The sequence below is a fragment of the Pristis pectinata genome, chromosome 38, assembly GCF_009764475.1.
Source record: "Pristis pectinata isolate sPriPec2 chromosome 38, sPriPec2.1.pri, whole genome shotgun sequence".
NCBI lineage: Eukaryota > Metazoa > Chordata > Chondrichthyes > Rhinopristiformes > Pristidae > Pristis > Pristis pectinata.
Genome location: NC_067441.1, coordinates 3,747,513 through 3,991,305, shown reverse-complemented (window position 1 = coordinate 3,991,305; position 243,793 = coordinate 3,747,513). Strand labels below are relative to the sequence as shown.

The 243,793-nt window shown below is 53.6% G+C and overlaps 9 protein-coding genes across 11 annotated transcripts; 7 read left to right on the top strand and 2 right to left on the bottom strand.

The window, feature by feature from the left end:
* The first annotated feature begins 13,049 nt into the window (after window positions 1-13,049).
* On the top strand, window positions 13,050-33,598 carry ubxn1 (UBX domain protein 1). Its single transcript, XM_052044951.1, is given in 12 exon segments — window positions 13,050-13,307; window positions 19,958-20,044; window positions 20,732-20,785; window positions 24,249-24,364; window positions 25,230-25,296; window positions 26,193-26,292; window positions 26,294-26,386; window positions 27,415-27,476; window positions 30,786-30,897; window positions 32,433-32,474; window positions 32,476-32,676; window positions 33,500-33,598. Coding segments are annotated over 11 exon segments (1,005 nt in total). The 5' UTR covers window positions 13,050-13,307; window positions 19,958-19,985.
* A 1,161-nt stretch (window positions 33,599-34,759) lies between these two features.
* dmac1 (distal membrane arm assembly component 1) lies at window positions 34,760-37,044 on the bottom strand. Its single transcript, XM_052045205.1, has 2 exons — window positions 36,634-37,044; window positions 34,760-35,177 (listed from the first exon to the last, which is right to left on the bottom strand). Exons 1-2 carry the CDS (start codon window positions 36,935-36,937, stop codon window positions 35,113-35,115), a joined length of 369 nt encoding a protein of 122 aa, XP_051901165.1. The 5' UTR covers window positions 36,938-37,044; the 3' UTR covers window positions 34,760-35,112.
* Window positions 37,045-37,482: 438 nt separating this feature from the next.
* On the top strand, window positions 37,483-78,903 carry dpp3 (dipeptidyl-peptidase 3). 2 transcript variants are annotated; one of them, XM_052045028.1, is made up of 18 exons: window positions 37,483-37,544; window positions 39,649-39,943; window positions 46,914-47,003; window positions 48,866-49,003; window positions 52,971-53,045; window positions 55,596-55,689; window positions 56,233-56,363; window positions 58,167-58,297; window positions 60,628-60,686; window positions 61,564-61,758; window positions 63,746-63,858; window positions 64,416-64,508; window positions 65,771-65,830; window positions 67,530-67,654; window positions 69,941-70,061; window positions 73,734-73,913; window positions 74,502-74,664; window positions 78,068-78,903. In XM_052045028.1, the coding sequence occupies exons 2-18, from the start codon at window positions 39,674-39,676 to the stop codon at window positions 78,211-78,213; spliced, it is 2,184 nt and encodes a 727-aa protein (XP_051900988.1). In that variant the 5' UTR covers window positions 37,483-37,544; window positions 39,649-39,673; the 3' UTR covers window positions 78,214-78,903. The 2 variants fall into 2 exon arrangements, with proteins under 2 accessions (XP_051900988.1, XP_051900987.1); XM_052045027.1 differs by having other exon boundaries at window positions 37,501-37,549.
* Window positions 78,904-79,306: 403 nt separating this feature from the next.
* LOC127586977 (E3 ubiquitin-protein ligase pellino homolog 1-like) lies at window positions 79,307-94,482 on the bottom strand. The gene is made up of 7 exons (XM_052045038.1): window positions 94,271-94,482; window positions 86,829-86,987; window positions 85,443-85,572; window positions 83,938-84,039; window positions 83,654-83,851; window positions 82,000-82,188; window positions 79,307-80,001 (listed from the first exon to the last, which is right to left on the bottom strand). Exons 2-7 carry the CDS (start codon window positions 86,984-86,986, stop codon window positions 79,423-79,425), a joined length of 1,356 nt encoding a protein of 451 aa, XP_051900998.1. The 5' UTR covers window position 86,987; window positions 94,271-94,482; the 3' UTR covers window positions 79,307-79,422.
* Window positions 94,483-98,776: 4,294 nt separating this feature from the next.
* Window positions 98,777-136,509, top strand: bbs1 (Bardet-Biedl syndrome 1). Its single transcript, XM_052045235.1, has 17 exons — window positions 98,777-99,002; window positions 99,853-99,926; window positions 101,155-101,189; window positions 104,078-104,350; window positions 106,436-106,482; window positions 107,627-107,665; window positions 108,484-108,556; window positions 110,196-110,327; window positions 116,565-116,671; window positions 119,595-119,715; window positions 122,096-122,254; window positions 125,211-125,280; window positions 127,241-127,399; window positions 129,129-129,262; window positions 130,476-130,610; window positions 132,537-132,623; window positions 133,252-136,509. The coding sequence occupies exons 1-17, from the start codon at window positions 98,983-98,985 to the stop codon at window positions 133,336-133,338; spliced, it is 1,752 nt and encodes a 583-aa protein (XP_051901195.1). The 5' UTR covers window positions 98,777-98,982; the 3' UTR covers window positions 133,339-136,509.
* A 5,239-nt stretch (window positions 136,510-141,748) lies between these two features.
* Window positions 141,749-151,076, top strand: LOC127586978 (phospholipase A and acyltransferase 3-like). Of its 2 annotated transcripts, none has more exons than XM_052045039.1 (5): window positions 141,749-141,854; window positions 143,030-143,116; window positions 144,934-145,042; window positions 146,036-146,304; window positions 149,906-151,076. In XM_052045039.1, the coding sequence occupies exons 2-5, from the start codon at window positions 143,102-143,104 to the stop codon at window positions 150,014-150,016; spliced, it is 504 nt and encodes a 167-aa protein (XP_051900999.1). In that variant the 5' UTR covers window positions 141,749-141,854; window positions 143,030-143,101; the 3' UTR covers window positions 150,017-151,076. The 2 variants fall into 2 exon arrangements, with proteins under 2 accessions (XP_051900999.1, XP_051901000.1); XM_052045040.1 differs by lacking the exon at window positions 141,749-141,854 and adding an exon at window positions 141,966-142,097.
* A 2,633-nt stretch (window positions 151,077-153,709) lies between these two features.
* Window positions 153,710-186,622, top strand: LOC127586975 (atlastin-2-like). The gene is made up of 14 exons (XM_052045032.1): window positions 153,710-153,853; window positions 160,761-160,881; window positions 164,367-164,579; window positions 166,349-166,492; window positions 167,650-167,754; window positions 167,943-167,993; window positions 169,531-169,587; window positions 171,671-171,763; window positions 174,216-174,354; window positions 177,114-177,241; window positions 180,697-180,753; window positions 182,056-182,127; window positions 183,241-183,672; window positions 186,377-186,622. The coding sequence occupies exons 3-14, from the start codon at window positions 164,373-164,375 to the stop codon at window positions 186,461-186,463; spliced, it is 1,572 nt and encodes a 523-aa protein (XP_051900992.1). The 5' UTR covers window positions 153,710-153,853; window positions 160,761-160,881; window positions 164,367-164,372; the 3' UTR covers window positions 186,464-186,622.
* A 5,511-nt stretch (window positions 186,623-192,133) lies between these two features.
* tmem223 (transmembrane protein 223) lies at window positions 192,134-198,039 on the top strand. Its single transcript, XM_052044924.1, has 2 exons — window positions 192,134-192,765; window positions 196,549-198,039. Exons 1-2 carry the CDS (start codon window positions 192,300-192,302, stop codon window positions 196,839-196,841), a joined length of 759 nt encoding a protein of 252 aa, XP_051900884.1. The 5' UTR covers window positions 192,134-192,299; the 3' UTR covers window positions 196,842-198,039.
* A 21,585-nt stretch (window positions 198,040-219,624) lies between these two features.
* On the top strand, window positions 219,625-237,362 carry actn3a (actinin alpha 3a). The gene is made up of 19 exons (XM_052044923.1): window positions 219,625-219,755; window positions 220,686-220,772; window positions 221,225-221,312; window positions 222,452-222,530; window positions 223,305-223,386; window positions 223,882-223,963; window positions 224,900-224,996; window positions 225,347-225,577; window positions 226,117-226,264; window positions 227,283-227,433; window positions 227,923-228,031; window positions 228,117-228,257; window positions 228,950-229,132; window positions 230,269-230,403; window positions 231,558-231,737; window positions 232,763-232,909; window positions 233,429-233,494; window positions 234,489-234,647; window positions 236,124-237,362. Exons 2-19 carry the CDS (start codon window positions 220,709-220,711, stop codon window positions 236,280-236,282), a joined length of 2,301 nt encoding a protein of 766 aa, XP_051900883.1. The 5' UTR covers window positions 219,625-219,755; window positions 220,686-220,708; the 3' UTR covers window positions 236,283-237,362.
* The last annotated feature ends 6,431 nt before the right edge of the window (window positions 237,363-243,793 follow it).

The window sequence follows — 243,793 nt, the reverse complement described above, 5'->3', positions numbered from 1 at the left end:
TGGGGTGGGGGGGGCGGTGAGGGGGGAGCGCTGGGGTGGGGGGGGGCGGTGAGGGGGGAGCGCTGGGGTGGGGGGGGCGGTGAGGATGGAGTGCTGCACTGTGGGGGGGGGGTGGTGAGGGAGAGCGCCGCACTGTGGGAGGAGTAGTGAGGGAGCACCACAGTGTTGGGGGGGGCGCGGTGAGGGAGAGTGCCACTGAGGGGGGGCGGTGAGGAGGGAGCACCGTGCTGCGGGAGGGGTGGTCAGGAGGGAGCGCTGCACTTGTGGGAGAGGCGGTGAGGGGGAGGCCCACTGAGGGAGGGGTGGTGAGGAGGTAGTGCCATGCTGTTGGAGGGGCATTGAGGAGGGAGCGCTGCAGTGTGGGAGGGGCGGTGAGGAGGGAGTGTCACAGTGTGGGGGGGTGGTGAGGAGGGAGCACCGCACTGTAGGAAGGGATGTGCCTGCTGTCAGATTTACCCCCACCAATTTATTGCCCACATCTCCACAGTCGACGCCCCCCACTGAGCGCCCAGCCCCAGGGTCGTGCCAGCGGGAAGTTTGATCCGTCCCGTACCAACCTTCCATTGCCGTGACGACTGGAGGTCCTCGGGGCCTTGGCCCACCACCTCCCGCTTGCTGGCAGCCTGGCCTCCGGCCTGCTGGATGCCCACCACCAGGTCCACCGCCTCGTCCACCTCAATCCTGGCCTGGGCCCGGGCACGGGTGCGCTGGCGGGTGGAGCGGAGGGCGGCCGCCCCACAGCTCCAGCGCTGGGCGCTCAGCAATCTCCGGGCAGAGCTCCCTCTGCCTGCCCCACCTCCCCGGAGCCCCGCTGCCCCGCCCCTCTTGGACGCCCGGCGGCTGCAGTAGTTGTGCTCAATGGTGATGATGTCGGGAGCCGGGTAGTCACCCGCCATCTGGGACCTGGGCATCGGCAGCGGGTGGTCGCAGGGCTGCCCGGTCAGCAGACAGGTGGCGTGGCCGGCCTGCACCAGCCCATGGTGGAACAGCCCAGAGCTCGGACACAGGAGACAGGCTGGTGGCTCGCTCGGTGTGTGCTGGAATCCCTCATGGACATTCAGGGAGCTGATGGATTCTGATATCATCTTGTTCCCAAAAACCTGGAAGGTAAATCACACACGTGAAAGTTCAAGTCCTTTCGACCACCCCCCATGCACCATTCCAAGTAAGTAGAACAGACTGTAAAAGTGAAAGGGGGAAAGGTGAGCAAGTTCCTGGGCGTCAACATCTCGGAGGGTCTATCCTGGGCCCAACAGGTTGATGGAATCACAAAGAAGGCACGCCAGTGGCTTTACTTCTTGAGGAGTTTGAGGACATTCGGTATGTCACCGAAGACTCTTACAAATTTCTACAGGTGTACGGTGGAGAGCATCTTGACTGGTTGCATCACTGCCTGGTATGGAGGCTCCAATGCACAGAATCGCAACAGGCTGCAGAGGGTTGTAGGCTCAGCCAGCTCCATCGCGGACACAACCCTCCCCATCATCGAGGACATCTTCAAGAGATGGTGCCTCAAGAAGGCGACGTCCATCACTAAGGACCCTCACCACCCAGGACATGCCCCCTTCCCCTTACTACCATTGGGGAGAAAGTATAGGAGCCTGAAGACCCACACTCAACGATTCAGGAACAGCTTCTTCCCCTCCGCCATCAGATTTCTGAACGGTCCATGAGCCCCATGAACACTACCTCGTTTTTTTTGCATTTATTTTTTGTAGCTTCTCATAATTTTCATGTGTTTGCACTGCACTGCTGCCACAAAACAACACGCTTCATGCCATATGTCAGTGATAATAAACCTGATTCTGCCTATCTCAAAAACATAAAAGCTAAGAAAAAAAGCAGTAGGATAGGCTATGTGTCCCTTCAAGCTTGCTCTGACATTCAATAAGATGGTGGCTGATCCTGTGCCAAACATTCCGTCCAATCCTGAGAAACATTGATTCCCTTCGTGTCTAGAAATCCAAAACTCAGCCTTGAAGAAAAAAATCCAATGACTGGAATATCCACAACCCTCCGAGATATACAGAAGGTTACAGACCTTTACTACGTCCACCATATGGTCCAATGGCTAACTCACAAAGATGGTACTCACCTGTTATGTGCTGTTACATTGCCCAATTGGTCACACAAATTGATTGCACCATGGGTGTTTGCAGCATTTTCAATAACATGACACTTGCTGGGTTTCCTCTGGGTGCTCTGATCTCCACCCACATCCCAAAGACTTACCGGTAGGTTAAGTTGCCCCTTGTGCGTAGATTAGTGGTAGAATCCAGGGGGAGTTGATAGAATTAACGTAAATGGGTCAGCATGGACGTGGTGGGCTGAAGGGCCTGTTTCCACGCTGTATGACTCAATGGTTCTCACCCATCTCTCCGTTCGCTGACCAGGGCTTCCAGTCTGACACAGAAAGTTAGTGGGTAGATAGTTACAAAGGCAAACGGCCCATGGACTTCTGTCGCAAGGAGGTTGGTATTTAGAAATAGGAAGATATTATAATTGTACAGTGTGTTGGTGAGGTCACTCCTGCCATACCGTGCAGAGTTTTTGGTCCCATTATTGAAGACGTACTAGCATTGGAGGCAGTCCAGAAGAAATTCACTGGGCTAATTCCTGGGATGGGAGGGATGTCCTATCACCAGCAGCTAAAGAAGTCGGATCTGCAGTCTCTGGAATGAGGGGTGATCTTACTGAAATATATAAGAACCTGAAGGAGCAGGACAGTGGAGGTGTTGAGATGTTTCCACGAGTGGGAGAGTCTCGAATGAGGGGACATGGTTATAAAATTAAGGAGAAGTCATTTAAAACTGAGGTGCATTGAACTTCTTGTCACAGAGGGTGGTGAATCTCTGCGGAGTGTTGTGGAGGCTGGCTCACGGGGGTATTTAACAAGGAAGAAGACCGGGGGACTGAGGGCTGCGGGGAACTGGCACAGGAGAGGAGGTGAGGCCTGGGGCAGATCAGCCGCGATCAGATGGAATGGCTGGGCAGGCTCGAGGGGACGAGTGGCCGACTCCTGCGCCTATTTTCTTGTGTTCCCTGGGTCCTTCATGGTGGTAGAGTGGTGGGTTTGGGAGGTGCTGTCGGAGTAGCCTGGGGGAGGGACTGCAATGCATTTTGTGGACGCACTTTCAATGCCACTAAATCGGGTTTATTATCACTGACATATGTCGTGAAATTTGTTGTTCTGCAGCAGCAGTACAGTGCAAGACATAAAGACATTAAAAATTACTATAAATTCCAAAAATAAATAAATAGTGCAAAAGAGGAATAACGAGTTGGGGTTCATGGGCTCATGGACCGTTCAGAAATCTGATGGTGGAGGGGAAGAAGCTGTTCCTGAAACATTGAGTGTGGGTCTTCAGGCTCCTGTACCTTCTCCCTGATGGTAGTGGTGAGAAGAGGCCATGTCCCAGATAGTGGGCGTTCTTAACGATGGATGCCGCCTTCTTGAGGCACCAGCTCTTGAAGATGTCCTCGATGGTGGGGAGGGTTGTGCCCATGATGGAGCTGGCTGAGTCTACAACCCTTTGCAGCCTCTTGCAATCCTGTGCATTGGAGCCTCCATACCAGGCAATGATGCAACCAGTCAGAATGCTCTCCACTTGTACATCTGTAGAACTTTGCAAGAGTCTTTGGTGACAGACCAAATCTCCTCAAACTCCCGAACGAAGTAGAGCTGCTGGTGTGCCTTCTTCAAGATTACATCAATGTGTTGGTCCTAAGGTAGATCTTCTGAGATGCTGAGGCCCAGGAACTTGAAGCTGCTCACCCTTTCCACCGCTGACCCCTCAATGAGGACTGGAGTGTGTTCTCCCGACCTCCCCTTCCTGAAGTCCACAATCGACTCCTTGGTCTTGCTGACGTTGAGTGTGAGGTTGTTGTTGCTGATCTACCTCACTCCTGTACGCCGCCTCATCGCCACCCTAGATTCTGCCTACAACAGTGGTGTCATTGACGAATATATAGATGGCATTTGGGCTGTGCCTAGCCACACAGTCATGAGTGTAGAGAGAGTAGAGCAGTGGGCTAAGCACACATCCTTGAGGTTCGCCTTTGTTGATTGTCAGCGAGGAGATTGGAAGGGCATATTGGGGAACTAGGATACTCCACAGTGCAAGAGATCAGTACAATCCGGCCCATTGGTAAATCAAGAAAGAACCTTCCTTCAATGACACATTTGGAGGATTCTAATGAATTGAACAGATGCAAAAAAACTGGAAAGAAAGTGCAAGTTTCCCTTTGACCTGCAAAACTGAAGGTGGGGGGGAATGAATGGGCAACTGGGAGATGATTGTTGGCTGTGGAGTGAGGGCCAGCAGGGGTTCAGTGGGCTGAATGGCCTCTATCTGTGCCATAACAATACTGTGATCAGGTTCAAGGATTCCAGCTTCTTGGGGAACCAGCACAACGGGATAACACTGATGGAAATTACACTGGAAACTGAAGAGGAGATCCATGGTCCTCTTGGCAGCTGACAACTTTGAGCCTTTGTGGGTCTGGGTTCTCTGACCCTCGGCCGGCTCTCCGCGTGCCTCAAGCCTGCTGCCGTCGGGCAAGTGGCAACGCATGAGCCTGCGGAGTAGGGACACAATACCAACGAGCCATTGGTGTCAGGAGATGAGGAAAGCTTTGTATCAACAGAGACACAAGAGACTGCAGACACTGGAATCTGGAGCACACACAATGATGCCGGATGAACTCAGCGAGTCAGGCAGCGTCTGTGGAGGGAAAGGACAGTCGGCCCTTCATCTGGACTTTGTATTAAACTTGACACTCACAGCCACTACCTCTCGTAGCCGCGTCTGTGTTGTCACTGGTTCCTTCCCCTACCACAGAATCATAGAGGTGTACAGCACAGGAAGAGGCCCTTCAGCCCAACATGTTCATGCTGACCTTTTTTGCCTGTCTACACCAATCCCATATGGTCTGTATTCTTCTACGCCTGGCCTATTTGTGTCTGTCTAAATGCCTCTTACATGTAGAAATTGTCTCTGACTCCACCACCTCCTCTGGCAGCGCATTCCAGATATCAACCACTCCCTGTGTAAAAGAATTTACCCCTGAGATCCCCTTTAAATCTCCTTCTCCCCACCTTAAACCTGTGCTCTCTTGTTTTTTCATTCACTTACCACGGGAAAATCTTCTGACTCTCTACCCTATCTGGGCCTCTTTTGCATAGTCTTCTGAACCCAGCTGTCTGGGTTCACTCATCGGAGGTAGCTGCCTGGTACCTCTCTCTCCAATAGCCATTCAGCCATGGAAGGTTTCACCTCCTGCCCCCTCCCACACTTTTACAACGGAAGCCACACATTCACCAAATCCCTCCACTTCATGAACCCTTTACCCTAAGAAACCGAGGCCAATTATATTCACACATGCCCTCTCGATTTCTTCTACTCCTCAGGACTAAAACCAACAGACTTGGGACAACTGGTGAATTGGCCTGGAACTCCCTCTGTTGGGCAGTGCAGACACCAACCTCCTCTTTTCAAATCCAATTACTTTTCCCTCCTGGCCAGAGCTGCAGCCACTAAGGCTACAAAGACTAACAAAAGAAAGACCCAGTTTTGATCGACTCTCTCACCTGCCACCATAACTCCTAATATTGTGAATTTTTAAAAAATCATTACAAACTAAATCTCCACTACTCCCCCAATTTCCCCTACGCAAAAAGCTGCATTTCACTCTGTGTTTCGATGTACATGTGACTAATAAAGATATCTTATCTTAAAAGCCATTTTTACCATTGTCTGTAGTTAACACCAATGGATCAAAAGCTTCCTCCTTCCTTCTGTTGGGGGGGGGAAATCCTTTCCTCGTGCTTTCCCCCCTATTTTGTGTTTGATTTTCACAAACAGCATGTGTTTTGTTGCCCTGTGTATATTCAAACATTCTCAGGTACCCTGAGTGTCAATGGAAACCATTGTGTGACATCACCCACTGCTGTTCCAGGTCCCTTTGACAAGAACCACGTTGGTGAGTCGGGTCTTGGGCCCCAAGCTGAAATAACTTTAGGATGACCCCTGAGCCTTAAGCTGAGGGAGTTTAGCAACACGAACCCATTTCCCACCTGCACTGAAACTCTGAAGGGCAACTTCAACAGCTCGCATTTGTATAGCACCTCTGAGATGAGGGTCCCATCCTGTAAGCTTGCTCCCTGAGGCAATCAGGTTCTGGTGAGACCATACCTGGAGTATTGTGTGCGGGTTTGGTCTCCCGTCCTGCAGAAGGATATCTTCTGGAGGAGTATGACAGGGGTTCATCGGGAAACATGGAAACAGGCTCTTCAGCCCACTGAGTCTATGCCAGCCATCAAGCTCCCATTTTACACTAACCCGACACTAATCCCATTTTGTTCTCCCCACAATCCCATCAACTGCCCCCAGATTCCCCCACTCACCCACACACTAGGGGCAACTTACAGTGGCCAATTAACCCACTAACCTGCATGTCATCGGGATGAGGAAACCGGAGCACCCGGGAGAGACCCACACGGTCACACGGAGAACATGCAAACTCCACTACACAGACAGCACCGGAGGTCAGGATCGAATGGCCTGTATATCCCACGTAGTCCCATGCATAACCAGCTCTGCAATATTCCACTCCCTCAGTGAAGTGAGACAACACCTGTCCCACCACAAGCCAGCAGGGTTTATCGACTCATACAACAAAAGCATTCATAATGACCTCTGTTTCTACAGCGGCTGTAATGTATCTAAAAATCCCAAGGGGCCTTACCCAATAAAAATCAGACCTGGAGACACGTCAGAAGATACTGGGGCTGGTGACCCAAGGCTCAGTCATAGAAGAAGGTTTAAGGAGGAGAGAGGGGTGCAGAGGTTTAGGAAGGGTGTACAAGGACACCCAGGTTCTTTACTACCATAACATTTCCCAGCTCATCTCCATTTCAATAAATTTCAGCCTTTCTGTTCTTCCTATCAAAGTGGGCAATTTCACACTGATCCACGTCGCACTGCATCTGCCATAAACTTGCCCGCTCACTCAACTCGGAAAGCGGGTGGTGAGCTGCCAGAGTCCTTCTGGTGAAAGAGCTTCCATGGTGCAGCAGAGTGGCTTACATAGGAACACAAGAAATAGGAACAGGAGTTGGCCAACTGGCCCCTCGAGCCTGCTCTGCCATTCAATAAGATCACGGCTGATCTGGCCGTGGACTCAGCTCCACTTACCTGCCTTTTCCCCATAATCCTTAATTCCCCTACTGTGCAAAGATCTAACTGTGCCTTAAGTATATTTAATGAGGTAACCTCTACTGCTTCCCTGGGCAGAGAATTCCACAGATTCTCTTCTCTCTGGGAAAAGCAATTCATCCTCATCTCTGACCTAAATCTACTCCCCTGAATCTTGAGGCTATGTCCCCTAGTTCCAGTCTCACCTACCAGTGCAAACAACCTTCTTGCCTCTGTCTTATCTATACCTTTCATGGTTTTATATGTTTCTATAAGATTCCCTCTCATTCTTCTGAAATCCAGCGAGTATCTTCCCAGGCGAATCAATCTCTCCTCATGGGCTAACCCCCTCTTTCTGGGAATCAACCTGGGGAACCTCCTCTGCACCGCCTCCAAAGCCAGTATATCCTTCCTCAGGTAAGGAGACTAGAACTGCACGCAGTACTCCAGCTGCTCAAGGCTTGCTGGTTCATTTAAGAGTCAACCACGCCGTGGGTTTGGGGTCACTACAGGCCAGACTGGGTGAGGACAGCAGATTATTGAACCAGATGGATTTTTACCACAATTTTTGTGGTGCACGGCACATTTTGTTCTTCCAAATGTCTTATTATTAATGGTATTGGTTTATTATTGTCACTTGTACCGAGGTACAGTGAAAAACTTGTCTTGCATACCGATCGTACAGGTCAATTCATTACACAGTGCAGTTACATTGGGTTAGTACAGAGTTCGTCGATGTAGTACGGGTAAAAACAATAACATTACAGAGTAAAGTGTCACAGCTACAGAGAAAGTGCAATGCAATAAGGTGCAAGGTCACAACAAGGTAGATCGTGAGGTCATAGTCCATCTCATCGTATAAGGGAACCGTTCAATAGTCTTATCACAGTGGGGTAGAAGCTGTCCTTAAGTCTGGTGGTACGTGCCCTCAGGCTCCTGTATCTTCTACCCGATGGGAGAGGAGAGAAGAGAGAATGTCCCAGGTGGGTGGGGTCTTCGATTATGCTGGCTGCTTCACCAAGACAACGACAGGTAAGGACAGAGTCCAAGGAGGGGGGACTGGTGTCTGTGATGCGCTGGGCTGTGTCCACAACTCTCCAGTTTCTTGCGGTCCTGGGCAGAGCAGTTGCCGTACCAAGCCGTGATACATCCAGATAGGATGCTTTCTATGGTGCATCAGTAAAAGTTGGTGAGAGTCAAAGGGGACAAACCAAATTTCTTTAGCTTCCTGAGGAAGTAGAGGCGCTGGTGAGCTTTCTTGGCTGTGGTATCTACGTGATTTGACCAGGACAGGCTGTTGGTGATGTTCACTCCCAGGAACTTGAAGCTCTATAATAATGGAATTTAAATTCCCTAGTTGCTATGGTGGGATTTTAACTTAGGTTTCAAGTGCTGGCCAAGGGATAAATGCTGCCCCAGACATTCGAACTCAGGATTGTAAGACCAAGGCTCTTGGCTACTAATCTGATAATTAAGCCACTTCATCAGCACCGTACCATGGGTAAGATGTCTGCACCCACTATCCCCATACTGATGGCTTCTGACTGGATTATTTCAGGGTAGCGGGAATGCAACTGGATTCATAATTCTGAGGCCTCTTAAAAAAAATAAAGAGAATCTGAGTTCAAGTCTCACATGAGGCAGTTTGACAATTTGAATTCAGTTTAAAAGAAATGAAAATGAGATCAGGAGAAGTGACCAGGGAGCTTCGGGAATGTTTTAAACCTGACTGGATGACAAAGATCCTTCAATGAAGCTGCTCTCCCTACAAGGTCTGAACCTAACTCCTGTGCCCTCTGAAGAATCCGACCACAATAGGGGTGTTATAAAGTACACAGGCACCAAGCATTACATTGTATAATGTTTGGGAACCAGGAGCCTGGATGCCTTCTCCCCTCTCTAACCTGGTGTGAGCCTTCGCTGTTTGCTCACTCTGTTAGCTACCAGCCTGGCACTGTCTGCTTCTGTACAGAAGGAGAGATTGAGTAGAATAGACCTCTGAGCTCCAGAACGGGAGATGGGAGATATCCACCGTCTACAAGGCTTGTCAGGAGTGTGGTGGAACACCCTCCACTTGCCTGGATCAGTGCAGCCCCAACAACACTCTGGAAGCTCGACACCACCCAGGACAGAGCAGCCTGCTTGATAGGCACCCAATCCACCGCCATTCACTCACTCCTCCACTGAGGCACAGTCGCAGCAGTTTGTACCATCTACGGGATGCACCGCAGCGACTCACCAAGGCTCCTAGACTTCCAAACTCACCACCTCGACCAGCTGCAAGGACAAGGGCAGCAAAAGCACGGGGGACACCACCCCCTGCAGGTTCCCCTCCAAGCCGCACACCATCCTGAGTTGGAAATATACCTCAGTTCCTTCTTTGTCGCTGGGTCAAAATTGAGGACCTCTCCCGCTAACAGCACTGTGGGTACACCCACACGTCAAGGACTGCAGCATTTCAAGCAGGCAGCTCACCACCACCTTCTCAGGGGTGGCTAGGGATGGGTAATTGAACCTTGCCTCAGCCTGTGAAGCCCACGTCCCTTGGATGAATTAGGGAAAAAATGACATTAAAATTTACAAAATTCTGACAGGGCTGAACAGGCTGGATGCTGGGAGGATATTTCAAATTCAAGTTATATTTTATTGTCATTCATCCATGCTATAAAAACACACGGAGGAACAAAATGTCGTTTCCCCCAGACTCTCACAACAGCGGACATACATAGAACAGAGGACATACAATAAACACAGACAAAAAAGTTGTGCAGGTACAAATAGGGCAAAAAACGGTATATACAGAATACAAAATTAGTGCAGGGTTAGTGCAAAACCGAGTAGGACGGAGAAAATACAGAACTCAGTGTGTTGCACTAAACATATAAACATGTTCAGCAGCAGCCAAAGTTCTCATATGCCGTTATGCAAACCAGGGCTTTTGACGCAGCATTTGACTGAGACTGCCTCCAGGGTATTCTGGAGCCTGACAGCCTGGGGGGATAAAGCTGTTGTACAGTCTAGTAGTTCTGGCCCAGATGCTCCGGTAACTGCTTGCCAGACGGCAGTGGGACAAATAGGTCGTGGGAGGGATGAGAAGGGTCATCTATGATTCTGCAGGCCTTGCGTGTGCACCGTGTGTTGTGGGTGTCCAGGATGGAGGGAAGAGGTACTCCAATGATCTTTCCTGCTGTGCTCGCAATGCTCTGCCCTGAGTCTAAAACCAGGGGTTACCATCACAGAATAAGGGTCGGCTCTTTAGGACTAAGATGAGGAGAAATTTCTTCACCCAGAGGGCAGTGAATCTTTGGGTTTCTCTGCCTCGAAGGGGCTGTGGAGGCTGAATTCTTGTCTTTGTTCAACAGAGAGATGGAGACTCTGGGAGTGGTCATCGGGGAGGCTGGAGACCCCAGGAATTTCTGCTGCTGTGCTGCTGCCTCCAGTGACTCCGGTTCGATCCCAGGCGCTGTCTGTGTGTGGAGTTCGCACGTTCTCCCTGTGACCGCGTGGATTTCCCACGGGTGCTCCAGGTTCCTCCCGCATCCCAGAGACGCCCTGGTAGGGTAAATAGCTGCACAAATTACCCCTTAGTGTAGGTTAGTGACAAAAGAGAATTTTTGGAGCCTCCCTTCCATGGACTCTGTCTACACTTCTCGCTGCCTCGGTAAAACAGCCAGCATAATCAAAGACCCCTCCCACCCAGGACATTCTCTCTTCTCCCATTGGGCAGAAGATACAAAAGCCTGAAAGCACGTACCACCAGGCTCAAGGACAGCTTCTATCCCGCTGTTGTAAGACTATTGTAACGGTTTCCCGGTACGATAAAATGGACTCTTAACCTCACAATCTACCTCGTTATGATCTTGCACCTTATTGTCTGCCTGCACTGCACTTTCTCTGTAGCTGTAACACTTCATTCTGCATTCTGTTGTTGTTTTACCTTGTACTACCTCGATGCACTGTGTAATGAATTGATCTGTATGAATGATATGCAAGGCAAGTTTTTCACTGGACCTCGGTATATGTGACAATAATAAACCAATTCCAAAAAGAGTTGAAGACAAGTTGATGGGCATGTGTGAGAGAGAATAAATTGCAAGGGGAGGGGAAATGATATGGATGGAATTGCAACAAACAATCTGCTGGAGGAACTCAGTGGGTCGAGCAGCATCTGTGGGAGGAAAGGAATTGTCGACATTTCGGGTTGAAACCCTGCATCAGGACTGTTAGTCGAGAGGGGATATGGCCAGGATAAAGAGGAGAAGGCGGAGTGGTGAGACAGGAGCCCAAGGTGATTGGTGGACTGAGGAGGGGTGAAAGATAACAGGCAGGCACTCAATGGGCCAAATGGCACCCTTCTGTGTCACAATAAGTGATTTAGACATGGCCTTAGAGCTTACATTAGCGGTAGGATTCTTGATCAAATTCTGTAGGTCCCAGTCTGACAGAGTCTTCAGATTCAGATTAGTTTATTGTCATACACACCAGGGTGCAATGAAATTCCTCACTCACGTGAAGCTCACAGAGGAAACAGTGTACATGGTAATTGTAAATACAACAAGAAATACAGTGATGAGAGCAAAACAGCAGAATTGTGCAAAGTATGGTAGTGCACACTGAGGTAGTGCAAAACGTAGTGACAGTAACAGAAGAGGTAGAGTTAAGGGTTCGAGAACCTGGCAGCACCACCGGGAAGTGGATGTGAAAGAGGTGACTGGTTCAGCAGTCTGACAGCGGTGGGGAAGAAGCTGTTCCCGAGTCCGGTCGTCCGGGCTTTCAAGCTCCTGTGTCTTCTCCCTGAAGATAGAAGAGAGAAAAGGGAATGGCCAGGGTGGCAGTATCCCTGTCAGCCTTCCTGATGCAACGCTCCGTGAAGATGGACTGGATGGAAGGAAGTGACGAGCCTGTGACGGACTGGGCAGTGTTTACCACCCTGTACGTTCCGACGGTCCAGAGCAGAGCAGTTGCCGTACCAGGCTGAGATGCAACCGGTCAGGATAGCTTCTGTCGTATATCTGTAGAAGTTCAGGAGAATCTTCGTGGACAAGCCAAATCTTCTCAGACACCCATCAAAGTACACATGCAGATCTTCCTTCTTGATTACCATATCAGTATGGAGGGACCAGGAGAGGTTGCTGGTGATAATGGGATGCCTAGGAACTTGAAGCTGTCGACCATCTCTACAGCAGCTCTGTTGATGAGGACAGGGTTGTGTTCACCCCTGTACCTCCTTAGGTCAACAACCTGCTCTTTCGTCTTGCTGACGTTAAGCAGGTTGTCAGAGCTGCTCTTCCCTTGCTGGTTCTGAGGAAACATTGCATGGTTGGATGAAGCAAAGCTCCAGCCAACTCTCCGACGAAGGGCCTGTTTATGTGCTGTACAACTCTGTAACTCCAGAGCTGAATTCTTCCTGAGCTTGCTTGGTCCCTGCCCTTGTTCCTCCTCCTGGGAATGACCTTGGGATGGTTTACTACGTTAAATATATGAATATTAATTATTGCTATTGTACGAAGAGTTGTGAATGAAGACTGAAGGGGAACTTCCAAGAGAGGAACTGGATGGATATACAAGGGGAAATGGCATAGGAGCAAAAGTTAGGGGAGGGAAAGATTTCGTGGTTCTTCCAAAGAGCTGGCACACATACGATGGGCCGAATAGACTCCGGCCATGCTGTGCTGTCCAGCGATCCGGGTCTGAAGGTGTGATTGACACCTATCGTTGGCCCCGCCCCCGACTGATGATTGACACTGCTGCTGTCGAAGCCCCGCCTTCTGTTCCTCTCAGGTTGCCCTGGATTGGCGTCATCCTAGGCCCCGCCCGCACCTCTGATTGACGGCGTGGACCACGCCCCCTCACCCGGTTGACTGGCAGCTCAGCCTCTTCGTTGTCTGCGGCGGCTGCCGGCGATGCTGGAAGAAGCCGACAGCGGTAAACGATCGAGCAGGAGCCCTCGGCGAGGCCTGGTACCGAACGATCTCCGCGGTTCTCGCCGTGCTGCAAGCTCCCCCTCGCCTCCAGCGGGCACAGCGACAACAATCTGAACGCCTTCCCCGGCCAAGGTCTGCCTTCAGCCGGCTGCGAGGTGTAGGAAAGACCGAGGTTCCAGTGGTGTAGGTAGGCCCGAGCCGGTGGGTTTGCAGTGCGGCTGGGGAATGGGGGAAGGGACACTGAAGACCTGGAACAAAGTTATTCATAAACAAAGCCTCAACAATTATAATTATCTTTCTTTTTAATTGCAAAAACATCTCATAATATCCATAATTTAAAATTGGAAAGCAAATTATTAAAATTGGGAAAGCAAAAATTTGCTCCTCTTCAAGATATTTCTTTATTCAGTGGGAAGGTTGCTGTAAAGTTCTCCTGAGCAATTCCATTTTGTGATTTAAAAGCAGGGATCTGTGACAAAATTATCTCAAAAACTGAGATTATCACTAACTTTATTATGCTGAGTCCTTGTGCCAACCAACAGTGAATATGGACAGTGCCCCCTCTTTGCCTGAGTTTTGAGGGTCATGGGACAGGGAGCTGTAGTGTCTGGTATCGGATAAAACTTGATGGATGAGCCGAGGGAGAGGTGCCAGTCAATTCCCTTCTGGACGGTGGAAAATTGTGTGACTGGATGTGGAGTTGGGCACTGAGTGCAGCTCCAGGATTCAGTGCCAACCATGATCACTGACCACCCTGAGCGTTCACTCCCTTCACCACCAACACAGCCTGGCTTCCGTGCTTATCTTTTGCACTGCTGCTACTTGCCCAGGCTACTCTGATCACCCATCCCAAACCTGTAACCTCTGTCACTCAGGACAAGAGTATCAGGAATGTGGGACCTTCTACATGTCCCACACCGTATTATCCTAATCATCAGTGGGTCTAAATCCCTTGCCATTAGCACTGGGGGAGTCCCATCAGCAGAAGGACTGATGGCTCTCGCCCACCATTGTAAGCAAAATGAATGAGTGTTCATTGTCAGCCTTGTCAGCAACACTTTATGGTTTATTTAATAAAAGACCACTATATCTCCAACTTCAGATTCCACCATTCCTCTCACTTTTTTGTTTGCTTTCATGTGTATATTCTGGCCTGCTCAGCACATCTCAGTAGGCCTGACTGTACAACATCATCCAGAATTCACAACGTTGGCTACACATTACACAGTCAAAGGAGCTTAACCTTCCATTGAATGGCTGTCCATTATTTCACAGCATCCCAGGCCGTCCCTTTGTTCCACCCATCAACAAAAGGGATGGGCAGGTCACGAGGGCAGGGGAAGGGGGCCACAGGAATGAGGGAAGACAAAGGAGAGAAACGGAAGGGTGGGGGAGAAGGGGGAGGGGTTACCGGAAGTTAGAGAAATCGACGTTGAGGCCGTCAGGTTGGAGACTACCAGGGCGAAATATGAGGTGTTGTTCCAACCTACATCTGGCCTCAATGTGGCAGTAGAGGGGGCCACAGATAGACATGTCGGTATGGATGTGGAATTGAAGTGGATGGACACTGGGAGATCCTTGCGTTTGCGGCAGACGGAGCAAAGGTGCTCGACAAAGCGGTCACCTTATCTGCGTCGGGTCTTACTGATGTAGAGGAGGCTGCATCGGATGCACTGCCTTACCCGGAAGGACTGTCTAAGGCCCTGAATGGTGGTGAGGGAGGGGGTGTAGGGACAGGTGTAGCACTTAGTGCGGTTGTAGGCATAAGTGCCGGCAGGGTTTATCTGGACCAACACACACAAAATGCTGGAAGAACTCAACAGGTCAGGCAGCATCTGTGAAGAGAAATAAACAGTTGATGTTTCGGGTTGAGAGCCTTCATCGGGAGTGGAGAGGAAGAGGGCAGAAGTCGGAATAAGAACGTTGGGGGAGGAGTACATGCAGGCAGGTGATAGGTGAGTTCAGGTGACACTTCGCGTGCTCTCCATTGCTTCAACAACTTTCAGTCTCCTGGCCCTGACCGCCACATTTTCACGATGGATGTCGAATCCCTGTACACTTCCATCCCCCATCAGGAAGGCCTTGAGGCTCTCTGCTTCTTGACAACAGACCCAACCAGTTGCACCTCCACTGTCACCCTCCTCTGTCTGGCTGAACTGGTGCTCACCCTCAACAACCTCTTTCAGCTCCTCTCGCTTTCTCCAAACCAAAGGTGTAGCCATGGGCACTCGCATGGGCCCCACCTATGCCTGCCTCTTTGTCGGCTATGCGGAACAGTCCACGTTCCAAGCTTACACTGGCAACGCTCCGCAAGTCTTCCTCCGCTGTGTTGATGACTGCACTGGGGCTGCTTCCTGCACCCGTGCTGAGCTCATCAATTTCATCAACTTTGCTTCTACTTCCATCCTGCCCTCAGATTCACTTGGTCCGTCTCTGACACCTCTCTCCCCTTTCTGGATCTCTCTGTCTCCATCTCCGGAGGACAGATTAACCACAGACATCTTCTACAAACCCACCGACTCCCACAGTTACTTTGATTACACCTCTTCCACCCAGTCACTTGCAAGGATGCCATCCCCTTCTCCCAGTTCCTCTGCCTCCGCTGCATCTGTTCCCATGATGAAGCTTTCCATTCCAGGACATCTGAGATGTTTCCCCCTTCGGTAAATGGGGTTTCCCTTCCACCACCATCAATGCTGCCCTCACCACGATTCCTCCATTTCCCGTATGTCTGCCCTCCCCCCCTCCTATCCCCCCGCCCCCCCCCCCCCCCGGTCCTCACCTATCACCCCCTGAGCCTCTGCATCCAACGCATCGTTCTCCGCAACTTTCGCCACCTTCAGCGGGATCCCACCACTAGACACATCTTCCCTAACCCTAACTCCCGGTAACCACCCCTTCTCTCTCTCCCACCCCTTTGTCTTCCCTCATTCCTGCGGTCCTCTTCCCCCTTCCCTTTCTCCTCCCCCCCCCCCCCCCCCCCCCCCCCCCCCCCCCCCCCCCCCCCCCCCCCCCCCCCATGACCTGCCTACCCTATCCCTACCTCCTTCCCTTTATTCCATGGTCCACTGCCCTCTGCTACCGGATTCCTCCTCCTTCAACCCTTTGCCTCTTCTACCTATCACCTCACAGCTTCTTACTTCTCCCCCCACCCGCACCCCCACCCTCCTCTCACCTGGACTCACCTACCACCTGCCTGCATGTACTACTCCCTCTCCCCTGACCACCTTATTCCGGCTTCTGCCCTCTTCCTTTCCAGTCCTGATGAAGGATCTCGACCCAGAATGTCGACTGTTCATTTATTTCCATAGATGCTGCCTGACCCACTGAGTTCCTCGAGCATTTTGTGTGGGTTGCTCAATGTATTGGAAGCAGTTCAGAAAAGGTGCACTGGACAAATATCCAGAATGGGTCGCCTCCCTTTTGAGGGGAGGTTGGACAAGCTCCGGCTGTATCTGCTAAGGTTTAGATAAGCGGGAGGGAACTTGATTGAATCGTATAAGATCCCGAGTGAGTCTTTGGAGCTCACCCTCAGGATGGTGGAAGGAGAGTGTTTGAATACTTCTAGAGCAGAGATGGATAGATACTTGATAAGCAAGAAGAGTGAAAGGTATTCGGGGTAGACTGACTTGTTGATCTAAATTAGATAGTTGTTCAGTTTAAGTGGCCAATCCTTGCTCTTAATTTGGGTGTTTGTCTGTAAGAACAGAAAACTTGTGTGACATGAGGTGCTATGGACATAGCATCCTTTCATACTTTCTTCATAAGACAACTCACACATTCCTGGTATCGTCGTAGTAAACCTTCCCGGAACTGTTTCCAAAGTATTAACATCCGACCTTGAATAAGGAGGTGAAGATTACAGGACGTTCCTGGGTGATGAATGCCTGACTTATGGACCCACCTACTTACGAATGAGCTCCTATAATATTATTAAATTCAAAAGTCCAACATACACACACGTTTGTGCTTGTGAACGGCAGAACTAGTTCTCTCTCTCACTCACTCTCTCTCACTCTCTCTCTCTCACACACACACACACACACACACACACACACACACACACACACACAGAGTTCTTGTCAGTCTTGTGTGCTTTTGATGCCATTCATTACAATCCTGTGGAGATATCGAGTGATTTTTGTGTACTTTCTGACTTGCGGACAAAATCGACTTATGGGTGTCCGTAAAAACCTGAGGACAACCTGTATGTGTGGTTCTCCGGATGTGGTCGTACCATTCCCTATGTAACTGAAATACAACCTTCCTGACCTTTGCATTGGATTCCCCTTGCAATAAACACAAGCATTCTATTGCCTTTCCTATTTACTTGCAGTATCTGCACACTAGCTTTTTGTGAATCATGCATTAGGAAACCAAGACCCCTCTGCATCTCAAAGCTCTGCAGTCTCCCACCAAATGGGGTAATTTGCGTTTTCATTTTACCTGCCAAAATGTTCAGTTTCACGTCTTCCCACATTATAATCCAATTGACGTTATTTTTCCCGCTCAGAATCTTTCTATATCCCTTTGTAGCCTCCTTATTCCTTCTTGCTTTCCTACCTACCTAAGTTTTCCCTGCCTTTGATTGGCGAATTGGGGTCAGAGCATTTGCACAAATCCTATCGTGAATGGCAAAAAAAAATTAGATCTGTATTCTTTGGAGTTTAGAAGAATGAGGGGTGATCTTATTGAAGCATATCAGATCCTGAGGGGGCATGACAGGGTGGACGTTGAGATGTTTCCACGAGGGGAGTCTTGAACGAGGGGCTATAGTTACAAGATTAGGGGCAGTCATTTAAAACTAAGGTGCATAGGAACTCATCGCAGAGCATGGTGAATCTCTGCAATTCTCGACCATGGCAGCTGGGACTAGTTCAAGAGGAAGTCGAAAGATTGGGGAATGGAGGGCTGTGGGGAACTGGCACAGAAAAGGAGATGAGACCTGGGGCAGATCAGCCATGACCATGTTGAGGGGCCGAGTGGCCGTCTGCTCTTATTTCCTTAAGTTCTAAATCTGTAATTGCAGGAGCAGAAGGCATGGAACGAAGGAGTTTCTTGGACTCTCTTTGGGGCGAAGGGTGGTCATAAAAGAGGGGTAATTGTGGAGGAAAAATATCTTGTCATGTAAAGGTGGTGTTAATGGGGGAAACCGTTTCCATTGCAAGGGAACTGGAAGTGTTTCAGAGTTGCTGCTTGTGATCTGGATCGTGCTGCCCGGTGGAAGCAAATTTAGAACTGACTTTCTTTCTTCCAAAGGAGAATTAGATAGAGTCAGAAAACATCCTAAAATAGTGGGTGGGCCCCAGATGGAGTACTGGGTGCAGTTCTGATTGCCACATTGTAGGAAGATTGCGCCGGGGAGGATGGAGACAAGATTCACCAGGATATCACCTGGGAGGGAGTGCTTCAGTTACATGGAGAGACTGGGTAGGCTGTTTTCCTCAGAGGAGAGAAGGCTGCGTGGAGACCTGATTCAAGTACAAAATTGTAAGGGGCATAGACAGGGTGGATTATAAGAAACTTTTACCCATGGCAGAGGTGTGTGAAACCAGTAGGCATAGGTTAAAGGTAGCAATAGGAGGCTAGAAGGAACTGAGTGTTATAGAGTTGTACAGCAGAGAGACAGGCCCTTCTGCCCACTGTGTCTTTACTGACCATTGTGCCTATCTATACCAATCCCCCTTGCCTGCTTTAATTCCATACCCCTCTGTGCTCTGCTCATTCAAGGACTTGTCCAGATGCCTCTTAAATGTTGTTACTGTTCCTGCCTCCACCACCACCTCTGGCAGCTCATTCCAGATACCAACTACTCTGTGTGAACGATTTGCCCCTCAGGTCCCCTTTGAACCTCCCCCTTCTCACCTTAAACCTATGCCCTCCAGTTTTAGACACCCCTACCACCTGAGGAAGAACATTTTCCACAGAGGGTGGTTGGAATCTGGAATGCACTCCCTGGGGGTGGAGGCAGAGAGACTCACAACATTTAAGTGGAACCGAGACAAACACTTGAATTGTCAAGGCAGAGAAAGCTGTGGGCCAGGGGCTGGGAAATGGGATTAGTGTCGATGGATATGGTGGCATGGAAATGTGGGCTGAAGGGCCTGTTTCTGTGCATACGACTCTGAGAATTGAGAAAATACTTGAAAAGAAAGATGCGTCTTTTACAATATTTTTATTAATTCCACAAAAAAAAACAGAGTATGTGCATCAAAGAGAGGATAAAAATACTACTGAATACATTGTGTTAAATCATACTTGAGATCACAATACTCTAAATTAATAATCACATGTAATAGTTAATAAAGAAAAAATTGGAATGATTTTATTACAAAAAAAATCTACACCCACCACCAGAGACCAGAGCTGTTTGGTTAAAAAAAGGACAAAAGACCCTTGAGACATAACATTATCAGCCAATGTCTGTGCTTCAGTCACCGAATCAAAGGCTTTGAAAATAATTCAAAAAAGGTCCCCACAGGGTTTGAAAGTCTGTCAGATTCAAGAATTGAACAACGGATCGTCTCTAGATTCAGGTATGACATAACATCTCGTAACCATTGAGCATGAGTAGGCAGAGTAACTTCCTTCCATCTAAGCAACACAACCCTCCTGGCTATAAGAGAAATAAAAGCCAGAATGTGTAGATCAGAAGCCTCCAAAGCTATATCTTTCAAGCAAGATATCAAGCTCAATATCTGTCAAGCAAGAGCAAAGCATAGGACTAACTGGAGACTGTTTTCAAAAAGAGCAACACAGGCAGAATTTCTGGACCTCACTCATTGTAAGATGCCGATCCAAATGGTAAACCTGTTGTGGTTCTTTTTTGCTTCACAGAATATTGTCTTAATCGAAACTCGAGCAGATGGCTGAAATGACAGCATTGGAATCCATGATGGAGATGGGATTCTCCCGGAACAGGGCGTGAGTGTTCCCAGTCTTGTGTTAATCGGAAAGGAAGGCGTGTTTCAGTTGAGCAAAAGTCCATCCTGGGCTGAGTCGGTTGGCTTTTACAGAGTTCCTCCTTCTGTCTGTCCAGCTATATCTCCTGGGTAGTTTGATCCATTGGCAAATGATGTGAGAGGGTGATCAGGGTCTTGACATGTGTAGGCAGCCAGCAAGAGCCTTGTCCAGGGCTGGTGTGAATCAGCTTGGCCGAGTCAGACATGTCAGACCATGTGGTAATGACCTAGTGGCCTCTCACCAATCCCCCAAAGCCAAGACGGCAAATGTTTCAGGTGGTGTTTTACAGCAGTGAATTTGGCCAAAAGTCTGCTCGAAGAGGTTGGCTTTGAGGAGAGCCTTAAAGGGCGAGACAGGAAGAGAGTGACAGGGAACGTCAGCCCAGGCAACCAATGGTGGAGAGGTGGAGATCTGGGGATGGGCAGAAGGTTGAAATTGGAGGAGCACGAGGATCTGGGAGAACCACTGGGGCTGGGGGATGTTCCAGAGATGAGGAAAGGCAAGGCTGCAGAGGAAAATGGTACTTGGGGAGCAATGGGAGGAACGGATCAGAGCTGGACCCAGAATCTGTCGTCATCAGTGCTTGCAGCAGGAGGGGCAAAAGTGAAAATGTTTTGTTTTACATGCTGTTCCTGTTTTCCTTTCCAGGGAAAAGGCTCTGGCGCTGTCGGGGAATCAAGGGATTGAGAAGGCCATGGACTGGTACGGAAATGTCGCTCCCTCTCAGTCAGGTGGTGGGGGCGGGAGGGTGCTGTCACTTTTGTATCAGGAGTTGGCTTAGCCCCAGCAAACCCGTGCACAGCAAAGCAAAACAAAGGCTACTATGGGGAAGCACCAAGCTTTGTGAGTCCTGGTCTGACTCAGATTCACATCTCCAGAATGCCAGCACGTCTGTGATTTCCTCTCTACTTAGTACGATGCAGAAAGAGGCAATTCATTCCACCAGGTTCTTTCTTTCCCCCCATTTGTTTCAACTAGGAGTAATTTACAGCTGTGGAACGTCTGATGCGCAAAGCCAGCGTTAGTGGGAGGGCTTGTGATGGTTACAGAAGGAGGAGAAGCCAGCCTTGGCCAATTTATTCTTCAAGATCACGATCCTTCGTTGTATGTTTCTACACTATCCCCATGTCCCTTAGTTTCCTTAATATCTGGAAATGTGTTGATCACTGTTCTGAATGGACTGTTACTGAACCTCCTTTGCTATCTGGGGTGGAGAATTTCAGAGACTCACTACCTTCCGGGTGAAGAAATTTCTCCACATCTCACTTCTGTATGGCCAGTCTGTTATTCTGAGACAGTGACCCTGATACTAGACTCCTCAGGCAGGAGAAACATCCCCCCCTGCACCCAGACTGTTGGGACCTATTTGAATTTTCTATATTTCAATGAAATATCCTTTTTATTTGTATACAAGTGAATACAGTCCAGGTCCATTCAACCTCTCCTCATCTGGCAAACATGCCATCCCTGGAATCAATCTACTGAATGTTTGCTGCACACTCTCTGTAGCAAGTATATCCTTTTTCAGCAGTAGACTTTAAGTGCTGTCTCACCAAGGCCCTTGCAGTTAAACATCTTTGTTACAAGAAGATCTGAGTACAGGAGCAAAGGCCAACGTATCATTTGTCTTCACAATCTTGTGTACAAGCACACCCTGGTCGCTTCAAACATCAACATTTCCCAATCCCTTGCCATACTCAGGTGCACCGATGGAAAGACAAAGTAGATGATCTCGCATCTTTGCACAAGAACGTGACCCTCTGACTCGAAAATAGGAGCAGGAGCTGGCCAATCTGTCCACAAAGCTTGTCCTACCCTTTGATAATGGTCACAGCTGATCTGCTCAGCCCTCAACTAGTCACCTGGGACAATACTTGCTGGAATTCAGAAGAATGAGAGGGGATCTTATAGAAACATACAAAATTATGAAAGGGATAGACAAGATAGAGGCAGGAAGGTTGTTTTCATTGGTAAGTGAGACTAGAACTAGGGGACATAGCCTCAAGATTCGTGGAGTAGGTTTAGGACGGAGATGAGGAGGAACTGCTTTTCCCAGAGAGTAGTGAATCTGTGGAACTCTCTGCCCAGGGAAGCAGTAGAGGCTACCTCATTAAGTATATTTAAGACACAATTTGATAGATTTTTGCACAGTAGTGGAATTAAAGGTTATGGGTAAAAGGCAGGAAGGTGGAGCTGAGTCCACGGCCAAATCAGCCGAGATCTTATTGAATGGCGGAGTAGGTTCGATGGGCCGGATGGCCTCCTCCTCCTCCTGTTTCTTATGTTCTAATGTGCTCCTCTGTGCCAGTTCCACACATCCTCAATTACACAATTGTTCAAAAATTTACCTACCACCTTTTTAAGTACCCCCCATGATCTAACCTCCACAGTTCTTTGGGGTAGAGGATCCCAGACACTTGCCACCATCTGCCACAACGAATTCCTACATGCCTCAGTTTTAAATGACTGCCCCTTACCCAGTAATTATATTTGCACAGTATCCTCACAGCTGGATGAAGACTTTGCCATCACAGCTGGCAATCAGTGGTCACTAAAACCCAACATGATGCTCACTAAACATTGTAACAAGCATTTCAGGTTTGGATTTCCCGTCAACCTGTGTAAAATTACGAGGGACCTGGATGAAGTGAGTAAGGCTCTGCCTCACAGCTCCAGTGACCCGGGTTCCATCCTGACTTCTAGCACTGTCTGTGTCAAGTTTGCACATTCTTCCTGAGATCCGCCAGTACCCTCCCACGTTCCAAAAATGCGCGGGTCAGTAGGGTAATTGTCTGCTGTAAATTGTCCCTGGTGTGTACGTGAGTGGTAGAATCTGGGGGGGGGGGGGGGGGGTGGAATTGATGAGAATGTGGGGAGAATAAAATGAGATTCGTGTAGGGTTGGTGTAATTGGTATTGGTTTATTATTGTCACTTGTACCGAGGTACAGTGAAAAACTTGTTTTGCATACAGATCGTACAGGTCAATTCATTACACAGTGCATTGAGGTAGTACAGGGTTAAAAACAATAACAGAATGCAGAGTAAAGTGTCACAGCTACAGAGAAGTGCATTGCAGCTAGAGAATAAGGTGCAAGGTCAGACAAGGTAGATCGTGAGGTCAAGAGTCCATCTTATCGTATAAGGGAACTGTTCAAGAGTCTTATCACCTTGGGATAGAAGCTGTCCTTGAGCCTGGTGGTATGTGCCCTCAGGCTCCTGTATCTTCTGCCTGATGGTAAAGGAGAGGGGAGAGGAGAGGGTGGGTGGGGTCTTTGATTATGCCGGCTGCTTCACCAAGACAGCAAGAGGTATAGACAGAGTCCATGGAGGGGAGGCTGGTGTCTGTGATGCACTGGGCTGTGTCCACGACTCTCTGTGGTTTCTTGCGGTCCTGGGCAGAGCAGTTGCCGTACCAAGCCGTGATGCATCCAGATAGGATGCTTTCTGTGGTGCATCGACTAAAAATTGGTGAGTGTCAAAGGGGACATGCCAAATTTCTTTAGCCTCCTGAGGAAGTAGAGGCGCCGGTGAGCTTTCTTGGCCGTGGCATCTACACGGTTGGACCAGGACAGGCTATTGGTGATGTTCACTCCTAGGAACTTGAAGCTCTCAACCCTCTCAATCTCAGCACCATTGATGTAGACAGGTGCACATACACTGCCCTCTTTCCTGAAGTCAATGACCAGCTCTTTTGCTTTACTGACATTGAGGGAAAGGTTGTTGTCATGACACCATGTCACTAAGCTCTCTATCTCCTTCCTGTACTTTTGACTCATCGTTATTTGAGATACAGCCCACTATGGTGGTATCATCTACAAACTTGTAGACGGAGTTAGAGCAGAATCTGGCCACGCAGTCATGGTGGTTGGCATGGACTAGATGGGCCAAAGGGCCTGCTTCCCTGCTCTTTACGACTCTATATTGCACCTGCCATGTTCTTGCCTACCCAGTCAGCATACCTATACCCCCTTAAAGCTTCTCTACATCCCACCTACTCGCAACCCTATCCAGTCTGCATCATCGCAGAGATGGGGAGGGAATGAGACCTTGGTGGGGTTTAAGTTTGTGTTGGATAGGCCAGCGAGCACCTCAGGCGTGGCGATGGGTGAACAAGCCGCTGACTGTCGGTGGCTTGCACCAACGTACCCCTGTTTGCCTTCTCAGGTTAATGGAGCACGAGGACGACCCTAATCTGGACGAACCTTACGTCCCGCCACAGGGCAATGTCCTGGGAACGACGGAGAAAACGGAAATTGGGCAAGCGGAGTTGAACTTCGAAGGCAAGTGCGAATGCGTCGGGAAGGCCTCAGTGACTGGTGGAGCAGTCATAGAGTCACAGCAAAGGAAGAGGCTGTTCGGCCCATCGTGCCTGTGCTTTGTAACAGATCTCCACTTCGCCCCACAACCCTTTGAGTATTTGTCCATTCAATCTGTTTCCACTGCCCTTTAAGACTGTGCATTTGTGTTCATATTTTCTCGCCCCCTTGGTTCTTTTGCCAAAATCACCATAAGTCCAGGAGCTCTGATTATTAACCCCCCTCAGAGGGAAGAAATTCACCTTCTTTACATTGAACTGGGCAGTACGTGTGGAAGCCTATCATGGACCATCCCCCCCACATTAGCTTATCAGCCCGTCCAGAATAGGTTAACATGTTGGGCGGCACAGTGGCTCAGCTGGTAGAGCCGCTGCCTCACTGCACCAAAGATCCAGGTTCAATCCCGACCTTGGGTGCTGTGTGGAGTTTGCGCGTTCTTCCTGTGACCGTGTGGGTTTCCCCCAGGTGCTCCGGTTTCCTACCATGTTTCAAGGATAGGGCGGTCAGTGGTTAATTGGCCACTGTAAGTTGCCCCTAGTATGGGGTGAGGGGTAGAATCTGGGGCAGTTGATAGGAATGTGGGGAGAATGGGATTAACCTGTGTAATGGGTGGTTGGTGGTCAGTGTAACTCGGTGGGGCCAAAGGGCCTGTTTCCGTGCTGTATCTCTCTCTGTGACTCTCTGACATAGGTTTGGTTTAGGGTCATCGTCTGTGGCATCTATTGGAGAAGGGGGAGTGTCTGGTGGGCTTCCCAGCCCCACGTATTGTCTTCCTGTTGCATTGTCAGGTGAACCTCCACTCACTGCCTAATTGGATTCCTTCCCACAGAAAATTCCAGCCAAATTCAGCAGAACACAACTCTGTCAGAAGAGGAGAAGAAGGAACAACTAAGGAGGTAACTGCTCTGTACCACCCCCATCTAATTTCTTTTGGACCTGAGGAGCAGAGCCCAAGGCTACTGTTGTCCCTCTTTGCCAACAGCAGGGGAGACCGGCTGTGGCCCCTGAACCCGTCACTCAGTAAAGCCAGCCAATGTTTAAGCTGACGAGGGTACAGGTAAAACCTGCAGGAGCCCCCACAGAACCCAGGCACGGCTGGGACTCCACTGGGATGAACTTGAACTTCCAATTGGAGACTTGGATCTCGTTGTGGGACCCAGTTGTCATCAGCTAAGCCAACATTTATTGTCCATCTCTTATTGGACCATTCGGGTCCAGACAAGTCATCCCATCATTCTCGTTACCTCCTTATTTCCGTTTATCTCAACCTTTTCTCTCTTTTATGCTGTTAACCTGCCTTTAAGGTGTAATTTACAAATCAGGAGTAAACTGCAGGTGCTCCAAATTGGGAATCTGAAACGTTCTGTAAAACACTCAGCCGGTCAGGCAGCATCCGTGGCGAAGATGAGAGAGCAGCAGTGGTAACATCTTCAGGTTGGAGACCTTCTACAGATGCTGCCCTGAGCTTCTGAGTTTTTATTTTCTTTTGACCGGCATGTCTTTGGGAAATGGGGAGGGAACTGGAGCACTTGAGGCGGGGGGGGGGGGTTGGAATCCACGCGGTGAGGGGGAGAACGTTACAAACTCCGCACAGTCAGGATCCAACCCGGGTCACTGGAGCTGGTGAGGCAGCTCGCACTACCTACCGCACCACAGTGCCCGCCCACCATCTGCAGGCCTGCCTGCACTTTATTTTGACGTGGGCTGCGCCAGGCAAATGGCGGAAGGGCGGCTTGTTTGTGCAACTGCCTGACGTTTGGACTCCCGGTTCCCTCCGCCCCCCCTTCCGCAGGTTGGAAGAGTTGATGAAACAGCGGCAGCTGGAGCGAGAGGAGCGTGAGAAGAAAGAGGAGATCAACCGGGAAAAGCAGCGGCGGAAGCAAGGCCAGGAGCCTCTCAATGATCCGGCAGAAGCTGCAGGAGGAGGAGATGAAGAAGATCGCCGAGGACAGGCGGAAGGAGAAGCTGGAGGACATCAGAGCCCAAGTAAGCAGAAGCAGAGCCCGGCAGGGGGGCTGCAGGGGTGGGGTGGGGGTAAAATGGGAAGCCTGGTTTCAACGCCATTCTGATGGATGGGTCATCCCCTTCTGCAGGTTGGTATGTGCAGTCTTGTATCTCCCTCTGGGCTTATGGCCACAGCATACTACACCCCTCATTTGACCTCTACACAGAGCACAGAACACTACAGCACAGTACAGGCCGTTCGGCCCACAATGTTGTGCTGACATTTTATCCCGCTCTAAGATCCTATCCAACCCTTCCATCCCACATAGCCCCCTATTTTTCTATCATTCATGTGTCTATCTAAGAGCCTCTAAGTGTCCCTGATGTATCTGCCCCCACCACCTCTGCCGGCCCCACTCTCTGTTTAAAAAAAACTTAACCCTGACATCCCCTTATACCTTCCTCCAATCACCTTAAAATTATGTCCCCTTGTGTTACCCATTGTCGCCCTGGGAAAAGTCTCTGACTGTCCACTCGATAATATAAATGATAAACAACATGGGACCCAGCACCGATCCCTGTGGCACACCACCAGTCATAGGCCTCCAGTCAGGGAGACAACCATCTACTACCACTCTCTGGCTTCTCCTGCTAAGCCAACATTGAATACACATGTACGGCCTCACATAGGAATGAGTCTGTATTGGTAGTTGGGGTGGGAAATGAGATGTGTCAGACTGTAGAATATATTGGTTTAAATTCAGTGTGTGTCCATGTGTCAGGAGCTCCACTCTCCATCTAACTTGTGCTCCCCCCCTGCCCTGGGAGTATGTGATGGGTCAGTGTGGAGGGAGCTCCACTGAGTGCCTAATCTTATGCCACTCGTCGGCAATGCTGCTGGTATCTTGTACCATTAAAAGAGCTTTCCCTGGGCAATGTCATAGGAAACCGGATCAGTATCCTAAGCAAGACTGCTTCAGAACTTGCCTAGAAGTCTTTATTTCCATCCAACCCCTCTTGGGAGCTGGTCTTCTTGGGCCCTTAATGATCTCAGTCCCTTTTCTTTGTAGGAACCCAGGGAGAGCGCGGAGGTTGTTTGGGTGGGAACTGGGTTGGCTTCTCCATATCCAGTGTACACAGCAGTGAGAGCAGACAGATTGCAGTGGTGGATGGGCAGAGGGAGCTGCTGTTCATACCAGAGGCAGTGGGGAGCTGCTTTTAATACTGGTTGCATCTTATCCCTTGCCCTGCTGACGTTTTGCTTTTATTTAAGGAGCTGGACGTGGGCACTCCAACCAAACAGGCTCCTCAATCTTCTGGAGATATGAGACCGCAGGTGCCAGACAGGACTGTTCATTTCCCTCCATAGATGCTGCCTGACTTGCCGAGTTCCTCCAGCACATTTTATGTTGCTTCTCCAACTCTCTTGTGAAGTCCCTGCTCTCTGATTATACATAGCTGTGCCTTCAGTCCCTTCCAGACCTGGACAAGCTCCAGGTTTTAACACCCATCCCACACCCAAGACCTCAGTCTCACTAACCTGCTTCTCTTAAGGCTTCAAACCTCTCTCTTCGACCAACCTCTTGACGCACTGCTAAAACCTCCTGCATAAAAAAATACATAGAAACAGGAGTAGAGTTTGGCCCCTGAGACCTGTTCTGCCATTTAATAAAACTGGCTGTGACCTCAGCCCCACTTTCCTGCACAAACCCGTATCCTTTGATTTCACTTAACATCTTGATCTCTCAGTCTTGAATATGCTCAGTGACTGGGTAGAAAATTCCAAAGGTTCACAGCTCTCTGGGTGAAGAAATTTCTCCTCCTCTGTCAAACAGCTAACTCTTTGTTCTAAGGCTGTGACCCTTGGTTGTAGACACCTTAGCCAAGGGAGACGTCAACCCCTGCGTTTACTCTGTCAGTCCCCGTGAGAACCCTGTGTGTTTCAGTGAGACTGCTTCTCATTCTTCTGTGTCACCTCCTGCCTTCCTAATGCCCCTGAGATGTTTCTTAGTGTTGAAGGAGCTTTGTAGGCTCCTGTATCTGCCGTAGCCTTGCAATCGTGGGACTGGAATCTGAGTCCTCTCTGGATAAAGGAAAGGGATCGTGAGTCAGGCGCTGATTCTGTGAGCTGGGATCTGGGGACTTCAGCCTGAAGTACTGCAACGCCTTGCAGGCATTGTGGGGCTCGGCTGGTTCAGAGCACAGGAAGAAGAAAATTTTCATTTGCGCAGCGAGTTTCCGCTTTTCCTTCCGCCATAGGAGGCCATTCGGTCCTTCGAGTCAATGCTTGTTCTCAGATCAATCCCATTCCCCACATATTTTCCCTGTGACCTATTGCCATCAACTCCCCCCAGATTCTGTCTCTCCCACCCCCCCCCCCCCCCCCCACCCCATCTACACACTGTGGGCAATTTACTCCGACCTGCATGTCTTTGAGATGTGAAAGGAAACTGGAGCACCTGCAGTAACTCACGGCGTCGCCGGAAGAACGTGCAAACTCCACACAGACCGCACCGGAGGTCAGGATTGAACCCGGGTCGCTGGAGCTGTGAGGCAGCAGCTCCACCTTCTGGGCAGGGGGCGTGGATTCAGGAGGATTGACTCTTGAATGGAGGAAGGACTGGGGGTGGGGTGGGGGCAGCAGAAGGTAATGGGACTGATAGCAGAGCTAGCACACACTTGGTGGACCAAATGGTCTCCTCCTATGCATTTGACTGTGTAGATCAGTTGGCCAAAGACTCCTCATGGGCTGGAAGATGAACTCTGATGTCTCCCTCTTGACCCTCTGCCACTGACCGCCGTTTCTTTCACTGTTTCAGGCAAAGAGTTCGAGAAAAGATCGAGAGAGGACAAGGCGGAGAGAGCCCTGAAGGTGAGTGTCAGAGATGGGGTTCCTTCACTAGTTTCCAAGGGTGGGGGTGGGGGGGGGCTTGCATCCCGGCTGCAGGAATGACGTAAGGCCAGTTCCAGGTGCCTTCCTGCTCTGGATGAAAACATTACCCCCTGTAGTGTAACTCACCTCCTGTCGTAAGGGTTTGGGCTGTGATCCCAGCTGGTGCCCCGCTGTGAGTGCCACCTCACGTCTGGGGGAGAGGGAGGGCGTCACCTGGCTATTGAACCTTTCAGCAGGGCAGTGATGCGGCTGGGGCTCTGGACGATGTAACCAACCCCTCTCCCTCAACTCCCTCCCTAATCAACGGGTATTGAACCATTGATAGCTCTTTGGTTGGGATCTATCCGGCTCAATGAATGTTTCAATACGACTCCTGTGCTTTCTGGCCATCAACCAAGTGATGTCTTTGTGGTGTTCAGTTTTAAATTAAGCACACTGCGATGCTTCACCAATCTTCAGAAGATGTACCTCTTCCCCACTCAGCAACCCAGACCCAAGTGTATATTACTCCTCGGTGAAGGTTAGTGGCTAAAAGAGTCGGAGGAGGGGGTGGGCAGTTTCATAGAACCATAGAACGGTACAGCACAATACAGGCCCTTCGGCCCACAATGTTGTGCTAACCTTTAAACCTTGCCTAAGACTATCTAACTCCTTCCTCCATAAGCTTACCGAGCAGTCTCTTGAATTTGACCAATGTACCTGCCTCCACCACCGCCCCAGGCAGCGCATTCCATGCCCCAACCACTCTCTGGGTAAAATACCTCAGAGGGATTTTCCTTTCAAACTTCCCACCCATTACTTTAAAGCCATGCCCTCTTGTATTGAGCATTGGTGCCCTGGGAAAGAGGCACTGGCTGTCCACTCTATCTATTCCTCTTAATATTTTGTACACCTCTATCATGTCTCCCCTCATCCTTCTTCTCTCCAAAGAGCAAAGTCCTAGCTCCCTTAGTCTCTCCTCATAATCCATGCTGTCTAAACCAGGCAGCATCCTGATAAATCTCCTCTGCACCCTTTCCAACGCTTCCACATCCTTCCTCTAATGAGGCGACCAGAACTGGACACAGTACTCCAAGTGTTTTCTAACCAGAGTTTTATAGAGCTGCATCGTCACCTTGCGGCTCTTAAACTCGATCCACAACTTATGAATGCCAACATCCCATAAGCTTTCCTTAACTACACTATCCATCTGTGAGGCAACTTTGAACAGTTTGATGGTCATGTGAGAGAGAAGGTGCAGGGCTGTAGGGATGGGGGAATGGACTGATGGGGCTGCTCTGCCAGTATGGGGCCAAAATGGCCTTCAGTGTTGTGCTAAGTAAATGTCATGGTGTAGGCTCTGCCCCTTACTGTGGGACTGAAACCTTGCCGGTCTCCTTCCAACTGGCCACCACCCATTCTTCATGTATGGACCACTGCACCTCGTACGATTTGACTGTCGGGTTGGCGCTGCGCTCTCAGCTGAGGGGGCCTCGGCTGGCGCCGGATGTCCCATGCGGAACGCCTTGTTGAACCTTGTCACCTTCCCTCCTCAACACTACACTCCAGTTCGGCGGGCGGAGTCACGGCTACAGAGTCCGCAGCACAGCTAACGCCGGCGGTCCCTCAGTCCAGCCAAGTGCCACCGGTCAAGCGGGAGTACGATGAATGCAGATTACAGGTGAGTGCTTCACGATTGGGAGCCTCTACATTTTGTCATCTTGTGGGTTCGGGTGAGTGGCAGGCGGCAAGAGAGTGATCATCGCTCCGATGGAATAATCCGTGTCACCTCAGGTTGGGGAGGCCTTTCATCCTCTCTGTTCCCCCTCGTGAGCTGGAACTGCTTCCTAACGTCACCCTGGCTTGTGCCTCCTTTGTTAGTGATTTCCTCCAACAGAAACTGCTTCCCTGTTCCCACCCTCCTAACAGTTCATCCAGCACCTTCAGGTCGCCCCTCTCCCCTGGACCCCAGCCGAGAGTGCGACCATTCTAACTCCCTTCTCATATCTTTCATTCTCTTGCAACGTGGTGGTGCAGCTAATGGAGCAGTTGTCTCAAAGCGGCAGGGACCCGGGTTCAATTCTGACCTGCGGCGCTGTCCGTTCGGATTTTGCACATTCTCCCTGTGGACCGCATGGGCTTCCCCTGGTTTCCTCCCCACGTCCCAAAGACGCGCGGGTCGGAGGGGTTAATTGGCCGCTGTAAATTATCTCTAGTGTGTGGGTGAAGGGAAGGGTAGTTGATGAGACTGTGGGGGAAAAATAATGTAGGCTTAGTGTAGATTGGTAGTGTGATGGTCAGCGCGGACTCGATGGGCTGAAGGGCCTGTTTTCTGTGCCATGTGACTGTCATTCACCTCCGAGCCACCGTCGTCTAATCATTACCTCATATATTTCCCTGCTCCCCCACATGTCCATTGACATCCCCCCTCCCCCCCCCCCCCCCCCACCCTCCTTTGAATCTTCTGCCTCACCCCACACACTAGAGGCAATTTACAGTGGCCGATTAACCTACCAGTAGATGTTTGGGGGGGTTGGGGGACCCACATGGTCACGAGAGTGTGGAAACTCCATATAGACAGTGCCAGAGGTCAGGATCGACCCGGGTCACTGGAGCTGTGTGTGGCCACAGAACCAGCTGCTGTGCTGCCCATCTTGCCCTGCGAATGGGGCATCTTTGTGACGTTTAAGCTGACGAGGGTACAGGTAAAACTTGCAGGAGCCCCACAAAACCCAGGCATGGGCTGGGACTCCACTAGGATGACTTGGATCTCGTTGTGACAAGACCTCCCCTGACGTTGGAAATGCAAAGAACCATCCCATCATGAGAGGTTTCTTGAGGGAATTGAATAATATTTGATGTGGTAGAATCAAATGATATGTTGCTCTTTTGTGGAGTCAGGGAGTTATACTACCTGGACAGGCCCTTTGCCCCAACTCGTCCATGCTGACCAATGTGCCTACATGAGGACTTTGTGATTGCTCAAATTGTTTTGTAGTTTCTGAGGCAGTTTTGTTTGGAAGCTGCTAATTAAGTTGCATGTGCTTGAAGCAAAGTATAGGATGGGAAAACTCCATTCACTTCCAGTAATGACTGGATGTTTTTACACTGCTGTTGGCGGGGCGTTTGGGGAGGTGGGAGGGAACACTGTCCGGCCTGGGCTGTTGGGTGAGTCAGCCGTGAGCTGCCTGCTTTTGACTTGCCCTCCGTCTTCAGATCCGGTTACTGGACGGCACCCAGCTCACGCAGTCCTTCAAGAGCCGGGGAACAGCTGGCGGCCGTGAGACTCTACGTACAACTGCAGCTGCAGGAGGGCAGCGAGAACTTCAACCTCATGACTTCTTTCCCGCGCAAAGTCTTCTCCGAGGAGGACATGGAGAGAAACCCCCTTCAGGAATTAGGTACGGTGTTCCCGGAGGGGGTGGGAGCTGGAGAGGCAGCAGCTGGGCTGCACTATTGGGTACAAACCAACCAATTTGCTGAGCTGTTTGTGACCAGGGATGGCCATTGCTGGAAGCTTGCTCTGTGGTAAATTAACTGCTATCAAGTGCAGTGCAATAAGTGATATTGTGTGACAGCTTTCACTCCTTGAATCCTGGAGTCTTGGGCTTGTAATTCAGTCTCTCTGCCTGTGCAGTGGAAGCAATGATCCCTTGGCATGGTGTTGGAGTTATACAGCACGGAAATCAGACCCCTTCGGCCCAGCTCGTCCATGCTGATCAAGTTGCCTAACTGAACTGGTCCTATAATCAATTTATTCCTCCACCAACATCAAATCAGATTTATTATCACTGATTTGCATAACGTGAAATTTGTTGCTTTGTGGCAGCGGTCCCCCGACTTCCCCTTCCTGAAGTCCACAATCAGTTCCTTGGTCTTGCTGACGTTGAGTGCAAGGTTGCTGTTGTGACACCACTCAACCAGCCGATCTATCTCACTCCTGGTGCGCCTCCTCGTCGCCATCTGAGATTCTGCAAACCACGGTTGGTGTCATCGGCAAATTTAGAGATGGCATTTGAGCCACACACTGAAACAGACCAACTGTTTGTACAGAAGGAGTGCTACACTGTCAGAGGTGCTGCCCCTTTCTCATGAGGTAGTAAACTGAGCCTTTCTTTAGATGGGTTTACGTTATTTCAAAGAAAAAACTTTGCCACCTGTGACCTGGGTCCGATATTTCTCCTCTCAGTCAGCCATTTGATCAGTTCCTCAACGTTGCTGTCATGAGGAGCTTGCCACGTACACATTAGCGACTGTGCTTCCAACCGTGATTTGTTTTGTAGAGGGACAACTATATCCCCGAGGACTCTTGGTTTTTCTTCGAAACTATGGTCTTGATGCTCTACACCAACCCCATGCGGGCAGGTGGCACCAGTGGTTAATATCTCCAGTCTGGTAATTATTGTCTTGCAGGTTGTACATTGAGCAGAATCCATCAAGCCTTTCACAGCTGACTAATTCCTGTCTGCTTTGTTTGCTGCTGTTGTTGCCTTTTCAGGTCTGGTCCCCTTCTGCGGTCCTTGATTGTTTGCAAGAAGTGAAACCAGCATGGAGCTTGCTTCACTGCAGCACTAATTTGGCGTTGTAAATTCGTGAATGGACAGAGAGTGCAGACTTGCAGTCACCTGCCTTGATCTTACACAGTGCCTATGAGTGTGAAACATGCCATCCCCAGGGTTTTAATCGTGCAAGGCCAGCCTTCTGTAACAAAGGACTTGTTTGTCTCGAGATAAAGCAAAAAAGTGAAATAAAAAGTGTAAAATTTGTATCATCTTGATGTTTCACTTCAATGCATTACTCCTGCCCGAGCAGAGTGGTCTAGAAGAGTTTACTGTTGTGGTGAGTGACACTTGTTGTCCCCGTGACCAGCCCTTTGTTAAACTTCCAGCAATGATTGGAAGATCAGGAAAGAGCAACCGGTTGGAAATCCACGGGTTCGGAGATTGATGAATGTTAGCATTGAGACAATTGAAGAGTAATCTGCATTGGGTCATCAGCCTATTGTTGAAATCTCAGCAACTGATTTACTCAGACTAAGTTCCCACAAACAATAAGTGACCAACTAGTCTGCTTCAGTAGTGTTGGTTGAGAAATAAATTGAGAGTAGGAAATTTTCCCTGCTCATCACCAGTCCTGTGCTATAAAGGATCTTTTACAACGATCACATAGGGCCAGCCAGGGCCTCTGCTTAATGTCTCATCGAAGAGAATGGTGCCTTCAACAGCCCAGTACTCCCCCAGCACAGGGGCAAGAGTGATGCCCAATGAGCCATGGGCAGCAGTCTGGAGGGTCAGCTTAGAACATGGGCAAGACTTGTTTAAGCTACATCACCTTGATGCTGGTGAGGAAGGTTAAAGTGGACATTCTCCTTGAGGTACAGTGGATTTGTCCCATAATTGTGCTGGGAATACTGGAATTTGGATGTGACAATGAAGGGACAAAGATATGTGTTTCAACCCAGGATGGTATAGAACTTGAAGATGTGTCTGTGTGAAAGAGTTGCAAGTGGGATCTTGGATCTACAACTCGACTCAGAGAGCTGGTTCAGGGATAGAATATATTTATTGTACCAGCTAATTTCCAACAAGTCACTGTGATGTTTAATTTCTTTGAGCAAGCTACATGACCTGTTTACAATGTTGAACATGTACAGAAACTCTGATTAACATGAACACACACAATTCAGTGCATATTCCTCCTGCCCTATCTGGACACCTCAAGCCTTTAGAATCTGGTGGAGAATAAGTTCCTTCCACTGTGTGAAAGATTTGGTTTTCGCCCAGGAGAAAGTTTCCACTGAAGTCTTTGGACTTTTCCCTTGGTGCTGAAACAAGGTCAGTCAGGAGTCACTTGGATGGGACTGCTTTCTTCTGCTGTTTTGTGGTCTGGATGGTTCTCAGTACTTTGGGTGAGATTTATTGACAGGATCAACCATGACTACCAGACCCAAGGATAGTAAGCCTGCCGAGAGAGAAGGAAGAGCATGTTAAAATTGTAAGATCATACAGACATGTTTTGGTACTTGAGATCCATTCAATTAATCAGCTTCCCCTTTACTAGATTTTATATAACATCCTTTTAATGGCTATTATTGAGTCTATTCACAGCACTTTCCAGATGATAACATTTTTATTCATTCAAAGGATATAGGCTTTGCAGGGGGAGCCAGCATTCAGTTTCCCATTCTCAATTGCCCTTGACAAGGTGAACTGCCTTCTTGAACAACTGCCAGTCCTTCAGAGTGGGTATACCCATAATGATGTTAGTTTTCCAGAATTTTGACCCAGTGGTTTGTTGCAGTTTTTTTTCCATAAAATACAACAGGGCCAATATGAAATATAACAAATTGCTGGAGGAACTCAGTGGATACGGCAGATAATGAGCCAAGCATCTCAGATTTCAATGTACAGCTCTGAATGCTACCCAGATTGTTGCTGACACAGAGCTTGAAGAGACCATTCAGCCCATTAGAGGCAGCCTGGGGTTCTTTCCCCACATCCCTATAACCATTAATCCAATTCCCTATAATCTCACTAGAGTTTGTTCTGCGTGAGCATCAGCATGTTCTGAGATCTTGGGTTTAATTGAGGGCAATCTTAATGAAATATTTCCCATGGGAAATGGTCAGGGACACAACAGCAGGTGGCTGTAGCTCCTTGGTTCTGATCCGCCCATCTATCAGCCAGCCATGTTGTGTATCTTACTCTGTTTTCGTGCCTTTGCCCACGTTTACTCGGTATCCAAAAAAAAAATGTATCGAGTGGCTGGGGCAGTGAGAAGGTTGGGGGGAGTCTTACTTGGGGGGGGGGGGGAAGAAAAGCTGAGGGTGGGGAGTCTGGGTGGGGGAAGCTTTTGGGGAGGGGAGTCTGGCTGGGGGTGGTTGGGGGTCTGTCTAAAGGTAGGAAATTTGAGATGGAGGAATGAAGGGAAGTCTGACGGGGGGAGGGGGATGTTGGAGAAGCCTGGCGGGGGTGGAGGTTGGGGGAGGTCTGGCTTTGTGGGGTGAGGTTGGGGGAGGTCTGACGTGGGGGGGAGGGTGAGGTTGGGGGAAGCCTGGCTTTGTGGGGTGGGGTGGGAGGTTGGGGGAAGTCTCGTCGGAGGGTCTGTCTGGCCGGGGGTAGGGTGGGCGGTCTGCGGGGGTGGGAGTTTGGAATAGGGCAAGGAGGGTTGGGGAGGGAGATCTGTCTGGTGGCGGGAGGGGAGGAAGGGGGTCTGGCGGTGGGGGGGGGGTGGTGTCTGGCAGGGAGGGGAGGGAGGAAGCGGGGTCTGGCGGGGGGGGGTGGTGTCTGGCAGGGAGGGGAGGGGGGTCCTGGCTGGGGGGGTGGTGTCTGGCAGGGAGGGGAGGGAGGAAGAGGGGTCTGGCGGGGGGGGTGGGGAGGGGAGGGGAGGGGCCGGTCCCCCCGTCCCTCGGACTCACCCAGGGCGAAGACGATCTGGCCCACGGTGCCCATCCCGGTCGGCCCTCCTTTCTGCATCACCTTGCGGGCCGAGGCATACACGTAACCACCTGCCCCGATCAGGCCGCCGCCGCACACCAGCCGGCAGCCCCAGCAGTCGTTGAAGAGTCGCGGAGGAGGAGCGGCCGCCTCGCTCTTCTCCGGAGCCGCCATCGACCTTCTGGCGGCGGCCGCCCGGACCGTTAAGAACCGACGGACTCCTTTCACGCAGAATGTGTCCGGGACTAATCCTTCCCCCGGACAATCGGCCGTTGCCCTTGTCATTGCCGGTGCCAAAAAAGTCAAATTGCACACAATTATAGTTATAAAAGAAACCTCAGTTGGTAATAGTTCATCAGATTTACATATCTATATAAAGAGATGAGATATTGTTTATGCTAATATAAATCTCATACTTTCTAACGATATCCACGCCAGATTGATTTCTTCCTCCGCTTTGATTGGTTGAACTTAAAGTCAATCATTTCTTTCTGCTTTCCGATTGATCAAATAGGATGTCAATCAATACCGGGCTGTCCGTCAGGTTGGGAATCACTGCATTATTATTTTTCCCGTAACTATTATTAAATCTTAATACCAGACTTATCGCTTGATCACCTAACATGTTATTTTCAAACTGTCATGAAATAACCTTCTCGTATGAGCTGTTAACACGTGACATTTTAAAACTGAGGTTCCGCCCCTCGCTTCCTGGTTGGGTGGTGGGTAACGTCAATCATTAACACCGGCCTTCTGCGACTGGTCAATGAAGCGTCAGTCAAATAACCTGGCGCGCTATTGGTGGTGGGGGGGGGGGGACAAGGAGGCGGGAGAGGTGTCGCCCCGCCCTTCCCCACGACTTGGAGGCCGGAGCCAGTGGATGAGTGAAGCGGTGAGGTGAGGGGGTAAGGCCGTCGCCTCGGCCGGGCCTTTAATCCGCTGTGTCTGGCTACTCTTGCAGTAGCCTCGGTAACTCAAAGAAGTTGCCTGCTAGTGGTCAGAGAGGCGGGTTGAGAGGAGTGTTGTGAACCCTTTAGTGTGGGGTAGGGTGCGCGGGCCCCTTTAACGTGGGCTGGGGAGCGGGACCTCTGTCATATTGGGGCTGAGCCTGGTCCCTCTATTAACAGGAAATGAACATTAAAAAGAAACTACAGGTGCAAGTCCTTTTTCAGGGCCCTTTTAATGTTGCAGGATTGTCAAGGTCCAACATTAAAGAGGTTGAGGTAGCCCTCCAAACGGTGGAGAGGTTGAGGTAAGCCCTCCAACATTAAAGAGGTAAGGTAACCCTGTTGGAGGGGTTACCTCTACCTCTTTAATGTTGGAGGGGTGATCTTCAACCCTTTTTAATGTTGGAGGTGTTGTTAAGATCCCATATCTTTGAAGGGGTTCCTGCATCCCCTTTAAGTGTTGGAGGGTTGGCAAGATCCCACAATGTTGGAGGGGATTGCCTGCATGCCTTCCGTGTTACGAGAGGGGAGTGAGTGCCCTTTGACAAGTGGCCACTTTAAGATTTCTTTATTAGTCACATGTACATCGAAACACACAGTGAAATGGATCTTTTTGCGTAGAGTGTTCTGGGGGGGGGGGGGCAGCCCTCAAGTGTCGCCATGCTTCTGGTGCCAGCGTAGCACGCCCACAACTTCCTAACCCACACGTCTTTGGAATGTGGGAGGAAACCGGAGCACCCGGAGGAAACCCACGCAGACACAGGGAGAACATACAAACTCCTTACAGACAGCAGTGGGAATTGAACCCGGGTCGCTGCGCTGTAATAGCGTTTACGCTAACCGCTACACTACCCTGCCTGTTGGAATCCCAGATTCTCGTGATAGGGAAGATGGCCTTTTTGGCCTCTTGGGTTTACACTGGCTGTCAGAGGAATTCCGTTTCCCCCACTTATTTCCCTGTGCCCTGTTCCCTCTCACACGCCTCTCACCCCCCCCCCCCCCCCCCCCCCCCCCCCCCCCCCCCCCCCCCCCCCGATTCCCTCACCACCTACCTATACTAGGGGCAATTCGCAGTGACCAATTGGCCTGTTTCTGGGACGTGGGAGGAAACCCACCCGGTCACAGGGAAGGCGTGCAGACTCCACACCGACAGCACCTGAGGTCAGGATCAGACCTGGGTTGCTGGAACTGTGAAGCAGCAGTACTAGTAACTACTTGCTAATAACTACCAGGCTCTTTGATGTTGGAGGTTTGCCTGGAGGTGTGTCAGAGAGTTTTGCAATGGTGGGGGGAGGAATGAATGCCCTTTAACACTGGCTGGGCATGCACAACCCATTCAATTTTGAGAAGTGTCAGTGGTCTCTTTAATATTGACATCCCTTGATCAGTGACTCTAGTTAAAAACTACTCCCAGCAGTAGAGTGTTCTGCGATGTGTTGAAGCTGTAGTACAGATGAGAGTCTTTGTTGCATCCTCCTGTGTACTGGTTTGAGCTGAGATAACGCGATGGGCACCCATGAGGATAGGGGGTGGAGGTGCTTCCTGTGACCCTGGAGTTTGTACCGAAGCTTCAGGAGCTCTGTCTCCCTGCCTCCTGCGCTATCTTAACAGGAATGGCGCCGTTACTGGATCACAGCTTGGAGTTTGCTAGTGTGGGGAAGTTGGACCTTTTGACTCTGAAGGATTTTGTAAGGGACGCGGCACTGAAAGCAAATGTGGAAATGGGAATCCTCTGAGACATTCCGTGCATGAGCACATCTTGTTCCACAACTTTTCATCATAGGTAACTTCTTTTGGATCATCATTGCAATATGTGGAATTTTTTTTAATGGAATTGGAACAAAGAAAAGCCTGATAGATTTGTCCATACATTTACCTGAAACGCTTCAAAAAGGATTTGTACCTCTAGCTCTGTGGCCATAATAACAGGATTACCCCCATGGATTTGGGACTGCACCTTGGCAGAGTTGGTGCTATTGGAAAGAAAAATGTCTCCAAGAAAACATACTTTTTACTGTTGAATTTAAACAGCTTTGTTTGCACTTGCAGGTTGGACTTCTTAGGACGAGACAAGATGGTGGACTCCCAGTACGTTTTACCCAATGACATTGGCATCTCGCTGCTGGACTGCAAAGAGGCCTTCCAGCTCCTCTCGAAGGAGGAGAAGCTATACGCCCATTACATCTCACGCGCCTCCTGGTACGGTGGCCTTGTGGTGCTGCTGCAGACTTCCCCGGAGTCTCCTGCCATCTATGTCCTGCTGCAGAAGCTGTTCAAAGCTCAGCCCCTCAATGAGCTGCAGGAAACAGCTACGGCAGTGGGCCTGACCTCTGAGGAATACCAGGTAACCTGCAGTGGTCTCTGTCTCTGTCTCTGTCTCTGTCTCTGTCTCTCGTTCCCTCCTCTCTCCCCCTCTCTCTCGTTCTCTCTCTCTCTCTCTCTCTCTCTCTCCTCCTCTCTCTCTCTCTCTCTCTCTCTCTCTCTCTCTCTCCCCCCCCTCTCTCTCTCTCCCCCCCCTCTCTCTCTCCCCCCCCCCTCTCTCTCCCCCCCCCTCTCTCTCCCCCCCCCTCTCTCTCCCCCCCCCCTCTCTCTCCCCCCCTCTCTCTCTCCCCCCCCTCTCTCTCTCTCCCCCCTCTCTCTCTCTCCCCCCCTCTCTCTCTCTCTCTCCCCCCCTCTCTCTCTCTCCCCCCTCTCTCTCTCTCTCCCCCACTCTCTCTCTCTCTCTCCCTCCTCTCTCTCTCTCTCCTCTCCGCTCTCTCTCTCTCTCTCTCTCTCTCCCCCCCCCCCCCGTTCCCTCCTTTCTCTCTCTTTTCCTAGTATCACGTGACCCACTGACAATCTCCTGCCTTGAAAAGTTCTGTCTACTTCTCGGCCAGCCTGGCTGGGGAGATTTGCACCTTTGATATCTGCAAGCTTCTCATGCCCTGTTCTGGGAACTGTCAAGCTCCAGGCTGATGATCCCAGTGCCTGACCCAGGGAGAGCCGTGCTGTGAGCAGTGCAGCGCTCAAACTGAGGCCCAGTATTTCACTGGAGGGAAAAGTACTTTTGGGAGTTAAGGGGGGGAAATAACAGGTTGGGGAAGTCATAGAGTCAAACAGCAGGGACTTCAGCCCACTGAGTCTGTGCTGACCAACAACAGCCCACTGAGTCTGTGCTGACCAACAACCATCCACTTGCATTAATCCTACACTAGTTCCATTTTGTTCTTGTCCCTCCCCAGATTCTACCCCGCACCCACACATCAGGGGCAATTCACAGTGGCCAATTAACCCACCGACCCACACGTCTTTGGGATGTGGGAGGAAATTGGGACACTGGGGAAACCCATTTGGTCCCAGGGAAAGCTTGCAAACTCCACACAGAGAGCACCCGAAGTTTGAGATTGCTGCAGCTATGAAGCAGCAGGTCTACAGGGTGTGTCACTGCCCACCCAGATGGAGCTGTTGGGACCAAGTAGACAACCTGTTGGCAACCGCCGAACACTGATGATCGGAGATCTAAGTGGCTCTTTAAAGATTCAATCATGTCTGATTTTATATCCACAGCTGGGTCTTGTACTGCGACCCTGACCCTTTGCTCAGATTTACTGGTCTGTGGCACTGAGCTGTGGTCCCAGTTACACACACAAATGTTTTTCCTGTAAACGGGAACATTGAAGCATCAAACCTCCCAAGGATTAGCAAGAACAGCAGGGCAACAGAGTGAACTTTGTCACTTTTTGCTTTTGGTATCAGTTTCATACCTTACCTTGTTATTCTTCCCCACCCTGTGTTCTGGCACCAACTTAACACCGGGTTCTTCTCCACCCCAAAGCAGTCAGATATCTCTTCAACTACCTAATGCTCCTGTTGTCCATGTGATGCCACAATGTGCGTGCGTGCGTGTGTGTGTGTGTATCTTGTCAGGCGAGTTTGGATGTGATTTTCACGCCCAGTGCAGACGAAAAGAATAACGAAACGCCTCAGAGATTTGAGCATTCAGAACATTTATCTGTAAACCTTGTACAGAACCAAATCAGTGAGCTGGGATGCCCCAGGACACTTTCATACCCAAGGCCCCCACAGGCAGCAGTGAGCTCCATTACTTTACTGGTCTGCTCGGTTAACTCCAAGGGAACTGGGGGAACGTCCCAGCTCCTCTTTGACTTATTGCCCTAGGGAACTCGTTCGAGTTTATTGTCATGGGCACACGTACGCAGGATATAAATGCCATGAAAATTGGCTTTTTGGCAGCAGCATTACAGTATGTTACAAACATCAACGTTACGGTCCATGAACACTACCTGGTTATTCCTCTTTTATTTTTGCACTATTTATTTATTTTTGTAATTTATAGTAATTTTTAGGTCCTTGCTCTGTACTACTGTGGCAAAACAACACATTTCACATCATACAAGTCAGTGATAACACATCTGATTCTGACACGACAAACTTAAGTTAACACGAACTTAACATGAACTTAAGTTAACATAAATTATATATAACTTACACATCAAAATGAACATAATGACACTGGTACAAATTAGGAGAGAGAAAGAGATACAGTCCAAGGTTAGTGTTGGGGTTTTTCAGGTGGGTTCAAGACCCTGACGGCAGTGGGGAAGAAGCTGTCGTTGAACCATGAGGTGTGGGTCTTCAGGCTCCTGTACCTCCTGCCTGATGGCAGCATCGAGAAGAGGGCACAGCCCGGGAGGTGGGGGTCCCTGATGATGGATGTCGCCTTCCTGAGACGTCGCCTCTTGTGGATGTCCTTGATGGTGGGGGAGAGCTGTCCCCGTGATGGAACCAGCTGAGTCCCACCACTCTTTGTGGCCCCTTGCGTCCCTGTGTGTTCGAGTCTCCACACCAGGCCGTGATGCAACCGGTCAAGAATGCCTTCCGCTGTACGTCTGTGGAAGAGGCAACCCAGGGGGATCCCTCAGCACTCTTCTCCCCCTCCCCCAAGTCCAGTGGTACTGCCCTCCCTCAGCACTGCCCCCAGCCCCTGCAATATCACGGGGGCAATGCTGAGGGAAGGCAGTGCAGGGAGGGCAACCCTATGGTGTCATGGGGCTCCCCTGGCACAGTCTCACAGGGTTTCCTCAACGCTGCCCCCACTGAGCGTAGGCACCAAAAGGGGAGTGCAGCGGAGGGTGGGGGAAGTGCCTGAAGACTGTTGGACTTGTCAGTTGTGATTGAGAACACATGAACCTGGCTCACACAGGGAAACCTGAGTTCTCTGAAATGATAGCGATCCCTGGATCTTAAATATAATCCTGATGTTGCATGTAGTTGGTCTTTGCACTGACCCGACAGGCTTCTCACTGCGGTTTGTTACGTTCCACCCACCCATGTTTTCCAAAGAGAAACTACTCTTCAGTTAGTTTTGGTTTTGTTTCAGGATCAGAATTGAGATTTGGCGTGAAGTCTCTGAGATCATTAACTCCACAGTCACCGTGGCTGAACCTTCTTGCCTTGGACCTGTGGAGTGTGGGGCTCCTCCTGCACAGGTTACTTCCTGGCGGGGATGGGTTTGGAGTTAGTCTAGACATTCAACTGTGTGAGTCTTCACTGGTGCTTTAAAGGACCCACCAAGTGCAACCACTTACCTCAGAAGCGTGGTAAGAGGGCTGGGCTGCAGGTGAGACTGAAACAGCATGGGTTCGACCCCCCACCCTCAGCGGACCACTAACTAACATCCAGGCCGTCGAGAGCAAAAGTTGATGAACTAAGGGCAAGACTGACCTGCCAAAGAGAATGAGGGACTGCTGTGTGCTGTGTCTCACTGAAACATGGATTACACCTGCTTCATCTGACTGCATCACAGAACCTGAGGGGTTTTCAATCCACCGAATGGACCGTACAGCGACCTTGGGCAAAGTTAGAGGCGGCGGGGTCTGCTTCTTAATGATTAACTCGTGGTGCTCGGACGCGATGGTCCTGGCGAGTTCCTGCTCACCCAGCCTGGAATATGTAATGGTGAAGTGTTGCCCATGCTACCTGCCACGAGAGTTCACATCAGCTATCCTGACGGCAGTCTACATCCCACCCCAGACGGATGTGAAGCCTGCACTCAATGAGCTATACTCTGTGGTCAACAGCCTAGAAACGGGATACCCTGAGGCCCTCTTCATTGTTGCAGGTGATTTCAACCAGGCTCACTTCGAGAGCGTGTTACCAGCATGTCTTGTGTCACACCAGGGGCCCAAAGACCCTTGATCATTGCTATAACAACCATCAAAGCTGCCTACTGACCCACTCCCCGCCCTCACTTTGGTAAGTCAGACCACCAGGCTGTGCTCCTCCTCCTTGCATTAAAAACAAGCTGAAATGGGAGGATCTGGTACAGAGAGTCGTGCAGTGCTGGCCTGAGGAAATAGATGAGCTTCTACGCAGCTGCTTTGAGACAGTGGACTGGTCCATGTTCAAAGACTCAGCTGCCAGTCTTGATGAGTGTGTCACCACCGTCACGGACTTTATCAGCAAGTGTGTTGAGGACTGTGTACCAAAGAGGACAATCCGGGTGTTCCCAAACCGGAAACCATGGATGAACTGGGAGATCCACACCCTACTAAAGTCTAGGACTGCAGCATTCAAATCAGGTGACTCTGACTTTTGCAGGAAATCAGGATATGACCTCTGTAAAGCTATCAGAGATGCCAGGAGACAATATCAGTCCAAAATCGAGTCCCAGACCAGCTGTCAGTTGTGGCAGGGCTTACACGCTATAACGGCTACAAAATGAAGTCGGGCTGCATCACGGACAACGGCACATCCCTTCCCGATTGAGCTTAACACGTTCTATGCGTGTTTTGAACAGAAGGGGATTGGTTTGTCACCACCCATCCTGACAACCTCTAATGCACCTGAACCCATGGTTGCGGTTGAGGACGTAAGATCAGTGTTCCTGAGCGTGAACCCACGGAAAGCATCTGGCCCGGATGGTGTCCCCAGGCATGTCCTCAGATCCTGTGCAGATCAGGTGGCAGGGGTAGTTGCAGACATTTTTAACCTCTCCCTGCTTCAATCTGAGGTTCCCACCTGTTTTAAGAAGACCACTATCATCCCGGTACCTAACAAAAACAAGGTAACGTGCCTTAATGACTACTGCCCGGTGGCTCTGACATCCACCATCATGAAGTGGTTTGAAAGGCTGGTCAAGGCACACATTAACACCAGCCTCCCAGACAACCTCGACCCACTGCAATTTGCCTACCACCAAAACAGGTCTACGGCGGACACTATCTCCCTGGCCCTACACTGGTCTCTGGAGCATCTGGACAGTAAAGACACCTATGTTAGACTATTGTTTATTGACTACAGCTCCGCCTTCAATACTATAATTCCAAGCAAACTCATCACCAAACTCCGAGAACTGGAACTCAACACCTCCCTCTGTAACTGGATCCTTGACTTTCTGACCAACAGACCGCAACAGTGAGGATAGGCAGCAACACCTCCAGCACGATTATTCTCAACACTGGTGCCCCACAAGGCTGCGTCCTCAGCCCCCTACTCTACTCCCCGTACATGACTGTGTGGCCAGATACTGCTATAACTCCATCTACAAGTTTGTAGGTGATACCACCGTAGTGGGCTGGATCTCAAATAACAATGAGTCGGAGTACAGGAAGGAGTTAGGGAGCTTAGTGACATGGTGTCATGACAACAACCTTTCCCTCAATGTCAACAAAACAAAAGAGCTGGTCATTGACTTCAGGAGGGGGACGGTGTATGTGCACCTGTCTACATCAACGGTGCTGAGGTCGAGAGGGTTGAGAGCTTCAAGTTCCTAGGAGTGAACATCACCAACAGCCTGTCCTGGTCAAATCATGTAGACACCACGGCCAAGAAAGCTCACCAGCCCCTCTACTTCCTCAGGAGGCTAAAGAAGTTTGGCATGTCCCCTTCGACACTCACCAACTTTTATCGCTGCACCATGGAAAGCATCCTATCTGGATGCATCACAGCTTGGTATGGCAGCTGCTCTGCCTGGGACTGCGAGAAACTACAGAGAGTTGTGGACACAGCTCAGCACATCACGGAAATCAGTCTCCCCTCCATGGTCTGTACTTGCGGCCTTGGTAAAGCATAATCAAAGACCCCACCCACCCTGGACATTCTCTCTTCTTCCCCCCCTCCCATTGGGCAGAAGATGCAAAAGTCTGAAAGCACGTACCACCAGGCTCAAGGACAGCTTCTGTCCTGCTGTTATAAGACTATTGAACAGTTCCCTTGTACAATAAATTGAACTCTTGACCTCACAATCTACCTCGTTATGGCCCTTGCACCTTATTGTCTGCTGCTCTGCACTTTCTCTGTAGCTGTGACACTTTACTCTGCATTCTGTATTGTTTTACCTTGTACTACCCCAATGCACTGTGTAATGAATTGTATGAACATTATGCAAGACATTTTTTCACTGTACCTCAGTACAAGTGACAATAGTAAACCAATTCCTATTCCAACCAATGAAAGTAACGTGGGGGCAGCTTCAAAATGCAAGATGGGACTGGAGCAGCAGATGTTTAATGAGTCTGAAACCCCCTGGGCTCTGGAATCTCATTTACTCGTTAACGCTTTCAACTTCTGTTTTTGTCTGTTTACTCTGTTTCCTTCCCTCGCCATTGCCCTCCCTCCCTTGACCTGGCTTGCCCCTCTCCCTTGCCCTTCTGTCCCCTGCCCTGTCTTCCTTGCCTGGGGCAGCTACTGGTACTAACATGCATGAGTTTGGCTGAACCAGTGGACTGAAGCCCTGTGTGTTCAAGAGATAGGAGGTCCCACAGACAGTTCTCCCAGTGTCCTGTCTAATATTCGACCCTCGGACAGAAGACTGGGGAGCAGTCTGATTGGTGTTTATCAGACAGTGCTGCATACAGTTCCCTCTCCTCTGAGCAATTTGGCTGCACCCATATTAATAGGTACCAGCCCCTTCTATAATTGGTGGAGATTTATATGAAATTTTGACCTTGTAACCCACTACCAAGTACAGTTTAGAACATCGAACAGTACAGCACATGAAAGGCCCTTCAGCCTACAATATTGTGCCAGACTAGCTAAACTAGCAATTAAATGCCTAACCAGAATAATCCCTTCTGCCGACATGATGTCTATACCCCTCCATTCTCTGCACAGTCATGTACCTATCTAAGAGCCTTTTCAACGCCTCCATCGTATCTGCCTCCACCCCTACCCCTGGCAGCATGTTCCAGGCACCCACCACTCTCTGTGTAAAAGAAAAAAAAATTGCCCCCTCTCACCTTAAGTGAATGCCCTCTAGTATTAGACAAGTATTTGTCCAGTATTTACTCGGTGATATTTGTGGTCTGTTGCAGGCTTTCCTTGTTTATGCGGCTGGAGTTTATTCCAACATGGGCAACTACAAGTCTTTCGGAGACACCAAGTTTGTGCCTAACTTACCACAGGTAAAACCATCAACTTTTTGAAAGCAAAACATATAATTGCCTTTTCTGGTTCGAGACCTTGTTGAAAGTCAGAGAAACCAAAAGAGAAATTGTTCAGGGTAAGAATAACAAGCCAATTTTTTTTTAAAACAATCAGTCCTGGGATATGTTCCAGATATGTCAGAGGCCATTACTTACAGGAGTACCTTCAACACATAGGCTGCAGCAGTTCACAATGGCTCCCATGGCTACCCTCACAAGGGGCAGGTAGGGATGGGCAGTAAGTGTTTGCCTTTGCCAAGTCTGGAATATATCCCAGGACTGATTGTTTAGAAAAGAATCGGCCTGTTATTCTGCTCTGTTAGAAGTCTGTCCGCAATTACCGTTTAAAAATTGGCAGCCTTCTCTCTCTCTCTGACTGAGTTCAAAGGCTACTTTGGAAAATGAAAGCTTCAGTGAAGGTCATGGGAGTCATACAGCATGGAAATGGGTCCTTCCGTCCACGCCAAATATCGAGCACTTATTTAGATGAATCTCATTTTATTCTCCTTGCGTTCCCGTTAACTCCCTTCAGATCCTACCACTCTCCTACACACTTGGGGCAATTTACAGTGGTTAATTCACCGACCAACCAGCACCCTTGGGATATGGGAGGGAACTGGAGCACCTAGACCCACATGGTTGCAGGTAGAACGTGCAGACACCGCGCAGACAGCATCGGGGATTTAACCCAGGCTTCTCAAGCTGTGAGGTAGCAGTTTCACCACCTTCGCCATGTGCCAGTACTGAGGGATTCCCAGGGCTGCTGCCTCTGTGATGTAAAGTGCACACGGAAGTGCCAAAAAGAAATGGCCCCGTGGATGGTGGTAGAATTGAGAGGGGTTCTGCAATGGTCCAGTCTTCACCTTGGCACAGGGCCTTGATTCACCTCCTCTGGGAGTTGGTGGGCTGCAAAGTCCTCAGAACCTCCGAGCAAAATCCAAACTCTCTGAGTGCCTGACAGGATGGGTTTTCCCTCTGGTTGGAGAGTTTAGGATTGTCCAGGGATAAGGCAAGAGCTGGGACAGAGGGGAATTGCTTCACTTAAGAAGGTTGGGAGTCTTTGGAAAGAGTTGTGGTTGCTCAGTATTTTCAGGGTCAAATCAACATGGGGATAAGGTGTGGGATCCACTGTTACCTTGTTCAAGTTCAAATTGCTTTATTGTCATTCATCCATGCTGTAAAAACACATGGCGGAATGAAATGTTGTTTCCCCCAGACTCTCACAACAGAGGACATACATAGAACAGAAGACATACAATAAATGCAGACAAAAAACAAAAAACAAATTGTGCAAATACAAATAGTGCAAAAAACCCGGTTTATACAAAATACAAATTTAGTGCAGACTTAGTGCAAACCCGAGTTGGACGAAGAGAAATACAAAGCTCAGTGTGTTGTACTAATTGTCTAAGCATGTTCAGCAGCAGCCAAAGTTCTTATACGCCGTTGTGCAAACCAGGGCTTTTGATGTGGCATTTGTCTACCAGGGTATTCAGGAACCTGACAGCCTCGGGGGAAAAAACTGTTGTGCAATCTAGTAGTTCTGGCCCGGATGCTCCGGTACCGCTTGCCAGATGGCAGTGGGACAAATAGGTCTTGGGAGGGATGAGAAGGGTCGTCTATTATTCTGTAAACCTTATGCGTGCATCGTGTTTTGTAAATATCCGAGATGGAGGGAAGAGGTGCTCCAGTGATCTTTCTCGCTGTGTACTCACAATACTCGCAACCTTATTGAATGACAGAGCAAGCTTGGACGACATGCTTTGGCCTTGTTTGATGGGACTTTCTCCAGTGTTCTTGTCATCACCTCCTCCTGAGTTTTGTTCTTCTCCATGACACAGGAGAAGCTGAAGGACTTGGTGTGGCAGAGCAGAGCCTTCGAGAAGAACCCAGAAGAGATGGAGAGGCTCTGGCAAGCGTGCGGCAACCTCATGTTCTCGCTGGAAGACCGGCAGAAGCAGCTGGGCCTGGGAACCAAGGTAAACTGGGCTGCTGTCTTCTGGTTGGTGGTCCCACAGGGGCCTGCATGGATCCTGAGGTGGCTTCTCAGATGTACAGACTCTGCCACAGGTGGGTAGATGGTGCTGGATGAGAAGGGTGGATGGCTGACTTGAGCTGTTCACTCCTCCCCCTGCTTGTGATTGGATTTTCAACAGAGAGTCGAAGCATTCAGTGTCTTCCGGAATGTTTCTCCTCCAGTTAGAGTGATCTCAGGTATTGGTATTGGTTTATTATTGTCACTTGTACCGAGGTACAGTGAAAAGCTTGTCTTGCAAACCGATCGTACAGGTCAATTCATTACACAGTGCAGTTACATTAGGTTAGTACAGAGTGCATTGATGCAGTACCTGTAAAAACAATAACAGTACAGAGTAAAGTGTCACAGCTACAGAGAAAGTGCAGGGCAATAAGGTGCAAGGTCACAACAAGGTAGCTCATGAGGTTAGAGTCCATCTCATTGTATGAGGGAAACGTTCAATAGTCTTATCACAGTGGGGTAGAAGCTGTCCTTAAGTCTGGTGGTACGTGCCCTCAGGCTCCTGTATCTTCTACCTGATGGTAGAGGAGAGAAGAGAGAATGACCCTGGTGGATGGGGTCTTTGATTATGCTGGCTGCTTCACCAAGACAAGAAGAGGTAAAGACAGAGTTAGTTAGTTGGGGTGTGCTCCCAGTTGAAGAACATCCTTCTCTGGTGGTCACTTGCTCTGACAGAGCTCTGAACAGTGGACTTGTTTTTTTTGAGTCTGAATTTGTCCGTACGAGCTGTGGGGCTTGCCCAACGGAGTGTGATCCAGGCCTCAACGCTGGGGATGTGGGAGAGAACGTCGATATTGGTTCATCGGTACAGTGTTGGCACAGCGGTTAACTAACTGGTCTGGTAATCCAGAGGGTCGGTTAACAGTCCAGAGATTTGAGTTCAAATCCGACCAGAGCAGCTGTGGAGTTTAAATTGGGCCAATAATCTCCAGTTTGGGCTAAGAATATAAGCTGGTGGTAATGATGACCACAGAAACTACTGGATTGTTGTATAAACCCATTTGGTTCAGCCCTGTTCTTTGGGGTGGGTGGGGTGGTGGGGGGAAGGATATCGTCCTGTTTGGCCTTTGTGCAACCCCAGACCCACCCCACATGGTTCTGTGCTCTAAATATTGGCCTCACCAGCCTGTCAGCTTGGGTGGCCCACCACCTCGAGGGGAAAATGGGGGTGGGTGATAAACGCTGGCCTTGAAGCACTGCCCAGATCCGGAACCATGAATAATTAAAACCAAAAACCTGTTCTCCTGGTGGATTTCTGGGAGACAGAGTTACAGGGTAGCAACGTGTGGCTGTGATGTGGGGGTGGAGGTTGTCCCTAATACCATCCAGCACAGCATCTCGATAAAGGTTAGTGTGTGGCGTTAACAGCACAGAACCAGACTGTTCGGCCCATCAGTGTGTTGCTCACCCAGTGAGCCTCCTCTCAGTGAGTTCCTTCGTCTTACCAGATAAGATCTCTTTAGTAGTCACAAGTACATTGAAACACACAGTGAAATGCATCTTTCGCGTAGAGTGTTCTGGGGACAGCCCGCAAGTGTCACCACGCTTCCGGCGCCAACGTGGCATGCCCACAACTTCCTAACCTGCACGTCTTTGGAATGTGGGAGGAAACCCACGCAGACACAGGGAGAACGTACAAACCCCTTACAGACAGTGGCCGGAATTGAACCTGGGTCGCTGGCGCTGTAATAGCGTTACGCTAACCGCTACACTACCGTGCCTGTTGCAAGAAGTTTGTATTCCTTTCTCCCTTGCGCATGTATTGATTACCTGTTGTATCTGTCCAACTGTCTCTTAAAAGTTGTCATTGTACCTGCCAGAGGAAAAACTCAGCAGGCCTCCAGCATCATTGTGTTTTTCATCTAGATTCCAGCATCTGCAGCTTGGATGGGGCATCTTGGTCAGCATGGACCAGCTGGGCCAAAGGGCCTGTATCCGTACTGTATGACTCTATATAGTCAGACAGGCCCTTCGGCCCTCTGAGTCTGTGCCGACCATCAAGCACTCATCCTACTCTCATCCCATTTTATTCTCCCCACGTTCCCATCAACTCCTCCCAGATTCTACCCCCCGCCTACACACGAGGAGTGATTTACAGCGGCCAATTAGCTCACTGGCCCGCCCGTTTTTTGGGCTGTGGGGGGAGAAAACGGGAGCAGCCGGTAGAAACCCACGCAGTCACAGGGAGAACGCACAGCGCCGGAGGTCGGGGGCGAATCTGGGTCGCTGGAGCTGTGAGGTCGCCCCTGAGTGAATAAATTTCGACGGTTCGAGCAGTGTTTTTAAGTGAGCTGTTGTTTGGCTTTTGCAGATGTGGGTTTCACTCTATGTATAAAACTCGTGAATATGTTACAATGTCGTCTATTTACCAGATTTTATTTCCGTCTGAGCCCCACTGTTTCTATCTGGCCTCCCCACCTCCCTCTCTTGGTTCCAGGCTCCCTCTCCTATCAGATCCCACCATCTGCAGCCCTCTGTTACCTCCACCTCTCCCCTCCCGGCCTCCGTCTCCCCTCCCCCATCTGCCTATCACCCCTCCTCACCTGGATCCACCCATCACCTGCCAGCTCTTGCTCCACCCCTTCCCTGCACCTCTCTACACTGTCTGTCTCCCCACTATCTTTCAGCCCAGAGGAAGGGTCTCGACCGGAAACATTGACTGTCCATTCCCCCCCCCCCCCCCCCACAGATGCTGCCCAACCCACTGAGTTCCTCCAGCATCTTGTGTGTTGCTCCAGATTCCAGCAGCTGCAATCTCTTGTGTCTCATCCTGAAGGGTCCCGAGTTCTGTAATCTGTACTGTTGGATATAGATTGACTGGAGCTGATGCCTCCTTTGTATTCCTGTCAGGGTATTGCTTCTGACACATGGTGTCTGGACGCATTCCCTAACTCGGACTGTCCCATTCACTCAGCAAACCCCTGCTCATTGTCTCACGCTGTCTCCCAACTAAGCAACGCTTCGAATTTTAAAATTCTCATCCCCATGTTCCAATTCCCTCCATGACCTCCTCCAGTCTGGCAACCCTCCATGATGCTCTCCTCCACTTCCGGCCTCTCGTGTATTCCCCCTTTTCCAAGGCTCCATCGTTGGTGGCTGTGCCTTCAGTCAACTGGATCCCAGGCGCTGGCCTCCCTGATCTAAACCCTCCTGCCTCTCTCTCCTCTTTGAAGAGGTTCTGGAGCAACACACAAGATGCCGGAGGAACTCAGCGGGTCAGACCCCATCTGGCTTGCTGTGAAGGGCTCTAGTCTCCTTGCCTTCGGAAGGATATACTTGAGACAGCAGGAGTGCAGCAAAGGTTCAGCGGATTGATTCCTGGGATGGATGGTTTGCCTTTTGAAGAGAGATTAAGCAAACCGGGTCTGTGATCTCTCAAGTTTAGAAGAATGTGTGGTGATCCTGTGCAGAGTTGGTGTAACCCCTGGCAGGGCTGTCCGGAGCCAGGAGGTCAGGGGTCGGCCTTGTTCGGGGACAAGAAATTCCTTCCCACGGTGAGAGGTGAACCTTTGGAATCGTCTCCTCAAGAGGCTCAATTCAACAGACGTCAATTGATCCTTGAAGAGAATGGAGGGATATGGGGATTATGCCAGCAAGTGGGGCTGAGGTAAAAGATGAGCCATGATCTTGTTGAATGGGAGAACAAGTGTGAGGGGCCGAATGGCCTTCTCTTTATTCTCACGCCTTTGCTCTCACATTGACTGAGCTTGGGTTGTCCGTCCAGCCCCTGCCTCGGTGTTAAAGTTTCGCCTGAGGTTGTCCCTGTGAAGTTCCGTGGGATGTTTGACGAGTGTAAGTTGGGCAGGTATCCCCAGGTTGTGTGATTGTCGTCAGGAGTGACGAGGATCACTCCGGAGATGAAATGTAGAAATTAACACTCAGTTGTTTGAATATCTTTTCTCCCTTAGGGCATTACCACTTACTTCTCCGGAAATTGTGATCTGAAAGATGCAGAGCTGGCACAGAAATTCCTGGATTTGAAGGTGAGTGAATCTCATTCTCCTTGGGAACCGAACGAGTGCAGGGAATATTGGGAGGAAAGGTTTGTGGTGTGCAAGGGAAGACAATATACAGTGAATCACAGAATCGTACGGCACAGAAACGAGCCCTTTCGGCCCACTTTGACCGTGAATATGCATGATCGTTAACATTTCTGTACTTTGCCTCCTCATGAATATGCATGTTAACACCGGTTTCAAGAATAGACCCTGGATGCCAATATTTTCACTCACCATTATGGCGAACATTTCAGTTCTAGCTTCATTGGGAGTTCAGTTGCTTATCTGAGCATAGAATCGTATAATTGTACAGAACTAACCCTTCCAGCCCACCTTGACCATGTTGACCACAATGTCTAACTACAGTAATCCCGTTTGTTTGTGTTAGGCCCGTATCCTTCCCATCCAAGGACCTGTCCAAATGCCTTTTAAATGTTGCAATCGTACGTGTCTCTCCCACTTCCTCTGGCAGCTCATTTCATATCCCGCCACCCTCTGTGGAAAAACTTGCCCCCTTCAATCCTCTTTAAATCTTTCCCCTATCTCCTTAAACCTGTGCCTAGAACTAGACTCCCCTGCCCTGAGAAAAAGATTCTCATGCTGTCTGTGCCTCTCATAATTTTATGAACCTCTATAAGTTCATCCCTCAGCTTCCCAGGTTCCAGTGAGAACAAACCCAGCCTATCCAATCTCTCCTTGTAGCCACAGCCCTCCGTTCCAGGCAACAACTTCTGCACCCCCTCTATTGCTACCACATCCTTCCCAGTGGTGTGGCGACTTGGAGTTCCTCGTTCTGCAGCTGTTGCCGATACTGGCAGAGTGTTTTGTAGAGCGTTCTTTCCCTTCAGTGACAGCTCCAAGTCCATCCACAGGACGACAAGTTGGAGCAGGCAGGTAGTGCAGCTGCCTCACAGCTGCAGTTACCCAGGTTTGATCCTGACCCCACTGCTGTCTGCGTGGAGTTTGCATGTTCTTCCTGTAAATCCATGGGCTACTCCCCGGGAGCTCCAGTTTCCACCCACATGCCGGTTGTAGGTTAGAGAGAGACCAGAGACGGTAGATGCTGGCATCTGGAGCAAAAAAAAACAAACTGCTGGAGGAACTCAGCGGGTCGGGCAGCATCTGCGGAGGGAAGTGGACAGTCGATCTTTTGGGTCAAGGCCCTTTAACCAGCTGGTTGTAGATTAATTGGCCACGGTAAATTACCCCTAGTGTAGATGGGTGATAGGAGGGTCAGGGGTGTTAATGACCATGTGTGAGAGAATAGGTTACAGGGAAGTTATAGGATTATAGAACAGTACAGCTCAGTATGGGCCCTTCGGCCCACAATGTTGTGCTGACCTATATTCCCTGATCAATCTAACCCTTCCCTCCTACACAGCCCGTGACCTTCCATTTTTCTTACTTCCATGTGCCTATCTGAAAGTCTTTTAAATGTCCTAATTGTTCCTAATGCCAGTATAATCAATGGGTCCAGAGGCTTCCTTCTGTATCATAAAGAAATATGAAAATCAGGTCTTTCCCATACCTTTAGTAATTAGTATTAAGTACATAATGCATTGTGATTTTTGCAGGATATTGTCAGATATGCTCTCCGTCCGATATAATTTCAAAGATTAGGAAACACTAAAAATAATCTAGTTAATAATCTAGTTGATGGAACATATCCCCAATCCTGAAATGTGTGTGGGTCTCATTCATTTAGTCCTTCTGCCTCTGATAGTCGACCTTTGTGTGAATGAGCACCACTTCTGATGGTCGATGATGCCAGACCTCCTCCATCTTGCTCCTCTCTCTGCTTTTGTTTCTCTCTTGTTTCCCTGTGCCCGCCCTGTTTGTCACCACCTCTTGCATGCAGTGGAGGGCTGTTCTGAGCATTGGGTCTGATGGCCTTTGGCACACAGGCCTGACCGTCTCCATCTCCCTTTCACAGTTCAGCAGGTTCTGTCTTTGCAACCCCCCCCCACCCCCCCACCCCCCCCCAACATACCGAGATGATTCCCAGCCAGAAAATTCCAAGGATCTTCCATGGCCCTCTCCCTCAGAGCAACCTACCAATCCCAAATCCAGAAACCGGAGTTGGGCAAGAAATCGGTGACCTTCATCCGTGAGGAAAACGTACCCAGCTATAGGACGTGCGATGAGAGGAAAACTGTTCTCAGCGAGAGTAAGACAAACCAGGGTCCCGGACTGGTAGTCGATCTGTGATCAAAGGAGCAATTCCACTCGCACTCTTTACTGTTGATGCCGTCTTCGTCCAATGCGTCCAGGAGCTCCCTGGCCCCAGTCCTTTATGTTAGATAATTCTCTGCAATGGTACCTACCCTTCTGGTACTTGATGTGATGTGCAGTTGGAGGGGACATTGTCCCAAGAGTCATTCCCAATCGTGGACAATCCTTGCCAAGCCCCTGTCTCCACACTTCAACCATCTGTGACTCTTCCCTTCATCTGGGGGTCCATAGACAGGGGGGAAGGTAGGAGAAATGCTCATTTATAAATATGCAGTGTGTCTTGGTTTTCTTTCCTTTCTCCAGCGTATCAGTGCTTACAATACCCGCTTGTTTAAGACTGTCGGTGAAGATGGAAAATCCCTTTACGAAGTCAGGCTTGCCTCAATCATCAAGGATGGTAGGTTTTACATCTTGTTTACCAGTATGTGCTGTGCACATAACCACACCAGTCAGGAGTGCGTTTTAATTGGAGGTGTGTTTTACAACAGATATGCTCAAACCGGTGTCCCTGTAATAAAACAGGAGCAGATGTGCACGCAGCAGTAATATATTCTGTGTGAGACAGCGACGGACCCATCCCCGCCGGTACCGTAGCCCGGTGTTGCACAGCGACGGACCCGCCCCCACCGGTACCGTAGACCGGTGTTGCACAGCGACGGACCCGTCCCCACCGGTACCGTAGCCCGGTGTTGCACAGCGACGGACCCGTCCCCACCGGTACCGTAGGCCGGTGTTATACAGCGACAGAGCTGACAAACGTGCCTCTGTTTGTCTCTCCACAGACACTGCCTGAGCTGCTGACTGTCTCCAGTGCTTTCTGTTTTCATTTCAGATTTCCAGCATCTGCAGTTTTTTTCATATTTCTGACCTGCATTTGTAACGATCTCCCCCATGGTCCCATCTCCCAGCTCTGTTGTATTCGGTTTGATCTCTCCCGCAGATGCTCCATCGCAGGGTGAATCCGACAACAAGTGCGGCGTTTATGAGTTTGAAGGCGTAACGTTCAGAGTGTCCCGAGGCGATTACTCTCCACTGTTGAAGAAAGTGGTGGAAAATCTGGAGAAGGCCAAGGTGAGCAGGAAGATGAGAAGATCCCGGAGCCAGCCTGAAATATTCCCTGAGTGTTCGCAGCATTGCATCTCCTCTTGGGTTTCTGCCAGTTGAGGTTTAGCCTCATTGCCTGAATGACTAGTGATTGAGAGGTGCCTGCCCCTCTGCAACAGGCACCGCTCTGCTGAGTGAGTCTGTTGCCAGTCATCTGCAGGTAGCTGCATGTTCCAGCTGGTAACACTCATCTAAACCTGAGACCGTAACCCAGGCCGATGCTCCCAATGCAGAAGGATTAAACTAACCGTAATCTCCCATTCCCCTCAGCTAGTTTGGATGAACACTGAAGGTTGTGGATCTTCTTATGTCTCGGCTCTTGTGCTGATTTCTAACTGGTAACTGGTTTATTATTAACACATGTACTGAGATACAGTGAAAAGCTTTGCATGCCATCCAGACAGATTGTTCCATACATCAAGGTAGTACAAAAGGAAAACCAATAACAGAATGCAGAATAGTGTTACAGAGGAAGTGCAGCGCAGGTAGACAAAAAGTGCAAGGGCCACGACAAGGTAGATTGGGAGATCAAGAGTCCAGCTTTATTATATGAGAGGTCTGTTCAATAGTCTTACAGCAGCGGGATAGAAGCTGTCCTTGAGCCTGGTGGTACGTGCTTTCAGGCTTTTGTATCTTCTGCCTGATGGGAGAGGGGAGAAGAAGAATGTCCAGGGTGGGTGGGGTCTTTGATTATGCTGGCCGCTTTCCCGAGGCAGCGGGAAGTGTAGACAGAGTCCATGAAGAGGAGGCTGGTGTCCATGATGTGCTGAGCTGTGTCCACAATTCTCTGCAGTTTCTTGTAGTCCCGGACAGAGCAGTTGCCGTCCCGAGCCGCGATGCATCCGGATAGGATGCTTTCTGTGGTGCATCAATGAATGGGCTCCGGAGTGGGAAGGGTCTTTGAGAAGCTGGCTGCTTTACCGAGGCAGCGGGAAGTGTACACGGAGTCAGCGGAGGGGAGGCTGGACGGTTCCTTGTTCTAACCCCCTCATCATCAGCCACCGCCCCCCCACCGCCCCTTCCCGCTCACCCACACCAGCAATGCCTCTCAAATCCTCTTCCTGGACTCCGCCTGGACTCCCACACTACACCCTCACCTCAGTAACCACCTCCAACTCCCACAACCCGAGCCACTTCTCCTCCCGTCCTAACCCTTGGGTAATCCGATTTCCACCACTCTGCCCCGGCTGTTCATGCTTTGGCTGCTCGGACCACTGAAAGGCCTCCCTTAAACCCCTGAGACAATTTGTCACCAAGCTTTGGCTCACCTGTCCTATTAACCCCTTAAACCGCTTCGAGTCGAATCTTTGCGACTTGATGCTCGCGTGAAGCTTCTTGTTACACAGATCGGAAACTGGCCCTTTGGCCCACAGAGTCCGTGCCAGCCGTCAAGCACTTGTCCTGTCCTAAGCCCATTTTATTCTCCCCACATTCCTTTCAATGGATTCTCCCACTGGCCTGCAAACCAGCGGCAACTTACAGTGGCTATTGAACCCACCAACCCGCACGTCATTGGGATGCGGGAGGGAACCGGAGCACCCGGGGGGGGAGCCCACACGGTCACGGGGAGAACTTGCAAACTCCACGCACCGACAGCGCAGGAGGTCGGGATCCAACCTGCGTCGCTGGAGTCACTCCACCAGAGGGCACCTGTTTCGCCGTGGTCTTGTTGCGCTTCCCCCTGCTCTGACAGACGAGCCCTGGGGTGCGCGCTGCTTGGTTTGCCCCCTGCCCCCACCCACGTCACCTTCCTTCCTCTCGTTTCTCCAGAGCTACGCTGCCACTCCCAACGTGGAGAAGATGCTGGAGCACTACACCAGGAGTTTCAGCACTGGCTCCATCGAGGCTCACAAGGAGGGCTCCAAACACTGGATCCGCGATGAGGGTCCCATTGTCGAGAGGTGAGGCGTGGCCGGGTGCTCTCCGTTCTGTGTGCGGGGCCCCGTAGCGCAGTGTTTCTGGACTAGGTCAGTGGATTTATAGTCATACAGCTTGGAAACAGGCCCTTCAGCCCAACCTGTCCATACCGACCAAGATGTCTACTTACTCTTGGATCCGGTTATTTTTGAATCCACAGGTTCTTTCAGGAGGCCAGGAATGAGTTGAAAACAACTTGGTGCTTCACAAAGTTTTATTGGAAAAGTTTAAAGCAAAGAAATATTCACAGAGCACATGGTACTGGCTTTACTACTGGGAGATGAGCCGAGACAAAAGGAACTAAAATGAGCTTGGGCTGGGAACAAGAGAGGGATTAACAAAAAACGACACCTTTTATACCTGAGAAAAGAGGTACTCCTTAGCTAACAATAGTCCACTCAGGAAACCTATTAGATACTTGTGGCCAAACCAACTAATGAGAAAACACATATTCACCTGATGGACGAACCAATAAGCTAGTAAGTGGCCATTCCTTGTGCAGCCACTTGAGGTGTATTAAACACTATACATGTTAAAAAAACTAATTAAAACACTATGCTAATCCCGTTTGCCTGCATTTGGCCCATATCCTTCTAAACCTTTTCTATCTACATGCTTGTCCAAGTATCCTTTAAATGTCTTAATTATACCCAACTCTACCACTTTCTCTGGCAGCTCGTTCCATATACCTACTGCTCTCTGTGTGGAAAAACTTGCCCCTTGCGTCCTCTCTCCCCTTAAAAGGTACTTGGACAGGTACATGAACAGGAAAGGTTTGGAGGGATGTGGGCCAAACATGGGCAAATGGGTCTAGTTTAGATGGGAACATTGGTCGGCATGGACCGGTTGGGCTGAAGGTCCTGTTTCCATGCTCTGACTCTCACCTTAAACCTGTGCCCTCTAGTTTTAGACTCCCCTACCCTGGGGAAAAGACTGTGACCACCCACACGATCTATGCCCCTCGTGATTTGATAGACCTCTATCAGCTCACCCCCTCACTCCAGGGGAACTGGTCCCAGCCTCTCCTTTTAACGCGAGCCCTCCAGTCCAGGCAGCATTTCTGTGAACCTTTTCTGCGTCCTCTCTAATCCAAAACCGTCAACAAATGAGTTCAGATCCCACCGCAGAAGCTGCGGAATTTAAATCTGGAGTAAACGGTTGACATGTTGTGACTGTGAGATGTCCAGATCTGGTTCACAAGTGACACTCACAGAAGGAAATCTGTCCACCCTGCCTGGCCCACGGCCAAGTGGTTGATGGTTTTCCTGCACTCAGTGAACTGCCCCGGCAAACTGCTCTCCTGTGCTTTGTGACGTGGGCTGCAGTGGTTCGAGGAGGGGGTTCACCCACAGGTAGCCAGCCAAGTGTCCTCCTACCCTCTCCTGATGTTTCTTCCCCAGTGGCTGCAGCTCTGTTTTTGCAGACTTTGGTGTCCATAGTTGGGCATAAACTGCGCGACTGGCTACATTCTTGGAACAGGGTAACTAGTGGGGGGTGTCCAATGGTACACGGAAAGAGGGACAGTGGTACAATGACGAGGGAGGAACATAGAAACATAGAAAACCTATAGCACAATTCAGGCCCTTCGGCCCACAAAGCTGTGCCGAACATGTCCCAACTTAAAAATTACTAGGCTTACCCATAGCCCTCTATTTGTCTCAGCTCCATGTACCTATCCAAAAGTCTCTTAAAAGACCCTATTGTATCTGCCTCCACCACCGTTGCTGGCAGCCCATTCCACACACTCACCACTCTCTGAGTAAAAAACTTACCCCTGACATCTCCTCTGTACCTACTCCCCAGCACCTTAAACCTGTGTCCTCTTGTGGCCACCATTTCAGCCCTGGGAAAAGCCTCTGACTATCCACCCGATCAATGCCTCTCATTATCTTATACGCCTCTATCAGGTTCCCCCTCATCCTCCGTCACTCCAAGGAGAAAAGGCCGAGTTCACTCAACCTGTTTTCATAATGCATGCTCCCCAATCCAGGCAACATCCTTGTAAATCTCCTCTGCACCCTTTCTATGGCTTCCACATCTTTCCTGGAGTGAAGCGACCAGAACTGAGCACAGTACTCCAAGTGGGGTCTGACCAGGGTCCTATATAGCTGCAACAATACCTCTCGGCTCCTAAATTCAATTCCACGATTGATGAAGGACAATACACCGTATGCCTTCTTTACCACAGAGTCAACCTATGTTGAGAGTCGGTAAGATCAAGGAGAGGGGACATGTTAGGGGAGATACATCATTGAGGAGGTGGGATGGAACTACGAGGTACAAAGACGTTTTAACTGCTTTCTGATTCCAACAGTTACATCGGCTTCATTGAAAGTTACCGAGACCCGTATGGATCCAGAGGGGAGTTTGAAGGTACAGACAAAAGACTGGTGTTTTTTGGGGGACGGGGGGATGATCTGCTGGCCAATCCCCTTCCAATGAGAAAGGGAGCAGGGGGGAAGGGGCTTGAATCAGATGTGTTGCCCTCGGCCTTGTTCCACGTTGTCCGTCTCACTGGGTGACATTCTCCGCTCGGGGGTCAGAAGATTGAGGGTTTGAGTAATACCCCAGAGACGTGAGCATAAGGGGATGTAAAGGGTGCAGTGTCCCGTAGGTGGGAGCTTTACGGGGAGTATGCCATTCCGTTGGGGGGGCATACAGGGAGCACGCGGCCACGTCGGGGGGGGCGTGCAGGAGGCATGCGGTCCCGTCGGAGGGGGGTGTAGAGGGAAAGTGCCTCTCTGATGGAGGAGCAGTACTGTGGGACAACGACCCTGTCAGAATGGAGATCATTGGTGAGAGAGTACAGGGGCATGCCACACTGCGGGAGGGGCAATGCCAAGGGAGCGGCATACTGCCTGAGGGTCTGTGCTGGGGGGGGGGGGGGGGGGTGCCCCATCAGTGTACCACCCCGTGGGAGGTGCAGCATTGAGGGAATGCCTTGGTGTAGGAGCGTCTGCACTGAGGGAGCGCCGCGACGTCGGAGGGGTCACGTATCGGGCACGCCAGCCCGTGGAGGGCAGCACTGAGCCACATGTGGCTGCTGAGCTAACATCTGGCTGCTGGGGTGCTGCTAACATCTGGCTGCTGGACCTTCCCAATGGTCTGAGGCAACAGGTGTGGTGCCTCTGAGTGAGTTGCTCTTCCTGGCGGGAAGGTTGGCAGTGAATGCAGGTTGCCGTGATGTTTGCTCACTGCTGTACCGATCTTTTCTTCCCCTCCCCCCTCGTTTTTCCCAACGACCTCCCAGGTTTCGTGGCTGTGGTCAACAAGGACATGAGCGCCAAGTTCGCCCAGCTGGTGGTGTCGGCCGAGCGCCTCTTGCCTCAGCTGCCCTGGCCCAAGCAGTTCGAGAAGGATCGCTTCCTGAAACCCGACTTCACCTCCCTCGACGTGCTGACGTTCGCGGGCAGCGGCATTCCGGCTGGCATCAACATCCCAAACTGTGAGCAGCCGCCTCCTCCCTGCCCACCTGCCCCTCATTCCTCACTCACCACCCCACCCCGCACCCAGTGTCGAGAGTTCCAGTCCCACGCCGGGGAGCGCCAGTGCAGTAGCATTGTAGAGATCGGGTTGAGGCGCAGCCCCGGAAACCCAGTTCAATCCCATCCACTGGCGCTGTGCGTGTGCGTGTGCGTGTGCTTGTGCGCGCAAAGTTTGCACGTTCTCCCTGCGACCGCGTGGGTTTCCTCCCACATGCCAAAGACGTGTGGGCTCGGTGAGTTAATTGGCCACTGTAAATTGCCCCCAGTGTGTGGGTGAGGGGTAGAACATAGAATATAGAACACTACAGCACAGTGCAGGCCCTTCGGCCCACAATGTCGTGCCGACATTTTATCGTCCTCTAAGATCTATCTGCCCCTTCCCTCCCACATAGCCCCCTATTTCTCTATTATTCATGTGGCTATCTAAGAGTCTCTTAAATGTCCCTAGAGTCCAGGGAGAGTTGATGAGGATGTGGAAATAATTTAAGAAATGGGATTAATGTAGGGTTGGTGTAAATGCATGGCTGATGGTCACTGGGGACCAAAGAGTCTGTTTCTATGCGGTATCTCTCTGTGACCTTTGGAAACAGCCCCTCAGCACCATGTCCATGTGACCAATAAGTACCCACGTACCAGTTCCATTTACCAGCACTTGGTGTGTAGCCTTCTCCACCTTGGCCGATTGAAGTGCTTGTCCAGATGCTGCTGAACTGCTGTGAGTATCAGAGTCACTGTGCTAAGGCAGCGGTGCTCTGTGAGAGAGGTGCCAAACTGCCCTCTCAGTGAGGGGTATTTAAAAACAACCGGAAAAAGCAGATCGGCAAGGTGGCACATCTAGTTGCGTCCAGCAACTCCGCTTCAATCCTAACCTCCGGTGCTGTCCGTGTGGAGTTTGCACATTCTCCCTGCGATTGCGTTGGTTTCCCCCGGGTGCTCCAGTTTCCTCCCACGTCCCAACGACGTGCGGGTCAGTAGATTAATTGTCCGCTGTAATTTGTCCCTAGTGTGTCATTGAGTGATAGAATCAGGGAGGACTTGCTGGGAATGTATGGAAAATAAAATGGGGTTGGTGTAGATGGTTGGCATGGAGTTGGTGGGCCAAAGGGCCTGTTTCCGTGCTGTGTGACTCAATGACTCCCATTAGTTGGTCAGGGTTTCGTGTGTGGGATTGGCTGTGTACAAATTGGTGCTACGATCCCAACATTAGAACTGTTACCAGATTCCAAAAGGCACTTAAACCAGCTGGGGTTAACCTGAGATGTGACGGAGCTGTGGGATTGTTTCTCTGTTTGAAACCCCTCGAGCTCTCCTTTGCAGGGCTGCATGTCTCCCGATCTGTGCTGAACTGCAGCTTGGATGACAAAGAGAAGCTGGCAATAATTCCACTCATCTTGTCCTGATTTTAGGCTTGTACTGAGGCAGAGGTTGTTTGGCCTGTTGGATCCATGATGGCTCACGACAAACTCATCAGTACCCCTACGGTTTATTCTCTCTCTCATGCTCATCAATTCTTTGCCACCCACCTATAGTGAGGAGTCATTTACACCGGCCAGTTAACCTGCCAGCTCGTCTTTGATATGTGGAAGGATGTGGAAATGCCCAAGGTGGGGATCGAACCTGGGTCCCTGGAGCTGTGAGGCAGCAGCACTACCTGCTGCACCACTGCTAGCCAACCAGCTCACACCCCCAGGGATGCCAAGCCCAGGGCACTAAAAATGCCACCACAGAATCTCTGCCGGCAGACATTTCCAAGCAAGGCAAGGTCATTAATGGGTCAGTCAGTCCCTTCACCGCGGGCAGGACGGGGTTGTCTGGTTCACTGCAGCCTTTCCAAACCGACCTCCCCATTTCCCTTCACTTTGTGCTCCCAATTCCGTGGGCACCCTCCCTGGGGAGAGCTGAGCTCCAGCAAGTTTTAATCCATGCCATCCGTTCAAACTCTTGCAGATGATGAAATCCGGCAGACAGTGGGGTTTAAAAACGTCTCGCTGGGTAACGTGTTGGCGGTGGCTTACTCTACCCAGAAGGAGAAGCTCACCTTCCTGGAAGAGGAGGACAAGGTCTGTGCACTTCTGCCTCTGTGTGTGTGTGTGTGTGTGTGTGTGTGTGTGTGTGTGTGTGTGTGTGTGTGTGTGTGTGTCTCTCTCTCTCTCTCTCTCTCTCTCTGCCCATGTATGTCTCTGCTTCTCTGTGTGTGTGTGCGCACGTGCAGTTTGCACGTTCTCCCTGTGACTGCGTGGGTTTCCTCCCACATCCCAAAGACATGTGGGCTCGGTGAGTTAATTGGCCACTGTAAATTGCCCCCAGTGTGTGGGTGAGGGGTAGAACATAGAACATAGAACACTACAGCACAGTGCAGGCCCTTCGGCCCACAATGTTGTGCCGACATTTTATCCTGCTCTAGGATCTATCTGACCCTTCCCTCCCACACATAGCCCCCTATTTTGCCTCTGTGTGTGTGTGTGTGTGTGTGTCTGCTCCTCTGCCCATGTGTCTGTCTCTCTCTCTGCCCGTGTGTGTGTCTCTGCCTCTGTGTGTGTGTGTGTGTGTGTGTGTGTGTGTGTGTGTGTGTGTCTCTCAGACAAGTGTGGGTGACCCTGTCTCCTTGCTCCTGCAGGACCTGTACATCAAGTGGAAAAGCCCTTCCTTTGAAGTCCAGGTCGGTCTCCACGAGCTGCTGGGTCATGGCAGTGGGAAGCTCTTCGTTCAGGTCAGTTGGCATTTTCACATGAATCCCCCCACCCCCCACTCCTCCTTTGGATGACAGCTGCCCGGCCTGGGGAGGGGTAGGACTGGTCACTGCCAGCTGGGGAAGTGTCATCCGTGCAACCTCAGTGGATTGGGGAGGAGTGTTCTCCCATGGACCTGTCCTGGAACAGGGGGAGGAGCCTGCCCTGGGTGCCCACGGCAAGGTGGGTGGGGGGAGAGGAGCCCGCCCTGGGTGTCCTCGTCGAGGTGGGCGGGGCAAGAGGACCCCACCTTGGGTGTCGTCATTGGGGTTGTGGTGGTGGGGGGAGAGTAGCCTCATGGGTGAGGGGAGAGGGGGGTCTTCACAGGGGTGGGTGAGGGGAGAGGCCCAACTCAAGCCGGAGGAACAGCACCTCATCTCCTGTCTGGTCTGGGCACGTCTCAGCCTACTGGACTCGACAGTGAATTCCAACGCTGCAGGTAAGCTCATTCCTTGGTCTGTATCAGTTACACACCTGTGGTATTGGCCCAGCTTGGTTATTTCTCTCTGGGACTGGAGGACGTGCCCTGGCTGACCTGCTGGGCTGCTTCTCCTACTCTGCATGTCACAACTCCCACAGTCTCGTATCTATGTCCTTTGGTGCATGTTCTCCCTCTAACTGCTCCCATTCACACCCTGACCAGTCAACCTTGTTTACAGCTCATCCCTGTGGTCACCCCTGTGTTACCCGAACAGAGACCTCCTGCAACCTAACCAGCCTCTTTTGTTTCCTTCCCAGTTCTGAGGTGGGGTCTCCGACCGGAAACTTTAACTCTTGTTTCTCTTCGCACAGATGCTGCCTAACCTGCTGGCTCTTTCCAACATTTTCTCCTTTTAAGTTTGGGGGGGAGGGGTGGTGGTGGTGAGGGAGGAGAGGCTCACTGCCTGGCTGTACTCGGTCCAAGGTATAGGAGGTATATGACCTAGTCTGCGTGGGTTTCCTCTGGGTGCTCCAGTTTCCTCCTACATTCCAAAGACGTACAGGCTAGGAAGTTGTGGGCATGCTATGTTGGCGCCGGAAGCGCGGCGACACTTGCGGGCTGTCCCCAGAACAGTCTACGCAAAAGATGCATTTCACTGTGTGTTTGGATGTACATGTGACTAATAACGATATCTTACCTTGGTTGGGTGGGTGGGGATGTGGGGAATAGGGGGGCCTTCCTGAAGTGTCCTCGTGAGGGTGGGGTTTGGAACTTACATCGATAGCCCCTCAGATATAATCACACATCTCCATCTCTTTCCAGGACGACAAGGGGAAGTTCAACTTTGACACTGCCTTGGTGAATCCGGAGACTGGGGAGACGGTGAGTGGCACCTCTGACACACCAGGGTCCCCAGCTAAACAGCCAGCAAGGTGGGCAGAGCAGGGACAGGCTCTCCGGCCCATCGCACCCTTGCTAGCTCTCACAGGAGCCAGCTCTTTCCCTACAGCCTTGTCACAAAAGGAAAAGAATGAGAGGGGTGGCATTATCAAGACGTACAATCCTGAGGGGGACAGGACAGTGTAGACGTCGAGATGTTTTCACTAGCGGGAGAGTTTCGAACTAGGGGACACAGTTACAAGGTAAGGTAAGACTGAGGTGTGCAGAAATGTCTTCTTGCAGTGGGTGGTGAAGCTCTGGAATTCTCTGTCCCTGGAGGGTGGATCGTTGGAATTTAAGAATGGAGGTAGATCAATTTTTTAAAGGTATCGGGGAATTGAGGGTGATGGGGGAACTGGCCCAGAAGAGTTGCTGAGGCCTGGCGCAGGATTGCCATGGTCACGTGGAATGGTACGGCGGCCTGGTGGCTTACTCCTGCTCCTGTTGTGTTAGCTTTCCATTGATGGGGAGGAAAAGTTTAGAGGGATAGGGGATGAGCTTAGATGGGCATCTGTACGAATGCTGTTTTCCAACACTTAGACCGTAGCTGATACTTGTATAGGTACCACTTCATGCTGTGAGAGTCTTTGCTTCCACCGCTCCCTCGGACTTCCAATCAGGGAAAAATTCTTCCTGAGATCTTCTCTAAACCTCCTACCCCTGACTTTACACCCATGCCCTCCGTTTTTAGGCAACTTTACCATGGGGAAAAGTTTCTTATTATCTATCCTTATCTTTGCCCCTCATAATTTTGCAAAATATTCAGGCCCCTGCTCCCCTCAGCCCTGGTGAATCTCCTCTGCACCCTCCTAGTACAATCACATCCTTCCTATAGTGTGGTGACCAGAACTGTACACAGTGCTGTATCTGTGGGTGAACCAATGTTTCATAACGTCGTACCATCAGCTCCCTGCTCTCGTTATCTATGTCCCGACCAAGCACCCCGTATGCATTCATACCCACTTTCTCTACCTGTGCTGCTACCTTTAGGAGTTAGACACCAAGGTCCTTCTGTTCCTCTGTACTTTAAGACCTTATCATTCACTGTGTCTGTTCTACCTTGTAATTCCTCCCAAAGTGCATCACCTCGCACATTGGGATTAAATTCCACTTTCCCAACTCACTGGTATTGTTTTCTAACCCAAGACTGGCTTTCAACAGCACTACCAATGTTCACATCACCTGCAACTAACTTATCCTAGCATTCTCATTTACATCGTTATCGTATGTCATTTATTATCATGTGGAAGGTGGCCATTCGGCCCATCAGGTCCACAATTATCCCAATCAGGATCATTCCCAGGGTGACTTATTCTCTAACTTCCTTTTGTAACTTGTGAGCTACGTAACAAACCAGGGGTCATTGACAGTGGGGAATCAACCCACCAACCCCCCCCTTCCCCCTCCCTCTCATTCTCTCTCTCTCTCTCTCTCTCTCTCTCTCTCTCTCTCTCTCTCTCTCTCGCACGCAGTGAGTGTGTCGCAGTGCTAGCATTGCTTGTCACTTGTTGTGTGTGGTGGGACCTGGCTCACTGCTGAGGCAGCAGACAGGAGCCTGCCAGAAGCTGCCAGTGCTGTGGCCGGCAGTGATGGGGTTCTGCTGGAGGTCTAAACCCTCGCCTGCCTTGTTTCTCCCCCTCAGGTTAAAAGCTGGTACAAGCATGGTGAGACCTGGGACAGCAAGTTCTCCACTATCGCCTCCACGTACGAGGAATGCCGAGCTGAGTGTGTCGGCTTGTACCTCTGCCTCAACCAGGAGATACTGAAGTAAGTCTGCCTGATTCTTCCCTGGTGCAGGGTGCCCTGACTCCTGGGTGCCCTCTCCCCAGGGTGCTGTGACCCTATTTATTGTAGTAGGTGCTTTCAATGTGGCCTTGTCTACATTGGTGAGACCAGGAACAGACTAGGCAACTGCTTTGCCGAGCACCCGCACTCCGTTCTCCGTGGCCGTCTGGAGGTCCCTGTTGCCGACCATTTTAATCCCCCTCCCCATTCCCGCACTGACCCGTCTGTCCTTGGCCTCTTCCACTGCCAGGGTGAGGCTAAACAGAAACTGGAGGAGCAGCACCTCAGATTCCCCCTGGACAGTCTACACCCCGACGGCACGGACACTGAATTCTCCAACTTTCCGCAACCTGCTTCCCCCCTGTCCCCGTTCTCTCTCCTCCTGATCCACCCAGTTCCTCCTCCACCCACCCCACCCCCTCAACACCCTGTTTCCCCTCCCCCCACTGTTCCCATCTGCCCTCCCCACCTCCCTTATTTGGTTCCAGGCTCCACCTTCCTCCCCTATCAGATCCCACCATCTGCAGCCCTCCACCTCCACCTCTCACCTCCCGGCCTCTGTCACCATCTCCACTCCACTCCTCCATCTGCCCGTCACCCCACCTCACCTGGATCCCCCTCCCCCTCCCCCTCCATACCGTCTACCTCCCCTCTATCTTTCAGTCCCGATGAAGGGTCTCGACCCGAAACGTCAACCTTCCATTTCCCTCCACGGATGCTGCCCGACCCACTGAGTTCCTCCAGCAGTTTGTTTTTAGCAGTGACCCCTGGGCTCCTGATGTCCTCTCCCAAGGGTGCTGTGACATGCGTACTTTGTTAAACTGCGTTCACTCTGAGAAAAACCCTTTCAGAAGAATCTGTTGAGCTTGGACAAAGCGCAGTTTAAGATTAACAGCTGCACTCCAAGGGTTAAATTACACTGAGAACTTGCACGGAGCTAAATCGGTCTGCTGTGGAATTTGGAATGGGACATGCTTATTAGGGAGACTGGTAAGACGGAGAAAACTTGTGTCTGGAATGATGGGGGCAGAGGCAGCGCCTCAAGGTGAAGTTCAGACCTGCTACCTTGGACTCTTGACCTCACAATCTACCTTGTTATGACCTTGCACCTTAGTGTCTACCTGCAGTGGACTTCCCTGTAGCTGTGACACTTTACTCTATATTCTGTTATTGTTTTTACCTGTACTACATCAGTGCACTCTGTACTGACTCAATGTAACTGCACTGTGTAATGAATTGATCTGTACGGTTGGTATGCAAGACGAGTTTTTCACTGTACCTCAGTACAAGTGACAATAATAAACCAATACCTACACCTAACTCAGGGGTTTGAAATTCGGAAACTCCGTCTGGCGAACACCAATTAGTGTCAGGTCAGTTGTTAATTTCAAATCTGAGATTGACCAGAAGTATTCGGGGATCAGAATCAGATTTATTATCACTGACATATGACATGAAATGTGTTGTTTTGTGGCAGCAGTACAGTGCAAGACATAATATTACTATAAATTACAAAATAAATATTGCAAGAAGAAAGAATAATGAGGCAGTGTTCATGGGTTCATGGACCCTTCAGAAATCTGATGGTGGAGGGGAAGAAGCTGTTTCTGAATCGTTGAGTGTGGGTCTTCAGGCTCCTGTACCTCCTCCCTGACAGTAGTAACGCGAAGGGGGCATGTCCCGGGTGGTGAGAGTCCTTAGTGATGGATGCTGCCGTCTTGAGGCACCGCCTCTTGAAGATGTCCTCGATGGTGGGGAGGGTTGTGCATGTCATGGAGCTGGCTGAGTCTACAACCCCCTGCAGCCTCTTGTGATCCTGTGCATTGGTGCCTCTGTACCAGGCGGTGATGCGACCAGTCAGAATGCTCTCCACCGTATGTTTGTAGAAATCGATGACATACCAAATCTCCTCAAACTCCTTAACGAAGTAGAGCTGCTGGCGTGCCTTCTTCATGATTGCATCAATGTGTTGGGCCCAGGATAGATCCTCTGAGATGTTGATGCCCAGGAACTTGAAGCTGCTCACCCTTTCCACCGCTGACCCCTCAATGAGGACTGGTGTGTGTTCTCCTGACTTGCCATTCCTGAAGTTCACAGTCAATCCTTTGGTTTTGTGGGCAAGTAAATGAGTGAAGTCTCTGATCAGCCCTGGTGTTGTGAATGGAGGAACTGGCAGCAGGTCCCATTACCTGGGTTTGCTTTAATTTGTTGAATGCCCTGGAATCGCTCTTCCTCATTGCCTCTTGCTTCTCCTCCGTTGGTTTGTAGGATCTTTGGCCATGAGGGAAGCGATGCTGATGACGTTATCTATGTAAACTGGCTGACCATGGTGCGGGCAGGAGTCTTGGGCCTAGAGTTCTACACCCCAGAGAACCAGCGGTGGAGGCAGGTGAGTAACATGCTCAGTTGTTGCGATTGGGAATGAGCTATCCGAAGGGTCGGTGGAGGCAGATTTAACAGGAACTTCCAAACGTAGAGTTGGGGGAATACTTGAGAAATCTTCAGGGGAAGATTTGGATGAGTTGGTCTAACAGGAGGGCTCTTTTGAAGAGTCTTTTGCTTTAATGTTCTAGGAATCAGTCTAACTGCTGAACAAATCAGTTTAGGATATCTCTAAGCAGCCGATATATAGGCTGATCCAGATCCCAAAGCTGTGCTGGTTGGGATAATAATTGGCCACTGTAAATTCGCCCCAGTGAAGCGAGGCAGGAGAGCTGGGGGAGCATTGGTGAGCATGTGTGAGAGATAAAGTTACAAGGAAGTAAGTGGGGGAATACAATCCATCTGAGAGCTGACATAGAGTTGATGGACCAAATGCCCGCCTCCTGTATTGTAGAATTGTATGAGGTATGCCAGTGGGAAAGTTGGGGTTGCTCTCTTGAGGGCAGGATCAATGGAAAGAGAAACCGAGCTGACGAAGGGTCTCAGACCTGACGCGTTCGCTATTTCCCTCTCCACAGGTGCTGCCTGACCTGCTGAGTGTTCCCAGCATTTTCTGATTTTAGCTTTGATTTCCAGCATCTGCAGATTTTTCGCACGTTCACTCCATTTTTATTTGAGGTGGAGCATCTGCCAATTTAATTTTCCCTGTGCTCTCCCTTGTTGGGTTGGCAAAGGATTTATTGCCTTCTGCCCTCTGCCTTTAATACATGTTTAAACACTGACAAGTATTGGTCTACTTTGTAGCTTAATCAAGTTGTTGGTGAGATAATGAAACACAGCCTCCTACCTGCAGTTACTATGGCATGGAAACTGATTGTACTCAATATTGTGGAGACACATTCAGAGTACTGTAATTGTGAACAGTAGCATCAGCGCGATGAGATCAAGAAGCTCCCAAGTGTCTTTTAGATACGTAATTACATGCTAATGTAATGACATTACACCAGTGCTTTCTGAGTATATTTGGTTAACCTGCCTTTGACAAGTCTGTACAAGAATAAAGAACAAGAGTAGGCCACAGCCCCTCAAGACTGCCTCGCCATTCAGTGTGATCATGGCTGATCTATGTGGGCCTCAACTCCTCGATCTTTCTGTGCCAGTTCCCCACAGTCCTCCGCTTCTGGATCTTTTCAAATATTTATCTGTTTCCACAATAAATTTGTCTAATCATCTGGTCTCCACCACTCTCAGGGGCAGAGAATTGGAGAGATTCGTTACCCTCTGAGAGAAGATGTTTCTACACACTTCGGGTTTAGATGACCAGCCCCTTGTTTTGCAGCTGTGTCCCTTGCTCACGACTCTCCCACTAACTACTTGTTCTACTACCAGTGAGAAAATGTGGGCATCAGTTCTGGCATTGACCTATTTGTAGTTCATTCACAATGCAAGCTTACTTACTGGGCTAGTTTATGCCCAATCCATCTCTTCATGTACTATGCACGGTTCTTGTCTGTGTGATAAGGAGACGTAGCAGCAGAAGGTAAAAAGGTTTGCAAGGACTGAGATGCTGCAGGGAACAGGTTGCTTTTTTTTTAAGAAGAAATAGGGAGGGAATAATAACTAAATTTGTCAGGGTAGACATGGAGAGAATGTGGGAAAATCTAAAACCAGGGGTCAGGAATATTACAGAGTTGTGAACACACCCCAGTCCATCACGCAAATCAACTTCCCCTCCCATCGACTCTCTCTACACTTCCCGCTGCCTCGGGAAAGCAGCCGACATAACCAAAGACCCCTCCCCACCCCGGACATTCTTCTCCCCTTCCCATCGGGCAGAAGGTACAAAAGCCTGAGAGCACGTACCACCAGGCTCAAGGACAGCTTCTGTCCCGCTGTTATAAGACTATTGAACGGACCTCTCATACTCTAAAAGAACTCTTGATCTCACAGTCTACCTCCTCATGGCCCTCGCACTTGTCTGGCTCACTGCGCTTTCTCTGTGACTATATTCTGCATTCTGTTTTCTTTTTACTACTTCGATGTACTTGCACATGGAATGATGTGTCTGGATGGCACGCAGACAAAAGCTTCTCACTGTACCTGTGACAATAATAAACCGGTAAATAAGATAAACACGGAAATGGTGGAAACTCTCATCAGGTCAGCTGCCAACTGTGGAGAGAAAAACAGTTAACGTCAAAGATAGTTCATCAGCTGTGAAACTACCTTTTTGTTTTGTTCCACAGACGCTGCCTGACCTGCTGAATATTTTCCTATTTTACTTCAGACCTCCAGCATCTGCAGTGTTTTATTTCTGTAATAGCCTCGATATAAGATATTTACTACTAAACACACCAGGAGAAATATGGGGACATTTTGAGAACTGTGATTAAAAGATCATTGACTTGAATCCTTGTGTTTCTCTCTCCACAGATGCTCCCTGACCTGCTGAGTATTTTGGGCTTTTTCTGTTTTTATTTTAAATTTGACATTTTCAGACTGTGGAACTCACTCCCACAGAATGTGGTTGAGGCAGAATCACAAATCAGCGGGGCAGGCTCTTCAGAATCTTTTGAGGGGAAATTAGTGTAAGAGAGAGAAGAAGGACAAAAAGATGTACTAAAGATGGATAGGTTGGAGAATCTGACAGGAGTCGGGTGTATGCTCTGTCATATTTATTACAATGCAGAAAGAGGCTGTTCAATCCATCGAGTCCATGCTAGCTCTCTGTCTCTATCTCCCTCTGTGTCCCTCACCCTGCCGAAGGTGGGGATTGAACCCGGGTCCCTGGCGCTGCAAGGCAGCGGCTCTACCTGCTGTGCCACTGCGCCACCCTCAAGATCAGTGTGACCCAATAAGGACTTCCCATTGCAGAATAGACTCCCCAGTCTCCCATGTGACAGGCAGGGGTACGATGGATGGTTGGAGGGTAAATTGGTTCGTTATTGTCACATGTACCGAGGCACAGTGGCAAAACTTGTCTCGCACACCGTTCATACAGATCGGTTCATTTTACAACCATGCGTTGAGGTAGCAAAGCAATAACAGAATGCAGAATAAAGTGTTACAGTTACAGAGAAAGTGCAGTGCAGGCTGATAATAAGGTGCAAGGTCATAACGAGGTAGATTGTGAGTCCATCTTATCATACTAGGGGACTGTTCAATAGCCTTATAACAGCGGGATAGAAGCTGTCCTTGAGCCTGGTGGTACGTGCTCTCAGGCTTTTGTATCTTCTGCCCGATGGGAGGGGGGAGGAGAGAGAATGTCCGGGGTGGGTGGGGCCTTTGATTATGTTGGCTGCTTTCCCGAGGTAGCGAGAAGTGTAGACAGAGTCCATAGAGGGGAGGCTGGTGTCCGTGATGCGCTGGGCTGTGTCCACAACTCTCTGCAGTTTCTTGCGGTCCCGGGCAGAGCAGTTGCCGTACCAAGCGGCGATGCATCTGGATAGGATGCTTTCTATGGTGCATCAATGAATATTGGTGAGGGTCAGTGGGGTAATTTCTCATACAGCAACTGTTGCAGACTGAGCACTGACTGGCATTCCAAAAATGTTGGCTGTGCCCGTTCCGGAGGGTTATGTGTGCTCTGGGTGTGACTAGCTTGAGTCTAGGACCAGGGGCTGGGTGAAGGTATCCACAGTGCTCCAGCCTGACGCTGTCTCTCCTCCTCCTGCCCCAGGCCCACATGCAGGCTCGCTTCGTCATCCTCCGGGTGCTGCTGGAAGCTGGCCAGGGCTTCGTCACCCTGCGGCAGACCACCGGCGCTGACGGCAAGCCCGACGCCATCATCACCCTCGACCGGAGCAAGATCGCCACTGTCGGCAAGGCGGCCATCGAGGCTTTCCTGAGGAAGCTGCAGGTAGCTGGAGGGTAGGGGGGGACCGAGCACAGCTGTCGCAACGCGGTCCGGCACCTCACCCTTCCCCCGGAGAGTCTGTGCCACCTCTCCCACCGGACAACCCTTCACCCAGTCTCGTTCCCTGCGAGGTCTGTACCCTCCCTCAGTGAAGGGCCCCTCCCTCAATGGGACCCTTCCCCTTAGATGAACCTTTCCCTTAATGGACCTCTCCCTCAATGAGACCCCTCCCTCAATGAAGAACACATCACCCCTCCCTCATTGAAGGACCTTCCCTTGCCTCCCCTTCCTCAATGAAGGACCCCTTCCCCTTGTTCCCCTCCCTTAAAGGACTCCTCCCTCCCACCCCGCTCTTCTCCCTCCCTCTACTCCTCTCCCTTTGCTTCACACCCTCAGTGGGCCCCTTCCTCAATCCCACACCCACCTTCTGCCCCTCTCCCTCAATGGACCCTCAGTCCCGCTTCCCACTGTCCTTGCGACGCCACTGAAGGTCCCCTCCCTGAGTCCCATTTCCCCCTGCCCCACCGCTGCTGCTGACTGCTGTTCCCCGTTGACCGCCTCTCCTACACCACCACCCCCCCCGCCCCTCAGGTGTACAAGACCACAGCGGACGTGGAGGCGGGCAGGGCCCTGTACGCCAGGTACTCCCAGGTGACGGACTCCGAGCCCCAGAGGTTCCTCACCCTGCGGGAGACCGTGCTGCTGCGCAAGGAGGCTCGGAAGATGTTCGTCCAGGCCAACACTCGGATAGAAGGTAGGCCCGTCCCACTCCCCCTACCTGCAGAGGGGTGGGTGTCTGCAGGCATAGGGGCGGGTGGTCCTGTCACACACTGGAGGCAGGGGGGAGGAATTGGATAACATGGGTGTTGGGAGTGAGAAGGGAACTGGGACAGTGAGATCGGATGGTGGGAAGGCTCCGATATCAGGGGGGGACATGTTCTCCGTGTGCTTGTCCGAAATCTCAATCCAGAATTCCCTGATATCTGGCCCTCTGCCTTGGAGAGATTCAATGGGTTTGGACAATGTAATGTCCAGCGTGCAACTTCCTCCCTCCCTCCCTCATCACATAGAGACATAAAGTTGTACAGCATGGAAACAGGCCCTTCTGCCCACTCAGTCCATGCTAACCATTAATCAGCCACGTGCACTAATCCTACATCAGTCGTTGTTTTTATTTTATTTCCATCGATTTCCCCCCAGATCTAACCACTCAGCTCCACACCGGGGGCAATTTCCAGTGACCAATGAATCCACCAACCCGCACGTGGCAGAAACCTGAGCACCCGGGGGAATCCCACGCGACCACAGGGAGAACAACAGACTCCGCCCGGGCAGGTCCTGAGGTCAGGATCGAACCCGGGTCTCTGGAGCTGTGAGGCAGCGGCTCTACCCGCTGCACCACAGTGTCGTCCTACAGGATCACTGCTCTCCAAAATGTCCACTCCCAAACTCCCATTGCTCTACCGTTGACGGATGTGCCTTCAGCTGCCCGAGGTCCCCTCCACCTCCCCACCCTCTTCGTAAAATTCACCTTCATTGCCTGAGCTTCTGCTCCCCTGCCCTGATCACTTGTGTGGTTGGGTGTCAGACTTGTAGGGAGAAGTTGACCAGGCTAGGTCTTTATTCCTTGGAACGTAGGAGAATGAGGGCGATCCTTGAGGACTGCAGATAGAAACATAGAAAAGCTACAGCATAATTCAGGCCCTTCGGCCCACAAAGCTGTGCCGAACATGTCCCTACCTTAGAAATTATTAGGTTTACCCATAGCCCTCTATTTTTCTCAGCTCCATGTACCTATCCAACAGTCTCTTAAAAGACCCTATCGTATCTGCCCCACCACCGTTGCCGGCAGCCCATTCCACGCACTCACCACTCTCTGAGTAAAAAACTTACCCCGACATCTCCTCTGTACCTGCTCCCCAGCACCTTAAACCTATGTCCTCTTGTGGCCACCATTTCAGCCCTGGGGAAAAGCCTCTGACTATCCACCTGATCAATGCCTCTCATCATCTTCTATACCTCTATCAGGTCCCCCCTCATGCTCCGTCGCTCCAAGGAGAAAAGGCCGAGTTCCCTCAACCTGCTTTCATAAGGCACGCTCCCCAATCCGGCAGCATCCTTGTAAATCTCCTCTGCACCCTTTCTATGGCTTCCACATCCTTCCTGCAGCGAGGCGACCAGAACTGAGCACAGTACTCCAAGTGGGGTCTGACCAGGGTCCTATATAGCTGCAACAATACCTCTCGGCTCCTAAATTCAATTCCACGATTGATGAAGGACAATACAGGCCAGGCAGCATCTGTGGAGAAAAGCAGACGGTCAATGTTTCGGGCAGGACCCTTCTTCAGGACTGAAGATAGGAAAAGGGGAAGCCCAATATATAGGGGGAGAGAAAATGAGCAGTGATAGGTGGACAAAAGAGGGGAGGCAGGGTGGGCACAAGGTGCTGATAGGTAGACACAGGTGGGCAGATGTGGGGGAGGAGGGGAGAGCAGATCCACCGGGGGATGGGTCCCAGGTATGGGGGGAGGGAAGGAGAGACAGAGAAAAAATGGCGATTGGGGGGGAATAAAAGAGAGAGAGGCTGGGAAAGGGAAGAGAGAAGGTGGGGGGAAGGAGGGTTGGTTTAATTAAAGTGGGAGAATTCGATGTTCTTGCCGTTAGGCTGTGAGGTCCCAAGACAGAAAATGAGGTGTCATTCCTCCTGTTTGCATTTGGATATGACTCATCATTCGCCGCTTCCGCCATCTCCAACGGGACCCCCACCACCAAGCATATCTTCCCCTCCCCACCCCTCTCAGCCTTTCGTAGGGACAGCTCTCTCCATGACTCCCTAATTCACTCCTCCCTCCCCACCCACCCCGGGGACTTTCCACTGCCCCCTCCATAGGTGTAACACCTGCCCCTACACCACCTCCATCATGGGACTCAAACAGGAGGGACAGAGATTCACCTGCACCTCCCCTAGTATCATCTACTGCATTTGGTGCTCCAAGTGTGGCCTCCTCTACATTGGTGAGACCGAACGCAGACTCTAGGTGACCGTTTCGCAGAACACCTGCGCTCCGTCCGTAACTGCGATCTGCACCTCCGTGTTGCCAGTCACTTCCAACTCCTGCTCCCACACTATCACTGATATGTCAGTCCTCGGCATCCTCCACTGCCGGGAGAAGTCCAAATGCAAACTGGAGGAACAACACCTCATTTTCCGTCTTGGAACCTTACAGCCTAACGGGATGAACATTGAATTCTCCCACTTTAAGTAAACCAACCCCCACCCCACCAACCACCCACCTTGCTTCTTTCTTCCCCTTCATAGCCTGTCTCTTTTATCCACCTCGCCATTTGTTTTTCTTCTCTACCTCTCGTCTCCCCCTAATGCCGCCTGCCTCCATACCTGTGACCTTGTGGGTCTGCTCTCCCCTCCTCCCCCACACCTGCCTATCACTATCCCTTACCTGTGTCTACCTATCACCACATTGTGCCCACCCTGCCTCCCCTCTTTTATCCACCTGTCACTGCTCTGTTTTTCCCTCCCCTCCCCCCCCCCCCCCCCCCCCCCCATATATTGGGCTTCCCCTTTTCCTATCTTCAGTCATGAAGAAGGGTCCTGACCCTTTGCAAAGACGTACGGGTAGGTTAATTGGGTTTAAAATGGGCGGCGCGGACTCGTTGGGCCGGAAGGGCCTGTTACCAGCTGTAAATAAAATTTTTTAAAAAGAGTGACCTTATAGAAGTGTGAGAGGCATAGAGAAGGTGGACGGTAGTGGTCTTTTCCCCAGGGTAGGGGAGTCCAAAACTAGGGGGCGTAGGTTTAGGGTGAGAGGGGAAAGATTTAAAAGGGACCTGAAGGGCAACTTCTTCATGCAGAGGGTGGTGGGTGTAAGGAACGAGCTGCCAGAGGAAGTGGCTGAGGCAGGTACAACAGGATCATTTAAGAAGCACTTGGGTAGGTACATGGAGGGGAGCAGCTGGGAAGGACATGGGTGGAATACAGGAAATTGGGACCAGCTGGGTGCAGAACATGGTCGGCATGGACTGGTTGGGCCGAAGGGCCTGTATCCGTGCTGTAGTGCTCTGTGTCCAGCTCGTCCTGCCAGAATGAACAAGGTAAATGGATTCCCTCTGTTCTTTCTCCCGCCCCTTCCCCGAAACAGGTGGGGACGTCCACTTTCAGAACTATGAAGCCTCTGCTTTGGGCCTGATCCAGTCCTTCGTCGAGCGTTTCGTGGAAGACGGCGAGGAGCTGGAGTCGTGTCTCCAGGATCTGTCCCGCAGTGACTCCAAACACTGGAGCTTCTGAAATCACCTGCCACCCCCGACTCCCCTCTGCCTCATCCTGCCACAATGAGTCTCCGATGAATGTATTTTAATTTTTTTGTCTCAGTTTAAGTCTTTTTATAAGTTTGTTTTTGTAGGCCGATTTAGAGCTTTGAATTCCAAAGATCACAATCAACAGGTGGATTCAAGGACCTTATCGTTGTCTGAATCGAGTGGGTGGCTTGGGGGGGTCTATAACTGGATTAGTGCATTGCAGCCACGAGTGGTTGAGAGTCACAGGGGAAGTCCCTCCTGGGGTTAACTCATTTATAGCAAAGCCTCAACCCTTAACCCTTGGAGTTCGAGGGATGCCCTTCCAGAACTGGAAGCACCCCTTCGCAAAATAGTGGTGTGCAGTTCCGACCTGATTTGAGTTGGGTTCAGATCTTTAGTCCCACAGGACCACCTGATAGCCCTCCAACACGCGCGTGACACCAGCTCGCCGTGGAGGGTAAGCGAAGTGCACTGTGGTTTTTGTTTTGAGGCCCAGGGTAGCCGGTCGACCCCCCACCCCCAACCTGATTATCGGAGGTCCCGGTCTGGGTCTGCACAGGTGCTGCTCTGCTCCAGATGTTCCGATTTTGGGTGATGCAATCTTGCTGATGAGGTGAAATTTGGGGCTTTCTGTTTTTTCCTCGTGCTACAGGGAATAAAGTGTCCTTCTGACCAGTGACGGTGTGTGCTGTGTCCTCCGGTAGGGGATCCTCTTGGTTTTTGGACCTGTGCTGCTGAGTTGTGGCCAGCGTATGTTGGAATCTGGAACAGTAAAAGGTCTGTGTCTCTTGGGGCTACAAATGGCTGCCTCGAGATCCACAAGGCAATCCCAGTGCTTTAGTTGGAAATGTGTGGCCCCCTTGGCTCTATCCCCGCCAACTGGGAGAGTGTACGGGAACCTGGGCTAAAGATAAGGCAGAGTTAGAGAAACCCTGTCAGCATTTGTTCCAAGTTCTTCCTCTCTAAATTATAACTTGTTAGGGGGAAACTAAAACCGAAAACACTCGTCAGGTAGGTCAGCGTCAAACAGTCAACGTTTCAGAACTGTGACTTGGCAAGCAAATGTTTCACACTTCTCAATATTAGATATACTTAATTTATTTTTTTATAAAAGAAACGACAGGTGGTTCTGCAGAACTGCGGTCAACCGAGAGTGGCGGGGAGGATGGGCCGGGGGTCCAAGGGCGAAGGTCGCGGTTCAGTCGAGTGGCCCCTGGTAGATTAGCTTAACGTAGCCTTTCTCTCCGGTCAGCCAGGTGGCACAGAAGGGACAGGCGGCATGGAAGGCGTGGGTGCCGTGGGGGAGCGGGATCCGTGACCAATACTTCACCGTCTTGGCGGAGCAGACGTGACCGCAGGGGCAGAAGGCGTGGCTGGGCGGGCCGGCGTCGAGGTAGGACCCCGCCTCACTGCCCATCCACAGGGGAACGTATGGCCCCACCCGCCGGCACAGGGGGCACTCCCGCTCGTCCACGCCCCCGCCACCGCCCCCCTCCTTGCGGCAGCCCCAGCCGTGGTAGCCGTGGACGTGGCCGCAGCTGACGTAAACCCAAGGCTGCTGCTTCTCGATCACCTCGCGCCGCGCCAGGCTGGGGAAGGCCAGCGTGCTGAAGCCCACTGGGCACTGCGGCCGGGCCGCGTTCACCTCCTGCCGCAGAGCCTCCAGCTGCTTCAGCGTCGGCGCGTGCTCCAGGCCCCGGGTCGTGCGCCACAGCAGCGTGGCACCACACAGGTCGATCAGCGAGCCGTCCTGCAGGATGTTGGATTCGTTCTCCACCTGAGCATGGGTGGGGGCAAGGGTGAGAAAATAAAACCACACCATCCCGTCACACGGCGTAGGGTGAAGCTCCCTCCACACCGTCCCATCACACCCGGGGTCAGACACAGGGTGAAGCTCCCTGTACACCGTCCCATCACACACCCCCAGGGTCAGACACAGAGTGAAGCTCCCTCTGCACCGTCCCATCACACACTGCCTGGGCACGGGTCAGCACCCATCTGACTCCATTCACTGGAGCTAAGAGGCGGTGGAGAGAGTTGCAGTTTTCATTTTGCCGGCGGGGGGATCAGTGATCTGTCAGTGGAAGGAAGGGGAATCCATCGGTGTCTGTGCGGGTAAATACAGCTGGGGAAGGTGGAAGATGGTGGCGGTGGAGCTGCTGGATTTACGGAGGCTATCTTGTGGCTTCACACAAGGAAATGCACTCCCCACCCCACTTTGCTGACGTGGGTCAGGTGGGGTGAAGAAAATTTGTTAATTCTAGGACTTTGGCAAGGCCGAGACACCTGTCAGCTGCTGTGGGTGAAGAGGCCAACCCCACCCCCCCCCTTCCCCACACACAGAGACCGGGAATCCCAGGGTCCTGAGGCTCAGAGAGAGACGTCTTCCCCACCCTACCGCTGCCCGCTGTCCCAGGAGATGGGGGGAGTATCCTCAATGAATGTCTGCTGCATCACACAGCTCTTAGTCTTGGGCTGTGTTGGGTCTTTGGTTAATCGGCCTGAGTTTCACTGGTTCCACCCCTCCTTGCCCAAGGTGCTCCACTCTGCCCCTGCAGAGGGAGTGGGTCAGTCCACAGTCTCCCCCTTCACCCCCGACAGCCTCCAGACCCTGTACACGGGTGCATCTTCCCAGATGGCATGTGCAAGTGTCACCTGCGCTGCTCTGCGGGAGTTGCCTTTCCAGGGTCTGGGACGCGATCACCTCCCAGTCAGGAGGGAGGGGGTGGTATAGGTGTCTGACGGAGTGGACCAGGTGACGGAGGAGGGAGGAGCAAGCTGTTCTCCCTCGGGGCTTGTAGTTGACGATGAGTGTCGAGAGGGTTCTGGGCACGGGGGTGACCCACTGGGCTGCTCCCCCCCCCCCCCCAACCCACTTGCCTGGAGTTGCTCGTCGGACACAGGACCCAGGACCTTCCTCGGGAGCCGGTCCCGCCCAACGTGAGCTGTCCCTCGGGAATTTCCTCCGTGCCATTCCACCCCGTGCGGAGGTGTTTCCTGTACGGGCAGCTCCTGCACAGTCTCCACCGCCTCGTCTGCCATGCGGACACACTGTGGCGGTTCGTTCCGTCATCCGAGGGGGTGCTATCTACAATGGAGCCCTCCCCCTTTATATTGGGGACCTGGGGCGGAGAGTGTTGCACAGAGCAGCACCCGGCAAAGGTTCAAAGCTGGTTCACGGACTCCCAGTCCGCCTGCAGCCTTGAGGACGCGGAGTGTGAGTGTTCGTCTCCGGGTGTCCGTGGAGAGGGAGCACGTGGTGTCCACTGGCCGTCTGGGTTTCCCTCTGGGACCAGTGGGTACCACGGGGGGCTGCAGTGTGCCCTGGGCACCCAGGACAACTTCTTAACTGCTTTGTTGCTGATGCTGCAATCAAACGGGTAACCTTCCGCCATCCCTGCCCCAGGATGCACGGGCAGGACTGCTGCACGGACCGTCATGGCCTGAACGCGTTCTGCCAGTATTTCGGACAGTTCGCCAAAGACGGGCCTTGTGCAGTGTGGGACAGGACGCCAAGGAGCTTGAACAACAATCAAACTGGTGGAGGGACCGGGGTCAGGCAGCATCTGTGGAGGGAATCGTACAGTGGACGATTCGGGTCGAGACCCTTTTATCTGCACCGCACTTGAGCAACGTTCAGCTCTGGTCACACAGGGAAATGAAACCTGCCACACTTCCAATTTTTGGAATGTGATCCAGAAACATCATCAGACTTTATTGGAATCAGTTCCCTCTTTCCCCCTCTCCCAGCAACACCAAGAGACAGGCCACCTACCAACTTGCCCCTCTGCTGGGCCGACCTCGTCTCTCGCAGGGCGTACACCTTCCCGCAGACGGAGATCTCTCGCCACGTGCCGGGAGCGGAGTCCTCGGAGAAACCGTGCGCCGGGTGCATGACCAGAACGCCGTTGGTGGTGAGGCCGTCCATCAGCCCGTCGGTGGTCCGCCACTTGGCTGCCCTTTCCTGGAGGTGGACGAGGAGGAGAGGGGGAGGTGGGGGTGAGAGGAGGGACAGGCACAACCTGAGGAGGGCACCTCCTTCGTCCGAGTCCCACGGGAGCTCCCACACCCGTGTGTTCCCGCACTCTCTTCCCTCCGTCAGAAGCTCACCGGTTCAAATGGTTCTCCGGAGAGGGAACACGATATCCCGACCACTGGCAGTGCTGATGGAGCGCTGCGTCATGGGTTGGGCAGTGCCAAGTGAGTGCCCACACTGCTGGTTGAATTGGGCATTGAAACCACCCTGCCCCCCTCACTTGAACACGGAAGATCCCGTGAAGCTGTTCAGGGTCACACCCTCCAGGACCCACGTCACCCTGCCTCTCAAACTGATCTTGGAACCATTTATCGCGACTGGCTGCGGGAGCTTGCTGTGTCCTGACCACCTGCCACACGCCCTCGTCACCGCAGCTGAGGCACAGCAGATCTCGGAACATCCCGTGTTTGTGGGCGGCCCAGCAGAGAGGCAAATCCACGGCAACGGGGCCATCCAAACCGAGAGCAGGAGCAGGCCTGGTCGGAACTTCCAGTCCGCCTCTGGTAACCTCTCAGTCAGTCGTACAGCAGAGGAACAGGCCCTTTAGCCCACTGAGTCAAGCACTATCAGGTCCGTCCCCTCTCTGGCCTTGCCTCTTCACATGTCTGTCTGATTCCACCACCTCGTCTGGCAGCACGTTCCAGGTATCAACCACTCTCTGTATAAAAAGATCCAGAGCTCAGCGGGTCGAGCAGTGTCTGTGGGGGGGGGGGGGGGGGGGGCAACTGCCGACGTTTCGGCTCTCAACCCTGCATCAGGAAACGTCGACAGTTCCTTTCTCCGCCATAGACGCTGCTCGACCCGCTGAGCTCCTCCAGCAGATTGTTGCTCCAGATTCCAGTGTTTGCCGTCTCCTGTGTCTCCAGTTGAACCCTTTCTCTCACCTTAAACCCATGCCCTCTTTCTGTTTAATGCACCCACTGGGGGGGGGGGGGGGAAGGAAGATTCGGTACATCTACCCTCCCTATACCTCTCAATCTTCTGTCAGGTCACCTCTTGGCCGCCTCCGCTCCGGGGAATACAAGCCCAGCCTCCCCAATCTCCGTCCCCTGACTAAAGTCCTGGTGAAGCCCCTCCGCACCCTCTCCAGCACAACCACATCCCATTGTGTGGTGACCAGAACTGCGCACACTTGCTCCCAAGTGCGGTTGAACCAATGTACGGAAACATTGCGATGTAATGTCCCAGCGACAAATGAAGGCGAGCATGCCATAAACTGCCTTCACCGCTCCACCTACCTGTGGGGGACTTGGACCACCAGCATCTGTCCAGTTCTGCCTGGATCATACTTGAGGGATCTGCTCACACAGCCCAATGAGACAAAGGGTGTCAGAGGTTTACCACCCAGCACCTTCACCAGGCTACTCCCAACCCCGACCGTCGACCCACTTACCCCGAGGAAGATGTTGTTGGAGGAGTCGAATCCGGCCGCGTAGACGCGCGCGGTGTAGGGCGGGTTCCGGTCACAGGTGATGCGACAGGCGAACCGGGAGATGGTGCTCTGCAGAGTCTGTGCCTCACCGTTACCCTGAGAGCTCGGGGCTGTGTCGGTGACCACAAAGTCGATGAGAGTCTCCGTGGAACGGCCGATCTGTAAAGGCAGGTTACGCGCTGGCGGTGAGCTTGGTTAACGTGCGATCCAGCACTCCCCCCCCCCCCCCCACCAGACCCGGTTACCTGAAACATGTCGGTGTTGCTGTCGTGACTGTACTCCACAATGATGGACTGGCTCCGGGAGAGAGTGTACGACACACTGTGCTGCCCCATGTTGCTCAGCGCCTGCAACCCAAGCCGAGGGTTTAGTCCGCGGATATCTTGCGCAGCGCACGGGGAAACACGGGCTCCGTCCGAGGGTTTGGATCCCGATCCTCGACCCTCGTGTTCCAGGACGGACGCACTGCTGCGCGCCAGTGCACTGGCGGGGAGGGAGGGAGTACTGCGGGAGGGAAGGGCGGCGGGGAGGGAGGGAGTACTGCGGGAGGGAAGGGCGGCGGGGAGGGAGGGAGTACTGCGGGAGGGAAGGGCGGCGGGGAGGGAGGGAGTACTGCGGGAGGGAAGGGCGGCGGGGAGGGAGGGAGTACTGCGGGAGGGAAGGGCGGCGGGGAGGGAGGGAGTACTGCGGGAGGGAAGGGCGGCGGGGAGGGAGTACTGCGGGAGGGAAGGGCGGCGGGGAGGGAGGGAGTACTGCGGGAGGGAAGGGCGGCGGGGAGGGAGGGAGTAGTGCGGGAGGGAAGGGCGGCGGGGAGGGAGGGAGTACTGCGGGAGGGAAGGGCGGCGGGGAGGGAGGGAGTACTGCGGGAGGGAAGGGCGGCGGGGAGGGAGGGAGTACTGCGGGAGGGAAGGGCGGCGGGGAGGGAGTACTGCGGGAGGGAAGGGCGGCGGGGAGGGAGGGAGTACTGCGGGAGGGAAGGGCGGCGGGGAGGGAGGGAGTAGTGCGGGAGGGAAGGGCGGCGGGGAGGGAGGGAGTAGTGCGGGAGGGGCGGCGGGGAGGGAGGGAGTAGTGCGGGAGGGAAGGGCGGCGGGGAGGGAGGGAGTACTGCGGGAGGGAGGGAAGGGCGGCGGGGAGGGAGGGAGTACTGCGGGAGGGAAGGGCGGCGGGGAGGGAGGGAGGGGGCGGCGGGGAGGGAGGGAGTACTGCGGGAGGGAAGGGCGGCGGGGAGGGAGGGAGTACTGCGGGAGGGAAGGGCGGCGGGGAGGGAGGGAAGGGCGGCGGGGAGGGAGGGAGTACTGCGGGAGGGAAGGGCGGCGGGGAGGGAGGGAGTACTGCGGGAGGGAAGGGCGGCGGGGAGGGAGGGAGTAGTGCGGGAGGGGCGGCGGGGAGGGAGGGAGTACTGCGGGAGGGAAGGGCGGCGGGGAGGGAGTAGTGCGGGAGGGAGGGGCGGCGGGGAGGGAGGGAGTAGTGCGGGAGGGGCGGCGGGGAGGGAAGGGCGGCGGGGAGGGAGGGAGTAGTGCGGGAGGGGCGGCGGGGAGGGAAGCTGTCATCTCGGGCCAGTTTCCTCCAGTGGCCTGATCGCGAGATCTTTCTGTGCAGGATTCAGCCGCCACGTTTCCTGCACCGCAAGGACACCCGCGCGGCCACGAAGAACGCTGGTCTCCAAGGCGCTGCAGGGATGCCCCGGGAGGTGGGGAACAGTTCCCCTTCCCCTGCCCTCCCCCACACCCCCCAACCGAATCGGAGGTACCTTCGAAGCCAGGGGCGTGGACGTAATGTGAACCACGTCCGGTTTGACACCATTTGCGCTCGGTCTCTTGTACAAGGCCATCCGACTCCGCCGCCGCCCTCTGTCGCCATTCCCCAGTGACCCATTGTACCTGCAGGGAGAGAACTGATCACAGCATTCCGGCCGGGCAAGGCAGCGGGGGCCTGCGGCGGGTCTGGATCCTTCGCACAACTGCCCGCCAGAGGTTTCGCCAGCGAGGGAGGATAAAAGAAGCCTGTTACGTGAATGGTGGGAGAGGGATCTGGGTCCCAGTGCAGGGCTCACCAAAGGCTAGTGGGTACTGCAAGTAATCGTGACAGCTCACAGGGTGTCGGCACCAGTGGAACCTAACGCAAAAGTGGGGAACTGATGGTTCCGTTGTATAGGACAACGGTGAGATTGTAGCCGGAGAACTATGTATCACGGTCGCTGTTGTTCAAGAAGTGAATGCACTGGGAGCAGTTGAGAGATGAGCAGATTGTCTCGTGAGGAGAGGCCGAGCATGTGATAGAGGAGCTGACTAAAATGTACAGGATGGGTGTGGAGAGGACGCTACCTCTCCTAGTGCGAGAACCTCAAACTAGGGGCTCAACTGGATAAAGACAAGGAGCTGCTCACTGACGGCAGAGATGAGACAAAGTTGTGTTTCCCTCTCTTCCACACACACAGGGCAGTGGGTACGTGGAACGAGCTGCCCGAGGAAGTGGTAGAGGCGGGACAAGTGCAACATTTAAAAGACATTTGGATGGGTGCGGGGGCAGGAAAAGGTTGGAGGGATGTGGGCCAAACGCTGGCAGATGCAGCCAGCTGAGTTGGGCACGGACGAGTTCCCACACTGTGCAGCTCTCAGGGACTCTCCCTCCGTGGGCAGTGGAAGCAGAGGTTTTAAACACATCGAGGGAAGAGGCGGTTGGATCCCTGATAAGCAAACGGGTGGCGGGTTACCAAAGGTTCGCTGGGGATGTGGAGATGAGATCAGCTGAGGTCCTGTAGAACGGGGGAGAGAGCTCGGGAACAGGGGAGTGGGCTTGGGGATGGGGGAAGGAGCCCTGGAGCGGGGGAGGGAATGGGGGCTTGGGAATACGGGAGCGGGCTCGGGAAAGGGCACGAAATGCCGACCTTGCTGGTGAAGCCAAGATCCCGAGAAATGATCTTGATGAGTGGTGGGGTTTACTCGGGATGTGACCAATTTCTGTTCCTGTTTGCTGGTTATATCTTCCGGGGATTGTCAATAGGAGGATGGGCCGTGGCCAGAGGGCACTCAGCCCCTCAAACCTGTCCCACTGATATCTCAACTTGCTGGCAAGTTTCCACGGAACTGACCAGCACGGGTGAAGGAGAGGCGGAGGAGACCGACGCAAGCCTTACCCCAAGACGATGACCTCTCCGTACTTGGTGATGTCTTTTTTGGAGGGGGAGTGCTCGGGGCCGTCTGCCGTGGGCGGAGGCTGGGAGGCGCGTGCGCAGCTGCTGTGCAGATCCAATGCCTGGGCGGTGACTGCTTCAGTGCTGCCCTCCAACACCATTCTGGGCAGGGAAACACAGGTGGAGAGGCAGCGTTAGGACTGCACATCGCCGGCAGTGTCCCGCGTTAGGACTGCACATCGCCGGCAGTGTCCCGCGTTAGGACTGCACATCGCCGGCACTGTCCCGCGTTAGGACTGCACATCGCCGGCAGTGTCCCGCGTTAGGACTCTACGTGGCTGGGAGTGACTCCCCCCACTGGGAGCAGTCGAGGAGTTTCCCTCCAGTCGCCAGTGAGCGACTGACTGGCACAGGTCAGATGCAGAGTGAAGCTCCCTCCACACCGTCCCATCACACACTCCCAGGGTCAGACACAGGGTGAAGCTCCCTCTACACCGTCCCATCACACACTCCCGGGGTCAGACACAGGGTGAAGCTCCCTCCACACTGTCCCATCACAGTGACAGCACGGACTTGGTACAGCAGTGGTGAGGCACGTTGCAGTGTGGTGCTGTGCGGGGACACAGTGAAGCAGTGGGGGAGGACGGAGGAGATGAAACGCTGCTGCAAGAATGCGGTGTGCCACGCCTCACTGAGGTACGTGGTACGTCAAGGTGCAGCGGGAAATGGTAATGAGGAATGGCATGTGGTGCGATACGGCGGGAAGCAGTGGGTGATGCGATGAGGCCGTGTTCAGTAACGTGGGGTATGGTGAAAGCAGCTCCCTGAGCAGATGCAGTCAGCTGGTGATAAATGGACAGAGAGAAAGATCGGGAACACACTCGGGCAGAAGCAATCCTTGTATTTCTGAGGGAGCTGGGTCCTGAGTGAAAACTGTTCACCTGGTGCTTTAATGACAGCCTGGAAAATCTGTGTGGCCCTGGCTCCCTCGGTGAGGAGGAGCCTGTCTCACAGCAGCCTTGCTCTGTGTAAATGTCGTGGGTGCAGGGGGGTAAATCCAAAGTCCAGGCCAGCGCTGCGGGAGGGGCGGCGAGGAGGGAGCACCGCGCTGCGGGAGGGGCAGCGGGGGGAGAGAGCGCCGCGCTGAGGGAGGGAGCTCCACGTTGCGGGATGGAGCTCTGCACTGAGGGAGGGGCTGCAGGGAGGGGACAGTTTAGAGATCAGATGTTCAACCAAGGTCGTGTATTTCTCAAATTTCTTCCAACTGAGGAGATCACTTGACACATCAAGTCCATGCCGGCTCTTGAGTGGTCACATCAAACCCCACTGTCCCCTGTAACCTACTCTCTGTAAACCCAGCAACTTCCCTGAACCTCCCCCCCAGCTCATAAACCACTCCCCCCACCCACCTACCCCAAACACCACCCCCCTCACCTACCCCGAATGTCTCCCCCAACTCACCTACCCTGAACCTCCCCCACCCTGAACCACCTAGCTCGGTTTTGGGATGTGGGAGGAAGCCCACGGGGAGAACGTGCAAACTCCACACAGACAGTGCCGGAGGTCAGGATTGAACCCAGGTCTCTGGCGTTGTGAGGTAGCGGCTCTACCCGCTGCGACACCATTAGGCCCAGGGTCGGATGAACTGAACAGTCCTCACATTCACTGCTGGAAGGAGGGGCTCGCCCCGAGGTCCTTGATCCAACACCTCCTCCCTGGCCATCGCCCAATCCCTGCCTACTTTGTCTCTGCATTGTTGCTCGTGGGAGCTTGCTGTGCATGAACAAACTGCCTGGTCCTCCAGCGGGATGGGGAAGGGGTCAGAGCCCCCTTGCCCGTCCCGGGCAGACTGGCGCCAAGCCTCTGTTGCCCTGTCCGGTGACACCATTTCCCAACTGCCCCCGTGAATGGGAGCAAGGGGTTGCTGGAGGTTGGGTCTCACCAGGGGTTGGTAGGAGGGGGGATTGTCCACTCCCTCGGGTGGGACACCCCACCCAGTGCAGCCTCTTGGGACCCCACGCTGGAGCCAAACCACGGAAGGGCTCCCAGCTCCTTCCTACACTCGTCACGTAGCACGCAGCTCCTCCAAACCACTCCGACGCTCTGACCCGTCCCCCTCCCTCTCCCGATGGTTCCCCTCCTCCCTGTCCCTCACTCCAACTACCTACGGCCCCAAGCCGGGCCACTCCCTCCCCGTGATTCTGCTCCCACCTCCCCCCTCCAACCCTGACCAGCTGTGGGAAGGATCCCACAACGTCGCTGCTCCCTGGGTGAAGGTCAGACCCGGACCCAGACCCATCCGTGGTCAAGCACTGGGAAATCCATCCCTTCCACCATGACCTCGCTCGCACAGGCACCCCTTATCGGAGAGATGTTTGGGGCTGGGACATCTATGCAGTTTGTAACACTGCTTCTATGAATGTTGCAGCTCGTCAAGAGGCCACAGTCCCTCCCTCTCCCCACGTCCCCCTCCCTTCCCATTTTCCTCCTATTCCCTTCCGGAAGCTCCTGTTGAATCCGCTCAGTGTGTTCCCGATCACGACAACTTGCCGAGGGAGGGCATTAGCCAGGGTGAAAGCACACGGTCTTTTTCCCAGGGAGGGGGTAGTTAAAAACAAGAGGGCAGAGGTTTAAGATCAGAGGCGAGAGATTTAAAAGGGACATCAAGGGCAGCTTCTTCACGCAAAGGGGGCTGCGTATTTGGAACGAGCCGCCAGAACTAGGGCACATCAGCAATGTTTAAAAGCCATCTAGATAAGTCCAAGGAGAGGAGAGGTTTAGAGGGCTGTGGGCCAAACGTGGACAGCCGGGACCAGCTCGCTGGGCAACACAGCCAGCATGGACGAGTTGGGCCGAAGGGCCTGCTTCCATGCTGTACAAGTCTATGACTCTGTACCCCTGCACTCCCCCTCAGCTTCTGTCACTGATCACCTTCACTCCACCAGAACCCCTCCCATCACGTGATTGAGAATTTCTTGCAGAGAAAGAGGCTGTTTAGCCAAACAAAGTCCACCTCCCCTCCTCTCCCAGTCACCCTGCAAACCACCTCTCCGTTTGCCGGACTGCACCCGATGTCTGGACGGAGAGCAGCATCCTCGCGAACTCTGCTGCAGCTTTTGCCCCTCACTTTGAATCTCTGCCTCCCGGTCCTCAATCTATCCATGACCGGGAACACTCCTGATTCTGAGCTCCTCCATGAATCTCCCCAACACGGAGGTCCTCCAACCTCTCTCCATTCAACCCCCCACCCCCCCAACACACACGTCCTTCCAAAAGCGCAGCGGCCAGGACCATGCAGCTGAGGACCAACCTGTGCTTTATTACAGCTTTTGCAACTCCCCTCGTCATTAAAGCCTCATAATTTCTAAAAAAAAATCCTATCAACGTGTTTGCTAAAACCCCCCAAACTCTCTTTTAAAAATTTTCCGTGCAGCCACAGGAGATGCAACACTTGTCCATTGCCTCTTCCTTCGCTTCCCCACTGTCCGGTCTCTCCGGGTGAAGCAGTGATTCACTTGCACCTCTCCCGATCTGGTGTCCTGCATGCGGTGCCCACAACGCGGCCTCCACGCCGGAGAAACCAAACGCAGGTCGGCTGATAGGTCTGCGGGGAACGGCAGGAGTGACCTTGACCTTCCTTCTGCCTGCCCCCTTCTCTGACCTCTGTCAGAGAACCCTCCCACTCCGACCTCTGTCTTGTGGCCTCCTGTACTGTTAGAAGAGGCCCAGCACAAGTGCAAGGAACAACCTTCTCTTTCGTCTGGGCTCTGGGAATCGGTGTAAGGTAACTCGCTTTGTATCAGAACTGGCTGTTTCTCTGTTAAGTCATTGTGTGACTTTTGGCTCAGTTTCTCCCTCTCTCATTAATACTTTGACCCGCTGGCCACGTCTCACAGCACAACATACAACACTTCATTGGGTGTATTTTCACCATCTCTCTCCATTAACCCATTTGACCGCAGCAACCCTGGTCTCTCCCTTTCACAGATATTTCCTTTCTGAAGCATGAACTGTGTCTCTCCCCACAGACGCTGCCTGACCTGCTGAGTGTTTCCAGCCTCTTCTGTTTTTATTTCACATTTCCAGCATCTGCAGGTTTTTTTTGACTTTCACTTAGAATGGTATCATCTACACTCCCTCACCTTCCCCGTTGAAATTCTAAACTTAATTCTTTGCCTGAAGTGTCCTGTGTTGTTCTGCCCTTCACCTCTGTTACTATCCTCCGCACGCTTTTACACCTGCATTCTTGGGAATAACGCCTCCTGTACAGACAAGAAACCCTGGGCAGTACAGAAAACAGCAGGGGCAACGTTCTGGGATTAGGGATCAGACATTTTGGAAAATGTGTTCCTTTTTGGAATTCTCAATCCTGAGGAATACAGAATAATGAAGGACGTAAACATCTTCCCAGAGCTGAGGTGCAGAAAACCAGAGGGCGTGTAGAGGGGATCTGGGGAAGACTTTGACCCTCACCAATTTTTATCGATGCACCACAGAAAGCATCCTATCCGGATGCATCACGGCTTGGGACGGCAACTGCTCTGCCTATGACTGCAAGAAACTGCAGGGAGTTGTGGACACAGCCCAGCGCATCACGGAAACCAGCCTCCCCTCCGTGGACTCTGTCTACACTTCTCGCTGCCTCGGTAAAGCAGCCAATGTAATCAAAGACCCCACCCAGGTCATTCTCTCTTCTCCCTGCTCCCGTCGGGCAGAAGATACAAAAGCCTGAGAGCATGTACCACCAGGCTCAAGGACAGCTTCTATCCCGCTGTTATAAGGCTATTGAACAGTCCCCTAGTACGATAAGATTGACTTAATCTAACTCATTAGGACCTTGCACCTTATTGTCAGCCTGCACTGCACTTTCTCTGTAACTGTAACACTTTATTCTGCATTCTGTTATTGTTTTCCCTTGTACTACCTCGATGCACCGTGTAATGAAATGATCCGTATGAATGGTGTGCAAGACAAGATTTTCACTGTGCCTTGGTAGATGTAACAATATTACACCAATTTACAGTTGAAACCCGGAGGTGGGGTTGGAAACTGGAACGCACTTGCTGAGGGGGTGGTGGAGGCAGAGATTCACAACATGAACAAAGTCTCTGAAGGAGTATTTGAATCGTTGGGGCGGATAAGGCTACAGAGCCGGTGCTGGTAACCGGGATTAGTGCAGGTGATACTCAGAGCGTCGCATAGCATGGAAACAGGCCCTTCGGCCCAACTTGCCCACGCCAACCACAATGCCCCTCTAAGCTTGTCCCATTTAGCACCTATCCCTCCAAACCTTTCCTATCCATGTACCTTAAATGTCATTACTGTACCTGCCTCGTCTACTTCCTCTGGCAGCTCGTTCCACATACCCACTGCCCTCTGTGTGAAGAAGTTGCCCCTCTTGGTCCCATTTTTAAATCTTTCCCCTCTCACCCTGAAAGCTTCACCTGGGTGTTCGATGGTCACCATGGACAGTGGGCTGAAGGGCCTGTACATCTCCCCACAGGCAGAGCCGATCATCGCTCTCTGTGATCTTGATGGTGGGATGAACCCTTGGTCCCAGAGCTCAGGGAAGCCCCCACTGTTTAGAGAGTGTATATTATGAGGAGACACTGAGGGAGCTAGGGCTTTATTCTTTGGAGAGGAGGAGGATGAGAGGAGACATGATAGAGATGTACAAAATATTAAGAGGAATAGATAGAGTGGACAGCCAGCGCCTCTTTCCCAGGGCACCAATGCTCAATACAAGAGGGCATGGCTTTAAAGTAATGGGTGGGAAGTTCAAGGGAGATATCAGAGGAAGGTTGTTTACCCAGAGAGTGGTTGAGGCATGGAATGCGCTGCCTGGGGCGGTGGTGGGGGCAGGTACATTGGTCAAATTCAAGAGGTTACTAGATAAGCATATGGAGGAACTTAAAATAGAGGGATATGTGGGAGGAAGGGGTTAGATAGTCTTAGGCGAGGTATAAAGGTTGGCACAACATTATGGGCCGAAGGCCCTGTATTGTACTGTTCTATGTTCTGTTCCTCTCCCAGTATTGGTGGCGAGATCCCTCGCATCCGCTTGGGAGACGTGGCACTCCCTCAGCCATCCAACGGTGCCCTGCACAGCCCTCAGGGCATCCGGTCAGACTGTAGGGGCAAAGACCCATGGCCTGGTTCCTTGCGTTGGGGGTGGGAGGGAGTGGATGGTGGGGCACCGTGAGAGGAGGTGGGGGGAAGGAGAGTTCCTGGAAGCAACAATGGGCTTTGAGAAAGGCTGGGTTTGTGTGCGTGGAGCTTGCACCTCCTCCCTGTGACCCCGTGGGTTTCCCCTGGGTGCTCCGGTTCCCAACCACGCGTGGGATGGGTGGGTTAATTGCTCCCTAGTGTGTGGGTGAGGGGTGGAGTCTGGGGGGGGGGGTGATGTCAATGGGAACGTGGGAGAGAATGAGTTCCAGGGACTGGAATTAGTGTAAAAATGAGATCTTGATAGTCGGCACGGACTCGATGGGCTGAAGGGTCTGTTTCTACTGCCGTGTGACTATGACTAATCACGGGGGGGGGGTAGCAGCAACCGTCAGTCACCATCCTCTGTCCTGATTTAGCTGTTGATTTGGGAGGGGGAGTTCGAGATTTGTATGTTTACACCCCCCCCCCCCCCCACCCCCACAAAGGTTGCAACCCCTTGCATGACACTAATTCCCATCCCAGACCCGGGTACAATCCTCCACCTCCAGCACCGCACACAGTTGAGGCTGCACCGGGATCAGGGGGTCAGTTTAACCCGACACCCTTCCCAAACACTTCCCACTGAACTGATGCATCCAAAACCTCCGAAGTGCAGGAGCAGTCGGGGACCATTACAAATAAGTCTGCAAGATTGACGGAGAACTTGAGAGATGCTTTGCCCCGAGAGGCAAGGAGGGGGGTTTACCAGAAGGGCACTTATTGCACAGGGGGGAGGATTCATGCAAACATTCGACCCCAGAAGGAGTCGGCAGTGGGTGCACTGAAGAGGCCGGAACCGCTAACACAGGTACTGCGCTGCGTGGAGCCAACCAGTCATTGCGTAATTACTAAAAGGGAGTATTTACGACTGATATCCCGTGGAAACAGCCTCATCTCGTACCCTTGGCCCTCGGGCGAACGGGGGGAGGGAGATGAATCAGATACAGTCCTCGATCTGATGTATGCACGAAAAATAATCAGCCTGTCTCTTGATGGGATGCGTCGCCCCCATTCTATTTACACCCCGCACTGACAGCGAAAATTAATGTGTAAATACATACCGTGCAAAAAGAGTGACGTTCCTGCCAGCCCCGTATTTTTAAGGATAATGCAAATTATATAAAAAGTGCAAAACAAACTAGCATTTATTCCACTTATTTTTTTAAAAAAACATGCTGCAGTGAGTTACTGTTTAATGGGAGACAATTTTTTTATACATGCAGAATAAAGAGCTGTACCCTGTGCTGTTGCTAAAGGCTGTCCAAGCGTTGCTGCTCCCAGGTTGGTTATTTGACCGGCTTCCAAGTGCCTCTGATTTCAGTGCCACTGCCGCCGGCAGCCCTGCAATCTCCGCGGTGAAACATTGCTTCTCCCCGCCGCTTGCAATCTCTCCAGCAAGAACGGCTCCCTTCCCCGGACAGACCCTTTGATTGACAGCCAGGTCTGGGCCCTGGAAACGCCCCGCTCCGCCCTCCCATTGGTCGCTCCGCCACACGCATGGTGACGTTGCGCATCCTTAATGAGACGCGACGTCACGGCGAGGCGGCTCTGGCGCAGCGGGGGGGGGGGGGGGGGGGGGGGGGGGGCTCGGCCCGTCGACCCCCGTGCTAGCTCTCTGCAGCAGCCTGGGAGTGGAGTGTCGGGGCAGTGCTGAACCATGTGCACACTCAGTGAATGGCCCTCTGAGGCAGGAGGTGGTGGGGGACACTGCACTGCTGGAGGGGCAGCGGTGGGGGACACTGCACTGCTGGAGGGGCAGCGGTGGGGGACACTGCACTGCTGGAGGGGCAGCGGTGGGGGACACTGCACTGCTGGAGGGGCAGCGGTGGGGGGACACTGCACTGCTGGAGGGGCAGCGGTGGGGGACACTGCACTGCTGGAGGGGCAGCGGTGGGCGACACTGCACTGCTGGAGGGGCAGCGGTGGGGGACACTGCACTGCTGGAGGGGCAGCGGTGGGGGACACTGCACTGCTGGAGGGGCAGCGGTGGGGGACACTGCACTGCTGGAGGGGCAGCGGTGGGGGACACTGCACTGCTGGAGGGGCAGCGGTGGGGGACACTGCACTGCTGGAGGGGCAGCGGTGGGGGACACTGCACTGCTGGAGGGGCAGCGGTGGGGGGACACTGCACTGCGGGAGGGGCAGCGGGGGGGGACACTGCACTGCTGGAGGGGCAGCGGTGGGGGACACTGCACTGCTGGAGGGGCAGCGGTGGGGGACACTGCACTGCTGGAGGGGCAGCGGTGGGGGACGCTGCACAGCAGGAGGGGCAGCGGTGGGGGACACTGCACTGCTGGAGGGGCAGCGGTGGGGGGACACTGCACTGCTGGAGGGGCAGCGGTGGGGGACACTGCACTGCTGGAGGGGCAGCGGTGGGGGGACACTGCACTGCTGGAGGGGCAGCGGTGGGGGGCACTGCACTGCTGGAGGGGCAGCGGTGGGGGACACTGCACCTGCTGGAGGGGCAGCGGTGGGGGGACACTGCACTGCTGGAGGGGCAGCGGTGGGGGGACACTGCACTGCTGGAGGGGCAGCGGTGGGGGACACTGCACTGCTGGAGGGGCAGCGGTGGGGGACACTGCACTGCTGGAGGGGCAGCGGTGGGGGGACACTGCACTGCTGGAGGGGCAGCGGTGGGGGGACACTGCACTGCTGGAGGGGCAGCGGTGGGGGACACTGCACTGCAGGAGGGGCAGCGGTGGGGGACACTGCACTGCAGGAGGGGCAGCGGTGGGGGCACACTGCACAGCAGGAGGGGCAGCGGTGGGGGACACTGCACTGCAGGAGGGGCAGCGGTGGGGGACACTGCACTGCAGGAGGGGCAGCGGTGGGGGGACACTGCACTGCAGGAGGGGCAGCGGTGGGGGACACTGCACTGCAGGAGGGGGCAGCGGTGGGGGGACACTGCACTGCAGGAGGGGCAGCGGTGGGGGGACACTGCACTGCAGGAGGGGCAGCGGTGGGGGCACACTGCACTGCAGGAGGGGCAGCGGTGGGGGACACTGCACTGCAGGAGGGGCAGCGGTGGGGGCACACTGCACTGCTGGAGGGGCAGCGGTGGGGGCACACTGCACTGCAGGAGGGGCAGCGGTGGGGGGACACTGCACTGCAGGAGGGGCAGCGGTGGGGGCACACTGCACTGCAGGAGGGGCAGCGGTGGGGGACACTGCACTGCAGGAGGGGCAGCGGTGGGGGCACACTGCACTGCAGGAGGGGCAGCGGTGGGGGACACTGCACTGCAGGAGGGGCAGCGGTGGGGGGACACTGCACTGCAGGAGGGGCAGCGGTGGGGGACTGCACTGCTGGAGGGGCAGCGGTGGGGAGACACTGCACTGCTGGAGGGGCAGCGGTGGGGCGACACTGCACTGCAGGAGGGGCAGCGGTGGGGCGACACTGCACTGCAGGAGGGGCAGCGGTGGGGCGACACTGCACTGCTGGAGGGGCAGCGGTGGGGGGACACTGCACTGCTGGAGGGGCAGCGGTGGGGGACACTGCACTGCTGGAGGGGCAGCGGTGGGGGACACCACTGCTGGAGGGGCAACGGTGGGGCGACACTGCACTGCTGGAGGGGCAACGGTGGGGCGACACTGCACTGCTGGAGGGGCAATGGTGGGGGGACACTGCACTGCTGGAGGGGCAATGGTGGGGGGACACTGCACTGCTGGAGGGGCAGCGGTGGGGGGACACTGCACTGCTGGAGGTGCAATGGTGGGGGACACTGCACGGTTGGAGGGGCAGTGGTGGGGGGACACTGCACGGTTGGAGGGGCAGTGGTGGGGGAACACTGCACGTTTCTAATTGTGTTCTTTCTTGTAAAAATTGTGCATCATTTATATTTTTCTTGTGAATCCTGCTTATCTGATGCTCTGTGCCTGTGATGCTGCTGCAGGTAAGTTTTTCATTGCACCTGTGCACACATGGACTTGTGCATCTGACAATAAACTCAACTGTGACTTTGAGACATCGTCCACCCTCTGCCTCCACAGATGCTGCTGATTTCCTCCAGCAGTTTGTTTTATGCTGTGTGTGCGTGTGCTTGTGTGAGAGAGAGAGAGAGAGGACAACATTCTGCAAAGTCCCAGTGTCATGCCCCACGGTTCAGTGAGGTGATAATTGGAAAGAAATGAAAAGATAACAAGGGAGCGTCACAAGTGAGCATCAAGGATCTGTCCCGTCAGTGGAGTGGGAAGTTTTATCTGCATCAGAGGCAAGAGATGCAGCCACAGAGTCACGGCTTGTAGTTAATTATTAGACAGCATTTCATTTGACGCCTTTTGTCATCAAAGGATGAGAACATTTTGTTATCATCAGGATGAATCTGCCAGTTTTTTTTTGTGCTGAGTCTCTTGTGTATTTCAGCACGGTGTCGATGGTCTGTGAGCTGACCTGTGGCAGGGACTGGAATTGATCATAATTATTACTAGCTGCTAAATGGTACAGTCTGGGGTTTATATCTTGTGAGCGGGAATCACGAAAGCAAAAGGAGAGCAAATTCCTTTCTCTGCTGTTTCAAAGACCCCGGGAAGACCCGGCTGAGATTCACGGACGTCTTCGGCAGAAGGAGGGGCACTAGGTAGATGGTGGTGTCTCAGGGCATCTTTACAGCCAGCACACAAACAGGCCCTTCAGCCCATCGAGCCTGTACTGCCAAGCACCCACTAACACTGATCCCATTTTATTCTCCGCACATTCCCATCGTCTCTCCCCCCCCCCCCAGATTCTGCCCCTCACCCACACACCGGGGGAAAGTTAACCCTCCCCACCTCACTCCCTCCCTCCTCTATCCTTTACTCTCTCCCCCACTGCCCTCCCCCTCCCCCTCCCTCACTCCCCTCCCCAGACTCCTCACTCCCCCCTCACTCCCCAAATTCCTCCCTCCCACTCTGCTCCCCTCCTCTTCCCCAACACCCCCTCCCCCCCACACCCCCTCCTCCTCCTCTCCCCTCACCCCCACCCGCCTCCCCACACCCCCTCCTCTCCCCTCACCCCCACCCGCCTCCCCACACCCCCTCCTCCTCTCCCTTCACCCCCACCCGCCTCCCCACACCCCCCTCCTCTCCCCTCACCCCCACCCGCCTCCCCACACCCCCCCTCTCCCCTCACCCCCACCCGCCTCCCCACACCCCCTCCTCCTCTCCCCTCACCCCCACCCGCCTCCCCACACCCCCCTCCTCTCCCCTCACCCCCACCCGCCTCCCCACACCCCCCCCTCTCCCCTCACCCCCACCCGCCTCCCCACACCCCCTCCTCCTCTCCCCTCACCCCCACCCGCCTCCCCACACCCCCTCCTCCTCTCCCCTCACCCCCACCCGCCTCCCCACACCCCCCCTCCTCTCCCCTCACCCCCACCCGCCTCCCCACACCCCCCCCTCTCCCCTCACCCCCACCCGCCTCCCCACACCCCCTCCTCCTCTCCCCTCACCCCCCCCGCCTCCCCCACACCCCCTCCTCCTCACCCCCTCCTCCCCCTCACCCCCTTCCCCCACACACCCCCTCCTCCTCCCCCTCACCCCCCTCATCCCCTCCTCCTCTTCCTCCCCCTCACCCCACTCCCCTCCTCCTCCTCACCCCCCCTCGTCCTCACCACCCCCTCACCCCCCCTCGTCCTCACCACCCCCCCTCACCCCCCTCGTCCTCACCACCCCCCCTCACCCCCCTCGTCCTCACCCCCCCTCGTCCTCACCACCCCGCTCACCCCCCCTCCTCCTCGCCCCACCCCCTCCTCCTCCTCCTCCTCCCCCCACCGCTCAACTCCTCCTCCTCCTCCTCCCTCACCCCGTCACCCCCTCCTCCTCCCTCTTCTCCCTCACTCCCCCCCACCGAACCGTGAATCCAGGGCGGTCCATGGACGGAACCTCTGTCCGGGGGCGCGGGGGGACGGGTGTCGGAGAGGGACCGGAAGTCGGTTGCCGTGGAGACGAGGCCTACACAGAGCGCGGAGGCGCGGATCATGGCCGAGGGCGGAGAGAAGTGAGGGGGAGGGGGGATGGTCAAAGTGAGGGAGGGTCCGGTGGGGAGGGGGTCAGGGTGAGGGAGTGGGTTCGGTGGGGAGGGGGTCAGGGTGAGGGAGTGGGTTCAGTGGGGAGGGGGTCAGGGTGGGGGAGTGGGTTCGGTGGGGAGGGGGTCAGGGTGAGGGAGTGGGTTCAGTGGGGAGGGGGTCAGGGTGGGGGAGTGGGTTCGGTGGGGAGGGGGTCAGGGTGAGGGAGTGGGTTCGGTGGGGAGGGGGTCAGGGTGAGGGAGTGGGTTCAGTGGGAGGGGGTCTGGGTGAGGGAGTGGGTTCGGTGGGGAGGGGGTCAGGGTGAGGGAGTGGGTTCAGTGGGGAGGGGGTCAGGGTGAGGGAGTGGGTTCGGTGGGGAGGGGGTCAGGGTGAGGGAGTGGGTTCGGTGGGGAGGGGCCTGGGTTTGGGGTGGTTTCAGTGGTGGAGGGGGGTTCAGGTGTGGCTGGTCAGTGAGAGGGATTGTGGAGGGTGAGAGAACATCTTTGGACCGAGCAGCCTCACGTGGGCAGCTTCATTTATCTGCTGGGATCTGTCTGAACACACACTGGCCGCACCCTGTCAGCACCCGCTGTGGATGCTTCAGGATATCCTGAGCCTCATTAAAAATGGGAGTAAAGCAAGGCCCTATTTCCTGCCTGTTGTTCCTGTGACTGGCTCGATATCTTCTGGCACTGACATCCAGGGGATCCTTCCGTGAGGCAGAGGGAGGATTTACTTGTTGCTCCTTCTCCCTGCAACTTCCAAACCCATGTGTTGGTGTTGAACATGGCTTCCATCAACAGTACTGGGTGATTGACAATCGTTTTGTGTTATTCCCTGTAGCGAAGCCCATGCAAAATGGTTGGATGCTCATTATGATCCTGTGGCGAATCTCTTCACCTTCTCCTCCTGTGTGGGTAGGTTAAACAGTTTGTTAATGCTGTTGCGCAGCACATTTTTGGCTCTTTGTCCTCACCCCCCACCAGTCCCATCGTACCTGTGTTCCAATCCCTCCCATTGCCCAGCTCCTCCCTGCCTCTGTGAAGAACTGTCCAGATGAAGGGTCTCTACCCGAAATGTCGACAGTCCATTTCCCTCCATAGATGCTCCTGACGCTACTGAGTTCCTCCAGCATCTTGTGTGTTGCCTCAGTGAGGAATGGTTATCATATTAAAGCTGACAGTAAGAAATTAGGACAGATGACCAAAGCTCAGTCAAAGAAGTCAGCTTTCGGCAGTGTCTTAATGGAAGAGGTGGGAGGGAGGGAGTTATAGAGCTTGTTGCCTTGACAACTGAAAGCATGAAAGATTGATGGAGATCTGGAGATGCTCAACTGGCCACAATCTGTCAGTGTTTCCCTTTGTAATTTGCTATGTAAACAGTCATGATACTGTTGCACACCTTGTCACTAGACGGCAATCTTGCCAAAGTGTCTTCTCCCTCTTGTAAACACATAGAAAATTACTGTGCTCAGTTCTGGTCACCTCACTACAGGAAAGATGTGGAAGCCATAGAGAGGGTGCAGAGGAGATTTACAAGGATGCTGCCTGGGATGTGGAGCATGCCTTATGAAAGCAGGTTGAGGGAACTCGGCCTTTTCTTCTTGGAGAGACGGAGGATGAGGGGGGACCTGATAGAGGTGTATAAGATGATGAGAGGTATTGATTGGGTAGATAGTCAGAGGCTTTTCCCCAGGGCTGAATTGGTGGCCACAAGAGGACATAGGTTTGGAATGTGTGGAATGGGCTGCCGGAGATGGTGGTGGAGGCTGATACGATAGGGTCTTTCAAGATACTGTTAGATAGGTATACGGAGCTGAGTAAAATAGAGGGCTATGGGTAAGCCTAGTAATTTCTAGGGTAAGGACATGCTCGGCCCAGCTTTGTGGGCCAAAAGGCCTGAATTATGCTGCAATTGTTCTATGTTCTATTCTATGTTCTAAAAACTATACTCTGTCACTAGATTAGCAGGTGCAGTACAAAGAAAGTATTGGCAGCAAGAATGGAAAACAGGACATCACTCTGGACTTTTCTCATCCTAACATTGAACTTTATGTTTGGTTATCAGCTTTTCTCAAACAAGACTTGAACAGAGTGAGCTGGAAACCCAAAGCAATCAGTAACAGGTCACCTCTTCCCTTTACAGCTCTGGCAGATCTGCAAGGAGACGGTGAGAATAAGGTAAAGGGAGCTTTGTTTCTCATTCATCGGTGTGGTAACATGGCAGCTTGCTGAGAAGGCAATGCAGTTAGTCCCACTCCCTTTGATGGATACCAGCCACGCTGACTTCGATGCACAAGATGCCCCAGCATCTCTACTTTTTTTAGAAGGTTAAGGAGGTTCAGCATGTCACTGAACACTCTAACAAACCTCTACAGATGTACTGTTGAAAGTATCCTGACTGGTTGCACCATGGTCTGGTACAGCAATTTGAATGCACAGGAAGCTGCAGAGAGTAGTGGACTGAGCCCAATACATGATGGGCACATCCCTCCCCACCATCGGTAGTGTCTATATGAGGTGTTGCCTCAAGAAGGCAACATCTGTAATCAAAGATCCACACCATCCGTCCCATGCCATCTTCTCGCAGCTCCCATTGGGCAGGAGGTGCAGAAGCCTGAAGTCCCACACCACCAGGTTCAGGAACAGCTACTTCCCTTCAACCATTCGGTTCTTGAACCAACCTGCACAACCCTAATCACTACCTCAGTAGAGCAACACTGGGACCACTTTGCACTGCAATGGACTTTTTTTTGTTCTAATTGTGTTCTATTTTGTATATTTTGTATAATATGTTTTGCTTGTGAATGTTCTGTCTCTACTGCTCTGTGCCTGTGATGCTGCTGCAAGTAAGTTTTTCATTGCACCTGTGCACACATGGACTTGTGCATGTGACAATAAACTCGACTTTGACTTTTCTAGACTACACCTGCAGGACTTGTTCACCGAGTGTCAGAGACAAATTGACATTCAGACTAACATATCAGTTCTTGCAGAGAGTAGTCGTATGAGGAACAGAGGAGGCCTTTCCGTCCATTGTCACTGTTGTACCATTCATCTTAATCTCGGATAATCTACATCTTGGGCCCATCCAGCCCCATTTGCCCTGTAACCCTTAATAAATTCAGCCAACAGCAAGCTAGACACCTCTGCAACTTTTTTTTACAGGAGAGATCCCACTTGCTCTGTAGGAGGAAGTACAATGTAACGTTATCTCACCTCGCCTCTCAAACCTCGCACAGTCTTCCAGTGCTTGAATATATTTGAGGATGCACTTGTGTGCTTGTTCATCTCTATGAATAGCTGGTGCTTTCATGCTGGTGAGGGATGCCTCTGTTGGGAATTTTGAAGTTTGTAGTGTGGGCGTAGGATGAGGGACACCATGGGTTAGGTACAGAGTAAAGCTCCCTCTACACCGGAACAACAAGCGATCTGCTGGAGGAACTTGGTGGGTCGAGCAGCATCTGTGGGAGGAAAGGAACTGTCGACGTTTCGGGTCGAAACCCTGCATCAGGATCGTATCGGTCAGTCCTTGGCCTCCTCCACTGCGCAAGCTGGAGGAACAGCACCTCATTTTCCGTCTTGGAACCTTGCAGCCTAACGGCAGGAACACTGAATTCTCCCACTTTCAGTAATCGCCCCCCCCCCCCCCCCCCCCCCCCCCCACAAACCACCCCCCCCCCCCACCAACCAGGCTTCTTCTCTTCTTTCCCAGCCTCTTTTTATCTCTTCTTACCTTTGACCCCTCCCTCGGTGGATCTGCTCTCCCCTCCTCCCCCGCACCTGCCCATCACCATCTCTTACCTGCATCTACCTATCACCACCCTGCCGCCCCTCTTTTGTTCACCCGTCACTGCTCTGCTTTTCCCTCCTACATATTGGGCTTCCCCTCTTCCCATCCTCAGTCCTGAGGAAAGGTCCTGACCCGAAACGTTGACCGCCTGCTTTTCTCCACGGATGCCGCCTGGCCTGCTGAGTTCCTCCAGCATTATTCGTGTTTTTCTCTGGTATCTGTCAAGGGGATTTCCTCCCACAGATGCTGCTTGACCCACTGAGTTTCTCCAGCAGATTGTTTGTTGCTCCAGATTCCAGTCTCTTGGTCTCCCTGCACACTGTCCCGTCACACAACCCCAGATCAGGGACAGTAAAGGTTAGATACAAAGGAAATGGAAATAGTGTCACTTTATGTGGCACCCTACAATGCATGGCTGGGTTGGCCATCCGCCAGGTTTATTTGAAAGCAGTACGGTCTTGCAACCAACCATTCATCAAAAAAAACTACGGAGGAACTGGAATCAGGAATTGAAAGAGTTAAAATCTGAGGAAACACTTGTGACATCCCGAGTATGGAAGTTTAAGTCAGTGACCTAGAGATGATCAAAGGATTCAGTGGGAACTGTTTCCTCTGGTGGGGGGAGAGGGGGAGGCAGGAGCGAGGAGGTTGGAGGGGGGGGATGCGGAAGGGGGGAATGGGGATGAGGTTGGGGAATTTGGGGGGAGAGGGGTGAGGTGGGGAGGTGTAACGACATAGGGAAATACCTGAAAATTCAAGGCAGGGTGACATCAGGAAGAATTTCTTCCTACAAAGGGGAGTAGGTTTATAATTCCGCCCCCCCACCGCCAAATAAAAGCTGCTGGTGGGGCGTTGATCGGGAATGTCAAAACTGAGGCCTGTGGTGTTTTGCTGAGTTGTGTGATTTTCCTGGAGTTCTGGCAGAGTTAAACGAGATCGAACCGAACGTTGGAAAGCGGTGGGAGTGTTTAAGTGGCCTCTTCTGTGCAGAGACTGCCCTGGTGGGTGGCCCCCTCTTCCTGGGCAATTTGTTCAAAGGCTGAATGTTCATTCTTTAAAAGACAGTTGGACAGGGACGTGGATTGGAAAGGTTGAGAAGGATATGGGCCAAACACTCACAAATGGGACTAGCTTGGATGGAGCATCTTGTTCAGCAGGGACCAATTGGGCCGAAGGGCCTGTTTCTATGCTCCTGTGTAACAGACGTGAGGGGCTGAATGGCCTCCACCTATTTCATCCACTGCCTTGTATTAACCACAGTCTGTTATTAACTTAGCTGGTTGTTGGAGACCTGGGCACGGGTCTGTACAACATGAAGCTGAAGGTGTACAAAGGAACCAGCATGGTCTCAGAGCACACACTGATAGACCTGCCAACTGGAGTCCTCGCCTTCCTCATGGACACCAATGAGCCCAGGACTCCTGCTGTAGCAGTTGCCTCGGGACCCTACATCTACATCTACAAGAATCTCCGGCCCTACTTCAAGTTTACCCTCCCCCCTCTGGAGGTCAACTCAGTGGAACAGGACGTGTGGAACCAGGTCAAGGAGGTAAGGAAACCTTCAGTAAAGCTTAAATCTGGTCCATAGTTTGTTGGCAATGGCGTGCAGAACATCAATGCACAGAAGAGATTGTTCGACCTGTTAGTCCAGCCCCATCTCCGTCGAAGGAATTTGCCGATCCCCTCACTCCCTCTCCTCTCTTCCCACGACCTGGCACATTGTGCTTCTTCCTGTTTTCCTCCAATCACCCCTTGGAAGTTCCATTCTCTTTCACGCAGCACGTTCCCGATTGCAGCTTGTAGCGGAACAATATTCCCCTCCTCTCCCTGCTGGTTCTTTTCCCAATCACCTTCACTCCATGTTCCCCTCTGGTCTCCAACCCTCCTGCCCGTGATTAAACCTCCCCTTAACCAAGGACAGCAGATTCAGTTCCTCTATATGTCAACCGAAGTCTGTCATCCCCGGGACATTCTGCCGAACCTCCTCCACACCCTCTCTAAGGAACTGACGTCGTAGAACATAGAAAGTCCAGCACAGGAACAGGCCCTTCGGCCCACCGTGTCTGTGCCAAGCACAAAGCCAATCTAAACTAATCCCGTCTGCCTACACAAGGTTCCTATCCCTCTGTTCCCTGCCTGTCTGAATGCTTCTTCAACATTGCTGTTGTATCTGCTTCCACCACTTCCCCTGGCAATGCCTGGCACCTGTGTGTGTACAACAACAAAATTTGGCAGGTAAATTTTCTTGCTCAAAGTGCAGGATCTGGAAATATCCCTCTCTGGGACTGATCTGGATACTGTCATAGAAAAAGTATGAAACTGAATGAGTCTATTTGGCTCATCATGTCTTTGCTATCATGAAAGTGTAGCCCATCCTCATCCTACCTCTCAGCTCTGCAGCTCGGGCTCTCCTGCACATCCAAGGACTGTTTAGTAGGGCACCAATGCTCAGTACAAGAGGGCATGGCTTTAAAGTAACGGTTGGGAGGTTCAAGGGAGATATCAGAGGAAGTATTTTTACCCAGAGAGTGGTTGGGGCATGGACTGCACTGCCTGGGGTGGTGGTGGAGGCAGGTACATTGGTCAAATTCAAGAGATTACTAGATAAGCATATTGGAGGAATTTAAAATAGAGGGATATGTGGGAGGAAGGGGTTAGATAGTCTCAGGCGAGGCTTAAAGGTCGGCACATTGTGGGCCGAAGGGCCTTTATTGTGCTACACTGTTCTATGATTCTATGAAGTGTGAAGGGGGTGTTTTTCTGTGGCAGGAAAGTTTTCCTCATTTCCCCACCCACCCCACCACACCCCCACCTCCGCCCAGTCAATATAAGGCAGAGCTTTAATATTATGTTCTTCAGTGACTGTGTGAGGCAGTGGGTGGGTTAATGGCTCAACTGGACACAGTTAGGATAATCTGCCATCCTTTCAATAACTAGAGAAAGGAAGAATATGATCTTTCTTGGGGTCCTCAGGATGCCGCTGGCCGCACAGTTGTGGCTCAGTGACACCTCTTTATCCTCCAAGAGATGGCTCACTGAAACCCATAACCCTGCTTTAGGATGCCCTGCGGTGCGAAGGGAGTGCTGCACTGTCAGAGGGACTGTGCTCTGAGGAACAGAACAGACATCTTCAAGAGGCGGTGCCTCAAGAAGGCAGCATCCATCACTGAGAACCCTCACCACCTGGGGCATGCCCTCTTCCCGTTACTACCATCGGGGAGGAGGTACAGGAGCCTGAAGACCCACACTTGGCGATTCAAGAACTCCTCCTTCCCCCCCCGCCATCAGATTTCTGAACGGTCCATCAACCTATTATCACTACCCTGTTATTCCCTTTTTTTGCACACTTTATTTATTTTGTAATTTATGGTAATTTTATGTCTTTGCACTGTACTGCTGCTGCAAAACAATACATTTCCCGTCAGTGATAATGAACCTGATTCTGAGGAAGCGGATAGTATTTGGGATGCACGAGAGTGGTGTAGGGGTTGATTAGATAAAAGAAGCCATACAGACTCGATGGGTCGAATGGCCTCCTGTGGTGTAGCATCTGTGTCTAGATTGCCTGTAACTTTCTGCAGTATTGTCGGTGTGGTTGCAGTGTTTATTGAGCTAATTTGTTCTTTACGTTTAGGACAAAATCGACCCCCTAACACTCAAAGAGATGCTGGAGAGCCTCCGGTGAGTCAGTTCTCGCCAGCAGTCTGGCACGGTCATCATCCTGAGGAGGTATCGAGCAGGGGGAGGGGGCAGGGGCCTTCAATGTAATGCAAGAGGCTGTGAAAGCAGAGGTCAGTCAAGGCAGAGTTGTGGCAGTGCCCCTCTTGGGCTGAGGTATTGACAGGGTCCTGGCAGTGAGCTGGCTCCGGCAGCCCAGTGGCAGAGACGCCTCAGAGAGCAGCCAAAGCCTGCAGGCTAAGAGGGTCAAAGTTGAGCGTATTGTCAGATGCACATGAATGCACCGGTGCCGTGAAAAACTTTTCGCAGCATCACAGACACATAGCATCAGATACGCAGCATTCACAAGAAAAACATGAAGTAAACATAAATTATACACAATTCTTACAAGAAAGAACACAATTAGAACATAAAAGACAAAAGTTCATTGTAGCGGTAAGTGGGCAAAGTGGCCAGTGTTATTATACTGAGGTAGTGATTAGGGTTGTGCAGGTTGGTTCAAGAACCAATGATGCAAGGGAACAGGGACAGACCTCAATGTGGTATGCCACAGTTAGCCTAGACACACTGTGGCTCTTGGGGAGGGAGGTAGATTTGGCTTTTGACCAGAGACTCTGGCCGAATTCACACACGATTATATCTCCTGCCATGCGCATTCCCAGACTTCGGTGTTCCTCCATTTCCAACCTCCCGCACATCACCCAACTCCCACTGCTCGACCGTCAGTGGCCGTGCTTTCAGTTGTCTGGAATTCCCTCCCTAAACCTCTCCGCCCTTCTGTAAAGCCCACCTCTCCAGCCAAGCTTCTGGTCACCTCCTATCTCCTTATGTGGCTCGGGCTCATGTTTGTGTTGTGAACGCACCTGTGAAGCACCTTCTGTTACGTTAAATGCACAGTACAGATGTTATCATGGCTGCATCAAGCCTGAATAACCCACACAGGACAACTGTTCTGACATTATCCAGTGGAAGTCATCACTGGTCTCCCAGGTTCAGCCATTGATAACTCATTGTGTGCACCCAACACTCACTCAACTTTCATTCCACAACTTCCCTTGACTGCCAGTTTCTTATCCAAAGTTTTTGTACATGTGGAAACTTTGCAGTCCTCAGAGTAGTCATTTCCCTCCTTCTGCTTATTCCACAGGGACAAGGGAGATGTTCCCCTGTCTGTGAGATCCCTGAGGTGAGTTGACGCCCACTGTGTCTGATGACTAGCACTAGATGATGCATTAGGGGACTGAAGAGCCACTGGCAGATAGTTTCTTACTCTAGACTGTACTTATGGTTCAGTGAAGCATCCTTTCTTGCCCTGGAGTCTGATGGAGCAGTGAACTGTCAGCAGGGCAGGGCTGAGGGACTGCCACACTGTTGGTATGGCAGTGCGGAGCTAGCACTGCACTGTGGGAGGGGCAGTGAGGAGGGAGCACTGCGCCACTGGAGGGGCGGTGAGGAGGGAGCGCTGTGGGAGGGGCGGTGAGGAGGGAGCACTGTGGGAGGGGCGGTGAGGAGGGAGCGCTGTGGGAGGGGCGGTGAGGAGGGAGTGCCGTGCCGCACCGCGGGAGGGGCGGTGAGGAGGGAGCACTGTGCCGCCGGAGGGGCGGTGAGGAGGGAGCGCTGTGCAGCAGGGGGGGGGGGGGGGGAGGCGGTGAGGAGCTGCTGCTGGAGGGGCAGTGAGGAGGGAGCACAAACGTCTTGGAGAATTGTCTCTCAGGTTGTCCCTCCTGAAGTGGATTCGGAAGATCCTGTAGCCACTGTTGGAAGAGCGATGGGGAAACGTCCCCGTGTCCTGGGCCCAATGTTTATTCCACAAGCAGCACGACTGGATGAATATCACTTAGCTCTTTGGGAACTTGTGAGCTAATTGGCTCAAGAATGACCTTGGCCATCTGTGGATGGTTTCTGGTGCCTGGAGGTGACGAAAGCTGCAGTAGGATGGGCTGCTTTCATTGCGAATGGCAGGCCCCTGGTCTTCACCTCTTCCCCTGATCTCTCCTCACTCAGGTACCTGATGTTAGAGCCTCACGAGATGGAGCCCTTTGTCAATCTCCACAAACTGCAGCCCATCAAACGGCAGGTATGGCCCGAGCAACAGTGGGTGCAGTAGCTGCCCTCCGTTGCCCCCGACCCGCTGGGGGAAGAGAGGGAGAAATTCGGTGAGGGGTTTGGAATAATGATGGGTGGTAGTGAAGGCAGGGATGGGGGGACATGAGGAAGTTCTGTGGCCGGGGGAGATGGTGGGGGGGAGGAGGGGGGAGATGGTATGGCTGGAGGAGGGGGGAGGTGGGGGGAGACGGTGGGGGGGGATGAGGGGGAAGATGGTGGGGGGGCCGGAGGAGGGGGGAGACGGTGGGGTTTGGAGGAGGGGGGAGATGGTGGGGGGGTGGGGGTGAGGAGGGGGGAGATGGTGGAAGGGGGGAGATGGTGAGACCAGGAAGAGGAGGGTTGACAGTGGGAACTGGGGTTGGTGGTTGTGTGGACAGGCAGGACGGCGAGGAAGGGGTGCAGGAAGATGGACGAGTGGGGTTAAAGGAGATGATGGGATCAGTGGTGTGGAGGAGGGAGCATCGTGGCGAGAAGGGAGCGCCACGACGCGGGAGGGGTGGTGAGGAGGGCTACAGAGATGGAGCCTGCAGGAGACAGAGAGGTGGCAGAGATAAGCGGAGATCACTGGGAGACGGGGTGAGGTGGTGGGGCCAGGACAGCTCTGGGGTGCAGATGGTTGTGGTGGGCAGTGATGGACAGGCATTGGTGAACCAGTGGTGGCTGCTAAATACACAGAGATGGTGGGACTCCGAGCTGATCCAAGGTTAGACACCGCCGCCGCACTTGAGTGGGCACGAGCTGGGGCAGGTCACAGCGGATAACTGCTGTGGGATAGTCCGACCAATTAACCTGGGACTACACCTAGCAGTTCTCCTGACAGTCGGTGCCATGACTGCAGCACCGGTGTGTCCTCTGCTACTCCCACTGAGGCCCGGTAGATGTCCTCAGTGCACTAGGCCTGCGGCTGGCCCCACTCCTGATCACTGCTCTGTTAACCCTGTGTTGACGAGTGCAGGTGTTGGACGAGAACAGGATGAAGCTTGACTTTGAGAGTGAGCTTGCTCCTGGGAATAAAGAGCTTGCAGGCATTCTCTGAAGCCACGATAAAAGTGGGATGAACGGAGGGTCGGTGCTGGTGGGTAAGAAAGGAGAGAATTTACCTTCATGTTCCTAAAGTTGATTACCACATATAGTCTGTCAGCAGGGAGGAAAAGGGGAGCGGGGTGAGGACTCCACTGCTGTCCGTCTCTCGTTCTCCCCCCCGCCCCCTGTCCCCTTCCCCCCGCCCCGTCCCCGTCTCTCCCCCCCGCCCCGTCCCCATCTCTCCCCCTCACCCCCTGCCCCGTCTCTCGCTCACTCTCTCTCCCTCCTCCCCCCTCCCCCTCTTCCTCCTCCCTCCTCCCCCTCCCCTCCTCCCCCCTCCCACCCTCTCCCACTCCCCCCCACCGTCTCCTACTCCCGCCCTCCCCCCTCCTACTCCCTCCCCGTGTGTGTGTGTGTCTCTCTCTCTCTCTCTCTCCCTCTCCCACTCTCCCTCCCTCCCCTCCCCTCCCCTCCCCCTCTCCCCACCCCCTGTATACCCCTGTCTGTGTCTGCCTCCCTCCCCAGATGTGACTGCTCCCCTGGTGACCCACAGTCCGCCCCTCACTCTCCCTCCCCATGTTTTGCAGACTGTGATCGCATGCATGGCCACACTGAACAAGAACATGGTGGACGAGGATGCCGTGAGCTGCCTGGTTATCGGCACGGAGAACATGGAGATCTGCATCCTGGACCCTGAGGCATTCACCATCCAGGCCAAGGTAGTCTGAGGAGGTCGGGCCTGCTCCCCTACCACCCACCACCCCCCCCCACCGGTAATCAGACTGAGCATCTCAGGGGATGACAGAGGTGATCTTGGCAAAGTGTCCGCTGTGGTGAAGGGGTCGAGTATCTGGAGACACCAGCTAAAAGTGGTGCAGTTAGGAAGTCGTAATGAGCCACTAATAGCCTCGTGCTGACTTAAATTTAGACCGCTTCCTTATTAGGGAGCACATATTGTGGTCTTAAAGGAGCAGCCAACATTTAACACAGATTTTCTTCTGCCATTAAATATATGATTGTGCTCCAAGCCCGACCATTTATGACCGTCTGTGTGACGTCAGCTAGTTACCCGAAATACATGCAATGCAGGAATATTATTTATAAACACTGGTTGATCAGTCCAGAGGGAGAAAATAAGATTAAATAGGAGGGCGAGGTGGAAGTCAGCCCCTTAAGCTTGCTCCATCAGTCAGTACGATCATGACTGATCTTCAAGCCCTTCTTTCCAACTTGATCCATAACCCTTAGATTAATTAATGTTCAACCCAGCCTCTCCCAGGCTTCCAGTTACCCACAGCCCCCTAGGATGGATAATACCCAAGTGTCGTAAGGATCTTGGTGCAGAACTTTCTACCCTAGGTCCTGAATAGCTGATCCTCATCCTTAACCTGAGGCCAAGTCCCTGCCGTTCTAGATATTCCCAGCATTTCCCTCATCAAGCACGCTCAGAATCTTCTACGCTGTAGTGAGATCACCCCCCCATTATTTCAAACATTGATTTTGGCTGCTAGGACAGCACTCTTCCCTCAAAAATCCTGTGGTGCCCTTTGAAGGAAAGATATCCTCCAGAAGTCTGGATTTTGGGGAAGGAATATCAGGACAGGGAAGTTGGTGTATAATTGGGTCGGGGTGCACAAGAACACAAGAAAATAGGAGCAGGGAGTCGACCACCAGACCCTCAAAGCTGCCCGTAATTCAATAAGATCATGGCTGATCTCTGCTGGCCTCCTCCTCTGTGCCCCCTCCCCATCACCCTCAATTCCTTGATCTTTCAAATATTTACTTATCTCCACCTGAAATCTTTCTAATGATGCGGGCTTCCACCACCCTCAGGGGCTGAGAACTCCGGAGCTTCACTAGTCCCTGAGAGAGGTCATCTCTACGTACCTTAGTTTAAAATGACCACCCCTTTATCTTGGAACTACATCCCCTTGTTCTTCACTCTCCCACTAGTGGAGACATTGGAACTCCCTCTTAAAAAGATCCTGGAGGGCTTGCGAGGTGACCTCACTGGAAAAATAACGTCACCTGTTATTATTTGGTAAAATAAGATCACTCCACAAATCGTCTGGCCTCTCTTGATAGGACAGCTCTGTCATCCCAGGCGTTAACCTGGTGAACACAGCCCCCATTTTGAAGCTGTCCATTCTGATTTTAAGTCCATCCATATTTGTATTGGAGGCTGGTGATACAAGCACGTCTTGCAGTCGTTTCGGCTTCCTACCAATGGCAATGAGGGGGTAGAGGGAAGAGGTAATTATAGCATAATCTGTTTACATAGGCAGATTCCATTCTAAATGTAAAATCAGAATTTATGATTTGACAGTTGACATGGGCTGTGTGTGTTCATATCAGATTTTAAACATGAATCTATATACACATGGTACAGCTACCATCTGTAACTGCCTGCTTTTTAACACAATAGGACATCTGGTGATATACCTACAAGCCATGAAGCAGTGACATAAGTTGGTATGTGACACTTGCTATCCGTAAACACTTTACCCTCTGTTAAGAACGGGTGACTTAAAATAGCACGAACTTTAGAATGCTTTTAGAAACAAGCAGCTGGCTTTTGAGTGGCACCTTTCACAACCCCTGGATGTCCAAACCCATTTGACAGCCAGTGAAGAGTTTTTTCTGTGTAATGTGCGTACATTAGAAGTGTCAGTGGCCAATTTGTGCACAGCAAGCTCCCACAAATTTGGACCCTGGTCGACTGCCTTTGAAGGATAAAAAAACCAGGCCTTGGACAGCCTTGTTCTTCTTCTGAGCCCGAGCTCTGGGTCGGGGAGTAGCCCTCTCCCTCGTGCTTCAGACTCACATCGTGGGTTAGTCCCTGTCCCCCAATACATCTGGACAAGACCTAGGCATACATCACTCCTAACTGCTCTGGTCAACCCTGCATCTACTGACAGCCTTTGAACCACTAACGACGAGGAAGTGGCTGGTGCACTCCCAGGTCGGGGTCCTGTGTGAAGGGGAGCAGAGTGTTCCGAGGCTCTGGGGTCCTTGTTCTTCGCTTGGGAGCACTGTCGAATGTCTCCGGTTCCCGTGGACACACCTTGCCAATCGTGGCTCTCTGGTGCTTAAGTTCACCTGGGGAGGTACTGTGGGTTAACAACTCAGCCAGAAGACAGCAACTCCTGTGGCGTTGCAGTCCTTCACTGTGTGCCCCTGTGGCCATGAGCAGCTCCCTCACGCGTGCCCCTCTGACCACGAGGACCTCCCTCACTAGTGCCCTCCGACCACAAGGACCTCCCTCACTAGTGCCCTCCGACCACGAGGATCTCCCTCACGAGTGCCCCTCTGACCACACGGAGCTCCCTCACGAGTGCCCCTCTGACCACACGGAGCTCCCTCACTAGTGCCCTCTCGCAGTACGCCACACCCTCATCACGATCCCTCGAGCAGCGCACCGCTCCCTCCGTACACGTGGATACAAACTCGTGAGCTTTAACCGAGCCAGTGTAAGTAGCCCAGCTGTGATCACAGTTGTGGCTGGCGCACCCAGGGGTCACACCTTCCCTGTTCTCGGGACTGTCCAAGGTGCTTCATGTTTCCCCGAGGATGATTAAAACTTTTCCCTTCCTCTGGAGTGCACCAATCCCTCAGCTCTGCAGCACTGGGTTATAGTTTGGGCTCAGCCCTCAGGAATGGGACCTTCCCCTCCTCGTGGCCCTGAGTTTACATTAAAGGTGCTTTGTGACCAAGCTGAAGTCTCATGCCCCAAGATCTCAGCTCCTGATGCTTTTAAGTTGAAGCCGAGAGTTGTGACCTTGGGATTCAAGAGTATCACCCGGCCCTCGGGATCGGGTTACTTATGCCAATCTCGGCTTTCAGCCCCAGCTGAAGATCTGCCCCCCACAGCGTGCAGCGGCCTCCATTTCTGGCCAGATCAAGTGGCAACCGGTCCGCCTGAGCTGCTCTGAGAGCTCTCGCCCGTCTGACTGTAAGGAAGAAGTTGCTGAAAGATGGAATTAAATATCTGGCTGCCTGACACAGCCCCCAGAGTGGACTGTGTTTGAAGGACACTGCGCATGTGGGAGTCGGGGTTTGTTGTCACCCCCTGCTGCCCAAGGCTTCCGAGACTCTGGGCGGCACTCGCCTTCGGGACCCTGACTTGGTGAAGCACAGATTTCAGGATGCTGATGTACTGCCCCACCCTGACCACCTCTACCTGTTTCAGTAACCAGGAAGGCACCCAGTATATTCCCAAGCCTGCATAGAGTGAGACCAGGAAGAGAACCTGGGAGTGATGGTTCTGATGAAAGGTGAAATATTCTCTCTCCATTGATGCTGCCCAGTCCGTCGCTTCCTTCCATCCAGTCCATCTTCACGGTGCGTTGCATCAGGCAATCTAACGGGATTGTCAGGGATGCTGCCACCCTGGCCTTTCTCTCTTCTACCTTCTGGGAGAAGATACAGGAATTTGAACGCCCGGACGGCCAGTCTTAAGAACAGCTTCTGCTATCAGACTTCTGAACCAATCACCTCTTTCACATCTCCTTCCCAGTGGTGCTGCCTTGTTCTCAAACCCTTAATCCTACCCCTTCCATTATTGTCACTTCAGCATTTAAGGACAGTTTCTACCCCACTGTGATAAGACTATTGAACGGTTCCCTTATACGATGAGATGGACTCTGCCCTCACAATCTACCTTGTTGTGACCTTGCACCTTATTGCACTGCACTTTCTCTGTAGCTGTGACACTTTACTCTGTACTGTTATTGTTTTCACCTGTACTACCTCAATGCACTCTGTACTAACCCAATGTAACGGCACTGTGTAATGAATTGACCTGTACGATCAGTATGCAAGACAAGCTTTTCACTGTACCTCGGTACAAGTGACAATAATAAACCAATACCATTTCTTTTTGCACTACCTCAGTGTGCACCACACTTTTGTTTTGCACTCATTGCTATGTCTACTGTTGTGTCTGTGTGGGTTTCCCCCGGGTGCTCCGGTTTCCTCCCACATTCCAAAGACGTACGGGTTAGGAACTGTGGGCATGCTCTGTTGGTGCCGGAAGCGTGGCGACACTTGCGGGCTGCCCCCAACATATCCTCTAATGCAAAAAGACGCATTTCACTGTGTGTTTCGATGTACGTGTGACTAATAAATAAATGTCTAAGATTATTACCGTGTACACTGTTCACTCTGTGAGCTTCGTGCGAGCGAGAAATTTCATTGCACCCTGTTGCGCGTGACAGTGAACTCATCTTATCTCCTTGCCGAGCATTTCTGTTCTTATCTCGGGCTTCCTGCATCTGCAGGGTTTTTCCGGTTTGGAGCGGTGGTGGTCTTGTGCGTCTGCTCCCAGGGATGGGGCACTGAGGGGTGGATGTCCCTGACGCACCCAAATTCCTCAGCCGCACAAATCTCTGGAAATAACTTGCATTTATATGGTGCCTTTAACATAGCAACAAGGAGCAGAAGTTTTCTCTAGGAAGAGAAACAGAGTTCAACATGAACCATTAACTCTGGTTTGCTCTCTCTCGCTACAAGACCACAAGATATAGGAGCAGGATCAGGCCATTCGGTCCATCAAGTCTGCTCAGCCATTCAATCATGGCTGATTTTTTTTCAACCCCATAAACCTTAACCCCCTGACCAATCAAAAACCTATCAATCCCTGCCTTAAATACATCCAGTGACTCGGCCAGCACCACCCTCTGGCTGAAGAAATTCCTCCTCATCTCAGTTCCAAAGGGACGTCCCTTTTCTCTGAGGCTGTGCCCTCAGATCCTGGAGTCTCCCACTGATGGAAACATCCTCTCCACGTCCGCTCTATCCAGGCCTTTCAGTATCCGGTAGTTTTCAATGAGATTCCCCCCTCATCCATCTGAACATTGAGTACAGGCCCAGAAACATCAAACGCTCCTTATGTGTTCAGCCTTTCATTCCCGGGATCATTCTCGTGAACCTCCTCTGGACCCTCTCCAGGGCCAGCACATCCTTCCTTAGATATAGGGCCCTAAACCGCTCACAGGTCCTGCTGGACCCGCAGAGTGTCTTCAGCATTTTCTGTTCTTATTTCAGACTTCCAGCATCTGCAGTCCTCTGACTTTCATGAGCCTGCTTGGCCGTTCGATAATCTCCTGACGGATTTGATCTTTGACCTTCCTTCTCCTGCCCAATCCCAACAGCCCTTATTCCCTTCAGTCCAACGTACGCTGGAGAGGGTGCAGAGGAGATTCACCAGCATGTTGCCTGGATTGGAGGACTTCCGTGATCAAGACAGATTGGATAGGCTGGGCTTGTTTTCCCTGGAGCAAAGAAAGTTGAGAGGTGACCTGGTAGAGGTATATAAGGTTATGAGAAGCATACTTAGAATCTTTTTCTCATGGTAGGGGTATCAAAACCGAAAGGGTGCAGGTTTAAGGTGAGAGGAAGGAGATCTGAGGTGTAGGTTTTTTGTTTACACAGAGAGTGGTTGATATCTGCCAGAGGAGGTGATGGGATCACTACATTTAAGAAGCATTTAGATGGACACTTAAATAGCCAAGGCATAGAAGGATACTGTCCTAAGGCGGGCAAATGTGATTTGTGTAATTGAGCAGAATGGTTGGCATTGAATGTGGTTGGTCAAAGAGCCCATTTCTGTTCTGTATGACTCTACGATCCTGTATTAAAACATTCCAAAACACTTCACAGTCGGCTAAAGAAGAACGTTCATAATCCGTGTGTAAAGGTAGGTGACTGAAACCTTGCTGAGTATGAGCAAGTTTGAGAAGAATGTCTTAGAGGAGTATTTTAAAATGGAGCGGGAGCCAGTGGTGGGTCAGTGTGCACTGTGGGGGTGGGGAGGTGATGGTGAACAGGACTCGTGCAAGTTAGGACACGGATGACGAAGGTTTGCATTGAACTGATAATCAAGGAATTTTGGGACTTAGCTGGAGGGAGTTGAAGAGTTAATTCTCCCCGCCATTAATCCTGTTTAATTCTGCCAGGTGAATCTCCCAAGTGTGCCAGTGTTCCTGGATGTCAGTGGCCAGTTTGATGTGGAGTTCAGGATCATTGTAGCCTGTCGGAATGGAAATATCTACGTCATCCGCAGGTAGGCGAGAACACTCTCACTCGAATTTTGGGGCTGTTTGTGGTTCTCTTAAACCGCAGGTAAGGTAACCTACGATCTGCGATCATTTTCACCTGCCACCTCTGCTCCCACAGGCTGTGTCTGCAGAGCATGTTGTCCCATTCGTATCCCATCTTCTGTGCTTGCTGCCCTCCACCAGCTCCTCATCAGGCAGCACCCTCGTTTAGGGGGATATTATCCTTGTTTTCAAATCCTCCCATTGCCTTTGCAAACCACCTCCTGCGCAGCAGGCAGTGCTGCCATCTCAGAACTCCAGATCCTGACCATGGGTGAATAGAATTTGCATGTTCTCCCTGTGGCCACGTGGGTTTCCCCCGGGGGCTCCGGCTTCCTCCCACGTCCCAGAGAGTGCAGATTGGTAGGTTAGTTAGTTTAGTTTATTGCCAAGTACACCAGAGTGCAATGAAATTCCTTGCTCACGTGAAGCTCACAAGAGTATTGGTTTATTATTGTCACTTGTACTGAGGTATAGTGAAAAACTTGTCTTGCATACTGATCGTACAGGTCAATTCATTACACAGTGCAGTTACATTGAGGTAGTACAGGTAAAAACAATAACAGTACAGAGTAAAGTGTCACAGCTACAGAGAAAGTGCAGTGCAATAAGGTGCAAGGTCACAACACCAACAGCCTGTCCTGGTCAAATCACGGAGATGCCACGGCCAAGAAAGCTCACCAGCGCCTCTACTTCCTCAGGAGGCTAAAGGAATTCGGTTTGTCCCCTTTGACTCTCACCAACCTTTATCAATGCACCATAGAAAGCATCCTATCTGGATGCATCACAGCTTGGTACAGCAACTGCTCTGCCCGGGATGGCAAGAAATTGCAGAGTTATGGACACAGCCCAGCACATCACGGACACCAGTGTCTTTACCTCACTCTGTCTTGGTGAAGCAGCTGGCATAATCAAAGACCCCACCCACCCAGGTCATTCTCTCTCCTCTTCCATCAGGTAGAAGATACGAGAGCGTGAGGGCACGTACCACCAGACTTAAGAACAGCTTCTACCCCACTGTGATAAGACTATTGAATGGTTCCCTTATAGGATGAGCTGGACTATGACTTCACAATCTACCTTGTTGTGACCTTGCACCTTATTGCACTGCACTTTCTCTGTAGCTGTGACACTTTACTCTGTACTGTTATTGTTTTTACCTGTACTACATCAATGCACTCTGTACTAACTCAATGTAACTGCACTGTGTAATGAATTGACCTGTACGATCGGTATGCAAGACAAGTATTTCACTGTACCTTGGTACAAGTGACAATAATAAACCAATACCAATACAAGGTAGATCGTGAGGGCAGAGTCCATCTCATCGTATAAGGGAACCGTTCAATAGTCTTATCACAGTGGGGTAGAAGCTGTCCTTAAGCCTGGTGGTACGTGCCCTCAGGCTCCTGTATCTTCTGCCCGATGGGAGAGGAGAGAATAATAAATGCAACAAGAAATACAGTGAGCGCAAAACAACGGAATGGTACAAAGTACAGCAGTGCACGCTGAGGTAACGCAATAAGAAATGCTAAAGTGACAATAACAGAAGAGGTAGAATTACCGGTTCAAGAACGTGGCAGCACCGCCGGGAAAGGGATGTGAAAGAGGTGACTGGTTCAGAAGGGTTACTCTGTGGAGTAGTAGTTACACAGGCAGGAATTTTTAAGTTACAAGATTTAGTATATTGTGAAGTAACATTACGATCAGGAGTAGATTTGTTTGTCAATTAGTTATTCCGTAAGGCAAGCCGCAAAAGATTTTGTTCTCATTTACTTTGTACAGTGGGCAAGAGTCTACTTTGCACATGACTGCAAAGAAGATTTACGAGGTTGCTGCCAGGCCTGAATTATAGGCCGAGATTGGGCAGGCACGGACTTTATTCCTTGGAGCGGAACGTAGGAGATTGAGGGGTGACCTTTCGAGGTGTACGAAATGCTGAGGAGTAGAAAAAGGCTGAACGCACGCAGTCTTTTTCCCTGGGTAGGGGAACTAAAAACTCGAGGGCAAAGGTTTAAGGTGAGAGGTGAAAGGTTTAAGTGGGATCTGAGGGAGAACTTCACGCAGAGGGCAGTGCGTACATGGAACGAGAGCCGCCCGAGGAAGTGGTTGAGGTGGGCACAATGACAACATTTAAAAGATATTTGAAGAAGTACGTGGATAGGGAGGGGTTCAGAAGGATTTGGGACCAGCTTGTTGGGCACCACGGTCGGTGTGGACAAGTTGGCTGAAGGGCCTGAGTCCATTGCTGTATTACTCTATGACTCTGACTTTGTAAAAAGTCTGATAGCAGTGGTCGTCCGGGCTTTCACAGCTCCTCGAAGATAGAGGAGAGAAAAGGGAATGGCCAGGGTGGCAGGCGTCCTCGTTAGACCTCCTGGTGCAACGCTTCGTGAAACTGGACTGGATAGAAGGAGGAAAGTGGTGAGCCCGTGATGGACTGGGCAGTGTTGACCACTCTCTGCGGCTTCACCTACCTAGTGTAAATGGGTGGCAGAAGAATCAGGGAGGGGAATTGATGGGTGCAGGAGAGAGAATGGATTACAAAGGGGACACGGGGAAATGAGAGCCAGCATGGAACTCAGTGGGCAGAATGGCTACCTCGCGTGTCACTAGAGAATAATTTCTCCTCCAGCCCTACCATCCTCCAATTCGGGTCTCTTACTCATCCCCCAACTCTCTCCGCTTTCAGCTGCCTGGGTCCGAGTCCACCCCCCCCACTCCCACCCCCCCAACCCCCACACTGCAGGACTCTCCCTCAAGCCCGCCCGTTTTACCAAGTACTCTGACACCCCTCTAACGTGTGACAGTGTCAGATTCTGTGTGACTTCACGCTCCCGCTGCTTTCAAAGGGAACTCAATTAACACAAGTTATCGACGGCCCGACAGGGATTTGAAGCGACCCAGGCACTGCATCGAGCTGAACTGCCAACCTGTGGGGCTGGTGCGAGTTAATAAGAACATCGTCGTTGGCTGTGGGAAGGAGACACTGCACTCGTACACTCAGAAGGTAGGGTCCAAGCTGTGATAGCTCACACAGTGGCCCTTGTGAGAAGTTGATGTACCCTGGTTTTGATGTGAAGGTTCCAGCCCCATGTTCTGGACACTTTCCTCACCCACCCACCCACCAGCAGAAATCGTTTCTATCTTGAGTCCTTGAACCATCTCAAATGTCCTTGATTAGATCACCTCGAAATTGTCTGAATTCCAGGCAAACAGTCCAAATCTCTGCAGTCTCCCCTCAGATAGCTACAGTTATTGGGCAAGTATGTCGATGCCTGGTCTGCTGCTTGGGAGACGTGAGTTCAAATCCTACTGAGGAATTTAAATCCAGTTAATTATATAAATTCTGGAAGTAGAAAGCTAATACAGGTGACCCCTGCACTTCCGGTTACAGAAGTACACCCTTACGGAATTCACAAATCATTACCCAAAAAGTTGATAAACAGAATAAAATTCACTCTCATGGAATTTATAGAGTCGTACAATGTGGAAACAGGCCCTATGGTCCAACTGGTCCAAGCCAACCAGTATTCCCATAAAACTAGTCGCATTGGCCCACATTTGGCCCATATCCCTCCAAACCTGTCCGATCCATGTACCTGTCCGAGTGCCTTTTAAATGTTGTTAATGTACCTGCCTCAACCATTTCCTCTGGCAGCTCGTTCCATATCCTGACCACCCTCTGCGTGAAAAAGTTGCCCCTCAGGTTCCTATTAAATCTCTCACCTTAAACCCATGCCCTCTAGTTCTTGAGTTCCCAACCCTGGGAAAAAGACTGTACTCACCTGACCCTAACTCTACCCTTCATGATTTTATACACCTCTTTAAGAATTTATGTTAAAAAAAAAGGTAAATATATCAACACAAAATTTATTTTTTCAACTCATGTTGCTTGACACATGCACAGATGACACAGCTTCACGTTACAGAAAAATCCCGTTTTATTGGAATGCCTATAACTTCAGTGACCCCCTTCCCCAACCTCACCGTGGGGGGGGGGGGGGGGGGTCACCTGCATTGGGAATGGTGACCAAGAAACTGCTGAATTATCATTAACCCTCCAGTGAAGGAAAACTTGCCGTTTGGTCTCTGTGTCTCCAGACCCGCAGAACTGTTGTTGCCTCTTACCTGCCCTCTGCAAACCAGCGAGCTAATTACATGCTATTAGAAACTGGCTGTCCAGTTAACTGCCCCTAATGTAAGTGGCTGATGGGAGAATCAGGGGTTGCTAATGGGCATGTGTGAGGAAATAGGTTCCAGGGGATTAGTGAGGGAGTGGGTACTGCCCTGACAGCCATCATACACTTGATGGACTGAGCAGCTTATGACATAAAGAAATATCAGAGCTATCACTGAGCACTGGTTAGACTTAGCTCTTCGGAACATCCATCAATGGCTAAAGAAGTGGAAATCTTCAATAAACTAGATGCTGGAGGAACTCGGTGGGTCGGGCAGCATCTGTGGAGGGAAATGGACAGTGGACGCATCGGGTCGGGACCCTTCATCTGGACATCACGGGACGGACAAGATGCTGAAGTTGGAGGACAGAGGTGTTGCGGGAGCTGGAGGAGGTGACGAGGGTGGAGAGATTGGCCTTGGAGTAGGCGTAACAAAGAGCCACTCAGTTTATCTTAAAAATCCCCAATTGCCCTGGCAATTAAGAACAAGCACATTACTGAGGGTGTAGAGCTCTCACACACGTGGACAAGGGTAGCAAGTTTCCCCTCCCCTCATCACAGCAGTTGAGCAGTTACTGATACCAGGTTTTTAATTCCAGATTTATTTAATTAACTGAATTTAGATTCCTTAGTTGCAATATAGGGATTTTAAGTCAAGTCTCAGGATCGTTAATCCACTTGCTTAAACCCTCCCATTCTGCTAATGCCCCCTCGCTGATGCACACCTACTGCATTTTAGTTCAGCAGTTCAAGATCATACAGATCTTCATAACAGTGCACCCATCAATGTCTGCAATATCGATATACATGTGGCTAATAAAGATATTTTATCTTAAGTTATCCTTCTAATCAAAGGACAGGATTTATGAGCACATAGTTTCAACCAATTCTGCCCTTATAAACTAGTCCGTCTTATTGACTGCTCTGTATAAGAATGAGATAAAAACCTATCAACATCCCACAGGGCTTTTTATTCCTGTTTATTTAATTAATTGAACTTAAATTCCCCAGCCGCCTTTGGTGGGATTTCAACTGATCAATACTTCAACCGTCTGGAAGAGCAGCTACGCTTTTGCACTGCAGTTGAAAAGCTACGTCGTCTACATTGTTGAGGTTGCAAAGGATGTGTGTCACTGCAACCTCTTTCTTTCATGATCTTCTGTATTTGTTTAGTGAACAACTTTACTTCCCATCTTTTTCCACATGCAGGGCAAGAAGCTTTGGACTGTGTACCTGCCCGCTCCCATCATGACGATGGGTCTGATGGATCACAAATCCAGAGGGCTCCAGGCAGTTCTGGTGGCCCTAGGCAACTCAGAAATACATCTGTACCGGGACAAGAACCTCATCAATGTTACCAAAACTCAGGTGCGATCCTCTCACACTCAGTTCCCACTCCTTGGCTCCCTCATTTACCATGAGCAGTGGAGTGAAGGCTCAATGATTTCTGCAAAGTCTTGCGTTAATATGAAAGCGCTGGGACAGATGTGCCAGATGTGCCTATTGCTGAGGGCCCCGGTTTACATTTGCCCTCGGAGTCTGGGCATCCTGTCACAGCCTGCACTTGTCACCTGCCCCCCCTCTAAACGTCAGCCTCGCCCTCTTCCTTGCAGGCACTCCTACAGAAGCAAGAGGGGGAGAAATCTGAAAATACTTCAGTGGGGAGAGAGAGAGACGGAGCCAATGGTTCAGGTCAACCTCTCATGGGAAAAGTTAGAAATGACTCACATTTAAAGTCACAGAGGAAGAGGGAACAGGCAGTCCGGTACCCCCACCACTCGTACACACTCGTCTCTGCATGTCTCTGTCCTGTCACAGACAGAGTCAGACAGCAGGGAAACAGGCCCTTCGGCCCAACCAGTCTATACTGACCACGGTGCCCACCAACCTAGTCCCAATTGGCCCATAGCCCTCTAAACCTCTCCTCTCCATGCACTTCCAAGTATTGTCTCTTATTCTAGAGTGCCCCACACTGTCTTTATCACTGTGAATGCTCCCAAATTCTGCTGAGGGAGGTCATCAGCCTGAAGCATTATCCTTCCCCCTCTCTCCACCCCTTTCCCCCCTACCCCCCTCCCTCCCTCCCTCCCTCTCTCTCTCTCGCTGCCTGACCTGCTGAGTATTTCAAGCATTCTGTTTTTACTTAAGATGGTAGAGCCTTTGAGTACCTTTTCACAATATCCCCTGCATCCTCCTGAAGTTTGAAGTGCAGGTTAAAGCTGTTTAAAGTACAGCTTGCACGTATACAACTCACTTCGGACCTTCCTTAAGTGAGTTGTATGTCTGCAAGCTGTACTTTCAACAGCTTTGGATATGCAAAAAAAACCACGCATCTTTGCAGAAATGTTATCGGGCAAAAAGTTGACACTGAGCCACATTAGGTGGTGATAGGGCAGGTGATCAAAAGGAACATCTTAATGGTGGAGAGGTTTCGGGAGGGAATTTTGGAGCTTGAAGTTCAGGCAGATGAAAGCAGGCAGTGGTAGGGCAATGGAAACTGGGAGGACGCCTCACAAACGGAGTCAGAATTGGAGGACAGAGACCCTGCGGGAAGGTGGGGCTGGGGGAAATCGGAAAGAGAAGGGCAGGTGGTAGGAGCTGAGGAAGTTTAAAATGAACACAGCAGATGTTGTGAGTCGGCACGCGCTGGGGACTGATGAGACGTGCAAGTCGGGACATGAGGCAGCAGAGTCTGGGATGGCCACAAGTCTGCAGGGAGGAGAACGAGGCGGGCAGGAGAGCAGCGGATTTGTTGAGCGAAGGCTCAGTGAGCGAGTCAGCTGTCCCCGTGTGACGGCACTGAGGTAGAAAGAGGCAGCTGTGCTGATGGCTCCGACATACCCGCAGCCGCAAGGTTGGAACCACCTGGCTCCATTTCAGATGGGTTGCCGGGGTGGGGGACGGAGTCGGCCAAGATTCCCGGCACTCGGCTGGAAGAACTTCCTGCTTGTCCCGGTACGGGCAGTCTGAGAGTGGAGGTATGGCCATCAACGTCTGTGTGCAAACTGACTGCCAGCAGGCAGGTAGAATGAGGAGGGCCAAGGGCATCGGAGGTGGGAGCCACGCTCGCACATGTTGTCACTGCGTGCTGCTTCACCACTCTCCCCTCTACCACCCTGCACTGTTGGAGGGGCCGTCTTTCAGAGGAGTGCCTTGCACTCCCACTCTCAGCCATCACGTGGTTCAGAGGAGCAAGGGGCATCCTTCTGCAGGTACTGCTGCTGCCGATATTTCTGTCCCTTCACCAGCATCGTCCGTGTGTGGGAGTCTGCCCTGTGCTGACTGCTCGCCCCCTCCCCCAACGTTACAGCAGGGACTAGAGTTCAGATGGAATGAGGTTGTAAATTCTGCTGCAAGCTTCAGATAAAGCTGGCAGGCAGATCCAACAAGCGGTGAAGAATGCGGGTGGCATCTTGGCCCTTGTCACGAAGGGCTTGGAGTTTCCAAACAGGGAGATTTTGTTGCAATTGTACAGAGTGTCAGGGAGGCCACACCTGGAGTCCTGTGCAGGGTTCTGGTCCCCTGACCTGAAAAAGGACATAGAATCATTCGCGGCCGTCCAGAGGAGGTTCACCAGGTTAATTCCCGGGATGAGAGAGTTTCTCCTTTAAAGAGAAGCTGGAGAGTTTGTGTCTGTATTTAGAACAATGAGGGCTGACATTCAGACATATAAGATCCTAGGAGGGCTTGACAGGGTAGATGTTGAGGTGTTTTCACTCATGGGAGAGTCACGAACAAGGGAACATGGTGACAAAATAAGGGGCTGGTCAATTAAAACTGAGGTGCATAGAAATCCCTTCTCTGAGAGGGTGGGGAATCTCTGGAATTCTCTGCCCAGAGGATGGTCGTTGGATATGTTTAAGGTGGAGATGGATAAATATTTGAAAGCTCGAGGAATTGAGAGCGATGGAGAACTGGCACAGAAGAGGAGAGGAAGCCTTAGGCAGACCACCATGATCATCTTGAACGGTAGGACAGACTTGAGAGGCCGAGTGGCCTACTGCTCCGATTTCCCTGTGTTCTTGGACTATCTCCAGTGACACTATATCCGTTTTTAGGAAAGGGACCTCCTCCAAGCCCTTCGCAATAAGGGCCAAGATGCCATTTGCTTCCTCACTGCTTGTCGGACCTTCCTGTGATTCGCGCACTGGAGTTTACAACCAACAACGTTCCATTTGACCTAAAATCATGCAATCACAAGTCTTTTCCAACTTCCCTGCCGATGTGGCATCCAATCAGGAATTCACTTTCAAGGGATTCAATCTGCTGCTTACGTTGTGCCCAAGACTAACGACTGCTCCTTTTCTCTCCGTCTTTGTCTCAGGATGTGGTGACCAGTCTGTGTTTCGGCAAGTATGGGCGGGAAGATGGCACTCTCATCATGACCACCAAAGGTGGGGCTCTCTTCCTCATCCTGGAGTCGCTCTTCCCTTTGTTCACATGACCTTTTCCAAGTAATTTTTGAATTTAATCTCCTCTCCAGGGATAATGTTAAATGTCATGGATTTCACTGGGACACAGAGTGAAACTCCCTCCACACCGTCCCATCACACACTCCCGGGGTCAGACACAGAGTGAAGCTCCCTCCACACCGTCCCATCACACACTCCCGGGGTCAGACACAGGGTGAAGCTCCTTCCACACCGTCCCATCACACACTCCCGGGGTCAGACACAGAGTGAAACTCCCTCTGCATTGTCCCATCACACACTCTCGGGGTCAGACACAGGGTGAAGCTCCCTCCGCACCGTCCCATCACACACTCCCGGGGTCAGACACAGAGTGAAGCTCCCTCTGCACTGTCCCATCCCAGACACACCCAGGGCATGAACAACAAAGGGAAACATTTGCTGGGGATTGCCGTTATATTACAGGGAGAAAGTTGCAACGTAATGCAAATATTTGACAGGTTGGTGTGGTTCCCTTGCCCGTGCAGTGCCGCTCTGCTGCAGTAGCAGGCAGCGGCCACCGGAGGCCCTAAGAGAGCCGACGAGATAAATGAGAGCGCGTTTCGCCCCCCCCCCCCCCCCCACCTCAAAGTGCTGGCTGGTGCCGGGGGGGGGGGGGGGGTGTGGTTCCAGCAGCACCAGCACACCCCAGCAGCACTGGCCCGCCCCAGCAGCACCAGCACACCCCAGCAGCACCGGCCCGCCCCAGCAGCACCAGCACACCCCAGCAGCACCGGCCCGCCCCAGTAGCTCGTTCAGCAGACCCTGCACGAACCCAGGTGGAGAGCGTTTGGGGGCTGTTCAATTGTCAGAGACCCGCTGAACTGAACGTTCACTGGGGTTTTCCAGCAGGCCCCTACCTCAGAGAACGGAGGGGGAAGCGGGCGAGACTTGTCACTGGCCCTGGCACACATGTTCACACTGGGGCAGCTGCACTTGTGTGCTCATGCAGACACAGACCTGTGCAGAGACACACTTGAGGTGCTCCCGGGCAGAAAGTCACACGTCTGCATATATACACACACACACACGCGCGCGCATGAGGGATGGGTCTCTCTCTCTCTCTCTCTCACACACACACACACAGACACACACACACACAGGGGACAGGTCTCTATCACACACACACCCACACGGGACGGCTCTCTCTCTCACACACACACACGCGGGATGGGTCTCTCTCTCTCTCTCTCTCACACACACACACACACACACACACACACACACACGGGATGGGTCTCACACACACACACACACAGTGGAGGAGGGGTCTCACACTTTCACACACACTCACTCTCTCACACACACACACACACACACACTCACTCTCTCACACACACACACACACACACACACACACACACACACACACACACACACACACACACACACACACACACACACACACACACTCACTCACTCTCCCAGACGGGTTAATGGTCACATTCGCCCACTCTTTGGATTTATGTACCCTGACCCGTGGCACAGTTAAAACAACTGATTGGTACTGATCAGGGATTGAACTTGGGAGCTTTTACCTGGCAGCCAGATACTGACAATTAGCAGCTTCACAGCACGACCCAGCACAGAAACAGGACCTTCAGCCCATCGCCTCCATACTGACCCTTTGTGCTGATCTCCACTAATCCCATTTTCCCCCATTCGGACCGTATCCTTCTCTGCCTCGCTATTCAAGTGTCTGTCTAAATGCCTCCTAAATGTACTGATTGTATGTGATTTCACCACCTCTGGCAGCACATTCCAGATATCCCCCACTTCCCTCTCAGATCCCTGTAAAATTCCTTCCTCTCACATTAACCCTTTGCCCTTTTTATTTTGATTCTGCCCCCCCCCCCCTCGGGTCAGTTGCCCCTGTCGTTAACAATGCCTCCTGTTCTTATCCCAGGTGGAGGTTTGATCATTAAGATCCTGAAGAGAACGGCGATCTTCGAGGGCAAGGACACGAGTCCAGGGCCCCCCTTGGCCCAGAGCATTAAGCTCAACGTGCCAAAGAAGACCAAGCTGTATGTGGATCAGACACTGCGGGAGCGGGAGAATGCTGTGGGTGAGCATGAGGTTGCTGCTGGTGTTCCTGGGGCCGATCGGTGGCCAGCGGTGCCCTCCTCATCTCAGCCTTCCTGCAGGACGCTGGCTGGTGCGCCTCAGAGTTGGGTTGTCATCAATTGTCAGATAGAGTCATACAGCACAGGCCCTTCAGCCCAACTCGTCCGTGCCGACCAAAGTGCCCACCTAAGCCAGTTCCTTCAGCCTGCATTTGAGCCCGTATCCCTCTAAAGCTTTCCTACTGCGCACCTGTCCAATTGTCTTCTAAGTGTTGCAATTGTACCCACCTCTACCACTTCCTCTGGCAGCTCGTTCCACACACCCGCCACCCCCTGCATGAAGAAGTTGCCCCTCAGGTCCCTTTCCCCTCTCACCTTAAACCTATGCCCGCTAGGTTTTGGTTCCCTAATCCTGGGACTGTGTGCATGTACCTTATCTATGCCCCTCATGATTTTATACACCTCTATAAGGTCAAAATGTACAAATGAGGAGGGGGTGTGGGAGGATTACAGGTTAAAACCCCTCGGACAGAAGGATTGAGTGATCCACACACATAGCAAACACAGTCAGCAGAACTTGTCTGGTGCTGTAACGCTTTTCTGGTAAAAAGCAGGCTTACAGAATGTAAACGGTGCACATGAAATCCTTCAGAGCACTGCGTGAGACCAATCGCCTTCTCATGTCTAGCAACCTCGGGGTCCAATATTGTACCTTCAGCTCTTGCTGAGTTCATGACCACCCTCTGCCCTGCACGCTTATTGAAAGTTGTTGGATAAAAGAAACCAGAAACATTTTGCATTTTCTTGGCCAAACCTAAAGACCCAGAGAAATGGACATGATTGGCAATCTTCCCCTGTCAGTCGTACCTGGTCCCTGAACATACATCTACCCTTTACAGCCTCCATTTGAGGAATATCAGCCTGCTCTTACAGGGAGCACCAATGTCGAGTTGTCGCTGTAGTTTGCGGAGACCCTCTTGAAGTGAACTCTGCCGACTGCCCTTCTGGTTGGTGTCACGCAGAAGGATCAGTTGAGCTCCAACCCACCCTTGGTTTCTGTTGTATGACCATTGCCAAGTGCCCCCAGCGTCACAATTAGCAGGACCAAGCATTTAAATAACTGGGTTTCCTGCAGTGAGTGACTCACTTCCTGATTCCCTAAGGCCTTTCCATCATCAGGGACACTTCCGGAGTTTAGTGGAATGCTCTGTACTCATCAGGGTACCGTTCCAACAACACTCGAAAGTTTAATGCCACCCGGACAAAGAGCCACATTCAATTAGCAAACGTTTCCTATGTCGCAAAGATTCACTGCCTTTATCACCAGTGCAATGTGCCACCTGCAAAATGCACTCCAGGCTACTCCTGCAGCACCTCTCAAAAAGGGCAGCCGGTGATGGGGGCACCAGCCCCTGAGCTCGTCCTCCAGGCCTGAAAGCATCCCAGGAACTCCCTGCCCCAGCAGCGCTGTGGGACCACCGTCAGCAGTTCAGGAGCAGGCTCTCCACTCGATAGCAGTAAACGCAGGTCTCGCCAGCATGGGACACACCCAGTGAATTAACTCGGGGGACTAGCTGAGTCGACTCTGATCGATAAGATGGCGGTTCAGTGGAGACTGTGAACGCAGAGATGTGAGCCATGCCCTGCTGCCAGCTCGCTGGCTGGTTAGGGGACTTGCCGACTGTGTTAATTGACGCGTGTTCTCTTCCTCCCCACCCCTCCCACGGGAAGCCATGCACCGGACCTTCCAAACGGACCTGTGCCGACTGCGGCTGTCAGCGGCGCGAGCGTACGCCAAGGCCCTCGAGACGAGCTTGGCACCGGTCTCGGCTGACCTGGCCCAACCGCTGAAGCTCAATGCCACAGTGAGTCTCCAGATCCTGCTGCCGTGGCCCCACGCGTGGGGGGTGGCTGAGAGTCTGCGCTGGACTGCCCGCGTGCCTCTGTTTTGTCACCTCCCTCACCGTGACCGTGATAAAATCCCCAGCGCAGCCCTGCATTAGAACACAGAACAGTACAGCATGGGAGCGGGCCCTTCAACCCACGATGTCTGTGCCGAAAGCAGCACCAAATTCAACCCCGTTCTTCTGCCTTCTCCCCGTGACCCTGAACCCCCTGACCAGTCACAAACCGATCAATCTCTGCCTTAGATACACCCAGTGACTTGGCCTCCACAGCCCTCTGTGGCAACTAATTCCACAGATTCACCGCCCTCTGGCTGAAGAAATTCCTTCTCATTTAGATTTAGAGATCTTTATTAGTCACATGTACATCGAAACACACAGTGAAATGCACCTTTTGCATGGAGTGTCCCGGGGGCAGCCCGCAAGTGTCGCCACACTTCCGGCGCCAACATAGCGTGCCCACAACTTCCTAACCCGTACGTCTTTGGAACGTGGGAGGTACCGGAGCACCCGGAGGAAACCCACGCAGACACAGGGAGAACGTACAAACAGACAGCGGCCAGAATTGAACCCGGGTCACTGGCGCTGTAATAGCGTTACGCTAACCGCTACACTACGGTGTTTGCCCTATCTCTGTTCTAAAGGGATGTCCCTTCATTCTGAGGCTGTGCCCTCGGATCCCGGACTTTCCCACTGATGGAAATGTCCTCTCCACGTCCGCTCTATCCAGGCCTTTCAGTATCCAGTAGGTTTCAGTGAGATTCCACCCCCCACTCCCCCCCATCCTTCTGAACTCCATCGAGTACAGGCCCAGAGACATCAAACGCTCCTCATACATTAAGCCTTTCAATCCCGGGATCATTCCTGTGAACCTCCTCTGGACCCTCTCCAGGGCCAGCACATCCGGGGCCCAAAATCGCTCACAATGTTCCAAATGCAGTCTGACCGACGCCTTATCAAGCCTCAGCAGTACACCCTTGCTTTTATATTCTAGTCCTCTCGAAATGAATGCTAATGACGTACAACCCCCACGAGGTTGGAAGCCAATGCGTGACCTCCTGGGGTCGGAGGTCAGTGGGCAACGTCCACCCCCAGGGTCAAGGGCGCGGGGAGCGGAATCATTTTTTGGGAGCCGGTGACCCGAACATAACGCTGGGGCCTGTCTGTCCCCTAGGTCCAAGGCATTGGCCCCTCGTTCAAGCTGACCCTGAACGTGCAGAACATGTCAGCCACCCGCCCGGTTATCGACCTCCTCATCAGCTTCCTGTACGACGAGAGCCTGTACTCCATCAAGAGGAGCTTCTTCAAGGTGGGGTAGCGCTTTGCGAGCACGCTGGAACCTGGAACCATCTTGAGCCACGCAGCAAGATCCCAAGCCTCAGTCTGCACCCTGCAGAGACCAAGGTGGCTGTGCTACCCTGAAGCTGAGCCCCCCCCCCGACCCCCTCCTGGGAGTGACCCGACTCAGTCTGGGCAGCACCTTCTGCTGCAGATGGTCAGCAGGTTCCTGCACCCCTCAGCCGGCCACCAGGACTCTCTGCACAGCAGGGGCAAGGCCCCACCCGCAGGGGCACTGTCCCTCCGTGTGGTACAGAGGCGGGAGCGTCTTTTGTCTCCACGGTACCAGAAGCTGGAGAGTGAAAGGGGCTCCCCAGGAACACAGGAGGTGTGTGGGTGTTGCAGTGGGGAAGTGCAGTCACAGTTGTTGTGACAGTCACACATCACAAGGACTGATTGACTGGACCACACTGCTGCCTCCCGCTAACTGGAAGTCCTCGCAGTTCCCATATCCCGGTCAGCATTAAGTGCACGGCAGGATCCCACAAAACAACGATGAGATAATGAGCTGGGGTCCCACTGGAATTTATAGACCAACCCTTGGCATGCAGGGCCATTGTTTGAATCACCTTCCTCTGCATCTCTCCAGGGAGCTCTGGGCTTCTGCTGCCTCAACTGGACCTCTGCCTTATTAAAGAGATGAACGTTCACCTGAGGATCCTGGAGAGCTGGTCGCTCCAATATACTTACCAAACCCCAAAGATGGGAAGTGGTGCCTCAGTACATGTTGCCCTCCTCACCGCCCCTCCCACGGCGCGGTGCTCCCTCCTCGCCGTCCCTCCTCGCCGCCCCTCCCACAGCGCAGCGCTCCTTCCTCACCGCCCCTCCCACGGTGCAGAGCTCCCTCCACCGCCCCTCCCACAGTACTGCCTTACCAATAATGCGGTGTCCCTAAGTACTGACAATGGGACTGGTGATCTGGGTGGTGGAGCTGAGTATCTAGTGTTGTGGCTTGAGCTCATGGTGAGGGACAAGATTATTTTCTTTAAACGTAGTACGACTAAATGTGACAGTGGGTTGGTAATACCATGAGGAACCAAGGGTGAATAGGTTCTGAAGTGTGTGCAGGAAAATTTTCAGGAGCCATATGTTACTGTTTCAACAAGGAAAGAGGTACTGCAGGATCTGGTTCTGCACCAAGTGCTCCAGGTTTCAGTTGGAGAACGTTCAGGAGGTTGTGATGCTAACATCGGACTGAGGTGTGTTAGAGAAAAGGAGTGAGATAGAGTGAAGGGAGGTCAATATCTGTGGGCTGAGAGAGGATCTGGCCCAAAGGTTGACAGGTAAAACTGTTGCAGAAGAACGAGCTGCCTTCAAGGAAGAGATGGTTCAGATCCAGTTGAGGCACATTCCCAAGAGGAGGAACAGCAGAACTCCCTGGATGATGAAAGAGAAACAAAGGAAGGTGAACTGCCACATATGATGAGTGTCAAGCGTTGAGTAATGATTAATCCAAAGGGAAGGGAAAGCTAATATTAGGTATGCAAAGAGAAAAGATTAGCTGCCAATCAATGGGAATTGGAAATCCATATCTCCACTGCGCACCTCACAAATGAAAAGCTCTGAGCCCTTGGCAACGCCTGGAATTGTTCACTGTACTCGGTCTGCGACACAGCATGTGTTCTTTGTTCGACACACAAAAAGCTGGAGGAACTCAGCAGGTCAGGCAGCATCTATGGAGGGAAATGAACAGTCGACGTTTCAGACCGAGACCCTTCATCAGGACAGGAAAGAAAGAGAGCAGGAGCTCTGTGTGCACATGCTTTAACTTCACTGATAAGTCTGTAGTGTAGCACACCTTATCAAAAGCCATTCTGTGGTGTAACCATTCAAAGCTTCTGTAGATAACCAGTTTTGTTATCGAGGGGCCTAGCACACTGTGAATCATGTTTTGCAGGTCCCGATGCTGGTGCCAGGTCTGATTTATCCCATCGAAACCTTTGTGCAGTGTCTGAGTGACAGAGGGATTTCTGACACCATCAAGGTGAGACTAGGCACACAATGCCCCCTTCCGCATCTGAGGGCAGGGCTTCCCCTGTCTGTCTCTCCCCCATCTTACAGCTCCAGCCACACCCCCCCCGCCCCCCTCCAGACCCGAACCAGCTGCCACCTTCTCACTGAGCGGGCTGAGCTATTCCACTCGGGAGGGCATCACTGCAGGACCGCCAGGCCCCTCCTGTATCTGACTTGTCCCACACCAGGCACCAGCTTCCCCACTGCATCGGGAAGGGGCGTTACAACAACAATACCTTGCATTTGCACAGTGACCCTTGGGTTGCAGAGATGTTGGAACAATGACCAAATGCTCAGCCGTAGAGAGGGTCGTGGAGGAGGAGAGGGGCGAAGGGGTCGGGGAAGGGATTCCAGAGCTCGGGCAGCCGGAGCAGCGGGAACCGGGAGCGCAGACACCTCGAAGGGTTGTGGAGTGGAGGAGATGACGGAGGGAGAGGGGGGAGGAGAGGACAGCAGAGGGGGTGGGGGGCCAATCCCATCCCTGCCCCCACGAGCATCGGCTGTGGGTGTTCCTCAGGGGTGGTGGGGGGGGGGGGGGGAAGCGTGGTTGGGGGGGTGGCGAGTGTCCACTAACCGGGGCATGGTGTTCTCCCTTCCAGGTGTTCGTGCTGCGGGTGGGGACCTGCTCCCCCCTGCTGACCGCCCACGTCAACATGCCCGTCAGCGAGGGGCTGGCAGTGGGCTGAACTCCGAGTGGAGCCTCCAGGCTGGAGTGAGGTGGCCAGTCACGGAATTCCTGTAGCCGCTGCTCCCCAAGGTCATTCCCCACCACCACCCCCCCCCCCCCCGTCCTTCCCATCCTCACCCCAGTCCCTCCCACAGCAGGAGGTGGAGGAACTCACGGCCTCTCCCCCCACCTCCGTCCGTGCAGGGTCGCTTCATTACCACAGAGGGCAGTTTCTGGGATCTTGCTGTGTGCAGATTAGCTGCCGGGGGCGGACTTGGGTAAGAGATTTCACTACTTCTGGCAGCCGCCTACGAAGGAGCTGGAGTAGAGAGGGACTGTCAGGAGGAACTCCATCGGCAGTCACGGTGATGTGACTGACCACCGCAACCCTGTCTCGGCAGGAAGAGGAGGAGCTGCTGCTCCTGACTTGGGGAACTGGAGCCTCACATCCCATGGACTCAAACGGCAGGGACACAGGCCCTTCAACCCATCGAGCACCTGTTTGCACCCACTTGCATTCACTTTTTTTCTCTCCATCATCCATAGAACCATAGAACACCACAGCACAGAAAACAGGCCATTCAGCCCTTCTAGTCTGTGCCAAAACTTTATTCCGCTAGCCCCATTAACCTGCACTCGGTCCATATCCCTCCAGACCTCTCCCGTCCGTGTATCTATCCAATTTATTCTTAAAACTTAAGAGTGAGCCCGCATTTACCACGTCAGACGGCAGCCCGTTCCACACTCCCACCGCCCTCTGAGTGAAGAAGTTCCCCCCAAACCTTTCCCCTTTCACCCTAAAGCCATGTCCTCTCGTACTTATCTCTCCTAATCTAGGTGGAAAGAGCCTCCTCGCATTAACTCTGTCTATACCCCTCATCATTTTGTAAACCTCTATCGAATCTCCCCTCGTTCTTCTGCGCTCCAAGGAATAAAGTCCTAACCTGTTCAATCCTTCCCTGTAACTCAACCCCTGAAGACCCAGCTATCAGCCACTGTCTTCCGTCCCCCCCTCCCCTCCCCTCCCCACCTACCTGGTGGACCCTCCCGACAGCTTTCACCGCTCCTCAGTCCACCGATCAGCTCGGGCTCCCTCCCCACCCTCCTCTTTGTACCGGCCATCTCCCCTCTCGACCCCAAACATCGACAATTCCTCCCCCCCCCCCACACACACACACACACACACATGTTGTTCGACCCACTGGGTTCATCCGGCAGATTGTTCGTTGACCCATTTACACCCTCCCACATTCCCATCAACTCTCCGCCCACCCTCCCCCCCCCCCCCCCCCCCCCCAACCTACCACTCACCACACACACCGGGGGCAAGTGACAGTGGCCAGTTGACCCACCGAGGGAGGACAGGAGAGACGGCAGACGCTGCAATCTGGAGCAAAGCAGCAAACTGCTGGAGGGACTCAGCGGGTCGGGCAGCGTCCGTGGAGGGAGATGAGGCGTCGACTGGCCGTTTCCCGCTGCGGATGCTGCCTGACCCCTTGTTTCTTTAACCTTTCCCTGGGATGTGGGAGTTATTTGTTCAAACTGCTGGATAGGGCCCTGCGTTCCTGTTCCCCCCAATTCCCCCCACACCCCCCCCCCCCCCCGGGTTCCTTCACCTATGGCCTTCCCTCCACCTCCGTCTGCTCCGTCACCCTCCTGCCCCCACCCTTAACCTCAAGCTTCAAGGTAAACTGCTGCAAGAGTTCAGTGAGTCCAGCAACATCTGGAGTGCAGATTCCAGCATCTGGAGTCTCCTGTGTCTGTCTCCACCCCACCAATTCCTGTATCTCCCCTCACCCCCACCGATTCTGTCATCTGCAGCCTCGTGTGGATGGGAGGCAAGGGGAGTCCTGGTGGAGGCTCAGTACCAGAGATCACCAGGTGATCGACTAAAGAACCAGTGGGTTTATTTCTCTGCAGCGAGTTGCAGTGTGGCACAGATTCTGCACTGGGGGTGTGTGTGTGGGAGGGGGTTGGAGTGTTGCACTGATCAGAAAGACCCTTCAACACGTGAGCAGGGAATGGCTTCCAGTGTTGGGTGATTCCCAGAGCTGTCAGAAGTCGAGCCAGCGTGATTTGTCCTCTTCACCCCCGACTCCCGTGTCATCAGAAGGCAGCATCACGTTCGTTGCTTACAGCTGGCCCGTGGTGACTGGGAGAGCGAGCACAGTCATCCTGCAACCTGTGCAGATGCAGAAGTGGTCATGTCCATCTGGGCAGGATGTCTCTGAAGTCACACACATGCTGACACGGCACTGTGAAAGCTGGTGTGCAACTCCTCCCCCCTTCCGAGGTCCAAGGTTGTCGGCGAGTCTCCTCTCTCATGGGATTCAGACCCCTTCTGTTTGCTTCAAGTGAGTGTGGGACCCGAGGCAAGTTTCTTTCTAACAGTAGGGCAGAAATGGGCTCTTCACCCGGCGGCTCCCTGGCGGTGTTCCCACGGCCACTTCTCACCCCATCACTAACCTCTTCTCTCCCCAGTGTGTTTATTCACATCCTCCTTAACATGTGAATTAGAAGCACTGTGCTCTGTATTGGAACCCAGTGTGTTGCAGACTGCACTGTATTAGAATCCAGTGTGTGGCAGGCAGACTGCGCTGTGCTTGGTATTAGAATCCAGTGTGTTTCAGACTGCACTGTATTAGAATCCAGTGTGTGGCAGGCAGACTGCGCTGTGCTTGGTATTAGAATCCAGTGTGTTGCAGACTGCACTGTGTTAGAATCCAGTGTGTAGTAGACAGACTGCACTGTGCTCTGTATTTGATTCCAGTGTGTTGCAGACTGCACTGTATTAGAATGCAGTGTGTGACAGGCAAACTGCACTGTGCTCTGTATTTGATTCCAGTGTACTGTATTGTGAGAAGGACTTCCTGACATTGCCTGTGAACGACCGTCTCTAACTTTAAGCTTCTGTCTCCTTTGTTCTGGCCTCTCCTGCTGGTAAATCATTTCCAACTCCCTGAATCCTCTCAACTGGAGCAAATGCTGGTCTGATGGACACACATTATGATTATCTCTAATAGAAAATAAGATGTGCTGGAAACACTCAGCAGGTCAGGCAGCATCTGTGGAGAGAGAAATGTTTAGGCTCAATGACAATGTTTTATTTCAGATTTCGAGCATCTGCAGTATTTTGCTTGTGTATGTTTTAACCGTGTTGCTGTCAGTGGATTAAAATCCTGTTTGATAAGTTTTGTTTGCTGCCTGTTTATTCACCAGGGAACTTGCATCAGACAGTTTGTCAAACGTGCTGTTATGTGATACTGCCCTACCCAGGGCAAGAAGCAGCCCAGCGTTCCATCTGTGAGCTACGTAGCTCTGAGCCACCAGCAGCTGGGCGGTGGGTAAACAGTTTGCCCCCTTCTGTGTTGTGTCCCCTTGTGCTCCCTGACCTCACTGCCAGAGCTCCCACGATGTGCCTCAGTGTTGGGTGTGAGTGTCCCAGACCACACTGTGCTCTGTGTTCGATTCCTGTCCGGCCATGAACAACAGAAGCGGCGATGAGCCTCTCACACCCACTCACTTGCTCTAATTTGCTTCCTTGGTGCTACTTCACTACGCTATGTGATTTCCCCGAAATCCAGCAACCTAAATGCCAAGGGAGTACGCACTGTGGGAGGGGCTGTATCGAGGGATCACCAGCCCCGTGGGTGGGGCGGGGCGGTGTGGAGGGATCACAGCTGTTGTCTGTGTGACAGTATAGAGGCACGCCTCGTCCTTGAAAAGGGAATGCCGCATGAACATCCCACTATGGGAGAGGGAGCGCTGACGGAGCACTGCACTGTGAGAGAGGGAGCGCTGTGGGAGAGGCTGCACTGAGTGAACACCATATTTTCAGAGAGGCAGTGGGATGTGTGATAGAAACACTCATTTCTACCGCAACGCTGCTAGTAAAATGTCTTTGGGCATTTCACAGGCCTGGTATCGAACTGAAATAAAGTGATTTCAGAGCAGGGCCCCAGAACCTCCATCACTACAGAGTCTGATTCTGACAAACTGTTGTACATAATTACAACCTTCCTGCTTTGCACTTTACAGGCGTTTAACCCCTAACTGTACCTACAACATCCACACATGCACTTCTCTCTTCAGTGCACAACTCTAGCTGCAGTTCCATTGCGGGCCATTCCTAAACTTCAAATATTACAATAAAACTCCGTTAACCCGGCACACTCGAGACTGTGGCTGGCAAATTGGCTCTTATTCCCTTTCATTCTCCAACATGTATCTGGGTCATTTTTATGATGTTACTTTGTGGGATAATACATTTTCCAGTAAACCCAGCAAGTTTCAACAGAGTGCAGGAAACAACCAAGATAAGATTTCTTCATTAGTCACATGCACATCGAAACACACAGTCAAATACATCTTTTGCATAGAGTGTTCTGGGGGCAGCCCACAAGTGTCGCCGCATTTCTGGCGCCAACATACCACGCCCACAACCTCCTAACCCGTATGTCTTTGGAATGTGAGAGGAAACCGGAGCACCCAGAGGAAACCCATGCAGACACAGGGAGAAAGTACTCCTTACAGACAGCAGCCGGATTTGAACCTGGGTCGCTGGTGCTGTAATAGCGTTACACTGACCGCTTCACTAACCAGATGAGTTTCAAGGGAGTGTGGGAACCGGGACCCGGGTGTGTGAAAGGGGAACTTGGGAATCATTCCCGGCTATTACTCAGAAGGTCAAGTTTGTCATGTGCACAAGTACAGTGAGGTGCAGGTACAATGGAAAACTTGCTTGCAACAGCAGATAGGTTCAGACCACACACAGTAAAAATTTGTACATAAATTATACAAGACATTGAGTAGAGTAAGGCCGCACGACAAGGCATTAGTGCGAGAGGTGGCCCGTAGTGTCCCGTTGCTGAGGTAGGGTTAGGGTTGTGCAGGTCGGTTCAAGAACCTGATTGCTGTAGGAAAGTAGCTGTTCCTGAACCTGGTGGTGTGGGGACTTCAGGCTTCTGTACCTCCTGCCCGACGGGAGCTGCAAGAAGATGGCACGGCCTGGATGGTGGGGGTCCCTGATGATAGATGCCGGTTTCTTGAGGCGTCACCTCCCATAGATGCTGTCTGTTAGGGATTATTCTGGAGTTACGAAATTATGGAGAGCAGATACTAATAAAAATGAGAACCGGTCTTCAGTAAATAGAACCATTTCACAATTTAACTTCAGCTGATACTTTAAGGCTATTAAAACAAATCATTGGGTGTGGGACATTCCGATTCTGTTCCATTGAAACTATGCAATAGATGAGTGTTCACGTTAATTGGTGCTCATTGAAAACTTCAGCATAAGGTCAGGGAAGGCATTAAGTGCAGGCACAGTAGTGTAGCGGTTAACGTAACGCTTTACAGTGCCAGCGACCCGGGTTCAATTCCCGCCGCTGTCTGTAAAGAGTTTGTATGTTCTCCCTGTGTCTGCGTGGGTTTCCTCCGAGTCCTCCGGTTTCCTCCCACATTCCAAAGACGTACAGGTTAGGAAGTTGTGGGCGTGCTATGTTGGCACTGGAAGCGTGGCGACACTTGCGGGCTGCCCCCAGAACACTCTACGCAAAAGGTCCATTTCACTGTGTGTTTCGATGTGCATGTGACTAATAAAGAAATCTTAAGTGGCCACCTCCTGCGTTAGCACATTGATAAAGGTATTTCCCTGCCGCTTACTGCACAGTTCAGGACCGGTCTGTTTTGTCACATGATATCCTGGCCAGTTGTATATTCATGGCGCCATCCCTCAACACTGCATGTCTTGGGTGTCTGGAGTTTGTGGACAGAAGCTCTCAGACCAGCCACCAATATTGAATATTCAAAGGGTTTCTGCTAGTTGGGACGTGGTCACATTGTAAATACGTAATTCTGTACAGTTACCTGTCTATTGGTATTGGTTTATTATTGTCACTCGTACCGAGGTACAGTGAAAAACTTGTCTTGCATACCGATCGTACAGGTCAATTCATTACACAGTGCAGTTACATTGGGTTAGTACAGAGTGCATTGAGGTAGTACAGGTAAAAATAACAGTACAGAGTAAAGTATCACAGCCACAGAGAAAGTGCAGTGCAATAAGGTGCAAGGTCACAACAAGGTAGATCGTGAGGCCAGAGTCCATCTCACTGTATAAGGGAACCGTTCAATAGTCTTATCACAGTGGGGTAGAAGCTGTCCTTAAGTCTGGTGGTACGTGCCCTCAGGCTCCTGTATCTGCTACCCGATGGACGAGGAGAGAAGGGAGAATGTCCCAGGTGGGTGGGGACTTTGATTATGCTGGCTGCTTCACCAAGATAGCGAGAGATAAAGACAGAGTCCAAGGAGGGGAGGCTGGTGTCCGTGATGCACTGGGCTGTGTCCACAACTCTCAACTATATTCCAAACGTTAAATTTAAGTAGGTGATCATAGGCATTGAAACTGTAGTTAATTATCATCTTTGTTCAAACAGTATAAAACATTGTGTCAGGAGTGTGAGATTCTCTCAGACTCTCTCTGCAGAAGACCTGCAGTGTGAAAAAAGACTTCTGTATCTCCCAGTTGCAGCTTCCGTGTGGCCCAGTTTAGCCAGTCACAACTGGGGAGAGCTCTGCCCGTGATGGACCGGGCTGTGTTCACTACTCTCTGCAGCATCCTGTATTCCTATGCATTGGGATTGCCGTCCCAGGCCATGATACAACGAGTCAGGATACCTTCAATGTGTGCGGGAACCAGACCTGCATGCGACTATTTACAGATTGTCAGATTTTGCCCTGAATCCTTCAAGTATTGCACCACTGATAATTTGCAGCCTTGACTTTTGTTTGTTCCTTCTCCGTGTTCAGAGTCACAAACCGTTTGATATTCCATATTTCCCTGGAACATTAGGAGGCCATTCATCCCATAAAGTCCATGCCAGCACTCAAACCCCATCCCCCTACTAATTTTCCATGTTTTCTATTCTCCCCACCTTCCCATCAACTCCCCCCCAGATTCAACCGCTCACCCACACACCGGGGGCCAATTAACCCACCGGCCACGTGTTCTTGGGATGTGGGAGGAAACTGGAGCACTCGGGGGGAAACCCACCCAGAAGGACAGCTTCTACCCCACTGTGATAAGACTATTGAACGGTTCCCTTATACGATGAGATGGACTCTGGCCTCACGATCTACCTTGTTGTGACCTTGCACCTTATTGCACTGCACTTTCTCTGTAGCTGTGACACTTTACTCTGTAATGTTATTGTTTTTACCCGTACTACATCGATGAACTCTGTACTAACCCAATGTAACTGCACTGTGTAATGAATTGACCTGTACGATCGGTATGCAAGACAAGTTTTTCACTGTACCTCGGTACAAGTGACAATAATAAACCAATACCAATACCAAACACAGACAGCTCTGGAGGTCAGGATCGAAGCCAGATAGCTGGGGTTACAAAGCAGCAGCTCCACTGCCTGCGCCTCTGTGCAAACACTTAGGAATGTCTTCTAATAAAACAGGTTAATTGCCTCTGTAACTTGCCCCCAGTGTAGGTAGGTGATGGGACTGTGGGGAGAGTCGGTTACAGGAAACATTAGTAGGGGGATGGGGGTGCTTTGTGAGCCGGCATTGACTGAATGGGTCAAATGGCCTACATTTAAGGAACTAGGTGTGGAAAAAGTTGGATAATTAGCATGTAGGAGCATTGCGTAAAGGTGGTGAATGGGTTTCTCTGTGGGGGAGACTTTCAAAGGCTTGGTGGGGGTGGAATGGGACACACTTACTCCTGTCGACGTGAATCTTCAGTGTTGACCCCACCGAGGGAGCCGAGAAACAGCTTCACCTCCCTCCGTTGTGCTCCTTGGAAAGTTCCGCACCAAGCCACAATTCCTCACAGCACACCGCTGGGAGATGCCCTGTCTCCATCACCCCCTCGGCCACTGTTCCAGCTTCCAATCACCCTCTGTAACAAAAAGTTGTCCTCAGATCCCTTCTGAACCTCTCACCCCTGTGCCCTCTGGACATAGACACTTCTGCTGTGGGGAGAGGTTTCCTGCTCTCTATGTCCCTCATAATTTTGTACACCTCTGTCAGTTCCCTCAGACAAAACAGACCCAGTCCACCCAGTCTCTCCTTTTTACAGGAACGGTCAAGTCTGAGTGTCAGCTGATTCACCATCCATGCCAACACACTGCCCCATGATACAATGCACTCTGGTACAATAACCTCTTGTGTGCTGCCTTAACAAAGGCCATTCAGACAACCACTGCCCTGGGTTCCTCAGGAAGAGGACGGGAGCAGGTGGCAGGATGGTATACGGGGAAGCATTAACACAACAGAGGACATTCCAAAGTCGAGCATGTGATAGACGTCAGTATAACGCAAGATAGGAGGTCATGAGGTAATAACTCAAAATCATGTCACACCAGTGAAAACTAACACTGACATTCTGTGGTTAACAGTTCTTTCCAACTTTCTCTTTCGATTTCATTCCCAAGGAACTTGCTTCAAATAAAAACTCACAGCTGAGGGTGCTGGAGTCAGTTTCACCCACGGTGTTGAGAGAAGTGCCTGACTTCCGACGTGAGTATTGCTGCTGCCTCTTAACTGCCCGGACCCCTTGAAATTTAATTCCTGCTCCTCGCCACACTTATTAACCGTTGCAAGTGCTCTGCGAGTTACCTGTCAACAGGAAAATCCTGGCGGATTATGCACAGAGAGAGGAGGGGGCAGCAAGGGACTGGAAGCGTTCCCTTGTAGCTTCTAAAGTTTACTTGCAGCTGCTGGAAAGATCAGCTTTTGTTGTCCATCCTGACATGTGAGAAGGTGGGGGTGAGCTGCCTTCTCGAGCCACTGCAGTCTGTGTGGTTAAGCTGCTCTCTGTTGGAGGGGTGGGGGAGAGTTCATGGAATTGGATGAGGAAGGTACATTTCCAAACATTTCCAAATCAGGATGGTAAGCAAGTTGGAGGGGAACCTGTGGTTGGTGGTTCTGGTCCTCCTTGGGGGGAGAGGTGGTGGGTTTGGCAGGTGCTCTCGGAGTATTCCGGGTAAGTAACCGCAGGGTGTTGTGCGGATGGTGCACACTGCAGCCACCGTGCGCCGGTGGTGGAGGGAGGGGGTGTTTCAGGGGGTGGATGGGGTGCCGATCGAGCGGGCTGCTTTGTCCTGGATGGTGTCGAGCTTGATGAGAGTTGTCGGCGCCGCACTCTCCCAGGCAAGTGGGGAGGGTCCCGTCACACTCCTGACCTGTAAACGGTGGAGAGGTAATGTGGCGGATGTGGGGTGCATGGACTAACCCCACCCAGGCCAGTGGGGAGTGTCCCGTCACACTCCTGGCCTATGCCTTGTAGATGGGGGAAAGGCCTCGGGGTGTCAGGAGGTGACTCACAGTGCAGGATTGTGTGTGTGTGTGTGTGTGTGTGTGTGTGTGTGTGTGTGTGTGTGTGTGTGTGTGTGTGTGTGTGTGTGTGTGTGTGTCTGACTGTACTTGACAGTGTGGTGTTTGTGTTTATGTTTGACTATATATTTGGGTCTGTGTGTGTGACTGTATCTATTTGACTCTGTGTGTGTGTTTGACTCTATGATTTTGACTGTGTGAGTGTCTGACTGTATGTATTTAACTCTGTGTGTGTGTGTGTGAATAGGCAAATGTTTGCCAGCACTATTAGTAAGACCTAGCACTTTGTTCTGGGATGGTCCCACCCACAGTCAACAAGAGGAAACTGCGGCTCAGACTAACAACGGTTTTGCTTCCAGCTCTGTTGGCGAGAGGACTGTGCTGCACCCCGAACATCACACCGTGTCACCGGCGGGTTGTGAGAGCTCTTCATGGCTTCAGCATTCGTGAGTACAATCCTCGAACGATTCCCCACACGGCGTGCTTACAGTGCAGAAGCAGGGGGACTGAGCCGTCTGCTGTCGGTGTTGCCTCCCTCTGGGGACCACCACCTTTCCAACCCCCTCTCCCTCCTCTGTCTGCACACCCCCCACCCCACGGCTCCCAGCAGCCCTGACCCCCAGTGCCCTGCCCGTAGTGGGTGGGAAATTCCTGAATGCAACCTTCCTGGATTTGCAGATATGTTGGCTCAGGTCTGTCCCACTGCTTGGGTCCCTGGGTCCCAGCACTCAGAGAACAGGCCTGGGGTGAGGCTGAATTGCAGCAGGAAGTGGTTAATCTCAACAGTCAGAGCTGCAGAAACTGAGGTATAGCAATGGGTGGGGGGGGGGGGGTTGGGGGGGGGTAGGGGACCATTCAGCCCTTTATAGCTGTACTGACCCTCCACCAAAGCATCTCTCTCCTTCCCACTCTCTGAAGGTTTCCTCCACTGTATGTAGCTCCCTCTCGAAGGTGACTGTGGTGACTGGTGTCGTCATGCGTATCGAGACACAGTGAAAAGCTTTTGTCTGCGTGCCATCCAGACAGATCATTCCGTGCATCAGTACATCGAGGTAGTAAAAAAGAAAACAGAATGCAGAATAAAGTGTTACAGATACAGAGAAAGTGCAGTGCAGGCAGACAATAAGGTGCAAGGGCCACGACGAGGTAGATTTGACATTAAGAGTCCACCTTTACCTTACCTGAGGTCCGCTCAAGAGTCTGACAACAGCAGGATAAAAGCTGTCCTTGAGCCTGGTGGTACGTGCCCTCAAGTATCTTCTGCCCAATGGGAGGGGGAGAAGAGAGAATGTCCGGGGTGGGTGGGGCCTTTGATTATGTCGGCTGCTTTACTCAGCGGGAAGTGTAGACAGAGTCCGCGGAGGGGAGGCTGGTTTGTGTGACGGGCTGGGCTGTGTCCACAACTCTCGGCAACCTCTCGTGGTCTCGGGCAGAGCAGTTACCATCCCAACCCGTCCCCACCACATCTGCCAGCAGTGCATCCCGAATCCAGCCACACGCTCCGAATACACGTGATCACTGATCCTGGACTGTCCAGTGATGAGGACAGTCCCATCACCGCCCAAACCCCTCATCGTTCGATACACTTCCATCAGGTTGTCCTCCACAAAGGAAGCAGTCCCAGCTTCTCGAACCTATCCCTGTGGTCCCTGATCCCAGGAACCATTCCTGTAAACCTCCTGGACTCTCTCCGGGGTCCTCCTGCAAGGAGGTGACCGGACCTGAGCAGCCTCAGTGGGACCAGCATTTGGTAAAACTTCAGCATAACCTCCACGCCTTTCTCCTCCGATGACCAACGCTCCATCTCTCACCGACCGCATCATGGTCCTTGCACCATGTCTGGCTGCACTGGAGCTGCAACACTGCACGTTGCATTCTGTTTTCTCTTTAACACCTCGGTGCACAAGGAATAGACAGAACGATCCATCAGAATGACACGTAAGCAGAAGCTCTTCACTCTGTCTCGGTACACGTGACAATTGTAAACCAAGGCAGAAATGATTAACATTAACACCCCTCCCTCCCTCCCTCCCCTTTCCCTCTCTCCCTCTCCCTCATTCCCACCCTCTCCCTCCCCCTCCCTCTCTCCCTCTCCCTCCCCCTCCCTCTCTCCCTCCTTCCTTCTCTCCTTCCCTCTTCCTCCCCCTCCCCCTCAGTCCCTCCTTCCCTCTCCTCCTCACTCTCTCCCTCCCCCTCTCTTCCTACCTCCCTCTCTCTCCCCCTCGCACACGGACGTTCCTCACTGTACCTGTTGAATCCCCAGGATTACGTAGAACCAAAGGTCGGCGACTTGATTGAAATATTCAGACTGGGTTACCAGCACTGGGCGCTGTACGTGGGGAACGGTTACGTCATTCACCTGGCCCCCCCGAGTGAGTACAGTACCCCTCGCACCCCCACATAACCCCTCGCACCGTTTACCCCACATCCTGAACACCAAATACCCTTCACCCTCAAAACACCCCACACGTCCCAGCCTCATGTGACCCCCCACACCCTGCGACCCCCCCCACACCCTGGGACCCCCACATCCAGTGACCCCCACACCCTGTGACCCCTACACCCTGTGCCTTGACCCTCACACCCTGTGACCCCCACACCCTGTGACTCCCCCCACACCCTGTAACCCCTACACCCTGTGCCCTGACCCCTCACACCCTGCGACCCCCACACCCTGTGACCCCCCCAACACCCTGTGACCCTCACACCGTGAGCCCCCAAACCCTGTGACCCCCCACACCCATTGACCCCCACCCCGAGACCCCCACACCCTGTGCCCTGTAACACCCTGCGACCCCCACACCCTGACCCCCACACCCTGCAACCCCCACACCCTGTGCCCTGTAACCCCCACACCTTGTGACCCCCACACCCTGTGATCCTCCACAGTGACCCCCCACCCCCTGTGACCTCCACTCTGTGACCCCCACACCCTGTGATCCCTCACACCCTGTGCCCTGTAACACCCAGACCCTGCGACCCCCACACCTTGTGAACCCCACACCCAGTGCCCTGACCCCCCCACACTTTGTGACCCCCCGCACCCTGCAACCTCCACACCTTGTGACCCCCCACACCCTGTGCCCAGTAACACCCAGACCCTGTGACCTCTACAACCAGCCATAACCCCTGTGCCCGACACCCAATCCCCCCGTAGCCATGGTAACCTGTACCATTACCCTCATATGAGCCCCCCACGCCCCCAGCCCTAAACCCCTAACCCCCCCGCAGCCACGCCTCCCAACCACCACAACCCCTCACACCCTCACTGCTCCCCACCACCACCCCTGACCCAGCCTCTACACCCCTCGAACCTCCCTCCTCGGCTCTGTGTCTCAGCCCTGCTCCTCCTGCCTCCCCCCCAGGTGAGGTGTGCGATGCTGGGGCAAGCAGCATCATGTCTGTGTTCGCGGAGAAGGCCTATGTGAAGAAGGAGAGCCTGCACAGAGTGGCGGGTGCCAACCGCTACCAGGTGAACAACAAGCTGGACAGGAAGTACCGTCCCAGGCCGGCCCACATCATCGTGAAGGAGGCGGAGGGGCAGCTGGGGCAGGAGATGGACTACAGTCTCTTCTCCGCCAACTGTGAGCACTTCGTCACCGACCTTCGTTACGGTGTGTCCAAGTCATGTCAGGTGAGCTCCCACCACCCCCCCCCCCCCACCACACCATGGGTGGGTGGAGGGGTGATCTGATCATAGCCAGCAGAAGGGGTTCCCCAGGACGTTGTCCTGGAACAGAGGGGTGTGGTTATGAGGAGGGATTGGAGGGGCTGGGATTGTTCTCACTGAGGGCTGACCTTACAAGAGGTTGTGTACGTTCTCCCCGTGTGTCTGCGTGGGTTTCCTCCGGGTGCTTCGGTTTCCTCCCACATTCCAAAGATGTACGGGTTAGGAAGTTGTGGGCATGCTATGTTGGCGCCGGAAGCGTGGCGACACTTGCGGGCTGCCCCCAGAACACTCTACACAAAAGATGTATTTCACTGTGTGTTTCAATGTACATGTGACTAATAAAGAAATCTCCTCTTCTCTTCTTCTATAATGTTCTGAAGGACAGGATAGATAGTCTTCTTACCAGACCAGGGGAGTCTAGAACTAAAGGGCATAGGTTTAAAAACAGTACAGCACAATACAGGCCCTTTGGCCCACAATGTTGTGCTGACCTATCTGAACACCTACTCCACGATCAATCGAACCCTTCCCTCCTACCAAAACCTCCATTTTTCTTACATCCATGTACCTATCCAAGAGTTGTTTAAATGTCCCTCTTGTATCAGGCTCTATCACCACCCCCCGCAGTGTGTTCCAGGCACCCACCACTCTCTGTGGAAAAAAACCTACCTCTGGCATCTCCCCTAAACTTTCCTCCACTCATCTTAAGCTGATGTGCTCTGGTATTGGCCATTGCCGCCCTGGGGAAAGGTGCTGGCTGTCCACTCTATCTATGCCCCTCATAATTTTATACACCTCTATCAAGTTGCCTCTCATCCTGCGTCACTCCAAAGAGAAAAGCCCTGGCTTGCACAACCTTTCCTCATCAAACATGCTCTCCAATCCAGGCAGCATCCTGGTAAATCCCCTCTGCACCCTCTCTAAAGCTTCCACATCCTTCCTATAATGAGGTGACCAGAACTGAACACAACACTCCAAGCGTGGTCTAACCAGAGTTTTATAAAGCTGCAACATTACCTCGCAGCTCTTGAACTCAATCGTGGAACGCACTGCCGGCAGAGGTGGTGGGGGCAGATACATTAGGGACATTTAAGAGACTCTTAGATAGACACATGAATGATAGAGAAATGGGGGGCTATGTGGGAGGGAAGGGTTAGATAGATCTTAGAGCAGGATAAAATGTCGGCAAAACATTGTGGGCCAAAGGGCCTGTACTGTGCTGTAGTGTTCAATGTTCAATCCCCCGAATAATGAAGGTCAGCACACCATACACATTCTTAACCATCCTGTCAACTTGCGCGGCAACCTTGAGGGATCTATGGACTTGGAAAGGTATCACAGAGTCATATAGCACGGAAACAGGCCCTTTGGCCCAACTGGTCCATGCTGACTGTGTTGCCCAGCGAGCTGGTCCCATCTGCCCGCGTTTGGCTACTATCTACTATTGGTAAAATGATCCCTTTTAGGACCAGTTTTGAGTCTACACCCACATTAAGGAGCTCAAGGCATAGCTTGTCAAACTTCTCTGGAGTAAGCTTGTTCCGAATGCCTCTGACTTTCCCGAAGATTCCATCTTGTCGTTCTTTCTCATTCCCATAGCCCACAGCCCTCTAAACCTCTCCTATCCATGGACTTATCTAGACGGCTTTTAAACGTTGCTGATGTGCCCGCCTCAGCCACTGTTTCTGGCAGCTTATTCCAAATACGCACCTCCCTCTGCGTGAAGAAGCTGCCCCTGATGTCCCTTGCAGAGAGGGGAGAAGGGGAGAGATTTAAAGGACATCTGAGGGGTTAGATTCTCACACAGAGGGTGGGGAATATCAGGAACGAGCTGCCAGAGGAAGCAATGAAGGTGAATATAATTATGTTTAGAAGGTGTTAATAGTACTTGGATAGGAAAGGCGTTGAGAGATACCGACCTAATCCAGGCAAGTGGGATTGGTGTAGATGGGTTTCAGGGTCGGCACGGACAAGGTGGGCCGAAGGACCTGTTTCTTTGCTGCATAACTCTGTGACTCTGTACAAGATCCACACATTCTGGGTCCACATCTCCCACACACTGTGTCCCTGTTTACCTCCACACTGAGTACCCCCTGATCACACCCTACCACCCCCAAAGGCCGCAGACACTGGAGACTGCAGATGCTGGAACCTGGAGCAACACACAAGATGCTGGAGGGACTCAACGGGTCGGGCAGCATCTGTGGGGGGAAATGGACAGTTGATGTTTCGGTCGAGACCCTTCATCTAGTCCAAGGACCTGGAGATCCTTGCAGATAAATGGGTGGACTGACTCCCTGATAGAGAGGACTTAAAATGTTTGATGGGACAGGATAGAGTTTTACTCCTCATCTAGCCCGTCCTGTCCCTGCCTTGGGAGTGTGTGATGGGACGGTGTGGAGGGAGCTTCACCCCGTGTCTGACCCCGGGAGTGTGTGACGGGACGGTGCGGAGGGAGCTCACCCCGTGTCTGACCCCGGGAGTGTGTGACGGGACTGTGCGGAGGGAGCTTCACCCCGTGTCTGACCCCGGGAGTGTGTGACGGGACGGTGCGGAGGGAGCTTCACCCCGTGTCTGACCCCGGGAGTGTGTGATGGGACGGTGTGGAGGGAGCTTCACCCCGTGTCTGACCCCGGGAGTGTGTGACGGGACGGTGCGGAGGGAGCTCACCCCGTGTCTGACCCCGGGAGTGTGTGACGGGACGGTGCGGAGGGAGCTTCACCCCGTGTCTGACCCCGGGAGTGTGTGACGGGACGGTGCGGAGGGAGCTTCACCCCGTGTCTGACCCCGGGAGTGTGTGACGGGACGGTGCGGAGGGAGCTCACCCTGTGTCTGACCCCGGGAGTGTGTGACGGGACGGTGCGGAGGGAGCTTCACCCCGTGTCTGACCCCGGGAGTGTGTGACGGGACGGTGCGGAGGGAGCTTCACCCCGTGTCTGACCCCGGGAGTGTGTGACGGGACGGTGTGGAGGGAGCTTCACCCCGTGTCTGACCCCGGGAGTGTGTGACGGGACGGTGCGGAGGGAGCTTCACCCTGTGTCTGACCCCGGGAGTGTGTGACGGGACGGTGCGGAGGGAGCTTCACCCCGTGTCTGACCCCGGGAGTGTGTGACGGGACGGTGCGGAGGGAGCTTCACTCTGTGTCTGACCCCGGGAGTGTGTGATGGGACGGTGTGGAGGGAGCTTCACCCTGTGTCTGACCCCGGGAGTGTGTGATGGGACGGTGTGGAGGGAGCTTCACCCCGTGTCTGACCCCGGGAGTGTGTGACGGGACGGTGTGGAGGGAGCTTCACCCCGTGTCTGACCCCGGGAGTGTGTGACGGGACGGTGCGGAGGGACCCTCACCCTGTGTCTGACCCCGGGAGTGTGTGACGGGACGGTGCGGAGGGACCCTCACCCTGTGTCTGACCCCGGGAGTGTGTGACGGGACGGTGCGGAGGGACCCTCACCCTGTGTCTGACCCCGGGAGTGTGTGACGGGATGGTGCGGAGGGACCCTCACCCTGTGCCTGTGCCCTGCTCTCCCTGCCTCACCCCCTCTCTCTCTCTGCTCATTCCCTCTGCAGGTGGACGATGTGGTGACCGGCGTCGGGGTGGGAATCGGGGTCAGTGTCCTGGGCCTCACGGCGATGCTGTGCTACCAGCTCATGAAACCGCAGCAGAGACACAAGAAGTGAAGGAGCAGCTCGCGGAGGGTGCGGAGGGTGCGGGAGGGGGTGGGTCACAGCCGGGGACCACTCCCTACTGCCCCACTGTGGCGCTGAGTGACAGAGACTGCTCCTCGCTATTCAAACCCTCTCTGTCTCTCTCACTCGCCTACCCCCTCCCTTCCCAACCCACCACACTCCTCTCACAGTCACACTACACGGACACAGGCCCTTCGGCCCACTCTACCCCTGCTGACCATTTCCACTGATCCCATTTTGTTCTCTCCACATTCCCGTTGCAAGCACACTGCTCCCCGGAAGTGACGTCACGGGTAGACCGGGTGGTGAAGGAGGCATTTGGTCCGCTGGCCTTCATCCGCCGGGGCAGTCCTGGGATGGAGTGTCCCCAGGAGGTCTGGGACGGGCCAGGGTTGTTTTCCTTGGGATGGTGGGGGCTTTGGAGGGAGAACCTGGGGAGGGAGTTGATGGGAATCAGGGGAGGATAAAACGGGTGGTGGATATCCCATCACTCCACCACTTACTCAGGATGCCAATGACTGAGGCTCTCGGGGTGTTCTCTCTGCTCAGCCCCCACCCCTCTGCCGGGTATGAGAGCGATGCTCGATCGGCACCCCATCTACCTCCCCCCCCCAAACACTCCTTCCTTCCAACATCGGTGCCATCTACACATGGCACTTGCCTGGGCTACTCCGACAGCACCTCCCAAACCCACCACCTCTCCCCCCCCCCCAACCCCCTCAAGGGGAACAAGGGCAGTGGAAGCGGGGGAACACCACCACCCGCAGGTTCCCCTCCACCGTCCCGACTTGGAAACATATCGCCGTTCCTTCACCCTCACTGGGTCTGAACCCTGGAACTCCCTCCCCAACAGCACCCGTGGGAGCCCCTTCCCCAGCAGGATTGCAACGGTTCAAGGGGGCAGGTCACCCCCACCTTCTCACGGGGTAACTAGGGAGGGGCAATAAATCATGACGTTGGAAGTGGCACTCATATTTAAGTTTGTATATTTCTATATCTGTGTAAAAAAATAAATGTATCCATTTTACTGACAAATATACAATAAGATACATTAAACTATATGGAAACATAAACTTGCCCATTCTCTTGGCTGAACTTACATTCAAGCTAGGAATAAAATCTTTGCACGTCTCCAGTTTTGGAATTCCCTGGTCTATTGACCACACACCTCAGGGGTCATTGCTGTTGAGACAAAAAATTCCTTTAGGATTGCATCTCCACTTATAACATGGGATTCAATGGGAAACAGGGTTTGCGCTTTGGAAAAACGGACAGTTTTCTCGGAACACAATCCCCCATAATGTTGATTGTGTAGCCTTATTAGTTCTCCCAAAACACAACACCTTTCATTTTTCAGGATTAAATTCCATCTATCATTTCTCTATCTAACAGTTTATTAATATAATTCTGCAGCTAAAGGTTTCCTTCTTCACCGTGAACGAAACCACCAATCTTCGTACCCCATAAAATTACCGATCATTCCTCCTATATTCACGGGCAGATCATTAATGTTTGGGAGCCAGCACTGCAGTACACCACTGATCACAGGCTTCCAATTGTAAAAGCAACCCTTCACTTCTGTCACCAAGACCATCTCAGATCCAATTTGCCAAATTGACCTAGGTCTCATGGGCTCTTGCCTTTTGGGCCAGTCTCTCATTTCAAAGTCAAAGTCAAGTTTATTGTCATATGCACAAGTATATGTGTGCACAGGTGCAATGAAAAACTTACTTGCAGCAGCATCACAGGCACAGAGCATCAGATAAGTAGCATTCACAAGAAAAACACACATTAAACATAAATTATACACAAGTTTTACAAGAAAGAACACAATTAGAACAATAAAACAAAGTCTATTGTGGTACAAAGTGATCAAAGTGGTCTTAGTGTTGCTAAACTGAGGTAGTGGTTCGGGTTGCACCGGTTGGTTCAAGAACCGAATGGTTGAAGGGAAGTCGCTGTTCCTGAACCTGTTGGCGTGGCACTTCATGCTTCTGTACCTCCTGCCCGATGGGAGCTGTGAGAAGGTGACACAGCCTGGACAGTGGGGATCTTTGATGTGAGAGAAAAGAAACTGCAGATGATAATGGAGTCTGGTGGAACAAACAATCTGCCGGAGGAACTCAGCGGGTCGGGCAGCATCTGTGGGGGGGGGAAGAAACAGCCGACGTTTGGGGTCAAAACCCTGCATTAGAGAACGTCCTCAGCTTAACACACTTGAGTTCCTCCAGTAGATTGTTTGTTGCTTCTTCATTCAGTATCTTCATATGATAAAGATCCCTTTTCAATAATCTTTGAACTGAGAGGAGCGGAGTTGATGACATGATAATGCTCTTTGTTCATCGAGAAATATCAGTCCAGTTTTTTTTGAAATTTCTTTTTTAGTTTGTTTTGATTTATTACTTATAATTGTTTTTGATTTGGGTTTTTTTTACAATAAATCCTTTTCTTTCCTTTTTTTTGTAATATATTCGCTTACTAAGAGACCGTGGGGCCTAGAATATGTTTTTTATTCTTAAAGAGTGCAGCGAAGGTTTACGAGGATGTTGCCAGGACTCGAGGGCCTGAGTTATAGGGAGAGGTTGGCCAAATTGATTCCCAGGACAAGAGGGACGGTCCTGTGGTTCAGTGGACTGGGATTTGCTCTCTGCAGTTTGATAGAATGAGAGGTGACTTCGCTGAGACACCCAAAGTCGTTACAAGCTTGACAGGGTAAACGCTTGTGTATCCAGGCTGGGATGTGTGCAGGCTGGGGTGTATCCAAACTGGGGTGTGTACAAGCTGGGGTATATACAAGCTCCCTGGAGCGTAGGAGAATGAGGGGCAACCTTATAGAAATGTTTAAATTTAAGAGAGGCACAGGTATGGGTCTTTTCTCCAGGGTAAGGAAGTCCAAAACTAGGGGACATAAGTTTAGGGTGAGAGGGGAAAGATTTAAAAGGGACCTGAGGGACAACTTTTTCACGCAGAGGGTGGTGAGTATATGGAACAAGCTGCCAGAGGGAGTGGGTGAGGCAGATACAACAGTATCATTTAAGAAGCACTTGGATAGGTACTTGGAAGGGCGGGGCTTGGAGGGATATTGGCTGAATGCAGGAAATTGGGACCAGCTGGGTGGGCACCGTGGTCGGCATGTACGGGTTGGGCTGAAGGGCTTGTATCTGTGCTGTTTTGCTCTATGATTCTATACGTCATGATTGTCCTCCCGATCTCTTTGTATCACGTGTATGATCACCGATGTTATATGTATTAATCTGAAATTAGTAAAAAGATTGAAAAAGATTTTGTTGCTCTCTTGTGGGACGTTGTCAGTGAAGTCCAGGTACACTGCATCCGCCACACTATCCTCAGCCACCTCTTCCAGAAAATCAAGCAAATTACTCAAGCAGGATCTCCCCTTGATTGATCCCCAGTGCAGATTAATGCCCTCCCTCAGAATTTTGCCAATAATTCCCCTCAGTTGTTTTAGTATTGTTGATATAATAATAAATACCTGATCAATTTGCTGCCAATAGGGGCTGGGAGGACCAGCATTGGACGCTCTTGCTCCTCTGCGCATCCTCGGCGTCGGGCTGCCGCGGAGCCCGCTGGGAATTGTAGTCCCTGTTGGCCGGCCGCCGGGTTGGTTGGCGGGACGCCGAGACTACAACACCCAGAAGGCGCAGCGGCCGGGCGGCCGGCGGGCGGGAAGGTTTGGGCCTGATGCCGTTGCCGTGGCAACGGGTTGGCCGGCAACGAGTGAGGGAAGCGGGAAAGGGGGCCGACATGGGGGGAGTGAGGAGGACGGTGGTGGTTGGGATGGAGCTGACCGACTGAAGGAGCGGACGGGTGAGGCTGGCGCCGGGCATCAGACTGATCCGAGGGTGTGGGGCTGTTGGTGCGGGCAGGGGGAGGCTGAGCCCCCCATTCCCTGTGGCTCGCAGTGACTGCCGGCAGCTGGCCACAGCCTGTAGCAGTGGCTGGTCCAAGGCCACAACTTGGGGCAATAACTTGCAATTCGTGACCAAAATCAGGGTTTAAATTAGAGGAGAAAAAATCTATAATCTACATTCAATGACCCAAGTCAGCATTTGGACAGGTTGGTCGAAATCCAGGATTTAAAACCATATCATTGACCAAAATCAGGGTTTAGGTTATAAAGAAAATCTCCAGTTTAAATCTATAATCTACATTCAATGACCCGAGTCAGCAGTTGGACAGGTTGGTCGAAATCCAGGATTTAAAACCATATCATTGACCAAAATCAGGGTTTAGGTTATAAAGAAAATCTCCAGTTTAAATCTATAATCTACATTCAATGACCCGAGTCAGCAGTTGGACAGGTTGGTCGAAATCCAGGATTTAAAACCATATCATTGACCAAAATCAGGGTTTAGGTTATAAAGAAAATCTCCAGTTTAAATCTATAATCTACATTCAATGACCCGAGTCAGCAGTTGGACAGGTTGGTCGAAATCCAGGATTTAAAACCATATCATTGACCAAAATCAGGGTTTAGGTTATAAAGAAAATCTCCAGTTTAAATCTATAATCTACATTCAATGACCCGAGTCAGCAGTTGGACAGGTTGGTCGAAATCCAGGATTTAAAACCATATCATTGACCAAAATCAGGGTTTAGGTTATAAAGAAAATCTCCAGTTTAAATCTATAATCTACATTCAATGACCCGAGTCAGCAGTTGGACAGGTTGGTCGAAATCCAGGATTTAAAACCATATCATTGACCAAAATCAGGGTTTAGGTTATAAAGAAAATCTCCAGTTTAAATCTATAATCTACATTCAATGACCCGAGTCAGCAGTTGGACAGGTTGGTCGAAATCCAGGATTTAAAACCATATCATTGACCAAAATCAGGGTTTAGATTATAAACAAAATCTCCACTTTAAGTCTATAATCTACATTCAATGACCCGAGTCAGCAGTTGGACAGGTTGGTCGAAATCCAGGATTTAAAACCATATCATTGACCAAAATCAGGGTTTAGGTTATAAACAAAATCTCCAGTTTAAATCTATAATCTACATTCAATGACCCAAGTCAGCATTTGGACAGGTTGGTCAAAATCCAGGATTTAAAACCATATCATTGACCAAAATCAGGGTTTAAATTATAAACAAAATCTCCAGTTTAAATCTGTAATCTACATTCAATGACCCGAGTCAGCATTTGGACAGGTTGGTCAAAATCCAGGATTTAAAGCCATAATTTGAAATTATTGACCAATATTGAATGCAGTCAGTGTTTTTCCAAGAGTTGAGGTATCAAGAACTAGAGGGCATAGGTTTAAGGTGAGACGGGAAAGATTTAAGAGGAACTTGAGGTGCAACTTTTTCATACAAAGGGTGGTATCAATGTGGAATCAGCTGCCAGAAGAAGTGGTTGAGGCAGGTACAATAACGACTTTTAAAAGACAGCTGGACAGGGACATGGATTGGATAGGTTTACAAGGTTATGGGCCAAATGCTGGCAAATGGAACTAGCTTGGATGGGGCACCTTGGTCAACATGGTCCAGTTGGACCAAAGGGCCTGTTTCCGTGCTGAATGTCTCTATGTCTCTAAAATCAGGGTTTAAATTATAAACAACATCTCTAGTTTAAATCTATAATCTACATTCAATGAGCCAAGGCAGTAATTGTACATGTTGGTCAAAATCCATCATTTAAAGCCATAAATTGAAATTATTAGCCAAAAATCAGGGTTTAAATTATAAACAACATCTCCAGTTTAAATCTATAATGTACGTTCAATGAGCCAAGGCAGTAATTGTACATGTTGGTCAAAATCCATTATTTAAAACTGTAAATTGAAATTATTAGCCAAAAATCAGGGTTTTAAAATTATAAACAGTATCTCTATAGCTATAATATAATTCAAAGATCCAAATCAATATTTGGAAATATTGGAAAAAAGTCCAACTTGAAATTATTGACTAAAATCAGTGTTTAAATGATAAACACAATCTGTAACTTAAAGCCGTAACCTACGTTCAATGGCCCAAGTCAATAATTAGAAATGTTGGTCAAAATCCATAATTTAAAGCCATAATTTGAAATTATTGACCAAAATCAGTTTAAATTACAAACAAAATCTAAAATTTAAAGCCACAATTTGCATTCAATGACCAAAATCTGTAATTTAACATAGTCATCAGAATCCATAACTTAAGACCATAAATTGTAATTATTGACCAAAATTAGTGTCTAAATTCAATTCTAAAAAAATAATTTAAGGCTTTAATTTAAGGCCATAAAGTGACCAAAATTTGTAATTTAAGGTATTGATTGAAATCCATAAAGCAATAACTGCAATTAAGGACCAAAATCAGTTTAAATTATAAACAAAATCTATAATTTAAAGCCATTATTTACATTCAATGACCAAATTTGTGATTTATATTGATCAGAATCCATAAATAAAAGCAATAATTTGCAATTATTGACCAAAATCAATTTTAAGATTATAAATGGGATCTTTAAAGCTATAATTTACATTCAAAGATAAAAATCAATAATTTAAGATATTGACCAAAATCCATAACTTAAAGCCATAATATGCAATTAGTGACCAAAATCATTGTTTAAATGATAAACAAAGTCTATAATTTAAAGCCATAATTTCATTTACTGACTGATCAGTGATTGGAAATGTTGGTTGGAGTCCTTAATTTACATAATTGGCATTCAGTGACCAAGATCTGTAATTTAAGATATTGATCAGAATCCATAACTTAAAAGGCATAACTTGCAATTATTGAGTGTTTAAGTTATAAAGAAAATCTATAATTTAAAGCTATAATCTCCATTCAATGAACAACATGAATAACTTAAAGTGACAATGACTTAGAAGGAGGCTGTTCTGCCCAGCAAGTCCATGCTGGCATCTGGGGAACAGTCCCATTTCCCCCCCCCCCCCCCCCCATGGCTTCGTACTCATGCAAAGATTCTCACTCCCACATGCCCATCAACTCCCTTTTGATGCTAATAATCTATACTAAAGGCTAATTTACAGGGGCCAATTAACCTACCAGCACATCTTTGGGATATGAGAGGAAACAGAAGCATCCGGGGCAGACCACGCGGTCACAGGGAGAACGTGCAAGCTCCGTGAAGACTGCACCCAAGGTCAGGTCCCTGGAGCTGCCTGGTAGCAGCACCATCCGCTGTATTACCATCCCGCCCAAATATGATCAAATTCCAAAACTGAACTAGTTCGCAATGACTAAAATCAATGATTAAATTGTATAGACAATCTAGAACTTAATTTACAATGATTGACCAAAATCAATAATTTAAAATATGATTAGAATCCATAACTTAAAATAATACTTTAAAATAATGATCAAAACCCAGCAAAGTCAATCTTCAGTATAAAATAACCAATCAGAATCAGTAAAATAAAAGCAAATCAATATGGTACATATAACATGTTAGTTTTATGTTATTCATCTTGAATCATTTGAAAAAAGCCAAAATTAATGTTAAAATCAACAATAATACTAAAAAATCGCTTACAAGATCAATGCCATAAAATGTATACATGATCAAATCAAAATGGAGCCCTCAAGCTCAAGCACTGTGCCCAGAGTGCTGGGGGTGAGCCACAAGTCTGTGAACAAATATCACGTCAAATAAGTCAGTGATAATAAACCTGATTCTCATTCTGAAAAATAAATAACAAAATAAGGATACAGAATTAATAATAAAATCAAAAACGTCAATAATATTAAATAAAAATTGGAATCAATAAATAAAAATCAATATAAAATGGAAAACGTCAAAAAAAGTTTAAAATATTGAAATGAATACCCAAGTGACTAACATAAAATCAATATTTAAAAAATTAAAATAATTTATAAAATCAATAACAATTTTTTTTAAAAATCACTATCAGTATCAAAATCATTGCATTAATTTAAGGATAATTTGATTCACAACATTAATAAAGGCAAATGAATAATTTCAAACATTCTCAAAATGAATAATGTAATGTTAACTTTTCACAAAAATATCAGTTTTTATATTTATTACTGTAAAAAAATATTTTTCTGCAGGATTAATCATTTTATTGAGGAAAATAAAACAGAATTCTTGAACACACGAGTTACTCTATATTATAAAATCCAAATGTAACCCCAGAATTGATTTTCTCTCATTTTAAGCTTGCAAATTGACCTGTACTAATGTTAAAAATGAACTTTTATGCTAATTACTCAAATTAGTGTTCTTAGTTCTCGTCAGGCAGTCCCTTGGGTTTGAGGGTAGCTTGCTTGCACTCCAGTTCTGTGGTTTCTGATGAGGCCAGTGGGACTGCAAACTCTTCCGCAGATGGATGCACTGGGTATTTTGGGAGGTGGTGTTCTCCTTCTACTGCTTACACAGGGCCACTTGTGTGTTCCCAGTCATGGCTTTGAGGTTCTCAATCCCATCCTGAATGCCTCTTCTCTTTTGAGAGTGGTGCTGCACCAGAGGATCCCAGCAGTTAGTGGGATGTTGCAGTTAGCAAATCCTTAAATCTTTTCTCTGTCCAGTTGATAATCCTCTCCCTCTACAGAGCTCAGAATAGAGAGATTGTTTCAGGAGTCCAGAGTCAGGCCTGCCCGACGTAGCTAGCTGCGAATAATATAGGATGTCAGTGCTGGGGAGGTTGGTCTGTGAAAGGCTTCTGACCTCGATCCACTTATCCTTCCACTGAACTTGGGAGATTTTGCAGAGGCAAAAGTTGATGTTCTCCACTTTGAGATGCCTGTTGTAGATAGTCCAGGTCTCAGAAGCATATAGGAGAATGCACTGCCAGGGGTGGTGGTGGAGGCATGTACAATCGAGGCATTTAAGAAGCTCTTAGATAGGCACATAAATGTGCAGAGAACGGAGGACGTTTTGTTGGCAGGAGGGATTAGTTTAGTTAGATGTTTAATGAGTTCGGCACAACATTGTGGGCTGAAGGGCCTGTTCCTTTGCTGTATATACTATGTCCTAAGTTCTATGTAAAGGAGCAGCAATGCACATTTGAGAGACTGTTGATAGGTTGAAATCTTTGTGAATTATAAAGAGATAGCTCAAAATTGTTGCTTAGTCAGTCTTTAAGCAGTAAATTTATCACTTCAAAGTACCACCCCGACTACATTAACAAACCCAGTTTATCCAGTTGGGGAAACAGAACATTTCTAGAAACAAACAGATTGTATTTTAAATGTGATTTAGCCAAATGGATCCCATAAAAGTTATGAACATTTTCATGATCTATAATGGGTTGTATGTGTGGTAAAGTAAAAATTAGGATAATTCTTCCAAAGTATTTTAATAATTGAATTATTTAATTCTTTTGTTAATAATTCAATTGTTTTATAAGTATACATCAGTCACCAAAGTAATAGCCCACAGGCTGCTGAGGTGTTGCAACTTTTCAAACCACTGGTGAGGCTGCACTTGGAGTGTTGTTTGAGTTCTTGCCACCACACTGTAGGAAGGATGTGACTGCGCTGGAGAGAGTGCAGAGTGTCACGTACCAGCAACAAAAGAAACACACCGAGTCATGTATAAGTGTTAAGACTATTTCATTAATAACTACTTACGATAATAAGAAAATTAGAAGTAAAAATGTTAGATCTTAAACATTAACCCCAAAAACTAAACTCGTTGTGTGTGTGTGGCAAATTCCCGAACTCCAAGTCCAGGAATAGTCCTCAAAGTTCAGTTCAGCAAGCCGTAAGGTGAAACGTGAGCAAAGGCTTCTGCAAAACCACCGTTGACTGAAGAGGAAATGTAGATAGAGAATAGAGAGTAACTACGAAACTCAACTGTTCCACGATGGAACCCAAACGACACCTCAGTGTCTACTCAGCAGTGACTACTCCACTGCTTTGTTCTGAAGTATCTGCCACCCCGAAAAGCACTCGAATCGTGGCCGTCCACACAAATACCTGCTTCCCACTACAGGTTAACGACAAAGTGGACTCCACTGGATTGCTCCAAAAATCCATACGTGGATTGTAGTGACAGACACAGTCATTGTTTTTCATCCATCGATACAGACGCAAGCAGGCTGCTCTCTCTCTCTCTCTTTTTTCTCTGACTGACTGACTGCAACATCATCATGTCCTTTAACTCCTGTTGTTGTCGTAATCACGCCACACACACACACACGCTACTGTACTATGTCTTAAAAGGACATTCACCAATAGTAACTTAATCCATAACAAGAGGAGACTCACCAGGGTGTTGCCCGCATTGAAGGATTGTAACTACGGGGAGCTGAACTTGCTTTCCCTGCAGCGAAGGAAGCTGATCTAAGATTACGAGAGGCATGGACAGGGCAGACAGTCAAAATCCATTTCCCATGGTAGGGGTAGCAAAAACAAGAGGATTCTTAAGGAGTTTTAAGGAGGATCTGAGGGATAGGTTTCTCTACACAGAGAGCGGTTGATATCTGGAATACGCTGCCAGGGGAGGTGGCGGAATCTACAACCAGTAGATTTAAGAGGTGTTTAGAGAGGCGCTTGAATTTCCCTCAGCCTTGGGTCACGCCCTGGCCAACACCAGGCAGCTTAGCGCGGCTACACTTCAGAATAGACAAGGCATCGAGGGATACGGTCCTAATGCAGGCAAATGGGATCGGTGTAGATGGGGAGAAAGGTCGGGGTGGGCGGCAGGGCCTGTTGGTCTGCTGTACGACACTGTGACACGATGTGTGATGCTGCGTTGAATTGATTTTGTGGCATCCTTTGTCATTACAGGTTTTCTGGCCACAGATTTTTGCTGTAAGCTCAATCCCCTGCGCGCCCCTCCGAGGTGAATCGGCAGAGCTGGATTTGCAGAGTGCCCATCCTGTCTGGTGTTCCCAGTGTCCTGTCGCCGGTGAGTGTTGGAGACCGGACAGGTTTGGAGCTCTAGCCTTCTCCCGTAGGTTATAAAGGATAGGGAAACAGAGCCTTGGATCATGAACACATTGCAGCTCCTGGCATCTTGGCGTAGTTGGGGATCTAATGCCCAGGTGATGCCCACACAGGCAGTGGGTGCACCATCTCCAGTGGTCTCCTCTGTGCTGGTGTTAGAGGACCAGCCATATGATCCACCTCACGTCACAGTCAGATGTTGGGCTGATCCAGAGTCTGCTGGAAATTCCAGACCAATAGACTCACAGAGCGCCGCACTGCGGGAGGGGCGGTGAAGAGGGAGCACTGTGCTGTGGGAGGGGCAGTGAGGAGGGAGCACCGTGCTGTGGGAGGGGCAGTGAAGAGGGAGTGCCGTGCTGTGGGAGGGGCAGTGAGGAGGGAGCACCGTGCTGTGGGAGGGGCAGTGAAGAGGGAGCACTGTGCTGTGGGAGGGGCAGTGAGGAGGGAGCACTGTGCTGTGGGAGGGGCGGTGAGGAGGGAGCACTGTGCTGTGGGAGGGGCGGTGAGGAGGGAGCACCGTGCTGTGGGAGGGGCGGTGAGGAGGGAGCACTGTGCTGTGGGAGGGGCGGTGAGGAGGGAGCACCGTGCTGTGGGAGGGGCGGTGAGGAGGGAGCACCGTGCTGTGGGAGGGGCGGTGAGGAGGGAGCACCGTGCTGTGGGAGGGGCGGTGAGGAGGGAGCACCGTGCTGTGGGAGGGGCGGTGAGGAGGGAGCACCGTGCTGTGGGAGGGGCGGTGAAGAGGGAGCACCGTGCTGTGGGAGGGGCGGTGAGGAGGGAGCACCGTGCTGTGGGAGGGGCGGTGAGGAGGGAGCACCGTGCTGTGGGAGGGGGCGGTGAGGAGGGAGCACCGTGCTGTGGGAGGGGCGGTGAGGAGGGAGCACCGTGCTGTGGGAGGGGCGGTGAGGAGGGAGCACCGTGCTGTGGGAGGGGCGGTGAGGAGGGAGCACCGTGCTGTGGGAGGGGCGGTGAGGAGGGAGCACCGTGCTGTGGGAGGGGCGGTGAGGAGGGAGCGCCGTGCTGTGGGAGGGGCGGTGAGGAGGGAGCGCCGTGCTGTGGGAGGGGCGGTGAGGAGGGAGCGCCGTGCTGTGGGAGGGGCGGTGAGGAGGGAGCGCCGTGCTGTGGGAGGGGCGGTGAGGAGGGAGCGCCGTGCTGTGGGAGGGGCGGTGAGGAGGGAGCGCCGTGCTGTGGGAGGGGCGGTGAGGAGGGAGCTCCGTGCTGTGGGAGGGGCGGTGAGGAGGGAGCGCCGTGCTGTGGGAGGGGCGGTGAGGAGGGAGCGCCGTGCTGTGGGAGGGGCGGTGAGGAGGGATCTCCGTGCTGTGGGAGGGGTGGTGAGGAGGGAGCGCCGTGCTGTGGGAGGGGCGGTGAGGAGGGAGCGCCGTGCTGTGGGAGGGGCGGTGAGGAGGGAGCGCCGTGCTGTGGGAGGGGCGGTGAGGAGGGAGCGCCGTGCTGTGGGAGGGGCGGTGAGGAGGGAGCGCCGTGCTGTGGGAGGGGCGGTGAGGAGGGAGCACCGTGCTGTGGGAGGGGCAGTGAAGAGGGAGCACTGTGCTGTGGGAGGGGCGGTGAGGAGGGAGCACCGTGCTGTGGGAGGGGCGGTGAGGAGGGAGCACCGTGCTGTGGGAGGGGCAGTGAGGAGGGAGCACCGTGCTGTGGGAGGGGCGGTGAGGAGGGAGCACCGTGCTGTGGGAGGGGCGGTGAGGAGGGAGCACCGTGCTGTGGGAGGGGCGGTGAGGAGGGAGCACCGTGCTGTGGGAGGGGCGGTGAGGAGGGAGCACTGTGCTGTGGGAGGGGCAGTGAGGAGGGAGCACCGTGCTGTGGGAGGGGCGGTGAGGAGGGAGCACCGTGCTGTGGGAGGGGCAGTGAGAGGGGCAGTGAGGAGGGAGCACCGTGCTGTGGGAGGGGCGGTGAGGAGGGAGCACCGTGCTGTGGGAGGGGCGGTGAGGAGGGAGCACCGTGCTGTGGGAGGGGCGGTGAGGAGGGAGCACTGTGCTGTGGGAGGGGCAGTGAGGAGGGAGCACTGTGCTGTGGGAGGGGCAGTGAGGAGGGAGCACCGTGCTGTGGGAGGGGCGGTGAGGAGGGAGCACCGTGCTGTGGGAGGGGCAGTGAAGAGGGAGCACTGTGCTGTGGGAGGGGCGGTGAGGAGGGAGCGCCGTGCTGTGGGAGGGGCGGTGAGGAGGGAGCACCGTGCTGTGGGAGGGGCAGTGAGGGAGCACCGTGCTGTGGGAGGGGCAGTGAGGGAGTGCCGCACTGTGGGAGGGGCAGTGAGGAGGGAGTGCCGCACTGTGGGAGGGGCGGTGAGGAGGGAGCACCGTGCTGTGGGAGGGGCGGTGAGGAGGGAGCACTGTGCTGTGGGAGGGGCGGTGAGGAGGGAGCACCGTGCTGTGGGAGGGGCAGTGAGGAGGGAGCACCGTGCTGTGGGAGGGGCAGTGAGGAGGGAGCACCGTGCTGTGGGAGGGGCAGTGAGGAGGGAGCACCGTGCTGTGGGAGGGGCAGTGAGGAGGGAGCACCGTGCTGTGGGAGGGGCGGTGAGGAGGGAGCACCGTGCTGTGGGAGGGGCGGTGAGGAGGGAGCACCGTGCTGTGGGAGGGGCGGTGAGGAGGGAGCACTGTGCTGTGGGAGGGGCGGTGAGGAGGGAGCACCGTGCTGTGGGAGGGGCAGTGAGGAGGGAGCACCGTGCTGTGGGAGGGGGCGGTGAGGAGGGAGCACCGTGCTGTGGGAGGGGCAGTGAAGAGGGAGCACTGTGCTGTGGGAGGGGCGGTGAGGAGGGAGCGCCGTGCTGTGGGAGGGGCGGTGAGGAGGGAGCACCGTGCTGTGGGAGGGGCAGTGAGGGAGCACCGTGCTGTGGGAGGGGCAGTGAGGGAGTGCCGCACTGTGGGAGGGGCAGTGAGGAGGGAGTGCCGCACTGTGGGAGGGGCGGTGAGGAGGGAGCACTGTGCTGTGGGAGGGGCGGTGAGGAGGGAGCACTGTGCTGTGGGAGGGGCGGTGAGGAGGGAGCACCGTGCTGTGGGAGGGGCGGTGAGGAGGGAGCACCGTGCTGTGGGAGGGGCGGTGAGGAGGGAGCACCGTGCTGTGGGAGGGGCGGTGAGGAGGGAGCACCGTGCTGTGGGAGGGGCAGTGAGGAGGGAGCACCGTGCTGTGGGAGGGGCGGTGAGGAGGGAGCACCGTGCTGTGGGAGGGGCGGTGAGGAGGGAGCACCGTGCTGTGGGAGGGGCAGTGAGGGAGCACCGTGCTGTGGGAGGGGCAGTGAGGGAGTGCCGCACTGTGGGAGGGGCAGTGAGGGAGTGCCGCACTGTGGGAGGGGCAGTGAGGGAGTGCCGCACTGTGGGAGGGGCAGTGAGGGAGTGCCGCACTGTGGGAGAGGCGGTGAGGAAGTCCAATGGAGGGGGTGGGTGCGAGCTGAAAGGGCTCTGCCTGCAAGTAACCCCCTCCCCTCCTGTCTGCACCCTGCAGGAGGTGATGACGTGCCAGTTGGCGAGGTCCCTGCAGATCATCCACGTCCGCAAGGATGACCACAGCTTCTCACTGGACGAGGCGGCCCTGGAGAGCGTCCTGCTGCGGGAATCCATCCGTGACCTGAACGTGATGGTGCTGTCCGTGGCAGGTGCCTTCCGCAAGGGCAAATCCTTCCTGCTGGACTTCATGCTGCGCTACCTGTACAAGCAGGTACTGCTGGGCTGGGTATAGGGTCCCTGCTCACAGAGGGCACTCTGTGCGGTGCCTGCCGTCACTGGTCGGGACAGTTCAGTCAAAGGGATCCTGTTTAAAGAGGGTGGTTTAGGGAGAGAGAGAGAGAGCGAGGTTTCGCCAAGTTCCGGGATTTATATCCTGATATCAGGGGCACAGTTTAATGAAGGACCCTGGGTTAACTTAAAGGAGGAGAGCAGGTTGGAGAGGTTTTGGGGGGGAGTTTCTAAAGCTTAGTGTGTTGGAAGCTGAAGACATGGCAGGGCAATGGGGCTTGGCAGTGGGGGGAGCAAGAACATTGGAGTTTTACACCACAGAAACAGGCCCTTCGGCCCAACTGGTCCGTGCCGACCGAGGTGCCTGCCTGAACCAGTCCATTTGCCTGCATCTGGTTCATATCCCTCTGCACCTTTCCTATCCATGTAAATGGCCAGATGCCTTTTAAACATGATTGTACCCGCGAAGAGAAACAAAGGACTGGAATCCAGATGAAGAACATGACGATGCTGGAGGAACTCAGCAGGCCGGGCAGCGTCCGTGGAGGAAAGCAGGCGGTCAACGTTTCGGGTCAGGACCCTTCTTCAGGACTGAAGATAGGCAAAGGAGAAGGCCAAATTGTACCCACCTCTACCACTTCCACGGGCAGCTCATTCCACGTACCCACTGCCCTGTGTGTGTGGAAAAGAGGGAAACACAACTTTGCCTCATCTCTGCCGTCAGTGAGCAGCTCCTTATGTTTATCCAGTTGAGCTCCTGGTTTGAGGTTCTCCCACAAGAGGAAACGTCCTCTCCACACCCATCCTTGTACATTTTAATCAGTTCCTCTCTCTTTCACATGCCCAGCCTCTCCTCACGAGACAATCTGCTCATCTCTCAACTGCTGTCAATGCTTTCCATAAAGGCAGAGACCGTTGCTGTACATAATACTCTAGATATGATCTCACCATTGTTCTGCATACATAGAACATTACATCACAGTACAGGCCCTTCAGCCCACAATGTTGTGCTGACATTTTATCCTGCTCTAATATCTATCTAACCCTTCCCTCCCACATAGCCCCCCATTTGTCTATCATTCATGTGTCTATCTAAGTCTCTTAAGTGTCCCTAGTGTATCTGCCCCCACAGCCTCTGCAGGCAGTGCGTTCCACGCACCCACCATTCTCCGTGTAAAAAACGTACCCCTGACATCCCCTTATACCTTCCTCCAGTCGCCTTAAAATTATGTGCCTTCATGTTCGCCACTGAAGCATAAATTCCTACTTTTGTGTTCAGTTCCCCTAACACTAACGTCCTGTGGGACAGTATCTGCAAACTCGCCTTTCGTGAATCAGGCCAGAGCTGGAGGGCAGGGATCTCAGAGAGTTGTGTGGCTTGAGGTTATACAGAGAGAGAGAGGGAGCAAGGGCCACGGAGAGGAGAGGCTGTGAAGTTGAGTCATCGCTCATTCGGGAGCCGGTGTGGGTCAGTAACCGCAGGGCGTGATGGTGAACAGGACGCGGTGTGGGTTTGGGCATGGGCCAGCAGAGTTTGGGATGAGGGTGAGTGGATAAGGGAGGCCGGCTGGGAAATCTGGTTGGAGGCAGGAGGGACCTCCAAACATGGGCCTTGCCTGGCGATCCCTCTCCCTGACCCAGCCATGCTTGGGTTCAGCTGGGTTACCAGGAGACCCCTGCGTGTTAAGACCCAGCCGGTGATCTGGAGACTAGAGTCTGCCCGGTAACAATTTCCCCAGTTTCTCCCCACAGAAAATGGGCTCAATGACAAACTGGCTGGGCAGGGATGACAAGCCGTTGACGGGCTTCTCGTGGAGGGGAGGCTCGGACCCTGATACCAACGGGATACAGCTGTGGACGGAGGTGTTCGTCGTGAAGCAGCCCAGCGGACACAAGGTACACCTTGGGCATGGTCACACTGTGAGCACCTCTCTGTTGAAGCCCCCCAGTAATTTCTGCTGTGACGTTATTGCATTACAAGTGTGCGACTTACACAGTCATAGGTGTCTACCTGAGCTAGTCCCTGTCGCCTGCCTATGGCCCGTATCCCTCTAAACCTTTCCTATCCACATACCTGTCGAGATGTCTTTTAGATGGTGTATCTCAGTGGGTTACATGTTCTCTCTCGTTCATTAACTCCCCACCCCTGTCTCGGAAGGTCAAAGGTGGTCCATCACGCTGGTTCAGAGACTTCAGTGCACTGTGGGAGGGGTGATACTGAGGGAGGGACACACTGTTGGAGGGGCAGTACTGAGGGAGCTTCACACTGTGGGAGGGGCAGTACTGAGGGAGCGCTGCACTGTGGGAGGGGCAGTACTGAAGGAGTGTTGCACTGTGGGAGGGGTGGTACTGAGGGAGGGTCACTTTGTCGGAAGGGCAATACTGTGGGAGGGGCAGTACTGAGGGAGCACTGCACTACTGGACACCCACAACCACTGGAGCTAAAACATCCTTCCTCATCTCTGCCTTAAATGGCTGACCCACCCCCCACCCCAACCGTTTCTGTGCCCTGTAATTCCAGAGTCCCCCGTGTCAGATTCAGCACCCTCCACGTGGAGACCCTCTGAACTCTATAACATTCACTTTCTTTCTGCAAAGCTCTTCAGAAAATACAAACCCTACCCACTTCCCCTCTTCGCAGGACAGTTCCCTCATGACTGGAACCAATCCAACCTCACTGCACTCCTAGCACCGGAGCCTCTCTCGGCCTTTCTTTCTCTCGTTAAGTCTTCCTGTTTCTCCCCCAGTTTGGCTCTGAAGATGAAGTGAATTTTCCAATGTGTAGAAATGTCAACAAAGGCTCATTGAGTCATCCGAAGCTTCCAATCCAGGTTCGAGCCTGGCTGCCTGAACCAGGCCAAGGAGACCAACCACATGCATCAGGATCGGACGGGTATCTAAATAACCCTTAGTCCTGAGACAGGGAGTTCAGTTTTGCACCAGGTTTTAATCTTATACCTGTGCTGACCTTTACTTTGGGCCATCACCTCTTGGAAGGAGCCAATCACCAAGCACCTTCCAGCTGCCACTGACCTATGCCCTTTCCCCTCCAGGTCGCTGTGTTGCTATTGGACACTCAGGGAGCCTTTGACAGCCAATCCACGGTGAAGGACTGTGCCACCATCTTTGCCCTCAGTACCATGACAAGCTCAGTCCAGGTATGGCACGGGATGAGTCTGAGTGGAGGCTCAGCGATAGCGGGGTGCGTGGACAGTGAGGGAGAGCCCAAGCATCGAATCACCCCTCTGCGTTTTCTGTCTCCAAGTCAGTTTCATGCACACTGTCCCTTCACTCCTGGACTTCTGCTGAATAATCTTGATGCAGAAGTGTTTTTGCTTTATTTCAGGTGTACAATTTAACCAACAATATCCAGGAGGATGATCTACAACATCTTCAGGTGGGTCAGCATGCCTCACGGAACCTTCACGTAGCATTGGCTGGGTGATTGAAAGACGTGGACAAATAACCCAGAGGCACATTCAGCTCCTGTCTCAGTCAGTTCACTAACTCTGGAGTAAATATCCGTGCTGCATTTGCATTGGTAGTAAAAAGATAAACCCGCTGAGAATACCCAGCAGGTCAGGCGGCATCTGTGGAGAGAGAAAACCGGTCAACGTTTGGGATCTGTGACCCTACGTCAGAACTGGGAAAGAGTAACACAAGTAGGGTTTCTGCAGGAGGGAAGGTGATGGGGTCACAGAATCAGCCCACCGAGTCCACCCATTCACACTAATCCCATCTTTTATTCCCCGCACATTCCCATCAACTCTCCCCAGATCCTACCCCCTCACCTACGTACTTGGGGTAATTAACAGCAGCCACTTAACCAGCCCGCATGTCTTTGGGATGTGGGAGGAAACTGGAGCACCTGGAGGGGGCCCACCTGGTCACAAGGAGGACATGCAAACTCCAAGCAGACAGCACCCGGGATTGGGATCGAACCTGCTGTGGCGCTGTGAGGCAGCGGCTCAGTTGCAACGCTGTGGAGGAGGGATGTGGTGTGTGTGACAGGATGAGTTAAAATGCCTTCACGGGGACAGTTATCAGCACACTAAGCCACCAGACATGTGTAATCAGTTGTTAATGGTGGGACTTGCCCTAGCAGGCTGGATTTGTACCACAGGATAAGAAGAAAACTGAAGATACTGGAAAATTTTTATTTGCTAATTCACCTGTTAAGTTTCATTGAGACGTTTCAGTGTAATGCAGCCATTGTACAGTTCCAGATGTTGAGCGGGATTTGAACCCAATTGCTTCAGGCTGAGAGGGGAAAAGTTCAAAGGAGGTTGATGAAGCAGGTTTTTTTACACAGAGGGTGGTGGGTGCGTGGAACGCTCCGCTGGGGAAGGCAGTGGAGCAGCTACAACAGCAGTGTTCATGAGGCATTTAGACAGGAGCATGAACAGGCAGGGAGTGGAGGGATATGGACCATGTGCAGGCAGATGGGATTAGTTTGGAGTGACGTCATGGTCGGTACAGACATCGTGGGCTGCAGCACCTGTTCAAGCTCAAGTTTATTGTCACGAGCACACACACCCAGGGTATAAGTGCCATGAAAATTGGCTTTTTGCAGCAGCACAGTACGTTACAGACATGACAAGCGTAACTTAACAAAAATTTTAATTAACATAAATTATACAGAATTTACAGGACAAAATAAACAGAATGATATCAGTGCAAGTTGAGAGGGTGGGAGAGAAATCTAGTCCAAGGTCGTGTTGGGGTTTTCAGGTGGGTTCGTGAACACGATGGGGCTGTCCTGCACTGTTCCACAATTTCTGATTCTGCCCACTAACCACTGCCCAAGGCAAGAGGTGAGACTGTAAAATGCCTTTGCAGGAAGCTCAGCCACTTCAGACCTGACCCCTGCTCCCATTCTCTCTCCCACACCAGGTCAATGTAAACCTCTAACTCCTTGTCCTTCTCTGTCACAGCTCTTCACGGAGTACGGGCGGCTGGCAGTGGACGAAACGTCAATTAAACCCTTCCAGGTAGGACAATCACCGCCTCACGGACAATAAGCCGCAAGGTGCAAGCTACCAGTTACACAGCATTGTTACAGCTCACAAGTGCCAGGCAATCTCCACACAGATTCATCCACCTCCCTTTGGCAAATGCTGCAACATTCTGAGGCTAATCACTAGCCAGGAACTTAACTACACCAGCCACAGAAATACTGTGTCAACAGGAGCCAACTGGATGCTTGGTACCTGCAGTGGGTGACAACCCCCCAGCTCCACCGTGGTACCTGCAGTGGGTGACACCCCCCAGCTCCACCGTGGTACCTGCAGTGAGTGACAACCCCCCAGCTCCACCGTGGTACCTGCAGTGGGTGACACCCCCCAGCTCCACCGTGGTACCTGCAGTGGGTGACAACCCCCCAGCTCCACCGTGGTACCTGCAGTGGGTGACACCCCCCAGCTCCACCGTGGTACCTGCAATGGGTGACACCCCCCAGCTCCACCGTGGTACCTGCAGTGAGTGACTCACCCCCCAGCTCCACCGTGGTACCTGCAGTGAGTGACAACCCCCCAGCTCCACCATGGTACCTGCAGTGAGTGACAACCCCCCAGCTCCACCGTGGTACCTGCAGTGAGTGACAACCCCCCAGCTCCACCATGGTACCTGCAGTGAGTGACAACCCCCCAGCTCCACCATGGTACCTGCAGTGAGTGACTCACTCCCCAGCTCCACCGTGGTACCTGCAGTGAGTGACTCACCCCCCAGCTCCACCGTGGTACCTGCAGTGAGTGACTCACCCCCTGGCTCCACTGTGGTACCTGCAGTGACTCACCCCCCCCAGCTCCACTGTGGTACCTGCAGTGACTCACCCCCCAGCTCCACCATGGTACCTGCAGTGACTCACCCCCCAGCTCCACCGTGGTACCTGCAGTGAGTGACACCCCCCCCCCCCCCCCAGCTCCACCGTGGTACCTGCAGTGAGTGACTCACCCCCCAGCTCCACCATGGTACCTGCAGTGAGTGACTCACTCCCCTGGCTCCACCATGGTACCTGCAGTGAGTGACTCACCCCCAGCTCCACTGTGGTACCTGCAGTGAGTGACTCACCCCCCCAGCTCCACCGTGGTACCTGCAGTGAGTGACACCCCCCTGGCTCCATCAACCACAAGGCTCAAGTCACTAGTGTGAGCAATGCTGGTGGGGCTCTAACACACAAGAACCTTGACGCCATCCAGAAGAAAGCGTCCCGACTGAGTGGCTGGGAAATTGTTGCCGCTGCTTCCCACAGACACCAATAGTTTAGTGACGGTGATGGAGGGATTGCAAGCAGATCTCTGAAGTATTGTTATGTTACAGGATCTTTTATGTCTGTTCTGAAGAGATGATGATGCTTCTAGTCAGCATCTCATTTGAATTTTGTTTTCATTTCATTTTTCATAATTTCTTCCATTATAAAAGGAGACCATTCTGCCCATCAAGTGTAAGCTGGCTCTCAGGGAGCTTTGCCCTGCAGTCTATTCTCTCTCACATATCCACTGTCGTCCCCCCCCCACCGACCAGAGACAACTTACAGTGGCTAATTAACCTAGCAGCACGTCGCTGGGATGTGGGAGGAAACCGGAGCACCCGGGGGAAGCCCACGCGGTCACTAGGGAGAACGCACAGGCTCCACACAGACAGCGCCGGAGGTCAGGATCGAACCTGCTCGAAGAGGACACAACTTGTTGGGTGGGGGATCGATTGGATAACATCTGGGGACGAGGTGACCAAGCTTGGCGTTGTGAAGCTTTGTAGATGGGGAAGTGGACAGGGTTTGAAGCCGCAGGAAGGCTTGAGGTTGACAAGGCAGTGGAGCTCCAGAAACGGGGAGAAGTTTACATTCCGCTCTTTAATTCTCTGTCCCACTCCGACCGCTGACCTACGCCACCTTTTTGCCCGACCCGGGTCAGAATCAAACCAGGGTCATTGGAACTGGGGACAACTCTGACACCATAACATCACACCACTGGTCCTGGGTCTGCCAGTGAGAGTTTGTACCCAGGTCCTTGCGGAGCGCTGAACAACAGGTAGTAACCAAAGCCACTTTAATGTGCTGCTCGCTCGATCCCACAGACACTGATGTTCCTGGTGCGGGATTGGAGCTTTCCCTATGAGTATCCTTATGGATTGGAAGGAGGGAATAACTTCCTGGAGAGGCGACTACAGGTAAGGATTACCTCTGAACGATTCCCTCTGGTGCGACACTTGCTCGTGAGATGACTGAGGGGGTTAATCGGGTCTGCCGAGAGAAACTTAGGCGGAGGCTGTTTTCTTTGAGGGTAGAATTAATCAAGGTGCAGAAATTTATACAAGGCAGTGCCACTGCCACCACTAAACACTCCCCCATTCACCCACCCAGCCATCACAAAGGTACCAGATAGTTAGCACAGGGAAAGGAGGAGAGGCCACTCGGTCCATTAAACCTGCCCTGCCATTCAATAAGATTGTGGCTGACCTGAAATATATCTGCATTAAGTACTTCTATTGCCCTAACTGCCACACCTCTCTCAGGGCAGAGATTTACCACTCTCTGCCAGAGGAAATTTCGGCACATCTCGGCTTTAAATGACTGGCCCCCAATCTTGTCGCCATGTCCCCTCGTCCAAGACTCTGTCACTAGTGGAAGCATCTTAACATCTACCCCGTCCTGCCCCCTCAGGATGTCATGTTCAGATGAAGGGTCTGTCCATTTCCCTCCCCAGATGCTGCCTGACCCAGTGAGTTCCTACAGCAGTTTGTTTCTGTGCTCTGAAATGTTTTAATAAGATCTTTCATGTTTCATTAAGATCACCCCTCATTCTTCTAAAAGAACACAGACCTGATCTGTCCAGCCTCTCTTGATAGGACAACCCTCTCCTCCCAGGAGTTAGCTTGGTGTATCTGCTTAGGACTCCCTCCAATGCTTCAGCATCCTTTCCTGAGTGGGGGGACCAAACAGTGCACAGTTTTCCAGGAGTGGCCTCAGTAACTCCCTGTACAACTGTGAAAAACTTCCTCATTTCGAAAATCGAACCCCCTTTGCAGTGAAGGCCAACGTGCTGTTGCACTTGTGATTCCAGTTATAGCCCCAACTACCACCCAATGGAGGTAACACAGTGCGCGGACGAGGGGCAGGGACTAGGGTAGTGGTCTGCTGCTTAACTAGAGTCACAGAGTCAGACAGCATGGAAACAGGCCCTGCAGCCCAACTCGTCCATGCCGGCTGTGTTGCCCAGCGAGCTGGTCCCATCTGCCTGCGTTTGGCCCATAGCCCTCTAAACCTCTCTTATCTATGGACCTGTCCAGATGGCTTTTAAACGTTGCTGATGTGCCCGCCTCAGCCACTATTTCTGGCAGCTCGTTCCAAATATGCACCACCCTTTGCGTGAAGAAGCTGCCCCTGATGTCCCTTTTAAATCTCTCGCCTCGGATCTTAAACCTCTGCCCTCTTGTTTTTAGCATCCCCTCCCTGGGAAAAAGACTACGTGCTTTCACCCTGTCTATGCCCCTCATGATCTTATACACCTCTGTCACGTCACCTCTCGGTCTCCTACTTTCCAGGGAATAAAGTCCTAGTCTATGCAGCCTCTCCTTGTAACTCAGGCCCCCAAGTCCAGGCAACGTTCTAGGAAATCTTTCCTGCACTCTTTCTAGTTTAATAACATCTTTCCTGTAACAGGGCAACCAAAACTGTACACAATACTCCAAGTGCAGCCTCACCAATGTCTTATATAACTGCAACAGAACTTCCCAACTCCTCTACTCAATGTCCTGACTGATGAAGGCCAGCGTGCCAAACACCTTCTTGGAATTGGAATTGGTTTATTATTGTCACTTGTATGGAGGTACAATGAAAAGCTTGTCTTGTATACTGTTCATACAGATCAATTCATTACACAGTGCAGTGAGGTTGTACCAGGTAACAATATAGAATGGAGAATAAAGTGTCACAGCTACAGAGAAAGTGCAGGCAGACAATAAGGTCATAATGAGGTAGATTGTGAGGTCAGGAGTCCACCTTATTGTTCAATAGTCTTATAACAGTGGGATAGAAGCTGTTCTTGAGCCTGGTGGTACGTGCTTTCAGGCTTTTGTATCTTCTGCCCGATGGGAGGGGGGAGAAGAGAGAATGTCCGGGGTGGGAGGGGTCTTTGATTAGATTGGCTGCTTTCCTGAGGCAGCGGGAAGTGTAGACAGAGTCCATGGAGGGGAGGCTGGTTTCCGTGATGTGCTGAGCTGTGTCCACAACCCTCTGCAGTTTCCTGCGATCCCGGGCAGAGCAGATGCTGTACCAAGCCGTGATGCATCCGGATGGGATGCTTTCTGTGGTGCATCGGTAAAAATTGGTGAGGGTCAGAGGGGACGTGCCGAATTTCACACACTGGTGAGCTTTCTTGGCCGTGGCGTCTTCTTCACCACCCTGTCTACCGGCAGCGACCAGTGACAGCTTGCTGCAGCTGTGCAGATTGAGGAGCAAGGAAGGGTTGGTCATGCGGCGATGCAGGACGTGGTGGCGGAGGTGTTCCCGTGGAACCCAGCGAGCGGATCCCAAGGGACGCGTCGGGAAGCCGAGGCGGAGGGCGGGCCAGGGCACAATGGCGGAGAGGCTCCCACTCCCTCTCCCCCTTGTTCCCCTCAGGTCAAGGCTCACCAGCATGAGGAGCTGCAGCTGGTGCGGAGGCACATCCACTCCTGCTTCAGGAAGATCCACTGCTTCGTCATGCCCCATCCGGGGCTGAAAGTGGCCACCAGCCCCACCTTCGACGGCAAGCTGAAAGGTAGGTGAGGGGAAGGCCCGGGGGCTGCTGAGGAGAGAGAGGTCCCTCCCGTTCCTTCAGAGACCCCTTCCCCCTCAGTGCCTCCAAGTTCAAGTCCATTGTCAAAAGCACACATGTATAACCGCCATGAAAGTTTTTACAGCGTAGTACATTACACACGTAAATTACATAAACTTAAACTAACATAAATTATACAGGACAAAATAAAGAAAAATAACTTAATGACAATAGTACAAGTTGAGGGAGATACAGTTTGAGGTAGAATTGGGGTTTTTCACGTGGGTTCAAGAACCTGCCAGCAGTGGGGAAGAAGCTGTCGTTGAACCTTGAGGTGTGGGTCTTCAGGCTCCTGTACCTCCTGCCTGATGGCAGCATCGAGAAGAGGGCACAGTCTGGGTGGTGGGGGTCCCTGATGATGGACGTTGCCTTCCTGAGAGACGTCGCCTCTTGCGGATGTCCCCGCGATGGAACCGGCTGAGTCCCACCGTTCCTGTACGTTGAAGTTCCCGCACCAGCCCGTGATGCAACCCAGTCAGAATGCCGAAGGAAGAGTCCCGACCTCTTCTCAGCCTCCGCTGCGACGTGTGGAACTTGGCACCCTTCCTATGCACAGCAAGATCCCACGAATCACATTGATTGGGTCATCCCTTTCTCCAGTGGTTTCATTTGGGCAGTGCAAAACAGATCCAAGACGCTGGGGCGTTGGAGTGGGGGAGACTCTTCAACACTTCCTCCAGTCTCAACCACAGGGCCTTTTTAGGTCCACCTGAGAGATCCAGCGAGGGTCTCAACTGAAAGGCACTGTGAGAAGTGAGCAGGTAATCAGTATCAGTGCAGCTGGATTGTCCAGCACTCCCCTCTCTCCCCAGGGTTCGGAAACAGCCCACACAGTTCTGACAGAGGTTTGTCACTATGACTACCTGCCCATACAGACCCCATCACTCTCCCCCCCCCTGCTGTCGAGGACACTCCATGAGGCAGTGCAGTTGTGCTGAGGGAGCGGCCCAGTGTCAGAGAGGGGGGGAGTTGTCACCCTGAGGGAGTGCAGCACTGTCAGAACAGTCTCCTGTTCTTATATTCAACGTCCTGCCTAATGAGGGCAAGTATCCCGTGTGCCTTCTTCACCACCCTATTTACCTGTGATGCCACCTTCAGGGATCTTGGGACTTGTGCACCAAGGTCCCTCTGTTCTTCAGCACTCCCTGGAACCTAGCGCTTGTTGTGTATGTCCTACCCGAATTAGACCTCCTCCCCAAAATCCACTCAGCGGCTCCTGGAGGGTTTCCTGCTGGGCATGGCTGCCAGCATTCTGCCTTTCTCTCTCTGGCATCACAGACACACCCAGCACGGAAACAGGACCTCCATCCCAACACGTCCATGCTGATCGTCGAGCACCTGTCTGTACTAATCCCGTAGCCTTCTCTCTCCTGCCGATTCATATACTTGACTGGAATGCTGTGAGAGTCTCTGCCTCCACCACCCCCTCAGGCAGTGCATTCCAGAGTCCAACCCCTTCTGGGTGAAAAAATTCTTCCTCTGACCCCTTCTAAACCTCTTACCCCTTCCCTTAATCCTGTGCCCCTTGCTCATGGACACCCCTGTCACTGGGAAATGTTCTCTCCACCTGCACAATCGCTGCCCTTCATTATTTTGTACACCTCCAGCCCTTCAGCCTCCTCCACTTCAATGAAGGCAAACCCAGTCTCTCCTGCACCATCCCAGTCATCTCCCTGCATCTCGTTGAACACACAGCATGCCTGCAGTATCGCACCAGATTTCTGTGTTCAGACTGCGGCAGTGGGGTGTGTGCCAGTGAACCAGACCGTGGAATGGCATCGACCTCGGATCTGTGGGCCTAACCCCCCTCACACCCCCCCACCCCACACACCGCCACACCAGTGTAGCACAGTGGTTCACATTACTGGACTAGGAACCAAGGGAAGGTCTGGACAAGTTCAAACCCCACAGCGTCAGCTGGGGAGTTTCAGTGATGTGAACTAGACCCGATCTCGAGAAAAATGTCCATAAAACCACCAGATTGTTGTTAGAACTGCTGCCTCGTTGTGCTGAGTTCCTCCAGCACTTGTGTGAAAAAGACAAAGTGCTGTTGGAACTCAGCGGGACAGGCAGCACCTTCCCTTTGCCTCCTGCCCGCTGAGGTCCAACAGCAGTTTGTGTGTTGCTCCAGACTCCAGCATCTGCCGTCTCCTGTGTCTCCATCACACTTGTGTCTTTTTCTCACCCTTTAAAATGGTCAGCACTCACCCTCAGTATCACCCGGTCCGTCTTCACCTTCCTCCGTACAAGCTCCGCTTCGAAAACTGACGCCCTTCCACTCTTCCCCCATCCCTGACCCGAGACGTCGACCAGTTTCTCTTACCACAGATGCTGCCTGGCCACCTGAGTTCTTCCAGCACTTCTGTTGTTGTAGAAACTCACCTGGGTCACCGTCGTCCTTCAGGGAAGAGAACCAACTGTACTTAGCAAATGAACAAGTCAGGTGCTGCCTGACCAGCTGAGTTCCCCCAGCAGCTTGCTTTCTGCTCCAGGTTCCAGCATCTGCAGCCTCTTGTGTCTGCATTCAACTGTCCTTGCCCAATGTACCCTGTATGTGACTCCAGACCCACCGCTGTCCTCCGAGGCTGCCCAGCAAGTCATCCTCTTTGAGGGTAACCAGGGTTGTCGAGCAGCACACACACCACACCAGAATGTCTCAGCCTCCTGCCCAGCGCTGAACCCTCGCACCAATCTCACTGCAGATATCGAAGACGACTTCAAGACCCATCTCCAGAGCCTGGTGCACCTTCTGCTCAGCCCAGAGAACCTGGTGGTGAAGGAGATCGGTGGGTCGAAGGTCAGCTGCAGGAACCTGCTGGAATATATTAAGGTAGGCTCCCACTTGACCAGTTGTGGAAGGTTCACCAATCTCAGGGCCGGCAAGATCCGCATTGACACTGGACAACCATTCCTCACAGTGGGAAAGGGAGAGGAACCAACCAACTGTCTGTCTGCCACTGTGGATCAAAGGCAGAGATGTCCCACTGAACTTTGAAACTCTCACTCTGCAAAGGAACAAAGAGGCCACTCAGTCCTTCTAGCCTGTTCCTGAATTTGGGGAGATCAGCAGTATGAGTCCCTGTCCCTGCCTTTTCCCAAATCCCTTTGTTTCACCCAAAGACAGTCTCAGATTTGGAATCGTCAACAGAATTGGCATCAATTGTCGCCTACAGAACACACCGCGCCTGTGGGAGTGTTTCTAAACTTCACTCCAGAAACCCTGGCCCTACCTCTTCAACTCTGCCCCCTACTCCCAGTCACACGATCACCAGAAATAGCTCCTCTTTCTCCCCAGAATATCTTTGGAAAAATTCGATCAGACCAACCTTAATCCTCTGAAATCCCAGGAATGCAGCTGGGCTTTCCAAGCTGGGGCTCGGGGAGCAGGTAGATGGGGGCAGCACCTCCTACGGGATTGGCTTCCCATGTCAGCCTTGGTTCAAGCTACAAACTGGGAGCAGGAGTGGGTTACGGCCCCACGACACTGATCTGCCGTTCAGTGAGGGGGCACTGCACTGTTGGCGAGGCAATGCTAAGGGCTAGTGCAGAGGGAGCGGCCACTGACGGAGGGGTACATGAAGTAGGAGCAGGAGTGGACCTTTCGGCCCCTCAGTTCTGCTCTGCCCCTCCCACAGTGCGACACTCCCTCAGTACTGCCCCTCCACAGTGCGACACTCCCTTAGTACTGCCCTCCACAGTGTGACACTCCCTTAGTACTGCCCTCCACAGTGCGACACTCCCTTAGTACTGCCCTCCACAGTGCGACACTCCCTTAGTACTGCCCTCCACAGTGCGACACTCCCTTAGTACTGCCCTCCACAGTGTGACACTCCCTCAGTACTGCCCCCACAACAGTGCAGCACTCTCCCAACACCGCCCCCACAACAGTGCAGCACTCTCCCAACACTGCCCCACAACAGTGCAGCACTCTCCCAACACTGCCCCACAACAGTGCAGCACTCTCCCAACACCGCCCCCACAACAGTGCAGCACTCTCCCCAACACCGCCCCCACAACAGTGCAGCACTCTCCCAACACTGCCCCACAACAGTGCAGCACTCTCCCAACACTGCCCCACAACAGTGCAGCACTCTCCCAACACCGCCCCCACAACAGTGCAGCACTCTCCCAACACTGCCCCAACAACAGTGCAGCACTCTCCCAACACTGCCCCACAACAGTGCAGCACTCTCCCAACACTGCCCCCACAACAGTGCAGCACTCTCCCAACACCGCCCCCACAACAGTGCAGCACTCTCCCAACACTGCCCCACAACAGTGCAGCACTCTCCCAACACTGCCCCCACAACAGTGCAGCACTCTCCCAACACCGCCCCCACAACAGTGCAGCACTCTCCCAACACTGCCCCACAACAGTGCAGCACTCTCCCAACACTGCCCCACAACAGTGCAGCACTCTCCCAACACCGCCCCCACAACAGTGCAGCACTCTCCCAACACTGCCCCACAACAGTGCAGCACTCTCCCAACACTGCCCCTCAACAGTGCAGCACTCTCCCAACACTGCCCCCACAAACAGTGCAGCACTCTCCCAACACCCGCCCCCACAACAGTGCAGCACTCTCCCAACACTGCCCCACAACAGTGCAGCACTCTCCCAACACCGCCCCCACAACAGTGCAGCACTCTCCCAACACTGCCCCACAACAGTGCAGCACTCTCCCAACACTGCCCCCACAACTAAATACAATAAGGCTGATCCGATTGTAACTCAAACATTGCATTCCCCGCTACCACCGGTGACCTTTCCCCCTCTTCCCTGTCATGTATCCCTCTAACTCGGCCTTAAAACTATTCAAAGACTTTGCTTCCACCCCCCCATGAGGAAGAGAGTTCCACCCACTGACGGCCATCTGAGAGAAAAAACATCACCTCCTCTCCGTCTGAACTGAGCAGTCCTTTATTATCAAGCAGTGACCGGTGAAGAAGACTCTTGGTTTATAAACAGGGCGGCCCGGCTTCAGCGGGCTCCCCTGTAACTGAGAGTCAAACACTGTGGGTGAAAGATCCCCAGGGTGCTCCACAGGAGTCTCAGTCAGGCTGAGTCAACGTCAAGAGTTATTAACAGTGGTTGCTTTTAAGAGGTGCCTTGGAGGAAAAGGGAAAAGCTCCAGGGTTTAGGGAGGGAATTCCAAAGCTTGGGGCTGCCAATGAAACGATGAGAATTGCAGGACAAGGGGCCAGAAGTGGAGGAGAGCAGAGATAGAACAGTCCAGCACAGGAACAGACCCTTCGGCCCACAATGTCTGTGCTGAACATGATGCCGAATTTAGTTTAATTTCTTCTGCCTGTGGATCCCTATCCCTCCATTCCCTGCAATATTCATGTGTCTGTCTAACAGCCTCTTAAACCCCTCTATCGTATCTGCCTCCACCACCTCCCCTGGCAGCCCGTTCCAGGCACCCACCGCTCTCTGTGTAAAAAAAAAACCTGCCCCACACATCCGGGTGCTCCGGTTCCCTCCCACATTCCAAAGACGTACGGGTTAGGAAGTTGTGGGCGTGCTACGTTGGCGCCGGAAGCGTGGCGACACTTGCGGGCTGCCCCCAGAACACTCTACGCAAAAGCTGCCTTTCACTGTGTGGTTCAATGTACATGTGACTAATAAAGAGATGTGATCTGATCTGATCTGAAACTTTCCCCCTCTCACCTTAAATGCACATCCTCTAGTATTTGACTTTTCTACCCATGCCTCTCATAATTTTGTAAACTTCTGCCAGGTGTCCCCTCAGCCTCCAGAGAAAACAACCCAAGTTTGTTCGATCTCGCCCCACACATCTCCTTTAAACTTTACCCCTCTCTCTTTAAATGCCCACAGATCACAGAGGGCTGTAGGGGAATATGGAGGTAGGTGAGGGGTACAAGGACCACCAGGGAAACATGAGGGTGGGTTAGGGGCATTCCCAGAACCTGGAGCCCATGAGGGAGAATGGGACAAGAGGAGATGGGTGGCACAGTGTAGGACAGGCTGCCCTGGAACAGGCATGCCTGAGGGTAATTCAGGCACGGGCAAGGGTCTGAGCAGCAGGTGAGAGAGAGGGAGCACGTTGCAGCAGTGTTGGTGACACTCAGCGCAGAGTCAGGCAGCACAGAGAGCTCTGTCCCCACCTTGCACACATGGGGGCCAGATGTGGCCCCACACCCTGCTGCTCGACAATTGCAGCCCCGCACCCCCAGTGCTCTGACAAGAAGCCGCATCGTTCTCCCGTCATTTCTGGTACTTCCATGCACGCCCCGTTGTCTCACTTTGCTTTGTTTCCCCAGGCTTACGTTAAGATTTTCCAAGGGGAGGATTTGCCGCACCCCAGGTCCATTCTAGAGGTAAGGGCCTTCACAGCAGGCAGACAGCCTTCCTACTGGGACAGACCCCCACCCCAGGAGGCTGCAGGAGCCACCGATTGTATAGTGCTCAGGTGCACCTGTTGTCTTGGGATCGCTGCTTCCCAATGATTCCTCTCTCCTGAGAGTCTCCCTCTATCTGGGACCGTTACACTCACTGGGAGACTGATTGAATTAAGTGACAGCTCTCTGCCCATCACCTCTTGGCTCCTTCCCCACATTCCCTCCTCCTTCCTCCCCTCCCCTCCCCTGATCCAGTGTTTGCCATAGTCCTGTGTTCACCTTTCCCGGAACTGCCCCTTGTTCCACCAGGTCACCCTGTCAACCAACTCACTGCTCCCCCCCCCACCCCCCCCCCCACCCCATCTCAGTGCCGGCAGCCCGCGAGTGTCCTGGCCGGTCTCTCCGGCTTGTTCCAGTGGTATCGCAACACCAAGCCCACTGGTGCTGTCACTCAGTGCTGCTGACACGCACACACACGCACACACACGCGCACACTCACACACACACGCACACACATGCACACACGCACGCACGCACACGCGCACACACACACGCACACACACTCACACACACTCTCTCACACACACACACCTACACTCTCTCACACACACTCTCTCTCACGCACTCTCTCTCACGCACTCTCTCACACACACACACACACTTTAAGCAACCTCTGTTGGTTAGCGGTTGGGAATCTCATTCCCTTCTCCGACCCTCACTCCTGTTCCACTCCCAGCCCAGGGACACAAAGTCGATCGTCAGACTCCCGGAGTGACCACGGGTTGGCGATTGGACCCTGGCATCTTCCTGCTCTTGTGGGGCACAGAACCAGCACTGGTCTCTCCTCCCACCCCCTCCTCCTCCAATCCTCTCCCCTCCCCGCCTCTCCCCTCCCCTCGTCACCCGAACTACGCCAGACCCCTCCTCCTTTTAACTTTCCCTCCCCTCTCACTTCCTTCCCTCTCTCCACCCTCCCTCCTTCTCTCCCCACCCTCCATCTCTCTCCACCTCCCTCCTTCCCTCTCCTCATCACTCACTCCCCTGACTACCATCCCAACTGAGGCCAATAACTCTGCCCAGAACAGTGAGCACAACCTTGGGCTTGCTGCCCTGTGGGCTTTAGCTCCACTGGAGAGGAGCAGAGCCCCATCCCAGACCTACTGTGCTGCCCCTGCACCTGGGTCCCCACTGTACCTGACTGGCCCAGCCCTCGGAATGCATCAGCGGGGGGACGAGGTGATGGCTGGTTCTGAAGTAAAGCCCTGCCTTTGTCTCCATCAGGCCACAGCTGAAGCCAACAACAGGGCAGCCATTTCTGTGGCCAGGGATTATTACCAGCAAGCAATGGAGGAGGTAGGACGTGCATTTTGTTCCTTTACCCAAGGGCACTGTGGATGGCTTGGTGGCACTGTGGATGGCTTGGTGCCACTGTGGGTAGTGCCGCTGCCTCACAGCTCCAGAAACCCGGGTTCGATCCTAGTCTCTGGTGCTCTGTGTGTGTGTGTGTGTGTGTGTGTGTGTGTGTGTGTGTCTGTCTGTCTGTCTGTCTGTCTGTCTGTATGTATGTTTGTGTGAGTGTGTCTGTGTGTGTGTGTGTGCGTGTGTTTGTGTGTGTGTGTGTGTCTGTCTCTATGTATGTTTGTGTGAGTGTGTCTGTGTGTGTGTGTGTGTCTGTCTGTCTGTCTGTATGTATGTTTGTGTGAGTGTGTCTGTGTCTCTGTGTGTGTGTCTGTGTGTGTGTGTCTGTGTGTGTGTGTGCGTGTGTGTCTGTGTGTGTGCGTGTGTGTCTGTGTGTGTGCGTGCGTGTGTGTGTGTTTGTGTGTGTGCGTGCGTGTGTGTGTGTGTGTGCGTGCGTGCGTGTGCGTGTGTGTTTGTGTGCGTGTGTGTGTGTGCGTGTGTTTGTGTGTGTGTGCGTGGAGTTTACACGTTCTCCCTGTGACCGCGCAGGTTTCCCCGGATGCTCTGGTTTCCTCCCACATCCCAAACACTGTCTGATGAAGACAACCCCAAAGATTGCAGCATAGCTCTTGAACTCACTGCCTCGACTAATAAAGGCAAGCATGCCTTCTTTGCCTCCCTATCGACCTGTGCGGCCACTTTTAGGGAGCTTTGGACCCCAAGATCCCTCTGTACGTCAATCCTGCCAGTAACAGCGTACTGTCCCTTTACAAAGCGCAACACCTCACACTCGGCCGGATTAGACTGCACCTGCCATTCCTCTGCCCGTATCTGCAACTGATTGATACCCTGGTGTGTCCTTTGCCCACCGTCTGCACTGCCCACAACGCCAGCAACCTCCCGCCTCGTCTCCACCCATTCACGTTCCCTTCCAAGTCATCTGTAGACATCACAAACAGTGGCTTGGGGGGGGGGGGGGTGGTGCATGGAGTGGTCTCTCCCCCTGTGATCAGGCTGCGAGGTCCCCCACTCTGACCCCACCCTGAGGTGCAGTGCTGTGTGTTCCAGCTGTGCGGGGGCGACAAGGCCTACCTGGCTCCCTCCAAACTGCGGGAGCGGCACCTGATCTACCGGGAGACGGCCATCGAGAAGTTCCGCTCCCTCAAGAAGATGGGCGGCATCAGCCTGAGCCAGCGCTACCAGCAGCAGCTGGAGGCCGACCTCGACGCCATGTTGGACAGCTACGTCAAGTTCAACCGCAGCAAGAACGTCTTCAGCATCGTGCGGACGCCGGCCGCCATGCTGCTGGTCATGGTCGCCATGCATGTGCTGTCGGGCTTGGTCGGCCTGCTGGGACTGGGCTTCCTCACCATCCTCTTCAACTTCTTCACCGGCATGGCCATGCTGACGCTGATGACCTGGTCCTACATCAAGTACACGGGGCAGGGCCCAATGATGGGCGAGGTCATCGACGCCATCAGCGACTCCATCCTCAGTGGGGTGAGTGCCGGGGTGGGGGGGATCATCCCCTCCCTGTCCCGGGCTGTGGGACGTCCGCCTCACTCGTTTTTTATTGGTATTGGTTTATTATTTTCACTTGTACCGAGGTACAGTGAAAAACTTGTCTTGCAAACCGATCGTACAGGTCAATTCATTACACAGTGCAGTTACATTGAGTCAATACAGAGTGCATTGATGTAGTACAGGTAAAAACAATAACAGTACAGAGTAAAGTGTCACAGGTACAGAGAAAGTGCAGTGCAATAAGGTGCAAGGTCACAACAAGGTAGATCGTGAGGTCAGAGTCCATCTCATTGTATAAGGGAACCGTTCAATAGTCTTATCACAGTGGGGCAGAAGCTGTCCTTAAGCCTGGTGTTATGTGCCCTCAGGCTCCTGTATCTTCTACCCGACGGAAGAGGAGAGAAGAGAGAATGTTCCGGGTGGGTGGGGTCTTTGATTATGCTGGCTGCTTCACCAAGGCAGCGAGAGGTAAAGACAGAGTCCATGGAGGGGTGTCTGGTGTCCATGATGCGCAGAGCTGTGTCCACAAACTCTCTGCAGTGTCTTGCGGTGGTGGTTTGTTCAGTGATGACAGGATCACATCACCACCACGTTACGGTACCTCATGACCCACACAGTTTGCAGTGTCAAACTACGACACGGTCATTACTGACCAGACACGCTCGTGCCCCTGTGGCGCCCACCGGTCCTGGAAAGCCCCCAGCCCACCGTACCCGTGGATACCGCATGCTCCTTCTCCAGGGACACGCACAGGCACGGACGTGACCCTGGAAGAGGGGGCAGGCAGTCAGCTCGGGGGGAATCCTTGATGGTCCCGCCGCCTGGACCTGCGAATGGCCTCCTCGGGCAGGCCCGGGAGCAAACCGAGCGGGAACCCCCCCTGAATGACCCCCCCCCCCACCCTCCGCACCATGGGACCAAAGATCTGGAGCGTGGGGCTGAAGTGCTGCCAGAACTTGAGGAGCAGCCCCTCCAGACACTCAGATAGAGGCTGCAACCTCTCACACTCCATGTGTACACAACACACCGGCTCCTCCTGGCCACAGAAACGACAGGGGGCCGGGGAGTCCATAACCCGACTTAGGATCCTGTCACCCAGCGCTGCTCTGTGCAACACTCTCCGCCCCAGGTCCCAAGTGTAAAGGGAGCCTCGCTGGTGTGAGTGTCGGTGGGGGCTCGCTTCCCACCAGCCGGCCCAAGCTGCGGGGACCCGAGACCCGGCAGACGCCGGGATCTGGGGCAGCACACAACCTGCTGGAGGAACCCCTCCACCCTCAGTCCCACTGCAGGGTCTCAACCCAACACGTCGGCAGTCCCTTTCTCCCCCACAGATGCTGCTTGACCTGCTGAGCCCCTCCAGCAGATTGTTTGTTGGCCTGACCTGTGGCTTGGGGTCGTCATAGAAACAGCACAGCAGGAGGCCGTGAGCCCCACCTTGTCCCCGCTGGCTTTGTAGGGTGAAGACCCTGTGCAGAGTGAGCTCAGGGGCCATGGAGCTGATTCAGATCCGGGCCACATACCAAGAATCCATTTCCCCCTCTCAAACTAGACATAATTTTACATTTAACATGAGGGTAAGTCTCTGACCATCCAGCACACCGGGACTGAGATGGTCCCAGACTGGTATATTTTCCTGTTAATACCAACACACTTTTAATTCATTCTGTTTAGGTGTTGTAATGTAGTATAATAAATTCTCCAGCAAACCCGGTTGTTTTAAAGGAAGCATGGGAGGAGGGGCCCAGAGAGCTTTCAGGGAACGTGGGGAATAGGTTCGTGGTGAGTGCAGGAACCAGGGCTTTGGTGTGTTTCAACAGAGCTTGTGAAACGGCACCGGTGAGCTTAAGGAACACGGGGAACGTCACCCGGTGAACCAGATACAGTACTGCTGGGAATTCCGAATATTCAGATAGTGGAGTGGCAGAGTTTAACTGTACCACTTTATCCAGTGTCAACACCTGTAATAGTAAACCTGTCACGCTGTAATTACACCCTCCCACAGTGGAGTGTCGCACTGTGGGAGGGGCGGTGAGGAGGGAGCGCCGCGCTGTGGGAGGGGCGGTGAGGAGGGAGCTCCGCGCTATGGGAGGGGCGGTGAAGAGGGAGCGCCGCGCTGTGGGAGGGGCGGTGAGGAGGGAGCGCCGCGCTGTGGGAGGGGCGGTGAGGAGGGAGCGCCGCGCTGTTGGAGGGGCGGTGAGGAGGGAGTGCCGCGCTGTGGGAGGGGCGGTGAGGAGGGAGCGCCGTGCTGTGGGAGGGGTGGTGAGGAGGGAGCGCCGCGCTGTGGGAGGGGCAGTGAGGAGGGAGATTCCACCTTTAGACTGAGATCCTATCTGCATCTCAGATGGATATGGAAGTTCCCCACAGGCGTGTCAAACAGAAACAGGGTCATTCCCCCTCCCCTCCCCTCTCCTCCCAGCATCCTGGGGTAACATTTACTCCTCAGCCAACATTAGGTAATCTGGTCATTACACCTGTGGCTTGTTAGTGGGATCTTGCTGTGCACACAGTGTCTATGGAGACCACCCTTCAAAAGCAGGCCTTCTCCCCCCACCACACCTTCCCCCCCACCACCCCCTCCTCAGCTCACCCCAGTTCATTAGAAAGCTGTGTGTGGACAGGGTTGTCTCCCTGCCGGTCGTGACTGTGGGTTTATTGACTTGTCTTTGGGTGCACATTGCAGATCTCGAACCTGATCATCAACCGTTATCTGAGCATGCCGCCCAACGCTGTGCTGACGGACCTGGCCCAGGCTGCCAGGGGGAATTAGCTGCCCGGCGCCTGACAGGACTCACACTGCCACCCCGGGGCCACGGAGCCAAGCACCTGCTCCCAGCCAGCTCCTCCCGTGAAGAAATCGCCTCATCGTCCGCTGAGCTCAGGAGAGGGCAGGTGGGAGCCAGCAGCAAATAAAGGAATTAGACCATGTACGAACCGAGGCCTCTCTGTTACATGGTGGGTCCGTGACCGCTCTGGACAGCTCCTGTCAAACTTCCTTTGGTGTCTCTCCCTGCCTCTCCCCAGCCCACCTCCCCACCCAACTTCATGAGCTGACAGCTCTGCTGTAATTAAGATTAAGATATCTTTATTAGTCACATGTACATCGAAACACACAGTGAAATGCACTTTTTGCGTAGAGTGTTCTGGGGGCAGCCTGCAAGTGTCGCCACGCTTCCGGCGCCAACATAGCACATCTGCAACCTCCTAACCTGTATGTCTTTTTGGAATGTGGGAGGAAACCGGAGCACCCGGAGGAAACCCACACAGACACGGGGAGAACTCCTTACAGGAAGTGGCCGGATTTGAACCCGGGTCGCTGGTGCTGTAAAGCGTTACGCTAACCACTACACTACCGTGCCGGCCTCAACTCCTCCCCTGCACCACTTCTCCAGATGCCCTCTCTTCCCTGATCTATCAAATATTTATCCACCTCCGCTTTAAATACTTCCAATGATCCAGCTTCCACCACCCGCGGGGGCGGAGAATTCCAGGGATTCACCACCCCCTGCGGAAAGAAATTTCTTTGCACCTCAGTTTGAAATGCCCAGCCCCTTGCAGCGTTCCCTCATCCAAGTCTTTCCCACTAGTGGCAACATCCCACCATCTACCCTGTCAGGCCCCCTTAGCATCTTATACCTTTCAATCAGGTGACTCCCTCGTTCTTCTAAGCTCCAGGGAACACCGGCCTAAACCAGACACCAGAGACTGTAGATGGTGGAAGTCTGGAGCAACACACACACACACAAAGCTGGAGGAACTCAGCAGGTCGGGCAGCATCTGTGGAGGGGAGTGGACCAGTCCTGATGAAGGGTCTCGACCCGAAACATCGACTGTCCATTTCCCTCCATGGATGCTGCCTGACCCACTGAATTCCTCCAGAGCTTTGTGTGTTGCCCTAGGCTATTTAGTCTCTCTTGGTAAGGCGACCCTCTCATCCTGGGAATGACCCTGGTGAGTTTCCTTTGGACTACCTCCAAGGGTACTGTATCTTATTTTTAGTTAAGGGAACCAAAACTGTACGCAGGCAGGGCCTCACCAACACCCTACACACCCGGCAACAAAACCTCCCTACGTCTAAACTCCAACCCCTTGCAGTGAAGGTCAAAATGCCTTTTGCCTTCTTAACTCCTTGTTGGACCTGCCTGCCAGCTTTTTGTGATTCATGAACACCCAGATCCCCCTGTACTTCGCCCTTTCAGTCTCTCTCCCCATGTAGGTAATAATCAGCCTTTTGGGAAAGCTGAATATAATCAAACGTAACCGTGGTTTTATGAAAGGTAAATCATGGTTGACAAATTTGCTTGAACTCTTTGAGGATGTGATGGAGAGGGTTGATAGGGGGGACCTGTAGATGTAGTGTATTGGTATTGGTTTATTATTGTCACTTGTACCAAGGTACAGTGAAAAACTTGTCTTGCTTACTGATCGTACAGGTCAATTCATTACACAGTGCAGTTACATTTGAGTCAGTACAGAGTGCATTGATGTAGTACAGGTAAAAACAATAACAGTACAGAGTAAAGTGTCACAGGTACAGAGAAAGTGCAGTGCAATAAGGTGCAAGGTCACAACAAGGTAGATCGTGAGGTCAGAGCCCATCTCATTGTACTTAGATTTCCATAAAGCATTTGACAAGGTGCCACATAGGAGGCTAATGGTTAAATTAAAAGCCCACAGTATCAGAAGTGTGTTAGAGTGGATTAAAAACTGGGAGTTGGAATAAATGGGTCCTTTTCAGACTCACTGAAGTGCATGACCTCACACTTACACACATCCAATTCCATTTGCTAGTCTTGTGTCCACTCACTGAATCTGCATCCCACTGCAGACCCACAGTATCCTCATCACAACTCACCCTTCCAACGATGTTCGTATCATTGGCAAATCTGGAAACCTTTCATACTGTTCCTTCCTCCAGATCATTGATGTAATCATTGGCCAAGAACCGACCTCCGCAGTATGCAACTAGTTCCCTCCTTCGGTAAGTCTCAAAAGGACCCATTTATTCCAACTCCCAGTTTTTAATCCATCCTAACACACTTCCTCTGATACCATGGGATTTCAATTTAACCATTAGCTTCCCATGTGGCACCCTGTCAAATGCTTTATGGAAATCTAAATACACTACATCTACAGGTCCCCCCATCAACCCTCCCCGTCAAATCCTCAAAGAGTTCAAGCGAATTTGTCAACCATGATTTACCTTTCATAAAACTATGGTTACGTTTGATTATATTCAGTTTTCCCAAATGATTCACCATTTCCTCTTTGAATATTGCCTCCAGCACCTTGCCAACAACAGCTGTGAAACTAACCGGTCTCCGGTTCTCTTGGCCTCAAGCCTTTCTCCTCCTTTTGAACAGGGGAATCACATCTGTTGTTTTCCAATCTTCTGCTGCCCTCCCAGAGTTATGAAACTCTTCAACCAGAGGGAAAGAGCCTTCCTCAACGTGCACCCAGTCTTCCGGACCTCAGCTTGCACAGGGCTGGCCTCTCCCACCACAGAGGAGCAACTTCAGCAGAACATAACAAGCAGGAGGAGGCCATTCAGCACTTCAAGCCTGCCCCCCCCCCCCCCCGCTCCCCCATTCAATATGATGGTGGCTGATCTGCCCCAGGCCTCTGTGCCTGTTCCTCAGAGCCCTCAATCTTTAAGTACCCCGAGCGATCTCACCTCCACAACCCTCTGGGGCAGCGGATTCCAGAGGTTCATCACCCTCAGAGAGAAGACATTCCCACTCACCTCGGTTTTAAATGACTGGCCCCTTAAATCTACATCCCCTCATTTGAGGCTCTGCCACAGGTGAAACCATCTCAACACCCTCCCTGCCCCCTCAGGGTCTGATATATTTCAATAAGATCTCCCCTCATTCTTCTAAACTCCAAAGAATAAAGATCCAATTTCTTTAACTGCTCATGATAGGAGAACCCTCTCATCCAGGAATTATAGATCATGTAGACAGGCTCCAATCCACCGTCTCCATGCCATCCATCATGGGTGAATTTTTTTTTTGGACTGCCAGTATATTCTTTGTTAAATAAGGTAAATTGGTTTATTATTGTCACACGTACCGAGGAACAGTGAAACTCTTTGTTCTGCATGCCATCCATACAGATCATTTCATCACATCAGATTATCTTTATTAGTCACATGTACATCGAAACACACAGTGAAATGCACCTTTTGCGTAGTGTTCTGGGGGCAGCCCGCAAGTGTCGCCACACTTCTGGCACCAACATAGCACGCCCACAACTTCCTAACCTGTACGTCTTTGGAATGTGGGAGGAAACTGGAGCACCCGGAGGAAACCCACGCAGACACGGGGAGAACGTACAAACTCCTTACAGACAGCAGCCGGAATTGAACCCGGGTCGCTGGCGCTGTAAAGCGTTATGCTAACCGCTGCACTACCGTGCCTGATCACATCAGTACGTCGAGGTAGTGCAAGGGAAAACAATAACAGAATGCAGAATAAAGTGTTACAGTTACAGGGAAAGTGCAGTGCAGGCAGACAATAAGGTGCAAGGGCCACGACAAGGTAGATAGTGAGGTTAAGAGTCCATCTTATTCAATAGTCTTATAACAGTGGGATAGAAGCTGTCCTTGAGCCTGGTGGTACGGGCTTTCAGGCTTTTGGATCTTCTGCCCGATGGGAGTGGGGAGAAGAGAGAATGTCCGGGGTGGGAGGGGCCTTTGATTATGTTGGCTGCTTTCCGGAGGCAGCGGGAAGTGTAGACAGAGTCGGTGGAGGGCAGGCTGGTGTCTGTGATGTGCTGGGCTGTGTCCACAACTCTCTGCAGTTTCTTGCGGTCCCGGGTAGAGCAGTTGCTGTACCAAGCGGCGATGCATCCGGATAGGAGGCTTTCTGTAGTGCATTGATAAAAGTGGGTGAGGACCAAAGCATTTTGAGGGAGACAAAATGAGCTCAGGGTGTCAGGCGTGTGAGAATGTAGAACGTCATGACTCGGAGAAATTTCAGGAGGTTCCCTAAAAGCCTGCGCAGCTGTAGGCTGTACCCTGTTATCTGTTCTTGTACTCATCGAGGGGCCTTGATCGCCCAAGTGTTGTGCATTCCTGATTAAACTCTCTACCCCTCACCAGAAGCAGCAGCCCACTAAATCGTTCCTCGAAGAAGGGTTGTTCTGCCTTTGATGTGGGGAAGAATGTCGTACAGATTTCTAGCTGATATCCTGATGTAGAACTGTAGATCTCTTGGGACTGGACTCACTTGATCAATGACTGCGCCTAATACTCCAGGAGCCCACCCTTACTTCAGCCCCTCAGGAGTGTTAATGACCTGCAGCACTCCAATGGACCCGCAGTACTCCTGGTCTTGGCACCTTTGCTCCTGTCCCGAGGGTCTGACAACTGCGGGTCAAGACTCTCGACCGCTAATGGGACACAAACATCTCAGCCATCAGCTGCCTGGGCCTTGAGCTCTGGGATTTCCCCTCCCCAGACCCCTCCGCCCCACTCTCTTTTGGGCAACCACGACCCAGGGGGTCACGGGGTATGAGTGGCCTCCAGCTACTGAGGGTTAAATGGTCACCTGCCCCGAGGGGCAGAGATCCGGGGGGGGGGGTAACAGAACGGGGGCAACAGAGCTCAGGAGAGGGGCAGGGATCTGGGGAGAGGGTCATCAGAGATAGGGGAAATGACTCTGGAAGGGGGCAGAAAGCCAGGGAGAGGGGCAATCGATCAGGGACTGCCCGGCTCAGTCCTCCTCTCTCGCCTCTGTGGGATCACCCTGTGCAGCCACCGGGGATCCCGACTACCGCGCCCGGCCGATAGAGGGGGTTTGGAAGGTCGCCCGCTGTCCCGTTTAAGAGGCGAGGCGGTGGGGCCCACCGGCTGGCTGATCGATGGCCGGCGTCTGCTGGGGCTTCTCGGAGCCGGCGGCCCGGAGCCGCAGCTGGTTCGGCTTCGGGCTCGGGGCGGCCGGGGGCCGGTGCTGGGAGCCGGCGGGTCCCGGAAGGCGAGGCCTGGGCTCCGCGGGAGAACGTAGCAGCGGAGGAGGCCGCGGGTACAGTGTATCGGGCCCGGGACACAATGTATCCGGCTGGGGGGATGGCACTGGGGCCACGGGGAGAGGCGTAGATGTCCCGGGAAGGGGGACAATGTGGTGTCTGGCATTGGGGGGTCCAGAAATGGGGTCAGGGTGGAGTCTCAGGACGGGGGCAGGGGGTCTCGGGGCAGGAGGTCTCTGGATGAGGACACTGGGGGGTCTTGGGACCGGTAGTCTCGGGACGAGGACACTGGAGGGTCTCGGGGCAGGGGGTCTTTGGATGAGGACATGGGGGGTCTCAGTGCAGGGGATCTCGGGGCAGGGGGTCTCTGGACGAGGACATTGGGGGATCTCGGGAGGAGGACAGTGGGGGGTCTCGGGGCAGGGGGTCTCTGGACGAGGACACTGGGGGGTCTCGGGCCGAGGACACTGGGGGGTCTCAGTGCAGGGGATCTTGGGGCAGGGGGTCTCTGGACGAGGACACTGGGGGGTCTCGGGCCGAGGACACTGGGGGGTCTCAGTGCAGGGGATCTTGGGGCAGGGGGTCTCTGGACGAGGACATTGGGGGATCTCGGGACGAGGACACTGGGGGCTCTCGGGATGGGGTCAGTGGGCAGTCTCAGGACGGGGGCTCTGGGGGGTCTGGTAGCGGGAAGGGGCAGCCTGTCAGCACTCACCCCAGGGAGGGAAGCCTGGTCCCTGAGCCAGGCCTGGCAGGAGCCAGCGAGGAGGAGGTGGTACCACCCCTGGGGGAGCGCCCCCCACGGCCATGCCCGGCCCTGCCCGGGGGCGAGACCAGTGAGCACCGACCTGTCCCGGGACGTGCTCCTCTTCCACCACCACAGGCCCCGCTTCTTCTGCCTCCTCGGCCTCTTCTGCGGGTCTCAGTTCCTCTTCTGGGTGTACCTGGCGCATCTGGCCTTCACCTCCCTCCGGGACACAGGCTACAAAGAGACGGTGCTGGTGGGCGATCGGGCAAAGGGGCTGCCACAGATCGGCGGGATCGCCCTGAACCTGGGCTCGGACAAGTGGAGATACGGCTTCACAACCTCCTGCCTGACGGTCGGTAAGTCTCACGCCAGACTGAGTCAGCATTCCCTGGAAGAAAGCGTCAAAGTCGATTTTATTGCGGAGTCCGTGTGTACACGGGTGCAAGGGAAAACTTAACTGCAGCAGCGTCACAGGCACACAGCATCAGATAAGCAGCATTCACAAAAAAACATAAATTGTACACAATTTATACAAGAAAAATACAAGTAGAACAAAAAATAAGTCCATTGTAGTGCAGAATGGTCCCAGTGTTGCTTTAAGAGGTAGTGATTAGGGTTGTGCCGGTCGGTTCAAGAACCAAATGGTTGAAGCAGTCACTGTTCCTGAACCTGGTGGGTGGGGACTTCAGGCTTCTGTACCTCCTGCCCGATGGGAGCTGCGAGAAGACAGCATGGCCTGGATGGTGGCGGGGCGGGGGGGGGGGGGGGGGATCTTTGATGATGAGTGTGTGGTGTTTGAGATTTCAATGGGATTGGCCCGTGAATTCCTTCCTTCCTGGGATCCCGGGGTTCCACAGGGCAAAAGGCAGGTGGAAGGAAAAACAGAGAGGTGCAGATGCTGGAAATCCCGAAATAAAACCAGAAGATGCTGGAAACACTCGGCAGGTCAGGCAGCGTCTGTGGGGAGCTGAGTTGCACCAAACCTCCTCCTGTGGTCTCGGCCCCGGGGATGACTAGCTGCCCCTACAGTTCCGGAGGGTGGAAGGTGATTCTGGGGGAGGAATTCTTTTCACCTGGGGTGGCTGCTGTATCCCAGCGCCCACAGGGTCCTGATGGAGCGAGGGTTTGGTCCAGTGGGAAGGGGAGGGATCCCAGGGGATTGGTGATAAGGCTCTGATGCACGGACTCAGTCTGAGCATGTACACAGACACGCGTGTGGACATACAGGCACAGGAGCACAGACACGGAACACACACAGATGCATGCCAAGCATGCACAGATGCCCACTGAGTGACCACTGGCACATGATGAACATGCACACGCTTTAGCACACACAGCACATGTACATGCTAAATGCACAGCACACACTAAGTGTGCAAACACAGCACATGCTAAGCGCACATATCACACTTGTGCACTGTGCAGGCACACACGGAGCACACACCCGTGTGCTAAACACTACGAGTGAGCAAACTTGTACTCCTCACACAAACGCCCCCCGGTCGGACGGTGCAGAGGCTGAGGAGGCCATGTCCGGCCATCACGTTCCCGGATAGAAGGGGAGGGGGAAGGTTTACCAACACACCTCCAGCGTGAGGGATCTCGGAGCCCGGCACAGACTGGGCAAAGTGGGGGGTCATTCCCGGACCAAGGCAAGGGACAGAATCACTGAGCAGGGGACGTGTGGGAGAATGCTCTGCTAGGGGGCAGCCGGCGGGCCGAACGGCCTCCTTCCGCGCCGTAATGGGGTCCAGGGGGAGGGGTGGAGTGGGGGCAGGAGGTGATCTCTGGAGGCCCTTCACACAACAGAGGCGGTGGGAATTCGGAACCCTATTCCCCCCCCACACCAGGAAGCATCACAACTGCATGGGATGGACGGGACTTTGGTGCCAGGGAACCAAGGAGGGTGGGGGGGGGGGGGGGTCAAGGAGTCCAAGATCCACACAGCAGCACAGGAGGAGCCCATGCTAGCCCAACCAGCCTCTGCCAATTATCCCTCTCCCCGGTCCCTATCTCTGTGAGGATGGAGCTTATTGCCACGGGCAAACATACCAGGGTATAGATGCCATGAAAGTTGGCTTTTTGCAGCCACACACATTATAAACATAAGTTAACACAAATTTAAATTACCATAACTTATGCATAACTTAAAATAAATGGAATGACACTGGTGCTAGTCGAGAAACAGATACAGTTCAAGGTTAGTGTTGGGGTTTTTCAGGTGGGTTCAAGAACCTGACGGCAGTGGGGAAGAAGCTGTCATTGAACCATGAGGTGCGGGTCTTCAGGCTCCTGTACCCTCTGCCTGATGGCAGCATCGAGAAGTGGGCATGGCCCAGATGGTGGGGGTCCCTGATGATCGACGTTGCCTTCCTGAGACATCGCCTCTTGTGGATGTTCCCCAATGGAGGGGAGAGCTGGAACCGGCTGAGTCCCACCCCTCTCTGTAGCCCCTTACATCACTGTGCATTGGGGTCCCCCATACCCCCAGCCCACCCCCGATACCTGAACCCAAGCCCTGGACTTCCTCGGTAGACGTCAACACTTGGGACCACGACGGTGGTGGGAAGGGTTTGGGATGTTGCAGCCGCAGGGAGGTGTCAGTTCCCCGGCTGGTTTGGATGTAACACGGGGAATTGGTCTGGAGAACGGATGGGTTGCCGACTCTGGGGAGGGGAAACGATGCCGGCCATACGGCGACCCCCACCCCAGGTTCCAGGCGCACGGGGTTTGTGTTCCCAGAAAGTGGGTTCTGTCGCCATTTTACAGCACAGGAACAGGCCCTTCGGCCCACAATGTTGTGCTGAACTTATTAAACTATTGCCCCGAATCCCTACACATGGTCCATATCCTTGCATCCCCCGCACATCCAGATGCCTGTCTCAAATGCTGGCGAAGCCGTGTCAAGAAATATGAGTTGAAAAAAATATTTTTTGTGTTGATTTTGTTTTGGACAAATTCCGTGACAGGGAAGTTTATTCTGGGTCTCAAATTTTTGGGAGTGATTTGTGAACCACGTCAAGGCGGGTTTCTCCAACGCAGAAGGCTGTGGTGCGGGGGTCCCTGTGGGTGGGAGGGGGCGGACGGGGGGGTCGTGGGTTGGTAGTGGGATGGGGGGGTGGGGTGAGGTGGGGGTGGGGGGAGGGACCCAGCGGGATTCTGGGCCAAGGCAGAGAGGGGCTTGGACGTGCGTCGTCCACAGATGTGCCTGGGTCCAGTCACACAGCAGGGAGGGGGTGAAGGGCACACGGAGGTCACCAGGAGTGGCTCAGATTTCGCTTTGGGACAAAGGAGGTTGGGGAGGGGCTTCAGAGAGATCGGGGGGGGGCAGAGAGATCGGTGGGGGGGCGCAGAGAGATCCAGCACCGAGGGAGGCCCTTCGGCCCACCACATCTGTGCTCACCATCAACCATCCAATTTTGCACATCCTATCCCAACTCATTGTACTCCCCCATGTTCCCAGCAGCTCCCCCCCCCCAGATTCTACTCCTCATCCACACACCGGGGGGTGCCGGTTAACCCTCTGACCCCGCACGTGGTTGGGATGTGGGAGGGAACCAGAGCACCCGGGGGAATCCACGGGGTCACAGGGAGAAGGTGCAAACTCCACACACACATGTGCACACAGATACACACATGTGCACACACATATACAGACATGCACACACGTGCACACACACATACACAGATGCACGCACACACAGACACACGCACAGACACGCACACAAGTGCACACACATACACAGACAGACAGACACACAGATACACACATGCACGCACACACAGGCACATGCATACACACACACACACACACACACACACACACACACACACACACACACACACAGTGCCGGAGGCGGGAATCGAACCCGGGTCTCTACCCACTGAGCCTCCCATCCTTCTCCGAGGATGACAAGTGTTTGGAACTCTCCGTCCCTCAGTGTTGTGGAAGGGAAGTCAGTGAGTTTATCAGAGGGGAGTGGAGGGTTTGGGAGGGGTGTCGGTGTGTGGGGTAGTGAGGACAGTGTTACACCAGCCATGGCTTCATTGGATAGTACAACGTGCAGGGGCTGAATGGCCAACCGCAGCTCCCGTCGCTATGGTAACCACCTTGCTACATGCTTCTCTTTCCCGTTTAGGGTCCTTGATCCTCACGGCAGGCCTGGCATTTGCCCGTCGCTCTGTGTGCAGTGTCTTGCTGCACCGAGGAGGCCAGGAAGTCACCATCTCCAGCCACCGGCTCCTGGGGGGCAGCCGGTCCTTCAAGGTGCCCCTCCGTGACCTCTCCTGCATGGCCCACCGCGCCCAAGTGGCCTCGGCCATCCCCCTGAAGGTCAGGGGTCACCGCCTGTACTACCTGCTGGACGGGCGCGGGCGGTTCCACAACCCCAGCCTCTTTGACGTCACGGTGGGCGCCTACAGGAAGCTGTAGGTGGTCAAACAAAGGAAGCCACGGCCCCTGGAGGAACAACCCAGAGGAAGAACGTCATCCCCTCCAGAGAGTCTGTATCTCCGATATTCCCCCAACTTGGAGGACGGACGGACACTGGTGCCCGGACAGAAGGTGGACCTCAGAGAGACGTTGGCAAGCCCTGCACCCGGTTTTGTGTGACTGGAACAGGTCCTTGTTTTCAGGAGGGATCGGTCTAACTGGGTGCCAGCTCCTGCCAAGTCTCTTGTTTGTCATTATTTTGGATCCTGGCATCATTGGCAAGGGTCAGAAGTTATTGCCCCCCCCCTCCCCCAGTTGCCCCTTGAGAAGGTGGGGGTGAGCTGCCTTCATGAACTGCTGCAGACCTTCTGGTGAAGGAGCTCCCTCAGTGCGGGTTGGGAGGGAGTTCTAGACCCAGTGGTGATACCTTCCCTCTCTCCCCCCCTCTCTCCCCCCCTCTCTCCCCCCCTCTCTCCCCCCCTCTCTCCCCCCGTCAGCCCTTCAGATTACTGCACCTGCTGCCCCCTGCCCTCCTTGAGGGAGGGGTGGTGGGTTTGGGAGGTGCTGCCGGAGGTAGCCCTCGTTGGGATGCGGGAGGAAACCGGAGCACCTGAGAGGAGGGGAACCCACAGGGAGATCATGCAGACTCCGCACAGAGAGAGAGAGAAAGTGCGCTGGAGGCGGGGATCGAACCCGTGTCTCCGGCGCTGTGCCACTGTGCCGGCCTGAGGTGGGAGAGGGCAGCCTAGAGCCAACACAGCGGACAACACGGGCACTCCCCACAAGGGCCTGGCTCTCGAAAGCCCATTGGCCCGTCTGGGCCTAGCCCTTCTCTGATTGGCTCACAGTTCTGCTGACCCCTCCCTCTGCCCAAGTTGGGAGCGGGCCCACCCATTCTGCCCGATACTTATTGAGCTGTGACAAGTGGTGTAGGGTTGGAGCAGGGAAGCAACTGTGGAGGCAGCAGAGGAGAGAAGTCCAGTCCGACAGCGCAGTAGAGGACGTGCATGTTGACTGCCCAGCCCTGAGGAGAAAGAGAGGAAAGCGGAACAAAAATACACAGAGTGTGTGTGTGAGAGAGAGAGAGAGAGAGAGAGAGAGAAATCAATTCATTGTACCGAGGGAAGCAGAACTCAGGACAAATGACACAAGTCGAAACACATGTAACATACAACCACACACATATGTGGTGGAAGAAGAGTACATGCAACAGGAGGAGGACTGGGACAGGGATCTTCTCCTAGACCCTGCCTGGGAGAAGCAACAGAGAAAGGTTAGTGAGGAAAGACCTTAAGAAAAAGTACCTCCAAACTTTTTAAGAAGTTCCAAAAAGTTTTGCCAAACTTTTTTTTTTGAAAGTCGTGTGTAAACTTTTTCCAAGTTTTCCTTTTGAAACTGTGACGTTGGTGTGTCATTGGGAGAATTAATGCAAAAACTGGCCCCTGACGAATCGTGCTTGGAACTGTCGCTGCGTTTGATTTGTGGCGGTCACTTCCAGAGTCGATTAAATATATTGTGCCTCTTCAAAGTGGAAATTTCTCTGGCTGGTTTTTGGGCTGAAGTGGGAATTATTGACGGTTAAGGTTGCTGGATTGGGCAGGTGTTAGCTGATACCAGTGCTGATTTTTATGAGTCCAAAAGTGGGAGGTTGACGTTTGCCACTAGAACTGTGTGAGAGTGAGGTGTTGAATTTCTCTAAGCTAAGAACTCATCTTAAATATCACCGAGCTATCTTTAAAACCGGGTTTCATCAGTACCTTTTTGGCTTCTGAGAAAGTGTTGAGGAAGGGGAGGGCGGAGGGAGTGTGGTGCCTCGGGGCCGGTCTCGAGAGAGTGCAGGGAACTGGTGTTCCGTGGTGAGGAGTGAGCACCGTCCTTGTGTCTGACGGTCAGTGTGTGACGTTCTGGGACCGTGGTCTTGGGGTGGGTCTTGCACTTTGACCTCTCAGGCTTTGAGGTCGAAAGTGCAAGATCCTCGGGACAGACAAGGAGTCAAAGTGCAAGTCCTGGTGTCAGACTGGAGTCAAAGTGCAACCTCGTAGTGCCAGGCAGGGGGTCAAAGTGCAGCCCCCCCCCCCCTTGTGCTGACCCTGACATGCGCACCCCTCGTGTGAGATTAGTGAAGTGCTTTACCAGAGGCTGAGCAAGTGCGGAATTTCGGGAATGCCGAGGGAACAGATGCCTGGGAGAGAGGATGACGTCCAGAGACCAGAATAGGATCCACAGCGGCAGCCTAATTATAGGCAGCTGGAGGAGGAGGAGGCTTTACCCCCTGGTGGGGGAGGGGTAATTTACCCCCTCTGGGTGTGGGTGGGGGGAGGGGCTTTAACCCCTCTGGTGGGGGGGGGAGGAGTTTACCCCCTCTGGTGGGGGAGGGGGTAATTTACCCCCTCTGGGTGTGGGTGGAGGAGGAGGGGGCTTTACCCCCTCCGGGTGAATTCCAACAATTCCGCTCCGAGTGAGCTCTTCCCGCCCCACGTTGCCTCGTCCCTGCCGGTGCGTCTCGGTGCCTCTGTGAACCTCCCCCCACCCCCCGCGCCCCCTCCCCCCCCCCCCCCAAAACGGGGACTCCAGGGGATCCCCTGTGGCTGGGAGAGTGGGATCACACTGTGCCGTTAACCCATGCCTGTGGTACAAACGCTCTCTCTTCCCCCCCCTTTCCTCCCTCCCTCCCCCCCCACTCCCCCCACCTTCCCTCCCTCCGCCTCTCACCTCTTTGCACCTCTTTTCTCTCCCTCCCTCCCTCCCCTCTCCCTCTGTCCCTCCTCTCTCCCTCCCCTCTCTCCCCCTCCATCCCTCTCTTCCCCTCCCTCCCTCCCCTCTCCCTCTCTCCCTCCCCTCTCCCTCTCTCCCTCCCCTCTCTCTCCGTCCCTCCGTCCTTCATCCCTGCTCACCAACCTTACTGCCACTAACTATCTGAACCCAGCCTGCTCCCTCTGAGTTCGGGTGTCCCCCTGAGCCCCTCCCTTCACCCCCGGCCACAGACTCAAGGACACCTCTCCTCCACCAAGTTCAAATCCCCAAATCGAGCCCTAGCAGTCGGGCTGGGACCTGTCACGGAGACAGGACCCGCTGCTCTGACCGGGGCTCTGACAGCTCAGCCGAGCTCGGGGTGGGCTCTGAGTTTCACAGTCGGGACGAGACAATGTGCAGAATGCTCCTCAATCAGTGTCCCAGCAGCTGCCAGTGTCCGCAGGAGGGGTGGTTCCACCAGGATATATTTATCCACTTCACCGGCGATCGGATTTCACCTCTTTAACCTTTAGCCCAACACTTAAGGCAAAAGCTCAGTGAGGGTCTGACCCAGGTCACTTACTGCAGGTGGAGAACTCCTCTCCCCCCCCCCCCCCCCCCCCACACACACCCCCACTTTCCCCGGGGAAGGGGGGTACCTTGTATCGTGCCCCCTTGCCCATTTCATTCACAAGCTGCAATGTTTGAACTTTCCCGAGCATTTCAAAGAAATCAGGAATAGAGTCACAGAGCCACACAGCAGGGAAACAGGCCCTTTGGCCCAACTGGTCCGTGCTGACCCGGATTCCCATCTAAGCTGGTCCCATTTGGCCCAATCCTGATCAGTTGGGGAAGTGGGCTGAGGAGTGGCAAATGGGTTTCACCACAGATAAGTGTGAGGTGATGCATTTGGGAAAGTCAAACCAGAGTAGGACTTGTACTGTGCATGGCAGGGAGTTTAATGGAACAGAGGGACAAATGCAGGGTTCGCTGAAGGCAGCGTCACAGGTAGACAGGGCGGTGAGGAAGGCATTCGGCACGTTGGCCTTCATTGGTCAGGGCACTGAGTGAGCCCTAACGACATGAACACTGAATTCTCCCACTTTAAGTAATCCCCACCCTCCACTTCCCCACAAGTGACCTGGGCTGTCCCGCAGCACCGGAGTGTGACACCGGCTTTGGTGCCGGGGTGTTGGCCCGGGAGAGGTCTGCCTTTCCCGGCACTGGGGATGGACGATGGTGTGGGAACGGCGGTGCTGGTGTCTCTCCTTTGCTTGATGGTGCTGACTGCAGATGGTCCGGGTCTCCGAAGGATACAGGAGGGCAGGGGTCCGAACACAGCCCAAGTCAGGACGTCAAGTTTCTGGTACAGAATCAGGACTAGGTTCATTATCACTGACATACGACGTGAAATCTGATGTTTTGTGGCAGCAGTACAGTGCAAGATATAAAATTGCTATAAATTCAGGCTCCTGTACCTCCTCCCTGATGGTAGTAACGAGAAGGGGGCATGTCCCGGATGGTGAGGGTCCTCAGTGACGGATGCCGCCTTCTTGTGGCACCGCCTCTTGAAGATGTCCTCGATGGTGGGGAGGGTTGTGCCCGTGATGGAGCTGGCTGAGTCTACAACCCTATGCAGCCTCTTGCGATCCTGTGCACTGGAGCCTCCATACCAGGCGGTGATGCAAGCAGTCAGGATGCTCTCCACTGCACATCTGTAGAAATTTGCAGCCTTTGGTGACATACCGAATGTCCTCAAACTCCTAACAAAGTAGAGCCGCTCTGCGCCCCCTTCGAGGTGAAAAACTTGCTTGCAACAGCATCACGGGCACAGGGGTACAAACATCGCACAGAAGATAAATTGTACAAGGCGGTGAAGAGAGAGAGAAAAACTGTGCAAAAACAAGACCTTAGTGGAAAATTAAAGATGATCAGAGACAAGTCCACGACAGTGCAAGAGGTGGTGCGTAGTGTCCCGTTGCTGAGGTAGGGTCAGGATTGTGCAGGTTGGGTCAAGAACCTGATGGTTGAAGGGAAGTAGCTGTTCCTGAACCTGGTGGTCTGGGACTTCAGGCTTCTGTACCTCCTGCCCGACGGTAGCTGCGAGAAGACGGCACAGCCCAGATGCTGGGGATCCTTGATGATAGATGCTCCCTTCCTGAGGCAGTGCCTCCTGTGGATGCTGTCAGTGGTGGGGAGGGCTGTGCCCGTGATGGACCGGGCTGTGTCCACTACTTTGCAGCCTCTCATGTTCCTGTGCATTGGAATCGCCGTCCCAGAACCTGATACAACCAGTCAGGACTCTTCCAACAGCACATCTGCATCAGTGGACCATGAACTTCGTGTAGGAGCGAGTACCTCCTCATCAATCAGTCCCCTCCCCAGTGGGACCAAGTCTCCGCCGGCAAAACGAAGGAGATGGTGAAATCCATCACCGGTACCTTCCTGTGATGAAGAGTCCCCCCCACCCCCCGCGAGATGGGAGATGTTAACTGGGGTCTTGTTGAAGATCATTGCTACTGGAGGGCACAGGAGCAGGTTGGAAGAGTGTACGAAGAACTGTGTGCAGTTCTGGTCACCACGTGACAGGAAGGATGTGATTGCACTGGAGAGGGTGCAGAGGTTTACCAGGGAATTGCCTGGACTGGAGGGTTTGATTACAGTCAGCACGGCCTGTGTGTGGGAAATCACGTCTCACAGATTTTATTCAATATTTCTGTAGATTCACAGATTTTATTCAATATTTCTGTAGAGGTGACCAAGAGAATTGATGAGGGAAGGGTGGTAGTCTCTGCAAATTTCTACAGATGTACGGTGGAGAGCATCCTGACTGGTTGCATCACCACCTGGTACAGAGGCTCCAGTGCACAGGATCACAGAGGCTGCAGAGGGTTCCACCACCCGGGACATGCCCTCTTCTCGTTACTCCCCTCGGGGAGGAGGTACAGGAGCCTGAAGACCCACACCCAACAATTCAGGAACAGCTTCTTCCCCTCCGCCTGAACGGTCCATGAACCCATGAACACTGCCTCGTTATTCCTCTTTTGCACTATTGATTTATTTTTGAAACTTATAGCAACTTTTATGTCTTGCCCTGCACTGCTGCTGCAAAACAACACATTTCCTAACTTGTGTCAGTGATAATAAACCTGGTGGTGGAGCCAAATTCATGGGGGCTTTTCAGAGGGGCTTGGATGGGCACATGAATGAGAGGAAGATGGAGGGAAATGGGCATTCTGTAGGGAGGAGGGATTAGCTATGTCGGCACAACATTGTGGGCCGAAGGGCCTGTTCTGTGCAATACTGCTCTATGTTCTGATTCTACCATTGTCCACATGGACTTTAACAAGGTTCATTGACAAGGTCCTGCACGGTCGGCTGGTCCGGACGGTTAGATCACCCGGGAGCCGGGGTGAGCTCACCGACTGGATACAAAATTGGCTTGGTGATAGGAGTCCGAGGGCGGTGGTTGAGGGTTGATTCTCAGACTGGAGGCCCGAGACCGGCGGTGTGCCGCAGGGATCGGTGTGCCTCAGGGATCGGTGCTGGGTCCACTGTTGACTTGGATGAGAATGCAGGTGATGTGATTGGTAAGTTTGCAGAGGAAAGTGAACGGCGGAGAACATTGCCTAAGGTTACAACAGGATCTCGCTCAAGCTGGGAAGTGGGCCAAGGAATCGGCAGGAGGAATTTAACTTGGATCAATTGATGCATTTTGGGGACGTTTAACCAGGCCGGGACTTGCACGGTGACTACAGGGCCCTGGGGAGTGTTTGGGTACGAGTACATAGCTCCCTGAGGGTGGAGACACAGGTAGACAGGGTGGGGAAGAAGCAGAAGAGCATGGTTGCCTTTGTCAGCAGAAGCACTGAGTGCAAGAGTTGGGACATGGTGTTAGATCTGTTCGGGATGCTGGGGAGACCTCAGCTGGGGCACTGCATGCAGTTCTGGTCACCGCACTGTGGGACGGGCGTGACCAGCTGGAGACCGTGCGGCAAAGATCCACAGGAATGTTTCCGGGACTGAGGGCACGAGTTACCGGGAGAACTGGGTGGGCTGGGACCGTTTCCTTTGGAGGGAAGGAAGCTGAGGGTTGACGTGACAGAGGTTTATAACGTTATGAGATTCAGAGATGGGGGAGATGGTCACAGTCAATTGTCCCCAGAGTAGGGGAGCCTAAAACATTGGTTTAAGGTGAGAAGGGAAAGATTGAAGGGGATCTCAGGGACAGGTTTTTCACACAGAGGGTGGGGAGGTACGGTACCGGTGGGGACAGGTCTGTCACTGTATAACACTGGGGTACAGTACTGGTGGGGACGGGTCTGTCGCTGTATAACACCAGGGGACGGTACCGGTGGGGACTGGTCTGTCGCTGTATAACACCGGGGTACGCTACCGGTGGGGATGGGTCTGTCACTGTATAATACCGGGGTACGGTACCGGTGGGACGGGTCTGTCACTGTATAACACCAGGGGACGGCACCGGTGAGGATGGGTCTGTCGCTGTATAACACCGGGGTACGCTACCTGTGGGGACGGGTCTGTCAGTGTAACACAATCTGACACTGCCAGGAGACGGTTGCCGGGACCTTGGCAGTGGTTTTTGTGTCATCATTATCCACGGGTCAGGTACCGGGAGACTGGAGGGGGGGAATGTTGTGCCCTGGGGGGCTGGTCCGGAGGGTTAGCTCCCCTGGGGGCCAGGGTGAGCTGGCAAACTGGATACAAAATTGGCTTGGTGGTGGGAGTGAGAGGGCGGTGGTGGTGGGTTGTGTCTCAGATTGGAGACCTGTGGTGTGCCGCAGGGATCGGTGCTGGGTCCACTGCTGTTCGATCTGTACATTAATGATTTGGAAGGGAATGTGGCTGCATGGTTAGTTAGTTTGCAGAAGGGATCCAAAACTGATGGATCAGTCAGTGAAGTTGATTGTCCCAAGATTAAAACAAGATCTAGATCCACTGGGGACGCGGGCAAGGGATTGATGGATGGAATTTATCTCAGACAACTGCGAAGTCATGTACTTTGGGAAGTTAAAGCAGCCCAGGAGATACACTGTGAACAGGGCCCTGGGGAATGTCGTTGAACAGCAAGATGTTGGCAGTTCAAGGACACAGTTTCCTGAAAGTGGCGTCGCAGGTAGACGGGTTAGTGGAGAAGGTGTTTGGCTCGCTGGCCTTCATCGGCCAAGGCGTTGAGTTTAGGAGTTGTGTTGTGTCGCAGGTGTACGAGATGTTGGGGAGACCTCACCTGGGGCACTGCGTGCAGGTCTGGTCACCGCACTGCAGGAAGGGCGTGACCAGCTGGAGACCGTGCGGCAAAGATTCACGGGAGTGTTGCCGGGACTGGAGGGCCGGGGTTGTGAGGAGAGACTGGGTGGGCTGGGACAGTTTTCCCTGGAGCGACAGAGGGGGAGCCGTGTCCTTGTAGTGGTACACAACGTGAAGAGAGGCAGATATAGGACAGATATTCACAGTCTTGTCCCCAGGGTAGGGGAGTGTAAAACTCGAGGGCACGGGGTGACAGTGAGAGGGGAACGATTTACGAAGGGGTCTGAGGGGTAACTTTTACCACACACGGGGTGGTGGGTGTGTGGAACGAGCTGCCAGAGGAAGTGGTAGAGGCGGGTACAGTTACAACGTTTAATATACATCAGGGCAGCTTCATGGACAGGAGAGGTTTAGAGGGACAAGGGCCAACTGCAGGCCAGCGAGATGAGCATAGATGGGCTTCAGGTTCAGCCTGAAGGACTTGGGCCGAATGGCCTGTTTCTGTGCTGTGTAATTCTATGAATCTATAAACATTGGTACGGTTCTGTCGCTGTCTAACACCAGGGTACAGTACCGGTGGGGACGGGTCTGTTGCTGTATAACACTAGGGTACGGTACCGGTGGGGACGGGTCTGTCGCTGTCTAACACCGGGGTACAGTACTGGTGGGGACGGGTCTGTCGCTGTATAACACCGGGGTACAGTACCGGTGGGGACAGGTCTGTCACTATAACACCGGGGTACAGTACCGGTGGGGACGGGTCTGTCGCTGTATAACACCGGGGTACGGTACCGGTGGGGACGGGTCTGTCGCTGTCTAACACCGGGGTACGGTACCGGTGGGGACGGGTCTGTCGCTGTGTAACACCGGGGTACAGTACCGGTGGGGACAGGTCTGTCACTGTCTAACACCGGGGTACAGTACCGGTGGGGACAGGCCTGTCGCTGTATAACACCGGGGTACGGTACCGGTGGGGACGGGTCTGTCGCTGTATCACACCGGGGTACAGTACTGGTGGGGACGGGTCTGTCACTGTATAACACCGGGGTACAGTACCGGTGGGGACGGGTCTGTCGCTGTGTAACACCGGGGTACAGTTCCGGTGGGGACGGGTCTGTCACTGTATAACACCGGGGTACGGTACCGGTGGGGATGGGTCTGTCACTGTACAACACTGACGTATTGTATCGGTGGACTCAGCTTCGTCTTTGTGTAACTCAATGCCTGATTCTGCCGCTGGTAGCTCCGTCAGTGTGAACCGTTGTTGTAACACAATCTGACACTGCCGGGAGACGGTTGCCGGGACCCTGGCAGTGGTTTTTTGTGTCTTTGTTCGCTACAGGTGAGATGGTTACAGGTAACTTGTCCACCTTCCCATTTTGTCCAGATCTTGTTGTAACCTTGGACAACGAACTTCACTGACCACTGATCCATCAATTCAGGTGTCTTCTGCAAACTAACTAACCATGCAGCCACATTCCCTTCCAAATCATTAATATACAGATTGAACAGCGGTGGACCCAGCACCGATCCCTGTGGCACACCACGGGTCTCCAATCCGAGACACAACCCACCACCACCACCGCCCTCTCACTCCCACCACCAAGCCAATTTTGTATCCAGTTTGTCAGCTCACCCTGGCCCCCAGGGGAGCTAACCCTCCGGGCCAGCCGACCGGGTGGGAACTTGTCGAGGTCCTTGCTGAAGTCCATGTAGACATCATCTACCAGCATTACCCCTATCAGTCCTCTGCATCATCTCCTCAAAAAACTGGTATCAAACACATGAGACACCATTTCCCACACAAACCACACTGACCATCTCTCACCAGTCCCGGCAGTTCCAAACGCAAATAAATCCGGTCCCTCAGAATCCCCCCAGTAACCTTCCTACCGCTGATGTTCAGCTCACCAGCCTGTCGTTCCCTCACTTGTCCCTGTGGCCTTTCTTAAATAAAGGCACAACATGCACCCCCACCCCCCCCCCCAGTCTCCCAGTACCTGACCCGTGGATAACGACGACACAAAAACCACTGCCAGGGTCCCGGCAACCGTCTCCTGGCAGTGTCAGATTGTGTTACAACAACGGTTCACACTGACAGAGCTTCCAGCAGCAGAATCAGGCATTCAGTTACACAAAGACAAAGCTGTGTCCACCGATACAATACGTCAGGGTTATACAGGACAGACCTGTCCCCACCAGTACTGTACCCCGATGTTATACAGCGACTGACCCATCCCCACTGGTACTGAACCCCAGTGTTATACAGTCTGTAACTATATAGCACTAGGGTACAGTACTGGTGGGGACGGGTCTGTCGCTGTGTAACACCAGAGTACAGTACCAGTGGGGACGGGTCTGTTACTGTTTTACACTGGGTTACAGTACTGGTGGGGATGGGTGGCTTGCTGATTAACACCGGGGTGCAGTACCGGTGGGGACGGGTCTGTTGCTGTATAACACCAGGGTACAGTACCAGTGGGGACAGATCTGTCGCTGTGTAACACTGGGGTACGGTACCAGTGGGGACGGGTCTGTCGCTGTATAACACCGGGGTACAGTACCGGTGGGGACGGGTCTGTCGCTGTGTAACACCAGGGTACAGTACCAGTGGGGACAGGTCTGTTGCTGTATAACGCTGGGCCACGATGAGGTAAATTGGGAGATTTAATTAATCTTTAGTGTGCGAGGTCATTTCAAGAGTCTGATAACAGCGGGATAGAAGCTGTCCTTGAGCCTGGTGGGACATGATCTCAAGCTTTTGTATCTCCTGCCCGGTGGGAGCAGGGAGAAGAGATAATGTCCAGAGTGGGAGGGGTCCTGGATTCTGTTGGCTGCTTTCCCGAGGCAGTGGGAAGTGCAAATGGAGTCAGGGGAGGCTGGTTTGCCAAAGGAATCAACCCCAGTGTTTCCCAACCAGAACCCATGGAATAACCGAGGATCCACCCCCTACTGACCCAGGTCTGTGATCAGGTGATCCCGACGTGTGCAGGAAATCCAGGTACGACCTTTGTAAAGCCATTGGGGACTGCAAGAGATGATACCAGACGAGTCACAGACCAGCCGTCAGTGGTGGCAGGGCTTACACGCTACAACAGGTTCCAAACCGAAGTCGGGCAGCATCGCCGACAACAGCGCATCCCTTCCCGGTGAGCTTGGCGCATTCTATGCGCGTTTTGAACAAAGTTCATTGAAATGCCGCCTCTCACCACAACAGCCTCCAACGCACCTGAACCCACAGTCACTATCGCAGATGTCCGATTAGCCTTCCTGAGAGTGACCCCGCGGAAAGCGCAGGATCTGCGGATGAGGCCAGGCCCGGGTGGAGTTCTCGGCTGTGTCCTTAGATCCTGTGTGGACCAGCTTGCGGGAATCTCTCTAACCTCTACCAACTCCATTCTGAGGTTCCCACTTGCTTTAAGAAGACCACTATCATCCCAGTGCCAATGAAAAACAAGGTAATGTGCCTTAACGACTACCACCCGGTGGCTCTGACATCCACCATCATGAAGTGCTTCAAAAGGCTGGTCATGGCACACATCAACTCCAGCCTCCCAGACAACCTCGACCCACTGCAATTCGCCTACGCTGAAACAGGTCCACAGCGGATGCCATCTCCCTGGCCCTGAACATCTCTAGAACCTCCAGATAACAAAGACACCTATGTCAGACTTTAGTTGACTATAGTTCTGCCTTCAACATCATAATTCCAAACTCATCTCCAAACTCCTGGACCTTGGACTCTGCACCCCACTCTGCAGCTGGATCCTTGACTTCCTGACCGACAGACCACAATCAGTAAGAACAGGCAACAACACCTCCTCCGTGATTATCCTCAACACCGGTGCCCCGCAAGGCTACATCCTCAGCCCCTTACTACACTCCCTAACACTCACGACTGTATGGCCAAATTCTGCTCTAACTCCATTTACAAGTTTGTAGGTGACACCACCGTAGTGGGCCGGATCTCAAACAATGACAAGCGGAGTACAGGAAAGAGATAGGGAGCCTAGCGGCATGGTATCAAGACATCTACCTCTTCCTTAATGTCAGCAAAAGGAAGGAGCTGTTCATTGACTTCAGGAAATGGGGTGGGGTCTGTATCAATAGTGCTGAGGTGGAGACGGTTGAGAGCTTCAAGTTCCTAGATGTAAATGTCACCAATAATTGGTCCTAGTCCAGCCACTTTGATGCTCGGGCAAACAGAGCACACCTGTGCCTCTACTTCCTTAGAAGGCTAAGGAAATTTGGTACATCCCCAATGACTCTTACCAATTTTTACAGATGCACCATAGAAAACATCCAAACCGGATGCATCACAGCTTGGCATGGCACTGCTTTGCCCAAGACCGCAAGAAATTGAAGAGAGTTGCAGACACAGCCCAGTCCATCACGGAGACCAGCTTCCCCTCCATGGACTCCGTCGACACGTCCCGCTGCCTCGGGAAAGCAGCCAACATAATCACATATGGACCTCCCACCCCGGACAGTCCCTCTTCTCCCCCCTCCCAACGGGCAGGAGATACAAAAGCTCGAGAGCACTGACCTCTTCCAGTCCCTGCTCCACTGATGTGTGGGTCCAGTTACACCTGACGCATAGGGACAGGGTGCTGCCTGGTGGTGGGGGCTGTTGTTTCAGTGTGAACAGGCACTGCTGGCCTGTCACAGGGAAGTGAAGGGGAGCAGTGTAACGCTCTGGTGTGTGTGTGGTGGGGGCTGTTGGTTTATGACCAGCAGAGGTGGGGACCGAGGTGGTCCACTGGACTGGCAGATCAGAGTCAGGGAGAATTGTTCCCTCTTCCCCCCCCTTTCTCGCCCCACTCCCCACCCCCCCCTTTCTCGCCCCACTCCCCCCTCTCCCTTTCTCCCTCATTCCCACTCTCCCCCTGCATCCCACCTTCCTATTTCCTCCTCTCTATACTCCTCTTCCTCCGCACTCTCCCTCTCCCCCTTGCAACTCCCCTCCCTCGTTCCCCCTCCTCACCCCGTCTCCCTCCCCTTCTCTCCCCCTCCTCTCTCTCCACCTGTCCCCTTCCACCTCCCTCCCCCAACTCCTCTCTCCCCCTCTCTCCCCCTCCCTCTTCTTACCCCTCTCTCCCTCTCTCTCCCCTCCTCACTGCCCCCTTTCTCTCCCCCCTTCCGTCTCACCCCCAACCCCTTCCCCTCTCCCCTTCCCTCTCCTCCCCTTCTCTCTCCCCCTCCCCTCTCCCCTTCTCTCCCCCTCCCTCCCCCTCCACCTCTCCCCCTGCTCTCTCCCTCCCCATTCTCTCTCACCCCAACCCTCCCCCTCCCCTCTACCCCCTCTCCTCTCTCCCCCTCCTGTCTCACCCCTCCCCCACCTCCTCTCCCACCTCTCTCACCCACCTCCTCTCCTCCCCCTCCTCTCTCCCTCTCCCATTACTGAGGGTCCCTGATTTGGAGGGTGCCTTTTGCCGGTAACGTCCCCCTCGTTGGGAGGCTCCCTCCCCGGTGTCCCTCCACCCTCCGTGTCCCTGTCGAACTTGCCAGGACGCGCCCTGTGGACCTGACAGGTGTGATGGACGGCCCACAGATGTCCGCCGAGCTGACCTTACATGGCGCGCTCTATAAACTGCTCTCGACCGCAATCCTTAACGGGACCGCCTCGGCTGAGCTCATCCCGGAACACTGGGAGCCTCCGGGTTGTCCGGGGGAGGAGGGGGAGGGTGGGAGGGAGTGTGTGGGTGAGGTGGAGGGGGAGGATCAGGGATTGGTTGAGGTGAGGGGAGGAATGAGAAGATTTGAGGGAGAGAGGGGAGGGCGAGGACGAAGGAGAAAGGGGCTGGAGGAGGAGAGAACTGCTGAGAGGGAGGGAAAGATAGGGAGGGAGAGAGAGAGGGAGGGGGAGAGATGGGGAGAGAGAGAGAGAGAGAGAGAGGGGGAGAGATGGGGAGAGAGAGAGAGAGAGAGAGAGAGAGAGAGAGAGAGGGGGAGAGATGGGGAGAGAGAGAGAGAGAGAGGGGGAGAGATGGGAGAGAGAGAGAGAGAACAGGCAGCAGTGAGAAGACGTGTCAAGTCTTTGAGCTCAGGTCAACAGATGAGAGCCAGACTTCTCAATGGTCGTCGAGACAGTGGGGTTTCTCCCTGACCCTGGGTGGGTGGTTAGAAGCTGGACCAGATCTGGTCCCAATAAACGGGGGGGGGGGGGTTGGCGAGGGAGGGGGAGTGGGCAGACCTCCTCCAGACGTTCGTTTGGAGCGATGACTCCACTCCTGCCCTGAGGGCTTCTCCGGAGGAGACCCCTGCCTGCCCCGAGGGGGCCTTGTTCTGTGATTGGTGTCCGCGGCCCAACCTGGTTTGAAGGCAACACGGAGAATCCCGTGAAGTTTCCCCCACCGCCACGTTGCGCGGTGAACTCCCCTCTCTGGGAGAGTTGGGGGGGAGGTGGGGGGCTTACACAGTCATAGCCTGGGTCCTGCCCAGTCGTACCCAGGGTGAGGGGGCCCGAGACCCCTCCCCACCTCTCTGCCCTCACACCACCAGGTCTCTGCCCCAGGACGTCCCGAGAAGCCCACTGCCCAATGAGATGCTTTCGGAGGTGGGGGTAGACAGAGGGAAGCGAGTGGTGGAGGGGTCAGGGGTTGGGGAGCTTTCATCCAGCTCAGAAACAGGCCCTTTGGCCTGTGGAGACTGTGCTGAACATCAACCAGCCATCTCTGCCAATCCCACCCCAATCCCACTCCATCCTCATCAGTGCCCACCCCAGATTCTACCCCCCCATCCACACCCTGGGGGCAATTAACCCACCAACCCGCATGACGTGGTAGCCATTTTGTGCACAGCAAGCTCCCACAAACACAACATGACTGCGGCCCAGATAATTTGTTCTTGTGACATCTGGCAATGTGAGAGAGAACCCCCCCCACCTCCCCCCCCGTCCTCCTGCTCCCCGCAGCGCAGCGCCCCTCCTCGCCGCCCCTCCCGCAGCGCAGCGCCCCCTCCTCGCCGCCGCTCCCTCCTAACCGCCCCTCCCTCCTTGCTGCCCCTCCTGCAGCACACCGCTCCTTCCTCGCTGCCCCTCCCTCAGCGTGGTGCTCCCTCCTCACCGCCCCTCCTGCAGCGCGACAGTGGTCAGGGGACTCCCCCCACCCCCCAGCTGAGAGACAGGAGCAAGGGAGAGTTGATGTGCAACCCTCGCTGCCAGGGCTGGGGTTTTACCCACGTGCGCCCCAGGTTCCTCACACACTTCATCCATGACCTTCCTCTGCTGGTATTTTCCACTTTAACCTGATGGCAGTGTCCGGCCCCGAGTGCGGAGCTCAGGAATCCCGGGAATGTTTCATGGCACTGCATCCATGCTGATAAAGGGCTATATTTGAACAGCGTATCAATGCCATTGCACAGACCACCCCTGCTCCCTGTTACTGATCCCACTGACCGGAGTAACTGTGAGGCTCCATCAATGCACAGGATCCAGCCCATGGGAGTCTTGCAGGAGGGACTCAACTCCTGACACCCCGAGGCCTTTCCCCCATCTACAAGGCGCAGATCAGGAGTGTGACGGGACACTCCCCATTGGCCTGGGTGGGGTTAGTCCATGCACCCCACATCCGCCACATTACCTCTCCACCGTCTACAGGTCAGGAGTGTGACGGGACACTCCCCACTGGCCTGGGTGGGGTTAGTCCATGCACCCCACATCCGCCACGTTACCTCTCCACCGTCTACAGGTCAGGAGTGCGACGGGACACTCCCCACTTCCCTGGGCGAGTGTGGCTCCAATGACCCTCGGGAAGCTCGGCACCGTCCAGGATGAAGCAGCCAGCTCAATCAGCACCCCACCATCCACCCCCTAAACAGTGCCAACGCACGGTGGCTGCAGTGTGCACCGTCTAGACAACGCCCCGCGGTTACTGACCCAAGCTACTCCGACATCACCTCCCGAACCCACCACCTCTTCCCCCCCCTCCCCCAAGGAGGACAGGGCAGTGGAAGCGGGGGATCACCACCACCCACAGGTTCCCCTCCACCGTCCCGACTTGGAAACATATCGCCGTTCCTTCACCGTCACTGGGTCTGAACCCTGGAACTCCCTCCCCAAGAGCACCGTGGGAGCCCCTTCCCCAGAAGGACTGCAGCGTTTCAAGGGGGCAGCTCACCCCACCTTCTCAAAGGGGCAATAAACACCAGTGATGTCTGAATGAATAAAAACAATTCCATTCTGTACTTTAGTTCCGGGGACAGGTTAGACAAGCTGGGCTTGATCTCCCGGGGCAATGGAGGCTGAGGGGAGACCTGATGGAGGTGTGTAAAATTCTGAGAGGGTAGATTAGAATTTTCCCACGGTCAGGCGATCGAAAGACAAGAGAGCGTTGGTTTCGGGGAGCGGAAGGAGATTTAGAGCGGATCTCAGGGTAAATTTTTCTTACCCAGAGAGCGGTTGATATTAGTATCGGTTTATTATTGTCACTTGTACCAAGGTACAGTGAAAAAATTGCATACCGATTGTACAGGTCAATTCATTACACAGTGCAGTTACATTGAGTTAGTACAGAGTGCATTGAGGTAGAACAGGTAAAAACAATAACAGTACAGAGTAAAGTGTCACAGCCACAGAGAAAGTGCAGTGCAATAGGTGCAAAGCCACAACAAGGTAGATCGTGAGGTGAGATCGCCAGCCCTGTAAGAAGATTTAAAAGAAGATTTTTAGTAATAGTGACATAGGATTTAAATGTAAAAGTGTAGAACGATTAGGGGAGGGTAATGAGTAGATCTGGAGGGACCAGCTTGCAACGAATCGCCGCACTCCAGCACCATGGAACTCAGTGCGAGAGGAGGTGGTGGGTCCCCTTTAAGGGGCATTTAGACAGAACTAGGGGGTATAGGAGGATGCGATCCTGAGGGCAAATGGGATTGGTGAGGAGGGGCAAGGAGTGTCGGGCCGAAGGGTCTGTGTCTGTGCTGGACGACTCCATGACCTTCTCCCTCCTGACCTCACTGTAACCCCTGCCTACCTCTGACCTCTGCCTAGGCCCACGGTTTCTGGCTCCAAGGAGAGGTCGATCCCAGGAGACTGGCAACGGATGCCGTCAACCTCCGTGCTGTTGGTCCTGGGGAGTGAGGGAGGGGAACCTCCTTCAAGGGGAGGTCACTGCGACAAAAGGAAAAGCCAGGCCGCCATCCCCTTTAAGGAAGAGCACGATGGGTAATTGGGCCAATGAGCATGTGTCACATGACCTCCAGTGCAGCTGTGATTGGTCAATTGGCCTCTGATGGGACAAAGTAGGTCCCAATGGGGATCTTCGGAAGGAACCTCGGATGAAGGATGCGGAGATCTGGTCCTGATGATCTGTTCCGGAGCGTTGGATCCCAGCAGAGGGGAGATGTGGGTGCTTGGTAACGGGTTGACCAGGGAGCTGGACACGGGCTCCTGTACCCTGGAGACGTGTCCGAGTGACATGGACACCTCACGTTGTGGTCCAGAGGTCCGGAGTTACCAACCGACCGTTATAATTCTCATATTCAACTTTTCTGCCAATGTAAAAGGAGGCCATTCAACCCATCAAGTCCGTGCCAGCTCTCAGTGCAATCCCACCAATCTCGTCCCTCCCTAGTTATTTCCCTGGACCCTGTTCTCCCTCGTTCACGCATCACCTCCCCCGGATCCTCCTCCCACCCACATTTAAACCTATGGCAGCCAATTCATCTGCCAATGTGTCATTGGGATGTGGGAGGGAACTGGAGCACCGGGGGGAAACCCACGCAGTCAGAGGGGGAACAGGCAAACTCCACACACACACACAACACACACACACAACACACACACACACAGAGCGCCGCAGGTCGGGATCGAACCCAGGTTGATGGAGCTGTGAGGCAGTGGCTCGACCCGCTGAGCCACTGTGCTGCTGAACAATCCTTGCAGATAAATGGGTGGATTGACTCCCAGGTAGTGAGGACTTCAAATGTTTGACAGGACAGCATAGAGTCTCTCTCTTTATCTAGCCTGTCTTGTCCCTTCCCTGGGAGTGTGTGATGGGACGGTGTGGAGGGAGCTTCACTCCGTGTCTGACCCCAGGAGTGTGTGATGGGACGGTGTGGAGGGAGCTTCACCCTGTGTCTGACCCCAGGAGTGTGTGCTGGGACGGTGCGGAGGGAGTGTGTGCTGGGACGGTGCGGAGGGAGTGTGTGCTGGGACGGTGCGGAGGGAGTGTGTGCTGGGACGGTGCGGAGGGAGCTTCACCCTGTGTCCTGGGATCTGTGATGAGCCATTCTTCAGGAAGAGAGCAAACCTTCCACTTTGAAACTCTGCCTGAACAAAGTGTGCCAGTTGTGAAGGAAACGTTCTCAGCGTGCGAGGTGCCAGTGATCGCCCGGACGTGCTTGTCCTTCAAGAGGCCGATCTAAATCAGGCTGCATGCCCTCAGGCCCCACACACCGATTGGCTGGTTCCCTGCCAGTGGCCTTGGCAGCATCCCACCTGTCTGCCATGCCCGAGGGTGCCAGGGCTGGGTCGCTTTGTGAGTTGTAAGCTGGTCCTTGGCTTTGGCATTGACCCATGAAGCTGGCATTTCACCCAGGGCAGGGACCCCTAGGGGGATACCCCTGGGTTAGCCCTTCATCACCTTGGGGAGAGACTGTGGGTGCCAGGGAGGGGTGTGGGGTGGGTGGATTCAGAAGGTTCGTCCTGAGGTATTTATTGGCCCATTCTAATTGCCCCTTTGAGAAGGTGGGGGGGGGGGGTGAGCCACCTTGTTGAACCGCCACAGTTGGTGAAGGGGCTCCCACGGCGCTGTGTGGGGTGCGGTGTGGGGGGTGCGCCAGGATTTGGACCTTCTGAATCCACCCAACCCACACCCCACCCTGGCACCCACAGTCTCTCCCCAAGGTGATGAAGGACTAACCCAGGAACGGTGATATGTTTCCAAGCTGGGATGGTGTGGGACACGGGAGGGGAACCTGAGGGTGGTGGCGGTCCCCTGCCCCCGCTGCCCCTGTCCTCAAGGGGAGAGTGGCGGGTTTGGGAGGTGCTGTCGGGGTAGCCCGGGCAAGTTACCGCGGTGTCGTTTGTCGATGGTGCAGACTGCAGCCGTGGTAGAGGAAATAAATACCTGGGGGTGGGGGGGGGGGGGTGGGTGCGGATGGAGGCTGCACCAACTCTGTCACCAACGAGGTACCATGTGATACCAAACTCTTGTCCACTCACGTAGCTACCTCTCCCTCAGTTGGCCTGTTAGGAGTGCGGGCAGTGGGAGTGAATGGGAAGGGATGGGGTCCATTGGGAGGGTGGACGGTGGGAGGCGCAGCAGAGGGTGGGGTGTCCGGCCAGTGTGGTGGGTGGGTGGGTGGGGGGGTGTAGTTTCAGTGTGGGTGCTCCCCAGTGAAGGTGAAATCTCCGGCAGGGGAGCTGCTGGGATCACAAACCCTACACCCAGAACTATATTTAACCCCAGCATCAGGGCTCTTGGCTGTTCCGTGCGATGAGCTCATGGCCGTGAAACTAAATTAAACCCGCCCTGGGCAGCGGGAAACCGCTGAGCTGGTGGTAACCGGACCTCAGCAGGGAGTCAGCCATTGGCGAGCGAGGGGCCTGGGGTGTGGGGTGACCGTCAGGATCCAGTTCCCTCTGTTAGATCAGCTGGCTTCATCTGTCCCATTGAGTTAACACCTTCCCTTCACTTGCCCCTCCCTCCCTCCCTCCCTCCCTCCCTCCCTCCCTCCCAGGGATCACCACCACCCGCAGGTTCCCCTCCACCGTCCCGACTTGGAAACATATCGCCGTTCCTTCACCGTCACCGGGTCTGAACCCTGGAACTCCCTCCCCAAGCACCGTGGGAGCCCCTTCCCCAGGACTGCAGTGGTTCAAGGGGGCGGTTCACCCCCACCTCGGTGGGGGGGGGGGGGGGGGCGGTGCCAACGAGGGAGGGGCAATAAATGCTGAGCCTGGGCAGCGGCCGGTCTCGGGACGAAGCAGGGAGTGGACTCCACGGGGACCGGCCGCTTCCCCGCAGCCTCCGGGAATGGTGGAGCCTGCTGGGTCCCTCCCGGGGGTCCGGAGTCCGGAGTCCGCCGCCTGGGCACAGCCGACATGGGCTGAGGGGGGGGGGAGTCACTAAATGTAGCGGCAGGACCGGCCCACAGCCCCGCACCGGCCGGTCTGGCCGGTCTGACCGGCCCCGGCCCGCAGCCAGATTCACGGCAGCAGCCGACACCCGCTCCACCGGACAGGGTTCCACACCGGGCGGGGCTTGAGGGAGGGAGGGAGCCAATGGGGTGACAGAGGGAGGGAGGAGCCAATGGGGTGACAGAGGGAGGGAGGGAGCCAATGGGGTGACAGAGGGAGGGAGGGAGCCAATGGGGTGACAGAGGGAGGGAGGGAGCCAATGGGGTGACAGAGGGAGGGAGGGAGCCAATGGGGTGACAGAGGGAGGGAGAGTGCGGGGCAGCCAATGGTGTGAGGAGAACCTTCTGTCAGACAGGGCTCAGTGACGTAACCTTCCCCTCCCCTCCCTCCCTCCTCACTGCCTCCCCTCCCTCCTCAACCCCTCCCCTCCCCCCTCCTATCCCCTCCCCTCCCATCCCCTCCCATCTCCCCCACTGCCTCCCCTCCCCTCCCCCTCATCTCCCTCCCTCCTCAACCCCTCCCCTCCCCTCCCTCCCTCCTCACCCCTCCCATCCCCTCCCATCTCCCCTCACTGCCTCCCCTCCCTTCTCAACCCCTCCCCTCCCCTCCCTCCCTCCTCACCCCTCCCATCCCCTCCCCTCCCTCACCCCCTCCCCTCCACTCCCCTTGCCTCCCCTCACCCCTCCCCTCCCCCTCACCCCTCCCCTCCACCTCACTGCCTCCCCTCACCTCTCCCCCTCACTGCCCCTCACCCCTCCCCCTTACTGCCTCCCCTCACCCCCTCCTCACTGTCTCCCCTCACCCCCTCCTCATCCCCCCTCCTCACTGCCTCTCACCCCTCCCCCCTCACTGCCCCTCCACACCACGTACACATGGGGTGTGAGAGGTTGCAGCCTCTATCTGAGTGTCTGGAGGGGCTGCTCCTCGGTTCTGGCTGCACTTCAGCCGCGCGCTGCCCCCGAGCCGACTGCCTGCCCCTCTTCAGGGGTCACGTTCGTGCCCGTGCGTGTCCCTGGAGAAGGAGCACGTGGTATCCATGGGTACGGTGGGTCGGGGGGTTTCCGGGACCGGTGGGCGCCACAGGGGCTCGAGCGTGTCTGGACAGCGATGACCATGTTGTAGTTTGAAACTGCAAACAGTGTGGGTCATGAGGTACCGTAACGTGGTGGTGATGTGATCCTGTCATCACCGAACAAACCGCCCCTGGGAAAGGGGAATAAAGGGGTGGGGGGTCAGACTCCACTGTTGGGGGTGGTCGTTGCCCGACATGTGTGCAGGGTGAATGTTACTCGCCACGGATCAGCCCATGTCTGAACGTGGTCCAGGTCCCGCTGCACGCAGGCACGGGCTGCTTCATCGGCTGGGGAGCTGAACATCGTGCGTAGGGGATGGTGGGGTTTATGGGCGTGACAGAGGGTTACAGGGAGGGGACGGAGGGGGGTTTGAGGGAGGGGATGGGGGTTTGAGGGAATGGTGGAGGGGAGGGGGTTTGAGGGAGGGGTGGAGGGGATGGGGGTTTGAGGGAGGGGATGGAGGGGGTTTGAGGGAGGGGTGGAGGGGACGGGGGTTTGAGGGAGGGGATGGAGGGGTTTGAGGGAGGGGTGGAAGGGACGGGGGGTTTGAGGGAGGGGTGGAGTGGACGGGGGGTTTGAGGGAGGGGACGGAGGGGGTTGAGGGAGGGGTGAAGGGGGGTTTGAGGGAGGGGTGGAGGGGACGGGGGGTTTGAGGGGGGGGGGGGAGGGGGGTTAGGGGGGGGGGGGGTTTGAGGGAGGGGTGAGGGGACGGGGGTTTGAGGGGGATGGAGGGGTTGAGGGAGGGGTGAAGGGGGGTTTGAAGGAGGGGGGGAGGGTGGAGGGGGTTTGGGGGGTGGAGGGGGTTTGAGGGAGGGGTGGAGGGGACGAGGGGCTTGAGGGGGGTGGAGGGGGTTTGAGGGAGGGTACGGGGTGTTTGATGGGGGTTGGAGGGGACGGGGTTTGAGGGAGGGGTGGCGGGGATGGAGGGGGTTTGAGGGGGGACGGGGGGATTTGAGGGAGGGGTGGAGGGGCGGAGAGGGTTTGAGGAGTCAGTGGGAGCTCTGCTCACCCCCAGGCACCTGTTGCCTGTTTCAGACATTCACTGCCTGGTGTAACTCCCACCTTCGGAAAGCCGGGACCCAGATCGAGAACATCGAGGAGGACTTTCGCAATGGACTGAAACTGATGCTGCTTCTGGAGTCATCTCAGGTGAGGCCGCACCCTGCACCATCTCCCCCCACCCCCCCCCCCCCCCCCCACCCCCCAACCCCAACCCCAGGTCTAGGTGAGGGAACGGACCCTGAAAGCAAAACACCGCAGGCACCAGATATCCGAGGTAAAGACCAAAGCAGGCTGGAGATACCCAGCGGTCAGGCAGCGTCCACGGAGGGGGACTGTGGTGGCCGACACTGAAACACCCTCCCTTGTGGTCGACAGGCTCACCCTCACTCCCTCCAGCTCAGATACCCTCCCAGACCCTCGCTGGACGTTCAGAGGGTGGCGGGGGGGGAGGAGGGAGGGAGGGGTCGTGGTGGGGGGGGAGGGGGGCACTGTTGCGGGGGGTACGGAGGGGATGGAGGGACAGTCGGGAAGGAGCGAGAGGCGCTGGGAAGGGAGAGAGGGGTCGCGGTGAGGGAGGGAGGGGCGCTAGGGAGGGAGGGGCACTGTGCACCCACCGACCCGCTGTGCTCTGTTCCAGGCGAGCGACTCCCCAAACCCGACAAGGGCAAGATGCGTTTCCACAAGATCGCCAACGTCAACAAGGCCCTGGACTACATCGCCAGCAAGGGGTCAAACTGGTGTCCATCGGAGCTGAGGGTGGGTGCTAGTGGGACCTCCCACCCCACTCAGCCCCTCCCCTTGTACCCCTCCCCTCCCCTCATACCCCACCGCTCCCCTCCCCACCCCTCCCCTCGTAACCCACCGCTCCCCACCCCTTCCCTCCCTCCCGCCGCTCCCCACCCCCTCCTCTCCTCTCCCCTCCTATCCTCCCCCCTCCTCACCCCTCCCCACCCCTCCCCACCCTCCGCACCCTCCGCACCATCCCCTCCCCCCCCCTCCCCCCTCTCCCCTCCCTCCCCTCTCCCCTCCCTCCCCTCCCTCCCCTCTACCCTCCCTCCCTCCCTCCCCTCTCCCCTCCCTCCCCTCCCTCCCTCTCCCCTCCCTCCCCTCCCTCCCTCTCCCCTCCCTCCCTCCCCTCCCTCCCCTCCCCCCCCTCCCCTCTCCCCTCCCCTCCCCCTCCCCTCCCCCCTCCCCTCCCTCCCTCCCTCCCCTCCCTCCCTTCCCCCTCCCTCCCTCCCTCCCCCCCCCTCCCTCCCCTCCCTCCCCCCCCCCCCCCCCCCCCCCCTCCCCTCCCTCCCCACCCACCCTTACCCACCCTTCTCATGCGAGCTCCAGTGTTCCACACGCTGTATGCATGCGTACACGGGACACACACACGTGTATACACACATGCGTCCAATGCATGCATGTGCGCGCGCACACACCGCAGGCACACGTGCCCCGTGCCCTTCTCAAACCCCCACACACCAGGCCCCTATTTCCCTCTCCGACCCTGCCCCCTGCCCTCTCTGACCCCGCCCCTGCCCACTCTGACCCCACCCCCTGCTCCGACCCCGCCCACTATCCTAATTCTGCCCCCTTCCCTTTAAACTCTTGCCCCCCTGCTCCTTTAAACTCTTGCCCCCTCTGCCCCTTCCCCTCCCTCCTCCTGCCTCTCCCCCCCTTAACTTGCCTCTTCCTGTGCAGAAATCGTGGACGGCAACTTGAAGATGACCCTTGGGATGATCTGGACCATTATTCTCCGCTTCGCAATTCAGGACATCTCTGTGGAAGGTGAGCGCGTTACCCTTCACTGATTGGACGAGCGGGAGGACCGTTGACGGGCTGCAGTCAGGGGCCTGCCATTGGCCAGGTTGGAGACGGGTTGTATCTGATTTGACGGAGGGGAAGGGATGGGAATGGACGTACTTGGGCACCAATATTCAGATACAATTGAGGGGGGCACTGGGTCGATTGGGTGTAATGATGGCATGCAGAGCCCATGGAGGTTCATTGAACGTCTGCCAAAGGGGGAACACATCTGGCAAAGCGCCGGCCCTTCTGTGGGAGGGTCTGGCCTCGGGTGAGTCCTCAAGGCCAGAGGTGGGACTCGAACCTCCATCCATGGACGGGACGGCTGGAGAGGTTTAGGAGGACTCTTCACGCGCGGGACAGGAGGCCAAGGTATGGGCTGGGGCTGCGCGGAGTGGTCACGGAGACCCCTGACCTGCGGCCTTGCCTTTCAGAAACCTCGGCCAAGGAAGGCCTCCTGCTGTGGTGCCAGCGTAAAACTGCTCCGTACCGGAACGTCAACGTACAGAACTTCCACATCAGGTGGGACCCGGAACCGTCCCCGGCTCCGGAGGGAAGGGGGTCGCCCGGCCTGGAGAGCAGTGGGGAGGGAGGGATGGGCTCGGGGCTCTGGGCCGGGAGGTGGAGGACGGAGGGGATGGGGGGGACAGATTCGGCAAGGGGAGAGGGCGAGGCATTGGCCGGGGCGGTGTTGGTGGCGGTGGGGAGGGAAGTGGGCAGGATTGGGTTCACGATGGGAGGAGGCAAGTTAGGAAGGGAGGGGTGGGTGAGGGAAGGGGCTGGTGGTGAGGGAGGAGGGTGTAGGGTGTGAAGAAGGGGTGAGCTGGGGAGGTTGGCGAGGGGTGGGGTTGGTGATGGGTGGGGTTGGCGGGGTTGGGGAGGGTGGGGTTGGTAGGGTTGGGGAGCGGTAGGGTTGGCGAGGGGTGGGGTTGGGGAGCGGGAGGGTTGGCGAGGGGTGGGGTTGGCGAGGTTGGGGAGGGGTGGGGTTGGCGGGGTTGGCGAGGGGTGGGGTTGGTGAGGTTGGGGAGGGGTGGAGTTGGGGAGGGTGGGGTTGGCGGGGTTGGGGAGGGAGGTGGTTGGTGGGGTTGGGGAGGGGAGGTGTTGGGGAGGGATGGGGTCGGCAAGTGGTGGGGTTGGCGAGGGTGGCGAGGTTGGCGAGGGTGGGGTTGGCGAGGTTGGGGAGGGGTGGAGTTGGGGAGGGGTGGGGTTGGTGAGGTTGGGGAGGGAGGTGGTTGGCGGGGTTGGCGAGGGGTGGGGTTGGCGAGGTTGGGGAGGGGTGGGGTTGGCGGGGTTGGCGAGGGGTGGGGTTGGCGAGGTTGGGGAGGGGTGGGGTTGGCGAGGGGTGGGTTGGCGAAGTTGGGGAGGGAGGTGGTTGGTGGGGTTGGGGAGGGGAGGTGTTGGGGAGGGACGGGGTCGGCAAGTGGTGGGGTTGGCGAGGGTGGTTGGCGAGGTTGGGGAGGGGGTGGTTGGCAGGGTTGGGGAGGGGTGGTGTTGGGGAGGGATGGGGTCGGCAAGTGGTGGGCTTGGTGAGGTTGGCGCGGGTGGGGTTGGGCAGGGAGATGACGCCTGACGACGACCAGCCTGGGTGTGGGCCAGGTGGGGGCATTTGATGGGATCCTCTGCCTGACTTTTGCCCTCTTCCTCCCCTCCTCTCACTGCAGTTGGAAAGATGGCCTCGCACTGTGCGCCCTGATCCACCGGCACCGACCCGACCTCATCGACTACTCCAAACTGAGAAAGGTTCTGCTCCCCCCCTCCCCTCTCCCCACCCCCCTTCTCCCTCCTCCCCCTTCTCCCTCCTCCCCCCACCTCCCTTCCCCCTATCCTCCCACAAATGTGTCCTTCACCAGGATGGCATGGTGGTCAGCCCTTCCCTCACCCCACCCCTCCTCCTCCAGCTCCTCCCTCACCCCCAGCACCTCCCACATACCACCCCCCTCCTCCAGCCCCTCCCTCACCCCCCCCGCCCCTCCCACCCCCCCCCCCCTCCTCCAGCCCCTCCCTGGTGACCTGCCGAATCTGGGCGAGCCGGGGTCTCGGTGGGTGGGGGGTGGCGGGTGGCGGGGGACAGGGCGGGAGAGTAGGGAGTTGTTGGGTTGTGGGTGAACGGACTCTTCCTCTGCAGACGGGGACCCATCGATTGGCTCCCTGGACGTTCTCCGAGTTTGGGTAGGGTCGGGGGGGGGGGGGGTCGTCTTCGCTGCGCTCCCAGTGGTCCATCCGGTCCCAGAATTCCAACATCCTGGGGTGAACTCTGATCCCTGACCCCTGGGGTTGGTCAGTGTCGAACTGGACAGTGGTTATACCAGCCGAGGGGCGGTTCAGGGCCATGGGGGTCGGGCAGGGATCGGGTGGGGGTCGCCGGGGGTCGTTGGGGTTTGGGCGGGGGTCAATACGGACCGGACGCTGGGGCACCGTGAGGGTGGTGGGGGACGTGTGGGGAGTTGGGGGGCGGGGGGGGGATCATCTGCTTCTCCCGTCATCGGCTCCCCTCCCCCCCCCCTTCCCCCACAGGACGACCCCATCGGCAACCTGAACCAGGCCTTCGAGGTGGCCGAGAAGTACCTGGATATCCCCAAGATGCTGGACGCTGAAGGTGGGTCTTCACCACCCCCCCCCATCCCCCCTTCCCCCACCCCCTCCATCCCCTCCCCTCCCCTCTCCATCCCCCTGCCCCTCCATTACCCCACCCCTCCCCCTCCCATCACCCCCTCCTCCTCCCTCCCCCTTCCACCACCCCACCTCCCTTCTGCCCCCCATTTCCATCCTGCGCTCTCTCTCTCTCTCTCTCTCTCCTTTTTGCCATTTTCCTCTTGCTCTCACACCCTCCTCCCTCTCTCCCCCCCCCCCAATATTCTCCCTCCCTCTCACCCTCCCCCCCACCCTCTCCCCCTCCCCGTCTCAGTTTCATCCTCATCTCTTTACCTCGAGCACCCTCCATCTCCCCCCCCCCCCCCCGTGCGTGACGACCTCCCTGGCACTGAGGCTCCCTTCCCCAGGGGGCGATGGGTGGGCTGGGGGTTTGGGGAGGCCTCGCTGGGATTCCCACCCATTACCCACCTGTTTGTCTCGCCCCCTTGCCTCTGCGCAGACATCGTGAACACCCCGAAACCGGACGAGAAGGCCATCATGACGTACGTGTCCTGCTTCTACCATGCCTTCGCCGGAGCGGAAGCAGGTAAGGTCAGCGCCAGGGGGCACCGGGCAGTCCTCGGAGGCAGGAGAGGGAATCTTGGCCCTCGGATTCCGGGGTGGGGTGGGGTGGGGTGGAGGGGAGATTCCCCGGGCTCCTTCCCCGTAGCAACCGTGGATCTTCTACATTTGCCTGAGGACAAGAGGAGCCTCGAGCTCACGTCTCGGCCCCCTCCCCATGCCGACCCTCGGTGGGCTGGGATGGGACTGCGGGGTTGGGCCTGAGTTAAGACCAATAGGGAGCAGAATTAGGCCATTCAGCCCATCGAGTCTGCTCCTATGGCTGAATTTTTTTTGTCATCCTCATTGTCCCATAACCCTTAACCCCCTCTTACCAATCAAGAACCTACCAATTTCTGCCTTAAATACACCCAATGACTTGTCCTCCACAGCCGTCTGTGGCAATGAATTCCACAGATTCACCGCCCTCTGGCTGAAGAAATTCCTCCTCATCTCAGTTCTAAAGGGAAGTCCCTTTATTCTGAGGCTGTGCCCTCGGATCCAGACTCTCCACGTCCGCTCTGTCCTGGCCTTTCAGTATCCGGTGGGTTGCAGTGAGATCCTCTAAGAACAGGCCAAAGGCGTGAGATATTTCCATTGGAGTACTGGGTGCTGTTCTGGTCCCCCAGCTACAGGAAGGATGTCAATAAGACAGAAAGGGTGCCGGAAAGATTCACGAGGATGTTTCTGGGACTGGGGGGCTTGAATTGTAAGGAGAGGCTGGATAGACCGGTATGTTTTCCCTGGAGCGAAGGAGGCCGAGAGGTCACCTCTCCACATCCACTCTATCCAGGCCTGGATGGAGTTATGGATGGGACAGTGTGATTGGGCGGAGATCTGTGGACGGGACTTTTCTGGGGCCCAACTGCCGAGTCCGGTCGCTAATCCTCGCTCTCAATTTGTCCCCCTGCCCACCCGCAGGCTGAGACTGCAGCCAATAGGATCTGCAAGGTCCTGGCCGTCAACCAGGAGAACGAGAAGCTGATGGAGGAGTACGAGAAGTTGGCTAGTGAGGTAGGTCCCCGGTGAAGAGCTGTCCGTGAGAGCCCCCCCGCCCGCTCCGTGAGACCCCCGCCCCGTTCCCACCACACACGGCCTTTACAGGGAGAGGTCCTTCTGCCCTGCTCATTGTTCTAACCCTGCCCCATCCCAACACGGACCCTTCTGATTGACACCCACCCGACATTCACACTCCTTCCCTCCCTATCTCACTCCTTCTCCCTCCCTCACGCTCCCTGTCTCTCCCTCCCTCTCTCTCGTCCCTCACACTCCCTCCCTCACTCCCTCACGCTCCCTGTCTCTCCCTCCCTCTCTCTCCGTCCCTCACACTCCCTCTCTCACTCCCTGTTTCTGCTCCTGCCCAGCTCCTGGAGTGGATCCGCCGCACCATCCCGTGGCTAGAGAACCGGATCCCGGAGAAGACGATGCGGGCCATGCAGCAGAAGCTGGAGGATTTCCGGGACTACCGGCGTGTTCACAAGCCACCGCGCGTGCAGGAGAAGTGCCAACTGGAGATCAACTTCAACACCCTGCAGACCAAACTCCGGCTCAGCAACCGTCCCGCCTTCATGCCCTCCGAGGGCAAGATGGTGTCTGTAGGTATCCCGACACGGAGTGCGGGGAGTGGGGGGTGGGACCGTAGGGCAGGGAGGCCGAAACATCCCGGAAAAATCCATCCCAATGGAGCTCCCTCGATCGGGGAGCAACAAGGCAATAGCGAGCCCAACGAAATGGTTCCAGCCTCCCAAGAGAGCGGCCATTGGCTGGCCATCTGCGATCTTGATGAGGGCGACCATCTTGTTTTCGGGGGGGGTGGCGGAGGGACATTCCCGCCCTTTCCACAGCAACGGCGCCCCTCTGCGTCACCGCTTCCCTCCACCCTGCCTTCTCTGGTGACCCGGGGCGACGTCGAGGGGTCCGCCCGCCTCCACTCCCGTGGGAGGTTCGGGATGAAGCCAGGGGGCTGTCCGAGGGAAGAGGCCTTGCCCACCAACCACAACACCGGGCCCGCTGGTGCCTCGACTTCAGCCGAGGAGGTGCGCCGGTCGGACCCGCCCCCTCGACAATGTCCCTGGTGGGTCCCGTGGGCCAGTGAGGGGACTAACCGCACCCCGCCTGCCCCCACCCCCCTCAGGACATCGCCAACGCCTGGAAAGGGCTGGAACAGGTGGAGAAGGGCTACGAGGAATGGCTGCTGACCGAGATCCGGCGGCTGGAGAGGCTCGACCACCTGGCCGAGAAGTTCAAGCAGAAGTGTGCGCTGCACGAGGCGTGGACCGCAGGTGAGGGCGCAGGGAGAGGGGAGGGAGTGGGGACCAAGGGGGAGAGGGGATAGGGGGGTTGGTAGGGCAACTGATTATAGGGAAGGAGTTGGTGGGGGGAGGGGGAGAGAGCATTGTGTGGGGGCATTGGGTGGGGGCGTCTTTGTGGGGGGGAAGAGTCATTGGGTGGTGGGGAGGGTCATTGGGTGGGGGGTCAGTCATTGGGTGGGGGGGTCAGTCATTGGGTGGGGGAGGGTCAGTGGGTGGGTCAGTCAGTGGGTGGGGGGATGGTCAGTGGGTAGGAGGAGAGTCAGTGGGTGGGGGATCAGTCAGTGGGTGGGAGGGAGGGTCAGTGGGTGGGGGATCAGTCAGTGGGTGGGAGGGAGGGTCAGTGGGTGGGGGGTCGGGTCAGTGGGTGGGGGGTCAGTCAGTGGGTGGGGGAATCAGTCAGTGGGTGGGGTGGTCAGTCAGTGGGTGGGAGGGAGGGTCAGTGGGTGGGGGTCGGGTCAGTGGGTGGGAGGGAGGGTCAGTGGGTGGCGGATCAGTCAGTGGGTGGGAGGGAGGGTCAGTCGGTGGGTGGGAGGGTCAGTGGGTGGGGGGTCGGGTCAGTGGGTGGGGGATCAGTCAGTGGGTGGGAGGGAGGGTCAGTGGGTGGGGGGTCGGGTCAGTGGGTGGGAGGGACGGTCAGTGGGTAGGGGATCAGTCAGTGGGTGGGAGGGAGGGTCAGTGGGTGGGGTGGTCAGTCAGTGGGTGGGGGGTCGGGTCAGTGGGTGGGGGAATCAGTCAGTGGGTGGGGTGGTCAGTCAGTGGGTGGGAGGGAGGGTCAGTGGGTGGGGGATCAGTCAGTGGGTGGGAGGGAGGGTCAGTGGGTGGGGGATCAGTCAGTGGGTGGGAGGGAGGGTCAGTGGGTGGGGGATCAGTCAGTGGGTGGGGGGTGCAGGGGGGGAGTGTGTGAGCCGATGGGGAGGGGTGTTCTGCCCTTTCCCCCCTCCCCCAAGCTGGGTAACCCGCCCCCCCCCCTCCTCTCGCCCCTCCCCAGGGAAGGAGGAGCTGCTGAGCCGGAAGGACTACGAGTCGGCCTCGCTGATGGAGATCCGCGCCCTGACGCGCAAACACGAGGCGTTCGAGAGCGACCTGGCGGCGCACCAGGACCGTGTGGAGCAGATCGCCGCCATCGCACAGGAGCTCAAGTAGGGAACGCAGAGACCCTCCCCCACTCCCACCCACCTACCCCCTCCCCACCCCCCTCCCCTGTCCCCTCTCCCCCACCCCCACCCCTCCCCCACACCACTCCCCACCCGCACCCTCCCCTCCCTGCCTACCCCCTCCCCCTCCCCTCTCACACCTACCCCCTCCCCCACCCCACCCACAGCCCCTCCTCCCCCAACCCCCTCACCCCTTCCCCTCACCCTCCCCACAGGCCCCTACCCTGCCCCCTCGCTGCACCCCACCCGCTCTCCTCCCCACCCCCCCACTCACAACTCCTCCCCCTCCCCCTCCCCACATACACCCACACGACACGAACAGTCACTCCTCCCCCAATCCACTGACATCTCCCTCCCCCCTCCCCACCCCACCCTTCCCTACACAACCCCACACCCTCTCTCACCCTCCACCCTCGACCTCCCTCTCTCCCCCTCTCCCTCCCCCCAACCTCACCCTCTCTCTCTGTCTTGCAGTGAGCTGGACTACCACGATGCAGCCACCGTGAACAGCCGTTGCCAGGGGATCTGTGACCAGTGGGACACCCTGGGCACATTGACCCAGAAACGGAGGGATGCCCTGGAGGTAGGTGGTGCCCCCACCCCGCGGCCCCCCACCGCCCAGGACATGTCACGCCCCTGCTCACCCTCTCTCTCCCCTCCCTCCCCAGCGGAACGAGAAGCTCCTGGAGACCATCGACCAGCTGTACCTGGAATTCGCCAAGCGTGCGGCTCCCTTCAACAACTGGATGGACGGAGCCATGGAGGATCTTCAGGACATGTTCATCGTGCACAGCATCGAGGAGATCCAGGTAACCGGGGAGGGGGCTGCTGGCACCTCCGTCTGTGCACGGATCCCACCACAGCTGGACGGGGTCCCTGCTCCGCGTGATGCAGCTGTTCAGCGACAACACCATTAAAGTGTTCTCACTGTGTGGCGACCACATCTGGATAGTGGTGACCAGATTGTGTGGTGTGTTCTCATTGTGGGCACAACATCTGGACACATTTCTGATTGTGATGAGAACATCTGGGCATTTTTCTGATTGTGGAGCACAGCTGGACACTCGGTGACTGTGGGGCACAGCTGGACAGTGACTGTGGAGCACAGCTGGACGGTCTGTGGGGCACAACTGGACGCTCGGTGACTGTGGGGCACAGCTGGACGCTCGGTGACTGTGGAGCACAGCTGGACGGACTGGAGCACAGCTGGACACGGTCTGTGGGGCACAGCTGGACGCTCGGTGACTGTGGGGCACAGCTGGACATGGCCTTTGGAGCACAGCTGGACAGTGTGGAGCATAGCTGGACTATGACCACTATGGCCCAGTGCCCAAGGACCAGTGGACATCCTGCCCATGGCCACGATGGGCTAAATGGCCTCTCTCCAGCCTCTCTGCTGACACAGCCTCTCCCTCTGCAGAGCCCGATCACAGCCCATGATGGGCTGAAGGGCCTCTCTCCAGCCTCTCTGCTGACACAGCCTCTCCCTCTCCCCCTGCAGAGTCTGATCACAGCCCATGAGCAGTTCAAGGCCACGCTCCCCGAGGCAGACAAGGAACGAATGGCAATTCTCGGCATCCAGAACGAGATCAGCAAGATTGCCCAGACCTACGGAATCAAACTCTCCGGAATCAACCCCTACACAAACCTGAATTCCCAGGAGGTGGCCGGCAAGTGGGACAAGGTGAGTCTGCACGGAAAGATCCCACATCAGTGGATGGACAGAGCCGGGCACTGGGGTTAGAGTGGGATCAGTACAGGACTGTGGGATCAATCTGTGGACACACAGGGCTGTGGGGAGGGAGCGGGGCAGTGGGATTAGTGTGGGGACTGATACAGGGCAGTGGGGAGGGAGCGGGGGAGTTTGGGGGCTGATAAAGGTCTGTGGGGAGGGAGCGGGGGGAGTTTGGGGACATAGGGCAGTTGGGGGAGAGCAGGGGGTTTGGGGGCTGATACAGGGCAGTGGGGAGGGAGCGGGGGGAGTTTGGGGACAGGGCAGTGGGGAGGGAGCGGGGGGAGTTTGGGGACATAGGGCAGTGGGGGGAGAGCGGGGGGTTTGGGGGCTGATACAGGGCAGTGGGGAGGGAGCGGGGGGAGTTTGGGGACATAGTGCAGTGGGGGGAGAGCGGGGGGTTTGGGGGCTGATACAGGGCAGTGGGGAGGGAGCGGGGGAGTTTGGGGACATAGGGCAGTGGGGGGAGAGCAGGGGGTTTGGGAGCTGATACAGGGCTGTGAGGGGAGAGCAGGGGGAGTTTGGGGGCTGATACAGGGCAGTGGGGAGGGAGCGGGGGGAGTTTGGGGACATAGGGCAGTGGGGGGAGAGCAGGGGGTTTGGGGGCTGATACAGGGCAGTGGGGAGGGAGCGGGGGGAGTTTGGGGACATAGGGCAGTGGGGGGAGAGCAGGGGGTTTGGGAGCTGATACAGGGCTGTGAGGGGAGAGCAGGGGGAGTTTGGGGGCTGATACAGGGCAGTGGGGAGGGAGCGGGGGGAGTTTGGGGACATAGGGCAGTGGGGGGAGAGCAGGGGGTTTGGGAGCTGATACAGGGCTGTGAGGGGAGAGCAGGGGGAGTTTGGGGGCTGATACAGGGCAGTGGGGAGGGAGCGGGGGGAGTTTGGGGACATAGGGCAGTGGGGGGAGAGCAGGGGGAGTTTGGGGGCTGATACAGGGCAGTGGGGAGGGAGCGGGGGGAGTTTGGGGACATAGGGCAGTGGGGGGAGAGCGGGGGGTTTGGGGGCTGATACAGGGCTGTGGGGGGAGAGCAGGGGGAGTTTGGGGGCTGATACCGGACGGGTTTTCACTGCGCTCCCTGGGCCCACAGGTGAAGACTCTGGTCCCTCACAGAGACCAAACCCTTCAGGAGGAGCTCGCGCGCCAACAGTCCAATGAACGCCTGCGCCGACAGTTCGCTGCCCAGGCCAACGTCATCGGTCCCTGGATTCAAACCAAGATGGAGGTGAGGCGGATCTCCTCGTTGCCCCTGTCCCGAGAGTGTATTCTTCAAATCCTTTTTGCGATCTGCAGAAGGATCAGCATTTATTGCCCCTCCCTGGTTACCCCGTGAGAAAGTGGGGGTGAGCTGCCCCCTTGAACCACTACCGTCCTTCTGGGAAGGGGCTCCCACGGTGCTGTTGGGGAGGGAGTTCCAGGGTTCAGACCCAGTGACGGTGAAGGAACGGCGATATGTTTCCAAGTCGGGACGGTGGAGGGGAACCTGTGGGTGGTGGTGATCCCCCGTACCCACTGCCCCTGTCCTCCTTGGGTGGGGGGGAGAGGTGGTGGGTTTGGGAGGTGCTGTCGGAGTAGCCCGGGTAGTAACCGCTGGGTGTTGTGTAGACAGTGCACACTGTAGCCACCGTGCGCCGGTGGTGGAGGGAGGGAGTGTTTGGGGTGGGTGGGTGGGGTGCCGATCAAGCGGGCTGCTTTGTCCTGGACGGTGTCAAGCTTCCTGAGAGTTATTGGTGCCGCACTCTCCCAGGCCAGTGGGGAGTGTCCCGTCACACTCCTGACCTGTAGACGGTGGAGAGGTAATGTGGCGGATGTGGAGTGCATGGACTAACCCCACCCAGGCCAGTGGGGAGTGTCCCGTCACACTCCTGACCTGTGCCTTGTAGATGGGGGAAAGGCCTTGGGGTGTCAGGAGGTGAGTCCCTCACCGTGGGATCCCCGGCCTCTGACCCTGTAGCCACGGGGTTTATGTGTCTGGTCCAGTTGAGTTTCTGGTCAGTGGTGATCCCCAGGACGTTGACGGTGGGGGACCCGGCGATGGGAATGTCATTGGACGCCAAGGGTAGGTAGTCAGACTCCACCGTTGGGGGTGGTCATTGCCTGACACGTGTGTGTGGTGAATGTTACTCACCACAGATCAGGCCATGTCTGAACGTGGTCCAGGTCTCACTGTACGCAGGCACGGGCTGCTTCATCGGCTGAGGAGCTGAACATCGTGCGATGATCGGTGAAACTTCCTCACGTCCGGCCTTGTGACGGAAGGAAGGTCAGTGGCGAAGCGGCTGAAGGTGGTCGGGCCCAGGGACCCCTGCAGTGTCAGTGCCGAGGAGAGTGACATCCCGGCCACTGAGGGCTGACCGTTTCACTTTGTCTGTCCCGCAGGAGATTGGCCATATCTCCATAGACATTACGGGCTCCTTGGAGGATCAGATGAACCACCTGAAGCAGTACGAACAGAACATCATCAACTACAAGGCCAACATCGATAAGCTGGAGGGAGATCACCAGCTCATCCAAGAGGCCCTTGTTTTCGACAACAAACACACCAGCTACACAATGGAGGTAAGTTCCCCCCAACATCACATACCCTTCCCTCTTGAGTTCAAAAGTCACAATGGGGATCTGAGCCCCCGGACTGCATTCCTTTCTTCTCTGAACTTGCTCGAACGTTGTTATGTTCACTTTAAAGTTGAGTTTATTGTCAGATGCACAAGTCCCTGTACGCCCAGGTGCAATGAAAAACTTACTTGCAGCAGCATCACAGGCGCAGAGCATCAGGTACACAACATTCACAAGAAACACATAAATTAAACAGAAATTATACCCAATTTTTGCAAGAAAGAACACAATTAGAACAAAAGCAAAGTCTGTTGTAGTGCAAAGTGGTCCCAGTGTTGCTGTACTGAGGCGGTGATTAGGGTTGTGCCGGTTGGTTCAAGAACCGAATGGTTGAAGGGAAGTAGCTGTTCCTGAACCCGGTGGTGTGGGGACTTCAGGCTTCTGTACCTCCTGCCCGATGGGAGCTGTGAGGAGACGGCACGGCCCGGGATGGTGGGGATCTTTGATTATAGATGTTGCCTTCTTGAGGCAGCTCCTCCTGTAGATACTCCCGATGGTGGGGAGGGACGTGCCTCCCACCATTTTAGTTAATTTTGTCATGTAAATTATGGATAATTTATTGTTAAGTTTATGCCAACTTCTGTTTGTGCTGCAAATTTTCATGGTATTTATGCCCTGGGTAGGTAGATCTGTGACAATAAACTTGGACTTAAAATTGAAGTGATCCTGACTAACCCATAGCTCCTCCAGGGAGGAAAAGCCACCTCCTTCACTGTGCCCCAGAACCCGGAGGCAGTTCAGCCCTCGAGAGTGTACTGGTTTCCTGTTCGATCAGTTTTGGGGACAGAAAATTCCTGATTAGCGCCCTACTGGGTTTGCAGAAGTTGTTCCTAACTCCCCATGGAGTGTGTGATGGGACGGTGCGGAGGGAGCTTCACTCTGTGTCTGACCCCGGGAGTGTGTGACGGGAAGGTGTGGAGGGAGCTTCACCCTGTGTCTGACCCCTGACCTCTGCCCTGTGTCGCCAGCACATCCGTGTGGGGTGGGAGCAGCTGCTCACCACCATCGCCAGGACCATCAACGAGGTGGAGAACCAGATCCTGACCCGGGACGCCAAGGGCATCAGCCAGGAGCAGCTCAACGAGTTCCGAGCCTCCTTCAATCACTTTGACAGGGTGAGGCGGCGCGGGGGTGGGGGAGGAGGGAGGGTGAGGGGGCAGAGGGGGGAGTGTGGATGGGGGGGAGAGGGAGGAGGGGCCACGGGGAGAGAGGGGGAGGGGGGAGAGGCCGAGGGAGGTTGAGAGAAGGAGTGGGAGCGGGGGGAGTGAGGTGGGAGGTTAAGGATGAGGGAGGGGGAAGAGGGAGTGGGGAGTGAGGTGGGAGGGTGATGAGGGGAGGGGGAAGAGGGAGTGGAGGGGTGAGGAGACAGGATGAGGGAGAGGGGGGTTGAGGTGGGGCGTGGGAGAAAGGGCCCTGAGCAGGGAGGGGAGGACGGTGAGGTCAGGTGAGGGGTGAGAGAGGAGGTGGGGCAGGACTTGAGGGTAGGTTGGGGCGTCGGGTGAGGGTACGCACAGGGGAGGGTTCAGAGTGTCCCGCGGGACATCTGCAGCGGTCTGGAGCCGGGAGCCAGTCCCCGCGGACCCCTGTCCCGGGCAGTCACTGATGGACGTTTTCTCTCTCCTCACACCGCAGAGAAGAGGAACGGCAAGATGGAGCCTGATGACTTCCGAGCCTGCCTCATCTCCATGGGCTACGATCTGGTAGTTCCTCAGGGAACGTCCCTGCCTGCAGCTCTCCATTCCAGACGACACGTCGCACGGCGCGGTTGGAATCTCCCAGGGTTGGCCGCGCTCCAACCTCCTGTTAGGACCCCGCATGGCTGCTGAGGTGTCTGAAGGGTTGCCCAAAGTATCTCCCGTCCACAAGCCCACCAGCCTGTGGCAGATAACCCGGTTGTATTGGTCGCTCCTGCTGCAAAACCTTCACCTGTTGTGTCAATGCTGATCTCCACAGATGCTGCCTGACCTGCTTGAGTCCTTCCAACATTCTGTATGTTTAAGATTTGTAGCAACTGCTCCATGGTCCCAGCACGTTCTCGGATTCCCTCCTCTCTATCTGTCGACTCAAAGTAGTGCCTGCCCGGAACCTCTCTCATATCACAGACATTCCCCCCGTTCTCTCCACCCTGCCTCTGTCTGCAACTTCAAACAATCTTATTATCTCTCTTTTCCTGATCTGACCAAGGGTTTTTGACCCGAAACAGTAGCCCTGGGTTCTCTCCCCTTCAGATGCTGCCTGACTCTCACTGCCCACACCACCCCCCAACTCTGTGTGGTACAGAAAATGGGCAGGGCAGCCATGTTTACTGTTGGCGGGGTGGCCCTGTTTACCGATGGCCTGGCAGCCATGTTTACTGTTGGCGGGGTGGCCCTGTTTACTGATGGCCTGGCAGCCATGTTTACTGTTGGCGGGGTGGCCATGTTTACCGTTAGCGTGGCAGCTACGTTCACTGATGGTGTGGCTGTCATGTTTTCCATTGGTAGGGCGACCATGTTTGCAATGGGCATGGCAGCCACGTTTGCCATTGGTAGGGTGGCAATGTTTACCATAGGCATGGCAGCCATGTTTACTGTTGGCGGGGTGGCCATGTTTACCATTGGCAGGCAGTCATGTTTGCCACGGTGACCCGTCTCTCCCTGTCCCCTGCATTCCGTGCTGTTTGGTGTTGAACGTTGCCTGTTGTCTGCCCAACAGGGAGAGGTGGAATTTGCGCGGATCATGACCCTGGTGGACGCCAACAACACCGGTGTGGTGACCTTCCAAGCCTTCATTGACTTCATGACCCGTGAGACCGCTGAGACAGACACAGCTGAGCAAGTCATGGCCTCCTTCAAAATCCTGGCTTCCGACAAGGTTAGAGTCACCGCTCCAGCTGACCGGTGACCCACCTCGCCGACACCCCCTACCCTTCACGGTCAAAGGTTAAACCTCTCCCCAGGGGCATGTGACAAAGTGGGGAAGATCCCAGGACCAGGGGTCCCCTTCCTGTGTCCCCAGCCCCATCCTGAGGACAATGGTCCCATTCCCAGTGGGATTGTCCGGCTGCCAGCTGTGGACCCAGGGGTGAGATTGGGGGGGGGTGGGGGGTGCAGAGGTTTATCCGATTGTGGGATGGGGGCTGATTTATTGCCCACCCCCCCCCAGCTGCTGTGGGTCCGGTCTCACACAAGGACGACGGAGTGGACGACGGCAGCAAATCCCACTCCATCCCCCTTGGGAGGTCAGTAAAGAATCAGCTGGGTTTCACTGACAGTTTGGCAGCCTCAGCGCCAACACGACTGAGGGAGATTTTGAGCCGTCATTTTCCGTGAACTGAATTTAAACTCCCGGAACACCCTGATTCGAACTCTGCCGTCTGCATCGAGAGAGCTTGCAAAATCACTCCACGGGGCTCAGACAACCACCCAAGCCTCTATTCTGAAGAATTTATTCAGATTCAGATTATTTTGCAGTCAGATACACCAGGGTAGAATGAAATCCTCGCTCACGTGAAGCTCACTGAGTAAACCGTGTACACGGTAACAATCAATAGACCAGTGAATGCAGCGACAGGTACTAAACAACAGAATGGTGCAAGGTATGGCCCTGCACACTGAGGTAGTGCGAGAAGAAATGCTGAAGTGACAATAACGGAAGGGGTAGGATTAAGGGTTCAGGACGTGGCAGCACCACTGGGAGGGGGATGTGAAAGGTGATTGGTTCAGAAGTCTGACAGCAGGGAGGAAGAAGCTGTTCCCAAGTTCAGTTGTCCGGGCGTTCAAGCTCCTGTATCTTCTCCCAGAAGGTAGAAGAGATAAAAGGGAATGGGTCGGTGAATGGCAGTGCAGAGGGAGCTTCACCGTGTGTCTGACCCCGGGAGTGTGTGATGGGACGGTGCGGAGGGAGCTTCACTCTGTGTCTGACCCCGGGAGTGTGTGATGGGACGGTGCGGAGGGAGCTTCACTCTGTGTCTAACCCTTACACTGGGAGTGTGTGATGGGACGGTGTAGAGGGAGCTTCACTCTGTGTCTGACCCTTACACTGGGAGTGTGTGATGGGACGGTGCGGAGGGAGCTTCACTCTGTGTCTGACCCCGGGAGTGTGTGATGGGACGGTGCGGAGGGAGCTTCACTCTGTGTCTGACCCCGGGAGTGTGTGATGGGACGGTGTGGAGGGAGCTTCACTCTGTGTCTGACCCCGGGAGTGTGTGATGGGACGGTGTGGAGGGAGCTTCACTCTGTCTGACCCCCGGACTGTGAGACTGGGATGATGAAGAGTCTCCCGTTACTCGGGATTGATTTCCCGCCGGGTACCTCTGTGACTCTGACGGGATCCATTGTGTCCCCACAGAACTACATCACGGTGGAGGAACTGCGACGGGAGCTGCCCCCAGAACAGGCTGAGTACTGCATCAGCCGGATGACCATCTACACCGGCGCCGACGCAGTCCCGGGAGCACTGGACTACATCTCCTTCTCCAGCGCGCTCTACGGAGAGAGCGACCTGTAAACCTTCCTCCATCCCCCACTTTGCCACCCCCCACCCCTCCCCCCACTGCCGTGTCCGTCCGCTTTGCCCTCCTCTGTTACGCTAACCCAACTGTGGAGACCGTCACCCACTGCGCGTCTCGAAATGTCTTCCCCCGACACCTCGTCCCCCAGGGAGAATGGCCTGGGCGGCGTTCGAAAGAAATAGACCACCCGTGTTTTGGATCACTGATTGCATGCACGGTTGGATTGGGAAGGGAGGTGGTGTAGGGAAGGGGAGAGGATGTGCTGGACGTCCCACCTCCCTTCTCTCCGGTGGGCTGGAAAGGGGGATGACAGTGGCATCAATGGGGACACCCTCTTCGCCATCTTGGTGGCCAAGGAGTATTTCTTTATCGCCCTCCTTCCCCGTTGAGGGGGGGGGCGGGTGGGTGAGGGGAGAAGATGGCAGTGGGGGCTCTCCCTCAGTCCCTCACCCCTTTGCCTCCGAGCCTCGAGGTCCCAAGCTCGAGGTGGTGAGCAGCACCACCCATCGATCCTCGCCCCTCCCCGCCCTCCTCCACCCCCCACCCCCAAACACAACCATCTCATTCCGTTGGCCTCTTGCTTCTACATGTAGATCCTCTTCCAACCAGCCCCAAGCCCCTCCAACTTGTATTTATTTCTGAGAGTCAGGCTCAAGGTGATTTGAAACTCTCGACCCGTGAGCTGATCCCTCGCCTGGTTTCGAGGAGGGGAGGGGTGGGTGGGGAGTGTCCTTCTAAACCACAGATTGTAAGCGGAGATAATAAAACACTCCTTGAAAGTACCTCCAGCCTTTTGTGCGTCTTTTTCTTCCCTTCAACTCTTTCTCAGGTGTGGGAATGTTGTGATCGGGGCCTGTGTCCGGACTAGGCCCAGGTGAAGCCTGGAGCTGCCTTGGGTGGGCAATCCCAGTCCAGGACTGTTTGAGCTTGGTCTTGTTCCCCCTGCACACCCAGCCCACTGCTAATCTGGGCTGGTGGATGGGGCTATGGTGGTCATTGGTTTATTATTACCACGGGTACCAAGGTACAGTGAGAAGCTTTCTTTGCGTGCCATCCAGACAGGGTGTTCCGTACATCAGTGCATCGAGGTAGTAAGAACAGAATATGGTGTTATGGTTACAGAGGAAGTGCCGTGCAGGCAGACAATAAGGTGCAAGGGCCGTGATGAGGTAAATTGGGAGATCGAGAGTCCATCTTATTGTATGAGAGGTCCGTTCACAAGTCTGATAACAGCGGGATAGAAGCTGTCCTCGGTAAAGCAGCCAACATGATCAAAGACCCCTCCCACCCTGGACATTCTCTCTTCTCCCCCCTCCCATCGGGCAGAAGATACAAAAGCCTGAAAGCACGTACCACCAGGCTCAAGGACAGCTTCTATCCCGCTGTTATAAGACTATTGAACGATAAGATGGATTCTTGACCTCACAATCTACCTCGTCGTGGCCCTTGCACCTTATTGTCTGCCTGCACTGCACTTTCTCTGTAACTGGAACACTTTATTCTGCATTGTGTTACTGCTTTTCCCTTGTACTACCTCAATGTACTGTTGTGATGAAACGATCTGTATGCAAAACAAAGCTTTTCACTGTCCCTTGGTATATGTGACAGTAATAGACCAATTTACTGAGTGGGTGGGGGGCATGCATTTAACCAGAAATGGGTCAAACGTCATTCTCTTGGAGGTCATGAGTCTCTGGGTTGAAGGGCGGTGGGAACAGAGTCTTTCAGGCAGAGGTTGAAGAGCAGCGGGGGGGAAGGCGGCATGTAGAGGTGTAATATTGTCAAATAGCAGAGCAGGTTTGATGGGTTGAATGACCTCTTCCTGTGCACGTACATGGTTGACTAATGCTGAGCGGGCGAGAGGTCATGCGACGGCATTTGGGTCCGGGATCCTTTGAACTGGTCAGTTCTGATGAAGGGTTCCAGACTTAAAATGTTAAATGTTTCTCTCTCCACAGATGCTGCCTGACTTACTGAGTATTTCCAGCATTTTCTGTTTTTTTTAGGACAAAAGGGAGTATCTGACAGGACGAGGGTTGTGGTGGTGATTCCACTGTTAATGAGGGAAGAGAGAGCAGTGTCACAAGCACACAGCATCTTATAAGCAGCATTCACAAGAAAAATGTAAATGCAATTTTAACAAGAACACAATTAGAACAAAAATAAGTCCATTGCAGTGCAAAGTGGTCCCAGTGTTGCTGTACTGAGACAGTGATTAGGGTTGTGCAGGTTGGTTCAAGAACCGAACGGTTGAAGGGAAGTCGCTGTTCCTGAACCTGGTGGTGTGGGGACTTCAGGCTTCTGTACCTCCTGCCCTATGAGAGCTGCGAGGAGGTGGCACGGCCCGGATGGTGGGGATCCTTGATGATGGATGTTGCCTTCTTGAGGCAGCGCCTTCTGTAGATACTCCCGATGGTGGGGAGGGACGTGCCCGTGATGTGTTGGGCTGAGTCCACTGCTCTCTGCAGCTTCCTGTGTATTTGAATTGCCGTCCCAGGCCCTGATGTAACCAGTCAGGATACTTTCAAAAGAAGTTTGTTAGGGTGTTCAGTGACACGCTGAGCCCCTTAACCTTCTAACAAAGTAAAACCCTACAGCAGAACAGTTGGCTCTGATGCAAACAGGGAACGCTAGTTGTCTGAAAATGTCAAATTCCATTTTGTGTCCCAAGGGGTGTGTTGTTGCCCCTGGGGGGAGGGGGGGGGGGATGAGGTGCTGCCTCTCAAGGTTGGCCAGGGCCTGGGAAAAGTGCGGGAAGCCACGGACAGAGAGGTGGGAGTGGGAGTGGGAGGCGGCTGGAATCTGAAGCAACACAGTCTGCTGGAGGAACTCAGCGAGTCGAACAGCATCTGTGGGGGGGGGGGGGTGGGGGGGGGAACTGTCATTGTTTTGGGTCGAAACCCTGCATCAGGACTGGGTCGGGAGTCTGTCCGCCCCTTCACTGGGAAGCCAGGAGTCCCCAGTAACCCTCCCCCCATCTCCATAACAAACCCTGCCCGTCACCCCCCCCCCCCCCATAAATAAGTCACGCAGCACAGAGACAGGCCATTCGGCCCACCGAGTCCGTGCTAAGCATCAACCACTCATCCTACACTAATCTCATTTTTTAATTGACCCCACATTCCCATCAACTGCCCCCATCTCCCGATGCTACCACTCACCTACACAGCAGGGGTAATTCACAGCAGCCAGTTAACCCACCGACCCTAAGACTGAGTCGAAAGAAAAGGCATCCAGTGTGACAAGGATCAGCAGGAAGCTAGAGGATTGGGAAATTCTTGGAAACCGGCAAAGAATGACAGGTAACTGTTGGCCCTTGAGAGGATGAGTGAGAAATGAATAATCGCAAACAGAGAAATGGGAACGATTCTTAATAATTCTTTTGGATCTGTTTCCACGGGAAGAGATCCTAAGAATGTCACAATTCTGACCGGTAAGGAGGTGCAAACAATCTCTATCGCCAGACATGAAGTACCAGGCTAACTGATGGGGCTAAAGCCCGATGTCTCCTGGGCATCACACCCACATCCGGGGGCTGCAGAGAAGGTGGATGCATTGGTTATAAGCTGCAGAATCCGCTGAATTCAGGAGAGATTCCAGAGGGCTGGAAAATTGCAAATGTAAATTTACCAATGCAAATGTAAGAAAGGAGGCAGGCAAAGGACGGGAACTAAAGGCAAAGGACGGGAACTAAAGGCAAGTTACTGAGTTGGGTGTCGCTGGGGAAATGCTGGAATCCCATTATGAAGGAGGTTATAGAAAAAAAAATTTAGAAAATTGTCTATATAATCATGAGGGACATAGATTGGGTGAAGGTACAAAGTCTTTTTCCCAGAACTAGAGGGCACGGGTTTAGGGTAAGAGGAGAGAAATTTAATGGGAACATGAGGGGCAACTTCTTCACCCAGAGGGTGGTCCGTATGTGGAACGAGCTGCCAGAGGAAGTGGGTGTGGCAGGTACGTGAAGAACATTTAAAAGACACTTGGACAGGTCCATGGATAGGAAAGGTTTTGAGGGATATGGGCCAAACGTGGGCAAATGGGACTGGCTTTGATGGGAATCTTGCTCAGCATGGACCAGTTGGGCTGAAGGGCCTGTTTCCGTGCTGTATGACTCTATCAAGTCAACACCCACCTCCCAAAACAACCCCATTCCCTGTGACCTGTTCTCCCCAAACTCTACCACTTACCTATTTCAGCTGAAGGCCAGTCAACCCCTGTTGCCTTGGGTCAGCAGGAGGCCCCTTGAATCTGATGTACAGGAAGACCAGAGGTCATTTACAGCGGCCAATCAACCCACCGACCCCACGCGTCAGTGGGGTGCGGGAGGAGACTGGAGCACCCAGGGGAAACCCACACGGTCACAGGGAGAACGTGCAAACTGCACACACAGAGACAGTGCCGGAGGTCGGGATCGAACCTGGGCCGCTGGAGCTGGGAGGCGGGAGTCTGCCCCATCTCAGGTCTCAGTCTGATCCGAAGGTGAAGGAAATTCGGCATGTCCCTGATGACCCACACCAATTTTTACCAATGCACCATAGAAAGCATCCTATCCGGATGCATCACGGCTTGGGATGGCAACTGCTCTGCCCAGGACCGCAGGAAACCGTAGAGAGTTGTGGACACAGCCCTGTCCATCTAGGAAACCAGCCTCCCCTCCATGGACTCTGTCTACACTTCCCACTGCCTCGGGAAAGTAGTGAACATAATCATGGACCCCTCCCACCCTGGCTCCAGGTCAGCTTCCGTCCCCCTGTTATCAAGTTTTTGAATGGATGAATTCTTGACCACCATAGTGGGCCAGATCTCAAATAACGATGAGTCGGAGTACAGGAAGGAGATAGAGAGCTGAGTGACATGGTGTCATGACAACAACCTTGCCCTCAATGTCAGCAAAACAAAAGAGCTGGTCATTGACTTCAGGAAAGGGGGCGGTGTACATGCACCCGTCTACATCAACGATGCTGAGGTCGAGAGGGTTGAGAGCTTCAAGTTCCTAGGAGTGAACATCACCAATAGCCTGTCCTGGTCAAATCACGTAGACGCCACGGCCAAGAAAGCTCACCAGCCCCTTTATTTCCTCAGGAGGCTAAAGAACTTCGGCATATTCCCTTTGACACTCACCAACTTTTGTTGATGCACCATAGAAAGCATCCTATCTGGATGCATCACAGCTTGGTACGGCAACTGCTCTGCCCGGGACCGCAAGAAACCGCAGAGAGTCGTGGACACAGCTCAGCGCATCATGGAAACCAGCCTCCCCTCCATAGACTCTATCTATACCTCTCGCTGCCTTGGTGAAGCAGCCAGCATAATCAAAGACCCCACTCACCCGGGTTATTCTCTCTTCTCCCCTCTCCCATCGGGCAGAAGATACAGGAGCCTGAGGCATGTACCACCAGGCTCAAGGACAGCTTCTACCCCACTGTGATAAGACTATTGAACAGTTCCCTTATACAATGAGATGGACTCTTGACCTCACAATCTACCTTGTTATGACCTTGCACCTTGTTGTCTACTTGCTCTGCACTTCCCTGTAGCTGTGACACTTTACTCTGTATTCTGTTATTGTTTTACCCTGTACTACCTCAACGCACTGTGTAATGAATTGATCTGTACGATCGGTGTGCAAGACAAGTTTTTCACTGTACCTCAGTACAAGTGACAATAATAAACCAATACTTCATCATGGCCCTTGCACCTTATTGTCTGCCTGAACTGCACTTTCTCTGTCACTGTAATACTATATACTGCATTCTGTTTTCTTTTACAACCCCGGTGTACTTATGTACGGAATGATCCGTATGGATGGCATGCAAAACAAGTTTTCCACTGTGTCTCGGTACATGTGACAATAATGAACTAATACCAGCATTGCCCAGTTCCACAGGTATGGGGAGCGCTCTGAGACCTTGTGGTCCAAACAGAGTCAAAGTCCAGCTCTAACGGAAGCCAAATTTGGTACTCGACTTGTGTCAACAAATTCCTTTTCTGGGAGAATTTAGGAGGAGGAGACCACCATTTAAGAGCGAGGGGTTTTCCATTTTGGATGGAGACGAAGCCAAATAGTTTCACTGAGGATCGTGAGTCTTTGGAACTCTTGTGCTCAAAGAGCGGTGGAGGCAGAGCCCTCAAATATTTTTTAAGACGGAGGTGGGCAGGTACTTGGTGAGCAAGGGGTGAAAGGTGGGCAGGTGGGATGTTGTATTGTGAAGGGTCGGGGCTATCACGTGACTGCACTGCTCATCACCTGGTCGAAAGACACATCACTGTCAATCAAGGTTTGGCTCCACACTTGACCACTGGTCTCTTTAAATACCTTTGTACCTGGCCTCAGGCCATTGGCCTGTTTGAACTACCTGGGCTGGACCACCCAGCCCTCCAGCACATGTGCGTGGGTCTCTCTCTCTTGACTGCTCCAAGGAATCGTGAAACAACACTGAAGAGACCATCGGTAAGTGTGTGCACTTCCACAGGGTTCAGAGCGTTCTAAGTATATTCCCGGTAAATCGTCTTAACTCCAAAGACCGTGTCCAGAGTCCCCTTCCTTCGAGACCCTCAAATCTGTTACACAACAGATGTGGAGTTAAGGTTGCCATCAGATTGGTGGTTAAGTGGTGGGAGCAGGTTTGAGGGGCCGAGTGGCCTACTCCGAACTTGTATGTAATGCTGGAATTGAACAGAAACATTCAGCCCCTCGAGTGTGCTGCACAGGAACAGGAGATGGCCGTTCAGCCCCTCGAGTGTGCTATACAGGAACAGGAGATGGCCGTTCAGCCCCTCGAGTGTGCTATACAGGAACAGGAGATGGCTGTTCAGCCCCTCGAGTGTGCTATACAGGAACAGGAGATGGCCGTTCAGCCCTTCGAGTGTGCTATACAGGAACAGGAGATGGCCGTTCAGCACTCCAAGACTGTTTCCAAGCACTGAGGTCAGGCTAGTCTGCAGCTGAACTCTCTGCCCTGGGCCACACAAAACCTGCTCATCCCGCTATTCCCAAGTCACCACTGTCTCCTATTGTGCACAGCGGGTCGAGCCGCTGCCTCACAGCCCCAGTGACCCAGGTTCGATCCCGACCTCCGGCGCTGTCTGTCTGTGTGTGGAGTTTGCCCCTTCTCCCCGCGACCGCGTGGGTTTCCCCCGGGTGCTCCGGTTTCCTCCCACATCCCAACCACATGCGGGTTGGTGCATTAATTGGCCCCCAGTGTGTGGGTGAGGGAGGGGTGGGGTGGGGTGGGGAACAGACTGAAATGGACAGGGTGGTCGATGGTCAATGTAAATGACTCGCCCACGCTGACCACAAGAATGAAACAGCATCTCGCTCAGTTGTCCGGTTTAGTTGATGGTCCTCAGTGAAACAGTCTGCAGCATCGAACAGCACAAGGGCAGCAGCACTGTGTGTTGCTGGGGGCCATTGTCCTGGAACACTGATCTCAAGATGTGGGTTCAAACCCTACCCCAGATCCTGGGGAATTTGAATTGAAGTAATTAAGCAAGTTTAGACAAC

What these genes read in the sequence shown, in the direction of transcription:
- dpp3 (XM_052045027.1), top strand. An exon ending in TGCCTCAATCATCAAGGATG is followed by an intron (nt 55,690 to 56,232) that starts GTAGGTTTTACA and finishes TCTCTCCCGCAG; the next exon opens with ATGCTCCATCGCAGGGTGAA. An exon ending in AAAATCTGGAGAAGGCCAAG is followed by an intron (nt 56,364 to 58,166) that starts GTGAGCAGGAAG and finishes TCGTTTCTCCAG; the next exon opens with AGCTACGCTGCCACTCCCAA.
- dmac1 (XM_052045205.1), bottom strand. Translation starts at nt 36,937, where the DNA reads ATGACAAGGGCAACGGCCGATTGTCCGGGGGAAGGATTAGTCCCGGAC. An exon ending in CCAGATCGTCTTCGCCCTGG is followed by an intron (nt 35,178 to 36,633) that starts GTGAGTCCGAGG and finishes CTCTCTCGGCAG; the next exon opens with GCTTACTATCCTTGGGTCTG.
- LOC127586975 (XM_052045032.1), top strand. Translation starts at nt 164,373, where the DNA reads ATGACGTGCCAGTTGGCGAGGTCCCTGCAGATCATCCACGTCCGCAAG. An exon ending in AGCAGCCCAGCGGACACAAG is followed by an intron (nt 166,493 to 167,649) that starts GTACACCTTGGG and finishes TTTCCCCTCCAG; the next exon opens with GTCGCTGTGTTGCTATTGGA. An exon ending in CCATGACAAGCTCAGTCCAG is followed by an intron (nt 167,755 to 167,942) that starts GTATGGCACGGG and finishes GCTTTATTTCAG; the next exon opens with GTGTACAATTTAACCAACAA.
- LOC127586978 (XM_052045039.1), top strand. An exon ending in CATTCACCTGGCCCCCCCGA is followed by an intron (nt 145,043 to 146,035) that starts GTGAGTACAGTA and finishes CCTCCCCCCCAG; the next exon opens with GTGAGGTGTGCGATGCTGGG. An exon ending in GTGTGTCCAAGTCATGTCAG is followed by an intron (nt 146,305 to 149,905) that starts GTGAGCTCCCAC and finishes TTCCCTCTGCAG; the next exon opens with GTGGACGATGTGGTGACCGG.
- tmem223 (XM_052044924.1), top strand. Translation starts at nt 192,300, where the DNA reads ATGGGGTCAGTGGGCAGTCTCAGGACGGGGGCTCTGGGGGGTCTGGTA. An exon ending in AACCTCCTGCCTGACGGTCG is followed by an intron (nt 192,766 to 196,548) that starts GTAAGTCTCACG and finishes TTTCCCGTTTAG; the next exon opens with GGTCCTTGATCCTCACGGCA.
- actn3a (XM_052044923.1), top strand. Translation starts at nt 220,709, where the DNA reads ATGACCCTTGGGATGATCTGGACCATTATTCTCCGCTTCGCAATTCAG. An exon ending in CATGCCTTCGCCGGAGCGGA is followed by an intron (nt 223,964 to 224,899) that starts AGCAGGTAAGGT and finishes CCCTGCCCACCC; the next exon opens with GCAGGCTGAGACTGCAGCCA. An exon ending in TGGCCGGCAAGTGGGACAAG is followed by an intron (nt 229,133 to 230,268) that starts GTGAGTCTGCAC and finishes CTGGGCCCACAG; the next exon opens with GTGAAGACTCTGGTCCCTCA.
- LOC127586977 (XM_052045038.1), bottom strand. Translation starts at nt 86,986, where the DNA reads ATGGTGTTGGAGGGCAGCACTGAAGCAGTCACCGCCCAGGCATTGGAT. An exon ending in CCACGCCCCTGGCTTCGAAG is followed by an intron (nt 84,040 to 85,442) that starts GTACCTCCGATT and finishes CTTGGGTTGCAG; the next exon opens with GCGCTGAGCAACATGGGGCA. An exon ending in CCCAGCAGAGGGGCAAGTTG is followed by an intron (nt 80,002 to 81,999) that starts GTAGGTGGCCTG and finishes ACCCATGCTCAG; the next exon opens with GTGGAGAACGAATCCAACAT.
- bbs1 (XM_052045235.1), top strand. Translation starts at nt 98,983, where the DNA reads ATGGCCGAGGGCGGAGAGAA. An exon ending in AAGGAGACGGTGAGAATAAG is followed by an intron (nt 101,190 to 104,077) that starts GTAAAGGGAGCT and finishes TTATTAACTTAG; the next exon opens with CTGGTTGTTGGAGACCTGGG. An exon ending in GAGATGCTGGAGAGCCTCCG is followed by an intron (nt 106,483 to 107,626) that starts GTGAGTCAGTTC and finishes CTTATTCCACAG; the next exon opens with GGACAAGGGAGATGTTCCCC.